The sequence below is a fragment of the Cervus canadensis genome, chromosome 18, assembly GCF_019320065.1.
Source record: "Cervus canadensis isolate Bull #8, Minnesota chromosome 18, ASM1932006v1, whole genome shotgun sequence".
Lineage (NCBI taxonomy): Eukaryota > Metazoa > Chordata > Mammalia > Artiodactyla > Cervidae > Cervus > Cervus canadensis.
Genome location: NC_057403.1, coordinates 15841597 through 16077079, shown reverse-complemented (window position 1 = coordinate 16077079; position 235483 = coordinate 15841597). Strand labels below are relative to the sequence as shown.

The 235483-nt window shown below is 54.4% G+C and overlaps 5 protein-coding genes and 2 long non-coding RNA genes across 23 annotated transcripts; 3 read left to right on the top strand and 4 right to left on the bottom strand.

Annotated features, from left to right (window-relative positions):
- Positions 1-25345: 25345 nt before the first annotated feature.
- RABAC1 (Rab acceptor 1) lies at positions 25346-28324 on the bottom strand. Its single transcript, XM_043435096.1, has 5 exons — positions 28131-28324; positions 27641-27853; positions 27216-27313; positions 25674-25775; positions 25346-25591 (listed from the first exon to the last, which is right to left on the bottom strand). Exons 1-5 carry the CDS (start codon positions 28184-28186, stop codon positions 25503-25505), a joined length of 558 nt encoding a protein of 185 aa, XP_043291031.1. The 5' UTR covers positions 28187-28324; the 3' UTR covers positions 25346-25502.
- A 3923-nt stretch (positions 28325-32247) lies between these two features.
- Positions 32248-52979, bottom strand: ATP1A3 (ATPase Na+/K+ transporting subunit alpha 3). Of its 2 annotated transcripts, none has more exons than XM_043434949.1 (23): positions 52814-52979; positions 48784-48912; positions 48610-48669; positions 48268-48471; positions 46740-46853; positions 46492-46626; positions 45391-45508; positions 44993-45261; positions 43388-43586; positions 43197-43306; positions 42976-43110; positions 40654-40846; positions 40223-40398; positions 39999-40135; positions 39216-39366; positions 38929-39097; positions 35975-36129; positions 35773-35896; positions 34486-34631; positions 33798-33928; positions 33272-33373; positions 32945-33036; positions 32248-32641 (listed from the first exon to the last, which is right to left on the bottom strand). In XM_043434949.1, exons 1-23 carry the CDS (start codon positions 52817-52819, stop codon positions 32613-32615), a joined length of 3084 nt encoding a protein of 1027 aa, XP_043290884.1. In that variant the 5' UTR covers positions 52820-52979; the 3' UTR covers positions 32248-32612. The 2 variants fall into 2 exon arrangements, with proteins under 2 accessions (XP_043290884.1, XP_043290885.1); XM_043434950.1 differs by having other exon boundaries at positions 48784-48873.
- Positions 52980-57087: 4108 nt separating this feature from the next.
- On the bottom strand, positions 57088-118546 carry GRIK5 (glutamate ionotropic receptor kainate type subunit 5). Of its 3 annotated transcripts, none has more exons than XM_043434951.1 (20): positions 118305-118546; positions 114558-114686; positions 114085-114249; positions 111324-111421; positions 111066-111231; positions 108196-108374; positions 106165-106218; positions 105924-106085; positions 104037-104189; positions 103686-103790; positions 103444-103551; positions 92817-93020; positions 76970-77086; positions 76691-76800; positions 76119-76292; positions 65757-65922; positions 64982-65207; positions 62716-62844; positions 62491-62612; positions 57088-58076 (listed from the first exon to the last, which is right to left on the bottom strand). In XM_043434951.1, the coding sequence occupies exons 2-20, from the start codon at positions 114634-114636 to the stop codon at positions 57654-57656; spliced, it is 2940 nt and encodes a 979-aa protein (XP_043290886.1). In that variant the 5' UTR covers positions 114637-114686; positions 118305-118546; the 3' UTR covers positions 57088-57653. The 3 variants fall into 3 exon arrangements, with proteins under 3 accessions (XP_043290886.1, XP_043290887.1, XP_043290889.1); XM_043434952.1 differs by having other exon boundaries at positions 76970-77083; positions 118305-118544; XM_043434954.1 differs by lacking the exon at positions 118305-118546 and having other exon boundaries at positions 114580-114686.
- On the top strand, positions 92883-101900 carry LOC122420233. Its single transcript, XR_006263238.1, has 3 exons — positions 92883-93008; positions 100004-100126; positions 101028-101900. It is a non-coding gene; the product is annotated as an uncharacterized LOC122420233 (long non-coding RNA).
- Positions 118547-124810: 6264 nt separating the features above from the next.
- Positions 124811-130398, top strand: ZNF574 (zinc finger protein 574). Of its 2 annotated transcripts, none has more exons than XM_043434961.1 (2): positions 124811-124906; positions 127436-130398. In XM_043434961.1, the coding sequence occupies exon 2, from the start codon at positions 127456-127458 to the stop codon at positions 130144-130146; it is 2691 nt and encodes an 896-aa protein (XP_043290896.1). In that variant the 5' UTR covers positions 124811-124906; positions 127436-127455; the 3' UTR covers positions 130147-130398. The 2 variants fall into 2 exon arrangements, with proteins under 2 accessions (XP_043290896.1, XP_043290897.1); XM_043434962.1 differs by having other exon boundaries at positions 124847-125023.
- A 4236-nt stretch (positions 130399-134634) lies between these two features.
- Positions 134635-215332, bottom strand: POU2F2 (POU class 2 homeobox 2). 13 transcript variants are annotated; one of them, XM_043434983.1, is made up of 16 exons: positions 214827-215332; positions 161011-161076; positions 160856-160890; positions 160665-160721; positions 157718-157834; positions 157200-157469; positions 145622-145727; positions 145437-145528; positions 143310-143471; positions 142906-143047; positions 142675-142823; positions 142405-142581; positions 141167-141233; positions 139657-139858; positions 139476-139549; positions 134635-139224 (listed from the first exon to the last, which is right to left on the bottom strand). In XM_043434983.1, exons 1-16 carry the CDS (start codon positions 214861-214863, stop codon positions 138890-138892), a joined length of 2088 nt encoding a protein of 695 aa, XP_043290918.1. In that variant the 5' UTR covers positions 214864-215332; the 3' UTR covers positions 134635-138889. The 13 variants fall into 13 exon arrangements, with proteins under 13 accessions (XP_043290918.1, XP_043290915.1, XP_043290916.1 ...); XM_043434980.1 differs by lacking the exon at positions 214827-215332 and adding an exon at positions 169849-169905 and having other exon boundaries at positions 157718-157900; XM_043434981.1 differs by lacking the exon at positions 214827-215332 and adding an exon at positions 165103-165731 and having other exon boundaries at positions 157718-157900.
- LOC122420234 lies at positions 142462-145085 on the top strand. Its single transcript, XR_006263239.1, has 3 exons — positions 142462-142567; positions 143156-143346; positions 144951-145085. It is a non-coding gene; the product is annotated as an uncharacterized LOC122420234 (long non-coding RNA).
- Positions 215333-235483: the final 20151 nt, after the last annotated feature.

The window sequence follows — 235483 nt, the reverse complement described above, 5'->3', positions numbered from 1 at the left end:
TCCAAATAATCATCCTGAAAATACTAAACATTTGGCCAGAAAATGAGAACTCCTTCCCTTGTCTGTACATAGCATAGCACTCTCAAGAGGACAGCAGGAAGCCCCTGCCTCCACTGTCTCTTCCCCATCATTAAGCTGAACTTGAGACCCCCCGCCTTCCGGAAAACCAACCTCCTTGGGTGTCTAAAACAACCCAGACTGTACATAGCATCCTTGAAGAATGCTCACCAGCTGGACCTGTATCTTTGGGGTGTCTGTGACCCCCACCAGACCGTAGAGAGCGTCTTCTGGGGCAACTTCACAGCAGGTGGCTCTGAGTGCTACAGAGGAGATTCTGAAATACCCTCTGGGGGTAGGATTTCTCATCTGTATGGGAAGCCCTTTGAGAGAGAGACAACACCCTTCAGGTGCATATACACCCTTTGAGAAAGCTAGAACACTGTCAAAGCATCAAGAACACCAACTGGAACGCATTTAATGACTATGAAATGAGCAAAGGGACACCTAGGAAAAAAGAAAGAACACCTTCTGGGAGGAGAGAACTCAGCTGATGGTATGTTACACCCTTCAGTAAGACAACACACCTGAGAAGACAGTGTGTATTACAATTTACACAGCCCCCATCCTTGAAATGTGAGTGGTACCCATAAGTCAGCAAAGATGATCAGCCAAGATAGTTTTCACACCTTCTATCTCTAAGCCCTGCCTCTAGGAGAGAGGAAGGCATCTCAGGGCATCGGAAACACTGTTAGAATGTAAGTAATACCCGTGAGGGGCTTACAATGCCCACTCAGAGCGTAGGAGGGACCCCTGGGAGAGCTGTGATACCCTTAGTGGCCAGGACCAGATAGACAGACATCACCCTTCTGACTGCTCAGGAACCCCCTTCAGAGAAGATGTCTTCTGGATTACTGGCCTGTGCATCTTTGGGCAATCTACTTGAGGCCCAGGTGGTTGGGAGGATTCCAGAGAAGATGGATATCAGGGTGTGCCCTGTCTTGTGAGCACACAGTAGCTGCTCAATAAAAGCCAGGGCTCTTGTATGACATTTTCACATTTCCAAGGAGGGGTGTGACACTCAGCAGGGTGTGTATTCACTCACTGCACCACCAGCACCTACCTGACTTGAAGGAAGCATCTCACAGGAGGGGGACCATCAAGCTGCAGTTAACATCCCCAGGGAGGCTGCAATAGCAGATGGCTGTAGTTAACACCCCTGCTGAGAGAGAACACCCTCAGGGTGTTTAATGCCCCCTGGAAATGAGAGAGGGAGAGAGAAAAGAAAGACAGGACACTCTCGTCAGCCTAAAGCACCCAGTGGACTGAATTTATTACCCTTGAAGGAGAGAGAACACCTCTGGGTCTGAGTTGCTTTGTAACATCCATTAGACTCTTTTCAATGCCCCAAGGAGTGCGAGGACTCCTCTGTGAGGGCTGACGTATCCATTTAGATTGAGGGTAACACCCTTGAAAGAGGTCTTCAGGTGCCTGAATACCCCTAAAGGTGACTGAGGGTGAAACCAGGAAGGGCATAAGCTGACCACCTCCCTGAACCAGGAGCCCAGGAAGCAAGGATAGGGGGGTGGGGCAGAGGGTGGGGTTGGGCTGAACAGAGTCTGTTTCCAATTACAGTACCCAGGACAAGTGTCACTTTAATGTGTTTGCTCTGAGCAGGCACTGGCCCAAACTCTACTCAACTAATTCAACAACCCTATGAGATAGGCGCTGTTATTAGCATCATCCCCATTTTACAGATGAGGAAACTGAGGCTCAGAAGTGACTTGCACTTTGTTACACGGCTAGTTAGTGTTGGAAGTGGAACCTGAGCCTGGCGGGGGTGGGGATGGGCTGAGTGGGGGATGGGATGGAGGGGTGGCGGTCTGTGTTCCTAACCACTAGGCTATACTGCCCTGCTGCATACACCCCCACATATTCGATTCTGATCTTCAGCTCTGACTGACACCCCCCCTCAAACAGAGTCCACCTTATTCCCCCCGAGGCTCTCTGCTCTTCCTCTGGCACAGTGATACCCCCACCCTCACCCCCGGGGTCCACGCCTGGCTTGAGGGTCCCCGGGACAGGGCTTGTGTCTGATTCATCTCTGGGTCCCCACCGAACGCAGAGCCTGGGAGAGGGGGGAGGGGAGGACGTTAAAGAGCGCAAGGCGGGGAGAAGAAGCGGTGCAGAGGGGTCCCGGGAGGAGGGCAGGCGGCCCTGGGTTCCTGGGGAGGTGGCTGAGGAAGAGCAAGGGCAGCCGGGCTTCAGCTAGGCCAGGCCAGGCTCAGGGTGTTGGGGAGCGCTGGGGAATCCAGAGCCGGGGGAGTCACGTCTGCGGGGGAAGGGGGAGCAGCCGGCATCCACACCCCTCCCCCACCCCTCCCCCACCCCTCCCTACCTCCACCTCCTGGAAGGTGGTGGAAGGATGCAGGCAGGGGGATGACAGGGAGGACAGACAGACAGACACACGGAGACACCGCCAGCCAGGGAAAGTGCGGGGGTGGGGGAGGGGTGGGAGTCAGACAGACGGACAAAGACGGGGTGTTGAGAAGACTGGTGGACAGATGGGGGGAGGGAGGTCCCAGGAAAAGGATGGTCAGACTTAGGGCTTGGGGCGGAAAGGACAGACAGACAGCAGGAGAGAGTGGCCCCATGCGAGGGGAGGACAGACAGAGGACACGCAGGGAATCGGGGGACAGATGGACGCCGGAGGGACGGCGGGGCAGGCGCAGCCCGCGAGGCCGGGGCCAGGCCGAGGGCGCGCGCGGTGGCGGCCGGAGCGGGGAGGCGGAGGCCGGGCGAGCGGCGGTGTTTGTGGAGCTGTCGGCTGCGGTGGAATTATGAAAAATAGCAGGCATCGGAGCCGGCCTTCAGCTTCGATTAGGGGAGATGGGACATGACAGGTGCGATCAATACGCAGCCGTTCTATAAAGTGTCAAGTAATGAATCAATTTCGACTAAATTTTCCATTTTTCAGAGGCCGTTCTCCGAGAGAAGAATATCCTCTTTTGTAAAGATATTATTATCGATTTCGGCGGCAATTTGACATCAGGGGTAGTTAATTCCACTCAGAATAAAATTGAAAACACTTGAGAGAGAAAAGAGAGAGGCGAAGAGTGAGACAGAGAGGGAGAGAGGGGGAGGGAAGGAGGGGCTGGGAAGAGAGAGAGATGGATGGACAGAGAGACAGAGAGAGGGACGGACAGTGAGGGAGAGAGGAGCCCAGAGAGATGGGCGGGGGGAGACAGAGACACGCAGAGACATGGAGACACACAGAGAGAAATGTAGACAGCAAAGCCTGGAGTTACAGGGAGACAGAAAGAGACCGAGAGAGACATTCCGAGAGAGACGCAGAGATAGAGAGACGGAAAGGGGCTGGGGGCGGGGGGAACCAGGAAATCAAAGCTGAGACAAAGTGAGCGCATCTAAGAGAGAAACCCTGGGCGTGAGAGACTCGCCACAGAGGTGCAGAGAATAGGACAAAGACAAATTCAGAGAAAGAAAGATGGAGAAGGAGGCAGGAGAAACTGACAGACAGACGGAAGAGACACTGAAAGTGAGAGATGAGAGGGAGAAACTTAAGGATCTGGGGAGAGAGAGACTGAGGGAGTGCTGAGTACAGAGAAGAGGGAAACAGGAGAGAGATGGGGTGCGGGCAGAGGGGAGGAGAGGGGCGCAGGCTGCCCGGAAGGAAAGGAGGGGGCAGAGGCTGAGGGGCCCCTGGAGCGGAGGGTGCACACTGAGATGGGGGGTCTGGGAAGCGCCTCCTGCCCTGGGTTGTCCCCCAAAGTCACTCTGAGTGGAGGGGAGGAGAGTGTGTGAGTGTGAATGTGTGTGTGTGCATGTGTGTCGCAGTCCGAACTGCAGGGCTGGTTGAGGCAAAAGATGAGTGTGTGTGTTGTGTGTTTGTGAGCTTCTCTGGGGGGGCCCGGGGGCTCCGATCCAGAGTTCCCGGGGTGTGACTGGGGCAGGGGTGTGTGTGTGCCCTTGTGTGTCATGACGGAATCCTGTTACTCGTGTGTTTCCTGGAATCCGTCCCTGCTTCTGTGCCCACACGCGCCGTGGGGCCCTGGCCTTGCAGCCCCATGGGTCTCAGCACGGGGCAGCGGTGACAACATTTCTGGTTAGTGCCTGTCAGTCCCCCAGCTGAAATCTGCATTTATCCTGGAGCAGGTCACAGGCTGCCTGGAGGGGAGGAGAGAGGGGGCTGGAAGATAGGAGCCCTGGGTTTTGAGAGAGAAGGTGACTGGGGACCCCAACGCCCGGGTCTGAGGGAGGAGGAGGCTGGGGGAGTGGGCTCCTGGGTGTGAGGGTGGAGGGGGCTGGTACGCCTGGACACTCCTGAACGGGATGCTCTGCGGACAGGCAGCCCAGTGGGGCTGGGAAGCTCAGCCAGCCCGTCAGCCTCCCCACCAGAAAAGCCTGTACCTGCTGCCCCCTAGTGGACACGGAAGTTGGGCCAGCGGCGGGATATGGAGCCGAGAGGTCAAGGAAGCCCAAGGAGGGAACGCAGAGGGACTGCGCCAGAGGGGCTCAGAGACAGAGACTGAGAGATCCGGACAGAGAAACAGGTGGACACAGGAAGGGAAATGACGCGAGGACAGAGAGGCAGGGAGATAAAGGAGCAAGGGTCAGGCAGACAGGATTGAGGGCTGAGATCCTGGTAGAGAGAGAGGACGTGACAGGGGCCGAATTAGAGAGGGCCAGGGAAAGATGGGGGACAGAGGGGAATGTGCCCATAGGCAGTGGGAACAGAGCGAGAGAGAAAGGAAGACTGCTGTTGGACAGAGGGAGGCTGAGCTGGTGGAAAGAGGCAGGACAGAGAGCACCGAGAGACAGACAAGAGCCATGTGGACAGAAGGACAGTGTGACAGACGGGTGGGAGGTAGACCTAAGGAAGGGAGGAGGCGGGAGATGCAAAGAAGAAGAAAAAACCAGGGAGCAGGCAGAGAGATAGCAGACGGACAGAGAGAGAGAAAGGAAATACAGGCAGACAGAGAAAAGGAAAGAGAAGGGCAGACACTCAGAGACAGATGGACAGACAGAAACAAGCAGACACACCCAGAAAGACAAAAAAGCGGTGGACAGAGAGACAGGTGGACAGAGCGGGTATGGAGAAGCCAGGGCCCCCGAAGTCAAGTGGACACCCCTGGATGGAGCAGAAAGTGGGCCATGGAGGCGAGGGTGGACCTAGGACTGGGTGACACTGTGAGCTGGCTGGGGGTCCGGACTAAGGGGCTACCCGAGGCACAGCTTTGGAGTGGAGCCGCGGACGGGGCTCCCCTGGTCGGGGTCTCTGCCCGCCACCCCCTCCTAATCCCCCCCCCACCCGGCGGGCTGCCCGGCGGAGGCGACAGATTGAGCGATGAGACGCATTACGCACTTAATCCGCCTGATTGAATGTTTTGCTTTCGCCCAAATTGAAACATTAAACAACACGGGACGAGAAGAGGCGGCCGCAAATCACTCATGAAAGATTCATCTTCTCCCCGGCAGCCGCCACCGCCCGCCCGCCCGCCTCCACCGCCGCCCGCCCCAGTCGGGAAACCATGGGGTGGGGGCGGGGGCGGGGGCGGGGGCCGGGGCAGCGCCCCTGCCCGCTGTGTGGGCCACCCCCCTGCCTTCCCGGCCCAGGGAAGTTCTTCCCACTGTCTAGCCTCCATCCCACAGGTGGTCACAGAGACTGAGACCCCCATCCCTGCCTGGACAAACTGAGACAACATGATCTCGGCCCCGCCCCCCTGGAGGAGACGCCCATTTTTCTTGCCCTGGTGGGAGTCTACCGCTCTAGCTCCCTTCTTGACCCAGCCTAGGACCATGGGGTGTGTGGGGGCCGCTCAGTTGGTTTGGAGCAGGGAGTGAGATCTCAGAGCCTTGTCCCTGTGGAGGGCCTTTCTGGCTTCTAGATGCATTCGTGGGGTTGGCACCTGGTGGGGGTGAGTCCGAGGACAGTGGTGTTCTGTCAGAATGAGTGAAGACGGGGGACAGGGAATGCGGGTGTATTTAGTCACACTGGAGTTGAGTCTGTCAGTCTGTCGACCTTGCAGGGATAACCTCCTACTTTCTGTCCCTCTGTCTCACTCTGCCTCTGTTGTGGTGACTTGCTGGGTGACTGTGCCTGTCTCTGGGTGTCACTACCCCCATGCCCATGGGATCCCGTGTGTGTAGTTGTAACCCCGTGGGCCTGCTCACATCTGTCTGTCTGCCTGTGGGTATCTGAGTATAGCTGTCTCTCCCTCTGCACCCCGTATGTAGTATTTTTGTGTGTCTGTGTGACTTTCAGGGTGTGACTATCTGTGACTTCCTGCGTGTTCATCGGTGGGTGCTTGTGCGCCTGCCTGTCTGTCTGTCTGCCTGGGTTGGTGTCTCCAGTTGCTTGCTCTGGGTCTGCATTTAACTGTTTCAGGTCGGGGTCTGTTTTGGGCACCCCTCTATCTCTGAGACTGTGTGTCTCTCAAGCTTTCTCTTCTCTGGGTGTGCCTTTCTCTGTCTGGCTGAGAGGGCACTGGGGGCCCAGGCACTCACCAGAACAAGTGGGGCCAGGGTGGGGAGAAGCGGAGGAGAGAGGAGGCAAGAAAGACAGAGAAAGACAGGACAGCGGTGACGGTGACGCCTGAGAGCAGGGGAGCAGGGAGCAAGCGCGAGGGAGCTGGGGGGGGCCGTAGTGGGCGCCACGGCTGGAGCGGGTGATCAATATTCGATTTAGGTTTTAATTCCGGGGCTTTCGGAGCCTGTCAGCCCTGATGTATGAGCTCACACCGGGGCCGCCCAGCCAGCCACCCCACAGATGCCCATGGCCTGGTGGCCTGTCCTGGCCCCAGCTCCCTTGCCCGGGCTGGCTGCCGGCTGTGGATGAGGGGGAAGGGGAGAGCGGGGCTGGGAAGGAGGAGGCCCTGTCTGGGGGCAGAGGGAGGCGGCTACGCACGCACCTGTGCACAAGTTCACCTAAGTTCACAGTTGAGTTCACGCCTGGTCACTCACTTATCCAGCGGACCTGCAGGCCTGCTCCTGCCTGCCTGTGCCGGACGGAAACAGGAAGGGGACCTTGGCTCTGTCCCTAGGGACCCCCAGAGGTCCTCAAACACTGTCTCAGGGACAACACAGCCCTCCTGTCAGCAAGGGTCACACACAGCTAGACACACATGCTGCTGGGCTCATGCATACCTGTGTGCACATGAGCCCTGACATGTGTCCATACATAATCCCCAACAATCAGGTGTCCGCACACTTGCTCCTGGACTCAAGTACACACTTGCACACACCAACTCTGACACACATGTAACCTCTGACATACACACATGCCCACATACACAACCCAGCACACACATGTGTCCTCACACATAACCCCAAGACACACACGGACGTTCCCCATTAATGGGAGGTGGGAGCAACCTGGGGAGACAGCCTTCTGGCAAGAGATCATAAAGAGACAGAGACCCAGAAACTCAGAGACAAGAGACTGACATGGCCACAGAGATGGAAGAGACACAGGCAGATACAAGGAGCATCGGAGAAAAACTCAAGAGATGCAAAGAGAAAAGCAGGGGAGGCTGTGGGGAGAGGTGGGGAAGCAGTGGACAGGAATCGTTGGGGGGGCGGAGGGGGCTCTCCCTTCTTCTCCAGATGCCCCCCCCCAAACGCTGTCTCTCTCTCTCAGGAAGATGGATCCACCGCCCTCCCTGATGACAATGCTGTCTGCGCAAACTTTAATTAACACTTTGAGTTAATTAGTTCGAGATCATTTAGGAGTAAAATGTTTTTATTAGGGAGGCTGCGAGCCTGTTGATGGATGGGGCGCGATTCGCTCTTCCGCCCGCCGGGGACAGCCGGTAAACAGAAATCAATCAGGGGCCTCCCAACCCAGCCCCCACCCCCCACCCCAGGCCAAGCTCCCGGCCCATGCCAGGCCCCTGGGGCTCCCGGGTCCCCGAGTCCACCTCTCTCCCAGGTCCAGGCTTCCGGACCCTCAGCCTTGGCAGGACCCCCGCCCCGACTCCTTCCCGGGCTCTTGGGCCGAGAACCAAGGACCGATTCGCGGTCGCGGGGAGCGGTGGGGGTGGGGTGGGGTGGGGGTGCTCCACGTGCTGCCGATCAGACCCTTCCCTCAACTCCCTCCCACGGTCCCTGTCTCCGCGTCCCCGGAACTTTCTCTTCGTCGTCTCGGCATCTCTGGCTGGCTGTCTCGTCGGGTCTCTGCGAGGCCGCCCCGCTGACGGCTTCATCAGGTGTCCGGGCGGCGGGGGCCGGGGGAGGGGGAGGCCGGGCCGGGCGAGGGGGAGGCCCGGGGCGGAGGGGGCGGGGGTTCCGGGGCCGATAAATCTTCATCAGGCGGCGGCGGGGGGGCCATTAGGCGCTAATGGGAAGATGGAGGGGCCTGTCGGCCGCGCGGGCCGGGCCTCATTTGTCCTGCTTCCCGCTCCATTGGCCGCCGCCCCCGCCCCGCCCCTCCCCCGCCGCCGCCACCGCCCCTCCCCCGCCGCGCGCCCCATTTCCGCTTCCAACCTTTGGAAGGGATGGGTGGGGAGAGGGGGTGCAGAAAATCCGGGGGGAGGGTGGGGGTTGAAGACGGAGGGAGTTGGATGGCCGGGGAAGAGTTAGGAAAGGAGGAGGAGGCGTCGGAGGCGGAGGGGAAGGGGGTTAGGCCGCAGAGGCAGAGTTTAGAAAGTGGGCGACACGGATAGAAAGCAGGCGGAGGACGCGGGGAGAAGGTGCCACGCCCAGGGGTCAGGACGTGGAGAAAGTAAACAGAACTCTGGAGGGAGGGAGAGCTCGGGAGGGGCACAGGGGACCCGAGAGGGGGCCTGGATCCCGGGAGGGTGGGGACGGGAACCCAGAGGGGCGCGGGGTTGGAATTAGGGAAGGGGTCGGATCACCGGCTCCAGCCTCCAGGGCGGGGGTCCCCGGGAAGGCGCGCGGGCGGCGTCCCCCGAGGCAGAGGCGCGGCCCCCGCCCGCCGCCGCCGCCGCCGCCCGCTCCCGGACTCGCGCCCCCCGCGCGTCCACTCTGATTTCTCGGCCCATTTTTCTTCCTCTCCTGTCACTCCGGCGCTCGCCCTCCCGCCGCCGGCTGCCCCGCCGCGCTCTGCTTCCCGCGGGAACCCCCGCCGCAGCCAGCCCCCGAGGCCGCAGCCCGGCTCTGCGCCGCAGCGCCCCCACGCCCGCCCGCCCGGGCCGCCTCTGTCCGCTCCAGACCCACGTATGCCAGGAGTGGGACCCCCATATCAGTCATCCCAGAAATGGATCAGCCCGCAAGATCCGCAGGAGGGGCCCAGCCTTGGGGGCAGCACTGAAGCTGGGGTTCCCCAGACCTGGGGAAGGATGGGATCTTTAGCACTTCCGGGCCCCAATCTCCAATTCCCCTAAAGGAGGCTGCAAACTCACAAACCAGGTGCCTGAGTCCCCACCATCTCTCAGAAATCCCTGAGAAATGAAATCCCAAGATGAGAGAGAAATCCCAAGCAGACCGTAGACCCCTGTGATCAGACCCATACCTTGAGCTGAGTCACCCCAAGCCATGTAAAGTTACTCAGACTCAGACACCCACTCTACCTACAGCTCAGCCCCAGACACCCCTAGACGAGGGTTCTGGACCTCAGCCCCACTCACTCCAAACTGCCATCCCAAGACACTGAGAGGATAAGGGAGCTGGGCCTCAGATCAGTCACCCCCAAATAAGTCAATAACTCTGCAAGTCACCCCTAAAGTAGACACTTCTTCCCTCAGACTCAGTCACCCCAGAGTTAGGCATCAGAGGCCCTAAAGTTGGCACGCCTAAACTAGACTTTCCTCACTGAACCCTAAGCAAACATTAGGACCTTGAGATAAGTCACCCAGGAGCTAGACAAACAGGCCCCCCAGATGCTGTCACCCCACTCAGGGCATGACTGCTGCTGTCAGACTAGGAAATAGGGCCGAGACCCGGTCACCCCAGAACTGAGCAACTCCAGTCCTGACAACTGGGGCCCCCCCAGACTCAATCAGTCCAAACTTGGGATCTGGGCCCCACCCTGCTTAAGATTCCCCCAAACGAGACGGTTGGCTGGCTCCTCAGACTCAGTGTCCACTGGGACAAGGTCAGGAGCCTCAGAGCAAGGCACCTTGACGTTAGTCATCTAGTTGCCTCGACAGACTCAGACACCACTCTCCCCACAGCCCAGCCTTGCATCTGGACCCAATCACTGGTAACTCTAACCGAGGCATTTGAATAACCAGCTTGACTAACTCCCCAACTTGGCCTCTGGAACTCCATCATCAATTGTCCTTAAAATGCACATCTGAGCTCCCTCCCCCATTACCTCCCCTAAGACTTGGGAACTTAATAAGTTAACTCACAAACTAGGCAGCTAGCCTCCCAACCTCAGGCATCCCCAAAGACAGGACTCTGACTGACACTGAAGCTTAGTGATCCCCAAATCGGCTCTCCTGGTTGCTCAGCTGGTAAAGAATCCGCCTGCAGTTCAGGAGACCCAGGTTCGATTCCTGGGTCGGGAAGATCCCCCTGGAGAAGGGGATAGACTACCCACTCCAATATTCTTGGGCTTCCCTGGTGGTTCAGCTGGTAAAAAAATCCACTCTCAATGCGTTAGACCTGGGTTTGATCCCTGGGTTGGGACGATCCCTTGGAGAAGGTTTCGGCTACCCACTCCAGTATTCTGGCCTGGAGAAATGGCCTGGACTGTACAGTCCATGGGGTTGCAAAGAGTCAGACACGATTGAGCAACTACAAACTACAGTCCCCAAACTATACCTCTGGCCCCCAACCTTCAGTTGTCCTACACTAACTATTAGTATCTCACAGGCTGTTACCCTAAAAGTAGGCACATCAAGCCAGGAACCCCCAAATCAGGCATGTGTAGCTGACCCTCAAGGTCAGTCATCCTGAAATAAATTCTGGGAACCTCATAATCAGAGAGACTCAAACTCAGAATGTAAGGTGCCTTCCTCAAACACCCCTGTGGTGGGTTGCGGTGGTCCCCCAAAAGATGCCCATGTCCTAACCTGCTAATGTGACATTATTGGATAAAGAGTCTTTGAAGATGTCATTAAGTTGGGGCTTCCCCGGTGGCTCCATGGTAAAGAATCCACCTGCCAACGCAGGAGACACGGGTTTGATCCCTGGTCCAGGAAGATTCCATGTGCATGGGACAGCTAAGACCATGCACCACAACTGTTGAGCCTGCACTCCAGAGTTGGGGATCAGCAGCTACTGAAACCCCTACGCCCTAGAACCCATGATCCGCAACAAGAGAAGCCACTGCAATGAGAAGCCTGCACGCCACAATTAGAGAGTAGCCCCTGCTCACTGCAAACTAGAGAAAAGCCCATGGAGCGATGAAAACCCAGCACAGCAAAAAAAAAATTAAAAAATAAATTTTTAAAAATGTTTAAGTTAAAAAAAAAAGGATATCATTCAGTGATGGATCTCCAGATGTAGACCATCCTGCATTAGCTGGGGAGAGGTCCTAAATCCAGTGACGATGATGATGTCCTTGTAAGAGACGGAAGAGAAGCAAGCCACAGAGGCAGAGAAGGCCATGTGAGGACCAAGGCAGGAAGAGACCAGGAAGCATCCTCCCCTGGAGGCTTTGCAGGGATCGCAGCCCTGTTGACATCTTCATTTGGGGCTTCTGGCCTCCAGAACTGGGAGAAAATAAATTTCTCCTGTTTTAAGCCACTTGGTTTGTTACCGGCCACAGGAGACTAATTCAAGCCCTCCCCAAGCCAAGTCTCTGTATCCCTAAGCTCAGTGATCCTCCCAGACTAGAAATGTGAGCCCCTACAGTCAGATGCCTCAAACTAGCCTCAATTCCCCAGCTCAAACTTCTGGATCTCAATCCAATTACCTACCATCATGATGTTGGGGATCCACAGTCACCCCCAAATTTGTTAACTAAGTCCCGAGGCTCATCCAGCCCCCAAGTGTGTACATGGGTTCAGAGCCACTATCACCGTTGAAATAAACGATGGGGACTTCCCTGGTGGTCCATCGGCTGGGGCTCCATGTTTCCATTGTGGGGGGCGTGGGTTCAATCCTGGGTCAGGGAACTGGGATCCCACATGCCAAGTGTCGTGGCCAAAAATTAAAAATAAAAGAATTTTTAAATAATTAAAAAAAATAAGCAGTGGGACCCCCACTGGCAGTAATCCCCAACCTCTTCATCACCACAGTCTAAACAATACCCGACACTTGAGACACCTCAAAAAGAGACAGCTGGACCCCTGGTCTCAGTACCAAAGTAAAATAAGCATTAGAAACTCCCTAGTTGGTAAACCTAAAGTCAGCATCTGGGCTCCAAGGTCGGTTGACCCCAAACTAGGTATTGAGACCCCCACATTGAGCCACTCCTAAACCAGGCGTCTAGGCCCTCCAAGGGCTAAGCCTCAGTGTCGTCACCCCTTAACTAGGCGCCTGGGTGATGAGCCTCAGACACCACTGTGTGCTGTGCCTAGTTGCTCGGGGCTGTCCGACTCTGCGACCCCATGGACTGTAGCCCACCGGCTCCTCCGTCCATGGGGGTTCTCCAGGCAAGAAGACTGGAGTGGGCTGCCATCTCCTCCAACCCCCACAACAGGCAACTCCAAACTCCATCACCCCTAAACCGGATACAAGGAAGCCCAGTGACAGTCACTTCACACCTTGGCTACTAGGCCTCAAGGCTCAGTGAACCCCAAATTGTATGTATTAATTGGTTAATCCCCAGCTAGTCAAGCATTTCCCCTCTAAAATGTCCCCCAAAACTAGTCTTCTGATACACAAGAATGACACCCCCCAAGGAGGCATCTGAAGACAGAGTCAACTGCAGGTAACAAGGGGGGGTCCCCGTCAAACTTGACATCTAGGCCCCAGCTGTCATCCTGGGCTGGCACGTGGGCTCTCTGGTGGTCATCTCAACCTCACCATCTGGAAAGCCCATATTCGGCCCCCCAAACTAGACATTGGGGCTTCCCTGGTAGCTCAGCTGGTAAAGAATCCGCCTGCAATGCAAGAGACCCCAATTCAATCCCTGGGTCGGGAAGATCCCCTGGAGAAGGGCACAGCAACCCACTCGAGTATTCTTGCCTGGACAATCCCATGGACAGAGGAGCCTGGCGGGCTACAGTCCAGGGGTGGCAAAGAGTTGGACATGACTGGGCAGCTAAAGACAGCAAAACTAGACAGCTGAGCAGCTGCCTCAGCTGTCCCCAGACTAGGGCTCTGGGGTCCCAGGACCTGCCATCGGGATGCCAGGGTAAGTCACCTCTACGTCAGCATTTAGGGCCCCAGCGTTAGTTCTCAAATTAGAATGCAAAGATGGTACTGATGAATCTATTTGCAGGGCAGCAATGGAGACGCAGACATTAGAGAACAGACTTGGGGACACAGTGGGGGAGAGAGAAGGGAGGATGATCTGAGAGAGTAGCATTGAAACATACACATTACCATATGTAAGACAGGTAACATTACACATTACCCTAGGTAAGATAGGTAGCATATGGTAGGTAAGATAGGTAACACATGGTAGGACTGTAGCCTATCAGGTTCCTCCGTCCATCGAATTTTCTAGGCAAGAGTACTGGAGTGGGTTGCCATTTCCTTCTCCAGGGCATCTTCCCAATCCAGGGATCAAACCCGGGTCTCCCGCATTGCAGGCAGATGCTTTACCATCTGAGCCACCAGGGGAGTTGTAAGATAGACAGCCAGTGGGAATTTGCTGTGACACAGGGACTCAAAACCGGTGCTCTGTGACAACGTCGAGGGGTGGGATGGGGAGGGAGGTGGGAGGGAGGTTCTAGAGGGAGGGGACATAGGTATGCTTATGGCTGATTCATGTTGGTGTATGGCAGACACCATCACAAGATTGTAATTATCTTCCAATTTAAAATAAAATAAAACTAGAGTATGGACCACAGTCTCACCCCTAAATTTACCTGGCTTCAGGGCCCCACAGTCGGTAAAGCCACAGCAAGTCCCTCTCAGAATACACACCTGAAACCCATGGCAGGTCACCCACAAGCTTGGCATCTGGGCTCCCAGGGTCAGATACCCCCTACACCAGGGTGTGGGACACCCATGCTTAGCAAGCCCCAAACTTCAGTCAGCCCTAAAGTAATCAATAGGACCCCCAAATGAACATGTTGTTTAGTCGCTAGGTCGTGTCCGACTCTTTTGTGACCCGTGGACCGTAGCCTGCCAAGGCTCCTTTGTCCATGGGATTTCCCAGGCAAGAATACTGGAGTGGGTTGCCATTTTCTTTTCCCAGGGATCTTCCCAACCCAGGGATCGAACTCGCGTCTCCTGCATTGGCAGGCGGGTTCTTTACCACTGAGCCATCTGGGAAGCCCCCACATGAGCAAAGGGGCTGCCAGATGTGGTCACCACTAAACCCCAAGCCAGTCAGTCTCAACTGGACAGCTGAGTCCCCAGGCTTACCCAGACTTGACGGGAAAGTGCCCCAGGAGGCCCCTCCAGTCTTACCATCCAGGCTGTCTCCTGCTGTCCCCGTGGAAGTCTGCACTGTCACAGAGTTAGAACCTGGGCACCCAAATCAGGAACGTGGGCTCATGAGCAGCAAAACTTGGCAGGAGGGACTCCAGTCACCCCAAATTCAGGATCTTCCCAAAGTGGGGATCTGAGTCCCCAGTTTTCATCACCTGCAACAATGCACCTCAGCCACCACAACCACGTGCCCCCAGACTCGACCTTGACCTTCAGGATGCTGTTGCGTTTGATGAGGGCAGTTGAGCCAGCCTGATCCCCGAGCCAGAAAGCTCCACAGCCCACTGTGCCCCCGCCTCAGAGAGCCACTCCTCCCCCAAGGCCTGCATTTGGGTCTTGTCCTCGATCCCCACCCCGCACGCTGGGTATCTCTGCCCAGGACCCATCACCTCCACACTCACGTGCGGACGTATCCCTACCTTGAAAGCCCTCGGCCTTTCATGTTGCAGACATCCCCAGACCCAATCAAGAACCCCTCAAGTGGATCCTGGGCCCTGGGGTCCCAACCTCTTCTGTTCCACTTTTTTTTTTTTTTTTTTTGCCTTATCACACGACTTGCGGGATCTTAGCTCCTCAACTGGGGATTGCACCTGAGCCCTGGGCAGTGGAAGCTGAACCTCTGGTCTGCCAGGGAATTTCTTCTCTGCTTTCAACAGCCAGACTCTTCAGCTTCAGTAACCCCTAAACAGGGCTGCACACCCAGGCCACGCTTACTCAGGGACCCCACCCCTGGGTGCAGGAGACCCCTGATTGAGTCCGTCCCAGGGACATTCAGGCACCAGCACTCTCAGATTCAGCATTTGGAAGACGCCGCGTGCCCAGGCTCTACACCCCAAACCAGAGGACTCGAGTGACACTTTCTGCCTTCTCGGACTAAAACTGATTGTCCTTAGTCTGACCAGCTGCACAACCACACCCCCAGTCTCTGTGCCCCAAGCTAGACACCTGGGCTCCCCCTAACACCCACTACAGTCTGGACTCCTGGCCTAATGCCCCTAACTAGACCCTGAACCTTAATCTCTGTCATAAGAAACTAGGTCCCCCCACCCCCGTCACACCACCCTCAATGGAGCGCCAGACCCTTGGTATGGAAACATAACCCGTCTCCACAATGCCATGTGTCATCTTGAATCGGGTCATTGGATCCCCAGGTTGCGTCTCTCCAAGCTAGGCAATTGAGTGCTCATCTGTCACTCCAAAGTAGACTAGCAGAACCCCAGTCTCTGACCCCCAACAAGGTACTCAGCCTCTGTCACCCACAGGAAGCATGCTAGCCCCCCATCTCAGTTCCTTCCAACTCTCCACTGGCACTCCCACTCTCAGTTACCCCATCCATCACCCCCAAAGATATTTTGAGAACCCCAATTCTATCATTCCAAAGTAAATGGTTGGCCTCACAATTTCTGTCACCCTCAACTGAAATTGTTCACATACATATGTGCATGCTAAGTCGCTTCAGTGGTGTCTGACTCTGTGACCCCATGGACTGTAGCCCACCAGGCTCCTCTGTCCATGGGATTCTCCAGGCAAGGATACTGGAGTGGGTTGCTTACCCTCCTCCAGGGGATCTTCCCGACCCAGGGATCGACCTTGCGTCTCTTAGGTCTGCTGCGTTGGCGGGTGGGTTCTTTACCGCTAGTGCCGTTGTTCATGTGAATTGGCTCCAGATCCAGGGACGAGCAGTCTCTGTCACCTGGAAGGGAGAGATGCTGTCCCCCCACCTGTGTTACCTTTGATACCTGGTCTCATCACCTCGAACTAGACAGTTGATCCCAGTACCCATCTCTCCCAAATGGACAACTGAACCCTGATCACTGTCAACCCAAACTAGACAAAAGATGCCAGTCATCATCCCAGATTAGAAAACAAGACAGTTACCCCCAAAACACCCTGGATGCCAGTCTCTCAGTCCCACAACACAGACAATCACATCCCAGGCTTTGTCACCCCAGGTGCTCCCTGGGACCTCAGTCACTGTCATGTGAAATTAGACCCAGACCCCAACCTCGGTCACCCCAAATATGCTCTGGGACTTCAGTGTTTATTCCACAAAACTAGACAGACTTCAACCTCGGCCACCCAAAATACACTCTGAGATCCCAGTCACTGTCCTAACAAATGAGACAACCAGACCCCATTCTCTGTCTCCTTAAATATACCCTGGGACCCCAGTCTCTGATCCCCCAAACTAGACAACCTTTCTATCACCCCCAGTATACCCTGGGACCATGGACTCTGTCTCCCCAAAGCCACACAGCCATGCCCCTGGTCTCTCACCCCAAATACACCTTGGAGCCCAAGATTATGATCCCCAAAACTAGATAACAGATCCATAGCCAACCCCCCAAATATTCCTTGGAACCCCCAATTTGACCCTCAACAACCAGATTCCAGTCTGTCACTCCATATAGAACCAGAACCCTAAGCTCTGTCCCATGAAAGTAGGCAAGCAGACCTCCAGATTCTGTCAACTGAATGTCCCTGGAATCCAGTTTTTTCCCCACAAAAGGGTAAAATCAAACCCTCAGTCTCTGACACCCCAAATATGCCCTGGGACCCAGTCTCTGTCCCCCCTAAACAAGACAAGGGTACGTCTAGGCTCTGTCACTCCACACCAGGCACCTGGATACATAAAATGTCACCTCCAACTAGAGACCTGGTGCCCGGCCCCTGCAGCCTTCATATCAGTCAAACTCCAGTCTGTCATCCTCAACTGGTCAACCAGAACCCTGGTCTCACTTCTGCCAAACTAAACAAGCAAACTTCCATTCTATGTTACCCTAAAGGCAACCCTGAAGTCACAATCATTTCATCCCCAAATGAACAACTGATCCCTAATCTCCAAACGAGGCAACTAACCTCCAAGTCTCCATCGCCCTAAACCAGGTTCTGAATCCCAGAACCTCTGGTCTCTGACACCTCAGTCTAAACACATGAATCCCCATTTCTTTTTTTTTTTTTCTCTTCTGGCTGCCCTGGGTCTTCATTGCTCATGCTGTGCAGGCTTTCTCTAGTTTTGGTGAGCACGGACTTTCTCTAGTTGTGATGCACAGGCTTCCCACTGCAGTGGTTTCTCTTGCGGAGCACAGGCTCCTGAGCGCACAGGCTCCATAACTGTGGTGCACTGGCTTAGTTGCCCTGCAGCCTGTGGGATCTTCCCAGACCAGGGATCCAACCCATGTTCCCTGCATTGGCAGGCAGATTCTCAGCCACTGGGCCACCAGGGAAGTCCCTGAACCCCCACTTCTGATGTCCCAAGCCAGACATCTGGACCCCCAGGCTCTGGCACTTCACATTAGACAAAGAAACCCCACAGTCCTCTGAAATCTCATGACGATGGTAATCCTGGTCTCTGCCTCTCAAGACAGACAGGAGTCCAGTTGGTCTGTCATCCCAATGAGGCAACCAGACCTGTGGTGTCTGCCTCTTCATACTATCCAGGTGGTCACCCCAATGTCTTTCACCCAAACTAACACCCCTCTGCCCAGCGTCATCACCCTAAACTAGATAACCAGGCCTTTGGCCTCTATAACCCCGAGCCAGACAACCAGCCTTGTGTCTCTGAACCCCAAAAGAGATAATCAGACTACAAGTCTCAGACACCCCAATGGAGCCCACCAGACCCCAGTTTCTAGCGCTCCAAACTAGAAATGGAATCTTCAATCTGGCATCCCAAACCTTAGACTTTTGGCGTCTCAGCCTAACAACTAGACTACCATTCTGTCACCCTCAAAAAGACTAGACCCCAACTCTGACACCCCTAAAGAAACTCCGGAGCCCAGTCTTGGTCACCAAAAACTAGACAATAAGATCCTCAGTCTGTCACCCCAGACTAGACTAGTCCCCATTACCCCAACCTTGACAAGATCCCCAGTGCCTAATACCTCCCACAACTCTGTTCTCTGTCACTCCCAACCAGATAAGAGAGTCCCAGACCTGTCACTTAAACTTTGAGAACTAGGGACTTCCCTGGAAGTCCAGTGGTTAGGACTCCACACCTCCACTGCAGAGAGCGCAGGTTCAATCCCTGGTTGGGGAACTAAGATCCTACATGCAGCTTGCAGCGTGTCAAAAAAGAGAAAAATTTGAGAACCAGATCCAGTGTTTTTAATCTCAAACTAGACAAGCAGACATTCTTCAAACTAAAAAAAAAAAAAAAAAAAGATCTCCTGGGGAGTTCCCTGGTAGTCTAGTGGTTAGGATTCAGCGCTTTCACTGCCATGGCCTGGGGGTTCAAGCCCTGATTGGGGGACTGAGATTCCACAAGCCAGGTGACAGAACCAGAAAAAAAAGGCAAATGTTGTTTTAAAAAAAATCTCTCATTTGCTGTCACTTCACACTGGGCAAAGAGCCCCCCAATCCCTGGTGTCCTAAATTACACAAGGGCACCCCCAGGCTCTGTCACCACCAGCCAGACAGTATTTCCTGTCTCTGCCACCTCAAGGAAACAACCAGACCCCCATCAGGGGGCCCCCAGTGCAGGGGGCCCCCTACCTTGTCATCCCAGACTAGGGCCCTGGACTCCCAGTGTCACCAGGACTCCCAGTCTGTCACCTCAAGCCAGATAAATGACCTCCAACTTGACAACAGATCCTCAATTTCCGGGGCTTCTCAGGTGGTGCTAGTGGTAAAGAATCTACCTGGTAATTCAAGAGATCTGGGTTTGATCCCTGGGTCAGGAAGATCCCCTGGAGAAGGAGGTGGGCAACCCACTACCCATTCCAGGATTCTTGCCTGGAGAATCCCATGGACAGAGGAGCCTGGCGGGCTACAGTCCACAGGGTCACAAAGAGTCAGACACGACTGAGGAACTGAGCACCCCAATTTCTATTACCCCAAATCAGGGACTGGACTCCAAGCTGTCACCCCAAACAAGACAATCAGATGCCCAGTCTGACACCCCAGGTGAAGGGCAAGCACTCCCTGGTTCTGTCACTCTACACTGGACAAGTAGGTCCACTGTCCCTGTCACCCCAAACCTGAGCCAACGGGCTCTTCAGTCATGAAACTGACAGCCAGAGCCTCAATCTGTCACCCCGACCAGCCAGCTGGAACCCCAACCTCCATCACCAAAATAGACAACCAGACTTTTGGTTCTTGGTGAGACACCAAGTCCCCCAGTTTCTGTTACCCCAAAACAAACCTTTCAACTCCAGTTCAGGAAGGGATAGATAGGGAAGTGACCCCCTACTCATGAACAACCCCATGGAAGCTGCTGGTCTCAGTATCAGAATTAGGAACCTGGAGTCAGTCACCGCCAGATTAGGCCTCCGGCCCAAGTCCCAGCCTCCCACTCCCAGACCCGGGCTTTGACGCCTCGCCCCAGTGACCTCAGTCCCAGATCCTTGGGGCTCGGGCTTCAGTCACCTTCAAAGGAGGCAGTCTGACCGCATTCACTCCAGGCCCAGCGACGGAAACTGGGCAGAGTGACCACCCACGCTGATGGCAGGCTCCCCTGGGAATACTGGCATCTGGATTAACAAAATGAACACCTTCAGCCATCCTCAAGCTGGGAACGTGGCCTCTGAGCAGACCCAGGAGCCTGACCCGCAGCCGCAGACGCTCCAGGTCTCCTCTGCCAGGAGGAGCCCATCCCGGCGCGCTCCCGGGAGAAGGGCCGGAGGAAGCGCTTTTCCGCCCCCTGGTGGCAACCACTGGAACTGCGCCCCCGGTGCCTGGGAACACTGTGAACCTGTGAACCCGGACACACGAGCCCCCTGGTCTCCCCATTTTGCCGAAAGCCTGGGGGTTCCCCTTGCCTGCGCCCTCCCACACAGGCCAGTCACCAAGCCCCCGCCTTCATCTTCCTGAATCTTCTTTTCCTGTCCGTCCTTTCCATTTCACAGTCCCTGCCTCGTCTTCCCCAGCTTGGTTCCTGCTCCATGATCTTACTGCCTCCAGCCCATCTCCCACAGGACCCCAAAGGATAGTGTTTTGTTTTTGTTTTTTTTGCCACACTGCGCAGCTTGTGGGATCTTAGTTCCCCACTAGGGATTGAACCTGTGTCCCCTGCAGAGGAAGCACAGAGTCTTAACCACTAGACCTCCAAGGGAAGTTGCCTGGGGATATTCCTGACATTCATACCTGACCTTCTCCCTTCCTTGCTCAAAAGCCTTCCATAGTTTCACATTGCCTTAAGCTATAGTTTAAAAGCTCCGCGTGGCTCCCAGGTCCTGCCTGCTCTGGCCCCTGGCATCCTCCTCAGGGTCACCCCTTTATCACTCCCTTCACCGCAGCCACAGCAGTGCCGTGTCATTGAGCAAGTCCTGCCTCAGGGCCTTTGCACTTGCAATTCCCTTGAGCCAGAACACTCTTTCCCAAGACCTCTGAGGGGCGAGCTCCTCCTCACTGCCCGCAAGTCCCTGCCCCTCCACTCTAGTCTAGCCCCTGCCTTCCACAATTACCCTTTAGTCACATCCAGTCTCCTGTTTCATAGGCTTGGCTGTCTGAGAGCTTCCTATTGGTTGGTTGTTTGGCCCATGAATGTGAGTTCCAAGAAGGCAGGGCCTCAATTGTGGTGCTGTTCTTTCTTCAACGGTGGTGCTGTTGTTTTTAAGCCAGCATGTCTAGTAGAAACAGGATAGCAGCTACAGATGTAATGTTATATTATTTACCTAATCACACTTTTTGGCCATGCTGTGCGGCATGCGGGATCTTAGTTCCCTAACCAGGAATCGGACCCTGGTCCCCATAGTGAAAGTGCCAAGTCCTAACCACTAGACCACCAGCGAATTCCCTGACATTTTAAAAAGTAAAGAAAAAAGTGAAAATACTAATTTACCCTAACATATCCAACCTTAGCATATCCAACAGGTACCCAACGTATCTACCAGCTTCCCAGGTGGCTTAGTGGTGAAGAATCTGCCTGCAATGCAGGAGACTCCGGTTAGAACCCTGGGTTGGGAAGGTCCCCTGGAGAAGGAAATGGCAACCCACTCTAGTATTCTTACCTGGGGAATCCCACAGATAGAAGAGCCTGGTGGGCTACATTCCATGGGGGTCACAAGAGTTGGACATGATTTAGCGACTAAACAACAACAACATCCAACCGATTATCCTTCCAACACATAACCAATATAAAAATTATTAATGAGATATTTTACACTCTTTTCTGACTAAGTCTTTGAAACCTGGTGTGTATTTTATACTCACAGCACGTCTCAATCCAGATCAGCCATGTTTCAAGTAGCTCGTAGCTATATATGGCTATGAAGTCACTCAGTTGTGTCTGACTCTTTTGCAGCCCCACAGACTGTAGTCTGCCAGGCTTCTCTGTCCATGGGATTTCCCAGGCAAGGATACTGGAGTGGGTTGCCATTTCCTTCTCCAGGGGATCTTCCGGACCTAGGGACCGAACGCAGGTCTCCTGCGTTGCAGGCAGACTCTTTACCGTCTGAGCCACCAGGGAAGCCTGCCATACCTGGCTGATGGCCACCATATGTGACGGAATTCTGGAACAATACTGGGCACTCAGTTCAGTTCAGTCACTCAGTCGTGTCCAACTCTTTGCGACCCCAAGAACCGCAGCACGCCAGGCCTCCCATCCATCACCAACTCCCTGAGTTTACCCAAACTCATGTTCATTGATTCAGTGATGCCATTTAACCATCTCATCCTCTGTCGTCCCCTTCTCCTCCTGCCCTCAATCTTTCCCAACATCAGGGTCTTTTCCAATGAGTCACCTCTTCGCATCAGGTGGCGAAAATATTGGAGTTTCAGCTTCAACATCAGTCCTTCCAATGAACACCCAGGACTGATCTCCTTTAGGATGGACTGGTTGGATCTCCTTGCAGTCCAAGGGACTCTCAAGAGTCTTCTCCATCACCACAGTTCAAAAGTGTCAATTCTTCATCACTCAGCTTTCTTCACAGTCCAACTCTCACATCCATACGTGACTACTGGAAAAACCATAGCCTTGACTAGATGGATCTTTGTTGACAAAGTAATGTCTCTGCTTTTTAATATGCTGTCTAGGTTGGTCATAACTTTCCTTCCAAGGAGTAAGGGTCTTTTAATTTCATGGCTGCAGTCAACATCTGCAGTGAGTTTGAAGCCCCAAAAAATAAAGTCAGCCACTATTTCCACCGTTTCCCCATCTAATTGCCAAGAAGTGATGGGACTGGATGCCATGATCTTAGTTTTCTGAATGTTGAGCTTTAAGCCAACTTTTTCACTCTCCTTTTTCATTTTCATCAAGAGGCTCTTTAGTTCTTCTTCGCTTTCTGCCATAAGGGTGGCGGCATCTGCATATCTGAGGTTATTGATATTTCTCCCGGCAATCTTGATTACAGCTTGTGCTTCATCCATACCAGCGTTTCTCATGATGTACTCTGCATATAAGTTAAATAAGCAGGGTGACATTATACAGCCTTGACGTACTCCTTTTCCTATTTGGAACCAGTCGTTGTTCCATGTCCAGTTCTAACTGTTGCTTCCTGACCTGCATACAGGTTTCTCAAGGGGCAGATCAGGTGGTCTGGTATTCCCATCTCTTTCAGAATTTTCCACAGTTTATTGTGATCCACACAGTCAAAGGCTTTGGCATAGTCAATAAAGCAGAAATAGATGTTTTTCTGGAACTCTCTTGCTTTCTCGATGATCCAGCAAATGTTGGCAATTTGATCTCTGGTTCCTCTGCCTTTTCTAAAACCAGCTTGAACATCTGGAAGTTCACATATTGCTTAAGCCTGGCTTGGAGAATTTTGAGCATTACTTTACTAGTGTGTGAAATGAGTGCAGTTGTGTGGTAGTTTGAGCATTCTTTGGCATTGCCTTTCTTTGGGATTGGAATGAAAACTGGCCTTTTCCAGTCCTGTGGCCACTGTGCACTCGGTGGACCCTCAATAAACACTTGCTGAAAAGAATTCTGAACTAGTGAGTTTTGACGAGACCGGAGGTTGGGGAGGCCAGCCTCAGCTGGCTGTGTGGGGCACTGTGCCTCTGCTAGGCCGCTTCACCTGCGGCTCTTCCTGTGGCCGGCTCTGGGTCCCTCAGAGGGCACGGGAATGTCACCTCCTGAGAGAGCCCTCCTAGACCCGCCCCTCTGAAGTAGCTCTTCAGCCCCGTCTGTCACTTCTTTGTCGTCTCGCCTGCCAACTGCTTTCCCTGCCACGTGCCTTTCTTCTTAGTCCGTGGTTGTACCACAGCGGCCTTCACGTTACAGCGAAGAGCCAAGTGCGTCTCTCTCACCTCACTCAGGAAAACCAACGTCCCTCCCCACCAGAGGGAGGGCAGTCCTCCCGTCCACCCGCCCCCGTCTGCTCCAGCCACACGGGCCCCCCGCTGTTCCTCAGACCTCCAGGCCCACTGCTGTCTCCTGGCATTTGCACCTACTATTTCCTCTCACCAGAACGTTCTCCCTCTGGGAGGGAGGGATCTGTGGCTGCTCCCGCTCTCAATTTATTATTATTCAGGGGCTTCCCTGATAGCTCAATTGGTAAAGAACCCGCCTGCAATGCAGGATACCTGGGTTCGATCCCAGGATACCTGGGTTCAGTCCATGGGGTCGCAAAGAGTTGGACACACCTGAGCGACTTTCACTCACTTCACAAACTAAAGGTGATTAGCCACCAATATCTAAGTGTGAAAGCTAGTAGGTCTTTTTTCAAAAAAAATTTTTTTTCCACACCACATGGCTTATGGGATCTTAATTCCCTGACCAGGGACTGACCCTGGGTCCCTGGCAGTGAAAGCAAGGAGTCCTAACCACTGGACCACCAGGGAATTCCCTCCCTCACTCAATTTTTTTTTTTAACATGATTTATGTATTTAAATTGTTTGGCTGGGCTGGGTCTTCCTTGCTGTGCACGGGGCGGGGGTCGGGGGCTTCTCTCGTTTCAGAGTGGGGCCTCTAGGTGCGTGGGCTCAGTAGCTGTGGCACATGGGCTTAGCTGGCCCGCAACATGTGGAATCTTCCTGGCGTAGGGATCAAACTGGTGCTCCCTGCATTGGCAGGCAGATTCTTAATCGCTGGAACCACCAGTGAAGTCTGCTCACTCAATTTAAGTCTTCACTGAACATCACCTCAGGGAAGCTTCTTAAACCTATAACTCATTTCTAGAACTTCCTCTATGAAGAGTTACCATGAAGATGGCGATCCTTAGAGAGGCTTTGTTTCTGTAGTGGCCCTTGTCTGGCCTCTGGGAACCTGGATTTCGGCAGGGTCCTTGCTGCTCCCTGAAAGAATGGCTCTTGTGTCTACACTGTTTGTGCAAACCACATTGTTTATGCTGAAGACCTGCTTTTTTCTGGGTACTGAGTCTGTGATGAACTTCTCTGCAGACAGCATTTCACTGTTGTGGCGACTGCACTCAATCTGGTGACTGCACTGGGAGAGGGCTCTGGGAAGCTTGTGGTTTCTTCTGGACTTCGCCCCACATGCCTTTTTTTTCTTTGCTGATTTTGCCTCATAGGTAACAGTGCCTGTAATGCAGGAGAACTGGGTTTGATCCCTGGATCGGGAAGATCCCCTGGAGAAGGGCATGGCAACCCACTGCAGTGTTCTTGCCTGGAGAATTCCATGGACAAAGGAGCCTGGTGGGCTACAGTCCATGGGGTCACAAAGTGTCGGACACAACTATGCGACATTTTGCTTCATAACCTTTCATGATAATAAATCACAGCTGTGAATACGGTTGGTGCCCGAGTCCTGAGTCCTCCTAGCAAATCATGAAACATGGGGGTGATCTCAGGGGCCCGACATACTCTTTTCTCCTCCTTAGAACTTGTCGCCACTGACCATCCTATTTGCTATTTATCTTGCTTATTGTACACTTCCCACCCCCACCTGTGTCCATGGCCCACCCCCACCTTCTTGGTCTCTGTAGGACCCCAGCATCACCAGCACAGACCCACAGAAGACCTCGGGAGAATATTTGCTGAACAACTGTTAACAGTTTTATTCCCAAAGCTGGAGTCCCTCCCTGGTCTTGATGTGGGAAAGGGGCCTTTGGCCGGAGCTGCAGAGCTGAGTGGGACCGGGGTGAACAGGGGCAGCTGGCTCGGGAGGCTGGCGGGCCTGCGAAGCCACATCACACGGGTTCCATCTGCAGCTCCTCCCCGTCCACAGCCTCCATCTGGTGGAAGGCGGCGTGGGAGCCGATGACTACGAGAGTGGCTCCTGCAGGCAAATGGGCAGTTCAGGGCCTGGTGGCCTCACCTGGCCCCCACCGCCCACAGCGCTGCCGGGAGCCTGTACTCACCCAGGACCCAGAAGACGGCAGAGCCCGCGCCAGCCAGCCAGAAGAAGGGAAAGGAGACGCCCCCGGCCAGGGCATACTGATGGGCAGGGCTCACCTCACGGCCTGCGGGGCAGAGGGCACTGGGGCAGCTGTTCCGACACGTGCCTCCCTCCAGAGTAACCCCTGATGCTCCCCCAAAACTCTGGTCTTGCAAGCTCCAGGAGCCTCAGGGTCTAATCTAAACTTGTGCCAAGGCCCTCCAGCCCTTGGCCCCACCCACTGACCGTGGGAACACAGAGTGCCTTCCTCAGCCCCCTGCCCTCTGCCCTTCAACCCCACTTCTGCTAGGAAGCTCCCAGCCTCCCTCTCCTGACTATAGTTCTCCTGCTCCAACCTGCCCTCGCACAGATCTGGAACCTCCGACTGGCAGCCCAAGAGCCAAGTCTGACCTGGGGATGTGTCTTCTGAGTCTGCACATTATTCCACCAGAATTTGGTTTGTGGCTGCCGGAAAAACTGGATAATTTCACATAACAATAGGCCGGCCCTCTGTATCCACGGATGGAAACCCGTGGATCATTGTACTACGTCATTTTTCATAAGGGACTTGAGCATCGGTGGACTTTGCCATCCATGTGGGGGCTCCTGGAACAATCCCCTATGGACACCAAGGGGCGGCTGTACAGAAGTCTGGCTTCTCGTGGTGGAGTGGAAGGTCGGATCTGCAGGTACTGGTGGCAGCAATGGCTGGAGCCAAGTCGTGTCTATGCTCCAAGCGCTCCCTCCATGCCCTGGGCTAGCCTGACGCGCCCCTCCACCCAGCCCACCTTTGTCGTGTACATGACCAGCAGGCTTCTGAAGCATTCTATCTTAGGTCTACCTGTCCATCTGAGCCCAATTCCCCCTTATCCCCACTCCAAAGCCCTTGAGCATCTCCTAGTTGGGAACTCAGGGCCGTCTGTTATTTCTAAATCCTCTGCCAGCACTGCACATAATGTGTGACTTAGTTCCCTGACGGGGGATGGAACCCATGCCCCCTGCGTTGGAAGCATGGTCTTAACCACTGAACCACCAGGGAAGTCCCCAGGCCTGTCTTTCTTCTCAGCGGTGTTTCCGGTGCCAGTCTTGGACCACCTGAGCCACAAGGCTCAGCTTCCCTCTCTGAGAAATCCCAAGATTTCCACTTCTACCCCACGAAGCAGGAAAGGGGGAGCACGGATATAGGCCAGTGGGAAGTCGCCACCTGGTGGCCGATGTGGGTACGTGCAGCTGACGTTTTTGGCAGGAGGTTTAGGCAGGAGGGAGAGGGAAGGAGGAGGTTTTGAGGATTCAGGCGGAGGTGGGTTCTGGGGTATCTTCTGCACTTGGGAGATAGCAATTTTGGGGGGCTGAGAGTGGGTGGGAGCATCAGGTGTGTCTGAGACTTTACGGGACCGAATTTGGAGGAATCTAGTGTAGATAGAGGCTTGGGCAGACGTGGGTTCAAAAGGACCTGGGTTTGATGTAAAAATGTTTGCGTTCCAAGAGACCAGGGTGTGAAGAGTCTGGGCAAGGGATTTCTCACCGAACAGCACAAACTTGGACTGCAGCGTGCGCAGATAGAGGATGTAGCAGGCGCCAAAGAAGACAGCCAGAGCCACCAGCAGCATGGGAGACGTCGCCCTGGAAGCGGGCAGGGAGCCATGCGTCAGGGAGCTGGGGCTAGGCCAGACAAGGAGGCCCTGACCTTCCCACCGGCGGATGGCAGGAGATCTGCTTGGGGCTGGGGAAGCCTAGGTCACATTTGGTCACACTGAATCCTGGCCAGGTTGATGGAGGGGACTAGGGACCTGGCCCTTCGGTGAAAACTTCCGGCAGAACTATCCCACGGGAATGGGGCCTGGGCAGTGAGAGGTGGGGCCGGATGCAGAGGGCGGGGTCGGCCAGCGCGGGCCACGCAGCCTGGTGGGGGTGGGGACGGGGGCGCGGACGGGCCGCAGAGGCACTCACACACAGTACAGGATGAGGCCCAGAAACACGAAGACATAGTTGCTCTGGTAGTACTCCACGTTGCGTACGAGGCGCTGGCACAGCTCGCCCAGGTTGCGGGGCCGCGAGAAGCGCCGCTGGTCCACGAAGGAGCCCCAGGACCGGATGGTCGCACGGCGCCGCTCCAGCCACTCACGGCCCGCGCCAGATGGAATCAGTTTCGGCAGCAGGGTCCTGGTGGGTGAGGGGCCACGTCAGCGATCGACCGACCGGGATGGAGTCCGGACCCCCCAGCAAGAAGAGGACCGAGGGGGCCGGACTCCGGGGTTCTGGGGTGGATAATGGTCCCAGGCTCCTAGATCTCAGGGGAGATAGGGGCTGAGGGCCCAGACTCCAGAGTCCTCGAAGAGGACAACAGAGGCCCAAACTCTTATGTCTAGAGGCCGGGATTCCTAGGACCCCCAGGGAGGAGGGGTCGGGGGACCAGGACTCCCGGGTCTCGGTTGCTCACGCGGCGCTCAGTCCTTCCGCCTCGGCATCCCTCTGCTGGTCCTTCTCGGCCGCCATGTCTGTGTTGTCTGGGGAAGAACTAAGGAGCCCAGGGCTCTGCAGACCCCGCGGGCCCCGCCCGAGCCCGGCCTCACCCAGCAGAGCTGGAGCGGACGTGTAGTCGTTCTGGAGCCGCTGGGGAACGGTAGTTCTGCTGTCGAGCATTATGGGAGTTGTAGTCCTGATGGTGCCGGCGAGAATAGGCACCATGATGGCGGTGTGACTCGCGACGCACTTTGGGAGTTGTAGTCGTGTAAAATAACCCAGAGCCCCTCTGAGCATTGTGGGAGTTGTAGTTTCCGAATTAGGACGCGTGGAGTCGGGGAAGGTGGGCTGTCAAGAGTCAGGGCGTTAGGCGAGCTCTAAAGGCAAGACGACGCTGTGTACTCCCCGTGCAGGCTATAATGGGGACCGTGTAGAGCTGTCATTCTGTCTCTAGGAGGTATAAAAAAACACTTGATAAAACACTCAGATGTTCTGATTCAGCAGATCTAGGGCGAGACCCTTCATCCGCGTTTCTAACAAGTTTCTAGGTGATGTTGATGCTTCTGTTCCATGGCCCACATTTTGAATAGCAAGACTGTAAAGAATTCGTGGGAGTCTATTCCTTCCTTCTTTAAAAGGCTAGTGATGGGGCCGTGGTTGCTGGAGGGGGTGTCTAAGGTGGGGAGCAAAGCTTCACCCCCACCCTTGGGCTCCCAAGGTAGAATCTATTAGGATTAGGAATCTAGGCATGCCCCTGCTTTAGTTAGGGTGGAGGGAAGTGTAGGAAAAGGCTGAGATTTTTTTTTTCATTTTTTCATTCAGTTTTATTGAAGGGATGAGAATTTTTTAAAGATGTAGATGTCATAACTAAAGGAGCTGGGATTCTGGGGTCAGAGGTCAAACTTCAAGCTGTGTTGACCTCATCACCTCCCTGAACCTCAGTGTTTTCATCTGGACAGTAACGATCCTGGGGGTACCACACTCATGGGATTGAGATTGGGTTGAATGATTCATGTAAAGTGCTTGAAAGAGTCTTGATATTTCACAACTGTTCGATAAACAGTAGTCCATGCTATTGCCACTACATTATCATGGCTGTTATAATTATTTCTAGAGTTCAGCTTTGTCAAAAAATTTTAAAAATTTTATTTGTTTATTTTGGGCTACATCAACTCTTAGTTACAACACATCAACTCTTAGTTACAACTCTTAGTTGCTTTGTGACATGTGGGATCTTGGTTCCCAGACCAGGGATCGAACCCAGGTCCCCAGCATTGGAAGGTGGATTCTTAAGTACTGTATCACCAGGGAAGTCCCAGACTTCTCACTAGCCCCTTGGATGTTCCAAACAGTGGCTGGTGTCTGAGACATGGGCCTTTCTTTCCCCTGGTTCCCAAAATCTTAACACTCTCAGTCTTTGCCCCTGCTGCGGGGTGAGTTGTAGAAAACCAGCCAGAGTTCTAAGGGGGTGCACCAGAATGACCTCAAGAAATGTGTAGAAGTTTCAGGAAGCCTGGGCTTCCTTACACAGACTGAGAACCTCATTTTCCAAGGCTGGGTGGGGCTAAAGGAAAATGCCCAATGAGATATTTGGTGGCTCAGATGGTAAAGAATCTGCCTGCAATGTGGGAGACCCGGGTTCGATCCCTGGGTCGGGAAGATCTCCTGGAGATGGGAACGGCTACCCACTCTAGTTTTCTTGCCTGGAGAATTCCATGGACAGAGGAGCCTTGCAGGCTATGGGGTCAAGTGAGCAACTAACATTTTCACTTTTCCTCTTTGTTAACCGCAGGCTTTTAGTAGAAGCTTGTTCAGGTTTCCCACTTGGGTCGAGTTGGGCTTCTGGAAATCGGCGTATGGGGTTTCCTGTGAGTCCACAGTTAGTCCAGAGCATTAATGGGGGAGCAGCCCCCTGATTTCAAAGTAATGGGAGCAGTGGAGGTAACTGGAAGAGCCCCCAAGAGGAAGATGAGTCTTGAGGAGCAGAGGGTTGGAGGCAGAGACCCAACTGCCTTCTTCCAGGGCCAACCTTGGGGAAATGGGATTTAATTTTTGTTAAGCTCTGGGGCTTCCTCATAGAATACAAATAAAAGTAATTTCACTCATAACTCATGTTTGTGTTCCTGTGAGTACTCGCTCAGAGCAGAGCACATAACAAGCAAAGGCCTGGAGGTGTCAAAAGGCATGGGCTGTGGACGGTGGGGTCAAGAGGCAAGGACATTGTGGGGAGGGACCCTCTGAGTGGAGCAGGGGGGACTTGGCATAAGGGCAATGGGAGGGAGGCGCCCCTTGAAACAGGGATTGTGGGAGGAAGCCCTAAGGCGGAGATATTGTGAGAGATGGGAAGATCCCTGAGACAGGGGGATGAGGGGAGACCAGGGAAAAGGGGCCTATGGCAAGCAAGCCATGAATTAGGGGGATGGCCAGAGATAAGGGAGTCCCTCCAGCCTGAGGCCTCCTTCCTGCCTCTTGGATCCCTGGAAGAAATGGAGCCGGGAGAGTAGGAAGATAGACAATCGGAAATCTGGGTTATGTATCTGCTGTGTGACCTCAAGGAAGTCCCTGCCCTCTCTGGGCCTCAGATTGCTCACCTGTCTATGGGAGTATTCCTCATCCTGTACCTGATGAATAAAGGAGGTTCTCTGGCCTCCCTAAGGGATGTCCAGGCTCACAACACTTACCAGGACCAGGCTCTGCCCTGGGCATCACAGGCGGTGTCTGGTCACGGCCCCTATCCTCCGACTGTCTTCCCCTTCAGATTAAGGCACTCTTCCTCAGCACTGTCTTGTGCAGTGGGCATGCACACACACTCACACTCATGTGGACTCTCAGCATCCCAGACATTTGGGCTGGGAGGCAGGTAGGCCAAGGACCAGCCCCAGGCCCTCCTCTCACTGCCAGCTCTGTTAGAAAGGCCGTCTCAAGGGAAGTGGTAGGGCTGCCCAACCAGAAGGGCTAAAATTCAAAAGACTGACAATAGCAAGTATTGACAAGGATGTGGAGCAACTGGAACTTTGATACATTGTGGCAATGCTGATGACACAAGAGCTTTGGAAAGGGCTGGCTATTTCTGTGAAAGGTAAACACAGTCTACCCCCAATCAGCAATTCCATTTCTAGGCATGTACCCAACAGAGATGCCCACATGTGTCATCAGAGGATGTTACTAGAATGTTCCTAGAGGGTCCCAAAAGGGAAACAACAAATCCATCAACAGGAGGATGGATTGACAAATAGTATAATAGTCACACAGTGGAAAACCCTGCAATGAAAAAGTGTTGGCTACCAATACCTGAGACACCATGGATGACCCTCATAGACCTGATGTTGAGGATGAGAAGGACCTGCGGCAGCACACCATAAGATTTCATTCTAGAGAGTCCAAGAACAGGCACAACCAAAAGATGGTGACAGAAAGCAGATCAGTGGCTGCCTGTGGAGGGGCTGCTGACTGGGAAGGGGTCATGAAGGAACTTTCTGGGTAGATGTAAATGTTCTATAGCTCAATATGGATGGTGGCTACATGGATGTAATTATTTAAATCATTGAGCTATGCCTTTGAGATCTGTGCAAGTCACTATATGGAAGCTTATCTCAACAAAAAGAGAAGAACATGGTGACTTAGAGCTTGGACATCCTAGGTTCAGATCCCAGATTTGTCACCTCGCAGCTGTGTGACCTTGAGCAAGTCACTTTCCCTCTGGGTGCCTTGTGAGGATTAAGTGAACTAATACAGGTAGAATGTTTAGAAGAGGGCAGAGCACAGAGCGGGAGCTCAGTGAACCATTATATCATCATGGCCCTCAGGGTCCTCTCCAGTATGAGAGGATCCAGAGCCTGACTCCTTCTCCCGTGTTCTGATCCCAGGATCCCGTCACCTGGCGAATTCACAGTGTTCTCACACTAACCCTTGTTGGGTCTAAAACTCCGTGATTGGATGGATGACTTTGAGATTCCATGACTCCTAAGTTCATGCCAGGCTAAATTTCTGGGCTTCTGCGAATCACAGTCTTGGGCGCCAGCACAGGGAACGCTGTCCCGCCCACACACCCCCGCTCCCCGCCCCCCAACAAAGCAAAGCGCGACACACACGGCTTCTCTCTCCCCACTGATATATTTGATAATCGTCCAGAACCAGAGACGGCATCAGCCAGGGGGCGACGGGGAGTAAAAAAGAGTCCAGGGAGGGGTCTGGGAGGCAGGGGTGAGGAGGAGAGGAACAGACACACACGAAAGAGAGAGGTGGGGGAGAGGCAGGGGGCGAGGGGCGGGGGCGGGGGCGGGGCGAGAAGCCAGTCAGGGGGCGGGGCGTGGGCGAGGGAGGCGGGAGATCGCTTGGAGGGGCGGGGCCAAGGGGAGAGAGGGCCCCTCTCCCCAGAATACAAAATGAGGGGGACTGGAGTGGGCGGTCCTGGGCTCGCGGGAGCAGGGAAGAGACGGGAGACGTGGTGGGGCTGAGGTCAGTAGTAGGTTTCCTTCTCCACCCAACCTGGAGAGACAAAGGAGGAAAGACACAGAGACAGAGACAGCGACACAGAAAGAAGCCCAAAGGGGCAGAGACACAGGGAAAGACACCGGAAGGAGGAGGCCGGGAGAGGAGGGGAGAGGGAAGAGGTGCCAAGGGGATGGAGAGACAGCGCGGATGGGAGGAGGGGGTACGGGAGGGGAGGGGAGGAGGGGGAAGACAGAGTGAGGTTAGCATCGTCACCAGGCGGCGCTCTCCCGCCTCCCGCTCCAGCTGCCCGGTCCCATTCCCCCCAGCCTCCCACCTCTACCCCGGTTAGCCCCTCACCCCCGGGGTTCCTGCGCAGGATGAGTTTGCGGATTTCGTCGTAGACGAAGATGAGGAAACTGTAGGGGAAGGCACAGAACCACCAGCTGGGCCTGCGAAGAAGCGAGAGGAGCGAGTCAGCGCCGGGCAACACGTTGGAAAGGAGGGGCCAGGCCCAGCGCACTGCCTCCCTGATCCTTTGTACTCAAGGTGACGGGTGCCCTGGCCATGGCTCTGGGTTTGGGTCTACAGAGCCCCCCCACCCCCCACCCCGTGAGGGTGTTCCACTGCAAAGGCTCCTGGGAGGACCCTGGAGCAGGTAGTACCTGGAGGGGGAAAGGCACTCACTTGAGAGGGTACATGCGAAGGGCCACATCCATGCCTGGGCAGTAGGACAGGAAGGCCGCCAGGGCTGTCTCCTCAAACAAGCCGAAGATCAGGATCTTGTTCCTGCAGGCACAGTCAGGGCTGGACCCAGTGAAGCCCACCTGGCATCCCCACCCCATAGACACAGAGGCACCCCCACGGGCAGAGGAAGAGAGACAGACAGGGAGACACACGGATGGAGACAGAAAGAGGCAGCGAGGCACAGACGGGTCCAGGGAGATGGTGACAGTGAAATATGAAGACAGAGACACACAGACAAGCAGGGGTATAAAAAGATAAAATAGATCTGGAGAGAGACCCAGGAAGATCCCAGCAGTGCGTGCTCACGCACACACACACACACACACACACACACACACACACACAGAGGCAGGCAGGGAATCCAAGATAGATGTGACCACTGGAGAGAAAATCAACTCAGAGGCAAAACCAGAACAGACAGACGTGGGGCGGGACGGAAAGCAGCCACAGCGACCATGACCCTCACTTCATGCCCTGCTGGAAGACAGAGTTCCTCCGGGTCTTGCAGATGATCAGGTCAGCCCACTGCACGACCACTATGCTCACAAAGAAAGCCGTGTGGCACGTGAACTCCACCACCTTCCTCTGCTCGTAGGTCTGCGAGGGTGACGATGCGCGTGTCAGTCAGCGGTCAGTGTGGCCGCAGCCCCGGCCCCCACTCCTTGCCCACGTGCTCCTTGTGTGCACCCCTGCGTAGGTCCCCAAGGCAAAGTGGGGACTCTGTCCAGATGGGGTGCCCTGGGGGGACATGTCTGCCCTCTGTAGCTCAGAGCCCCTTGGGAAGAGTGAGGAAATGGACAAGGAAGGAGAGTGTGCTGGTGACCTTAGTTGTGGACCAGAGACCCCAGGGGCCTCCTGGGGGGACACTGGCTGGGCTTTGAAGGGAAGACAGAGACTGGGAAGAGGGTCACAAAGGCTTCCTACCTGGCAGGGCAGAGAGCCTGGCCAGTGAACAGGACCAAGATGGGTTGGGGCAAGAGCGCCAGGAGACCCCTTGTGTCCGGGGGAGGGTCTTGATGACCCCCAGGGCAGAGGGGCCATCACAGGAAGCCACCCGTGCATGGACAAGACAGCTCACCGTGGCCCAGGATGCTGTGGGCAGAGACCCCTGCTGGGAGGCCCATGGCCACGCTGTGGGACCCAGCCCTACGCACCCACTGCTGTCCGTAACTGTCCTCCAGGTCGTTAACCGTGCGGTCATCCCAGTTCAGCCGGATGCCCACCAGGTTGCCGGGCAAGAAGCCATTTTCTGCCAGGATCACGAAGTAGGAGAAGAAGCCACCAAGAGCCTGGATCATTCCTGGAGGAGGAGAGTAGGGAGATGAGGTGAGGCTCAGGTTGGGGCAGGCAGCCAGCCCAGGGCACCTCTGGGGCCCCTTGAGACCCACACGAGGAGTCTGGTGCAGCGCTGGGTCCCCTGGCCTGAGCTTCCTCCTGGCTGAGCTCCCAGAGGACGATCTGAGAGCGCCACCTGGTGGTGAGCACCTGAAATGGGCTCCCTGGAGCAGCAGACTTGGGGAGGGGGCTCCCCAGAGATGGAGAACCTGGAGGCTCCCTCCCACTTGACCCCGGCCACTTGGCCATCAGGAAATCACTGAGGACCCCCTATGCACGAATGACTTTCCCAGGCCTCTGACCAGCACCACCACCAAGCCTCTGCTGGGACACCAGTAAAGCTCTGCAAGCCTCACCTCCAGCCGCAGAGGGAGGAGGAGGCAGGAAGGGGTGGGGCTCGCCCCTGCCCTCAGAGAGCTCACAGGCTGACAGGTCCTTCCCAGCATGCTGGGGGGTGGAGCAGTGGCGTGGTCCTCCTGGGGCCAGCCCTGACCTGCCACTCAGTATCCCACATGCCCCCCCCCCCCCGAGGCCTTTCCTCCACCCGTGCCTGCCCCACCCCAGTGACCACCCCCCATCTCTAAGTCACTCCTTCCAAACTTGTGGAGTCCCACACCAAGGCCACAGAAGGGGAGTCCAGAACCAATGTCACCTCTGGAACTGACTGAACCCCACTGTAACTGTTGCCAAACCCCCCACACTACGATCCTTCCTGACCCCATATTTTTAGGTAAAAATGCCCACCCCGGTACTCACCCTCTAGCGCCCTAACCAGTCACCTAATGCCACCCTTCTAGCAGGAGTTTTCTTCATTTTGAGGCTAAAAAACTGGCTACTAACCCATGAAAAGCACTGACTCTCCCCCACCCACTACATTTGCAGTATCTTCATTATCTCTGCCCCTTGCTCTTCATACATTCACTCCCTTCTGAAATGCTCAGTGTCTGGAAATTCTTCTCCAGCTCGTGCTGGTACTGCCGCGACTAGACCTACGGCAGCCTGTCCTGCTTTTCACTCCACTCATTCAACACGAGGTTCCCGAGCGCCCAGGTGGGCCAGGCACTGGGCATTCAGCCGTAAGCCAGGAGGGGGCCCCAGGTCCTCACCGATCTGTCCGTAGGCCATGCTGATGAGTCTCTCATTGACCAGCTTGTCGGTGCGTGGGTTCCTGGGCTGTCTCTTCATGATGTCACTCTCGGCAGCCTCGTATGCCAATGAGATGGCAGGGACCTGGGCGGGAGAAGCCGGTGAATCGGGGTGGTGGGGGGGACCCGGCCCTCCCGGAGTCTGGGGGTGGCCGGGGCTCACCATGTCAGTGCCCAGGTCGATGCAGAGGATGGTGATGGTGCCCAGAGGCAGTGGGATGTTGGCCATGATGAACAGCAGGAAGGGCGTGATCTCCGGGATGTTGCTGGTCAGGGTGTAGGCAATGGACTTCTTCAGGTTGTCGAAAATCAGGCGGCCTGTTGGCAGGAGTGGGCTCAGACCTCAGCACCCACGCCAGGGCGCTCTAGTCCTGCTGCCCCTTCCGTACCCAGTCCTTCCTAATCCAGCCCCTCACCACCCGCCTTTCCATTCAGACATCTGACCAGGTTGCTTCTGTTCAAACATTCTCAAAATACAACCACTTAGGAAGACTGTGTAGCAGTTTATTTTCTTTTCCTTTTTTGGCCATTCCGCGTGGCTTGCAGGATCTTAGTTGCCCCGACCAGTGATTGAACCTGTGCCCCCAGCAGCAAAAGTGCAGAGTCTTAACCACTGGACTGCCAGGGAGTTCCCAGTAGCTTTTGTTAAAGTTAAGCATCCCTGCCTTATTGACCCAGCAATCCTCATCATAGGTTTATGGGATGAGTGTTTATGTCTACCAAAAAGCCAGTACAAGAATATTCACCACAGCATTGAAAGTCGCTCAGTTGTGTCCAACTCTTTGCGACCTCATGGACTATACAGTTCATGGAATTTTCCAGGCAGAATACTGGAGTGGGTAGCCTTTCCCTTCTCCAAGAGATCTTCCCAACCCAGGGATTGAACCCATCTCCTGCATTGCAGGAGGATTCTTTCCCAGCTGAGCCAGAAGGGAACCCCAAGAATACTGGAGTGGGTAGCCTATCCCTTCTCCAGCAGATCTTCTTGACCCAGAAATCAAACCAGGGTCTCCTGCATTGCAGGCAGATTCTTTACCAACTTTATCCTTATCTTTATCAGGGAAGCCCCACCATAACATTATAATAGCCAAAAAAGAGGGACTTCCCTGGTGGCCTATTGGTTAAGACTCCCTGCTTCCACTGCAGGGGCGTAAGTTTGATCCCTGGATGGAGAATTAAGATCCTACAAGCCAAACAGCACAGCAAAAAAAAAAAAAAAAATACATATATATATATGTGTGTATATATATATATATATATATATAAAGGAATTGCCATACTTATTTTTTAAAAAGGCACAGAAATGCAGGCTGTTCTGTGGGAGGTGGTATAGATGGTATGACCACCTTTGTGTAAACAATAGGCACCTGGTTGTTCACACCTGCTGTTGCCTATCCCTGCCATGTGTGGCTCTCCACAAACTACTCCACAAAAGTCTCACCCTAAATATTTATGGGCGATGATTTAAGTGAACTTCAACATAACCCAGTGTGTGTACTGAGCTGGGCGGTGTGACGTGGGCGTTCACTGTGCCACTTGCTCTGCTTGTGGGTGTATCTGGACCTCCCCCTACTGAAGGTTAAACTGTGCTTCTTCTTTCACTTCAGAGAGGCCTCCCTTGCCCCTCCTTATCTAGGTGGGACCCCTGCTGGGACTTCCCTGGAGGTCCAGTGGTTAGGAGTCCGTGGTTCCAACACAGGAGGCATGAGTTCAATCCCTGGTGGGGGAACTAGGATCCCCAGCTCCATGCAGTGCAGCCAAAAAATTTTTTTAAAAAGGTAGGACCCCTGTTATCACCTATCATAGCACCCTGCTGGTTTTCTTCTTAGGACCTGTCACAATAAGTAATTATTTGTTTTTTTTTGTTTTGGGTTTTTTTTTTTTTTTTGGCTGTGCTGCATGAAATGTGGGATCTTAGCTCTCTGACCAGGGATAGAACCCGTGCCTCCTGCATTGGAAGCATGGAGTCTTAAGTACTGGACTTCCAGGCAAGTCCCTGTAATTACGTTTGTTATGTTATAATTTGTTAACTTGGGGAAGGCCCCCCAGTTCCTGGAGGGCAGGGACCATGTCTGCTTTGCTCACAGCTGATTCTCCAGCCCCCAGCGTGATGCACAAGGTAGGAGCCCAAGAAATGTCTGGGAGGCATGAACTAGAGCACCCATGAGTGTGTGCTCTGCACATACGTGGAAGATGTTTTGGGGGGGCGGTGAGAAAGGGTTAACCGTGTGTCCTCTGGGCCACAGGAGACAAGGGCTCAGGGCATTTAACCTGAGGCTGTAGGCTCAGCTCTACTGTTTGAATTCTTGCTTATCACGAGTTATTTTTTACACTGGGCACATTTGAAATGTGAGAGAGAGATTGGAAGAAAATGCACCACAGTGTGAACAGTGAGTATTTCTGGACGGTGAGGTTGTGGGTGATGCTAATGTGCTTCTTAATGCTTTTCTGTGTTTTCTAAAATTATCATGAATTACTTGGATGATCAGAATAAAACTGAACGTGAATAAGCCCCATCTGCGGCCGCATCCAGACCCGTCAGGAAGTGGTGCCCAGGGGACCCTGAGGTCTGGGCTCTTGGCGGCCTGGCCTCACCCACCAGCGCCCCTACACGGCCTTGCCTCTGCCTGCAACTCCGTTCGCTGGCGTTTCTCTGTGTGAAAACTCCCACATGGCCCTGGGGACTTGGCACAGGGACTCCTGCCCACTTGGGGAAGCTTCTTGGCCCCCGACTGCAGGCTAGGGGAGGGGCCACCTCAGGGCCCCTCTGCTGGACCCTCTGCCTCCCTGAGGTTGTACTTCTGAGTATTTTTTTTTGGGGGGGGGTACTGAGTATTTTTTAAATACTTCCACCTCTGCCTTGCCCAACAGACTGGGCTCTCGCTGGGCAACACAGGGACCCTGAAGTGTATCAGCTCAGTCCTGCCCCCAGGGAGCCCCGGACACTGCGGGGGGAAGAAAATTGAAAAGGACAAGCTCAGGCTGTGCAGGGGGCCTGGTGGGATTCCGCGGTCTCCCCGTCGTGCACCCGCTGCAGCCCTGGCCTGTTCCCCTTGCCCTTCTCTGGTTTCATGCAGGGACCCCAGTCTCCAGGGCCACCTGGGCTGACTCACTCACCCTCCTCCACACCCGTGACAATGGAGGCAAAGTTGTCGTCCAGAAGAATCATGTCGGCTGCCTGTTTGGAGACGTCAGAGCCAGCGATGCCCATGGCCACCCCGATGTCGGCCTTCTTCAGGGCGGGGGAGTCGTTCACGCCATCCCCGGTCACGGCCACGATGGCTCCCTGGAGGGGGAGAGGGTGAGCATGGCGCCCGGAGGCTTGGCACCACCCTCTTCTCACCATGGACCCTGGAGTCCAGGTCCCCAGCCCCCTTCCCCTGAGGGACCCCAGCCCAGCCCACCTGTCTCTGACAGCCCTCCACGATGATGAGCTTCTGCTGGGGGGAGGTGCGGGCGAAGACGATCTCGGTGTGGTTCTGCAGGATCTCATCGATTTGCTCAGAGGTGAAGTCCTTGAGGTCAGTGCCGTGAATCACGCAGGCCTTGGCATCCCTGGGGAGAGCAGAGAGTGGTCAGGACATGCGGACAGACCCACAGACAGGGGAGGACGGACCAGGCTCTGAGAGAGGGACAAAGGGCTTTGCAGGGGTGGCGGTGGTGGGGTCAGAGATGAAGGGAAATGGGAGAGGAGGGGCTGCGGGAGGGATGGAGGGCAGACCTCAGGAAGAACTTTGGGACCCTGGACTTAGAGGAACAGAGATATGCAGACAACCAGGAAATGGAAACAGACCCAGAGAGAGACATGAGGATGGGAAAGCTAAGGGAGTCAGAACAGAGATGAGAGAGACAAAGACATAAAGACAGGCAGGGAGAGAGACTGACGGACACAGGAATGAGGGATATCATAGAATCCTCTCAGATGGGAATTACTAGCAGCCCGTTTTAGAGAGGAGGAAACTGGGGCTCAGAGAGGCTAAATGACTCGCCCAAGGTCACAGAGCTCATGCGTGGCCAAGCTGGGATGTGAGCCTACCCCTTGCCAGCCTCACGCAGCTGGAGCACCAGGCTGTTCATCATTAAGATAGAAGTGGAACTGGGCCCAGATGCTGAGTCAAGAGAGGAGACCCAGGAGGAAGGGGACCCACCATCCCAGAGGGGCCTGAGTCGGGCTAGGTGGGGCTCACCGGGGGTTGACCTGGCTGACGGGAATGTTGAGCCGGGCAGCAATGTCCTCCACAGTCTCGTTGCCCTCGGAGATGATGCCCACGCCCTTGGCAATGGCCTTGGCCGTGATGGGGTGATCGCCGGTGACCATGATGACCTGCAGGCATTGTGTGCAAATGGTCCAGTCTCACTGCTGGCCCCTGGAGCCCTGGCCCTGCCTCCCCCGCTGCCCCCTGGGCCACACCTTGATGCCTGCACTGCGGCACTTGCCCACCGCGTCGGGGACAGCTGCTCGGGGAGGGTCAATCATGGACATGAGGCCCACGAAGCAGAGGTTGTCGGTGGTGAAGTTCACATCGTCACAGTCGAAGGCAAAGCCCTTGGGGAACTGCTCCTCGGGCAGGTAGTAGTGGCAGAAACCTGGTGAGGGGAGAAAGGAACGGGCGCTGCAGCCTCAGTCCTCCCTGCCTCCTGCCCACAGCTCCCATGGCAGCAATCAGACTCCCCAGCTGGCCAGAGTCGGTCCACACTCATTTCTGAAAGATGGCTTCCCCTGTCATTCATTCAATCATGGTGCATTCTGGGAGATCCTATTCTGAGCCAGGCTCTGGGCAGCACCACATCCCTCCTTACCCTCCGGTCCCTGCCCCAACTTGGCCCCACCCCGGTGCCCACCAAGCACACGCTCGCCCAGGCCGCCGAGCTCGAGGTAGGCGTTCTGAAAGGCCTCCTTCATCTCTTCATCCAGCGGCTGCTCCTTGCCGTGCAGCAGGATGGTGGAGCAGCGGTCCAGGATGCGCTCGGGGGCGCCCTTCATCACCAGCAGGTACCGGTTGTCATTGGGGTCCTCGGTCTCGTGGATGGAAAGCTGCGAACAGAGCCGAGGGTGGCCGTGCCTGAGCCTCCCAGGGACCTGGAGGCTACCTGCGCCCAGCTGGGGGGAAGAGGACTCCCTGCCACCCCCTCGGGTGCCAGGATGCCACGGATGCCAGGACAGACAACTGCTGGGCTCCCCAGAGGGCACTGCCTGGATCTCTCTGCCTGAGAGATTGTCATCTGTTTCTCGGACTCTCTCACAGAGATCTCTGCTCATCCCTGCCCGTTTCTGTCTCTTTGTCTGATGAATATTTCTTCTCCTCTGTGTCTCTCTCACAGAAATCTCAAGGGTCCTGAGGACACGTGCATTTCTCTCTGCCTCGCCCGATGATCTCTCATCTCACACTAGACCCCATCACCAAATCTGTTCAGCTCACCTCTGAAGTACTCAGATTCTGAACTCTTCTCATCTCCCCTGCCTTCCCATTCAGCCACCAGCATCTCTCATATGAAATGTCACCGCAGCACCGCCACATCGAGTCCCTGTGTCTGTCTTCCCCTCCCCACTGTATTTTTATTTCCTCCTCATGGTAGGCAGAAGGAAACTTTAAAATATGAGAGTCAGTGAAAAATGGTGCAGCCACTTTGGAAAACAGCCTGGCTATCCCCACAAAGCTTAAACATAGAGTTACGACGTAAGCTGGCAATCCCCGGCTATATACCCAGGAGGCATGCAGACGATGTCCACACAGAAACTTGTAGCGGATGTTCACAGCAGCATTATTCATAGTAGCCAAGGGGTGCAAATAACCCAAATGTCCACTGATAGATGAATGGATCAACAAAATGTGATCTCGCTATACAATGCAAAGTTATTCAGCCACATAAAGGAACGGAGTACTGATATGTGTTACAACATGGAAGGAAAGGGAAGTGAAAGTCGCTCAGTCGTGTCCGACTCTGTGACCCCACAGACTCTACAGTCCATGGAATTCTCTAGGCCAGAATACTGGAGTGGGTAGTCATTCCTTCTCCAGGGGATCTTCCCAACCCAGGGATCAAACCCAGGTCTCCCACATTGCAGGAGGATTCTTTACTGTCTGAGCCAGCAGGGAAGCCCTGAGCCTGGAAAACATGATGCTGAGTGAGAGAACTCAGACACTCAAAAACACATATTGTAGGATTGTGTTTACATGAAGTGTCGAGAATAAGCAAGGGCATAGAGACAGGACATAGATTAGTAGTTGCTTAGGGCTTGGGGAGATGGGGGAGGTAGGGGAACAAAGCCAGAGAGTGTGAGGGTATTTTTTGAGATGATGGAAATTCTCTAAAACTGACTGAGTAGATGCTAGCTATACTATGCTGTATATACTATACTGTACTATATACTATGTGTGACTATACTAAAACTCTTGAATTATGTACTTTACGTGGGTGATCTATGATGGTGTATGAACTAGATCTCCATAAAGCAGCTTTTAAAAATGTGAGTCAGGTCCCATCTCTACCCTGCTCCTTGGCTCACGTTCCCCCCAGGGTCACACCCAAGTTGTGTCCACAGTTCATGAGGCCTGACGGGACCTGGCCCAGCACACACAGCCCTCATCTCCCACCATGCTTTTTGGCTCCACACCCCCTGACTATTGTTCAGATAGATACCTCAACACATTCCTGCCTCAGGACCTTTGCACATACTATGCCCATTGCCCCCCAGATACCTGCAGGGCTTCCTCCCTCAGCACGGTGACTGGCTGACATATTCCAAATTTTCTCAAGTCCTCATGCCTCTGTCATTGTCTGTCTCCTGGCACAAGAGCATAAGTTCCACAAGAGGAGGAACTTCACTGTTTCACTCACTGCTGTTATGTCTCTCCAGCACCTAACACAAGCATCTCAGACATATGGTGGCTGCTTAAAAATATATCTGCTGAATGAATGAATGAGATCTCTGGCTGGTTCCCACTCTGCTACAGGAAGATCTTTACTCCTCTGCCTCCCACTCCCACAGAGACCTCGCTCTCACTCCCGTCTCTGTTCCTCTCTCCACTATCAGTCCCATTTTACAGATGGGTAAACTGGGAGGCTCTGGGAAAGTTAATAGCTTGCCCAAAGCAGGAGGGCAGTGGGGCAGAGCTGACTGCTTTTTCAGCGTCACAGAGAAAGTGGAGAGCCCCAGGGTACCTGGTATTTGTTAGTGGAATTGAAGGGGATCTCAGCCACTTTCTTATTACGTTCACGCATCAGCTTCACGGAGCCAGAGGACAATTCGATGCACTTGAGCAGAGCAGATTCGGAGGCATCCCCAGCCACATCCCTCTGTAGGGCAGGAGAGGGGGCTGTCAGAGCAGAGAAGCGTGGGGTGGGCAGGGGCCGGGCTGAGGCCAGTGGGAGGTGGGACCCACCTTGAGCACGGGGACATTGTCCTGACCCCCCTTGAAGACAGCACGGTTGCAGAGTCCAGCGATGTGGGACAGGGCCACCCAGGTATGCGAACTCTTGTCGAATGAAGTCCCTGAAAAATCCACCAGTCAGGGAAAGGGACACCTGGGGGGGGGTCCAAGCACCCTTAGTCCTGTCTGGGCTCCACCCTCACCTGACTGGTCCTCAGTGGTGTCGGCCTCGTGGATCTGGTTGTCGAACCACATGTGGGCGACGGTCATGCGGTTCTGGGTGAGGGTCCCTGTCTTGTCTGAGCAGATGGTGGACGTGGAGCCCAGGGTCTCCACAGCCTCTAGGTTTTTCACGAGGCAGTTCTTCCGAGCCATGCGCTTGGCGGTCAGTGTCAGACACACCTGCGGCATGTGCGAGGACAGGTGAGTGACAGGTAGAGGCAGGTGGCAGGGCTGGGCCGGCAACAACCTGACTGCTGAGCCCAAAGAGAATCCTGGGCAAAGAATCACCCAGGGACTCCACCCAAGGCACAGACCCATAGAAATGGGCTCAGATGCACCCCCCAAAATATACTAGAATGTTCACAGCAGTGACATAATAGTCCCAAACAGAAACAACCAAAATGTTCCCTAACAACAGAAGTGAAAAATGGAGAAATAAAAGATGGGAATACTATACAGTGATGAAAAAGGATAAGCGATCACTGCCTACAACCACATGGGTGAAGCTCAAAACTAACATTCAGCAAAGAAGAGGCAGAAACAAGAGTTGCTGCTGAATGATTCCACTGACGTGAACTACAAAAACGACTGTTTGAGACCAGGCTATCCTAGGGGTAATCCTGGGGTTGTGGGGGAGGGGCTGAACAAGGTCTTGAGACGGTTTCTGGGGAACTCCATCTGGGGGCAGCTGACCTAGGGTGTCTTCAGCTGACTCCAGCTCATCAGGTTGTATGTTCATATGTGCAACTCTCATGTGTACCGTGTAGGTCAATAAAAGGCCTTGACCTCGAGTAGCTTTGAATATGCTAATATGGAAAAGTTTGCAGGATCTATTGATTCTAAAAGAATCAAAGAGCAGAATAGTATTCCTAGAATGGTCCCTTCTGTGTACCCTGAAAACAGTTACTACATATGTGGGAATATGCCCACCTCTGCTGGGAACAGTGCAGTGAGCCTGCTTCTGAGGGGGGTTGATGGCTAGGCTAGGTAGTGGGTCCAGACTTATTTTACTCTTTAAGTATTTTAATATATTCTTTCGACTTTTTACCATGAGAGTGTGCGTCTTAATTTTGTAAGTTAACTTCAAAAATGATAGGGTGGTTAGCTTGTGGGATCTTAGTTCTCCGACCAGGGATCGAATCCAGGCCCTTGGTAGTGAAAGCAGAGAGTCCTAACCACTGGACAGCCAGGGAAATCCCTGTTGGTTTATTTTGTTCAGGAGGCCCTCTGAGTCCCAGGACCCTCCATATTCAATGTCTGGGAGGATTTGGCCCTTGATGTCTTGATTGCAATTTGGCCCCCCAAGTTGCAATCAAGATCATTGCCATTGGACTTCAGTGGCTAAGAATTCACCTTCTAATGCAAGAGGCACAGATTCGACTCCTGGTCGGGGCACTAAGATCTCACAGGCTGTGTGGGGCAGCCAAAAAATAAATAAGTAAATAAAATAAGATCATTGCCTAAGGGTTCTGCATGCAGCAACTAAGACCCAGTGCAGCCAAATAAAAAAACTTTTTTAAAGAAAAGATCTTTGCTATCAGGTCCCCAGCCCCCTCCTCCCTCAGACCCGGGGGTCCGGGCCTTACGGTGACAGTGGCCAGCAGGCCCTCTGGGACATTGGCCACGATGATGCCGATGAGGAAGATGACAGCCTCGAGCCAGGTGTATCCAAGAATGAGGGACAGGATGAAGAAGGAGACACCCAGGAAGACGGCCACGCCAGTGATGAGCTGGATGAAGTGCTCGATCTCGATGGCGATGGGCGTCTTGCCCACCTCCAGCCCCGAAGCCAGAGTCGCAATGCGGCCCATGACAGTGCGGTCACCCGTGGCCACCACCACGCCCCGAGCCGTGCCTGTGGGGCCAGAGGGTTCGGGGCTGAGGCTCAGCGAGGTGCAGAGGGACCCTGAGCCCCAGAGGCACGTCTGTCTGTCTGAACCAGCCCGGCCCCACCTGGGTGCCCGCCCCGCCTCGACTGTCTCACCTTCCACGCAGTTGGTGGAAAAGAAGGTGATGTTCCGGGTCTCCAGGGGGTTGTCGTGTGTGCAATCGGGGGAGCGGGTCTGGGGCTCTGATTCGCCGGTCAGGGAAGAGTTGTCTACCTGGGGTGGGGGCACAGGAGACCGGGCTCAATCTCGGGCCTGGGCTCAACTGGCATTTGCTCAGAGGAGATTTCAAGATTTTTGTTTGTCCATTTGTTTTGTTAATGAGGTGGAAATCTCATTAATAAAGGAAACCTGTGTCTGTGGAGGTCACAGCTAGAGACCTAGAAGTCTGGGTGTCTGTGTCTGGAGGACAGAGGTTGGGCTCTTGAAGGTGGAGAGGGTGCAACTTCTAGGCAAGGTCAAAGGTACTTGCAGGCCTGAGGGAAGAGGAGGAGGCCTGGACTCCAGGGTCTGAGGGAGGAAGGGCTGGGGGTCTGGACTCCTGGGTCTGAGGGAGGAAGGGCTGGGGGCTTGGATTCTTAGGTCTGAGGGAGGAGGGGCTGGGGGCCTGGATCCAGGGTCTGAGGGAGGAGGGACTGGGAGCCTGGATCCAGGGTCTGAGGGAGGAGGGACTGGGAGCCTGGATCCAGGGTCTGAGGGAGGAGGGACTGGGGGCCTGGATCCAGGGTCTGAGGGAGGAGGGGCTGGGAGCCTGGATCCAGGGTCTGCGGGAGGAGGGACTGGGAGCCTGGATCCAGGGTCTGAGGGAGGAGGGGCTGGGGGCCTGGATCCAGGGTCTGAGGGAGGAGGGACTGGGGGCCTGGATCCAGGGTCTGAGGGAGGAGGGGCTGGGGGCCTGGATCCAGGGTCTGAGGGAGGAGGGACTGGGGGCCTGGATCCAGGGTCTGAGGGAGGAGGGGCTGGGAGCCTGGATCCAGGGTCTGAGGGAGGAGGGACTGGGGGCCTGGACTCCTGGGTCTGAGGGAGGAGGGGCTGGGAGCCTGGACCCCTGGGTCTGAGGGAGGAGGGACTGGGGGCCTGGATCCAGGGTCTGAGGGAGGAGGGACTGGGAGCCTGGATCCAGGGTCTGAGGGAGGAGGGGCTGGGGGCCTGGACTCCTGGGCCGCTCCAGGAAGGGCAGAGCTGGGCCCCACACCCACCTTGCAGCCGTGGGCTGAGATGATGCGCAGGTCGGCTGGAACTCGGTCTCCACCCTTGATCTCCACCAGGTCCCCAACCACCACCTCCTCAGCGTTCACCTGCATCTTCTCACCTTCCCGGATGACCAGGGCTTGCTGCGGGTGGGATGGAGAGGCGTCACCTCCCTGACGCTCTCTGCCTAAGGTCACTGGGCACAGCCTCGGCAGCTGTCCACACCCCACCTGGCCCCTTCCTGGGCACCCCTCACCTGGGGAACCATGTTCTTGAAGGATTCCATGATCTTGGAGCTCTTGGCTTCCTGGTAGTAGGAGAAGCAGCCGGTGATGATGACCACAGCCGCCAGCACGATGCCCAGGTACAGCTGTGGGGAGATGCAAGGTCACAGCCCGCCCCACAGCAACTCCCCACTAGCCCTACCCTGAGATGTGTGCAGTCTGGGGAGAGAGCTTTGTGTCCGTGGGCTTCTGCAATTGTATGTCTGACCTCAGGTTGTATCTATTTGAGGGTCTGTATCTCTCTGGCTGTCCACGTTTGAGTCTTTCTCTTTTTAAAATGTTGGTTCTATTTATTTATTGGCCTTGCTACACAGCTTACGGGATCTTAGTTCCCTGACCAGGGATTAAACCCAGGCCCTCGGCAGTGAAAGCACGGAGTCCTAACCACTGGACCGCCAGGGAATTACCTTGAATCCCTCTTTCTGAACAAAAGCGTGTCTGAGCCTCTGGTCTGTCCATCTCTCTATTTTGTGGGTCTTTCAGCCTGTGTCAGAGAATTGGTGGGTATGCTATTATTCATGTGTCTGTCTGTGTTAAGGTCAACATGCCTGTCTGTCTGACTGAATGCCTGACTTTAAATGGATGAGACTGTTTGTGTTTGACTCTCTCTAGGCGGATCTCTGTCTCTGTCTCTGTCTGTTGGTCTGTGTAGGTCTGAGACTCTGGGTCTGTTCACCTGTTTAGGTTTTAATTTCTGAGAATCCTGTCTGCGCTTGACTCTCACACCTCTCTGTCCACCACCAAGTTATGCCTGCGACTGTGTTTGGGTGCTTGTGTCTGTCTGTCTGTCTATCAGTCCATGGCTGTGTCTGTGCCTGTGTGTCTGAACTAGGTGGCTGTGCTTGAATCTATGTGTTCGTGTGACTGCCTGCACTGACTCTCTGCACTAGTGTGTACATGTGCATGCATGGGTGTGTGCGTACAAGGATCGCCATGTAGTCAGAACACAGGTCTATGTTTATGAGCATCATGTCTGTTGGGACCGTGAGTGTGTGTGTCCCCTGTGCTGAGTGAACAGGACCTGATAAATCAACACGTGGGTGTGCCTAGGTCTCTATGCGAGCCCACTCAGTGAGCATCTTTCAGGCCATGACCACCTGCTAGTGTCTATCCTCAAGGCCAGTGATGTCACACAGCTTTGGGATGGAGCCCCAGCTCATACTTCCTACTGTGTGACCTGGAACAAGCAACTTGGCCTTTTTTTTTTTTAACTGTACAATGTGGCTTGCAGGATCTTAGTTCCTGACCAGGAATCAAACCCAGGCCCCCTACATTGGAAGCGCCAAGCCCTAACCACTGGACAAACAGGAAGTCCCATACTTGTCCTTTCTGCACCCATTTTCCTCCTTGCATCTCTGGTTCTCTCACCAGGTGATTGTGAAAGTTAGATGGGAAGAAGTCGGAGGCGGGGCTTTGAAAAGTCCAAGGGGAGAAGTGAGACATGCCTCCATGTCTCTACAGGGACGAGCTCCTGGGCGGGGCCGGGTGGAGGGCACTCACGTTGTCGCCAGAAGGGTCATCCTCTGTGCCCGCCTGGATGCCGTAGGCCAGGAAGCAGAGGATGGCCCCGATCCACAGCAGGATCGAGAAGCCCCCGAAGAGCTGGCGGCAGAACTTGACCCACTCCGGGGTGGTCGGCGGCGGTGTGAGCGCGTTGGGCCCATCTCGGGCCAGGATCTCCTGGGCTTTGCTGTGGGTCAGACCCTGGGGGACACAGGACTCACTTAGGACCCTCCCGGAGAAACCCTGGCACCCCCAACACTACAGAGCACCCTCAGGCCTTGGGGGGTCACACCTCCCCCCCCCATCCCGGGGACCCCTGTCCTTCCAGCCCGGCCGCACCTGCACACAGTCGGTGTTGTATTTCCGGCAGACCTCTTCCACGGACATCTTGTGCTCTGTCTGAAGAACAGGAGTTTGGGGGGACATCGGGTGAGCGTGGAGGCCTGGCGGGGCGGGGGGGGGTGTCGTTGGGGGAGGGGCCTGCTCCGGGCGGGCGCAGAGGGTGGGACTCACCATCGCCACCTCCTTCTTGAGGTCATCCAGGTCCCGGCGGTCTTTGGTGCCCTTGCTCTTCTTGGGCGAGCCCTTGTCATCTTTCTTGTCCTGCGAGGTGGCGACACGATAGCTGTCAGAACCACCAGACTGCGGGCGAGAAGGGGTTACAGGGGGCAGCGCCCTGCGGCTGTGCAGCTGGTCTCCGGGCAGGCCCTGCTCTGGGGGGGTCCATCTGTCCCTGCCCTGCAGCCTGGGTGTCTCTCAGAACTCCCGAGGCCTGTCTCCTCCTATTGCTTCCCAGCCCCTCCCAAAGCCCCCACCCCACCCCCATCTCAGGCTCCTTGGATCTCTGTGCTAGCGAGTCTCCATCTGGGTCTGTCTATGCCTCTCTCTCTGTCTGTCTCTAGGTCTCTCCCCTTCAGTCTCCATCTTTTTTGTCTCTGTGTGTCTTTCTGTCTCTTTCTCCCTCTCCCTGGGCTTGCCCAAGCCCCACCCCCCCACCCCCCAAGTGTCTGTCTCTCGCTATGTCTGTTGATCTATCTCTCTTGATCTGTCTCTCCGGACCTCTGTTTGTGCTGTGTCTTATCCCCTTCTGTCTCTCTCTGTCTCCTTCTGCCGCTGTACCTCTCCCCCTCTCCAACTGTGGGGATCCCCATCTCTCTGATCGCAGTCTCTCATCACTTCACATTCTCTGTGTCTGCAGCTTGACGCGTGTCTCTCTGAGACTTCTGTCTCTCTCTGATCTCCGGCTCTTTATGTTTTCCGTCTCATACAATGTCCGTCCCCGTCTCTTGCACTCTCTCCCTGAGTCTGGCTGAGTCCGTCTCTCTGTGTGCTCCCTGGGCCCCTATCTCTTTCCAAGTTGGTGTGTGGGGCTTTTAGATTATCTCTGAGTGTCAGGATTTTCTGCCCATCCTTATCTCTTCTCTGTCTTCATCTCTCAAGGTACCTCCTTTTCTGTAAGGCTCGATATGCCTCTCCCTGTCTCTACTGTTTCAACCGTCTTGTCTGTCTGTCTGTCTCTCACGGTCTCGCTCTGCGATCTTCCTCTCTATCCCCGTATCTCTCAGTCTCTCTCTCATCCATCTTGGCATCTCTGTGCTTCCAGTTCCAGGTCTCCCCCATATAACTCCCCCAGGTCTCCCCCTGTCTTTTCTTCCTGGCTCTTCTCTTGGGTCTCTTCTCCCAACTCCATGGATGTCTCTTTCAGAGGACCCAGTTGGGACAAATGCCCAGGAGGTCGCCTGTTGGGCCCAGGGATGGTGGCCTGGCTGGATGTGCAGTCGGTCCTGAGGGGCTTGACTGACAAGCTGTGGGCCTAGCTTCTCTCCTGGGGGCTGGCGGAAGCCAAGAACGCGTTTGGACGGGGGTGGGTATGTTTAGGTCTCTGAAGGACAGACTAGTTGCTGGCTGGGATTCCGGGTGCAGAACAGCAAGAGGCAGAAGTCCCCCAGGCCTGGCGTGAACTGGATGTAGTGTGGGGGGAGCGATGGAAGTTCCAGTTTGGGGGCTTGGGCTCATGGGGAAGGCAGCATCCTTGGAGGCTGGCAGGAGGGGTGGGAACCGCTGACAGATCTTACGGGCCCAGAGCCAAGCTGGGATCCCAGGCTCAGCGCGGCTCAGCGCTAATCCCCTCGTGACCTTGTAGAGGGTTGAGCTGCCTGCTCTCTGCCCCCAGACCCCGAGGCTGAGCCCGGGGGGCTACTGCATCTTAGAGGCCTGGGAGCCTGGGTTTCAGGGGGCAGGAGGGTGGCTTGGCCCTGGGCCAGCCCTGCAGCAGTGCTGCGTCTGACACGGAGCATGGAGATTTGGGGGGCAGGGAGGACCCTCCTCCACCCATGCTTCAGGAGGGGTCTCAGCCTCTGCAAGAGGCAGACCCAAGGACGGAGAGAGTGGAGATACAAGGTCGTGGGCACAAGTTAGAGAAATGAGGGGCAGGCAAGAGAGGAGAGAGGGGGCCTGGAAGGAGGTGGGAAGAAAACTAGCTGCTCACCCCTGAGGCCTTAGGGAAGGCCAGGGAGCTGATGCTTGGGTCCCTGTGAGACCCAGGGGTGGAGCTCCAGACTCCTCCATCTGAGAGAGGAGAGGCTGGAGCCTGGACTCCTGGATCTGAGGGAGGAGGGGCTGGGATACCCCGGTCCCTGGCAGGCGAGCCTTGGCTCCTGCTTGCCCTTGCCATGACCAGACTCCCTTGGGGGCGGGCTTCCATCTGTTGGAGGGGGAGCCGAGGCTTTCCCAGTCAAGGCAGGAGGCCCAGATGGGCGCACTGCGGGGCGGGAGCACCTCGGAGGGTGGGGGACACGCCTGTCTGGCCGCTGCAGCCCGCCTCTGCAGCTCCTCGCCATTTTCCATGCTGCCAGCCTCGGAAGCTGGCTGAACTCAAGCAGGCTCTGCCCCTCAGCCCACCACTCCCTCCCCCTTTCAAGGTGTCTGAGGCCTCGTCTCAGCGTCTCTCGGTCAACCTCCCCTTATGCCCTCTGTTCTCTTTTCCTGTCATTCAGGCTGACTCTGGTTGTCTCTGGATGGGATATGTCTGCCCTTGGGTCTCCTCATCTCAGCCTCAGTTTCTCTGTCTCTCCATGTCTCTTCTTGTCTGTATCTCTCTATCTTTCCATATCCTCCTGCCTGTGTCTGTCTCTTTCTTTGTCTCTATGTCGCTTTTTCTCTGTCTCTTTGTGTCTATGTCTCTTTGTCTCTCTGTCTCTTTGTCTCTTTCAGAGCATCTCTCTCTGTGTCCGCTCATTTCTCTCTGTCTTTCCAAGTCTCTGTCTCCCATGTCTAAAGCGCTCACTTCTCCTGTCCCACGTCATTTCCTAAGACCCGTCCCCAATTTCTTATCTAAGGCATTTAGCCTCAGTCCTCTCTTCCACCCTGCCCACGGCTTCTCTTCCATTCCACTTACCTGGAAGCCATCACTGACTCCCACCTGCCCCTTCTCTCTCCCAGTCCTCTCCCCATCCAATTCTTCTTCCCTTCTCCCCTCGCCCACCCCCATCCACCAATCTGCAGCCCCATCCCCCACCTCCGTCCCTGGACCCAACAGCCTTCATCCGCCATCTTTCTCCCCATCCCTCATATTCCCTCTCCTATCCCAACCCCCTTTCTCTTCATCCCACCCAGCCCAGCCCACCAGCCTCCTTCCCCCCACCCCCTCCCTCTGGCCCCGCCCCAGACACTCAGGGAGGGATCCAGGGCTGCAGCTGGGGGGTCAGGTGGTCAGCCAGGGAAAGAGGCGGCATCTGCTGGAGAAACTCACAGACAAGGACACACGGACACAGAGGAAAGGGCATAGCCGGGCATGCACAATACCCCACAACACGCATTTGCACACACAGCCCTCAGCCAGGCACTCATTCTCCCTGCCGTGGCTCTCCTGCTACCCCCAGCCCCCAGATCTGCTCCCCCAGATTAGGAGGTAGACACACGCTGCAGACCCAGGCTGCTCCGCACTGCGGAGCACCCCCATGCGGGCCTGGAAGGAGAAAGGGAGGTCATCGGGTGTGCATCTCATAGTCTGGACCTATCCCCGCCTGGCCACGGAAGCAGACAGTCTTCAACACCCCCAGACACAAACACCGGCGTTCAGACACACCCAGACACGGGTGCAGGCATTCAGACACCACCCGGGCCACACAATCGCAGGCGAACGGTGTTGCCAGGCCTGACAGAACCAGGAACGCACACACGCACACGCACATCTTCGGCTGAGCAGGGAACCACAGCAGGTCAGACAGAGAGGCCGAAGGCCGGTCCGTGCCCCGCGGACCCCGCACACAAAGGACACACCAACATGCGCCACAGACTCCCGCCGACCCAGGCGGCCCCGCGCACACACTCAACCAGCGACACAACCACACGGACGGGCTGGGTCAGCCGGCTCCCAGGGTCCTGCACCCGGGTCCCGGAGAGCAGAGGTCCTAGAGTCCTCGCCCCCGCTCTCCGCAGACACCCAATGTCACTGGACCCACAATGTCACACACACAGGCGCGCGCGCACACACACACACACACACACACAGAGGCATCGCCTGGCTGGCCTGAGCACCTACCCCCATCTTGGCGGCTCCGGGGGACAGGGGCACGCGGGCGGGGCAGGGGCCGGGGCAGGGGGCCTCAGGGTGGGCTCAGGCGCGGGCTCGGGCTGGGGGCCTCTGCAGCGCCCGCGCCTCGGTCCGCGCGTGGGTCCGGCGGTCAGCCCTACCGCACAGAGTCTGCGGCGCCCGCCGCCGCCTCCGCCTCCTCATATGCCCGCGCCCGCGGGGGGGCCGGCGCCGGCCAATCAGGGGCGCCGCCGCCCTGATGGATGGCCCGCGGCCCCGCCCCCGGTACTGCAGCTGTTCTCCCCGCCCCCCAGCCTCCGCAAAGTGGCCGCTCGGCGGCGAAGGGGGAGCGCTGCGGGAGGCGGAGAACCCGGAGAACCTCCCCCGCAATGAGGGACCTGGAAACCCCCGCAGTGTGGGGTGTCGCCTCCAAGGAGGGGGCGCTGAGGGGGGAGAGCCCCGGAACCCCCCTCATTGTATGCCACCAAAGGGAGGGGGCGCTGTGGAAGGTGAACCTCGGGTGGGGGGAAGCCCCGTAAACCACTGCAATAAGGCAGGAAGGCCAGAGCACCCTTCTCTGCAATGAGGCAGGGGGAGCCCTGGAGACTGGGGTGCTGTTCAGGAGGGGTAGGTGGAGGGAATCCAAGAGGCGAGAAAGAGACCCCGCAATGAGCAGGGCCGCTGCAGAGGGGGGCGGGGCCCTGAGGCCCCCTCACCGTGTGACCACCCCCTACCCACTATGGCATGGCAGTTATCCAAGGAGACACAACTGCACAGGTACACAGGAGACTCATCACAGCCAGAGAATCCCACCAAGCATCGGACTCACACCTGACCATCACCCAGAGAGCACAGATGCTGGGGACACCCACCAACACCACCCGCCACACACCACCAGTTTCACAATCACATTCCGTCACACACCAGCTTATCACCTCCCACACATCCTACAGTACCCCATCAAAACAAGCCCAGAGACTCACAAACACATAGCAAGGAAAACACACGTAACACACACACTGCACACCCCATCACACCACAACAGAATCACAGTCATAAATGCCATGCAGAGGAACACACACCCTTAAAACACCACCTCACAGACACACACGTCACATGCTCCATCATAGCTGGCCTTAAACCATCTCACACAGAGACCAGCAAACATATAATCTATAGGCCCATGAACCAGTACACATCCACACTCAGCACCGTCACACAGACACAGGCCTCACACTGCCCCAGACACCACTTAAACCTTTGTGGACTCTGCTGTGTAGTCACACAACATCACACACACTTCTCCCCAATATATCTGGGCATATGCAAAGACCCTCCATGCAAAACTTTCAAAGTATTGCTAATTGTGAATGACAGACAAAGGGTGCACACAGACTCATGCACGGCACAATAATTCACAGACACAGATCACGCAACACCATCCCACACGCCTCACACACTACACTCATCATGTATTGCAGTGCTGTCTTATTCAGTTGTATTGTAGCTTCAGTGTAACACCCCCAATGCCCACACTCCCACGCTGTGCACATCCCAGCTTGGTATATATTGATATACACATACACAGATGCACAGTTAGCACCCACACCCCAGGCCTGCCACAATACACAACACCCCGTCGGCCACCCACTGGAGCCTGAGGAGTTACAGCCTCCCACCCCCACCTCTCTGCTCTATGAGGAACACTCCCAGACTCTGGGAATGGCAGAAAGGGCAGAGAGCAGCCAAGAGCCTGTCTCTGTAGCTTTTTCAGAATGTGGGTATCCTTCCACCTATGGAAGTCAAGATGTGGGGGACAGGCAATGGGCATGAAGGTTAAGGACCAGGTCACTGATATGTGTGAAAGGCTGAAGGCTGGAGTGAGACACAAAAAATGGGAGATTCAAAACCACAGAACCACAGGACAGGGAGACTGGGCCAAAGAGTAAAAGGGGGCAGGAAGGTGGGTTCCTTCGTTCCTCCAGCACCCAGAGCCTCAGCCCAATCCTATACTCTGACCCGTCCCCATCCTTCCCTGCTGTCCTTTGTTGCCATAGTAACAGGGAGGCAGCATATGCAGCAAAGGAGGCTGGGCTTACAGATCTGGCCTGTCTCCATGGAGACTGGGGGGGGGGGGAGCCACATCTTCTAGCCCTGGTAGTTGGCCCCTCTGCGGAACTCTGTCCCCTTCCAGGAGGAGGATGGGAGGGAAGGAGGGAGGCTCTGTCAACATATTATCTTTTTCCTCTCCACCTTATCCTGCAGGGATGAGCCTGGACCATGGCAGAGAGATTGGGGGGATGGAGAAGCCTGGGGGGTTTCAGGATCCCAGGAGATTCTTGGCCTTCTCTCCTGTTCACCAGCTGAGCTGGGGGAGACTGCACCCCAGACAGGCTCATGTCCCTCCATGCACTCCCTCCTCAGTTTGGGGAGACTGATGACTGTGCATAGTGTTCCCAGCGTGAGGCTTTGCGGAAGTTGGGTGGGGGAGGAGGAAGATTTACGAAGGTCACAGGGATGGATGGGGACAAGGGAACTCAGCAAGAGAGACGGAAGGAAAGACTAAGGGGATGAATGGACACAGAGTTCAGAACCAGAGAGATGCAAATAGGAAAGGAAAAACAGGAAGATGGACAAAGACAGACAGACTGGCAAAGACAGAAATGAGGAAACAGATGGAGGAGACAGATCAACTGCATTACTTAGTGAAGATGAGAGCGACACAGGGACATAGAGAGCCAGGCAGACATGTTTGGCAAACTGTGGGAGACAGAGATAAAGACTGAAGAGACAGAGCAGAAATGCGGGTGGGGGAGACTCAGAAATGGGAGACCTGATGCTTGGTATTGGGACAGAGAATGGGAGAGACCAGAAATGTCTGCAGCCATATTCTATTACCTTGACAGACTGACATTCCTGCTCAAGGGCAGAGACATTGATTTAGTCTCTAAGAGATGTGGAAACAAGAAACATCCTGAGACACAAGCTCGCCCCCACACCTGCCTCTGAAGGGCACACATGTGGCAAGTGTCTGAGACACGGAAGAGGCCAGGTTGAGACAGGGTGCTGTGTGCCAGGCGGGGTCCCCCGGATGTGGCGTGCCCAAGCACTGCGAAGGCTGGCAGGTCCTGTGGGGGAGACAGGGCGATGCTGCGCGCCAGGCCGGTGCTGAACGGACAGCTCCCGAGCTCTGGGCCGCCTGCCCGAGGGGCGGGGCCCAGCCTCGCTCCTCTCCCTCGCTTGATCTCTAGCATTTCCACTGCTCGGGCCCCCTAACGTCTGCATCTAGTTTTCCAAGGCTTGTTTCTCACTCATCTCTGCTCCACTTCAGTCTCTGCCTCTCTCAGCCCCAACTCCACCGGTCTCTTAACTTCTGTTTTCTCTGTCTACCCCTCCTCTCTCCCATTCTGTCTCACCCTTCTCCCACCTCATTATGGCTTGTCTCCCTGTGTCTTCCTCTTTGGCCTATTTCCCCGTCCCTCTCTGCTCCCCTCCGTGATCTCGCCCCATCGCTACTCCATTTCTGTCTCTTCCCCATTCCTGTCCCACCTCTTTCTCTCCACCTCTCCATCTCTCCCTCTTCCACTCGGCCTCGTTTTGGCTCCGGCTGTGTGACCTTCACTCGTCCTTTCTCAGCGGCAGTTTCCACAGAAACCTCCAGCGGGGCGGGGGAGGGCGGGGACAGAAAGCAGACCCACCCTTTTCCCCCGGCTCCACCGGCCCTTCGGCCTCCCGCCCCCCTACCTCCCATTCCACTGGGATTTCTCACTTCCTCTCTTGGGAGCTGGGGAGTTAACGTTTTCAGCAGAAACACAGGATCAGGGTCACAGACAACTGAAGGTGGTCTCAGGGAGGTACACACATGCACATGATTACAAGGCCAACAAATCACCCTGGCCCAGGCACACACCTGCCACTGTCCGGGCTAGCCGGGCCACCACCACACTGAACTGATCACTCGCCCTCCCCTCCCCCAGCCCCATCTGGTTTCTGTCATTCTATGTCTCCTTTTCCTGGTGTCTCCGCCTCTCCAGATCCCTGCATCTCTCCATCTGTCCCAGGGAGAGCTGCCTCCTTCTGTCCTGGGAGAAGGTCAGTGGAGAAGGGCCAGCTGCCCGGACCTGCGCTGACCTGCTGTCTGTGGGCAGGGCGGAGAATCGAGAGAGTGCAGGGGTGCCCACCCAGTCTGTGGTTCTCAACAGTCTCCCTGGGGGGTGGGGAGGGGAAGCCCAACTCTTCGGTGCCCTCACTCCCCCAGGAAACGAGACCCGCGTATCCCCAGCTTTGGGGTTTTGTTCTTTTTTTTATTCCAACAGGGACTGGGCTGTGGCAGGGGGGAGGGATGGGGGCCCAACTGACCCCATCCCTGTGGGGGTCTCATAGAAATTCGGAGGTTTCTCCCCAAAAAAGAGAGAGAAAGAGAAGAGTCGAGGGGCGCCAGGGGACACCCATCTGCCCAGAGGCTTCCCACTTCTCCAGAAGTGGGGAGGGCTGCGTCAAGTCTTGGGGAGCCTGAGCAGTCCCAGGATGGGGTTCTCCCCGCGGACTGCCTGCCGCTTCTGGGAACGACCCCTGCAGTCCCAGGCCCCGGAGTCCTCGGTCCCCGCGCTCCTCTTTGTCCGCAGTCGGGGGCGGTGTGCGGGAGTCCGCGGCTCCCTCCGACGAGTCCAGTAGGGGGCGCAGGCGGGCTCTGGAACCGAGCCTGGGACTTCACCGGGAACCCAAGGCAAAATCGCGGCGTCCGGCGCCCGGCGGGCGCAAGTCCCGTCCCTCGCCCACTGGGGAAGCGAGGGCGACCGGGGCCTGGGGCGGGCCCGGCCCCTGCGTCAGTCCGGGCGCCCGCCCGTGGTCACTCGTGCTCGGCCAGCTCGCGGGGGCCGGCGGGGCCGGGCCGGGGCCGGGGCGGGCTGGTGGCTTCGGCGGGGGCGACCAGGCCACGCGGGGGCGCGCCGGCCCCGGACGCCCGCAGCGCCTGGATGCGCCGGCACTCCTGGCAGACGCGCACGTGGGTGCAGGGCGTGGGGGCGGCGGGCCGGGCCCCGCCTGGCGGCCCCGGATCGTCCAGGAGGCGCTGGGGGCCCCCGTGCGCGCTGCCCGCATCCGCGCCAGCTGAGTAGAGCTTGCCGTTGCTAAGGCGCATCTCGCGGACGGCGCGCAGCGACAGCAGGGCCCGGCTGGGGCCGCCGGGCCGCCGGCGCCGGCGGGAACGCGACGTCTTGCGGCAGGACACCGCGTGCCGCAGCTCCTGCAGCATCTCCTGGCACACCGACACCTGGGGGCGGCGCGGGGCGGCGGTCACGGTCTGCTCCCTCCTTGCGGCCGCGCCTCCTCCCTCTCCAACCCTCTGGTCCTCTAGGCAACGCTCTTCACATCCTCCTGCTCTCCCCGCCCCACCGCTGTGTTCACCTCTTTCTCTTTCCCACCTGCGCTCCCATCGTCTCCCTTCCTTCCATCCTCTCCTCACTCCCTAGTCTCTTCCCTCGCAGGTCCCTTCTCTCCCCGTGCTCTTCCTTCTTCTCACCTCTCAACTCCTGTCTGTCCTCCACTTCTCTCTCCCTTCTCCCTTATTCTCTGGATTTCTTCTTAAATCGGCCCTTCACCTCTGAGCCATGCTCCTCTCTTCCCCTCTCTCGCCTCTTGTCTTTTCACTCCAGAGTTTCTGACTGCATCTATTCCTTCCCTCCTACTTGTTCTCCATCCTGTCACTAATTCCTCTGCGCGGTGCTGACCGCCTACTGGTGGCTTAGATGCTAAAGAATCTGCCTGCATAGCAGGAGACCCAGGTTTGATCCCTGGGTGAGGAAGATCCCCTGGAGAAGGGAGTGGCTACTTACTCCAGTATTCTTGCCTGGAAAACCCCATGGACAGAGGAGCCTGGAGAGCTACAGCCCATGGGGTCACAAAGAGTTGGACACAACTGAGTGACTAACACTTTCACAACATACTGGCAGACCACCTACGGTGTCCCAGGCACTGTCTGGGAGCATTAGGGCCACAGCAGAGAACAGATGGAAGCCCCTGCCCTCCTGGAGGTTATATTCCAGCACGCAGAGACAAAACGTAAAGACATAGTATGTTCGATGGTGATGAGTGCTTTGGAAAAAAATTAAAATTTGGAAAAGAGATGGGGGTGTGGGTGGGGAGCAAGGTTGAATGTTGAGATGAGACCTTAGGGGAGATTCGTTGAGAAGAGGACCTGCAAGTAGACAAACGCAGGGCGGGGATGAGCTGCATGGGACCTGGTAGGAGGGAGGGCAGACATTTCAGCTGGATACAGGTGCGGAGGTTCTGGAAGAACCTGGAGCAGGTCAGGGTGGCCAGGGCAGGGTGGCAAGGAGGCATGGGAGGAGAGGAGGTCAGAGGAGCCATGGGGGCTGGCTTGTTTAAGGCCCAGAGTCCACGGTAAGCATTTGGCTTTCACTCCGAGTCAGATGAGCCGACTCACTGGAAAAGACCCGATGCTGGGAAGGATTGAAGGCGGGAGAAGGGGATGACAGAGGACGAGATGGTTGGATGGCATCACCGACTCAATGGACATGAGTTTGAGCAAGCTCCAGGAGATGGTGAAGGACAGGCAAGCCTGGCGTGCTGCAGTCCATGGGGTCGCAAAGAGTCAGACATGACTGAGCGACTGAACAACAACAGAACAACTGAGTCAGAAGAGTTTTAGATATAGGACCACTGTGCCTTCACCGGATCACTCTGGAGCTGTGCTGAGAGGGAGACTGTAGGGAGGCCAAGGGCAAGAGCAGGGAGCCCTCTAGGGAACCACTCTGATCACCAGGCAAGAGATGGCAGTGACTGGAACGGTGTTGTGGTGGCCAAGCAGGTGAGAAGAGTTTGAATTCTGGGTGTGTTTCAAAGGTGGAGCCAACAGTTTTTGCTGAGATCAGGAAGAGGGCGTGAGAAAGAGGGAGGGGAACGACGGCCTTGCCTGATGGGCGGGCAGGAGCTCCGTGTTGGCCACGTGACATCACGCACCGCCTGGTGGACAGCCAGGCGGAGAACAGGGAGCTGAATTTACAAACCGTGGGTTCAGGGCGAGGTCCCTGGAAAGGATACACACCTGGGGGCTATGGTAGTCAGCCTCCAAGATCCTGCCCCGAGGTGCTCACACCCTTGTGTAATCCCCTTTGCCTTTGTAGGAGGGTCCCTGTGTGATCCACAGAATAAGGCTAGGTCGGCTGACATTTCGGCTCTCTCTTGGATCCCTCGCTCTGGGGCAAGTCGGCTGCCACGGCCTGAGGACACTCAAGCAGCCCCATGGAGAAGTCGCTGAGTAAGAACTGAGGCCTCCTGCCCGTGGCCATGTGAATGAGTGTATTTTTATTCTATCTCAGGATGTTTTGACTTCTTAAACATCTTGCTAGCCAGGGAGAGACCGCCCTCCCAGAGCTAGCTGATTCTTAGGGACAGCGAAGGGTTGGAAACCTGCCTTTCATACGAAAACCCAACCAGTTCTGAATCTATACTCCCCTTTTATCTGACTCACACACCAAACCCTAAAACAACCCAGGGCAGGTACCAGACAAGTAGAGACCACCCCTCTAGCCCAGAACCTGCTAACAGCGTTCACGTGGCCGAGTACTAAGCCGTTTCCCCACTTGTCTTGCCTTTCCCAATAAAGCCTCTGCTCTAGGTTTCTCTCTCCCTTCTCCTTCCTGATCAAAGCTGGTGCTTTCCTTGTGGCCCTAGCGGCGTTGGTGGTCGAGGGGCGGCGGCAATCTGTTAGGTGATATAAGTAATAAATTCTTCTTTCCCTGGCACTGGCTTCTCCGTGTCATCACCCAGTCACTCCCATAAATTAAAACCCCAAGTACATTGTGAGACAGGGAGCCATCCTAGAAGTAGATCCTCTAGCCCCAGTGGGGCCTGTGTGTGTGTGCGTGCTAAGTCACTTCAGTCGTGTCCAACTCTGTGCGACCCTATGGACTGTAGCCGCCAGGTTCCTCTGTCCATGGGATTCTCCAGGCAAGAATACTGGAGTGGGTTGCCATGCCCCCTCCTCCAGGGGATCTTCCTGAGCCAGGAATCGAACCCGCATCTCTTACGTATCCTGGATTGGCAGGCAGGTTCTTTACCACTAGCGCCACCTGGGAAGCCCCCAGACAACAGCAACTGCCCATGACGTCGTGCACGTGACCTCAGCAGAGACACTGAGCTGCCAGGACCACCCAGCTGAGCCGCTCCCAGATCCTGACCTGTGGAAACTGTGAACTGGTATCAGTTTGCTGTTGGAAGTTGCTAAAATGGGGGATAGCTTGTTACGTGGCAAAAGATGAATAATGCAGGAGTCATCAGCATACAGTCTTGCAAACCATTTGGCTGGAAGAGATCACCGAGGGAGGGGAGGAAGAGAAGAGAAGTCCAAGGCCCAAGCCCTAGGGCCCGCCAAGGAGAATGTCAGAGAGGTAGGAGGAAGATGACACAGGAGCAGGGACCAGAGAGGGCTGAGGAGTTGGTGACCAGGTGTGTGGGAGCCCAGGGCTACCTCACCGTGATGAGGCTGGAGACTCAGGCACTGGATTTCAGATGTGAAGGTCACGGATGGCGAGACTGGCTTCGGCAGAGGGGCGGGGACAGAAGGTGGATGGGAGTGTGTCCAAGAATGAATGGAAGGACAGAAACTGGAAACACCCTGTCGAGGCTACCACAGAAGGGAAGAAACGGGCTGGTGACCAGGAGGGGAATCGGGGTGGAGAGAGAGGATTCCTTGAAGATGGGAGAAACGACAGTGTATCTGTCTGCCACCCGGCTTGATCTGATAGAGATGAAAACTGATGATGCTGGAGGGAAGGAGAGAAGGCTGAGGAATGTCCTTGGGAAGGCGAGAGGGGAGGAGGGAACCAGGCACAGGTGGAGGGAGTGTTAGCGAGGAGGAGCGTGGACGCTCATTTGGAATAACTAACGGGGCGCGTGGGGAAGGCAGGCGGGTGGCAGCATGTGGAGGTGAGGGCTGGCAGGCTCTCGGACTCCTCTGCTTTTCTCAGGCGAGCAGAAGCAAGGTCAAGGGCTCACAGCGAGGAGGGGGAGGAGGGGCTGGAGGCTGGCAGAAGGCGGGGAAGGTGGGAATCTCAGAGGAGCAGTGAGGGGGCGGGCAGCAGGGTTAGCGGTGGAGTGTGGGTGGGCAGCCCGCGCACACAGGGCGTGAGAGCGGCCAGCACGCCTGCTTCCTTGCTGCCGCATACAGCTGCATTCTCCTTGCCCCGTTGTCTCTCCTGCTATTTCTTCCTTATCTACCACCTCGTTCTCTCCCGGGAGCCTTCTCTCGGTGCCCCTCCTCAATCCTTCCCCCGCATCCTCACGGCTGCCTGCACCCTCTTCCCCCTCTATCCTTCCTCATGTCCGTGGACCCTCTCTCTCGTCTTCCTTCTGCCCTTGCCTCTTTTTTTTTTTTTAAATTGGCTGCACTGCAGCTTGTGGGATCTTAGTTCCCTGACCAGGGATTGAACTGGGACCCTCTGCCTTGAGAACACCAGTCCTAACCACTGGACCACCAGCGAAGTCCCTGCTCTCACCTCTTTCTGGAGCTCCAGGACCCCTGGAAGATCGTCTCTCCCCTCCCTGGCTTCCACCCCTTCCCCCGCATTCCTCCAGGAATGGCTTCCAATGCCACAGTCTTCACGACCCCCCCGCCACCCCCAGGGTCCCACTTCTCCCCGCACACCCTTCCTCAGCCTCCTTACCTCTTCCGACTCTGCGGACCTCCGCGTGGACCATATGAACTCCATGACCGCCACGAAGACAGCGATGATGAGGCCACAGATGAGCACGACAAAAATGCCCCCGATGTTCTCCATGCCCAAGCCTGGGGGTGGAAGGGGAGAGCCAGGGGTCGGGCCTTGTGGACCGGGGAGGAGGGGACCAGTGAGGGGCCTTTGGGAAGGGCAGGGCATGCGGGGTTGGCTGACCTTTGGCTCGGTGGTCCTCCTCCTTGGGGCAGCGGCCCCCCTCCCACCACTTGCGCTTCAGGATCTCCAGCCGGTTGTTCTCCTGAAGCTGAAGGATGGCCAGCGTGATCTCATCCCGGAACGGGGAGCCTGGACCGGGCACACGGCGGGGGCAGGTCATCAGGACCCTGGAGCCCTGTCCCCCAAGGCCCAGCTCCTCTCCTCCCAGCTCCACCGCATGCCCAGCATCTTCCCTGTCCACCCTCTATCTGACTACTGCTCACCACCTCCCCTTAACTACCCCTGGGCCAAGCTCCCGACTTGTCACATTTGTCACCACTTCCCCCTCCTTGGACAGCAAGGAGATCAAACCAGTCAATCCTAAAGGAAATCAACCCTGAATAGTCATTGGAAGGACTGATGCTGAAGCTGAGGCTCCAATACTTTGGCCACCTGATGGGAAGAGTCGGCTCACTGGAAAAGACCCTGATGCTGAGAAAGACTGAGGGCAGGAGGAGAAGGGGGCGACAGAGGATGAGATGGTTGGATGGCATCATCCACTCAATGGACATGAGTTTGAGCAGACTCCGGGAGACAGTGAAGGACAGTAAAGCCTGGCATGCTGCAGTCATGGGATTGCAGAGAGTCAGACACAACTGGGCGACTGAACACCACCACTCCCCTCCTTGTGGCCCCCACCCTTACTCCCCACTGAAGCTCTTCTCAACACAGCAGCCAGAGAGACAATTTCAGAAACACAGTCATAGATCACACCTCTCTGGTGCTTAAAACTCTCCAATGACTTCTGTTTGCAGCTAGAAAAAAAAAATGTTCACAGGTTCAACAAGATCCTGCATTCACTGGTCCTGCCACCTGGGGCTCTCTTAGAACCTTTGCTTCCACCTGGAATGTTCCTTACTTCACTCAAGGTGCAGCTCACACGGTGCCTCAGAAGGGTCTTCTCTAACTCTTTAAAATGCCAGGGAATTCCCCAGCAGTCCAGTGGTTAGGACGCTGTGCTTTCACTACGGGGAGCCTGGGTTCAGTCCCTGGTTGGTGAACTAAGAAATGGCAAGCCACGTGGTGCAGCCAAATTAAAAAAAAAAAAATGACAACAAGAACCCCACTCCCCGTCCATCTCTTCCCCTAATTTACTTCAGAGCAGTTGTGGCCACATGACATCACCGTATAAGGCTATGTGTTAACTGACTGCCATTTTTTGCCCCAGTAGACAGCTCAGGTGGGGGCTGAGCAGCTAGCTCCCCGCTGTGGCCTCTGAGTACCCAGCACAGTCCTAGCACACAGTAGGGCATCAGACCTGCCACATGAGTGGGTCCCCAGCCACACCTCTCCTCTGACTGGCCCCAAACCTCGACCACCTCTTTCCTCCCTGCCCTCAGATCCTTCCCTTAAACCATCCTTGGGTCCCACCCACATCCTACCCTCTACCAATTATGATAATTCTTTTTTAAAAAATATTTCTTCTGTGGACCATTTGTAAGGTCTTTATTGAATTTGTTACAATATTGTTTCTGTTTTATGTTTTGGTTTTTTGACTGTAAGGCATCTTAGCTTCCCAACCAGGGATCAAACCTGCGCCCCGCATTGGAAGGTGAAGTATTAACCACTTGTAATCCAGGTTGGTGTGACTCCAGATCCTGTCTCTCAGAGCACCAGGTGCCAAGGTTTCCCCAATAACATCACTGACCTTACTGCAAAGCTGCTAAGATTTGGGCTCGTTTGTTATGTAGTCACAGGTAAGTAATGCAGCAATCATCAGAATATAGGTAGGCTTAAAGCCAAAATTGGGTGACCCAACCAGTGGTGAGTTTCCAGCACCAGCCCTGGAAAAACACGTCCAGGTCTCCCTGGCAGATCCATCCATCATTCTTCCTCCCTCCCTCTCTTCCTCCCTTCCACCCATCCAACAACATCCACTGTTATTTCCAGAGCACCTGCGCTGAGCCAGGCTGTGGGTTTGGTGCAGAGAATGCGAAGTCAGCAAAACCACAGCCTCCCCCTGGAGGGGCCCTGGGGCCAACGGGAGAAGGTGGTGAGCCTCGCAGGGTTCTCCCTGCCGCCCTGCAGGGCTGGAGTGGATGGCTCCGCGGCCTGTTTATCCAGGTGTAGGGTGCAGAGACTCAGGAAGGTGGCGACACCTGCCCAAGGCCACACAGGCAGGAGCCTACACACAGCACACCCAGCCTGCTCAGGGAGGGTCTGGCCCACCCCATGGCCTGCTCACACGGCTTGGTTCCGGCTGCCCGGGGCCCCAGGGCCGCCATACCCAGCGGCATGCCGATGCCGTAGCCCTTGGTGTCGAGGAGGCCCCCGATCTGGGTGAGGTTGCAGTTGAGGCGCCGGTGGTACTCGTTCATGGTGGACTCGAGCAGGAAGGCGTAGCGGGAGTTGAGGACGCGGGCGATGCCCTCCTCTGTGCTCTTGACAAACACGCTGGGCTGCTTCGACTGCATGTAGTTCCACATCCGCTGGTACGTCTGGTACCGTGAATTCTGCGCAGAGGGAGCACAGAGGAGGGGAGGAGGACGGGTGAGGGTCCTCCCACTCCTGCCTTTCCCCCCGAGTCTGGTCCTCTGCCCTCCAGGAGGTCTCCCTCAAGCCGAGAGAGCGAGATCAGAGGAAGACAGAGCCAAGGACAGAGAGAGACAAGACAGACAGACCACTCAAGGCCAGGTCCAAACCATCCCCACACCCACCAGCCCAGCAAGGAACCCGAGGACGGAAGGCATGGGAAGGAGGGGGCATGGCCTGTTTTCTAACCCTCTTTCTCTCTCCCACCCTTGGGTCTTGGTGCGTCTTGACGCCCAGCCTGTCTTCCCAGTGTTCCCAGGGTATATCCAGAGAAGCTGGGAGGAGAGGCTGCACCCCCATTATCTCCCCAGGGCCCAGCTGGCTTCAGAGAGACCTCCATCCAGGCCAAACAGGACAGCGCTCCTCCTCCAGGCCCTGCGGGGACCTTCTGAGCAATGCCCTCCCCTGCCCTGAGCCGCTGTGCGTGGCGCTGACCCCGCCACTGAGCCAGGGTGGCCCCGGGGGCCCACCTGAAAGAAGGTCATGGTGGAGCCGGCGTGGATGGTGCCGTACTCGATGTTGGTCTGGTCCGCCAGGTCGTCGGCCGACTCCACGGGCACCTCCATGCGCTGCACGGTGAGGAAGGCGGCCAGGTTGGCCGTGTAGGAGGAGATGATGATCAAGGTGAAGGCCCACCTGAGGGGTGGGAGGGGTGAGCTGTGGGCTGGCGCCACCCCTGCCACCTTGCCCCCGCGGCCGTGCACCCCACTGGCGGCGCCCCCGCTCAGCGACCCCAGCATCTAGAAGGCTGACTGCTGACTGGGGTCACAGAATCCCATGGACAGAGGAGCCTGGCGAGCTACCGTCCATGGCGTCACAAAGAGTTGGGAGGGGCTGGGATCATAGAATCTGGAGCCAGATACCTGGGTTTACATTTTTTAAAAGATTTTTATTTATTTACTTGGCTGCGCCAGGTCTTAGTGGAGCATGTGGGATCTAGTTCTCTGAGCAGGGATTGAACAAGGGTCCCCTGCATTGGGAGGGCAGAGTTGAAACCATTGGACCACCAGGGAAGTCCCTTCTCTGGGTTTAAGTATTACTTCCACGGACTTCCTGGTAGCTCAGACAGTAAAGAATCCATCTGCAATGCAGAAGACCCGGATTTAATCCCTGGGTCGGGAAGATCCCCTGGAGAAGGAAACAGCTACCTACTCCAGTATTCTTTCCTGGAGAATCCCATGGACAGAGGAGCCTGGCGGGCTACAGTCCATGGCGTCACAAAGAGTTGGACACAACTGAGCGACTAACACTTTCTTTCCAGAGACTTCTGCTCCCAGAAACACAAGAGAATAAGACGGTCTGGAAATACCCTCTGTGAACTATTAATAGAAAACTGGACAGGGTATAGGAAATGACCTTAGACAAAGGACCATAGGCATCACAGCACCAGGATCCCCTGAGGAAAGAATAATGAAGTAAGACTTGCTTGCCATTACCCAGCTGGACTTAATTTATAGACGGCCGTGCCAGGAAGGAAAACCCAGAGTCTGGCAAACTCACTGAGCTGTAGAGATGGAGATCAGAGATCAAGAAGGCCAAGATGGCTGGCATTCATGAGACAGAATGCCCAAGAGGAAGAAGCAGAATGCTCAGAGTTCTAGTAATCTGCATAGCTTTCTCTTTTGAATCTTTGGCTGAATGTCAGTCTGTGTATGCACTGGATAAAACTCCAAGGGGTCAGATAAGGATGACTTTCAAAGGGAGAACAATTTCCAGGGCTCATAGAGGGATAGGAATCTTTTGAGCTCCTAACCAGAGTAGAGAGATTTCTTTGAATGCATAAGACATTCAATAGAGATCCAAAAGGATAACACATTAGAATTAGAGTTAAGTTAGCCCAAGAATATGTTATGCTAGACCTACCATAAAAGAGCTTAAAAACAGGCCTGGAAAGGCTCAAAAGAATCCACAAGTAACTGTCTTGCAGGAAAAAAAAGCAACAAACCCCAAGATTCTTTAATACACGCAACAATGTGAACAACATAAAATCCACAATGTCTGTCATCCAATAAAAAAATACCAGATAAACAAACGTGCAGGGAACTGTGACTTACAACTAGGAAAAAGTTGCTCAATGGAAGCCGAACTAGAATTGGCAGAGATGATGGAATTAGCAGACAAGGACATTAAACAGCTATTACGAAGACATTCAGAATGATCAAGGATGTAAAGAAAAACATGAACATATTGCAGAGGGAAATGGAAGAAAGGAACAGAAATCTGTGTATGAAATATACAACATTTAAAAGGAAATTTTTATTGGAAGGATCTACACAGATTAAACACTGCACAGAAAACAGATTTTGAAGACAGCAAAAGAATCTATTCAAAAGAAACACACAAACACAAAAAATGAAACACAAAGAGGGAAAAAATGACCGACAATGAGCACAGAGCCTCAGTGGCCTGAGGAATAATACCGAGTGGTCTTACATCCATGACCGGAGTCCCAGAGAGAGAAGAGAGTAAGGGGGTAACAGAAAAAAATATGTGAAAAAGTAATGTCCAAAATTTTTCAAAGTTAGTCAAAATTATAAACTTGCAGATCCAAGAATCTCAATAAACCCCAAGTAAGACAAACATACATACACACATGTTATTAGTTATTTCTTGTTTTAGAAATAGCTAGTAACACTTTACATCAAGTTTATAAAGTCTGAATTTTTTCTGAATGAATGCAACTAATTTTTATAAGTAAATGCTGGGTTTTATGAGTTTTCCAGGTGGCTCAGTGGTGAAGAATCCACCTGCAATGCAGGAGACATGGAGATCCAGGTTTCATCTCTGGGTCAGGAAGATCCCCTGGAGAAGGAAATGGCAACCCACTCTAGTATTCCTGCCTGGGAAATCCCATGGACAGAGAAGCCTGGCGGGCTACAGTCCACGGGGTCGAAAAAATACACGACTTAGCAATTAAACAACATCAAACAAATACTAATAATTATACTGCAGGTAAATGGTCTCAGCCTGGGGTTGGCAAACTATGGCCCACAGGCCAGATCTGACTTTCTGTTTTTGTGCAGCCCACAGGCTAAGAGTGGCTTTCACATTTTTAAATGCTTAAAAAGAAACTGAAGGAAGAGTAACAGCTCATGACAAGCGACACATAAAATTCAAATTTCACTGTCAGTGTCCATAAAGTTTTATTGGGGGAACTCCCTGGTGATCCAGCGGTTAGGACTCTGAGCTTCCAATGTGGGGGGAATGGGGAGTGGGTTGGATCCCTGGTTGGGGAGCTAAGATCCCACATGCCCCGCTGTGCAGCCAAAAAAAAAAAGTTTAATTGGAACACAACCACACTCATTCAATCAAGGCTGCTTTTGTACCACAATCAGGGTTAAGTAGATGCAACAAATACTATACGGTCAGCAAAGCCTGAAATATTTATAATTTGGCCCAATACTCAAAAAAAGTTTGCCAATCCCTAGTCCAAGGCCTAAGTACGTGCTGTCTATAAGAAAACCACTTTAAATATAATAGTGTAGGTAAGCTGACAATGAAAGGATGGGGAAAAGACATACTGTGAAACACTACACTAAAAAAGCTGGGGATGGCCCTGGTTGGTCCAGTGGCTAAGACTCCGTGCTACAGTGATTGAACGGGGGCCCTGGTTCGATCCCTGGTCAGGGAACTAGATCCCACATGCCGCAACTAAGATGCAGTGCAGCCAGATAAATAAGTACTTTTTTTTAAAAGCTGGGATGGCTATATGAATATCAAAAAAGGTAACCCCAAAACAAGGAATTTATCAGGACTAAAGAGGAAGTGAAAGTGAAAGTCACTCAGTCATGTCCGACTCTGAGACCCCACGGACTATATAGTCCATGAAATTCTCTAGGCCAGAATACTGTAGTGGGTAGCCTTTCCCTTCTCCAGGGGATCTTCCCAACCCAGGGATTAAACCCAGGTCTCTTGTATTGCAGGTGGGTTCTTTACCAGCTGAGCCACCAGGAAAGCCCAAGAATACTGGAGTGGGTAGCCTATCCCTTCTCCAGAGGATCTTCCCAACCCAGGAATCGAACCAGGGTCTCCTGCATTGCAGGCAGATTCTTTACCAACTGAGCTACATAATAGCAAAGGGGTCAGTTCATCAAAAGGACACAACAGTCCCAAACTTTGATGCACCTAATGACACCGCTTCAAAATTCATGAAGCCAAACCTGAGAACTGAAAAGAGAAACAAAATTTCTCCACAATTACAAGCGGTGATCTCAACACTCTTCTCTCAGTAATTGATAGAATCAGTAAACAGAAAGGCAGTAAGCATATAGAAGACATGAAGACAAGAGTAACCTACTGGTCCTAATTGACATTTACAAAACACTGCACCCACTGACAGCAAAACACACATTCTATGCCAGTGCATGTAGAACATTTACCAGAATAGACTCTATGCTGAGTCATAAAACAAGTCTCAATAAATGACAAACGATTAAAATCCTACAGAGAATTTTCACTGACCACAGTGGAAATAAAGTAGAAATCAAGGTCCCTGGAAAATCCCCAAATCTTGGCTCCATCACTGATGAGCTGTGAGACCACAGATTCACCCGTGAGGTTAAGTATAATCGTAGGCCCCCATAGGAATTCCCTCACAGGCCAGTGGTTAGGACTCTGTGCTTTCAATATCAAGAGGGTGGGTTCAGTCCCTGGTGGAGGAACTAAGATCCCGTAAGACTCAGAGTGTGGCCAAAATCACAGCATTTATAATAATAGTAATAATGATGATGATGATTGTAGGCTGCTCCTCACAGGGCTGTGCTAAGAGTGAGTTACAACACAGGCCAAGTGCCATGCACGTGTGTGCTTTTGTGGTCCTGGTGACTCTGGAAGAACTTGGGAAAAGAAGTACCCACTGGCCTGGCTCTAGACCCAAAGGCAGTCACCTGTCTTGGCCTGGCCCTCTGTCCTCCCACCAGGCAGATGAGAGGGGCTAGGCTCCCTGCCGAAGTACAGATACAGATCTGTGGGGCCTGAAGTCAGGAAAGATGCTGAGAGGTCCTTCCAGACCACCCCCTCTTCCAGCGGATAATGATGAAAAGAGCAGCTGTCCTCTGCTGAGCATGCATGCACACTCCTGTGCTAGGCGCTGGGGTGCGGGTGGAGTGTAGGATAAACGGATGAATAATACGCCTTTTCCAAAAGCAACCCAAACTCAACTCACACAAAGTTCCAGGGTCTGCCATGAGCTCTCTGGAAGCCAAGTCTCTTCAAACCTACCCCACGGGTGAATGCTGTCATTCACTCAAGACAAAACTATTCAGTGCCTGGTACACCCCAGGTACCCCGAGACCCCAGGGGCAGCATGGCAGACGGGTGGTGTCGATGGTGGGGGTGATGGGGCCATTCACCAAGACTGAGCCTGGGGATCAATTTGGGAGTAAGGACGTGAGCTCCGTTTTGGGCAAGCGGAGCTTGAGGATACCTGTTGGGCTCATGGAGGGATCTGAAGTTGAGGACTTGGGAAGGGAAGCCGGGGGTATACAGAGTGGTGGTTCCTGGGCAGGGAGTGGCCCCAGGGTTGTTTAAGGAAAGTGCTTGGTGGAGGTGTGGGGCACTCTGGTGACCACAGTGATTGTGTGGGGTCCTGATGTCACTGGGTGGGGACAGGTGTTGACCAGGCAGCCCAGTCTAAACATGGAAAATCCCGTACATGATTATCTGACTCTTAACTCCCTGATACATAAAAACCAGGGCTTCTCAGGTGGCACTAGTGGTAAAGAGTCTGCTTGCCAACACAGGAGACTCAGTCAGGTTCTATCCCTGGGTCAGGAAGATCTCCTGGAGAATGAAATGGCAACCCACCCCAGTATTCCTGCCTGGAGAATCCCATGGACAGAGGAGCCTGGTGGGCGATGGGCCTTGGGGTTGCAAAGAGTTGGACATGACTGAGCATGCACAGACATAAAAACAAAAATATTTTTGGCATGGCTAGAATAGAAACCAACATTTCTAGAAAGATCCCTATTGTTTAGATTGAGGAACAAAGCTGGATGTTGTTTTGTTTGAAACCTTGCCAAGAACTGTTCACGATTTGGGGAAACCGCGTCTCTGACAGCAGCCCTGCTGTGGTATTTGAGTCACTACGTGAAGACACTTGGACCAGCTGCGTTGATGAGTCTCACATTCATGGTGATTTGTGTTTGTACAGATATACTTATCTGCCAATGATTTCAAAGCGTCACGCCTCAGGTGTTGACTTCATTCTATTAAACGGTCTGTCTTCTCATAATTGCAATGGTATCCACTACCTGACCACTGCTATCTGTCTTGGAGCACAGTCCCGCCCAAGCATTTAGGTATCGCTCTCCTACTGTTTTATCATCAATCACTCCCCCTTTTCTCCTTTGTATTGAAATCAGGGCATTATATTGATTTGTTCTGAATCATGTGTGTAGGCTGATGTATTTGAAACCTTTGAATTTCATTAAGGCAGAAAAGAGATGTTACCAAATATTTGTTATAAAAACAGGGCACTGGGCTCCTTGGTGGCTAAGTGGTAAAGAATCTGCCTGCCCATGCAGAAGACATGAGTTTGATTCGGGAGGACCCCACATGCCACAGAGCAACTGAGCCTGTGTACCACAACTATTGATCCTGTGCTCCAGAGCCTATGAGCTGCAACTACTGAAGCCCAAGCGCCCTAGGGCCCGGGATCCACAACAAGAGAGGCCACTGCAATGCGAAGCTTGTGCACTTCAGCTAGAGAGTAGCCTCCACTCGCCACAACTAGAGGAAAGGCCACACAGCAATGAAGATCCAGCACAGCCACAAGTAAATAAAATAAATTTTTTTTTTTAAGAAGGCATTGAAGGAGTTCCCTAGTGGTCTAGTGGTTAAGGGAGGCTTCCCCGGTGGCGCTAGTGGTAAAGAACCCACCTGCCAATGCAGGAGACTTAAGAGACACGGGTTCGATCCCTGGGTTGGGAAGATCCCCTGGAGGATGGCGTGGCAACCCACTCCAGTATTCTTGCCTGGAGAATTCCATGGACAGAGGAGCCTGGTGGGCTACAGTCCACAGGGTCGCAAAGAGTCAGACACGACTGAAGTAACTTAGCACGTGCACATGCTAGTGGTTAGGAGTCTGCATTTTCACTGCGGTGGCCTGCATTCAATCCCTGGTCAGGGATTGAGATCCCACACGCTGTGTGGCGTGATCAAAATAAACAAATAAATAAAGTAGTGTGTGTGGTTTTATTTTTAAGAGCGCACTGAGTCTGTGAGCACTGAAGACTCACTGGTGTGGAGTGAGAGAGAGCAAGGGCAAAGGAAGCCATGCTGAAATGGAAGAGAGGATCCAAAGAGGTAGGAGGGAGCCAGGAAGACACAGCAGCCTAGGAGCAACGAGTTTCTAGAAAGAGGATGGCTAACAGGCTGTGCTGGCCATATCAATAAAGGGGGCCCATGTGACCCTGGTGGAGTGTGGGGAAGGGAGCAGAACGAGACCTGAGGTTTGGGGGCTTTCTTTACCAGGAGGGCGTGAGGAGAGGGTGACCCGGCCTGAGAAGCTGACAACGGCAAAGGAGGTCTAAGGACCAACTTCAAGGGAGTGACTGGGGGAGCCCAGGAGGGCCAGGGCTGGGGTCAGAGTCTGAACTCGGAAATACTGATTTTCAAAGCCGAACTGGGGCCTCCCTGCTGGTCCAGTGGTTAAGACTCGGGGCTTCCAGTGCAAGGGGTGTGAGTTCAATCTCTGTTTGGGGAACTAAGACCCCCACAGGCCATGGGGCATGGCCAAAAATGATAAAGAATCAAGGCAGAAGTGTCCCAAATGATGATGCGCCCTTGGGTGTGGCTGCAGGAGGCTGTGGCCTGGGCGAACAGGAGACGAGGGGCCCAGGAGGCAGGCTCTGGGTGGGCTGCTGCTGCTCCTGTGGCAACCACATCCCCGGGGCATAGAACACCCAGCTGGGGAAGAGGGTCCCTGACTGAGGAGCAGAAGGGATGGGCTACAGAGAGGTGGTCACTGGTCCCCCACCTGACCCGGAGACTCGGCCAGATTCGTCACGGCGGGTCCCTGCCTGCCCTGCAGCCACCTCCTCACACACGCCGCCCGCTCCTGCCCGGCTGGGAGGCGCCTCCCTCTCCTTGGCAGGCCTGCCTCTGCACCTTTAGGACTCAGCCTAGATGTCACCTCCTCAGAGGCGCCGTTCCTAAGCACCTTCATTCTGCACTGTTCTTTCACTGCACCCTGTTGGATTCTTCAATAGCTCAGCCTATGTACATCTGATACATCGTTACATTTAAAATGCTAATAAGATTCACTTAGGATGTGTGGTAGGCAGAAGAAAGCCTTGCCCCTAAGACGTCTGTCTATATGAACATCCCTGGAACTTGTATGTTCCTTCACAGAGTAAGAGGCTCTTTACACGGGACTTCCCTGTTGGTTCAGTGGCTAAGACTCTGCACACCCAGTGCAGGGGGGCCCAGATTCGATCCTTGGTCAGGAAGCTAGATTCCATATGCCGTAACTAGGAGTAAGCATGCTGCAACTAAAGACCCGGCATGTCACAATGAAGATCAAAGATTCTGAGTGCTGGAACTAAGACCCAGTGCAGCCAAATAAATAAATAATTTTTTTTCTTAAAAAGGGTCTTTGAAGATAGAACTAAGTTAAGCATCCTGAGATTGAGATATTGACCTGGAGTATCCAGGTGGGCCCATGGAATCACAAGGGTCCTTATAAGGGGAAGAAGGAGGTCAGAGTCACAGAGAGATTTGAAGATGCTGTGCTGCTGGCTCTGAAGCTGGAGAAAGGGGCCATGAGCCCAGGAATGCAGGCAGCTTCTAAAAGCTGGAAAAGGCAAGGAAATGGATTCTCCCCTAGAGCCTTCAGAATTGGCCCTCCCAACACCTTGACTTTAGCCCAGTGATATCTATCTTGCACGTCTGACCTCCAGAGCTGTAAGAGAATAAATTTACATTGTTTTTAAATCACTAAGTTTGTGGTAATTTGTTGCAACAGCAACAGGAAAGGAAGGCAGAGTGTAACTCCTGAAGTGATGCCAATTTCAAAATGTTTAAAAGAAATCATTGAAATTCAGAAGTTTCAAAGCCAAGCAAATTGTAAATAACTGCCAGATGGTAGTTAGTTGCACTTAGTTGAGAGAGAGAAAAACCTGCCACCATTATGGTTGGTCTTGAATGAACAAGTTTTGAATCAGACAATATCATTGGGATACATTCCTGGCATAAAATATGATGTCCTTGTGTTTATTTATCTGTTAACTTATTTATTCTCAGCTCCCTCACCTCTTAATTTCTCACCTGAGTATGTGGCACATGCAAAGGGCTCAGAAGCACTTTGTGCTGAATGACTATTGATGCATTGACTGTAACTGACAGGGATGGGGCCCGACGTCTTGGGTTGCCCTGGAGAGGTCACCAAGGGCCTGGGGAGCAGAGCCAGGCTCAGGCAGCACCCAGGGACTGGGGGGGTGGGTGGCACTGGGGTGGGAAGCTGGCTCAGCCCCGCCCTGCCTCTAGCCAAATGCATTCTCTCTAGCAAGCCACTTCCTCTCTCTGGGTCTCCGTCTTCCAATCCATAAAACTGGGAGAATGTTCCTTGTTCTAGGCATGCTCCTTGGCTTTCTGTGGTTCTAAGGAGGAAAAGGAGCTTAGAAGAGTTACATGAGCTGCAACCAAGCCCATCTGCTATTTAAAAGACAGGATGGGGACTTCCCTGGTGGTCCAGTGGTTAAGACTCTGCAATCCTAATGCAGGGGGCACAGGTTCAATCCCTGGTTGGAGAAGTAAGGTCCCACATACCATGGGTCTAAATAAATCAAAGACAGGGTGGCAAACATGAGCGCTTATGGAAGCAAGGCCAGAAAGTGACCAAAGGAGGCAGAGGGGCCTGTGGCCAATGGAACAGACATCACCACCAAGTGGGAATGCCAGCTGAGCAATACCAGATCTCCCAAATCTTTGAGAAAAGTGAGAAATCTGAATTTGGGGAGTTCCCTGGTGGCCCCGTGAGCGGGCTCTCACTGCTGAGGCCCCGGGTTCAATCCCTGCTTGGGAAACATTCCCGCAAGCCATGTGGCACAGCCAAAACAAAACAGAAAAAGAAAGAAGTCTGGGACTACCCTGGTAGTCCAGTGGTTAAGAACATCCGAGCTCCCAGTGCAAGGGACATGGCTTCGATCCCTATAGAATCTGGGGAATTAAGATTCTACATGCCACGTGGCCAACAAATAAACCAATTTAATTAAATATTTTTCTGTTTTTTGTTTAGAAAGAAAGAAATCTGAATTTGTAAGTGAATTTGCCCAATTTTTAAATGCCAACCAATCCGAAAAATGTAAAGCTATGAGCAAGACACCACTGGTCGCCAGTGTCTGCTCTCTGGCATGAAGCTTCTCAGAGCTTGTCTCGGGGGCAAAATAAGTTCTATTCAAGGTACTGGGTCCCCAAGGGGCTCTGAGGGAGCAGCTGTCTCTGAGTGGGCCTCAGCCTTGGCCTGCGGACGTGAAGGCTGTCGTGGCTCAAGGGTTCTAGTCTCTGATTGCCTGGGGCAATGTCTCAGACAGCGACTACAATGCCCACACTGTCCTGATTATAACCCCTCTGTCAGCAGAAGCACTTTCCCATCATCACCTCGCTGGATCCTTACAACCTGAGACGTGGGCATTTTTCACTCCCATTTCTCAGATGAGGAGACTGAGGCACAGAGAGGGTACAGCCCGTGAGCGGCAGAGCTGGGGCTCAGCTCCCCCTACCCTGCGTCCCATCACACGGCTGGCGTGGGGAACAGGAATGGGCCCAGGTCTCAGGAGGGTCCCCCCCCACACCCCACCAACCCCAGTTGGGGCGGGCAGACAGCCTCTCACCAGACTCCGCTGACGCAGCGCGTGGACAGCGCCCGGGGCATGATCTCCGAGCCCTGCTGCATGAAGCCCCCCACGGGAAACCAGAGGCTGTTGCCCAGCGTGTACTGGTTCTCCAGGATGTGGGGGCGCGCCCGCAGGCACGGGTGCGGGTTGTACCACTCGTAGGGGCTCAGCCTGTGGAGAGACACAGGGGGTGGGAAGAAAGAGAGAAAACAGGAGAGAGAGAGGGCCACCGTGATCAGAAGAGACGGGAGGACACACGTGGAGAGGCAGAGAGACACAGACGGACAGGGAGACACGCACACAGACAGAGACAGAGGGGGCCAGAGAGGAAGGGGACAGAAGAACGAGAAGGGGACAGGCCTGCAGAGGACCCCAGAGCCAAAGTCAGAGACACAGGGAGGAAACACAGAGACCGGGCCGGAAAGGGAGAAGGGAGGGCGGCTACGGGGAACCCAAGACTCTGAGTGGAGGCCGAGACAATCAGGACAGACAGAAAGGGCAGCCGAGGAGACCCCGGCTCCTGCCTCCTCCCCGCCCCCTCCCTCCCAGGCAGCAGGTAGTGGACCCACCTGGCGGCCAGGAACAGGACGCAACTGACGGCCAGATAGGCAAGAAGCATGAAGAGCCACACAGCCGGAGAGAAAGGGTCCAGGAAGGAAAAGTAGCCGGGCTTGCGGCCCTGGTGGGAGAGGGAGTGAGCGCAGAGTCCCCCCCGCCAGCCCCTCTCAAAGCCCTGGGGCCCACAGGCCCCACCGTGGCAGGCAAGGTCCAGCCAGCAGCCCCTGCCTCCCTTGGGCCTCAATGCCACCCCCGCCCCATCCCCAGCCGCGTCTCCAGGGCAACCATACCATATGCACACGGTAGAGGATGCTGATCCCCAGGGTCATGAAGGGCTTGGAGAAGTCGATGACCTTCTCCCTCTCGGCCGTGATGGTGAACGCGGCCACAGCCAGGTCTGCCTTCTGCTGGAGGGGAGGCGGGGCGCGGGGGCAGAGGGGTGGGCCGGGGAGACAGATGGGCAATCAGAGAGAACTGTACCGAGGGAGCGATTTGGAGTATCAGAAGCCAAGAGAGAGAGACACAGAGAGGAGGACGGCAGGAGGAGCCAGGGGACCAGACTGGCTCCGGGAGTGCACCGCGGGCCCCCTGTTGGACCCCTGTCATCTCATGTCCTCCTTCCTCCCAGCTGCCCTGCCTCATCCAATCTCTCCCGCTCCCCTCCCCCACGTCAAGCTCATCATTTAAGACCCTGCTTTATAAAACCTACCACTGACCCCCCGCCACTCCCACCACACCAGGGTCCTGAGATTGGAGTCAAGATACCTGGACGCTGACCCACTCAGGACCCTCCGGGAGTCTTGGTTTCTCTTTGGTATGAACAATTAACAACAGGTAACATTTATCAAGCTTACTACGTGCCAGGCTCTGAGCTAGATGCCAGTTTATACGGTTTATCTTGTATAATCTTCTCAACAGCTGCCTGGGGAGAAGCCCCATTTTACAGCTGGGGAGACTGAGTCTCAGAGAGGCCAAGGCACTAGGGAATAAAGGCACAGCAGCTGGGGACCATAACACAGAGGCGTGACCTCCACTCTCCTGCCCCCAGCAGGTGCTAGGGACCCAGGTGTGTGTGAACGCAGTCATCCTGAGACACAGGACTAAGCCCAGCTCCATTGAGAATGACCTCGAGAGGATCTGCATGTGCTCTTGAGTCAGGGAGGGGGGGGTGGCTGGGGTCCAGGTCTGACGTGGTGAAGGGTAGGGGCTGGAGAAAAGGGTGTGTTGGGAGGTCTGGCTGGCACATTGGGATGCCTGATCCAAAGAGGCCATCTTGCTCTTGCCCAAGTGGACATCAGCCAGTCGTTAGCTGTGGGCAGGACCCAGGCTGGGAAAAAACCTGGCACCTCACACACACATATACACACCCTAGACACACACACACACACACACACATTGCACATGTGAGCACTGTACACGGTCAAGTCTACACCAGCAACAACACGTGCACACCAAGCCAAATCCACGCGTGCACGCAAGTGGACTCAGGCAGGCAGACACATGCGCAGCACACAAGTGTAGGGCGGAGTGGTGATGTGGGGGGCATCCCCTAGAGGCACAGTGCACACACGTGAACATGTGGCCTCACGTGCACACACACACGACAGAGAAGGCAGGGAGCCGGGACGGGCCGGGTGCAGGAGGGGGAGCCCGGCTCTGAGCCAGGTGACCGGGGACAGGGGCTTCCATGTGTCAGAGCCTCAGTTTGCTGCTCTGTAAAATGGGGGCAGTAAGTGTGGGCGAGACATCTCCTGGGTCGGGACCGGGCTCCCAGGATGCCTCTTCCAGGAATAACGGCTCCGCCCCCACGGCCTCAACTGGGGCCAGCACTGACTCCCAATTCAAGCACAGACCTTCAACCCTGAGGCTGAAACAGAAGAGTCAAGGTCCTAGATCACTGGCCTGGGAAGAGGGACATACTCACCGCCTCCGAGGGGCTGAGTTTGAGAGCACGGGAGGGAAGAGAGGCTGAGACAGAACTGGGGTAAGGAGAGAGGGCTCAGGCCTTGAAGGAGAGGTGGCACAGGCTGAAAACAGAACCAGGGTCACAGGGCGATCAAGTGGGGCCCACATGAAATCCACGATCAGGGGAGAAGAGACCAATCTGAAAGCTAGCTCGACGTCAGGGAGAGAGGACAGACCCGAAAGACAAACCAAGAGTAGAGGGAGATGACGCAGATGACACGATTCCCGCAAGGTGGGGGACAGACGACACGGCCCCAGCGAGACTTGGGAGCAGAGATGGTGAAGCCAGAGGCTTCGACGTGTGGCAAGGGCCCAGAACACACGGAATTCACAGCCCACCCTCGGGAATTTCTGGATGTTGAGAGTAAGGAGTGGTTCCCTCTGGTTTTTTTTTTTTTGCCCACAACGTGCAGATTCTCAGTTCTGTGACCAGGGATTGAACCTGTGCCCCCAGCAGTGAAAGCACGGAGTCCTTACCACTGGACCACCAGGGAAGTCCAATTTTCTCCTTTCTCATGCATTTGCCCCTCTTATGACTAATATGTGAATTGTCAGGAACAATGCCAGCAAATATAGGAATCTTTTTTATATTTTACACACCCCAGAAGGTCTGTCTTGGCAAAAGTCCTCCATGATAGCCCATCAGCCTCCTCACTGCCACACTCCGCTAATAACACCCCCAATCCAAAGTGAGAATCACCTGTTTAAAACCCAGGGGTGGCTTCCCCACTGCACCCAAGACAGTGTCCAGGGTGGCTGGAGCAGAAGGGGAGGGGGAGGGGACTTCCCTGGCGGTCCAGTGGCTAAGACTCTGTGCTCCCAAAGCAGGGACCCGGGTTCGACCCCTGGTCTTGTCACAACTGAGACAGAAGATCCTGTGTGCCGCAACTAAGAGCTGGTGCAGCCAAATAATTAAATATTTAGAAAAAGAAAAAGAAAGCAAGGGGCAGGAAATTCAGTGGAGTGGGGACCAAAGCCCAGCAGGGCCTTGCAGGCCAGGGTAAGGCAGCCAATTCTGCTCCAAGGACAGTGGAGGACATCACATCAGAGGGTATGAGCAGGAGGTGACTGATCTGCTTGCCTTGAGAACAGACCACAGGGGCAAGAGTGGAAGCGGGCATAGGGGTGAGATGGGCAGGGAGAAAGCTGACTAAAGGTGTCCACGGAGATGCTGGGGGCGGGCAAAGTTGGTGGTGGTCAGATTCAGGTTTCATTCTGAACAGAGGACAGACAGATCCTTAAAGGCTGAAAGTTCCTTCTAGATCCCTCTCAGAGTCTTAAAACTCCCCCTCCCTTTCCACCTCCTCCTCCCCGCCTCTTCATTTCCCAAAAGAGACACCCATTCCTTCGAGAAGACTTCCCTCCCCAAGGGGACCCTGACAGTTTCACCTCTGGGGTGAAATCGGGAAGAAGCCAAATGATAAGCCACCTGTAGAAATGACGGTGGGGGGTTGTCTAAATGCCTAAAAACCAACCACTTGTGACTGTCGGGCTCCCCCCAACCAGCTCTGTGCTCCAGCTGCAAACCACCTGTGCTGTCCGTTGGCTCCCTGTCAGGCTCTGCCAGGAGGGGGCGCCAGAGGAAGGCTGCAGGGCTGGAGGAATGAGGGTAACCTGCACTTTCCAGGGGCTCTCCGCTCCCAGCCTTCCATCTGCACCAAAGGCAGCCGCAGTTCTTCCCAGGACAGCAGACAAATCCAGTCTGCAGCTTCCTAGCACTCGCAGTGGGCTTCCCCGATGGCTCAGTGGTAAAGAATCCACCTGCCAATGCAGGAGACAGGGATTTGATCCCTGGGTCGGGAAGATCCCCTGGGTAAGGAAATGGCAACCCACTCCAGCATTCTTGCCTGGAGAATCCCATGGACAGAGGAGCCTGGCGGGCTACAGTCCATGGGGTCACAAAAAAGTCTTGACATGACTTAGCGACTAAGAACAACCACAAGCACTCGCAGAAGAAGCCTCACAGAGCTCTTCCTCAAAGTTTCCAATAGTGTCAGCTCCTCCCCGTTCCTTCAGAACTTGAGACAGAGTGGCTTCCTGACTTGCTACCTCCGTGCCTGAGAGCAAGGGTGTGTGAACCACGGCCAGGTCTAGTGTATCTGCCCAATTTTGTAAATAAAGTTTTACTGGAACCCAGCCAGCCTCACTTGTTTAGGGATCATCGGCAACTGCTTTCCAGACAAAAGAAGAGTTGAGTAGTGACAGGATGACCTGGAAGCCGGGACTATTTACATCCGGCCCCTTGAAGAAAAAGTTGGCCTCGGACTTCAACTTTTACCCTCTCAGTTACCTAGTTAGCAACTTCATTCCTAGTGAACACTTATCTTCATTCAGATATCTGGAGTGACCCGTTTCCTGGTAGGACCCTGACTGGTGCACAAACGACAATACTCAGATCACACGAGTGCTCAGGTCACATGGTCACTATCCATGGGCAGGTGTTCAATCTCTATGGGAGCCCAGTAATGAGCAGTTTCTCAAGCTGAAAAAATAGTATCTGCAGAAAAGAGCCTGATTTGCTTCAAAACCCCGGGGGTCTGAAGTGAGTGCCCTCCTGCTGCCTGCATCCCTATTTGCCACCAGCACTCTGCACATCCCTGGATCTGCCAGGTCATCAGATTTGGGTGTCAGTCAGGTCAGATTGCATGAAGCCAGGACCTGCTGCAGAGTCTTTGTACTCTGGGCCTCCCTCAAAATGAAAGTCTTATGAATTGTTTGGTAAAAGGACTGAAGCAGCACACACAAGTGAAACCCAGGGATGAGTTGCCACTCAAATCCAAAAATCCCACCAAACATCCACAATACCAGACCAACAGCAACTCCACCTCAAAGGTCTGAGGCTCAGCTCTATTGGGCCTCTTGAGTTTCTAAGTTTCAGTCTTTCCAACCTCTCCTTTCCCCTTAGCCCTCAGGGTGGTGGGTGCTTCCTGCTACCTTCAGGATCCCTTAGTTTCCTTTTTCACTCTTTTGGTGAGCAGGTTCACAACTTTCACTTTGTTATTTAGTTGTTAAATCGTGTCCCAACTTTTTTGCAGCCCCATGGACTGTAGCCCACCAGGCTCCTCTGTTCATGGGATTCTCCAGGCAGGAACACTGGAGTGGGTTGCCATTCCCTTCTCTGGGGGATCTTCCCAACCCAGGGATAGAATCCCCCGTCTTTGCATTGGCAGGTGGATTCTTTCCCACTGAGACAACAGGGGAGCCCTCTAACAACTTTACATCTAGTTAACAATTCTTTGTGGGGTTTTTTTGGCTGCACTGTGAAGCCTGCAGGATCTGCCTGGATGCTGAGCAGAGGAAGCATGGAGTCTTAACCGCTGGACTGCCAGGGATTTCCCAAGCTAACAATTCTTTTTTAAAAAGATTTGTCTAAAAAAAAAGATTTGTCTATTTTTGGCTATGCTGGGTCTTTGTTGCTGCACAAGGACTTTCTGTAGTTGTGGCTCACAGGCTCAGCTGCCTTGCAGCACATAGGCTCTTCCCAGAACAGGGATGAATCCATGTTCCCTGCACTGGCAGGCAGATTCTTAACCACTGGACCACCAGGGAAGCCCAACAAAGAGCTATATTAAATTCTCTCTGCTCCAATAGCTGATAGGAGGGAAAACCGATGGCGGTCCAGTGGTTAAGACTGATATGGATGGGACTTCCCTGATGGCCCCAGGGGTTAAGAATCTACCTGGCAATGCAGGGGACATGGGTTCAATCCCTGCGAGGTATGCCGCACATACCTTGGGGCAACTAAGCCCGCACCTCACAACGAGAAAGTCCAGGCATCACAAGGAAAGATCCCATGAGAGTCAGTGAAGATATCACATGTTCTAACTAAGACCTGATACAGCCAAATAAATAAATATTTTAAAATAAAATTAAAAAGACTGATAGGGATAAAAATAGTTACATAGATGGCTGTAGAAGTCACAGTAGGGGATTGTAGAGAGGCAAACCTAGGGAACTTAGAGAGACCATTCTAAGGTAAAGTGAAAGCAAAGTCACTTAGTCGTGTCCAACTCTTTTGTGATCCCATGGACTGTAGCCTACAAGGCTCCTCTGTCCATGGGATTTTCCAGGCAAGAACACTGGAGTGGGTTGCCATTTCCTTCTCCAGGGGACCTTCCCAACCCAGGGATCAAAACCAGGTCTCCTGCACTGCAGGCAGTCTCTTTACCATCTGAGCCACCGGGGAAGCCCTACTCTAAGTAAAGGTCACTCAAGAAAGCTATTACAAAAAAAAAAAAAAAAAAAGAAAGCTATTACAACATCCTGGGATGAAGCAGGTTTGCTTAACTACAAAGTCATGAGTAAAAGCATGAGATATGTCCCAGGTCATTAAGTGAAAGAAAAAAAAAATGAAGCTTGCATTGTGCTGGTCGAGATCAGCAAAATAATGATCCTCAGGATTAAGGACAGAGATTTAAGGGAATGGTTGACATTTCAAAGCAAGAGACCGTCATTACATGGAACCTGAGATGATTCAACATATTTTAGGACATGTTACCACCCTTCTGTTGATTTCAATAAGCTCTGTGACAGTCCTAGTTTGACCTCATAGGGTCAAACACTCTCCTATCCAAAAGAAAAGAGAAGCTAGTGATGTAAGCCTGACATCAACTGGAAGAAACAGGAAAAAGTCGGTCCTTCCCCTCCTCCACTTTCCTTTGATTATAACTGTTAGTGTTCAGTCAACTTATAAGGGTATAAATTGCTCAGTCATGTCTTCTTTGTAACCCCATAGACTGTAGCCCACCAGGCTCCTCTGTCCATGGGATTTCCCAGCCAAAAATACTGGAGTGGGTAGCCATTTCCTTTTCCAGGGAATCTTCCCAACCCAGGGATCGAACCTAGGTCTCCTGCATTGCAGGCAGATTCTTTACCTTCTGAGCCACCAATGAAGCCCAAAATGTAGTCTACTTGATCCTTGGGGCACAGCCCTCTCACCTGCCCACTTGCACCCCACACAAGCAAGTAGAATATTATTAATTCTACTTCCTGCCTATCACTTTGCCTCTCCCTGAATTCCTTCTGTGCTGAGACTCAAAGAACCCAAGTTCAGATACCGGGTGAGTGATTCTAATTAAGAGACAGTGGACTGAGAACTTTCCTGGTGGTCCAGTGGTTAAGGATCCATGTTGCAGTGCAGAGAACTCGGGTTCAATCCCTGGCGGGGGAGCTGAGATCCTACAAGCTGCAGAGCGACGATGCCCATGCACCGCAACTACTGAGGCTGCCTGCGAGCTCTGGAGCCGGAGAACCACAACTAGAGAGTCTGTATGCTGCAACAAAAGATCCCGTATGAGGCAGTGAAGATGCTTCAAGCCACAGCTAAGACCCGACGCAGCCAAATAAATAAATATTAAAAAAATAAAAAGGACCGTGGGTTCGAGTCCCAATCTGAGTTTTGGTTGGCTTTGTATCCTGGCACATGGGTTCATCAGAGGTGCACAGTTTCGGCACTCAGAGCCTCCACTGCAGGGGGCACAGGTCCAACCCTGGTCAGGGAACTAAGATCTTGCATGCACACTGTGACCGGAAAAAAAAAAAAACATACAAAAAATAGCCGATATGATTCTGCAAGGAGATCAAACCAGTCAATCCTAAAGGAAACCAACCCTGACTATTCACTGGAAGGACTGAAGCTGAAGCGACAATACTTTGGCCACCTGATGCGAAGAGACAACTCATTAGTGAAGACTCTGATGCTGGGAAAGACTGAAGGCAAAAGGAGAAGAGGGCGGGAGAGGATGAGATGATTAGACAGCATCACCGACTCAATGGACGTGAGTCTGAATAAACTGCAGGAGATAGTGGAGGACAGGGGAGCCTGGCGTGCTGCGGTCCGTAGGGTTGTAGTCAGACACAACTGAGTACCATGATTCTGTTCAAGTAACTGGTGCTGTTTTGTCTCCAGATTGGACCATAACTGACTGATATCAGCAGTGGGTTTACTGCCAACTTCCTTACTAAATGCTAGTTCCTGCTCTTAAGATCCGATCAGCAGAATGATGCCAACATGATGGACGAGTGCAACACTGTATCCAGGGACCAGGTTCTCAGTGGTCTAGATGATGGCAGAAAGCAAGAGAATTGATGTCAGCCTTCAGCAAGACTGAAGGTTTGTACTCCTAGCTTCTGGTGGTCCTTGGAAAGTGGTATGGAGACAAAAGCATTTGCCAGGTCAGTCAGTAGCTCGCAACAGCTGCCAAGGGCTGTGCTGACGTGCTCCAGTAAAGACACTTCATTTGGGCCAGCAACTGCAATTGCAATCACCACCCGACTGCATTTACAGTAATCCACAGTCATTCTCCGAGATCCATCTGCCTTCCACACAAGCCAAACAGGTCAGTTGTTTTTTGTCTATTTGTTTTTTGGCCGTGCCTTGTGGCATGCAGGATCTTAGTTCCCTGACCAGGGATCAAGCACTGGAAGCCCAGTCTTAGCCACTGGACCACTAGGGAAGTCCCCAAACAGGCCAGCTGAACAAAGATGAGATCACTACCCCAGCTTCTTTTGAGCCATTAATGGTGGCACTAATCTCTGCAGTTCCTCCAAAGGCGGTAGAATTGCTTTTGGATTTCCATCCTGGGAAACGTGAGGCGTTCTGGGGGCTTCCACTGGCTCTTTCTATAACAATGATCCTGACTCCACGGGTCAGAAAACCAACGTGGGATTCTGCCAGCTGCCATGTACATCTGTTCCAATTATACAACCCAGTCCTGGGAAACAAAGAGCGAGTCCACAGACCCATCAGGCCCCTCCTGAGTGGAACTTGGGCTCAGACTCCATCGACCACGTGGCCACAGAACCCTTATGGTGGTACACCAGTCAAAGCAGGAAAATTCAAAATGCCTTGCCATCTATGAAAATGACTGGAGGTTGTCTGAAAATCTAAAAACCCATCAAATCCTCAGTGCCGAGACAGAGCTGGTGTTAAAAGAAACTGGGCTTAGAAAAAGAGAAAAGAAGGGATTTCCTTGGTGGTCCAGGAAATGGCAACCCACTCCAGTATTCTTGCCAGGGAAATCCTAGGGACAGAGGAGCCTGGTGGGCTACAGCCCATGGGGTCGCAAAGAGTCAGACACAACTTAATGACTGACCACGTGTGTACACAGTGAACTAAGATATTTTATGCCATGTGGCACAGCCAAAAAAAGGAAAGAAAGAACCTGGTACAGTCTTTCCAGAAAGCAGTTCCACAGTATATAACAAAAGCCATACAAAGGGTTTTCCTCTTTCACCTGGTAATTCTATTGAGAGTCAATTCTAACCAGCTATGATGCAGGCTAAGCTTTTGTGCATGAAGATGTTTGCTTATAGTTGTTTATAACAGCACAAACAAACAGATAAAAATACCTGGAAACAACTAAAAAACGCTTCAATAAATTACAGTACATCCACATGGGGGTTAATGTGCAGCCGTGTGACATTGTGTTTAGGTTAAAACGCTAAGATTATTTTTAGCCTTTCGGGTTGGCAAAGATTTTTTTAAAAGATTGATAATACCCATTGTTGGCAAGAGTGTGGGAAATTTGACATTCTCGTGCACTTTGGGTGGGAATATAAATTGGTGGAACCTTTTTGAAGGGCCATTTGGCAGTATGCACTTAAAAAATATTCATACCCTTTGACCCACTGCTTGGAATTTATCCCTCAGGAACACCCCCACCAATCCACAGGCCCAGCTGATGGTAGCATTGTCTATGCCTGCAAAAACTGGAAACCATCCAAATATCCATCAATAGGGGACGAGTTAAATAATTCATGCTCAGTCGCACAAGGAAATCCTTTTGTCTCCACTTGAATTTCAAGTAGGTATCTCCAACGATCCACACCCTGAGATAACTCTTATCCTTCCCACTCAGAGACGGCCCCTCCTATATCCTCCCCACCATGGAAACTGGCTTTACCAGTTTTGCCCAGCTGTTTAGCCAAACCCTGCAGTTATTTGACTCTTCTTGGCCCCTGGCACACATCTTACCTGGCGGTACACTTGACCCCAGCACAATGCAGCATCTTCTCTCTTCCATACCTTCCAGTGACCTCTGAAATGGACCATCCTGTCTCTACTCTTGGACCACTACAGTTATTTCTCAGCCACCACTGCATGCATGCTCAGTCATTCAGTCACGTCCAATTCTTTGCCACCCTGTAGACTGTAGCCCGCCAGGTTCCCCTGTCCATGGGATTCTCCAGGCAGGAATACTGAAGTGGGTTGCCATGCCCTCCTCCAGGAGATCTTCCTGACCCAGGGATCGAACCTGCGTCTTTTATGTCTCCTGCATCGGCAGGTGGGTTCTTTACCACTAACAACATCTGGGAAGCCCTAACAAGAGTAATCATTTTAAAATGCTTTTGAAATTAAGTCAAGGCCCTATATCCATGTAATGGAATATTATTCAGCCTCAAAAAGGAAGGCAGGGGACTTCCCTGGTGGTGCAGCGGGTAAGACTCCACACTTGCAATGCAGGGGGTGCAGGTTCCATCCCTGGTCAGGGAACTAAGATCCCACATGCTGCATGGGGTAACCTAATAATAATAACAACGTGTAACAGTAATAACATGTGGGTGTGTGTGCTCAGTAGCTCAGTGGTGTCAGACTCTTTGCGACCCCACGGACTGTAGCCAGCCAGGCTCCTGCATCCATGGGATTTTCCAGGCAAGAATACTGGAGTGGGTTGCCATGCCCTCCTCTAGAATAATAATAATACTTTTTTAAAAAGGAAGACAGTACTCATCACGCTATAATGTGGATGAACCTCGAGCACACTGTGCTGTCTGAAAGAAGCCAGACTCAAAAGGCCACGTATTGGCTGGTTCCATTTACACCAAAAGTCTAGAATAAGTAAATCATGGAGACAGACAGCAGAGTGGTAACTGCCAGGAGCTGAAGAAAGGGGGAAATGGCAGTGACTGCTATTGGGTTTGGATTTTCTTTGGGGGTCATGAAAATGTCTTGAAAGTAGACAGAGGCAATTGTTATACAATATTGTGAATATACTAAATGCCACTGAACTGTATACTTTAAAATGGTTAATTTTATATGAACTTCACCTCAATAAAAAAAAGAATAAAGAAATTAGATCATGGCACCTTCCCTGCTTAAAACCTTCCAGTGGCTCCACAGCACAATAAAAACAAAATCCAAAAGAAAAAAAAAAATAAAAGGAATTCCCTGGTGTCCAGTGGTTGGGAATCAAGTGCTTTCACTCACGGGGCCCAGGTTCCATCCCTGCTGGGGGAACTAGGATCCTCAAGCCACGTAGAGAGGTCAAAAAGAAAAACAAAAAACAAACAAAAAAACACACCCAAATTCCTTACCCGCAAGACCCCAGTGACCCAGGCTCTGTTCTGGGACCTTGAATCCCCCCTCGCCCACTCCCTACAAATCTCTGTGATGGAGGGAACATCATTCCCATTTCAAGAGGGGAAACTGAGATCAGAGAGATGAAGTGGCCTGTCAGCGATCATGTGGGAACACCTGAACCTAAGGCCGGCTCCATCTGCATCTGACCAGCTCACAGCCGTGGACACCGTGGTGGCTCCCCGGACCCTTCTTCAGGATGGGATACTCATGGCCCCATGTGTTGGTGGCTGTTTGCTCTGTATGTGGAAGAAGCCCCTTGACATCCCCTGAGGACAGCCCCTCTCCAAAGATTTGTCGCTGGGGGGCATAAAAGCCTGGCCCCTTCCCTCAGGGGGACATCTTTAATGGCCACCCCCGCTCCAGAGCTGCCCGCAGGACGGTCATGACTGCCTCACAGCTCAACTCCTCCCTCTGCCCAAGCCTGCTCCTCCCCTCCCACGTGCTAAGTCACTTCAGTCATGGCTGACTCTTTGCGACCCCATGGACTATAGCCCACCAGGCTCTGTCCATGCGACTCTCCAGACAAGAATACTGGAGTGGGTTGCCATGCCTTCCTTCAAGGGATCTTCCCCACCCGGGGATGGAACCTGGGTCTCCGGCATCTCCTGCACTGGCAGATGGATTCTTTCCCTCACGCCACCTTACAAGGCAGGTTTCTCAGGGTGCCCCCACACACCTCCTGCCTGCTAATTTCCACCTGGAAATCCGCCTCCTGATCTCTTAAGCACCAGAGCAAAGTGCACAGAGTTTAGCCTGCACTCACTCAGTTGTGTCTGACTCTTTGCCACCTCCTGGACTATAGCCCGCCAGGCTCCTCTGTCCATGGGATTCTCCAGGCAAGAATACTGGAGTGGGTTGCTATTTCCTGGATCTTCCCGACCCAGGGATTAAACCCATGTCTCCTGCATTGCAGGCAGATTCTTTACCACTTGGGCCTCCAGGAAAGCCCCTAGAAAGATCCTACTAGAGGACAAACTGGAATGGAGAAAGACAGGAGGCCCAGAGAAGGCGGGTGAGAGGGGCGGGGCTGAGTTCCCAGCGGGATAAATGGGCCATAATTGGAGCCTGGCGTCTGAGCCCTGCACCTGGCCCGGGGTGGTTGGGGGGCTGCTGGTGCCCCGGGCTGTCTTCCCTCTGGAAGTCAATCATCAGCTCTGGGCCAGCCTGCCGGGGTGCCAGCCCTGGCTCTGCCTGTCACCAGCCATGTGCCCTGGGCATGGTATCTGAGTGCCTCACTCTGCTCATTACAGAAATCTGAGCTAACACCAGGCCTTCCTCAAAGGGGTGGCCGTGAGGAGTCAAGGAGTTGTGTTAAGTTCATAAAGTTCGGACAAGGGCCTGGCACAGCATGAGCATCACCCTGACCACTCCAGGCTTCCCAAGGACCTGCTGGGTGTCTGGAACGGACATGGGCCTCAGGTCAGACACACCAATCTGCAGCCCTGCGTGTTGGGGGCCGGTCCCTTCACTGCTGAGCCCCTGATCTCACATCGGCAGGAGGGCAGTGATCATCTGGGCCAGAAAGGATTGTTAGAAGAAGTGACACTTGCAAAGTTCCGGGCACGTGGTGTGAGGTTCACCAACGTCAGCTGCTGCCGCCGGGAGGACAGTGGGGAGTGTCTGCGTGAGGCTCAGTGTGCTTGGCCTTCCACAGCACGCAGATGAGCCTCAGCGAGGCCAAACCCTGCCCATCCTTTGCACAGTCAGCCTGCTCCTCCTCCAGTGTTCTTTCCCTAAATGTCATCGCTGGTGCCCAGTTGCCCAAATCAGAAACAGGAGGAGCGCTCACGTCCTCTCTCCTCCATCCCTCATCCCAGGCAGTCACCAAGTCTAGGCCCTCTCCAGCCTCCTCTTACATCCCTACAGACCCTCTTGCAGCCCCTGCCTCTCCCCACCCCATGACTGTCTCCTCATTTGAGCCAGCTCAACCCTTTGTGTGCAGGGGGTGCATCCCATGGGCCGCCAGCTGAGGACCAAAGTCTTTAACCCTAAGAGCAAAGCCAGGCCGCTGAATCCCCAAGGTGTACCACAGCACCTGGTATACAGTTGCTGTTGTTGTTCAGTTGCTAAGTCGTGTCTGACTCTTTGCAACCCCGTGGACTGCAGCCCACCAGGCTTCCCTGTCCCCCACTATCTCCCACTCAAGTTCACGTCCACAGAGTCAATGATGCTATCTAACCATCTCATTCTCTGCCGCCCTCTTCTCCTTTTGCCTTCAGTCTTTGCCAGCATCAGGGGATTTTTCCTACTGGTATACAGCAGGCACTCAATAAATGCTAGCTGGCTGGAGGGCAGATGAATGCATGAATGGATGCCCGTGCTGACAGGAATAACACTAACAATGATAGAGAGTTCAGGCTCACAACACCCACTGCTTGGGGGGCCCTGTTCCAAGCCCCTACACAGATTAATTCATTTTACACTCACAACGACCCTATGTGCCAGCATCTGTTATTTCTTCGGTTTTACACGGAGGTTAAATAAGTCACCCGAGGTCACACAACAAATGCTCTGCAGAGATTCAAACAAGACCCAGGACCCAGGAGCATAAACTTTTCTGATTAGCAGCCACCAATCAGCAAAGCTCCCAGTCCTGCTCTGCTCACCTCAGGCACCTTCACACCAAGTCCTAAGACACAGGGAGTTAAACTCTTGCCCAAGGTCATACGGTTATAAATAGACTTCTTCCTTGATGAATGGACAGGCGTCCAGTTGACGGTGACTTTGGTTGGGCGGGTGGTTGTTACTCTCCTGGAATCTTATTTCTGGGGGCCCTGATGAACAAACAGTTCTGAGCTTACATGACTGGGGACCGGCTATGGCGATGAAGTCACAGGTAAGGCTGCCAGTGAGGTGGGCATTAAGGCACCAGCTTCTGCCTCTGGGCTCCTCAGGTCCTAGCTTCAGACTCTTAAACTCACCCAGGGCTGAAGCTTTCAAGTGGCTGGCTGTCTGCAGAACAGTGCCTCGGGCCTGCCAGTTGGAATTGGCCGGGGTCGGGGTGATACTGAGTCACCAGGACCCCGGGGGACACCCCCACCTCCTTCTCCACCAGAGCAGCTGTTTTGTCCAGGGTTCTGAGGGCCCTTTCAATTGGAAAAAAGGTTCTGCAGTCAAAACAACTTTTGAAAATCAGTGCCCTAAGGGATCAACGTCCTTGTCAAGCAAAGTGGCCTTTTTGAGTTTACCCTGGTGACATTCAGGGGCTCACATGCAGTGAATTCTGGATGAGAGAGACAGGAAAGTGAGAGCCTCCAATGCCCTCCGCCAAGTCCAATGTCAAGGCCACCCTGACTGTTTACGGCCACAGGTCCCTGCTCCACACACCTGCCCTGGGCATGCCCTAAGCCAGGGGCCTGTTTGTCTTTTCTGGGCTTTTGCCCATGCAGCTTCTAGTGCCTGGAAGAAAAAGGAACCACAGGATGGTTCCAGTATTTCCCTGGTGGTCCAGTGATTAGGACTCCACACCTTCGTTGCTGGGGCCCTGCGTTCAATCCCTGGTTGAGGAACCAAGATCTTTCAAGCCTTGCAGGGCAACCAGAAACAAAGAGGAACTCAGGAACTACATATGACCAGCAACATGTGTGATGTGTCTGTAACCCTCATTACAGACCTGTCAGCTATCACTAGCCCCCATCCTAGGAAGGGGAAACTGAGGTTCGGAGGAGAGAAATGACTCACCACAGCACTCGTACCAGGGTTGGCCTGACTCCAAAATAGTCTTTCCACTGCACTCTTGCCTACCACCTCCCACCTGCCCTCCCATCCTGCCCACACTCAGGGTCCAGCTGCTCTTCTGATACATCCCTCTCTCTCTTACACACACCCCACCCAGCTGTTTGTAAATGCCATTTCTTCTCCTCCGAGTAAGTTCTCCTCCTCCCAAACCCCACTTCACCCAGCTGACTATTTCACACTCTTTGGGAATCTGCTGGGATGTCACCTCTTCCAGGAAGCCCTCCCTGGATCCCCGGCTGGGTCAGGATCCCGTAGGTCCCTCCTCTGAGTTTTCCGTCTTGAAGCCCGGAAGTCTCTGTCTTGTGGTCATTTGTTTTTCTGCATCCCAGTGGGGCCCTGAGCTCTTGGAAGCAGGGTCCAGGTCCCCTAGGCTCATCGCTATACCCTATGCCTAGCAAGGTGCAAGGCACACACTAGATGTTCAATAAACATCTCCTGGAAGAGTGGACTTGCAAGAGCAATGGGCAAACCCAAAGTCCACCTCCTGGCAGGTGCCGGGGCGCAGTGCACCTGAGGTGCAGTCCCCGGCTGCCCCTCCTAGCTCCCCCTCCCACAGGAAGCTTCCTCCACCTCCCCCAGTTGTCCAGTCCCTCCAGTTCCCACTCCACCATCTCCTTCATTCACTCAAGTCTTTGTTAGTCGCTCAATCATGTCCGACTCTTCACAACCCCATGGACTGTAGCCTCTGTGTGGGATTTTCCAGGCAAGAATATTGGAGTGGGTAGCCATTCCCTTCTCCAGGGGATCTTCCCACCCCAGGGATTGACCCGGATCTCCCACATTGCGGGTAGATTCCCGTCTGAGCTTTGAGCAAAGACAAAGCCGAGGCGGCATGAGGGAAGCATCCGGAGGCTAGACACAGGAAATGACGTGCACGGCCTTTGACACCGGAAGTGATGCACAGTCCCCTTCCCGTCTGTGCTGGCCCCGTGGTGCTCACCAGCCACAGGGGCACAGCACATCATGGGCTGGTGCCTAGTGTACATGCCAGGCTGGCCCTGAGGCCCCACTGGCTTCCCGCCGTCCCTCCTCACCCGGCCCACGCCCCTTCCGCAGCCCCAGCCCCGCCGTACCCGGTTGATGAGCTCGCCCACCATGCCCGTCCAGGAGCCGTTGGGCTCGGGCGCCCCATACAGCCCGTCCTCCACCAAGCGCAGGCGGTACCGGAAGCGCAGCAGCTCGGCCAGCTCCCGCAGCATGTCCACGCAGAAGCCCTCGAAGCGCTCGTTCCCGGACAGAGCCTGGAAGTTGGGCCGGCGCATGACGTACGGGTTTTCCTGGGGAAGCAGGAGAGAAGAGGGGGCGGGGTCAGAGACTGGGCATCGAGGGGAGGCCTGGGTCCCAGAGTCCACGCCGGGCAGCTAGATCCGGAACCTGCTCGCAGAGCAGGGATGACAGAGTCCTGGCCTACCTACATCCCCTGTTTACTAATGCTCAAAGCCAGGGCAGGGTTGGGGAGGGGTGGGATAAATTAGGAGGTTGGGATTAACATATTGTTGTTTAGTCGCTAAGTGGTGTCCAACTCTTTGCCACCCCATGGACTGCAGTACTCCAGGCTCCTGCGTCCTTCACCGTCTCCCGGAGTTTGCTCAAACTCTGTTACTGAGTCGGTAATGCCATCCAACCATCTCAGCCTTTGTTGCCCCCTTCTCCTTTGGCCTTCAGTCTTTCCCAGCATCAGGGCAGGGCCTTTTCCAATGAGAAGGCTCTTCCCATCAGGTGACCAAAGTATTGGAGTTTCAGCTTCAGCATCAGTCCGTCCAGTAAATATTCAGGGTTGATTTCCCTTAGGATTGACTGATTTGATTTCCTTGCAGTCCAAGGTACTCTAAAGAGTCTTCTCCAGCCCCACAAATTGATAATCAACAAGGACCTACTGTGCAGCCCAGGGAACTAAACTCTTTTTTTGTAATAACCTATAAGGGAAAAGAATCTGAAAAAAAGAATATATAAACGTGATCACCAGATTGGAGACCTGAAACTAACAACACTATGGATCAACTATACCTCAAAAAAATATAAATAGCTACCAAAAAACATAAATACTCAGAGCCAAGGAAAAAGCACAGGGAAACTGCAAGCCCCTAGCAGATCCCAGGGAGCTGGTTTGATCTCCACTAGCCAAGTTAACATTCACTCAAGTTCAAATGGGAACTTCCCTGGCAGTCCGGTGGTTAGGACTCAGCACCTTCACTGCTATAGCCCTAGGTTCAATCCCTAGTCAGGGAAATAAGATTTGACAAGCCAAGCAGCACAGCCAATTAAAAAAAAAAAAAAAGCAAGCTCAAATGGCTATGAGGAAGGCAGGTAACCTGAGTGAATTAGTCTGCATGGCATGCATCTGTGCTCAGTCATTGCGACCCCATGGGCTGTAGCCCGCCAGGCTCCTCTGTCCATGGGATCCTCCAGGCAAGAATACTGGAGTGCGTTGTCATGCCCTCCTCCAGGGATCTTCCCGACCCAGGGATGGAACCCACGTCTCTTGCGTCTCCTGCATTGCTGGCGGGTTCTTTACCACTAGTGCCACGTGGGAAGCCCCTTGAGATATATTACTTGTAATCCAAGTCACACACGTACATGCCTGCAGCTGCACGTGCATCACTACACTTAGCTCCACAAAGCAGTTCTTCTTACAACCGTGGCAAAATAGCCTGCTATTTTCTGTCCTGCTCTGTTTCATTTTTCTACACAATCGATAGCGACCCACTAAACTGACTTCATGAGCCACCAAGGGATCCAAGAGGATCTGCCCCACCAGGATTTAGCTCCAGCCCAACACTGTCATGAGAGTGTCAGGCCTGAGAAGCCAGATGGTGCAATGTTAAGAGAATTTGGAAACCCAGGTTGTTTTGTAAAATCTCCTGATTATAAAGGTTAGCAACAATCCAAATTCTAATACCATCTTTTTTTTTTTTTAATGCTTGGCAGGCTAAACAAACACCTAACAGTTTGCAATCTCTGGCTACAGCCGTTTTGCTACGCTGATGCTTATTTCTGAGGGGTTTGAGCAGACTTTACTGACTCTTATTGTGCCAAATGAGGCAAAAGCAGAGAGAATATTCCAAGTGCTAGTTAAGATGAGGTATAGGAAGATGATGGTAACAAAAGGGAAATTTATCTGTGCAGTTATTGTCTAAATGGTTGTACAGTGTCACCTTGGGCTTAGGACTATAAGGAGTTATGACATAGGAACCAGCCGGAAGAACCTTGGCCAATGATATCCACAATGGTTACATATGGACTGAACACCTGCTGAGTACCAGCTCCTGCGCTGACTGTGTTCTCTGGATTTTATCCCTTTATTTCCTCACAGTGACCTTACACGGGTGGTATTCTTAGACTCACTTTACACATGTGGAAAGTAGGGCTTGGACTTCCCTGGTGGTCTAATGGTCAGGAATCCACCTGCCAATGCAGGGGACTAGGGTTCGCTCCCTGGTCCAGGAAGATCCCACATGCCCTGGGGCAACTAAGCCTGTGCTCTGCAACTGCTGAGCCCACAGTCTAGAGCCCGTGCTCTGTAACAAGAAAAGCCACCGCAATGAGAAGCCTGTGCTCTGCAACTAGAGAGTAGCCCTGGCTCGCTGCAGCTAGAGAAAGCCCACGTGTGTGCAGCAGTGAAGACCCAGCACAGCCAAAAATTAATGAATGAATGAATTAAAAAAAAAGAAACTGAGGTTCACAGAGGTCATCCTGCTGCCTCTCATTGAATACAGAATTACTGAGCTCTGGGGTGGACGCACAGTATTTTGCAGCTCCTCCCGTCAAGAGGTAGAGTGGATTTCCTCTCTTCTTGGGTCTGAGCTGGCCTCAAGACTTGCTTTGGCCAACAGAGTGTGGTGGAAGTAGCGCTGTGGGACTTTCAGTGCCTGGGTCCTCAGACAGACCTCCTGGGACCTCAGCGTAAGGAAGCCTGGGCCAGCCTACTGAAGGATGAGTGAGGATGAATGGGCCGAGGTGTGCTGGCCAACAGCCCAGCCTCAACACCAGCAGCACGAAATCGCAGTGAGCGCAGCAGAACCGCTCAGGGAATTCCTGGGGGTCCAATGGTTAGGGCTCCATGCCCTCCCTGCCAAGGGCCTGGGTTCTATCCCTGGTTGGGGAACAAAGATGCCACGAGCCTCAAGATGCAGTCAAAAATAATTAAGTAAATCAATACATCACTTTTAAGGACTCCCCTGGGGGTCAAGTGCTTAGGATTCTGTGTTTTCACCACCGAGGGTGTTGGCCCAATTCCTGGTTGGGGAACTAATATCCCACAAGCTGCATGCTGTGGCCACATTAGAAAAACAACACTGTTCAGTTGACCCATAGCATTGTGAGAAATAGTAATCATTATTGCTGGAAGCCTCCAGGTTTGGGGGCAGTTTGTTATACAGTGGTAGGTACGATAGTGTTAGTCACCCAGTCATGTCTGACTCTTCTTGACCCCAAGGACTGTAGCCCACCAGGCTCCTCTGTCCATGGGATTCTCCAGGCAAGAATACGGGAGTGGGTAGCCATTCCCTTCTCCAGGGGATCTTCCCTACCCAGGGATCGAACCTGGGTCTTCTGCATTGCAGGCGGACTCTTTACCATCTGAACCACCAGGGAAGCCTGATAGGTACTAGAAGGTACCTATAAGGTACTACAGACTGGATTCCTGGACCCCAGCAAAGCCCCTGAGCTGAGGGGAGATGGGGTGGAAGGAAGGCAGTACTTTTCTCTCTCTCCAAAGCCACATTTCTAAATCCAAACTTGTGCTGAGAGTAGGGATGAGATAATGCTAATAATAGCAGCGGCAGCTAGCATTTCTTGTGGGCTTGCTGTATGACAGCTATTCTGTCAGCGTAGGAGGTCGGTATTATTACCTCTATTTGAGAGATGAGGACACAGGTCCCTAGAAGTGAAGTAGTAAGTGGTTGAGATGGACAAGTCAGGCTGAGTCCACAGCTCTGCTCTTAAGCTCTGTGCCAGACTAAACTCAAGTGGATAGAATCAGAGAGCAGACCTGTGAGTAGCCAGATACAGAGATGGGGGTGAGGGAAGGGAAGGCCAGGTATCGAAGCCAGAGAATTAGAAATTAGGAATTCTCTACACAAGCAAGTGTTAGAACTGGAAGGCTCTGGTACAGACCTCTTGACATACACAGGAGGAAACTGAAGCTCAGAGAAATCAAGTGTCTTGCCCAAGGTCACATAACTGAAGCAGGGCAGTGGGAAAGGGAGATGGAGCAGAGGTTGGATTTGAAACCCACTGCTGCACTCTCCAAAGCCCTCGTTCCTTCCATCAGGTCGATCTCCCAATTCAAGACTGAAGCATCTGGCCTGTAGATTTTGGGTTCAAAGCCTCAGGATCAGGGTGGGAACTGACAGAGTCAAAAATAAGGGCTGAGGCCTGGGAACAGAACTCAAGGTCAGAAAACAGTGATCTAGCATTCAACCTGCAGTCCCAGACCATCAGAGCCGGGGGCCTGGAGGAGCCTCTAATCCAAGGTTTTCAGACTCCTTCAAAAAACAGTCTTCTGCAGAAAACCCAGCATTGGAGACAGTGGGATATTGCTAAGTCTGATTCTAAGAATTCATCTGAGTGGCTATGCACCTGCACACAAAAATGTAGGTCCAGGGGAGTCATGGCAGCGTTTCTTGTAGCAGGAACAAAGACTGAAACAGCCTAATTTGGAACAGGTTAAAAAGATTATTGATGTCATCAAAGAATCCCAGGCAACTACTGAAATAACAAGTTCTATAAGATATATTAAGAGGAAAAAAAACAAGCTACAGAACAACGTGTACAATATGCTATTCTTTGTGAAGGCAAGAGTGGGGATGTGCTTGTATATGCTCAGATATTTCTGGGAGGATGGGGAAAAAATCTGGGGGACTGGAGAGGGAAAGAGACAGATTTTTTTCACTCCTTAACCCACCCTGCAAGCCTTGAATTCAATTTAATGGAGAATTAAATTGAATGCTATTTCATTCTATTTAATTAACTTCTGTCCCACCCCCAGTTTAACATTTTTAATTTTGAAATATTTAAAACATCTTAAAGATGATATGTAAATGTATATGAAAATGCAAAAGATCAACAGAACCAAAGCAATCCTAAAGTAGAATATGAAAGCTGAAGGATTTACAATAGCTTTGACACAACTTAAAGCTGTGGTGTTTTAAGGCAATGTGGTAGTAGAGCAAAGACAGACAAACAGTAGAATGAAGAATTTGTACATCCACAGGTAAATGTATACTTGATTTAGGTGGCGCTCATGGTAACCTGCCTGCCAATGCAGGAGACATAAGAGTCGTCGGTTCAATCCCTGGGTTGGGAAGATGCCCTAGAGGAAGGCATGGCAACCCACTCCAGTATTCTTGCCTAGAGAATCTCATGGACAGAGGAGCCTGGTGGGTTACTGTCCATAGGGTCACACAGAGTTGGACACAACTGAAGTGACTTACCATGCAAACATGCATGATTTATGATAAGGGTTAAGACTGTAGAGAAAAGAGAAAGAATGAACATTTTGATAAATGATGCCTTTCAATAAAACATCCATATGGAAAAAAAGTATTCTGACCACCCCCTCCTCACATGATACATAAAAATCAATTCTAGGTGGACTGTAGATCTAAATGTAAAAGACAAAATTATTACGAAGAAACACAGAAAACTAGCTTTATGATCTTGGGGTAGGCAGACAGTTCTTTTTTTTTTTTTTGTCCATGCCTTACCACATGTTGGATCTTAGTTCCCCAACCAGAGATCAAACCCATGCCCCCTACAGTGGAAATGCAGGGTCTTAATCACTGGACCACCAGGGAAGTCCCAAGAATTCTTAAATTCTAAAATCATTAAACAGAAAGGGGAAAAAATGGATAAAGTGGACATTAGGAAAATTAAAAATCTTTTCCTCAAAAGATACCACTGAGGGGAATTCCCTGGTTGTCGAGTGGTTAGGACTCCACGCTTTCACTGCCAAGGCTTTGATCTCTGGTCAGGGAACTAAGATTCCAAAAGCCACACAAGTGTGGCTGAAAAAAAGAAAAAACAAACCTCTGAAAGTGAAAAGGAAAGTCACAAAGTGGGAGAAGGTCTCTGCAATGCATATTCTGACAAAGAACTTATATCCAGAATACACAAATATGTTACAAATCAATAAAAAGGTCAGATATCTCAAATTTCTGAATATACAGAAAGCTTTGAGCAGGGACCTCCCAGAAGGAGATTCCAAATAGGCAATAAATGAAAAGTGGTCAACTTCCCTGACCATTAAGGAAATGTACATGAAAACCACAATAGGGTCGGCGCCTTTCTGCACTCAGCACCGGCAGAAGGGAGTACCAACTGGAATCCTTCATACACCATGGGTGGGAATGAAGATGGGTACCATGGCTTAGGAAGATGCCTTGTCAGTATCTGCAGAGGCTGCAAACCCCAACAATTCTTCTCCTGCCTATACACTCGACAGGAATGCCTATCCGCTCACCAAAAGGCATGCGACAGAGTATCCACAGCAGACTATTCACAACAGCAAAAGAACTAGAAACAGCTCCAACACCCATCAATTTGGTGGGTAAATAAATCGAGGTTCGTTCATGTAACACAACATGTAACACGACTAAAGGCTTCCCTGGTGGTTCAGCGGTAAAGATTCTGCATGCGAAGCAGGAGACATTGTTCGATCCCTGGTCCAGGAAGATCCCCTGGAGAAGGAAATGGCAACCCACTCCAGTATTCTTGCCTGGAGAATCCCATGGACAGAGGAGCCTGGCGGGCTACAGTCCATGGGGTCGCAATGAGTCGGACGTGACTTTGCGACTGGACCACAGGACTAAACCATTTGCAGCAAAGTTGGTGAATCTCACAAACGTATGCACAAGAGAGAATATAGAATATGATGCCATTTATCTGAAGTTCAAAGCAGGCAAATCTACTATGTGGTGATAAAAGTTGAGACCGTGGCAGGCATTATAGACCTGAAGGGGCATATGGAAGGCTGCTCCCACAAGTGTGCTCAGTTATCGAAAATTCAGTGATCAGTACACTCATGATTTGTGAAAGTTTCTGTATGCATGTTAGGGAAAAATTCCCTTGAAACGAAAACCAAAAATGTTAAAGTAGGATGGGTTCTGGAAAATTCTTCACAAGCTGCTTGCCTCAACCTTTTCATGAAGCCAGGACCCAACTCCATGTCCACGACTTGCTGGAGCTCAGTTTAAAGAACCTTGATCTAGTCCACCACCCTTCACTCTGTCATGAATATTTTAATTCCCTCATTTTACAGGAGGAAGCTGAGAACAGAGAGAAGAGACCCACCCTGGTCACCAAGTGTACAAACAGCTGGGCCAGGTCTAGAACAGAAGTGAAGGCTGGGAAAGAAGCAGAAATCGACGTGTTGTGGTTCAAGGTAGAAACACATGGGCCCTGCCATCTTCCAGTTGGGCCACTCATGTCCACTAACCCTCCTGTGCCTTATTTTTGTCTGAAAATTGGGAGTCACCATGGTACTAGCCTCAGGACTGCCATGAACACAGTAACACCAGCAAAGGGCTCAGCACACAGCTCACAGACTCTGGTCATGATGATTATTGTACTCTTTCTGGGAGGGAGTCATGCCATGTGGCTTGTCTGAGCTAGGATCTTAGTTCCCTGACTAGGGATTGAACCCATGCCCCCTGCCATGGAAGTTTGGAGTCGTAACCACTGAACCACCAGGGAAGTCTCAGTTGCTATTCTTATTGAGGATACCAGGTCAGGAGAAAAAAGGGATTCCCACATGCTCAGCACACTTTGCCAGAAGGACACTGCCAGGGGAGTCCTCTGATCTCACGCAATCCTCCCACAGTCTTTCAAGGTGGGACTATTAGACCCATTTACAGATGAAGGTATAGAACCTAGAGAGTTGAACACTGAGGTCCAGGTGAAGTCAGGAATGCAAGTGAGGTCTGTCTGACCCCAGAAGAACCAAAGAGCAAGATAAGATGTCCTGCCTTAATGAAAAGGAACGCCAGGAAAGGAGAAAACGCTCTGGGAGGGCCCGGCACGGCATCATCCCCTGGGGCCTGTCCCATACCCCCAGCTTCCCTGTGGGACCTCTTTCAGTCTTGGCACCAGCCTGATCTCTCAGCTCCAGACATGTGGGCCCCACATCAGGGATAACCCCAGCCTCCACCCCATCGAGGACCTCCTCCTGCTCCTTCCCTCAGCCCAGCCCATCAGCACCCCACATCAGGTCCCTCCCTCCCCACAGCCCCAGCCCAGCCCAAGCCTCATCCTCCCATCTGACCTGGAGCATCTCTCTCCTGCAGCCTCCCTCAGGGCCCAGCTTTTGCAAACATCCAGATCTGGCCCGGTCCCTTCCGGTTTAACAGTCTCCAAGATACATGCCAGCCACTTCAGTTACGTCAGACTCTTTGCGACCCCATGGACTGTAGCCCACCAGGCTCCTCTGTCCATGGGATTCTCCAGGCAAGAATCCTGGAGTGAGTTGCTTTGCCCTCCTCAAGGGGATCTTCCCAACCCAGGGATCAAACCTGCATCTCATCCATTACAGGCAGATTCTTGACCACTGAGCCAGCAGGGCAACCCCCCCAAGGTACAGAGTGAGCATGACTAAGCTCTTCAGAGGCTAGTCCCCACCTGTCACAGTGCTCACCACTCCTCCGTGTTCGCTGGGTGCCAGGCACCATCCCAAGCCCTGGGGACCAGAGCGGGAAATAAGACAGGTCCTGACAACTTTGTGCCCCTCCCGCCGGCGCCCAGGCTGACTCACGTCTGTGTCGCCAAGTGCCTGGCACAGGCCCTGCCCAGAAACATGAGTCTGAGAAAGTTTGTGAACGAAGGGGCACACTAAGGCTGCTGCCTCCACATCCAACCTGGCCAACACTTCCTGAGGCCCCTCCTCCTGGGAGTTCCCGCTGCCTGGGAGGCCAGGCCCCCTCCTCTGTGCACCCAACTCCTACACAGCTTCTAAAGCCCCATCTAATGCCACCTTCTCTGTGAAGCCTTCCTTCCTCAGGCTTTTGAAAGTTCAGGCAGCCCCTCCTTTCTGTGGGGCCCCCTTATCACCCTGGCTGGGAATGATTGTGTCCAGGTCCACCTCCTTCATCAGACTGGGATCCCCTCCCCGGGGCCACTCGAGGACAGAGAGACCACGAGACCACCTGTGACTCATCCCAGTGCCTCCAGGATTTGTATCACATCTGGTGCAGCTTCAGTAAATATTTGTAGAATGAATGAGAGAATGAATGACTCCATCACAAGAAAGATGAAAGTTAGGAAGAGGGCAACACGGGCTCAGGGGCCCTGGGGAAAAGAGGAGACAAGTGTGGGAAGAGGCTGGAAGCCCCCGGGTCATGACTGTGCTCTCCTGACACCCCCGCCCTGACGTCCGCCCCTCCTCCCCACCCAGAACCCCAGGAAGCCTCTGGGGTGCACTCCGCTTCCACGAGTGCAAGGAGGTGCTCCTTCTCCCAGGCAGCCTGGCCTGGCCCTCAGGGCCCCTCGGTGAGGCTGTTAGGAAGTGTCTGGTTTCCCGTCTGCAGGCCATCTGTCCCTCCCCAGCAGGCTCACTGGCCCTTCTCCAGAGGAACGCGAGGCCCACACTAGGTCAGGAGTTCCCCAGGGACCGAGGGGATGGCTCAGCGTGCGACGCGCTGCTTTAGGGGCCTCTGCCGTCCTGCGGAGCCCATGTAAGCCTCCCGAGCTCAGCGTCCACAGCTATCGGCCAGCCCGGCTCACAGTGACCGGGGGGCTCCCCCGAGACAATGGACGCTACCCGGGCAGGGACCCACTGCTCTGAAGCCCAGCGGCTCGGGGCACCCTCCTGCTCCCCAGGTCCTGAGCATCTCCCCTCCCTGACCTCCTGGCAGGAGGCAGAGGGTGCAGGGGACAGGGCAGGGGTTCCAAGTATGTCCCTCAGCTCCAGCCAGGACCCACCTTGTAAACTGCTTCCTGACCATCAAAAGGAGAAAGATAGGAGCAGCTGAGAGGTTTAAAGAGTGACACCTGCCAGGGCCTAGCATGGTGCCTGATGTGAGAGCAGGTTCATAAATCCTCACTGACACACAAAGGCTCCTTGGTCTCTGACCTGGTAAGACGTAGGACTGGCACCCCAGGGGCTACAGGACCATGATCATGCCAGGGCTCAGGAGGAGGGGACTGGACCTTCAGAGCACAGTGCTTAAGACCCAGGCTGCGGAGATTCAGAGACGTGGCGTCGTCCCTTTTGGCCATGCCTTATACTTGCTGTGTGTCCTGGCCAAGTCGCTTAACCTCTCTGAGCCTCTTCAAGATGGATATTAAATAAGGTGGCGTGTGTCAATATGCTCGGAGGGCAAATGTGACAAAATGAACTCTCCCGCGATGGTGATTCACGGGGGCCCACCCTGGGCCGGGCGCCGTGCGAGGCCCTGCCTGTGGTGCCAGTGGAATGCTCACGCTGAGAGCAGTTCCCGTCTCTGGCAGGCATCGGCAGGCTGGCAGCTCCCAAGGCTGGACCTGGCTCTGAGGTCAGAGTCTGTGCCTGCTGAGGCTCCAGCAGCAATTAGGTGGGTGACATCTTGTCCACAGTCAGGGGTTGTCGGGTGCCCGGGTGGCATCTCCCCTGTTCTGGGTTTTGGGCCAGCCCTGGCAATGCCTCCCGCCTCCTCACTAGGACCGGGCCGGGGCACCACTCAGCAAAGGCCGCTGCATCCACGGCCCACCCCCACGAGGGCCACTCACCAGGATGGTCGTAACCACCAGCGTCTTGTTGGCTAGCGTCTGCGACAGGTTGATGTCCAGGGTGGTGGCGTTCATGGCCAGCGTCCGGTTAGAGTACCACACCCCGATCTGGGGCAGAGAGGGCGCTGTCAGCACAGGCATTTCCACCCCCCACCCCCGAGGATGCCTCAGCCCTTGGGCCCTGCCCTACCCTCGCCCCCCACCCCACCAAGGCCCCCCGGCATCGCCCTGGGGAAGCTCACCTCCCGGTGGCCCTGCCGAGACTTCTCCAAGATGCGCAGCGTGTAGTTGGTCCTCTGCCCTTTGCTGTTGAACTCGACCCGCCCGGTCAGCCCGTCATACTCTACCTAGCAGGGCGGGAGGAGGGCAGAGGGAGGGGTGGCAGGGGCCCGGAGGGAGGAGACAGAGAGAGAGGGAGAGGGACCAGGAAGGACCACAGGTGAACAGCACAGACGGAGGAAAGCCAGGCCCAGAGAGAGCAAGGAGGCGGGGGAGTGGGGTCGGAGGTGCAGGGGGCGCGGGGAGACACAGTGAGTGCCCCCGCGCCCAGGCAGGCTGCAGCGCCCCCTCGGCCCGCCCCGCTCCGCGCTCACCATGCGCAGGTAGTTCATGAGGCTGGTCCCGTGGGGCCAAATGTTGGCCGACGTACAGGCCAGCGGCTTCACGCCGATCTCCTGGCTGCGGTTCAGCTCCCGGACGGCGCTCACCACCACGTGCACGGCGTCAAACATCAGGGCAGCCGACAGCTGGGGGGTGGACGGTGGGGTGGGGGGCAGAGTTCAGCCAAGGGAGGCCGGAAGCTCCGTGGTGTTTACCCCCAAGCCCTCAGACATTTCTCTCTCCAGGAATGTAAAATCATGAGGTCAGGAGCGAGGAGGGGTTTCTCGGGGGTCGGAGATGGCAGGGCGAAGGGCAAGCAGGCTGCCCGAGCCGTTGTCAGGGCAGCTTTTCCTGTGGGGCATGTGTCTTGGGAAGGGCACATCCAAGAGGGTTTGCCTGGACGGCCAGCTGTCACCCCCATAGCGGGGAGGTTCGTGGGCACAGAAATCCATGCGTCCGTGTGGTTGACATGGGGTCATGGAGGAGGGGAAGGGAGACAGTCACAGCCCGTGTCCAGGGACACACTTATGTGGGCGGGGCTGGACAAACGTGCATATTTGTCTATACATGGGGGAGGGGCGTCATGTACAGGAAACAGGAGGGCAGAAGGGTTATGAGCCCGCAGCCGGGTGGCAGATGACTCCACTAGAGGCCTGGCTCTGCTATTAATATTTCCTACAGAGAGCTGAGTCCACATCCCTCCCCAAATCTCTGCTTCCTCCCTGATAAAAGTAAAGGTAACAGTTAACTCTGCCTCTGAGTGCTTATGTGGGATTCCAGGGAGAGAACGCATGCAAAGAGCTCAGAACAGCACCTGGCACTCAGCAAGGGCTCGACACGCACAGGCTGCTGAGCTGTGTCTGTGAATTCGGGACGTGTGTCTTGGAGAACATGGGAGAATGTGTCTCAGCGGGCTGGGTGTGACGGTCTGAGTAGCCGTGTGGTGTCGGTAGGTGCAGGGTGCGGACAGATGTGCATCTGTCCTTGTATGTACATGAGGGCCCTGCACGCACACGTCTGAATGCGTGGCTCGGCGTCTGTGTAAGTTTCTGTGCACGAAGGTGTGTCTTCTCGGTACCCTGGTGTCTGACTAGATGTCTGTGAACAAATACACATTAAGTATGCATCTTTTGTATGTCTGCATTTATTCAACACATGTTTTTGGACATCTATCCTGAGCCAGCTGGTTTTAGGTGTGGGGATACAATAATGAACAAAACAGACAGCAAACCCCTGCCCTCATGGAACTTACAACCTAAATCTCTACAAATACATCTAAGCACAATATAGAGCAAGCCACGGGGTGATTAGATAAGCAAAGACAGGTGCTGTGGAGAAAAACCCAGCAGGGGAGGGGGCTAAACCGTGGATGTGTGTTAGTCTCTCAGTCATGTCCGTATTCGACTCTCTGACCCCATGGACTGTAGCCCTCCAGGCTCCTCTGTCCATGGGATTCTCCAGGCAAGAATACTGGAGTGGGTTGCCATTTCCTTCTCCAGGGGATCTTCCCGACCCAGGGATGGAACTTGGGTCTCTCGCATTGCAAATAATGGGTAGTTGGCCATTTTTAAAATGGGGGGGGCATTTGAGCAGTAACTTGGTGATGAGCGAATCGCTAGCTCCCTGGGGATGTACACGCAGAGCAGCAGGAAGAGCCAGTGCAAAGGCCCTGGGGTATGTGTGTGCTGGGGCACCTGGAGGTGTGGCTGGAGCAGGTGGAGAGGAAGAAATGGGTCAGACTCAACCCCAGGGCTGCACCATGAGGCCTCCTGGCTGTACTCAGAAAGCAAGAGGGGTACCAGGGGGTTCTGAGCACAATCGGCCGAAGCCTAAAGGGGCCCCGGAAGTGTCTGTGTGCTGGGAGGAGGGCGCAAGCTCACCGCAGGGCCGGGGTAGGTGCTGGCTTCACAGTTCTCCCTCCAGGACATGTTGAGGCTGCGCACGAACTCAGGATAGAAGGGGTGCGAGGTGTTGAACATGGAGAAGCCCAGGATGTTGGAGGAGTCCTCCACGACCCCGTCCAAGTGCAGGATGGGGAAGTCCTGGGGCCGAGAAGAGGGCGTGAGGCTGGGGTGGGCCCGCCTGGGGCAGAGGCGGGTGGGGGCTGCAGGGGGTACGCACCATGGTGGTGAGGATGTACTTATAAAACGCTGAAGTCATTCCCAGCTCCGAGGCCTGGAGAACAAAGGAGGCAGAAATGGGGAGAAGCCGAGAGACACCCCGTGGGAAACAGTAAGAGACACCCGGGGACAGAGAGAGACAGGGAAAAGGAGATGCATGGAGACAGAGGGAGACCTCGGCCCCTCCCATCCCACAGGGTGGCTGGCGCCCCAGGTGGGAGGAAGATTTTGTTGGAGGGAGAATGACGCCCTCAAGTGCCCACCTTTCTCTTTAGGTCACTTAGAAGACTACTTTCTGGAGACAGCCAAAGGGACACCTCAGAAAAAGGGTGGCGGAAGGGTAGGTAATCTTAACTTTAACCCCCAGGTTGCCCCAAAGCCAAGTTTGAGGCTGCTAATGTGTAGGGCTCAGCCTGGTCACAGGTCAGAAAAACTACACCTTGCCATTTTTAAAAGCACTTTGCCATGAAAGGATGTGCATTTAAATCTCAAGATTTGGGGGAATTCCCTGGAGGTTCAGTGGTCAGGACTCTACACTTCTACTGCAGGGGGCACAGGTTCGATCCCCGGGGTGGGGGGGGGGGTGGGAACTAATAGCCCACCTGCCCGCAGCTTGGCCAAAAAAGGAAAAAATTTAGAAAATAAAAAATAAATAACTCTCAAGATTCACATTCTCACAGTCCTCAAGAACAAAGCTAGAAGACACCTTAGGTCTGCAGCGCCCAGTTCTGTCCCACTCAGATCATTAGAATAGGAAATGGCACCGGCCTGCATGGCAAGAGCTGTTAGCGCATGGTTACAGCCCCTTCCAGGACGGGAAAGGGCGGGCCAGAAAGGAAGGTGATCACTGGTCACCCGCTCACACAGGAGCGGCTGGGACCCTGGCCCAGGGCTGCCCTGCCTGCCTTGAGAACCCAAAGTCTTTTCTCTCAGACGCCTGCCTCAAGAGCCCTGTGGATTCTGTCACACTTCTTCCTAGAAGCTACACTCAGCAATGACATATGGTTTTAATTTTTTAAAAGCTGGAGAAAAATAAATAATACAGATTAGATTATAAGGAAAATTAAGAGCAGGGAACAATGAATGATTAATGAATGTGGGTCACTGGTGGGTGGCACTTGGAGGGCCCTGGGGTGGGAGGAGAAGGTCCTGGGACTGGCCTATCCTGGGTGGCCCTGAGCCAGTCCATCTCTTCCCCCCAAATCCCTGCTTCTTTATTCACAAAATGGTATCATGCTTGCCCTGCAGGGTGGGATGAGAGCCAAACACACATATATATACTGTGCTATATGCTAAGTCCCTTTAGTCATGTTCATCTCCTTGTGACCCCATGGACTGTAGCCCATCAGGCTCCTCTGTTCATGGGATTCTCCAGGCAAGAATGCTGGACTGGGTTGCCATGCCCTCCTCCAGGGGATCTTCCTGACCCAGGGATTGAACCTGCGTTTCTTACATCTCCTGCATTGCCAGGGCGGGGGGCGGGGGTCTTCTTTACCACTAGTGCCACCTGGGAGGCCTATATAATATATTTTTTTGGCTGAGCCATGCAGCTTGTGCAATACTAGTTCTCCAACCAGGGATGGAACCCATGTTCCCTACAGTGGAAGTGTAGAACCTTAACCACTGGACCACCAGGGAATTCCCGAGAGCCAAATTAAAGAAGACATGCAAACGCCCCAACCAGAGTAGGACAAGCACTCAGTAAAGACCGCAGTGCACTCCCAGTACGCCAACATCTGCTCTGGGCCAGGGGCCATCCGGGTGCCTCCCCGCCATTCCCTCATTTACCCTCATGGCAGCCCAATGAGGTAGGAAGTATTCTCAAAAAGGGGAGGCAACTGTCCAGGATCCAACCAGGGGTGCAAGCGGGAAGAGACAGAACTTCCTGGTTAGTGTTTGCACGTGAGAAGCGGGACTCCGGACCGCCATGCAACCACTGATGCCCGTGGGCCTTGGCTGACTTGCTCTGTCACCCCCATGTTTCTGTTCTTGACCCTGCAGGGAATCAGAGATGGGGCAGGGAGGGACCCACCTTACGGAGAATGAGGTGGGAGATGGATGCGTTGGCGTCAATGATGATGGTGGACACTTTGTCGTCACGGATCTCCTTGAGCAGCGGCGTGGGGTCCCGGCTGTCATCCAGCATCCTCACAGACAGCGTCTCCTTGGAGATGAGGAAGCCGCGCACCAGCTCCTCCAATCGCAGCAGGCCTGAGGGAGGGAAGGGGCCCTGCGTTAGAGCCCCTCCGTGCGCCTGGCTGGGAGTGGCCGCTCCCTGCTCCCTGGCACGGGGTAGCTGGGGAGAGGACGCGGGGCAGCTGTCCAGAGCGCAGCTGGCTCTCTTGGGGCGCTGGGCCAGGACCTCCCCTGACCTCCACATGCCTGTCTCCTGCCACCTTTCTGCCCCCAAGGGGCTGCATCACAGGCACGCACACTTCGCACGTGCGGAGCCGCAATCTGCTCTTCTCGCCAAACCACCAGTCTCTCAGGGTCAGTGCACAACTCCAGCCGGCCAGGCGCTCAGGCCAAACCCTTTGATGGCAGCCTGGCTTCCTCTCCGTCTCACATCAGCGCCCAATCCACCCAGGCTTGAGTTTCAAAGCATACCCCGTGGCGCCGAGCCACCATCACCGCCCTGGCCCAGGCCGCTGCCATCTCCTGCCTGTTACGATGGCCACACTGCCCCGCACCCCTGGGAGAGCCTGTTCCCGGGGCAGCAGCCAGAACTGCGGTAAGCAGGTGTGTCCCCGTCTGTTCCGAACCCTCCAACGCCTTCTCATTTGTTCAGAGTGAAGGCCAAAGTCCTCAACGCCCCCAAGGCCCCACTCCACCTGCCCACGCGGCTCATCTCCCTGACCTCATCTCCTCTCACTCACTCTCAGCCATGCTGGCCTCCTCGTTCACACACACGCACATACACACACACACACAAACACACACACACGCCTGGTGGCCTCCGCGCCTGCTGTCCCCTCTGCCTGGAACACTCTTCTCCAGATCCCCACTCGGCTCCGTCCCTCACCACCTTCAGATCTGTACTCAAATGTCACCTCCTCAACAAGGCCCAAGCCCACCAGCCCATTTCAAATACCACCCCCTGCCCCAGCTCTCCCAGTTCGTCATCTTCCTCTATTTATCACAAGACTTTATATATATATACACACACACATACATATTTTTTTTTTTGGCTGTGCGTGCAACATGGGATCCCAGTTCCCCAACCAGGGATCGAACCCACAGCCCCTGCATTGGAAACTCGAGTCTTAACCACTGGACTGCCAGGGAAGTTCCTGTCCACAGGACTCAACACTGCTGGCTGGACCACGTCTCCTCTATGTTCACCGCCTGGCTCCTCTCATTAGCTCTGACAAGGGCAGGGACCCCTGGCCTGGCTCACGCACAGCCTCATCCCTAAGACCGAGAAGAACGTCTGGACCACAGCAAGTGTGCAGGAAATACATTATGAAAGAGGACTTCTTCCTGGAGGTGACTGAGCTCGGTCCTCTCTCTCTCAGCTGCACACCCACAGGCCCACCAGTCCCACCAGCCCCCTTGACGTCCCCACTTGACTGTCTCAAGGACACCTCAAACCCACTGCATGCCCCAGAACTGACCGTCCCTTCCTCCTCGGGCAGGACCTGGTCACCGTCCATGACCCCTCTGGCCTTCCCTCACAATGCTCCTCAGATCCATTCTGGCCCCTCCAGCCCCTGCCACCACCTGAGCCCTAATCGAGACCATCCCTTGCCACCTCTGGGGGCTCTCCCTGCCACATCTCCTGTCGCTCTCCGAGTCTGCTGTCTACACGGCAGCCAAAGGGCCGAGAGAGCTCTTCCTGCGACACACCCGCCTGGTGCGGTCCTTGCTCCACCCTCCATCACTGGGCTTCCCTGATGTCTCAGTGGGTAAAGAGTCCACCTGCAATGCAGGAGACACAGGAGACACATCTGTCTTCCATCCCTGGGTGGGGAAGATCCCTTGGAGGAGGAAATGGCAACCCACTCCAGTATTTTTGCCTGGGAAATCCCATGGACAGAGGAGCCCGGCGGGCTACAGTCCATGGGGTCGCAAAAGAGTCGGACACGACTGAGCGACTTAGCACATCGTCTTCAGGATAAAACACAAGGCCCGGAGCGATGGAGCCCCATCTCCGGGTCCTGCTTCATTACTCCTGCACGGGCGGCATCTTTGAGCCTCCCTGGGCCTTGCCTCTGCCTTGCTTTCTACTCAGTACCCACGCCTTCCCTCCTCTCCCACCTCAACTCATCCCCACCCTTCAGGTCCAGCATAAAGGTCCCTTCCTCTGGGAGGCGGACACTGAGGCTCTCAGACCAGGGTAGGATCACCCCCCACTTAACTCCTGAGAGCTCGCATCGCTCTGAATCAAACTGCTCGACCGCCGTGCGGCCCAGTGGCCCCGGAGCTCCGGGAAGTCGGGGACCGAGCCTAGCACTACTCACTGAGGAAACGCCGAGACCCAGCAGGGGCCTGCTTGGAGTCATGCTTAGTGATTATCTGCACATTAAATGGTCTCTTTGGGGTGGGGAAGTGAGAAGGGGGGTGGCCTATGGAACCAGAGATCTGGGTTCCTAAAGGGAAAGGGATGCAGGGACAAGGAGAGACTGTGTCTGACTCCCCCAGACCTTACAACCAGGGCGCACAAGTGACTGTGAGAGATTAGATCTCTTGGGAAGAGCAGTTTGGGGAAACAGAAAACAAAGCCTCCTGCTCTCCTCCCTCGTGGGAATTCCCTGGCAGTCCAGCAGTTAGGGCTCCGCATTCTCACCGCCAAGGGCCCAGGTTTGACCCCTGGTCGGGGAACTAAGATCCCTCAAGCCGCAAGGCATGGCCAACAAAATCAAAGAAGTAAAAATGAAATAAAAAACCGTTCTCCTCCCTCACACTCGGCCTTGGCGCAGATGAGGCTGGCTGAGGGGTAGTTGAAGGACTTGAGGATCCGGGAGACGGCCAGACTGACGTCCTCGTTACTAGGGTACAAGCTGACGGACGCGAAGCGGAGGTACTGAAGGCGGGGTGTCTCCTCGGGACCCACCTTGATGTGGGGGATCTAAACAGAGAAGAACTTGTGCTTCCATCCTGCTCCCCCTCCCCAGCCCTCACCCTCCAGGGACCCATCCCCCACCCCAGGCTCCCCCTCACCTCCTTCTCTCCACAGATATGGCTCACGGTGGAGGCAGACGCGGGGCTGGAGGAGGGTCCCAGGACAGACACAACCCCCTTGGGCAGGATCTGACACACTGTGAGGGGCAGGAAGAGACCGCAGATTCAGGCACTTGCTTCCTCTTTTCTGACCCCGCCCTTGGGGACCCTTCCCTGGCCCGGGAGAGAACCCGACACTCCACATATGGCTGCCTGATCCTTCTCCCCGTGCCGGCACCTGGAGGCCCGATCCCTGACCAGGCCCATCGCAGGGGAAAACAACAGAGGGGCCACGAGACACAGGGAGACAGGGAGACAGGCCAACGGACGGCCAGGTCAGAGCAAGAGAGAAACAAAGAGGGCAAGAGGACACCAAGGACCTCCTTCTGGCTGCAAATCCAGTGTCTGGTTTCTCAGCCTTTGTCTTTGTCAACCTTTTTAACCACACAAAACCTAGGATACTGGGCTTCCCAGGCGGCTCAGTGGTAAAAGAATCAATCCACCTGCCAGTGCAGGAGACACAGGAGACGCACGTTCCATCCCTGGGTCAGGAAGATCCCCTGGAGGAGGAAATGGTAACCTGCTCTAGTATTCTTGCCTGGAGAATCCCATGGACAGAGGACGCGGGTGGGCTGTAGTGCATGGTGGGGGGGTCATCCAACACCCCTTCTACCCCGAACTGATAGCCAAGGCTCCCTCTATGCTCTACACCCCAAACACCTTTCCTCTGTTGCATTTACTGGCTCTCTTCCCTCTTCTTTCTCCTTATACACGTGTGCGTCTCTGGGCTGGGAGGCAGGCAGAGTCTTGTTTTCACCTGCCCCGTGCTCATCCCCATGGCAGAACATGAACTTTCCCTCGGGGAAGCACATGGTTCCCAGAACTGATTGATTCCTGACCCAGGATCAAAGAATCACATTGTCCTGGCCACGGGGATCGGTTCAGAGATGGGGACGGGCTCAAACTAGGCCATTGAGAGCCTTCCCCAGGTCCGCTGCTAAAATTATCCCTGGCTTTGCTAAACTGGAGAGATGTAAAGTTTTGACCAGTTGTGGCCATCCTGACACCAGCTGGGGAGGGCATTCCTGAAAACAAAACCAACTGAGAGGAAAGTAGGACCCAGAGAGGAAGACGCAGAGCTTCCTGGAACATCACTTGAGTATCTGCATGCCAGAAACAATCCAGGGATATCATTCGAGGACCTGGATCCAAGCAAGCCCCAAATTAATCTTCAGGTCATTTTGCTGTTGTTCAGTCACCAAGTCGTGTCTGACTCTTTGCAACCCCGTGGACTGCACCATGGCAGGCTCCCTTGTCCTCTACTATCTCCCCGAGGTTTGCTCAGATTCATGTCCATTGAGTCGGTGATGCCATCTAACTGTCTCATCCTCTGCCGCCCCCTTGTCCTTTTGCCCTCAATCTTTCCCAGCATCAGGGCCTTTAGCAACATGACCTGATAAGTTGTTTTTCTTAAGTCAGCCTGAGTTGGGTTTCTGCCACCCAACAGAGAGCATCGTAACTAAACATTTCATTTTCCTCCAAACTTACTACCTACGTGCCTTCTGTGTTGGTGAGGGGGGCGGGGTCACCATTCACACACACCACATCCCTGGAAATGATCCTCAGCTTTGATCTTTCTCCTAATGGTCAAGTCACCAAGTCCTGTCTCATTTCTGTACTCAAATTTTCTCACATCTTTCCCTCTCTCTTCAACCCCTCCTCCCCTGTCCTACCTAGGGGTGTCAACTCAGGCACTCACCAGCCTCCTCATGAGCCACCCAAATCTAGCCTCTAATTTCCACTTTCACCAGCTCCCTGCTCCAAACCCATCAATGACTCCCCACTGCCTGCACATGAAGATGGCATCTTTCAGCCTCCTCGAGCTGACCTGTCAACCTGCCCAGCCTCACCTCCCACCACCCAGCTATACTCCAGTCTCTCACGATCCTTGCACACAAGTCCTGAGCCCAGGTGGTCAGGCTGAGTGCAACCCCACACCGTGTTCCTTGGCTCCAAACACTCGGTCCTCCCCTCTGCCCCAGCTCCAGACCACAGGCACGTGCCTGGAACACCATCTGCCTCCACACCCTCCAACCCAGCCTCTCAATTTGTGTTCTGTGCTACTCCAGCCAAAAAAGTCTAGGCGTCACTGGACCCCATTTGGCCTCTCAAAGATCTGAAACAAACATGAACAAAATAAAGGCTCTGACAAGGTCTGCAGGGAAGAAATCTGTCTAAAACTCGTTTGAAGGCCACATCTCCCACAAGTCTGTATTCCCAGCACGTCTGTTCAAGGGACATTCGCTCAGTCTGTGAGTATTCAGTAGACTCATGCATCCCCTACTAGAGGGCTGCTTGTGTTTCACAGGCTAGATCTTGAGCAATGCCTCTCATTCTAGATCCTGCTCATGTTTCAGAGCTCAGTTTCAGGTTAGTCTTCTCCAGAACACCTGCGCTGTCCCTGCCCCTGAGGCCCCCAGCCCCACTGGCTGGGGCCCTCGTTACTTAGCTCTGGGGGCTAAGCATCCCCAACCAGTCATGAAGCTTGTCTTTCAAATGAGGCCCTCGGGTCCTCCAGGGCAGCACCCAGGCTGGAGCTCTCCCTGCTGCCCCACACACTCAGCAGCGCCATCTCTGGGAAGGAGGAGGCAGTGCAGCCATGAAGGAAGGGGCAGAGGAGGCCAGAATAGGTTAGGCTGAGGGAGGGATGGAGGCAGCAGCCCAGCCTGCCTCACCCCCGCCCCCCCGTGGCCCTGCTCACTGGTGTCCGTGGTCTCGTACTGGCTGTCCCGCTGCAGCTCAAAGATGTCCACTTCCACGCGGGCCTTGGCTGGGACCTCGATGATCCCGTTGATCTGCTCCCGGGCCAGGGCCAGGGCCAGACGTTCGCCGCGGCCACACACGGTCTGGTCGTCCAGGATGGCAGCTGAGGGAACACAGGAGTTGGGGACTGTACTCTTGGGTCCTGAGGGAGGAGGGGCTGGGTTCCCGGACTCCTTGGCTCTGAGGTAGGGCTGCAGGTGGGGTGAAGGGGTCCAGACTCCTGAATCTGAGGTTGGAGAGACCTGGGATCCCGACTCCTAGGCTCAGGGGGAGGAAGGAGCTGGGCAGGGGCTGCCAGACTGCGGCCCAGATCCCTGGTTCCTGAGGGACGGGCATGATCAGAGAAGAGCCCCAGGGCCCAGTGGGAGGGTCTGTGCAGAGGCGGGGCGGAGGGGGGCTTTAGGGCCTCACCCATGCGCAGTGATGAGAGCACCTGGCAGCTGGGGCTGGCGAAGGCAACAATCAGCAGCAGCAGCAGCTCAGCCGGCATCTTCCTCCCCTCCTCATGGGGACGCAGCTGCCGCGGCCCCCACTCGCCACCTGCAGGGAGACCCCCCCGCCCACAGGGAAATTGCCGAAATGGGGACTTCTGAGCCCCTGGACTGCCGGATGGGGTGGTGACCACAAAGCCTGGGACACAGTTGCTGAGCTCTGAAGGGCCCTGCCCTCATTAGAGCTGACAGTACTGAAGGCATCGCTGGGGGCACTGAGACTCAGAGGAGACTAGCAGTGGGGAGGGGGAGCAAAGCTCACAGCACCCCAGCACCGAGGGGGAGAAGAACTGATGGAGAATGTTCACAGCTACCCAAAAGGGAGGGAGATATGAAAAGGATCTCAGGTAAGAGCAGATTCCAGGGACTATCTCCACCCCAATAGGAAACCAGGAAGTGCCACCCCCCACCCAGTTCCGCCCCTGTCTCTGGGCAGGCAGCTGTTACTAGGCAACAGAAACCGGCTGGAGAGGATGCAGTGGTTGCTAGGCAACCCCATCCCAGGCCTCACTTGCCACCTTCCTGACGTCCCTGGTTCCCACAATCCCACGGGGAGAGAAGCCTGGACATCCGGGGTCTGGAGGGGAAAGTATCCGGGAGTTAAGAAACTTGGGAAGAGAAAGACACATGGAGACACACAGATGGAGACAGATGGGAAGATCCAAGGCACCTAAGGGGCTAAAAAAGAAAAAAGGAAAAAAAAAAAAAGAGTAATGAGAGAGAAAGACAAAAACAGACAGAGAGAAGAGAGGCTGGGGGTGGCAGAGATATGAAAAGACTCAGGAAAGGAGAAAGGGAAAATAGGCCAAAATATAAGGGAACAGAAAGATGATACGAAGACAAGAGAATTGGGAGAAACAATGGAGAGAAACAGAGAAGGAGAGTTGTAGGGAGAAGAGGACAGGACTAGGAAAGAGAAAGAAGAAGACAGAAGACAGGGAGACATGGAGACAGAGAGAGAAAGGGCAGGGCAGGGAAAGGAGGAGAGTGGGCAGGTAGAAGACAGGGAAATCAAGACACAGGAGGGGACTTCCCTGGTGGTCCAGTGGTTAGGACTCCATGCTCCCAGTGTAAGGGGTGCAGGTTCAATCCCTGGTAGGGGAACTAAGATTCCACATGCCAAGCAGTGTGACCAAAAAAAAAAAAGACACAGGGGGGACACAGAACAGAACATGAAGACAGAATGGAGAGAAGACACAAATCTACTCAAGATGCCACCAGAAAGCTGGATGGAAGGAGTGAATAAAGCGGGGGGGCCCTATCTGCTGAATCGCATGCCAAACTATGGCCCCCCCACCCTGCTCTAGGGAGCTGAAGACTAGCGGAAGGCAGTGAGTCTTTGCTTCCCACAATTGCTCCCAGTGCCCTTGCCTTCTGCTGGGGGACCACTAGGCAGGGATGAGTCTGGCCAACTGCATGGCTCCCCCTGGTCAAGGGCAGGGCCCCATGGGAAGGGACACTTGGGTTTCCATGGAAGAGGGTTCCTGAGAGGCCTGGAGTGGGGTGATGTGAGCCTGGGGGGCTCCCCACACGCCACTCATTCCCATGGGAGGAGGGCTTAGGCTGGGGAGATGGCAGAATGAGACCCACCAATGGAGGAGGCAGAAGCACACGGCAACACATCACATCATCCCTTGTAGCCAGAAAAACCTAGGCCAGGGCCACTGGAGACCCCCTAGGTCCCTGCTCTGCCGCCACCTCCCAGGTGACCTTGAACAGGTCCCTCTCTCTCAGGACCTCTGGGAAAGACAGGCTGGGGGTAGGAGGGCCTGCTGGACTGCCTGGGGCCTCTGGACTGTAATCTGCATCACAAGTGAAGCCCTGTCAAGGGTGCAGGATGGAAAGAAGCAGGGTGAACCCAGAAGGAGAACTCACAGGGACAGGGGTGTGGAGGGCGGGGCTAGGAGAGCGGCATGAGTGAGGGGTCATCCTGAGCTCCAGGGGCTTCTGGGGACAAATCAGGGAGGAGACTAGAAACATAAAGACCAAGAAGGAGACAGGGGCCAGAAAGGCAGGGACCCGCAGGTGGCAGACACAGGTGGGAGCTGAAAGAGACAGTCCAGGGACTGGGCTGGGGCAGCAGATGGACACAGAGGCACAGGAAGGCACAGACAGAAAGACAGGCAAACCAAAAGGAAGTAAGTTGGGCTCAATGAGAGAGAAGGACACACAGACATCACCTAGAAGTGAGACACCAGAGGGGACAGAGACAAGAGGGAGAGCGCACAGAGAGAGGAGGGCAGGGAATCAGGCCCAGAGACTTAAGCAGAGCCAGATAAAGATGGAAACACAGCAGCTGAGTGAGCGGAACGGGCCCTGCCAGGAGAGGAAGACAGACAAGTGGGCAAGTGAGAAATATCGCAAAGGAGAGAGGGCAAATGGGGTGAGGGATAGAGAGAAAAGATGAACAGAAACAGGAACGGAGGGGAGGAGAGAAATCGCCCAACTCTGACAAGGAGGGCTAGTCGGAAAGAGAGAGATGGAGAGAAAAGGTCTATGAGCCACACAGCTTCTCTGGAGAAGAGGAAAGACCAAGCAGGAGAGACAGACACAAGATTGAGAGACAGACTCCCCAACATGGAGAGAGGAGAAAGGAGAGTCAAAGAGGGAAACTGAGGGAGGGAAGAAGAGTGAGTGACCTGGAGGGGCACAGGCAGGGGACAAGCACCCACACACAGGAGCATCCATCCATCCATCCATCCGCACAGAGGAGCATCTTGGAAGCAGGTCAACCCTAGAGACTGCAAGCCCCAAGGCAAGGGGAGGAATGGGAGCCAGAAGCCAGGCAGGGGGATGCAGAAGGGGAAGAGAGAATAGGGGGCCAGGGAGATCACCGTGGGAAAGATAAAGTGGGCCACGAAGCAGGGCAGTGGCTAAGGAGTGAGGGATGGAGGAGACAGGATGAGGAGTGGATCTGGGGGAAGAAAGCAGAAAGTAAGAGAAGGAAGACGGCCTCCAAGCCCAGAGGTGGAGAGAGAGGCAGACAGGTGAGCAGAGGCCCAGACAAAGTGAACAGAGGGCAGTGGGGAGAGGCTGAGACCAGGCACAGGATCCTCCCAGACAGAGAGGAGACAGGAGAGTTTGGGGAGACGGAGGGAGGGGAGGGAGACGGGAAGATCCATAGAGACACACCAAGAAAGGGCTGGGCTCACCGCAAAGAGAAAGAAGTTGGACAGAGTCAGAGAGAGGTCCAAGAGACACATGAAATAGGAGATTCAAAAATGGAAAAAGACACTTCCAGGAGACAGAGACCAGCTGGGATGGGGCCCACGGTAGGTGGAGAGGATGAGGCTCAGGGGAAAGGAGAGAGACATGGAAACAGAGTGAGAGAGCAGAGCCGGTCACCGCGGACCAAGGCTGGAGAGCAGGGGCGGAGACCAGCCAGGAGTCCCGGAGGCGGAGTGAGATCGCAAGTCAGAGCCAAACCAGACCCTCAGGAGCCCAGCAGCTGGGGGGCTGGGGGGCATGGCTGAGCTGTGTAATGAGAAGAAGGGGTGAGGAAAGGCTGAGGGGGAAGGACGTGGGGAGATGGAGGGTGCAGGGCAGGCCCTTGGTGGGGGAGGGTGTCTGCCGCTCGGGGCAGTCGGGGGTATGTGGGCCCCCCACCAGCCGGCAGTGAGCCCAGCCTTCCAGGCCCAGGCCCAGCCCGCACCCTGCAGACACTCACGGATCCTGGTGGGACGGAGGGCTGGGCTCCCTCGAGGCCCGAGGATCGGATCGACAAGGGGGAGATGCTCCGGCGCTGGGCGGTGTGGCTGGGGCCGGGGGAGAGGGCAGTCCACAGGGCCCCCTCCCCCGCCTCCGGCGGTGGCCCCCAACTAATCCCAAACAGGGGGCTCCCCGGGGGGCAGGGAGGAAGGACAGGTGGAAGAGAAGAGGACGGACCAGGGAGGGGAGGAAGGGGAAAGGAGAAAATGGAGGAGGGAAGGGGAGAGAGGAGAGGGGGAAGGAGGGAGGAAGGTGAAAACGCAAGGGAGGGGGCACAGGCAGAGCCGGGGGAGGGGGAAGCCGGCCCAGGCAAGGGCCCCCGCCCCCTCCCCTAGCCGGGCCGGCCTGGGGGGGCCACGGCGGGCGAGGACTGGGTGGCGACAAGGAAGCCGGCCATCAGGAGAGGTGGGGGAGGGGAGGGCTGGGTGGGGGGGAGGGGGCCACCCCTTCCCCCCCTCCCCCCTGGAGCCCCGGGCCGGCCCTGGATGAGGAGGCAGGGGCCTGGAGTCCTCAAGCCCTCAGCCCGCACGGGGAAAGCATGCTGGGGGCGGGGAGAGGCGGACGAGTGGAGGGGCTGGGGGAGGATGGGGTGCTGGGAGACCCCGAGAAGAGCCGACGACGACGACGAGCCGGGTAGGAGAGGTGGAGAGATGGAGAGGAGGAGGGAGGGGAGGATGGAGAGGAGCAGGTGGAAGAGGAAGGCGGAGGAGGGTGGGGTGTCCCGGGGGCGCCCAGCGCAGGGCCTCGGCGGGAGGGCCTGGCTACGGACTCCTGGTCCCCTGCGAGGAACAGCCGCCGGCTCCGGGCTCCCAGCTGGGCCTCCCTCCCCGCCGCCGCCGCCGCCGCCGCCGCCGCCACTTCTCCCCTCCGAGGCCGCCGCCTGCCTGCCTGCCTGCCTGCCCGCCTGCCGCCCGCGCTGGGTCCTGGAGCGCAGGGGGGCGGGGGGGAGAGAGGAGGGAGGGAGGGAGACAGGGAGGAGGGCGGGCAGGAGGACGGGAGGGAGGCAAGCGGAGATAGAGAGAGGAAGACAGAGAGAGGGAGAGATCGGAGGGAGGGGAGTCGGGGGAGGGGGAGCCCGTTGGTCCTGGCTGGGGGGCCCCCGCGAGGAGAATGCTGATGAGGGCAAGGCGCTGCATTGGACAGAGGGCCCACCCCTCGGGCCACCTCCTCCACCACACCATGCCACCGCCCTGCCCAGGCAGCCCTTGGGCACAGGCGCCCACAGGAGACAGAGGCTGAGAGGCAGGGAGACCTGGGGAGAAGGCCGTGCAGCTGGGGGAGAGGGCTACGGAGATGAAGAAAAATGCAGAGAAATGGCAAGACAGCCATCAAGAGCCACAGAGGTGGCCCAGGGTCCACAACACCCACAAGGACAAGGACAGGAAGAAGCCCAGCGCAAAAAACGGCCGTCGAGACGTGGGAGCAGACCACAGAGACGAGCTAAGCACCTCGGAGACAAGGGCAGCTGGTGGACCCAGACAGCCCCTCGTGAAGATGGGGACAGAGGGAAGCTTGTGGACTGAGGCCCTCGGGCACAGAAGGCATGGGGAGTGGTCTGGGGCGACCGGAGAAGAGGCCTACAGAAACTGGAACAAGGATGCACGTCACGGAGACTGGGAGGAGGGCCAGGGAAAGGGGGAGAGGGTCCTGGACCTGGAGGGAGGCCCCCAGATACCAGGAAACCCAGAAAGGCAGAACGAGGACACAAAAGACCTGCTGAGGCAGGAGCAGCGGGCCTGTGGGGAAAAGGGAGTAGCCCCTAGAAATAGAAATAGCCCCCATGGAGATGCAGGGATGGGTGGTGAGTAGGGGAATTCTCCATAAAGGAGAGAAATCCCGGGGACCTGAGTGGGTGGGGAGGAGAGTCACCCACCCTAGCATGGAGGCAATGGGAAAGGGCAGGGAGCTGGAGGGCAGAACCCACAGAAGTGGGAGACTCCCTCCCTCTGGGAGAGAGCTGAGCAGGGCAGGGGGATGGCAGAGAGAAGCAGAGACACCGATCTCGATCTCGGGGTGGGGGTGGGTGGTGCACGGCTGGGTGGGGGGTGAAATTTGGGGGGAAGGAACATGACAGTTGGCGCTGAAGGCTGAGTCCGTGACTCACCACCACCCCCAATGCTCGTGATGGGGAGGAGACACTAACACACTCACGTGCAGCCCCCAGCACACGTGACCGCATGCCTCGCGAGAAGGCACACAGTCGGCACGTGGCAACTCTCACATTGGCCTGGCACAGAAGTCCCTCTGCAGCTGGCATGTGGGGTGGCCCCAACGTACATCTGACATGTATATTTGACCCTGAAGGACTTGTTCCAGTTTCTGTAGGCCTCTTCTCCGGTCACCCCAGACCACTCCCCATTTGTCTCTGACTTTGCATACCCCTCCTCACGTGATTTAAGGAACCCGCAACACCCACTCTCAGCTCCAGCTAGGTCTGAAAGTCCAGATTTACAGTGGCCTCTAGACCATTGCTTATGCACGGACCCCAGCATAGAATGATCTTCTCTCTAAGCTGATCCTGTCCCAGATGCCCTAGTCCCGTGCCACCACCTCCAGAAAAACGGATGCAGGCCTCAGCTTACTCCTGCATCATCTGAAGTGAAGGGACCTAATCAATCCAGATAAACCGGGAATTCCAAGCTGAAGGTACAAGCAGAAAGATAAGTCAAGCTGGACCCTTCCGTTTTCAAGTGGGGAAAGGAGGCCTCTGCAAGAGTGAGAATCTGCCCAAAAGCATGGAACCCCAAAGGCTGAGTCTAGCTTCCAGGTTATCTGGTTCCTGCCCCTGGTGATTTCACCCTGAAGGCAATAATGATTCATCTGGACTTCCCAGATGGCACTAGTGGTAAAGAACTCACCTGCCAATGCAGGAGATGTGAGACGTTGGTTCGATTCCTGGTTCGGGAAGATCCCCTGGAGGAGGTGCATGGCAACCCACTCCAGTATCTTGCCTGGGAAATCCCATGGACAGAGGAGCCGGGTGGGCTACAGTCCATAGGATCACAAAAGAGTCTGATACGGCTTAGTGACTAAACAACCACCACCTAGGGTTCATCTAACATCCCTTCTACCCTGAATCCACAGCCAAGTTTCCCTCTACACTCTACATCCCAAACACCGTTCCTCTGTTGCATTTACCGGCTCTTTCTTCCCTTTTCTTTCTCCTTATACATGCATGTATCTCCAGGCTGGGAGGCAGGCAGAGTCTTGTTTACACCTGCCCAGTGCCCATCCCCATGGCAGAGCTTGAACTTTCCCTCAGAGAACCACATGGTTCCCAGAACTGATTGATTCCTGACCCAGGATCAAATAACCACATCGTCCAGGCCACAGGGATCGGTTCAGAGATGGGGACGGGCTCAAAGTAGGCCATTGAGAGCCTTCTCCATAGGGTGGCAGAGCCAGACACGACTGAAGTGACTTAGCATGCATGCAATGCATTCATCCATTTGGTATGATGTTCTGGATATCCCACCTGAGTGGGAGCTAAGAGTGTACATCTTGGAGTGAACTCCTGGGTTAGAATCCTGGTTGTGTCTCTTCCTAATGATGAGACATGTTAATTTCTCTGAGCCTCATTTTCTCTGTAGAGTGAGAGCATTAGTTCCTCCCTCCTTTCTAGAGTTACTGAGAGGATTATGTTGGAAAATGCATGGAAAGCACTGAGCATAGGCACTTCCCTGGTGGTCTAGTGGTTAAGACTCAATGCTTCCAATGCATGGGGTATGAGTCTTATCCCTAGGTTGGAAACTAAGCTCCTGCATGCTGCACAGCCAAAATAAATTGTTTAAAAAAGGAAGCACTTGAGATTCTAATAAAGATAACTCTTACACAACTTTTTTGATTTAAATTTTAAAAATTTTTATTATAGTTGATCTACAATGTTGTTAATTTTTGCTGTACAGCAAAGTGATTCAGATATACATATACATGCGTTAATATTTATCTTATTATTACATATTTAGCTATGTTGGGTTTTAGTTGCAGCATGCAGGATCTTTCGTTTGCAGTGCATGGACTCTATAGTTGTGGTGCACGGGCTTAGATGCCCCAAGGTGTGTGGGATCTTAACTCCCTGACCACAGATTGAACCTGCATCCCCTGCATTGGAAGGCAGATTCTTAACCACTGGACCACCAGGGAAGTCCCCTCATATTCTTTTCCATTATGGTCTATCACAGGATATTGAATAGAATTCCCTGTGCTATACAGTAGGTCCTTGTTGTTTATCCATCCTATATGTAATAGTTTTTATCTGCTAATTCCAAGCTCCCAATCTTTCATTCCCCGACCCCACCTGCTTGGCAACCACAGGTCTGTTCCCTGTATCTGTGAGCCTGTTTGCTTCACGGATATCTTCAATTGTGTCATGTTTTAGATTCTATGTGTAAGTTATATCATATGGCAATTGCCTTCCTCTTAATTCATTATGATAAACTCTAATTCCATACATATTGTTGCAAATTGACATTATTTCATTTTTTATGGCTGAGTAGTATTCCATTGTGTATATATACCACATCTTCTTTACCCATTCATCTGTTGATGGACATTTAGCAATGGCGGGAGGGGGAGCAACTAGAACAGCTGAATCTCTTGCAGGTCCCCTCTTGTCCTCGGGGAGTAGAGTAGCTCTGGCAACGCACCACAGTGCAGGGAGGGGAGCAACTTGCTTCCAAGGCCCTGAGGGCCATCCATAAGGGGATGTGAGTAGGCCAGAGCCCCTCAAACATATGGGGATTCCAGACTTCCTGAGCTTCTGGGCCATCAGCCTGGAAAAAGAGCACCCTAGAAGAAAGTGGAATACAGTTCAGACATTACAGGGTCACCACCTTCAGGTTCTCACCCTGGCTGTCTTTCAGGTCATCTACCCCTACACATCTTTCTTCAAATGAAACTGCCAGAGTTAGCTGGCCTGGCATGAGACCTTAGTGACTCTTCAGTATGGGAGGTGGAATGGGGGCCAGATTTCCCAAAAGGTAGGAATTCAGACCTCTGGCCTGGGATAGAGGAAGTCTAGGGGTACCATGGCAGGGAGAGAAGGGGCCCAGGAGATTCCCATTGCCATCTCCTCTGTCCTGGCTCTGAAAGCCTTGATAATGAAGGCAGAAACGTCACTGTCCTGGACTTGGGTTTACTTTGAAATTCTCCTGGACCACAGGCTGAGTTGAATGGAGTTTGGGGAAAAATGAGGATCCATCTGGGTACTTTCCCCAACCCCCCAAGCAGTTTCCTTCCTGGCTCCCTCCCCACGTCCTCAGTGACCTCAGAGAGAGCACCTCCCTGCCACCCTAGATCAGTCCATGTCCTCTGTCCCCCTGCTTTATTTTCTTTACAACTACTGTCACTGGCTGTCTACAGCTACTTGTGTACTTGTATTTTCTTAAAATATTTATTTTTGACTGCACTTGGCCTTGCTATACGTAGGCTTTCTAGAGGTGTCAGGAGCAGGGGCTACTCTCTATTTGCAGTACACAGGCTTCTTTTTGTGGTGGCTTCTCTTGGGGCAGAGCACAGGCTCAATAGTTGTTGTCCTCTGGCCTACCTGCCCGATGCATGTAGGACATTCTCAGATCAGGAATGCAACGGGTGTCTCCTGCACTGGTAGGCGGATTCTTAACCACTGGATGAACCACCAGGGAAGCCCTGAATCTGATACTTTTATATTCTCAGAAATTAAAATCCAGGAGGGCACAGACTTTTCCTGTTCCTTCTCTATCCCTACAAAGATTAACCTTGACTTGGCATATTGCAGCCGCTTATTAAATATTCACGATAGGAAACAAATGCCCCTCCTGTTTACTGTTTCTCCTTCCAACTGCCATTTCCTCCCTTATCCTTCAGATCTTCCTTGCTCGCTCAGATTCCCTATCCGTGCTTTTCCTCCGACATTTCTTCCTCCCCCCTTCCCTCAAAGGTCCCTCAGTTTTTCTGCCCTTCCTTCTTTCTGCCTTTATTCTTCTCTAACAAAGTAAGTCTAGAGCCTTGATTTCCCCTTTTTCTCCTTCCATACAATTGGTGTTACAGCTTCCCCTTCGCGCTGACCATAGCTTCATTCTCTCCCTTCGCTCTTCAGGGATTCCTAAGCCTCAGCTCCCCCGCCTTCGCCGCCCTCCTGGTGTCTGTGCCTCAATTTCCCCTACTTTCCCTTTGGAGAACAACCCGCCTCCCGCCCAGCGGCCCCAAGATGGCGCCAGAAGCGTCGCTCCGCCGCCTGACGTCATCGCGCCGCCCTCCCTTCTCGACCCGTCAAGAGGGGTCGAGGAGGAGGTGGAGGAGGAACATCCTTCAGAGGGCGTAAGGAGGCGGGCCCTTTCAGTCGGGGGCGGGCTAGTGAGAAAACGTCGCTGGAGGATTGGTTGGGTGCTGCGGAGGGAGACCAACGCCCGATACTATTGGTCCAGGGCTCGGAGACGTGAGCGTCGATTGGCCGAACGGCAGAGGCCAGGCGGACGATGATTGGGCGCACTCGGCCATCCGCGCGGCGGCCCAGGAGGAAGGTGGGAGGGGCGTTGCTGCGGGCGATCGGGGGCGAGAACGAGGCTGCGGAGCAGGCGAGAGGTGACGGCGGGAGCTAGAGAGGGCGCAGCGCCAGGGTGGCCGCGCAAGGGGAGCTGCGGCCCGGGTCCGGGTCCGGGTCCGGGTCCGGTCCCGGGGCGTGCGAGACGGCGGAGGCGGGTACGTGCGAGCGGGCGAGTGAAGGGCCGGCCGGGCTCCCCACCCTGCCCGCGCGGCCTTCTCTCGCCACCTCGCCTGCGCACTGAGGACCGGAGGGGGGGCGCGCACCGGGAGGTGGGGCGGAGCGGTACCAACGGCCCGCCGGGTGCGCGGGAGACCGGGCCGGGGCGGCGGGTGGGAAGGGAGCGAGAGTCGTGGGAAGGGCTGAGTGAGGAGGGACGGGGCTCGAGCTGGGCGCTGGCGGGGAGTTGGGTGGGAAGGGAGGAGTTCGAGTGTCCCCGGGAGGGTCTCTAAGGCTCCAGGGAGTACGCGGCTAAGGGCTTGGCGGTGGGACAACCCAGGACGAAGGCTGGACGGTTAGAGGACAGCTGGGTGCCCGGGGAGGGGTTCCGGCCGTGAGAACAGAGGTGGTTAAGTTGACGTAAAGTGAAAATCTAGTTATGCTTGGAGAGTTAGGCCCATGAGTTAGGTCTTCAGTGTGAAAAGATACCAGGAAATGGATATGCCTAGAGGGGAAATTCAGAGCTCAGGGCGAGGTGGAGGTCCCAGTGTGAAGGATGGGGATGAGTTCCATTAATATGAAGAGTTAAACTAAAGTATGTGGGGAGGGAGGGCGAGCGGGGAGCGTTGGGCACTCTTGGAATGGGTTGAGAGATTTGAGAATGGGTCTCTGTGTAAAGGAGTTTTATGTTATATGAAGCTGTGGTCTTCGTGTTTATAGAATAACTTGAGAAGTAGTCTTTTTGGAAAGTACCAGGAATTAGGTCAAGGTGAAGAGTAAGAATTGGGGGTCCCTGGAGGACTTTAGGGTGGTGAGAGCTATCTGTGTCTAGGGTGGGGCAGGGGGCTGGATAGACCCAGGGTTAATAGGCTGATGAGAGGGGCTTGGGTGTTAGGAAGGAGGATCTGGCTGGCTGTCAGGTTTAGGATGCTGATGCAGGGTTTAGGTATTCTTAATGAGATTTGGACAGTGGGAGGAGTATGTGGGAAAGGAATCTAAGCCATTATGAAGGGTAGTCTGGATATTCTTGGATTGGATAGAGTATGTGTGGAATCTTTTTGTAGAAAAGAGGAATTTGGGTATCAAGAGGGGATCTGAGCATCCCTGGAGTGGGTTAGGGTGGGGTTGGGTCTTACTGCGGATAAGAGGGGCTTCGATTGATAGGAAGAAGGGTGTCTGGGCGTCCCTAGAATGGGTTAGGGTGGGAGGAAGGGGGTCTTTCTGCAAGGAAGAAAAGGTTAGATTAGTAATGTGTGAGAGGAGGGCGTCTGTCTCCGGAATGGATTAGGGTGAGGGTGGGTCTTTTTTAAAGAAGGATCTGGGTATCCCAAGAAGAAGTTAGGGTGGGAAGGGTCTTTTTTTTCGAAGAAGGATATGTGGAGAAAGGTTCTGGGAATCCCTCTATTGTCCAGGGTGGTTGTCTATGAAGAAGAGGGGCTTAAGTTAGTATGAAGAGGGGGCTGGGTACCCCAGAGGGACTTAGAATTGTAGATGAGGTCTCAGTGCACAGAAGAGGTAGATGATTAATGCGAAGAGTGTCTGGGTGCTCTGGAGACGTGAGTTAGGGTGGTGGAAGGGATCTAAGTGTGAAGAAAGTTCTGGCTGTCTTTTGTGAAGCTGAGTCTAGAAGTTCTGGGTAGGCTATTAGGGTTGTGGGAGAGAGCCTTAATGTGTAGAGGGAGTTAAGTCATTTGAAGAGAGGGACCTGGGAATCGTGGGAAAGTGGTTAAGGTGGGCAAGGTCTGGGTGTGGAGATGGGTTAGGCCAATGTGAGAAAAGTTTATTGATGTGAGGAACCTGGGCACCAAAGGGAGAACGTTAGTGGGTGATGGGCTATGTGCAGAGGAGGGGGGTTGAACCATGAAAAGGTGCTGAAGGTGGCCGGGCATTGGGACAGTTTGAGTGGTTGGGGTGTAAAGAGAGAGAGAGAACCTGGGGGTGGAAGCAGAGGAGGAGCGAGCTGTGAGCAGTGGGTGCTCCAGGCCTCTGTGAGGCACCTGGGGTAGGGATGGGGTGGTGTGTTGGTAAGGAGTCAGTAGAGGAAATACTGACTGAAGAGGTTACTGTGTGGTAGGCTGGGGCCTTGGGCCAGCTGTGGGGCAGGAGAATGAGGGATTCGACCGGTTGCAAGGATCTGGTGATGGGAATTTAATGGGAGTTGATTCAGAGATGAGATTCAGGTAGATTGACTGGGAAGGGACTGTGGGAAACGCTTTGTGCTTGGTGTTCTTATGTGTTCAGGAGAGGAAGGGTTGTTAGGGAGTGGGGTGGGGGTAGAAATATGGAAGCAAAACGTTAGAGGGGTAAATTGATCTCAGGTTTTGGTAGAGGAATGATGAAGGGAAAGAATTGTCCCTGGGTAGGACTGAAGAAGCAGTGACTTAGATATGATTTGTCCCCACATCTCCCAGCCCAGGGTGTTGCCGCCGTCATGACTGAAGAGTCAGAGGAAACGGTCCTGTACATTGAGCACCGCTATGTCTGCTCTGAGTGCAACCAGCTCTATGGATCCCTGGAGGAGGTACTCATGCATCAGAACTCCCACGTGCCCCAGCAGCACTTCGAGCTGGTGGGCGTGGCTGAGCCCGGAGTCACTGTGGCCGCAGAGGCAGCTTCTGGCACGGGCCTCTATCAGACCCTCGTCCAGGAGAGCCAGTACCAGTGCTTGGAGTGTGGGCAGCTGCTCATGTCACCCAGCCAGCTCCTGGAGCACCAGGAGCTGCACCTGAAGATGCTGGCGCCCCAGGAGGCCGTGCCAGCTGAGCCACCACCCAAGGCGCCGGCCCTGAGCTCCAGCACCATCCACTATGAGTGTGTGGATTGCAAGGCTCTCTTTGCCAGCCAGGAGCTCTGGCTGAACCACCGGCAGACGCACCTCCGGGCCACTCCCACCAAGCCTCCGACTCCAGTTGTCCTGGGGTCCCCAGTTGTCGTGGGGTCCCCCGTGGGCCAGACCCGCGTGGCTGTGGAGCACTCGTACCGCAAAGCAGAAGAGGGCGGGGAAGGGGCAGCTGTCCCCTCTGCCGCTGCCACCACCACCGAGGTGGTGACCGAGGTGGAGCTGCTTCTCTACAAGTGTTCGGAGTGCTCGCAGCTCTTCCAGCTGCCAGCCGACTTCCTGGAGCATCAGGCCACCCACTTCCCTGCTCCCGCCCCAGAGTCTGAGGAGCCTGCCTTGCAGCCGGAGGCTCTGACCCCAGCACCGGCGGAGGTGCCTGTGTCTCAGCCTGAGCCTGTGCCGTCCTCTGACCACAGTTATGAGCTGCGCAACGGGGAAGCCCTTGGGCGAGATCGCCGGGGACGCAGGGCGCGGAGGAACAACAGCGGAGAGCCAGGCGGGGCAGCCACCCAGGAGCTCTTTTGCTCAGCCTGTGACCAGCTCTTTCTCTCACCTCACCAGCTACAGCAGCACCTGCGGAGTCACCGGGAGGGTGTCTTCAAGTGCCCCCTGTGCAGTCGTGTCTTCCCCAGCCCTTCCAGTCTGGACCAGCACCTTGGAGACCACAGCAGTGAGTCTCATTTCCTGTGCGTGGACTGTGGCCTGGCCTTTGGCACGGAGGCCCTCCTCCTGGCCCACCGGCGAGCCCACACCCCCAATCCTCTGCATTCGTGTCCGTGTGGAAAGACCTTTGTCAACCTCACCAAATTCCTTTATCACCGGCGTACCCACGGGGTTGGGGGTGTCCCTCTGCCCACAACACCAGTCCCCCCGGAGGAGCCCGTCCTTGGCTTCCCTGAGCCAGCCCCGGCAGAGACTGGAGAGCCGGAGGCCCCGGAGCCCCCCGCGGCCGAGGAGAGCTCAGCTGAGCCCACCGCCCCAGGTACTTACCGCTGCCTCCTATGCAGTCGCGAGTTTGGCAAGGCGCTGCAGCTGACCCGGCACCAGCGTTTTGTGCACCGGCTGGAACGGCGCCATAAGTGTAGCATCTGCGGCAAGATGTTCAAGAAGAAGTCGCACGTGCGTAACCACCTGCGCACGCACACGGGCGAGCGGCCGTTCCCCTGCCCGGACTGCTCCAAGCCCTTCAACTCTCCCGCCAACCTGGCCCGCCACCGCCTCACGCACACAGGGGAGCGGCCCTACCGCTGTGGGGACTGCGGCAAGGCCTTCACCCAGAGCTCCACGCTGAGGCAGCACCGCCTGGTGCACGCCCAGCACTTCCCGTACCGCTGCCAGGAGTGCGGGGTGCGCTTTCACCGGCCCTACCGCCTGCTCATGCACCGCTACCACCACACGGGCGAGTACCCTTACAAGTGTCGCGAGTGCCCCCGCTCCTTCCTGCTGCGCCGGCTGCTGGAGGTGCACCAGCTGGTGGCCCACGCCGGGCGCCAGCCCCACCGCTGCTCGTCCTGTGGTGCTGCCTTCCCCTCCTCCCTGCGGCTGCGGGAGCACCGATGTGCAGCTGCGGCCGCCCAGGCCCCGCGGCGCTTCGAGTGCGGCACGTGTGGCAAGAAGGTGGGCTCCGCTGCTCGTCTGCAGGCGCACGAGGCCGCCCACGCGGCGGCTGGGCCGGGGGAGGTCCTGGCTAAGGAGCCCCCGGCCCCTCGGGCCCCGCGGGCTGCGCGCACACCCGTTGCCTCCCCGACGGCCCTCGGGAGCACGGCCCCCGCTGCGCCTGCGGCCCCCACGCGTCGACGTGGCCTGGAGTGCAGCGAGTGCAAGAAGCTCTTCAGCACGGAGACGTCACTGCAGGTGCACCGGCGCATCCACACGGGCGAGCGGCCGTACCCGTGCCCGGACTGTGGCAAAGCCTTCCGGCAGAGTACCCACCTGAAGGACCACCGCCGCCTGCACACCGGGGAGCGGCCGTTCGCCTGTGAAGTGTGTGGCAAGGCCTTTGCCATCTCCATGCGCTTGGCAGAACATCGCCGCATCCACACGGGCGAGCGGCCCTACTCGTGCCCCGACTGTGGCAAGAGCTACCGCTCCTTCTCCAACCTGTGGAAGCACCGCAAGACCCACCAGCAGCAGCACCAGGCAGCCGTGCGGCAGCAGCTGGCCGAGGCCGAAGCCGCCGTCGGCCTGGCTGTGATGGAGACTGCAGTGGAGGCTCTGCCCCTGGTGGAGGCCATTGAGATCTACCCTCTGGCTGAGGCCGAGGGGGTCCAGATCACTGGCTGACCGCACCTCGTTTCCCTCTTCAGCACCACCAGGCCCGGTTGCTGAAGAAGCTCTACCATCCCCTTAGGTCTCTGTACATACTGTGTCCCTTTCCACTCCTCCCAACTGCCGTGTAAGTTCTGTAACTGGATTTATTGTCTTCTGAGGGGGTGCTCTAGGGTCCTTGACGTGAATAAAGGTGGGCCCCCCCACACCTGTTAGTACTGGTGGCCCCAAGGTAAAACAGTCAATAAAGACTGAGTTGGACATTTACATGCTTTTGTCTGGCCTGACCGTGTGGGATGGTGGAACTTGAGAACTGTGAGCCCCCAGGTTCTTGGGTCTGACTTGTCATGGCTGCATCCCCAGTGCCTAGAGCAGAGCCTGGCAAGCAGTGGAGCTCAGTAAACGGGAACCCAGAACCTAAGAGGAGGACTTGGAGTCAGTGGGCTCTCGGAGCAGGGACTTGCCTCTGGTCGTAGGTAGGGGCAGTGTGGTTCTCTGACCACTAGAGGTCCCCACAGCCCCATGGAAAAACCTGAAGCTGTTTCTGCTGGGGGGGCAGGAACATTTAGGAAAGTCTTCAGGTGGTTCTTACCACCCTGTCGCCCCTACTCTGGCCTGATGTGAGTGGTCTCCTCCAAGGCCATCTGGTGTTCTCACCATGGACCCCTGAAGGCAAATGCACGTGTTGGAAAGTTATGATCTCAGGGGCAGTAGAGGAGGTAGCTTCTGGGACAAGATCCAGCTGAGGGGCTGGAGAAGATGAACAGTTTCTAGGGGTAGGAAGGTGCTCTGACACCCACCTGGAGTTAGCTAACAGTTGCTTGTTGTGGCGGGAGAGGTGGTTGGGGTGGCTGGCTGATGTTTGAATGCCTAACTTGTCTCAAGTGTTTTCCTACATTTTTTGAAATCTTCACCCTGGTCCCGTGAAGAGAACATTTTGTAGGAAAGGAATCTGAAATCAAAAGTAGTGAAGAGACTGACCCAAGGTCATTCAGCCCACACAGGGCAGAGCTTGAATTTCAGCGTAGTGTCATTTGACTTAATCACCTCTGTTTTCCTCTCCATTCTGCTGCCTTCTATATCCTGGAGGAGGAGGGCGGTGGAGGAGAGAGAGGGTGAGTGTGTGACTGAAAGTGCCTGGCTTCTATGCTAGTCTTTGTTTCTAAGAGCCACACCAAGAAAACTAACAGCCCCACCCCCAGGGTTACTCCAGTCTTAGGGTTTTTATTGGAACCTTAGTGAAGGAGAGGTAAAGGGAAGCTCTTTGCATTGAGACCAGTGGAAAGGGAGGCCTAAGAGCTGCCCCCTCAGCCTCTCCATTGCTCTTGATCGACTACCTTCAGCAATCCTGTAGCCCTCTGGGCACTGGGGCTTAGGCTTAGGCTTCATTTTTTTAAATGGTAAAGCGCTCAGCCTTTTGATATCTTGAAAGCTCCTAATGAAGAACAGCACTTATCTATTAAGCCGTTGTTTTCTACCAGAGTGTGTGGATCGTGGCTCCATCTTTTAATAACCTCATACCCTACAGAAAGGACTCGAACCACCTTAGCCCAGCATGCCAGAGCCCCTTAATCCACAAGTGAAGATTCATTCTCAAACTGCTTGCTTTCAAGAAGAGCTGTAACATCGAGAAAGTTATGTCAAATAAATACTTAGAACAGTTAGAGGATTTCTCTTTGCAAAACCAGATAAAAATCAGGCTGAATCAAGGGACAGGAATGGAGGGAAAAACCCTGAGGGTTCTGGTTGGCTCCACAATAAAGATGCTTTCAGCAGAGAAGCAAGCTCTGTGACAGTGTGGGGGGCAGGGATCACCCTTCCTCTATTGTGGTTCCTTTCTAGAGCCTCTAGTGAAAACTTTTTAAGACTCCCTCATTGAGAAAAGTTTATGTGCACAAACATGTTGATGAACAAGTCATTGTTCACCCCACTGAAACTTCCAGAGTCTTCAGTTGGACCATGGTCCTAAAGAAGATGCACTAATCAAACCCTTGTTGGATGCTGGAGTTTGAGTTGGACAGGCAAAGGCTCTTTAACTTTATGTTTGGGAATTTCCCCAGAGATTTGGATCCAGCAGCTTGTCTCAATGAGACCTAGGAATCTGCATTTTGAACACAGCAGTTTTGGTGGTGGTGACTTGAAGACTCCACAAAGAACCTTGCGTTGCTAGATTTTTTAAGTTAGATGTAGAAGCTGCTTAAGCAGAACACTCAAGGGAACAGAATGGTGGTCCTCTAGTGACAACATGTTCTTCAAGATGTGTGAGGCCCAAGTATGATCACAGGGGAGGCTGCTTGGAACAGGTGAGCACATTTACGGGGCCACAAGTGGATGCCGCCAGGTTCAGCTCCGGAGTGCTCTTGCATGTGCCATCTGTGATTGTCACAGACTGGCCTGGGAGATAGAGTCCTTTTAGGTCTATATGGTTCTGACTGCATCCCCCTACAGGGGGAGGACTGGAACAAAAGACGGGTCTTCCAGCCCGACGTGCCACTGTCTACTGACTTGGCTTGAGAATTGGAGAAGCACTTTTCTGTCTTGCCAAAACAGTGCGGTGCTGACAATTTTTTCTTTTTTGGCTGCACCATGTTGCCTGCAGGATTCTAGTTCCCTTACCAGGGGTGGGACCAGTGCCTCCCTCCAGTGGAAGCGCAGAGCATAGAGTCCTAACCACTGGACCGTCAGGGAATTCCCAAAGTGCTAACACTTGTTCTCTTTCAAAATGATCAAACCCTCTCCTCCTCTTTTCCTTTCTTCTGTTCCCCTATCCCTCGCTATTGAGTTTACAGAATCCCAGCACCTCTGTGTCAGGCATACATCAGAGGGTAGGGTGATGACAGGAAGACCTGACGACAGATGACCCACTGATGATTTTCAGCAGTGAGATCTTGGGGATCAGCCCATGGTCTGGTGTGTGAAACAGTTGTTCCTGCTGAATGACAAGCACGAAAATTTGAGTGAGAGCACTTAATGTCATTCTGAAAAAGAAGTCAGGTGTGTATCTTGTTTCACCAGACAACTTCAAAGTCAACTCTTTTTAAATGGTCTCTTAAGTCCTCTGTGGATGGAAGTAGGCAACTGCTCTCTGGCTTCCTGATTTTCTCATAGTACTCATTTATCCTACATATTGTCCCTGTGTTACAGATGCTGACATTGAAGGTCACATACTGAAGGTCACATATCTATAAAATGGCCTAAGAGATTTATTTCTTTTGTTTGTGTCACACGGGCATGTGGGATCTTAGTTCCCCAACCAGGGATCAAAACTGAGCACCCACACTACCATGATGCAGTGGAAACATGGAGTCTTAACCACTGGATTGCAAGGGAGGTCCCCAGAAATGAGATTTAAGTTCAGGAATTTGAATTCATTCTAAGATCCCAGACTTGTTTTCTTAATTGGTGAAAAAAAAACTTGCTCAGGCCTTACTTGTGAACATTCAACAGCAGTAAAGCCTGCCCCCCGCCCCAGGCACGCCCACGCCCACCCCCACACCCTGACTGCCCTACCACCCTTCCCAAGGTAGGAGACCAAGGACAGCGGGCAGTGTTTCTCTCTGTACAGCTTTTCATTTTTTATTTTTTGATGTTGTTCAGATGAATGACACACTCAAGTTACAAAAATGGGGCCTTAAAAGAAGCACATTTTACAATGAACAAGCAGATTGGAGTTAAGAACACTGAAACGCTAACCCGCTACCACGAGAAGAGACAGGGGCGGTGGGGGGGGGAGGGGAGGGGCTACCAACACAGGGGACAAACAGAACTGAAAGGGGGCTAACTTGGGGAGAATGGAGGAGAGGCGGGTCTCCTCCAGGGCCTGCTCCATGTCTGGGTAAGACTCCCTGGTCTTCTTTGCCCACTACTCGCCACCTCTTCCCCTCCCCATTCGAACCTGGTCTTTCAAAGGGGAAAGACACCCACCCCAGAAAGGGCTGAACCAGTTTCATCTTCACAAGGTGGGATGGTCACCTTGCCCTCGTGAAGCCTTGGATTTGGGAGGTGAAGGTGGCAGCAGTGTCATGAGAAGCCAGAGGGAGCCGGCAGAGAGGAACTGACCAAAGATCAGGCTCCTGCTTTTCTCCAGACCCCTCGCCCCTTCCCCACCCTACCACGATCCAAAGGGCCTCTCCACAAGCTGCCAAGAGAGGCCCCCAGTCACCCTGCAATCATATAAATAAATAAATACTGAGCCCCTAGGCTTGGGGGACAGGTTGGGGGAGGGACAGCAGGGACAGAGGAAAGGAGAGGAAGGGGAAGCAGAGGGGAGGGGTTACAGACATAGTAAATAGTTGTCTCCGTCCCAGCAACGCTTCTCTCTGGATTTTTCTCTCCTTTTTGTGTTTGTTTAACAAGGAGCTAATATCTCAAGGACAAATACTTAAAAATATACATTATTTTTTCTTTCTTTTGTTCCCCTTTCTCATCGTCATCTTGCTTTGGAGACTGCTGAGGTCAAAGTTCAAACCGCATGAAGGAACTGCGGCTTGGAGTTTTTGTGTATTTTTTTTTTTAATTTTAATTTTTTAATTTTTTTCACTTTTTTTTCCAACGTATAAAAAGGTAGCGGAGTTGTCTGTGGGTTTTTTTTTTTTAATGGTTAAATCTTTGGTTTGTTTCTTTTTTCTCTTGGAGGCCTTTATCTCTCGCACTTGCCTTTCCCACTCGGAGGCCAGTGGGGGCCCGCGTGTCTCAGTCTTGCTCAGTCTGTCTCACTCTCTCTCTCACTCAGCTCTCCCTACCCTGGGCTAAAGGGAGAGAGGCACCCTGGGATTTGGGTAGGGGAGGAGATCTAGCCAGGTCAAGAGGTGCCCTCACCACATGGCCAGTCCCGTACCCCATCTTCCCAGGGTGCAGGGCTTGGAGACCCTCTCTTGGCCTTCCCCAGGGAGGAGACATGCGGGAAACTCAGAGCCTTACCCCTCCTCCTGGTCGTAGCCCCAGTTCACACAGAGCCTTGGGTTCTTCATAGCCACTGACCCCACTTACCCTCCCGCAGTCCTTCCTCCCACTTCCAGCCCCCACCCTCCCAGAAGAGACCAGAGAGAGGTGTTTTAGGTACTGGCATTTTTTTTTTTGGCACAATTAAAAGGTCCACCGTTAGGTAGACCCAGTCTCTGTCCCTCCCTTGAGTAAGGTCAGGGTTGGGGAGGAGAAATTGAGGGCTCCCACTTTCTCCAGTCCACTCATCCTTCTTCCTAGCCCAGGCCCCTGGCCCCCCACCTCAGACATCTCCCCTAGCCCAGAACCTGGCCTGAGGTCTCCTTCCCCAACCCCACATAAAGTTCCCCAGCCCCCCAACTCTCTCGCTCGCACACAGACACACGGACACAGGCTCTGTACAGACCACAAAATAAAAACGATGAGATAGTTTTGTTTCCCGGAGTCGAGACGGGGGAGGCTGGAGTGGAAGGGGCAGAGGGAGGTGGGGGGCATGAATTCCCCCATCACCTTCCTAACCCTGGCTCCCTCAGCCCCCCAGCCCCTTGCCCTGGCTGGCCCCCAGCCAACGATATTTGGTTTCCATTTTTTAACATTAAAGTTCTATGAGGTATTTGGTGCCTTATCTCGAGTCCTCGGGGGAGGGGGGCCCAGGGGGGAGACCTGGGGCACACTTGCCCCTCCCTCCCTCCCACCCCCTTCCCAATATTTGGTTTCACAGCTGTAGTTAAAGCTTGGGATTTGGTTATTTTTTCCCCCTCCCAGGAATTTTCTTTTTCTCTTTGTTTTTTCTTTTCCCAGATAATGGGGGTTGGATGGGGAGGGTCCCCACCACCCTGGCTACACGGGGGTCCCTCCACCAATGTCAGGGCATAGGCCCATCCCTGCCCCCTGCTTCCTCCTCTCCTCTCTGCCAGCTTCCTACTGGGTACTGGGGTGGAGGAGGAGCAGCAGTCCGGGACGCAGGACTTGATGGGGAGGAAGCAGGATGAAGTGGGTGGTGGTGAGTCCTGGATTTTCTTTCCTTTTCTTTTTTTTCTTTTTTCCTTTTTTTTCTTCCTTTTTTTTTCTTTTTCTTTTTTTTCTATTTTTTGGTCTAGAATCATAGTTTTTTGAGTCATCTCCACCATGCCTTCCATGCTGCCTGTCTTCTCGGAGGGGTTTTTGGTTGCAATTCCTTTCACTTGGCTCTGCTCAAACGTCCTTCCTATCCGTTCATGAGCCCGTGGCCCCGTCTCCACCCTTGGGCTAGGGCCCAGGCCCGCTAGCCAGTCCCTTCTCTTCAGGAAATAAAAACGGACAAACTCAGAGGTAGGGTAAGGGCGGGGAGTAGGTTCAGCGGAGATGCTTACATTCTGGCGAGGATGGGTCAACGGCATGCCAGGCCCCATCGGTGCCAGGGTGGGAGGGGCAACCGCTCCACCACTTCCCAGACAAGGCACCCCGAGACCCCTGAAACAGCTGAGTCTCTGCTGCCTCCATGGCCCAGCCCGAAAGTTTCATTTCCCAGGTGGGAGAAGGGAGACAAGAAAGAAAGAGAACGCTGAGGCCTCGGGGCCCAGGGTGGCATCCGAGGCTCCCGTCTGCCTCTCCTGGGAGTGTTGGGCAGCCCCGCCAGGCTCCTGGGGCTCTCCCCTCCCTCTGCGCCTGCCCAGCCAGGGGCAGGGGCCACTCTGATTTCAATGGCTCGCGTCCTTCACAGCAACACTTTGGTTTGAGGAGAGACACAGAAACAGGAGATGGCGAGAGGTGAGAGAGGAGGGGAGGAAGAGGGAGGGACAGACGAGAGAAAGGAGGAGATGGGAGAGAGGACAGACTGAAGAGGACAGAAGAACTCAAAAGGAGGAATCAAACCACCCGAAAGTTTGTTAGTTTTCCTTCGTCCATTCTTTTTTGCTTTCTCATTTCTTTTTTCCTGTTTTGTTTTTTTAAAGCTTTTTCAGTTGATTGGGGGGGGAGGCAGGGAGCTTGGGGCTCTTCACCCCCGTCCCTGACACCCTCTCTCAGCCCTGCCCACCCGCTTCCATCCGCCCTGGCTGAGGGGCAGGCCCGGCCCCAGCCGCCCCCCTCCAGCTTTCCCGAAGACAACGTCCATGAGGTATTTGTGAAGAGAAAGAAGCATCCATCCTTCCATCCGCTTTGGGGACCAAAGGCCTGGACCACTGGTGCAGGGGCCTGGCTCCACCTTGCGGCTCCTTCTTATTCGTTGAAGAGTCCTCGTCTTCTTTCCCTTAAATATATATATATCTATAAATTCTTTCTTTTTTCCTAGTTTTAATTTATTGTTTGTTTGGTTTTTTTGTTTTGTTTTTTTGGTTCAAAACTTTGTTGGCCTCCCCAATAGCAGGAGGGCAACGTGGCTCCCAGCAGCGTCTCTCCTCTGTCCAGCGAGATGCGTCCGGGGCTGGGCAAACCTGGGGTCCAGCCAAGACTCAAGGGAGGTCTTGTGGGAGTGGTGGTCACCACAGCGCCCTCTCGGATGGGGACCACGGGCCATGGCACTGTCCCTGCCACATGGACCCTGATGGGGACGCCATCTGGAGGAACCCCACCACTGGGGTGCGTGCGTGTGTGCATGTGGGGTGGAGGGGGAGGAAGAGGCATCTGCCAGTATTGGAGGGGCACAGGGTGGGAGGAGCGAGGTGAGTTCTCTTTTTGGTTTCCGGTCAAAAATGTCAAAGAACGTGAAGGATCCCACGGATAGGCACTGGAATATGAATTTTTTTTTTTTCTTTAAGGGAAACTGACAGACGAGGATGGAAAAAAAGACAACTTGAACGCCCTCACCTTCTCCTCTCTTGTCTGAAACTTCCTCCTTCCCTTGGACCAGGGATAGTGGGAGGTTCCTGAGCAGAAGAGGGTGAGGTGACGGGTGGGCGGGGGGCGGGGGGCGGTAGGGGGAACATGTGAGAGCTAGAGCTTGGCAAAACGGCCTAGCCCACCCTCAAAGGGAAAGGGCGGAGGGGGTAAAAGGGCTGAAAAGTCATCCCAGGCCTTGCCTTGAACTCTCCCCTGGGTGGGGGAGGGAGGAGGTTAAAGCGAGACCCCCTGCCCGGGCGGGGAGAGCTAGGGGCCAGGAGAGAGGGGGGGACACACAACAGGGACACATTCTGTTGAGCACAATGCTAAAAATTCTGTACATCCTTTGGATGAAGCTACTGAATATTTGGTGTAAGGTTGTTCAGGCCCTTTCTCTTTCACCTTCTGGAAAAGAATATTTGGTGGGTAGTTCTGAGCCCACCCCCTCCACCGCAGGCTGTGCCCTGTCTTGGCTGGCCCAGGGCAGGGGGTACAGGCTGGAAGGCTGGCACATTCTCTTTTTCCTTCTCTGGCCACCGCCCCCCAGGGGGGAGCCCTGGCCCTACACCAGGGGTGGAGTAAGGTCCGCCCTGCTGAGGCTGTGACGCCCCTGGCTGGGCTCCTATTTGGTGTCGTAGCAGTGAGGGTGAGCACATTGAGGTCTGGCTCCAGACTGGTATTTGGTTTGTTCAGTTTGGTGAGGAACTTTTTGTTTGTTTTTTGGTTTTTGTTTTTAATGTTTGTTTTTCATCTCTGGTTCCTTTGGGGCAGCTGGTTTCTTTGTGATTATTTTTGGTTTTCTTTTTTCTGTTGGTTGATTTCTTTTCTTTCTTTTTTTTCTTTTTGGTTTGTTGGTTGGTCTTTTGCTTTTTATTTTTTTATTTTTTGGTCTTTCCTCCCTTGTCACTCCTGCTCCGAGGACCCTCGGTGCCCCCAGCGCTGGCCTCCTCGCCCACTTCCCAGGCAGGGGACAGAGGCAGGGGGGTCAGAGGAGTCGGAGGGGAGGCATGGCGGGCCCTCACTCGGGCTTGGACCCTACCTCGGGTCCCCCTGGGCCTCCAGGGGTCTGTGCTGCCGTCTCACTGCAGGTGGAGGAGGACGAGGAGGAGGACGAGGAGGAGGACGAGGAGAGGCCAGGAGACTTGCTGGAGATGGAGGCCGCCACGGCCGCAGCGGCTGCCGAGACCAGGCCCACGCCAGGCGGGGCGCTGAGCAGGGGCAGCCCAGCGTGGTTCAAGAAGAGTGGTGAGGTCACCAGGCCTGGGCTCCCTGGGGCTGCGCCAGCCGCCCCCAGCACCAGGTTCCCGCTGCTGTCAAGGCTGGTAAGGGGGAGGGTTCCACCAGAGGCCAGGGCTGGGAGGGAGAGAGAGAGGCTGGGCTGGGCGTGCCTTCCAGCATCCCGCCCGCAGTGCCCTCTGTCCTCCCATCCAACCCACAGACCCTGTCAGCACCCCTCACGCCTTCCCCAGAGGTGAGATGGGTATGAAGAGATGAGCGATGCAGTGAGCGAGGGCAGGATGGCATGGCTGGAGCAGCAATGGGGGGGCTCCAGGCCCCGGGGGACGGGGCTGGTGACAGTGGGAGTGACCTAAGGCAGCACGCACCTTGGATAGTGGCCAAAGGGTTGTTGCTCATGAGGGCTGGACTCAGCCCGGAGCTCAACCCCACCATTGTGCTTCTGCAAGAGGCAAAGCAGAGGCATTAGCGGGGCAGAGACCCTCCCACAGGATCGGGGCACAGCTCCCCACCCTGGAAGCAGCAGCGACCCTGCCGCTGCCCACTTACCCCGTGCTGGGGCTCAGGCCCGACAAGCCGATAGCCGAGTGGCTGCCTTGAGGGCTGGGATTTGTGCTGTTGGTGGTGGCCGGGGGTGGGGGGGTGACAGAGGGGATGGAATTGAGGGGGGGCGCGGCCCCGCCCCCGGCCCCACCCCCTCCACCTGTCCGGCTAGGGTGGAGTGTCCCCACAGCTGAGGATAAGGTAGTAACTGCCAGAGAGAAACAAAGAGACGGAGACTTCAGCTTCCACTCGTCCTCCACTGAGGTCGACACCTGCCCAGTCCTGCAACCTCTCCTCGGTCAGAGCACAGTTAGGCCTCCCGCCCTTCTGTCCCACAGCCTCTGCATGGTGACAGCAATCCCAGCACGAGCAGCAGCCACCCACCGGGCCTCTGCCCTGAGCCCAGAGTGTGCTCACGCCCTGCTTATCCAGCCCTGAATCTCACCTCCGGGCCCCTTTGTACAAAGAACCAGGGGTGCCCAGAGGACAGACCCCTATGGCTCCCTCTTGGAGCCAGGAAGGGGGTGCAGCTGTGCACCCTGAGGCTGAGAGAGCCCAGAGCACAGACTCTGGTCAGACACCCAGGACAATTCCCAGCTTTGCAACATCGCAGCTGTGCCCTTGGGTGAGTACCTTCCCCTCTCTGGCCTTCAGTTCCCTCATCTGGAAAATGGGGAAGATAACAGAATCTATCTTATAAAATGGGTGTGAAGTCAACACTCATTATATAAGAGTTTAGACCTAGAACCAGGCACACCCTTATTACTTTATAAACTTGCACTTACTATTTCTTAACCTGAGGAGGGACAATTGGTGTTTGTTTTTATATTATTTTTATATATGGTGTTACACATGCCCTACCCCCAGGAAGGGGGCTTCCCAGGTGGCGCTAGTGGTGAAGAACCCACCTGCCAATGCAGGAGACCTAAGAGACGCCGGTTCGTTCTCTGAGTCGGGAAGATCCCTTGGAGGAGGGCAGGGCAACCCACTCCAGTATTCTTGCCTGGGAAATCCCATGGACAGAGGAACCTGGCGGGCTACAGTCCATGAGGTCACAAAGAGTCGGACACGACTGAAGCAACTTAGTACGCACGCACCCCAGGAAGGAACAAAGGAGGGCTTTGGGTACAAAGGTGTGTATCTGCATACACACTTTTGTTATGTCTATATTTATGGATATAGCTTCTGTATATATGATACATTCATAATAATTTTATAACTGAGACTCAGAGAGGTAAGGTTGCTTCTGAAGTTCACAGTTTCTAAATGCCAGAAACAGAACCCAGACACATCACCTTTATCAGCCTCCTGCTTTTCTCATATGAAATTATGGAGCAGATGAAGCCTGAGCTGCCCTGGCAGGTAGGGGTGAGTCTGCCCTCTTCCCCACCCCCCACCTCCAGGCTCAGTCTCGAGGCCCATAGATGCCCTGAGACAACGTGCCCTTGAAGACCTCAGGCTCGAGCCTGCCCTGCGTTCTCACAGCACCCTGTCACTGCCCACTGCCCCCTCTGACCTGTTGTGCTCAGACTGCTGGAAGCTTGGGACAATGGCAGGGTCCCGGCGCCCCCTTGCGGTGTGACCTGGGGAGAGAGGAGAGAAGGCACTGTCTTCCAGCAGCTTCCTTGTGCTTCCTGTGGGTACCACCCCTGCACCTGTGCCTCCAGGGTGGGGAAAGGGGCTGTGGTTGCAAGGCTGTGTTTCTATCATGCCAGGGGCTTTCCATCAGCTTTCGTCACATTTGCCCTAGGTAATCCTAGGCCACCAACAGGAGGCAGTCATTCCCTGCCTCTCCTCCGACGCTGCCCCACTGCAGGTCTGAAGTATGCGTGTCTCTGTACATTCACATGGTGGGGTGTGGGTGGTTAGGAACATAAGGTGTATCTCTGCCTCACAGTGTTGAGATGTTATATTGCCTGATTTTGGGGGGACCATCCACCAGTCTCCTTCTTAGCCTCCCTGCCTCCAGTCTCATCCTAATCCCAGAAGCCTCACTCTAAATGTGAGCCAGTCCCTCTAAGACTCCAAACTCATCTTGAGTGCCTCACCGCCGGTGGTCCAGGTTAAAGCTTCTTCAGCACTGGACTTGGTATCTGGCCCCCGCCTATCCTTCACCCCTCCCCGACACTCATTCATAAACATTCCAGCTCCAACCACACTAAACTGCACTGGAGTTCCTCGAACTGGGCTCAGCACACTCTGGCTTCCAGGCCTTTGTGCACACAGATCCCTCTGCCTGTCCACCACGTGGCTGGCTCACTCTCTCTTGTCCTCACGACTCAGCTCAGATGGTCCCTCCTTCCTTCACATCCCTGGGTGGGGGCTCCTCTGGGCCCCTTGCCCCTCTCGGTAGTGTCACAACCCCTTCCACACTAGGTGGGGAAAAGGGATGTCCCGTGCACAACCAGGTCTGTGTACTGACGCCCCTGCCACGGTCTGAGTGGTTGTCAGTCTGTGTGAGGGGAGATCTCCACCTTGCGCCGTCCCTGGGTGGCTGCACCTCGGGACAGTTCTGTGTGTGGCCATGCCAGTGTGTGCGGGCGGTGCCTGTATCTCCGTCAGAACAGTGTGCCCTGTGTGACTGTGCTCCACCCATGTGACAGCCTGTCCCCAAGGGTGGCTCTCCCTGCCTCCACCCATTCTGGGAACACTGTGGGCAACCAGGTAGGTTGTGCTTCACAGGAGGTGCCCGCCAAGGGGTGAGAGTATGCCAGAGCTCGGAGACCCCTCCTCCCCGCGCGGGGTTCTTGGTACCAGGTGGGGGCTGTAGCTGGCCGGCTTGCCCGGACTGGGCAGCATGGGGGCCGCGCTGCAGGGGTTGATGCGTTTCTCCTTCTGGCGCCGGTTGCAGAACCAGACGCGGATTACTTCCTTCTCCATGTGCAGCTGCTCTGCGATCAACAGGATCTCCTCTGAGGTAGGCTTCTGGTTCTGCGGAGAGAGAACTCGTCAGTCAGCCCCGGGGGGAGCATCCTGTCGCCAGCCCTCGGGGCCCCCCGGGGTGGGGGCGGGGTGGGACCTCACCGCTAGAAAACTCTTCTCTAAGGCGAAGCGGACGTTTGTCTCGATGCTGGTCCTCTTCTTGCGTCTCCGGCCGGGGAGCCCGTCGAAACCTAGGCTGGGGCTGCTCAGCTGGTTGGGGCTGGGCAGGCTTGAGTCCACAGACATAGTCTCTGTGTCCGGGAGGATATGGGGGCATGAGAGGGTGCCTCCCCTGGCCCGCCGCCCGCGCGGGAACCCCAGCCCAAGTCCCACCTGCATCGTTGAGCCACTTCTCCAGAAGGGGCTTGAGTTTGCACATGTTCTTGAAGCTCAGGTTGAGGGCCTCGAAGCGGGAAATGGTCGTCTGGCTGAAGTCGTTGCCATAGAGCTTGCCCATGGCCAGGCCCACGTCACCCTGGGCCGGTGGGGCGGGGATGGGATGCGGGTCAGGGCCGGGCAGAAGGCTCAGTCCCGCCCATTAGATGATTCTACACCACCCCCGCCCCTTCACCGCATCCACTAGGCAGCTACGATCCCTGCCCCTCACTCCGCCCGCCATCTGGCCACGCCCTCTACTCCGCCCACCAGATAACGAGGCCCCACCCCTCCCGCCACCAGAGGGTCCCGCCGCCTTGTCATCCCACGTCCACCGCCTATCCTGGCGGGCGGCCTCAGACCTGTGTGAAACCCAGCTTGATGCGGCGTTGCTTGAAGGTGCGAGCGAACTGCTCCAGCTCCTCCAGATCACTGGGCTCCTCGGGATGGGATGGTGGCTCCAAGCATTTGGGGGGCTGCGGGTGTGAGAGGTGCGGGTCGGGCAGCGTGGGGCGGGTCACGGCCTGGTGGGGTGGGCAGGTGGGTGGGATGCAGGGCCGAGGACCAGGATGGGGCTCAGCCTTGGCTGCTCAGTCCCCCTCCCTCCCTGCCGTCCAGACTCTCCCTGCAGACTCCCCTCCACCGCCCCCAGGTGGCTCCTGCCCACTCAGAAGCTGACCTCTGCTGCCCCACAAGGGCGCTCTCACTGCCCGAAATTCTCTGCACATTCCCTCCCGGCCTGCAGACTCCCATAACGAGCAGCCATCTCCTTCCTCCAAAGGCTCTTTCCATGGGGGTTCACTGTTGTAGCCTCCTCTCAGGCAGAAAATCAAGGATGGCTCTGCTATCCAGTTGCTGGGGGCTCAGGCAAATTTCTTAATCTCCCTGGGTCTCAGTTTCACCCTCCGCGGAATGGGAACAATCATGGCTACTCTACCTACCCCATGGGGTTGTTGGGAGAATCAGGTTAAAAATGACTAGGCTGCAAATAAACTAAAACTTAAAAAAAAAAAAATAGGGAGGGACACTAGGGGAATTTACAAGGAAGCAACAGTTCTCTCTGGAATGCTTCCTTTCCCTAAAAATGAAACATCTAAACAGGTGGTGGGTGCAGGAATGTTGGACACACAAGTCCTTGATCCATTATCCAAAAACCTCAGGGCCAAATGTGTTTTAGAATTCAGAAATTTTTCAGGTTTTAGAAAGTCTGCATGGGGCATATATCACAGATAAGGTAAACTCTCCCTCAATTAGAGTCAAGGCATTACCCTATATTCAGACATATCAACAGCTGTCAGCTAAGGGTGAACATCACACAAGAGGGATAAAGAAGTTATACGCTGCCTCAATTCAGGTTAAGACAGGTTTTGCAGCCAAATGACTTCCGGTGGCCACATTACAAGAGCAACTTGATTTTCTGAGCATTTTGGATTCTAGTATTGTAACTAAGTCCTGTATTAGTATCTAAACTTTTCCAGTTTTCTGAAATAGTTTAGTATTTTTTGAAAGGGCTGTTTTGAAAAATAGGTAGGAGGGAACTCTGAAATTGTAATTATGAAAGAGTATGAAAGAATATTATCAAAGTTGGGGGCTTCCCGGGTGGCTCAGGGTTAAAGAACCTGCCTAAGATGTAGAAGACACAGGAGACGCAGCGAGTTCGATCCCTGGGCTGGGAATATTCCCTGGAGGAGGGCATAGCAATCCACTCCAGTATTCTTGCCTGGAGAACCCATGGACAGAGAAGCCTGGCAGGCTACAGTCCACAGGGTTGCACAGTCAGACATGACGGAAGCAACTGAGCATGCACGCATGATCAAAGTTTAGACGCAGGCAGCAAACTAAAAGAAAGGCCATGGGGACGAGACAGCCTGGAGAGCTCACACCATGCGGGAAGGGGCCTGTGCTCATACCCTCTGAATGCAGATCCAGCCTTCCCATAGCTTCTGCTTTGTCAAAAAGCTGGGAATCTGGGAATTTTGCTGACAACTAACTCAATTTTTCAGTGTGTGAGGGCCACCATTTGCAGTCTCTGGTCTGGGAAGGGGACATGAACCAACAGACGCCTTCCTCAGGGAACCCCACCCCCCACCCCACTGGAGTGCTGGAGGAGATCTGAAGCATTTGTGATCTAAAGGTTTGTGAACCCCATGAAATTTTGTGTTTGTGCATGTGTGCCTTTTTGGGGTAGTGGGAGGTCAGACTCAAATCTTCCATTAGATTCTCCAAGGAACCCATGTGCCTGCAAGGGTTAACAGCCACTGGTCTGGTTGACATCCCTTATTCTGTGAAGGAGCAAGCCAACTCAGACAGAGACAGCAGCTTGCCTAGGGTCCCACAGCAAATCAGTAGCAGAACAGCGCTGGGCCCTGAGGCTCCCGACCCCCATCCTGGCCCCCATGGCTGTGGGTGGGCCAAATGGGAAGCAGACCCTCACTCCTCCAACTTCACGCCTTTCACCCCCACCCCGAAGCACTCAGTAGACCACTCACCTGTGTGGGCAGCCCTGCCCGGGGCTGGGAGGTCAGAAGAGCTCCCTGGGTTTGCTGAGGTAGCTGGAATAGATTTGGCGTCGGTAGCAGGCCTGGCGGGACAAGAGGGACCACACGGGGTGAGGGGGGGCATCGGGAGTCATGTGGAGGTGTCGGGGGAGGCCGTCCAGGGTAGGGGGTCTTACCTGGCTGACTCTGCTGGGCCTGTGGCAGCAGGAACTGAGCAGGTGGCTGGAGGTGGTGACCTGGCACAAGCACCAGCTGCTGGAGCTGGAGGAGCTGCTGGATGTCCTGGCAAGGAGGAGGGTGGACAGAAAGACAGCCTGAGTCCTGGCCCAGTTCCTCCCTCGGCATCCCCCAAACCCCAAGTGGTGCTCCCCAGGGCCGGATGGCACCAGTCATCAAGGGATGGAGCGCAGGTCGCTGGACACACCCTGAGCTGAGGGCGCCTGGAAGGCCTGAGCATCCTACATGTGCCATCACAGGAGAGCTCACTCTTTATTTACCTTTTCTTTCTTGATGGGATATTTGCCTTGTCTTATATTCCCACAGAACAGATAGAATCGCTTAAAAATGTAAGTCAGACCAAGTCTTCCTTCCTTTTAAAACACTCCTAAGGCATATGATATCATGTCTGGAATTAGCTTTAAAATACTCCAGCCCCTAGTGACCAGACTCTTGAGAATCCCTTGGACTCCAAGGAGATCAAACCAGTTAATTAATTCTAAAGGAAATCAACCTGAATGTTCATTGGAAGGACTGATGATGAAGGTGAAGCTTTGGCCACCTGATGCGAAGAGTCGACTCATTAGAAAAGACCCTGATGCTGGGAAAGCTTGAAGGCACGAGGAGAAGGGGGTTCAACAGAGGATGAGATGGTTGGATTGGTTGGATGGCATCATGAACTCAGTAGACATGAGTTTAAGCAAGCTCCAGGAGATAGAGAAGGACAGGGAAGCCTGGCGTGCTGCAGTCCATGGAGTTGCAAAGAGCTGGACACAACTTAGCGAATGAACAACAAGTGGCTGATTAAATTGGCACAATCACTTAGGAAAACTCTTTGGCATTGTTATGAGTTGAATTGTGTCGTTCCCCCCTTACCCTCTGAAAAAAAGATATGTTGGAATCCTAACCTCCCCAGGACTCCAGAGGGTGATGTTATTTGAAAATAGTCTTTGCAGATGATCATGTTAAAATGAGGTCATTAGGGTGGGCACTGATCCATTATGACTGGTATCCATATAATCCGGGGAAATTTGCAAAGACAAACATGGACAGAGGAAAGATGACATGAAGAGATGCAGGGAGAAGGTGGTCATCTGCAAGCCAAGGAGAGAGGCCCGGAACAAATCCTTTTCTCCAATCCTTAGGAGGAACCAACCTTGGCTACACCTGGATTTTTAAATTCCATTTGCATGTGTGGCTCAGAGCATATAGAATCTGCCTGCAGTGCAGGAGACCCAGGTTCGATCCCTAGGTCAGGAAGATCCCCTGGAGAAGGGAATGGCAACCAACTCCAGTATTCTTGCCTGGAGAATTTGATGGACAAAGGAGCCTGACAGGCTACAGTCCATGGGATCACAAAGAGTTGAACACAACTGAGCCACTAACACTTTCACAGACCAAAAGAGATCCTCAGGGGCCTCTAGAGGCCTGGCCATACTCAACTTCGTGATCTGGGTACCTGTTAAATGGGTGTGCTCAGTTTGTGAGTCTCATTGAGCTGTATACTTACGATCTGTGTACTTTTCAGTAGTTTTCATTTTATATTTATTTATTATTGTTTTGGCCACGTCGTGTGGCTCATGGGATCTCAGTTCCCCAACAAAGGAATGAACCCAGGCTCACGGCAGTGAAAGCCTGGAATCCTAGCCACTGGGACACCAGAGAACTCCCTGTCCTCTTTTCCTTAAAAGGCCCTGAAAGTTATATAAACTTTGGCCCCACAAAACTGTTCCCACCTTGCTCTATGCTGCATTTCTCAGAATGCAGTGCATGTGCCTGTGACCTCATTTCCTCCACTACACTGAAACTCTAGAAGGTAGAGGCCATGTCTTATTCTACTTGTATCCCTAACCCTTAGCATCCCCAGTGGCTCAGCAGTAAAGAATCCGCCTGGAATGCAGGAGACCTGGGTTCAATCCCTGGTTCAGGAAGATCTCCTGGGGAAGGAAATGGCAACCTACTCCAGTATTCTTGCCTGAGAAATCCCTGGGACAGAGGAACCTGGCGGGCTACAGTCCATGGGCTCGCAAAGAATTGGACACGACTGAGTGACTAAACAACACCACCTCACCCTTAGTAGAGCCTGGAAAGCCCCCATTAAGTGTCCACTGAATTGAATCCAAAAAGTAAGGCCAGAAATAATCTTGTTAGTAGCATTGTTCTGATTTTGTATAACTCTCAGCTTATTGATTAAAATAAATAAATAAGAATAAAAAGATTTGCTAACTCTTGTCTCTCTGGGAGTGTGACTCTCAGGAGAAATCCCCCTTTATCTCCAGAAGGCTGAAAGAGAGGTCTGCAAATTTCTTTCTGAATCAGTAGGGAGAGGGCAAAGATGGGGAAATGCATCGCCATTTGTGTGGGTCTCACAGTGAGGAGTTGCATGAGAACCTTAACCAGTCCCCCAGCCACCATTACTCAGACCACGAACTGGGGGATCAGCCCTGATTCCTCCCTCCATTCCTCTCCCTTATCCATCCAGTCTATCCACAAGTCCTACCAAAAATTTTTTCATATCTTTGTTTTGGCTGAGTGTCACAGCTTGCAGGTTCTTAATTCCCCAACCAGAGATCGAACCCATGACCCCTGGAGTAGAAGCACAGAGTCCTAACCACTAGACTGCCAGCGAAGTCCCCTACCAAATTTTTTTTTTCAAATTTTTTTCTACACACTTTTGTGCTCTGAATTCTTCAACATCTGCCAAAATCCACCCCCTCTTCTCAGAATTAAAATAAACAAACGTGCAACATAAAATATATAGAGCTTCAAAGCAAATTACTTATATTAAAATACAATCATCAAATATATTTTTGACTGTGATAAACAGTAATCAATGGGCTTCTTTGTTAACCCATTAAATAGGAGCAAGCAATGAGCTGGATGACTACTATAATCTCAAAGCAATGATTGAAAATTATATTTTAAAAGATCTGCAACAACTGTAATACAATATGGAAATATCTGTGCATTCTGTGGGTGACAAAGTCCAAGCGCTCCCAACACTACTGTGCTCAGCTGCCTTTATGCATACCGGAAGGAGCTACTACATTTTCAGTGAGAGGATAGTGAAAACCGAGACATAATTTTTTCCCATCCAAGTTCATGGACTCTCACCCCTGAATTCTATCCACAGACCCCTGTTGGGATGGTCTGTGGAACCCAGGTTCTTGTTCTAAAATATTAATAGAGGGAATTCCCTGGTAATCTGGTCAGAATTCTGCACTTTCACTGCTGGGGCCTGGGTTCGACCCCTGGTCAGTATTGAAGAACTTGCAAGCTGCGTGGCAGCCAAAACAAACAAAAAAATAAAGCCTCTACAACTTGCCATTGAATTTTTTTTTTTTTTTAGCTGCCACACAGCTTTTGGGATCTTTGTTCCCTGACCAGGGAGTTCACATGCGGCAACTAAAGATCCTGCTTGCTGCAATTAAGACCTGGCACAGCCAAATGAATACATAAGTACATACATCAGCGTGTGGGAAAAGAGAACGAGAGAGGAGATACTGGGAAGAGCAGTGAGCTGCCGCAAGACCAAGGGTTAGCCAGTAGGGAGCGCCATATCTCCACAACCTAGCGCCATCTGAACCGGCTAGCCATCTGAAGCCACTTGGGGGCGTGTTAGGACCGAAACAGGCCATGGAACAGTTAGAGTAATCGGAGGCATGCCTGCTGGACCCCCGCTGGGATATTAGTGGATCATCTGCTCTGTCCCTAACCTTCGAGAAAAACCAGAACAGAGGGCTAGCACAGCCTATCAAAGCTGAGAAGGAAAGGGCCACATTCTTGCTCATCGCTGTCATCTGATCACCCCCCTGCCCCAGAGCAGGGCGGTACAGGTGATACACGAATTTTCAGCAAATGCATAAGATAAATCTTAGGACTGATGGTGTCTGGGTGCCAAACGACTGGGTTTTGCCATAGGCAGGATGTTGGCCGCAGACTGGGGGCAGAAAGACTGAGACAGGGCGGTTATATGACCTATGGGTGAACTGCAGTGTAATCGCCCACTGGGCTGGTTCCACCTGGTGGGGAGGAGGCAGCCTTGACAAGGAACTAGAGGCACCCGGGCCAAGCCCAGCAGGTGCAGCGCCTCACTCCACCGCACAGGCCGACCCCCCTGCCCCCCAAGACTGGCCTCCACACACACCGACAGCCGCCCCAGGGGAAGGTGTCAGCACACATGTCTACATTGGCTTGCCCTCCCTGATAGGGCAAATTACAACCTGTTCTGGACACTGTGCTGCCAGGACATGAAGAACCTGAAGTGAGGTCTAGTGCGGAGGATGGGAAGGGATGGGGGCTGGGAACTGTGTAAAGTACACTGCAGTGACTGTGTGAAAACCCAGCAGTGGAAGGGGCCACTTTGGGGGGGCAGAGAGCATCCATCCTGGGGGCCGCCTGGGTGACACTGCACCCCCACCTGCTCAGAACAGCATGGAGGGAGTTCCCACAATGGGTAGGAAGGTCACCTGGGGGGTTCAAGGGTCTCTTTCATCTGAGAACCATGATGATTTGAGTCTTGGATGTTGTGCCTGCTTCTTCATTTTTTAGGGCGGGGGCACTCTTCACAGCTTGTGGGATCTTAGTTCTCCAACCAGGGTTCAAACTCGGGCCCTTGGCAGTGAGAGCACATAGTCCTAATCACTGACGTGTGTGCACGCACAGTGGCTCAGTCATGTCCAACTCTGAGACCCCAAGCTTCCTCTGTCTATGGAATTTTCCTGGCAAGAATAATGGGAGTGGGTTGCCATTTCCTTCTCCAGGAGATCTTCCCAACCCAGGGATCGAACCTGTATCTCCTACATTGGCAGGAAGATTCTTTTACCACTGAGCAACCACGGAAGCCCCTTAAGCACTGCACCACCAGTGAATTCCTGAGTGACTTGGGGGTAAGCCAACTCTCTCTATGGGCTGTGCTGTCTAGGGTAACAATGCATGGTGTCCTGGAATACCTGGGCTCTGGAGCCAGCCAGACACCTGACTGTCCTTTACACACCTGAGACCACGGGCAGTTCTTTACCCTCTTTAAGCCTTAATTTCTTCAACTGACACCTCAATAATTCTTATTTCACGGGGCTGTTAAAGAATTAAATGAGACAATGCATATAGAACATTTAGCCTGATCCCTGATTCACTCAAGGGGTTCTCCTTAAACAGCAGTCATTTTACTGAGTCATTTCTCTCGGGGCCTCAGTTTTTCACTTATGTGTACATGCATGCTAAGTCGCTTCAGTCGTATCTGACTCTTTGAGACCCAATGGACTGTAGCCCACCAGGCTCCTCTGTCCATGGGCTTCTCCAGGCAAGAATACTGGAGTGGGTTGCCATTTCCTTCTCCAGGGACTCTTCCTGACTCAGGGGTCGAGCCCGTGTCTCTTATGTCTCCCACACTGGCAGGTGGGTTCTCTACCACTAGCACCACCTGGATCGCTCTTTCATCTATATAATGAGAGTAATAATGTCTAACTCTTCACTGGGTTGTTTTGAGGCCTGAGTAATATTATTATTCTCAAAGCATCTCAAAATCCAGAACATACTCCCCCAACACAAGAATTTGCTGGCACTGCACCCTCACGTCACCCGCCTCATGTCACCCCATGCGCTCTCGAGGGCAGGAGCCCCATGGGTCCATCCTCTTCCTGGAAACTGACAACTTTCAGCTCCCACCCAGATCTTCCACCAAGCTTCAGCCTCCAATATCCATCTGCCTATTTGATGTCTCTACTTTTGGGTGATTAACAGACTCTCTGAACCCTACCATGTCCAAAGTGAAACTCCTGGTTCCTCAGCCCCGCCCTCCAAAACACCCTGTTCCTCCCCTGCCTTCCCCAGCTCAGGAAACCACCTCACCACCACCCAGTCACTGAAGCCAGAGTCCCAGGAGTCACCCTTGACCTACAGGATCCATACAAAATAGCATGCTGGACCCCACCTTCACTCTCATCGCCTTCAGGGATGCCTACAAGGGCTTCCCACTCGGCTCCTCGCTTCTAGTCCATTCTACCCACAGCAGCTGGAAGGAGCTTTGTAAAGGGTCAGCTGGAGCACACTCCTAACCTGCTTTAGCAGCCCCCACTGCCTCCCATCACACCCAGCACACCTTCCCAACTGTTTGATCTTGCCTACGAGACGCTGCAAAAGCCAGTCCTGCCTGCCTCTGCCATGGCCCCTCACCTCCCACTTGTCTCCCACTCACTCTGTTTCACCCATTTCACCTTCCTCTGTGCCCTGAACAAGTCAAGCTGGTTTCTACCTCAGGACCTTTGTACCTGCTGTTGCCCTTTCCTAAGCTCTCCTACTGCCTTCATGCCTGACTCATTCAGGCCTTGGTTCTCAAAGGCCACCTTCTCAGTGAAGCTTTTCCTGACCACCCTTTGAAAGTGACTTCCTCCCGCAATTCAGGGAAGAATGGATACATGTGTATGTATGGCTGAGTCCCTTCGCTGTTCATCTGAAACTATCACAACACTGTTAATCGGCTAAACCCCAAAACAAAATGCTTTTGGTGTTAAAATCAATAAATAAGGGTTCAATCCCCGACCCAGTGTGCTGTGCAGCGCTGCCAAAAAAAAAAAGTGGCTTCCTCCCTCTAGGGCAGCACCCTGTTTCATATTCTTCATTACACTTATGCTAAAACCGTCTTGTTTTGCTGGTTTGTTGACTTGTTTACTGTCTGTCTCTCCACTAGAACATAATAACGTCCTCAAGGGCAGCCCCCTCTGCCTTGCTCCCAGCTGTCCCCTCAGGGCCACGAACGAGAGCCTGGCATACACAAGGTGCTCAGTAAGTGTTAGCTGAATGAATAAATGACTATGACTCCTCCAGTCCCCTCCACTGGGGGAAGCTCTAAAGGCTGCAGTTACAGGTGGACAGAGGTGGCCTGTCTGTGTATACCCCCATCCCCCAGAGGTTGGCCCTTGCCACGTGGAGCAGCGACTGGGGCAGAACACGGTGGAACAGAGAACCAGTCAACAGGGAGGAAAAACACCCACGTGCCAATTGCATATAACATCCCATGCTGTTGTTGTTAGTCACCAAGTTGTGTTGGACTCTTTGAGAGCCCGTGGACTGCAGCCCGCCAGGCTCCATGGGATTCTTCAGGCAAGAATACTGGAGTGGGTTGCCATTCCCTTCTCCAGGGGATCTTCCTGACCCAAGGATCGAACCCACATAGACTGCACTGGCAGAAAGATTCTTTACCGTCGGAGCCCAACATTCCATGTTACCTCATGCTAAAATTCCAGGACAGACAAGCCACAACAGATTCCCAGCCCACGAGTCCTGGAGTGACTGGTGAGCCTTGGCCTGGCTCCTGGACTGTGGGGCCTGGGGGTATATGGTTGAACACCTCCAGATGGGTGCCTGGGCTCACCTGGCATCCCCCAACTCTTCTCTAGTGGCAGGACTCATCTCCTCCTGGGGTCCTGCCCTTCCCACTCTCATGTCACGTAGTCCAGGTGGGACTGAGCCCACCTTCTCAGGGTCAGGAGACAATGACTCTTGACAATGGGTGTGTTTTATCTCCCTGGGCACGGTGGCTGCAAGGCTAGAAGTGCTGGTATCCACTGTGACTGCCTCGGAATGAAAAGGAAGACAGATCCCTGGGGCCGGGTCTGATATTCTAGGCTGGGTCTTTTCAGTGGCCTGAGCCAAATACTCCCTCTTACTCTTTAACTGCCTAGAGTGGGGGGGCTGTGGCTGCACTGACACCTCCTCCCACCTCATCCTTTATTCGTGCCCACCCACTGCCTCCCCAAACCTGCCCCACTCTCACTTTGCATTTGCCATTCCCATGCCTGGAACCCTTTCCCCCACTCATCCACCTGGAACACTCCTACCTGTCCCCCCTTGGTTCAGATGCCACCTCCACCGGGAAGCCTGCCCTGATTCCCTCAGGCACAGCCACTTTTATTTTCCTGTGTCCCACCACTCCCAGCAGGTTTCTCCCAGTCACCTTTCTTCACTAGGTCCTACCTGCCTAAAAGATCTTATTGAGCTCTATTTGCTGCGGCCGTAAGATGAAATGGGGAAATCCCCCAACTCCCTAGGCTCTCCAGACACAAAATGATGTTTTAGCAGTGAATATAAATGTTCAATCAATGCCTCTCATACCCTAGACATTCTGAATGACTCCCCTGGAGAGATGTCTTCCCTACCCTTGATTGAAAAGCTGCGGCAAAACATCCCTCATTGATTCAGTAAATATCTGTGAAGCCCCCTCGGTAGAAAGCACTGTGCCCAGTGCTGACCGCACAGAGTGTAAAATTGTATTAGAGAGAATTCTGTGGTCCAATGGTTAGGACTCTCTGCTTTCACTGCCAAGGGCTCGGGTTCATTGCCTGGTCAGGGAACTGAGATTCCACAAGGCATGTGGTGCAGCCAAAAAAGAAAAAGTCAGTGGTAAAATGGTATTATAATCACCTCTTCATCTGTTCAAGATGGGAAAATGCAAGGAAGGCTCCTGCCACGCTGACCGACATTGCTGTTTGGAAGCCGGCGTTACAGGGACAGAAGCCGGGCTTTCTCTCTGAACTTCATAGACAATCTCACAGCGACAGGGCCATGAAGGGGCTTTCGCCTTTCTTGCATGCATGTGTGCTAAGTCACTTCGGTCGTGTCCCACTCTGTGGGGCCCCATGGACTGTAGCCCACCAGGCTCCTCTGGCCATGGGTTTCTCCAGGCAAGAATACTGGAGTGGGTTGCCATGCCCTACTCTATGGGGTCTTGATGACCCAGGGATTGAACCTGCGTCTCTTAGGTCTCCTGCATTGGCAGGCAGGTTCTTTACCACTAGTGCCACCTGGGAAGCCCTTTAACTTTCTTAGAACTTCTCAAACATTTCTTGGTGGCTTGTTGGTGTGTCTGTTTCCCTACGAGACTGGGAGCCCCTTGGGGGACAAGGCTCTGTGTGAGTCATGCCTGCTTCCCGCCAGGGCTCGACACAGGGAAATATCTGTGAATTGAGGGCGGGACGGAGCTGAGCAGGGGCGAGAAGTTAAGTGGCCCCGGCATGCACAAGACACAGGCTGGGAAGAGAGTCAAGCCCGGGCCAGGCTGGCTGTGACTGCAGCGGGGCAGTGAGCGCAGGAGGACGTGGTGCCCACCGCGGCCGGGGCACAGGCAGCTCGGTTTCCTGCTCCTGGGCTGCCCGGGATAAACATTTGCCTGCTGGGGAAGTGAGATCACGGGGCGATGGAACTCCCAGGAAACCACCTCAGCCCAGCTTGGCACTCGCAGGGGACAGATGAAGATCAGAACTGGGGGAAGCTGGGGCAGGCAAAGTGAGAGGAGAGGGCTGGGCAGGAGGAGGCCTGGAGAATCAGGGTGCGGGCAGGACAGCGGGTGGCAGAGGGTCAGCCTGCTGCTCCTGGGGTCTGTGGAGAGTCTGGAGGCGCTGGCTGAACAGGAGCATCTGCTGCTCCTAGGGCTGATGGCCTGGCTGGGTCTGCACTAGGCTGCCCTGTCCCTCTGCCCTCCCTATAGTCTGTGTTCCTTCAACAGAGACTTTCGAGGGCCTATTTTCACACAGCCTTTGGTGATCAGAAAGCAGAAAATCAAACCAGCGAGAGAAAGAGAAGTCATGGAAGACTTCCTGGAGGCACAGGCTCCTGAGCTGGAACTTAAAGGAAGAGGAGGAGCTGACCAGATAAAGAGAGGGGGCTGACTTCCAGATAGAAAGGAGGACAGAGATTGGAGGAGCCGAGTGAGGAGCCCTGAGCCTCAGCACTGCCCAGTGAAGAGAGGTGTGTGCTGCGAGGCAAATCACAAGGGTCTCTGGTGGCTGGGGAGGGAGGGGTGCCAGAGAGGGGCAGCAGCCCCAGATCATGTGGTTACAGCTCTGGACTCCTGGGCTGGCAATGCCCCTTGAGCTCACAGTATGACCTGAGGCAGGCGAAGTCACTTCACTCCCCCAGAGCCTCAGGCATGATGAGGGTCTGTGGGTTCAAGGCGGTCGTGTTAGCACAGTGCCTGGTACCAAGGCCACGTCCGACAGACTACATGGGGCAACAGTGGCGAGCCAGGCATTGGGAGGATCTGTTTGGGAAAGTCACTATAGAACAGTGAAGCCAGATTGCTCTGTGTTGCTGAGAAGCCAGTGGCAGGAAGCGCTAAGAAGGCAGAAATGTGCTCCGTATTAAGGACAGCCCCAATAAGAGTGCTGGCCAGCAGTGGAGCCGGTCCATCAGAGGCTAACTGCTGCCAAGGGAACAGCCTCGCGGGTGCTGGACAGCTCCCTGGTGCAGACAGCACAGGCCGCCAGGGGATTCCTTGGGAAGGGGCGGAGAAAGAGGAGGATCCCAGGAAGAGTCACTGTGAGAAACTCAGGGCTGTGTGGAGTTACACAGGGTCCCTTGCTCTAAGGTTTCCTAAGGCCCTTGGCTGTCCTACAACACGGGTCACAGACTCGAATGCTATATGGAAACAAGGTGAACAGCACAGATGGGGGACACGGTAGGTGCGGAAGGAAGGGGCGCGCCAGAGAGAGCGGCCTGTCAAGAGGAGGCCTGCCGGGCTGCTACTCAGCTCCTGTCAGCCATCCTTACGGGAAGTCTGCGGGCCACTGCCAACAGTTGAACTGGCCACTGCCCCAGTTGGATTGTGTTCCCTAAAAAGATATGATGGGAATTCTAACCCCTGGTGCCTGTAACTACGACCTGGTTTGAAAACGAGGTCTTGGCAGATATGATCAAGTTAAAATGAGGTTATTAGGGTGGGCCCTAATTCAATGACTGCTGTCCTTTTACAAGGAGGGGAAACATGGACACAGAGACCGACACGCACAGAGAAGATGGCCACGCAATGACGGGGGCAGAGATTGGAGTCATCCATCTATGAGAAAGTCAGCCATTTCCCGCACCACCAGAAGCTGGAAGAAGCAAAGAGGGATTCCCCCTAGAGCCTTCACAGGGAGCCCAGCTCTACTGACACCTTGATTTTGGACTTCTGGTCTGACATGATGCATTTTGGTTGTTTTAAGCCACCCCATTTGTGATACTTTGTTGTGCCAGGCCTAGAAGCTAATATGGCCCCTCATGCATGATTCCACGTAGACCGGAAGTCTGTAGAATTGGGAGAGAGAACGTGGCATTTCCTGACCCATACGTCACGGACCTCTTTCTGAAAGAGGGTCTCACTGAATGAGCCAGGGGACATGATGTGGGGACAGTGATTCTAAGTCTCAGCCTTTCATTCGGGGCCCACACACAGGTCCTGCTCACTGAGGTGACCCCAGGTTTCCTCTGCTGTAAACTGAGGATGACGTGTCAGCCTCCCATGTGGCTGGGCCCCCTCAGCGAGGTGCACAGAAATTGGGGAGTCAGGCACTCCCATCACATGGAGGGTGTCCTCCCTCCAAGCCTTGCTCTACACCCCAATGATTGGTGGCAGAGTGTCCCAAAGCTTCCTAGGGTTGCCGGGGGACTGCCCGGCCAGGGGCTGGGGTCAGAATGGTAAATGGTACCCGGGGACCAGCCAGCATCCTGCACAGTCTCGGGTCCTCGGCCGGGGGAGGGTGCTCCCCTGGGGGCCGCCCTTACCTGTGCTGTGAGTTGGATGGGCTGGGACAGGGTGAGCTGTGGGGTTCCTGGGGGCTGGCTGGCAGACTGTGGTGGTGGCAGGTCGCCTCCCCCGGAGGAGGAGGAGGCTGGGGGCTGCGAGGTCGAGGAGGAGGAGGAGGAGGAAGAGGAGGAGGAGGTGGAGGCGGCGGCGGCGGCGGCGGCGCTGGACTGCTGCACGGCGGCGGCCAGGAGCTGGGCCTGCGCTTGCTGCAGGAGGAGCTGCTGCTGAGCCGGCATCAGGGCCGTGAGCTGCGGGGGGGCGGGGCCGGGGCGGGGCCGGAGGAGGAGCGTGGGAGGAGCAGAGAAGGCAGAGAGGGGTTAGTTGGCGCCTTGAGCCAAGCGGGTTACCAGGCAGAAGAGGCAGGCGTGGACAGAGTGACCGTGGGACTGGCGGGATACCCCAGGCCACCGTGGGTCCTGTAACAGACGGGAAGCGGCTGGCCTGTTTCCCCTCACCCCCCACATCGTCCCCCGTCCCTGTGCGCCCCGGTACTTACTCCGGCTAGCTGGCTGCCAGTCAACATGAGCTGGGCCTGGGGCAAGTGTGGCTGAGCCGGCTGCGGAGGCGGGGGTGCTGCTGGGGCTGAGTCGCCGCTGGGGTCTTCAGCCTTGATCTGGGGGGGAGAGAGGCAGGGTCCGGGACCCCAGAATGTTAAGTGGAGGCCAGAGAGAATGCCCACCTGCGAACCAAAAAGAGGGCACGTGTGTGGCAACGCCAGCCCCGCGCTGGCACGGAGAGAAGCAGACTGGGGGGCGGGGGCGAGGTCTGCAGGGGCCTGCTAACCACTCAGTTTAGCCTCAGTTTCCACATCCGTCAGAAAGGTTAACACACCTTCTGCACCCAAATTCCCAACAGGAGGGGGTCACCTTCGGAGAGTACTTTTACCCTCTTGGGGGTCAGTTCCCTATGTGTCAAATGGGAAATGACGCCTGGGGGACACAAGGGTTCTGGGTACCACATCCCTCATCTGCTTTAGCACAAAGTACATCTCTTGTCTGTCCAGTGGAACAAGACTTTGTTGGAAGAAAGGGTCTTAAGGTATTAAAGAAAAATCACCGCCTTAGAATATGGGTCACCAAGTCAAAGCCTAAAGAAATAGGCAGATGACGCAAATGGGTGATTTGGGCAGGTGTGGACGGAGTGGGCTGGAAAGAGCATGCCCGCCTGCCTTAAGGGGGGCCTAACCAGCCCCCACTCTGCTCCTACCAGTAAAATTCTAAGAAACACGGCAGGGTGTTTGCAGGCCAGACGCGGTTCAGGTCTGCCAGCTGTCAGCCTCCACCCGAGTCCGCTGAGCCCCTCCTCGTCTCTCCGTGGGGTACACAGATGCATCTGCATCCACCACGTACGACAGACCAGCTCACAGGGGTCTCCAGGTCCCTGCCTTCTTCCCCTCCCACACAAAAAGCCAGACAATGGTGGGCTGGCCTGAGAAGTCTGTTGGTAAAAGACACATGGGGTGGGGGGGTGTGGCTTGATGGGTCTCACTCTCGGGCCCAGAGGGGAATATTAGGTATCATCCTTCAGCCCAATGTCCCAACAACGTCTTGCAAAAGGAGGTCCATAGAGGGAAAGCGACCTGTGCAAGGCAACACAGTGACTTGGCGGGAGCGTGCATGGCGTTTGAGACACAGACTGAGGCTGACAGACAGACAGAGGCGGGGGAAAAGGCAAATACCGGAGAGTGAGTGCCATGCCCCAGGGGTGGGATCCAAGTGTCAGAAAGTCTAAGCGGAATGCGGAATGCGGATGCAGTGTGAAACAGCAGAATTAGAAGCCAGGGCCATGGCTGCCCTCCTGGGGAAATTAAGGGACTTCTGGAAGTCTGGTCGTCTTCTGTTTTTCGATCTGATGCTGACGACACACGTGTTCAGTTTGTGAAAATCCAGAGTTGTATGCCAAGGATCTAAGTGTGTGTCATATTTTAATGAAAGGTTTTTTAAAAACTAGGCTTTTCGGGGCTGTTTCCTTCTCTCTGGGTCTGCTAAGAAAAGTCTTCATTAGGTGCAAGGATGTCTCTAATACCTTCCAACCCTGGCTCAGCTTCCTTTCTAACAAATAAAGAACTGGTCTCAGGTTTAGACCCTACACCAGGCAAGAATCTCTGGGTAATTTTAATAATCATTGTCTTTATTTCCATGGCAAGTGATTCTGGTTTTCCATTCATGAAATTTCCATTAAAAAAAAAAAGTTTTATTTTAGCTGTTGAGAAAGCAAGCCAGTTCATGAGTTGATCATTGTTGAAGCCGAGTGACAAGTTACCTGGAGGTTTGTTTTCGTTATGGTCTTCCTTCTACTTTTGTATCTGTTTCACATTTTCCATAATAAAATTTTTTTTAATTGAACCGATTTAACAAAATTGTGATGTAAATAATTATACAGGGTGGAGTGTGCATCTGTCTGACATCCTGAGGGAAAGACTGACACAGAATGGATGCAGTGGGATGGAGCAGCAAGCGCAGGGAGTGCAGACCAGATGTGGACGGAGACCTGGTGCGGAAGGGAGCGAGGACCTTTGCTCCCCTGGCCCCCACTGGTCTCCTAGGGGAGAAGCAGGGCTGCTGTGGGGCATTCAGATGAGGGTGGGGCAGGGCTGGGGGCGGGGAGGGGGGCAATGGATGCTCTTGGCTCTGAGGGCAGAGGCCAGAGCCCAGCTTGAGATCAGAGTGAAGCTGGTCAGAGTCAGGGGCCTTCTCCCCAGGTCATGTCTGTGCACTCTGAACCGGACACCTGTCAAGAGGTCCCCCAATCTGCCCGCCCCCACTGCCGGGTTAGAGGAGACTAAGGAGCCCGGAGTGGGAGGGTGACTTTCCCACAGTCTCAAAGCACCTCCGGGCCCCCCACCCCGTCCTCCGACCACCACTGGTCAGGGTCAGGAGTCCCGCCCGGGCTCCCTCTGCCCCTGCGCCATCTTCAGGCCTCTAGATCGGCCGCCCACCACCACCAGACTGGAGGGTGAAGACCCAGGCACCAGACATCCCCTGAAGCCCAGCTGTGCCCAGCAGCAGGGCCCCATCTGGATGTGGGATTTGCTCCATCTGACCACTTCCGGCCCCCCCGCTGTCCTCTCCTGGAGCATCATCACTGGATCTGCCCTACCTGCTCCCCACTCCTGGCCTGCCCCGAGTGTGTACATTGGGGGGGTGGGGGTGGGGCGGGCCCCTGTTCGGTCAGGGAAGTTGGGATGGGGGCGGGGCCCTCAGCTTCCTGTTGTTCATCGCCCTGGGGCTCTGGGGGGGATTTCCCTGGCCACCCCCACCCCCCCAGGGAAGGGGAAGGAGCCCTGGTGAGTCACAGGCTTGGGGCGGGAGCCTGAGGGTGAGAAGGGGCGGGAGGAGTCCTGTCACCAAGGTGCCAGGCCCCGGGCCCACAGCAGGCATCTGGGACCCTCTACCAAATGTCATACCTGAGCGGTCACCCTGGCTGCTCTGACCGGGGCTTACCTTGGTGCCGGGGCCAGTCGGGGACACGGAGAACGGGGAGGTCTTATTCTGGGGGTTCTGCAAAGAGCAAGTGGGGGTGGGCGATGGGAACAGTGAGATGAAGCAACTTCTGACACCCTGCCCCTGCCCCACAGAGCTCCGCTCTGCTCCCTTCTGCCCCTCTCCCCGCTACCCATTCGCTGCCTTCTGACCTGATGGTTAGTGTCTGGTCCATTTCTTTCAGTGTCTGTAATGAGAGGGACAACGGGTGAGTTGTCACCAGCCCCCGACCCTAAAACCCCCGCCGCGCCCCTGCCTCCGCCCGCCCGTGGTAACCTCTGCCCTCCCCGCCCCATTCCCCACTTACCTGTGTGCTCTGAGGGGGAGTCCAGACCTTGCTTCTCGGCCTCCAGGGGCTTAGACATTCTTATTTCTGAGGACAGATGAGGGATGCCAGTGGGGTAAGGGTGTGGAAGCCAGTAGGGCTCTGGGGCCGCTCCCCCAACACCACCCAGCCTCTCCCCCCATACCCCGACGCTCCCTGCCACCTTGCAAGTGTCTCTTTCTGGGAGACATGCCCTCTGCTCCAGGCCCCTGCCCTCCACCGGTAGGACAGGAGAGGAGCCTCTTGGCCCCTCTGAAAGGTGGCACAGGGAGGGTCACCTCCAACCCCCTGAGAGACCTGGGGCAGGGCGGGAGGTGGGGTTGGCCCTTGGTCCTGGGGAGGCTCTGGCCGCCCGGGGTTGGGGGAGGCTGGTGATGCTCCGAAGGAGCGACTCAGCATTGGGCCTCCTCGCAGCGGCCGCCCAGGCGCCCATCCTGCCCCACCAGGTTTCGGTGAGGCATGTTTTCCACTCTGAGTAGGGCCTGGGAGGTGTGAGGGACGGCAGCATCCCCCAGGAGCAAGTCCTCAGATCTCCGGTGTGATTCAGCGCCCCAGGCCCCCTCTCCGGCCCACCACTTTCCCGTCCACTCCCCCCTCCGCCTCCCTTTCAGGCTGGGCGGCCCCGCTCTCATCTCTGTGACTCTAACTCCAACCCCATCTGCTTCTGCCCTGACCTCGTCCTCAGACCTAACCCTAGACTGCAGCCTTACCTGGGACTGCAGCCCTTAATCCAACCTGGAGCCCCCACCCTACCAACCCCATCCCACCCTACAGTCCCGCAGGCCCAGGAAATGGAAGGAGGTGGCAAACAGGGGACCCGGAGCGAGGGAAACAACCCCATGCTCTCAACGCTCCGATTCTGGTCACGGGACGGTGAGTGCTGCCAGCACAGCGCAAGATATGACTCAGAGCTCACGTTGGCAGCTGGTGCCAGCATTACCCCCATTTTACAGGGGAGGAAACTGAGGTTCCAGGCAGATGGCAGCTCCCCAAGAGCCCCGTGAGACAGCAGAGGCACTCGGGTTGGATCAGGGTCCTTGTGACTCTGGGGCTCCCGCTTCTAATCAGTATCGTTACAGTCTGATGAACCCATTCTGATCCCCTCCATCTCATCTCCACAGTGACTCCAACCCAGGCTCACCCTGACAGCCATTCAAACCCAGCCCTTCCTGGTCCTAGACTCTTAGTCTGGGTTTCTGACCGACCCATTCTCAATTTTCTTACCCGCACTGATCCCCAGCTCTCATCCAGATGGCCCAAGTCCTTCATCTGACCTTGACTCCCTGCTTGGCCTCATACCTTACTCCCGACCCTGACTCTGACCCTAACATCTCACAACTCACTCCAAATCCCCACCAAGACCCCGTTCTATCAAAGGAGCCATCCAACGCTAGCGTGCTCTGCGTCCAAGATAGTTCAAGAAGGCCAGCTAGAAAAGAGAGACCTGAAAGAGCCTCTGCAACTGAAAAAGAAGTCCAGATATTTTGCAACTGAGGGTCACTAGACAAGGAATGCCACTCTGATTTGAAATTCCTGATTAAAAAACCAGCTCAGGGCTTCCCTTGTGGCTCAGTGGTAAAGAATCTGCCTGCCAGTGCAGGGGACACGGGTTTGATCCCTGATCCAGGAAGATCCCACGCACCTCGAAGCAACTAAGCCCAGGCACCACAGCTACTGACGCCTGGGCTCTCGAGCCCGTGCTCCGCAACCACAGAAGCCACCGCAGTGAGAAGCCTGTGCGCTACAACTAGAGAGCAGCCCACGCAGCAACGAAGGCCGGGCGCCGACAAAGGGAAAGAAAAGGGAAAAAGCCAGGGTACACGCTGCTGACGCGGGTGTAAATCCATCCAAGCACAATTCAGGAAACTTAGAGAGGTGCCGCTTCCCAGCACATCTTCTGCCAGCATCCACCCAAGAGGAAGGCGCGTCCTGCCCACCACCGCCCCGGGCACATGTGTTCCGGGCAGCAGCCCTTTCCTAACCGCCGCCCGCCCCCCGTGACTGAAAACAGCTCAAGAGTCCGTTAACCGGGGACGAGTAAACACATTGGTACGTCCATACAGCGAAATACCCCACAGCCCAGAAAAGAACCAGCTCCTGCATCACACACACTGAATCTTGCAAACCTGCTGCCAAGGGAAAGACGTGAGACACAGAAGTGGACAGACAGCAGGACTCCAATTAAGGGAAATTCAGAAACAGGAACGATGACCTCAGGTGATTAAGGTCAGATTAGTGGGCACATTTTGAGGGGTGCTGACCCGAAAAGGGTGTGAAGAAGCCTTCAGAGGGTTACAAATGTCCTGGGAGGTGATCTGTTTGGTGGTTTGGGGTGGTGGTCTGTACATATGCAAAAATTCATCAAACTGTACACTTAAAACCTGAGCGTTTTACTATATGTATGTTTTCACACACAAAAAAGAAATAAAACAAGTTAATAATAATAATAAGCCAGCACATAGTCCTACTAAGGCGTAAGCTTACGAGGTTGGGGTGGGGAGCAGGTGCCCAGATGCTCCCGGAGTTCAGGCCCTGTTTCTGGGCACTGGGGAAGGGGCAATGAGTGGTTAAGGACCCTGGGACCCAGGAGGTCACAAAGGGAGCCAAGGAAGGAGTCTCCCAGCCTCCTGACCCTGGGGCATCAAGAAGCAGGAGTCCTGCCTGATCCTGGCTCTAAAACTCCCAGACTCAGCTTCTTTGGTCGCTCAGTGGCAAAGAATCCACCTGCCAAAAATCCTGTCACCTGCAGGAGACACAAGTTCAATCCCTGGTCCAGGAAGATTCCACATGCCAAGGGGCAGCTGAGTCCGTGTGCCACAACAACTGAGCCTGAGCTCTAGATCCTGGGAGCCCTAACTACCGAGGCCTGAGTCCCCTAGAGCCCGCACTCCACCACAAGGGAGGCCACTGCAATGAGAAGCCTGCGCACGGCACCTGGAGACTGGCCCCTGCTCACCGAAACTAGAGACAAGCCTGTGCAGTGACGAAGACCCAGCACAGCCAGATAAAGAATAAATAACATTTTAAAGCCAAATAAATAAATCTCCTAGCCCTTGGCCCTGCTGCAGGCAACCACAAACCCTAGAGTGGCCCTACATCCCCGCCAGCATTCTGGAAAGTCGTGCCCTGGCCGCCTCCGCAGCCCCTCCTTCCAACCAGTGACCACGCTGCCACCAGGAGCCCCTTCCCCGGCCGTGACCCCTTCCACGGTTCCCCGCCTCCTAAGAAAAGCCCAGGCTCCCCATCCTGGCCATCAGGGTGTGACCCTCGTCACCCTCCGCCGCCCATCTCTCAGCACTCATGCACCTTTCTCTTCAGTCACGCTGGCATCGCCCTCTGCTTGACGAGGGGCGGCGGGCAGGGGTCCAGGCCCTACAGGTTCTTTCCTCCCCACCTCGCCGGTGAATGCCCCTCCTGCTCACAGACCGGGGCGGCCCCAGGCCCCACTTCCACCCCAGAGGGCCCGCTCTCATCCTCGGCCTCTGCTGTGTGCTGAGCTGTAGCCCTCGACATTCCTCTCTTGGATTCCTAACCCCCAGTAACTCAGACTGCGACCGTCTTTGGAGACAGGATCTTTACAGAGGTAATGAAGTCAAAATGAGATCAGGCCCTACGTACAGATCAGGCCTAGCCTGAGGCCCTGATCCAGGATGACTGGTGTCCCCAATAAGACGACGAGACTGGGACATGGACAGGCACAGAGGGAAGACCAGGTGAGGACCCAGGGAGCCGATGCCCACCCCAAGCCAAGGAGGGAGGCCTCGGAAGAAACTAACCCTGCTGACACCTTGACCTTGGACTTCCAGCCTCCAGAATTTTGAGAAAAATAATTTCTATCGTGTAAGCCATCCCATCTGGGGGTACTTTGCTATGGCAGCCCTAGCCAACTAAGGCAGCCTCTCCTCACCAATCCAGCCCGGAGCCCGCAGGGCTGAGGTCACCTGTGCCCTTGTCCTTCCCCACTGATCAACGGACAGGCCTGGGCTGACTCACTGCTGGGTCCCCAGCATCACCCAGCTTGGCAGCCCAGGTTATGAATGTCTATCCCTCCCTGCGGCTCCCTCCGTCTCTTACTTGTTCCTGCCTCTGTCCTGCTGCCTCTCTGTCACGTAAAGAGCCTTGGCATGGGCTGGTCCCTCGGCCTGGAACGCTGTTCCCACTCTGTCTGCCTGGCGACCTCCTGCTCATCCTCAGGGCCCGGCACAGGCTCCGTCCTCCTTGAAGTCACCACCCTGATGACTTCAGGTGGGGTCTGCCCTCCTCCCTCCACCCTGGCCCCACCTCCCCATCACCGTCCTAAAGGCTGCAGCCGTCTGGGCCCCAGAATGTCTCCCCCATCAGGCTAGGAAGCCCTTGGGGCAGGGCTGACTCATCTGGGGTCCTCAACAGGACGCGTGGGTGGGATGAACAAGGGCCGCCCTGCTCTCTCCTCCAGGCCTTTGCCTCTGCTCCCCTCCCACCTGGGAAGACCCTTTCCTTCTTGGCTAGCAAACTCCTGCTCCTCTTTAAGGCCCCAGCTCCACCGTGAGGGCCTCCCGGACTGCCCAGGTGGTCAGTGCCTCTCTCATCTGGGCTCCCTTTGCTCCCAACACACCCTGACCTCCTTGGCAGTGACCTCTACCCTAGACGGTGGGCCCCTCAGGGCCCAGACTGGAGTCACCACTGCACAGTCTGGGACTCTGTCTTTGGAATGAACGAACGCAGGAAAGGATCCTCTCTCTGTGGTCATCTGATCTTCGACCCTCAGCCCCAGTCCCCCAGGGGCTCCCACCTGACCTTAAACCTTTAAGGTCACCTCCCCTCTGTAGGAATGGTGGCTGCAGAAGCAAACGTGGTTTGAGGGGAACTTTCTACCACTGTTTCCCCAATCCTGCCCCCGCCCCCAGCTCCCACACAGCCCACACACCCCTGCAGCATCAACTGGGCTGACAGCAAAATGGCCAGAGCTGCCCGTTCCCCAGGCCTCTGTCCTCCCCTCTCCTCTTCCTTCCTCGAGCCCAACCCAGGAGGAGGGTCTCATCAAACCATCCCCACCAGGGATGAACTGGGGGGGACTCCATTTACACCATGGACCCAAAGCTTCAGTGATGTCTTCATGGGGACTCACGGTATGGTGACCCTGGGGAGAAGCTTGCTGAGACCCCGTCCTGCAGGCTCTCTCGCTCCCTCTCTCTCTCAGCTCTAGACGAAGACTCACGCCCACTCCCACCTCACAGCACTCTGGCACAGTGATACGGCACAAGGTGAGACCTAAGTGTCCTCATTTTTTCAAGCCCCCTTTCAGGTGACTCTAATTTGCTCTAACGTCCCCCCCCACACACACCTTCAGAAGTACCCCGTCAAAGCCTCATTCATCTGCACAGAAAGTCTGGGTGGCTGCTTAGGGTCACCCCTCCCTCCTCCCATCGCAGGCAGCGTGTGACTTTTCAGAGGAACAGGCAGGAAAAAGCCCTGTAGGACCCAGCGGGGCCCCTCGAGTCCCACCACCCGCGGGTCAGACCCGCCCAGGGCTGCCCCGCCCCTGGGCTCACACCCGCTTGCCCGACTGCCCCAGGCCTGGGACTCTGGGTCCCCTTCGCCCTCCCCCGCCCCTCCCTCCGCGGACTTTCACTTCTCCTCTGCATTTCCCCCAGCCGGTTTTAGCAGACTTGGGCCAGCTTCTCGTTAGCACTTACCGAAAACGGGGCTAAATATAGAGGGCCCAAGGGCTGCCCCTCACCCCTCCCGGCCCCGCTTGGCCTGTCCCCTGGGTCCCCGGCCTCCAAAGCCCACTTCAAGCAAGGCTGGGGCCTGGGAGCCCCTGTGGGCTGGGTCAGCACTGCCGGGAACCTCTGCGCGCCCACTGGCCCAGCCCGGCCTCCCCGGGAGCAGCGTTTCACACCCACACCCCACAGCTGTCCTTGGGGCGGCCTCCAGGGAGTGAAACACTCCTGGGTGTCAAGGGGGAGGATGCAGACACAACAAGAGCGGTGGCCCCGCAGCTGTGCTGACAGGAGCTGCCACGGAGCGCACACACCACAGCCTCAGCCAGGCGGGGCCCCGACACGGACCGAGACCATGCAAACGCACACGGGGACAGGTGCGCAGATCCCAGACGGGAATGTGTGCAGATGGAGATGCGAGCCCAGACACAATGACACCAGCAGATATGCAAAACACACACCCAGACATGTGTGGGCACACCTGCCTGTACATACACTTGCACACCGAGTCACCCCCAAACACACACACACGCACACCAGAGTCACTCACAGACAGATGTACAGATAGACACAGATGTGCATACACACATACACACCCAGGTCACTCAGATAGACACACACCAGACATACACACACACATACACACACAGAATGAAAGAGACAGGTACACACTCACACCCAGGTCACTGAGATAAGACACACCAAGATGTACACACACAAGCTGTGCACACTCACTCAGACTCATTCAGACACACAGTTACACACTCACACACCCAGAGTCACTCACACATACAAACAGGTACACATTCACACACCCAGAGTCACTCAGACACACATACAGGTACACACTCACACACCCAGAGTCACTCACACACACAAACAGGTACACACTCACACACCCAGTGTCACTCAGACACACATACAGGTACACACTCACACACCCAGAGTCACTCAGACGCACACACAGGTACACACTCACACACCCAGTGTCACTCAGACACACATACAGGTACACACACACCCTCAGAGTCACTCAGACATACAAACAGGTACACACTCACACACCAGAGTCACTCAGACACACATACAGGTACACACACACCCCCAGAGTCACTCACACATACAAACAGGTACACACTCACACACCCAGAGTCACTCAGACACACATACAGACAGGTACACACACATTCAGAGTCTCTCAGACACACAGAGAGATACAGATGTGCATATACACACATATCCGGGTCTCTCATATAGACAAAGATGTACTTACACAGGATATGCACACACACACACAGCCCCCCCAGAGTCACTCAGATATAAAGGTAGACTCAAATGTACACACACACAGAGTCACTAAACAGACATACAGAGATGTGTACACACACACAGGTCACTCAGATAGACATACACACATGTGCACCTACTCACAGTCCTAGAGTCCCCTCCTCCTGGGAGACGGCCAGGGTGCAACCCAGAACCCAGTCCAGAGATGTGGAGCCCAAGACCGAGCAGGAGGCAAGACCTGCTCAAGACCACACATGTGTTAATTCACATCCAGGCTGGGGAGCCCAGGCAGGCCTTGCAGGCAGGGCAATTCTCTGAAAAATGCCAAGTAAAGGGTCTAACCCAGTGCCTGATAAAGCCGCCATTCCCCCCAGACAGGGAAGAGATAGTATGCACACATTATCCTGTGCAGATGCCCTGGGTCGCTGTGTCTGCACTGTACACACATGTGCACATGTGCAAACATACACACACACACATCCATAGTTGCACACACGGTCACCTCAGTAAATCATCACATCACACAGCATCCTGCAAGAAACCTTCCTTCTACCTCAGCCCCCTCCTGGCCTCCCTTGCCTACTCATACCCCTTCATCCTTCATCTCAGACCAGACATGCCCTCCTCCAGGAAGTCCTTCCTGATGCCCCATTAGCCGAACTGGGCAAGTCTTCTGGGCTCACCCAGTGCCCTGTGCCTCCTGCATCCCAGCTCTCACCCCTCTGCCTGTGCTTCCTCCCTTGTCTGGTGACAGGTCTGTCTCCGCTACGGAACTGGGCACTCCAGGAAGACAGACCCAGAACTGCCTTCTTCAGCAGTATTTCCAACATCCAGCACAGAACTGCTCCGTAAATACGTGTTGATGACGGATCACAGGACACCCGCAAACGCTGATGCACACAGACGCAGGCCAAACCAAGATTCAGCCCCACAGACACCCACAAATGGGACACATCCCCACGGTCAGAACTATAGGGCCGCAAACAAAACACCCTTGAAGTATGGACACTGGCTGGTCTAGGCCCCGCTATTACTGTATTACCTCAGTTAACTCTCCCACGCGCACCGCCTAGAGCTAACCATCATTATGCAGAGATGGACACGTTATGCCAAATGAGTCAACATGTACAAATCACTTTGTACAGCCCTTGGCGGACAATGTTGGCTCAGTCCGCTGACACTTGGTGGGGGAGGCGGTTCATAAACACACAAACATATCATAAATTTTCAGGGGTGATGAGTACCATGAAGAAAAGACAGAACAGGGTGAGGGGCTCGAGAGTGCCGGGACTGGCTGCCCGTTTAGATGGGGAAGGCAGGGGAGGCCACCAGAGAAGGGGACATCAGAGGTGAATGAAGTGAGGAAGTGAATCAAGAGAGCCTTGCCAAGGCTATCCCCACAGTGCCACACACACAGCCCCTCGCACACACAAACCTGACAGTCATATATAGAAAGCTCAGAACCACTGTTCTCACGCGCGAACACAGACGCACACACTGGGAGGTCCAGCCCCCAGGCAGTCCTGTCCCAGGATCACTCAGGTCGCCCACCCACTGGTCCTCTGTATGAGAGCCGGAGACCAGCACCCAGCTCCATCCTCCTCCCCAGGACCCCTCAGGACAAGGAGCGGCAGAGGAAGGCAGAAGAGGTCTGAAGCCCCCCAGGGCTGATGCGAAAGGGGAAAGGAAAGAGGAGCTGCGGGTGGGGACGCAGGATGGGGAGAGGGGCAGCTGCTAAGGCAGAGTCGGAGAGCAGAGGAGCAGCCAGAGAGGAAGGGCAGGCCCAGCCAGGACGACCCCAGGGTGCTGCCTGTGAGCCCCAGCCCCTTACCTGGAGCCCCCATGCTGGAGTGAACCATGCTGCCCGCCCCGCAGGGCTTGGGGAACAACTGTGTCATCTCCCCGCCCTCTCTGGGGGCCAAGCCCTCGCTGCCGGAAGTCACCCAGGGAGGAAACCGCAGGGTCCGCCCCCTTCGGAAGGGAAAATACCCGTGCCCGAAGGCCCACCCCAGCCGGCAGCGGACCCCAAATCAAGCGTGTGTGTGTGCTGGGGAAGTGGGGGTTGGGGGGGGTAGAACGCAGGGAGGCTGGAAGAACTGACTCTGCAGCTATGCCCCCTGGAGGTGTCCCCAGCCCCTCTGCCGCCTCCACCTGGCCGGCACATCTGGAGCAGGGCTTGTGGGTCTGGGAGAGAAGGTGGACCCCAAACACCGACACTAAAACACTGGCTAGGAGTTTGGGGAGGGCCTTTCCCAATGCTAGGCCCTGCCTGTCACACCTGACAGGCATCATCTCTGAAGGTGCTATTTGCCCCCATTTTACAGACAAAGACTGAGGACCAGAGCAGTGAGGTGGCCTCTCTAAGGGCTCAGAGGCAAGAAGCGTTGACGCCAAGAAGCAGGGCAGGAGGAGGCTTCCGCAGACTGGCCAGCGGGGAACCCAGTCGCGCCTCTGCCCGCAGGTGAGGCGTCCGCGGCCACCACTGGGAGAAGAGGTACCCGTGGGTAGTGGCTGGACTGGCGGCAGGGCCGGGCCTTGCCCTGAAGCGGCAGGAGGTCCGCCAGGGGGCAAAGCGGGCGCCGGAGGTGGCTGGGGTGGAGGGAAGTACCGGGTCCCAGGGCCACGGACTGGCCCCTTCGCGCTGCGGCGCTCGCGGTCCAACGCTTCCCTCCCTGCCCGCCAGAGGGCGGCAGCGCACAGCCAATGGGACAGAGGGCGGGGCCGGCTGCGGAGGAGGCGCCCCGCCCTCCGCCCCTCCCCTTCCCCCGCCCGCCCCCGCGCGCACACCTGCGAGGGTCACACAAAGGCGCAGGACTCCCCGCGCGCGGCGGCGCAGACAAAGGCGCGGCCGAACCCGCTGCCCTCTTCCTCCCCGCGCGCGGCCCGAGGCTGCCGGGCCGCCTGGTGCCTCCAAACAGCCCACCTGCTCGCTCCGAGCCCTGTGGGGCTCGCTGTGCCCCTACGCTGAGGGCCCCCCCCCGCCGCTAGAGCACGCGCGCGCACAAGGACGGCTGGACTCATATACACACACTCAAGTGTTTCTACACAGGGACCCCAGCACATCACACACACGTGTGCACATCTAGACACATGGAAACACTCCTTGGTGCCCAGGCCCTGACAACGCTCCCTACTAACACTACCCGAGTGTGCCCAGAACCCTCTGCTCTGTCATGCAGGCACAGGGGCATGTCTATACAAGTGTACCCAGGCATACCGTGTATGCCCACGTTCACACCCAAGCACACTCACGCAGGTTACGACACACAGGCAGACCTTCAAGAGTGCCTTTCTGCCTGTACACAGGCCCTGTGCGGCCCAGACAACGCCCAGGCAGGCAGGCCCACTCCAGGAGAATGATGGTGGTCCTTACATCTGCACAGAGGGGACAGTGGCCCCACCAACTACACTCATAACATTCCGTATTGTGAAGGCCATTCCTCCGAGCAGATTAGGAGACCCTGCAGCATCCGCTGGCTTCACCTCAGACCTCCTGCCTCCGGGCCCACCTCTTTACCTCTCTCTCTCTCTCAGATGGCAGGATTTCTCTACAGGCAGGCCAGGCATCTGGTGGATGATGGCACTGGAGCCTTGTCTTGAAGCTGCATTTGCCCACTAAACTCTATTTAGGATTTATGTTTTGGAAGACTTGGAAATGAGGGTAATAAGGACTTTATAGAGGGAGCAAAACCTCACCAAAACACCCCCCATGCTCCACAGTCAACAGCATCCTTGTCAAGAGGGAGCTCCGGGTGGTAACTCAGAGCAGGGAGAGATGCACCCCCCTGTTTCCGGTGCTGCCCTCCCAGGCCTGCGGCTGAGAGGTGGAGCTGGCGACAGCCTTTCATGCCCACCTACCCGTGGTGGGTGAAATCATCCCACACCTCTTGCCTCTCAAACTGACTCCACTATTATCGCCTCTGGCAGACCAGAATTGAGTCCCTGAGCTAGAATCGAGGCATCTTGAAGAAGAATGGGCCTGAGACTTCCACCTGCCCAGGAGAGGACAAAGGGGCTGAATTAGGGGCATGCTGGGTGGGCAGGGCCTGGCAGCCAGGAACGGGGAGGCCCAGGCATGGGAGATGGTGGCCGTTTAGCTGGAGAAGAGGCCTCAAACCAAGCTGAGCCAGGCAGGTAGGGCCTGGGAGCTGGGGAGCAGTGGGGGCCGCTGAGGGTGCAGGGAGCCTGGGAGGGAGGCGGCGCAGGGGAGACCAGGCTGGGCTCAGGGCTGAGCGGTAATTAAAGGAGACGCAGGGGGCTCCCCAGGGCCAGCGGGGCTGGTAACTGACACGCGGGCCCCATTGCTCCGCTCATATTTCTCACCGGATCGATACGTTTGACTCCCGACAAGACAATAATCGCTTGTACGCGGCCGGCGAGTCGATCAAATACATTATTAGAGCGAGGTCCCCTGGGGGCCCGGCGGGGAGTGGTGGGGGGAGCAGCCAGCCCACCGGGGACAGCAGAGCGAGATTCTTCACCCCTCAGGGCCCCCAACCATGGCCTCTTCCTCTTGGCTGCCCCTGGGGACCCTCTCTGTGGCTTGGCTCCCCAGCCTCTTCCCGCATCCCGCTGTGTCTGGCGACCTCTTCGCTCAGCCCCCGCCTGCGTCCCTGCTCTGCGTGGGGTCCCCCATCCAGGTCCCTGCTCTGTGTGGGGACCCGAGCAGGGTTTCCCTGAGTGCTGCCGCATTTCTGGGGCTCTAGCATGTAGGAGCTCAGAGAGGGCCCCAGGCTGCAGGAGACAAGGAGACCGGGTTGCCTGTGAGTCGACAGCCGAGTCAGAAGGCGAGCTCAGGTCTGAGATTCATCGACATTAACCTCTCTTTGCATCTCAGCGTTCTGCCTTCAGCAGAGCCCAATGAGGGCCGCCTCTGCGTGGTGAGGCAGGTCAGGGTGGGGGAACGGTCAGGGAAAGCTGACTTAGGGACCCAGACACAGAGGAAAGCAGGATGAGGGGTGGCAGACAGACACAGACCAACGTATGTCTGGCTGGTCCTGCTGCAGGGTCGTGCAATCCTCCCAGTAAGCCCTCCAATACTCTGGAATCAACCCCCCCCCTCCCCAGGCACTGTCTGTCCACCTCTTCCTGACTTCCGGGCTCAAGCCTTCGTTTCCTGTTTACACACCTCCTTCATCCTCAGCCATGCCCTCAGAGCTGCACAGAAACAGACAGAAAGTCAGATCTGGACTGCGGGCCACAGTTTGCCAACCCCAGGCTGAGACCATTTACCTGCAGTATAATCAGTGATGTTTGTTTGATGTTATTTAATTCTAAGTCGTGTCCAAGTCTTTTTGTGACCCCATGGGCTATAGCCCTCCAGGTTCCTCTGTCCATGGAATTTTCCAGGCAAGAATACTGGAGTGGATTGCCATTTCCTTCTCCAGGGGATCTTCCCAGCCCAGGGATCGAACCCATGTCTCAGGCATTGGAAGGTAGATTCTTTACCACTGTGCCACCTGGGAAGCCCCCAAACTTTTCCTACGTGTCCCTTACAGCCAAGCTGTGAGCTGAGGGCTGAGGACCTAGAAGAGAACTAGATCTGAAATCTGCCCTCAGGGAGCTCATAGTCCAAGAGGAAGACTGGATTTGATAGAAGTTTTCTGATATTCCATAACTGACTCAGAAAGTAGGCAATAAATGCTAGTCAAAGATGAATCCCAAGACATAGACGAGGCTGGATTTGATGTTGTAGGTGGAAAGATTCTGAGCATGAAGAGTCTGTATAAGTGAGGTCCACTGGGGACTGGTGTGAGACCAGACTGGTGGGTAGAAGCTGGAGAAGATGACCAGAGGAGAGGCTGGGACAGTGGTCTAGACAACAGGAGAGAATGGGGCCATGAGGATGCAGATGAGAGTATGAGTTTGAGTGAGAGTCTTGAGGACTTTGGTGGACTTGCAAGCAGGCAGCTGAGCAGGGTGGATGGGTGGGTGCTCAGGCCATCACTGATGGACAGTGGGAAAGGGAGCAGATTTGGGGAAAATGCTTAGGTCAGTGCTGGGGATTGGGGGGTGGGGGGAGATCAGCAAGGCCTATGCAACAGGAAGCCAGCAGATGCTGAATAAATTCACATCGACACAAACACTCCTCATGCATCTCCTGCCCACCACCAGTTTTCCCAGACCCACCAGAAATCCCAGGAATTCACCACACACAAAAAGAAATCAGGAAGCATCATGGTACAGCCCAAAAAAGATAAAAGTCAGAAGACCAACAGGTCCCCATTCTGAACCTGACCATCTGGTGGCCCAAGGCCAGCCCCCCCAGCACTCTCTGGGCCTCCGTTTCCCCACCTAAAAGTGGGAGGTGGGCTGGAGGAGCACTCTAAGACTTCATCCAGCTGTTAACATTCTGTGGCTTGAAAGGGACAAGAACAGGCAAGATGGACCGATGGCTCCACTAGCAGCCACATTCACACAGCTAGCCTGGGTGGACCCTGAGTCTCTCTGACCCCAAAGCCTGCGCCTAGACTGCTGTCTTGGGCTTGCGGCTCCTCACTTGGGCTTGTACGTGTCCCAGGCTGTAGGCTGTCCCGGAACAGACCCACCAGGACATCCGAAGAGGCAGGTGCCTGGCCCTGGGCCTGACCTGAAGAGGCTCTGCCCTGGGCAGAGGTGCCCCCGCCCACCCCAGGCTGCAGACTACTCCAGCCCAGACCTCCTGCTCACCAGCACCAGCACCAGCACTGACTGCAGGCTGATGGCGCTTTCCTTCCTCCCAGCCCAGGGAGCTGTCCAAAGGCTGAAATGCAAGGGCCCTCGGAGTGGTACGGAAGCCCTCCAGTAACCCGCTGCTGCCTCCAGGAAAGCCCAGCCCCCTCACCATGGATGGCCTCCAGGCACCTGCGGAACTTCACTTCTAACGAGAGCACTGTGTGCCTGCCACACCAGAGAAAGCCGAGTCTGTCCCTACTTGGGGCCTCTGACCTTGCTGACACCTCCCCTAGAACACTGTTCCCCATCTCGTCCCTTTCCTCTGACCCTTTAGGACTTAGCTCAAAGGCCGCCTCCTTCCAGAAGCCCTCCCTCAGCCACCCTCCACTCCAGTTATTGTTCAGTCACTAAGTAGTGTCCGACTCTGCAATCCCATGGACTGCAGCATGCCAGGCTTCCCTGTCCATCACTGTCTCCCGGCGTTTGCTCAGACTCATGTCCCTTGAGTCAGTGGCCAGTTTTGTTTTCTTTGTAGCGCTCTCTGGAACTCAGGCACTGTCACCTTGCCTTACTGTTTCCCCCTCTGAAATGTAAGCTCTCTGAAAGCAGGTGCTTTTTTTGGTCTTCTCTTCTGCAGTATGCCCTTCTGAAAGGGACACACCATGTGCTTAGATCCTATTTGTTGAATGAATGGATCCTTCCAGGCTCCCACAGCCCACAGAATGAAATCCAGGGCTGGCCTTCCAAGCTCAAGTGGACATGGGCCTCTGCCAGTCTCCACGGGCAAATTGCCTTCAGAGCTCACCTTCTTCCTCTGGGTTCGGCAACTTGGGGTTCCCTATGTACCCATCCTCCGAGCTTCCTGTGTTTGCTGGGCAAGTTCTACTGGCCTCTATAGCCTCGGCTCAAACCTCTCCTCTCTGGAAGCTGTCTCTGACTCCACAGGAGGCCTATTTAATAGTGATGGCCTGTCTTCCCATAGTTCAGGCATCTTGGGCTTAGCACTAATCGTACTGCATTGAAATTACTTCCCAATGAGGCTGCCCTCACAGCGCAGGGCTGGAGGGCAGGGTGGGGTTTCATTCATTTTTGTAGAATGGAGTCCAGCACTGGTCTGCAGATAAGCCCCGTTGAATCAGGACATCTGCCCTGTAGACTGACACTTTATAGAGCTGGATGTACGCACTAGCGCTTCCCAGGTGGCGCTAGTGGTAAAGAACCCGCCTGCCAGTGCAGGAGACATAAGAGATTCGGGTTTGATCCCTGGGTCGGAAAGATACCCTGGAGAAGGAAATGGCAACCCACTCCAGCATTCTTGCCTGAAGAATCTCATGGGCAGAGGAGCCTGGCAGGCTACAGTCCATGGGGTCACAAAGAGTTGGACACTACTGAAGCAACTTAGCACGCAAGCACTGATCTGGGAGTTAAACATTTGAAAGCGTGGAAACTGGTTTTTCCATTCACTTGCTGTATGACCCTGGGCAGGTGATTTCACCTCTCTGAGCCTCTGAGGATCCTTATCTTTGAAATGAGGGCAGTAACATGGGCTGATCAGTGGTAAAGAATTCACCTGTCAAAGCAGGAGATGCACGAGACCCAAGTTTGGATCCCTGGGTCAGGAAGATCCCCTGGAGAAGGAAATGGCAAACCACTCCAGTATTCTTCCCTGGGAAATCCCATGGACAGAGGAGCCTGGCGGGTTACAGTCCGTGGGACAGCAGAGTCAGACACGACTGAGCATGCACACAACGTGGGCTGACAGGAACTTCATTAATCTTTTTTTTTTTTCTTTTGTTTTTAATGGTTCCTTGTGCAATATAGTAGGACCCTGTTATGGGTAATCTTAAATATAATACTGACTGCCATGCACAAGGAGTTCAAAAAGTTCACAAAGGGTTTATCACACCGAAGTTTGAAATAGAGAAAATCAGAAATAACACAGAATGCTACCATAGGACAGTAGCTAAATTAAGTGTAGCATATTCATACTCAGGAACAGTACATGATCATGAGAGATGATGGAACCGATCTATGAATATGGACATGGAAAGTTCTCCAAGACTCTGCTGAATGCAAAGGCAAGCTGCAGAATGATTTACACAACTTAATATTATTGATGTAAAACACATACCAAAACCTCTATGTATTTTCTATGAGTGTGCAGGTATTGACAAATGCAGAGAAAAGGCCCAAAGGGTAACTAATCAGCTAATGACAACTACCTCTGGTGAGTGGACCAGAAGTGGGAAAGTGCATGTGTGTGTGTGTGCATGTGTGCATGCTCAGTTGTGTCTGACTCTTTACAACCCCACGAACTGTAGCCCACCAGGCTCCTGTGTCCATGGGGTTCTCCAAGCAAGAATACTGGAGTGGGTTGCCATTTCCTCCTCCAGGGGATCTTCCTGACCCAGGGATCGAACCCACGTCTTTTGTGTCTCCTGTGTTGGCAGACAGGTTCTTTACCACTGAGCAGCCTGGGAAGCCCCCTGGGAAAGCAGAATGGACTCAAAAGGGATTTTTTAAAGATTTTTTTTTATATGGACCATTTTCAAAGTTTTTACTGAATTTGTTACAATATTGCTTTTGTTTTATGTTTTTGGGGGGTTTATGTGGGATTTTAGATCCCCAACCAAGGATGGAACCCCCATACCCTGCATTGGAAGGTGGAGTCTTAACCACTGGACCACCAGGGAAGTCCCTCAAATGAGGTTTTAACCTTTTCTGTTATGGTTTTGGTTTTTATAATGAGATTATATTCATTTTTGAATTAACATTCGACTATGAGTTACAGGTAGCAAACTATAAAGTGAAACAAAGGACTGATTATCCCCCACAGTGAGGAAAGTGGTCACCTCCAGCAGGGAGGGAGGGACAGGGTGGGGGGGCGGATCCTGAGCTCTGGCTGCCTCCTGTATACAGACCTAGGTGGCGATCCCACAGATGTTCACTTGATAAAGATTGATTCAACTGTACATTGATGACTCTCTCACATAACTGTGCTTCCTGCAGGCAGGGGCCAATTCCCACTCATTTTGGTATCGTCTGCTCTGCACCCCTAGTTCACTGCCCAGAAGCAGATGTTAATAAAAGGCCAGATTCGGTAGGGTGCGCCCCAGGCTGCTAGAGCTCCAAGGGGCCAAGGCTGCTGTCCAGGGTACTAAAGTCCAAAGCCTGGGAAGCCTCAGGGAGGCCGGCCAACAAAGACAGCTTCCAGACCCGTTATCCTAATTGGCCACTCTGCTACCTGGCTCCTGCTCGCCTCTAACACATCACCTTCCATTGCTCCCCAGGCCTTCCCAGGTGGCGCTAGTGGTAAGGAACCTGCCTGCCAATGCAAGAGACATAAGAGACGTGGGTTCAATTCTTGGATTGCAAAGATCCCCTGAAGGAGGACATGGCAAACCACTCCAGTACTCTTGCCTGGAGAATCCCATGGAACAGAGGAGCCTGGTGGGCTACAGTCCATGGGTCACAAGGAGTCAGATACGACTGAACCGAGCACGCAGGCGCACACACCCGTCGCTCCTTGCCATTCGCTCGCATCCTCCAGGCTGAAGCTCCCATGTGCCTCAGGACCTTTGCTCGCTCTCTCCCTGCTGGCTGGTGCCGTCTTTGCCCAGGTATGGTGGTGGAGCACGCCGCTTATTCCAGCAGTCCACTGACACATCCTCTCCACGGAGAAGTCTTTTTGATCATCCCAACCCACACAGCCTTTCCCCTCGTCATCACTCTCCACCTTTCACCGGGCAGCATTTTCTTCCAGCACTTGTCACTGACATTCGAGTTTCTGTGTGTGCATGTGCTTGTTTATCACCCATCTCCGCCCACTTGAATGTTCACGCTGGGAGGACAGGGGGCAGGTCTGTTCTGTTCGGTCTCACCCTCCTATTTAAAAGGGCCTCGGGTGCACAAAATGGCATTAATCATAACCCACGGTTCATGGCTTTCTCCCATCACTGAGATGGGCAGAGCCCTCTTCCAGTCTTTATTTGCTTGTTTATTTAACTTATATTTAATAAATTATGTGGACACATTATGATGTCTTCACGTAAAACCACCACTCACCATACAGGCTAGACCTGTGACAAGTCACATTGACTCTGACGTGTGCACTGCTGTGTCCCCTGTGCCTGCCACCGAGGAGGATCTGTTTGCTGCAGGATGATAAGGGGCACCACGCAAAAGGAAGCTCACAGGAGCGCCCGCATGGCCTCACGAGGAGGGGAGAAGAAACCAAAGGCCATGCCCTCCCGTAAGCTCCCCTCTCCTCCCTGCAGTTCCCACCCCTTCGTTCAACCTAGCCAAAGTTTCGTCAAGACAGTTCAATCCCACACCCTCACGGATGGCCCACTGTGCCAGACCCTGTGCCTAGAACTGGGGACACAGAGGGACTTCCCTGGTGGTCCAGTGGCTATAACTCTGAGTTCCCAATGCAGGGGACCCAAGTTTGATCCCTGGTCAGGGAACTAGATCCCACATGCCGCAACTAAGAAGTCTGCGTGTCACAACTAAAGGTTCTGCATGTCACAACAAAGATCAAAGATCCCGCATGCCGCAACGAAGACTTGGTGCAGCCAAATAAAAAAATATTTAAAAAAGAGAGACAGAGTTGGTTGGTGGTTTAGTTGCTCAGTCATGTCCGACTCTTTGTGATCCCATGGACTGTAGCCCGCCAGGCTCCTCTGTCCACGGGATTTCCCAGACAAGAATGCCAGAGTGGGTTGTCATTTTCTTCTCCAGGGGATCTTCTCGACCCAGGGATCGAACCTGGGTCTCCCACATTGCGGGCAGATTCGCAGATTCTTTACTGACTAAGCCACCAGGGAAGCTCGAGAGAGCTGAGGACACTGGGACAATCAGCCTTGGCCACGCACCTGAGCATTCTCAAACCTCCTGCTGCTCTCCCCTCCCCCCACATCCCGCCTCTTCAGGGTCCCACGATTATCATAAGTTATAAGAGCAGCTACCCAGAGACACTTGTTCCACAAGGCCACAGGCTCTGTGTGTCCTCTCTTGGCATCTTCCCAGAGATCCAATAAAGCAGGTGCTGTTATTACCCCCCTCTTTTCAGACGCGCACCCTGAAGTGGACTGGAGCCGGCAGGTCAGTTCCAGAGCCTGGCTCTCCTTACCACCAGGCACGCTGCCTGTGTGATCGTGTGTGTCCTTCTCCCCTCGAAAATCCGGGAGGTCCTAGGCCTCCTGTATCTCTGCAAAAAAGCAACTGAGGATGATGGAAAATGTGTCAACTTTGAAGTCATGGAACAAGTGGTCAGGTCCCAGCTGCAGAACTCAGGGAGGCATGGGTGGGGGGCAGGGGTGTCACCTGGCCCAGGTATTATATTCACGAAGGGCCTCATTAACCAAGATGAGCATTTTTTATTTTACAGTTGGGTGCCACTGCCAAACCACATCAGCTGTAGGACGTGCTGAATTTTGTTCTAATAAATCCTGAAATGACCTTGGAAATACCAGTTGGTTGGCACTTTGTTGTTGTTGTTGCTTAGAGCCCAGCCTGTAGCTCCATTTTGGCTTTCTTTCATTCTCAGCATCCTGGGAGGCTCAAAAATGAGAAGTGGCCTGGCCTCTCTCAGACTCTGTGGAGCCTGCTGAGTCCTTGCTGTGTGACTTCAGGCAAACCACTCAACCTCTCTGTGCCTCTTCCAGAACTGTGTGGTCTCTGGGCAGCATCTGCAGAGGGCCCTGCTTCACAAACATTTTAACTCGATGGAATCAGGTTGACCCAGACCGTATGAAACATATTCCCTGCCATCATGGAAGCAAACTTCGAGCTCTGGACACTTGAAGTGAAGGATCTTGGGAGAAGGGTTTCTTGTGTGATAATCATTTACCAGTTTACCGGCTTTCCAGGTGGTGCTAGTGGTAAATAATCCACCTGCCAATAAGGAGACGGAGAGACACAAGTTCGATACCTGGAGGAGGGCGTGGCAGTCCACTCCAGTATTCTTGCCTGGAGAATCCCAATGGACAGAAAAGCCTGGCAGGCTACAGTCCTTGCGGCCACAAAGAGTCAGACATAAGTGACTGAGCACACACACACAACCACCATTTGCTGAGGTGGAGGACAGTTCCTAGAAGAGCTCAGGGACAGGGAATCAAGAGTTCTGTTTTAGACGATTCAAGGTGAAACCCTGAACTACAGTTAGAAGCACTTTCCATGTATCTTCTCATTGAATCTTCACGCTCTCCAAGGAGAAACCATTGTCACCATGCCCATTTTACAGATGAAAGAACTGATGCTCTGCCAGGTTGAATCATGTGCCTGGGGTCCCCCAGATGGAACCAGGAACAGCATCCAGGCAGGTGGACTCCCCTTCCTCCCCAGACCCCTGCCAGCTCTTCCCTTTAGTGTGGCAGGAAACACTGGGCTTGGACCTGGGTTGGCCACCTGAGACAGTTACATGCCTCCCATCCCTGGCCCAGGAGGGCCTCCTGCCAATATGAGCCATTCCCTAAAAGTTATCGTGCTGGTGACCCACCTTGAGTCACAGCAAGTCTGGGCTGCACACTGAACCATGTCTCTGGGCCCTGGTCCATTCTCCAGGCTCACACATCTTCAGACCTGCTCACTCCCTGCTCACCTCCTTCCTGGAGTCTCCCCGGGGAAGCCCTCTCACTCACTTCCATGGATGACCTCTTTCTAACCTTGGACTCCCCATCAGTGCCCAAGACACCAGGCACTTTGAGGTGTGTGTGGAGAACATCAAACGGATACACTCAAGGTCTCTGCCTCCGAGAGGCTTCCCCAGAGGAAAGCAGCGCCTGTCTGGTGAGAGGAAATCTCAGGTGTGTGCTGTGTCAGACCCTCGCTCTGCCCGACCAGCTGTGTGACCTCAGGTCAGCAACCCCACTTCTCTGAGCCTTGCCATTGGCACAGTTTCAAAGGTTCTCCCCATTGCTCCACTTGCCCGGGCCACCACCATCTCTGGCCCTGGTGACATCAGCAGCCTCCTTCCTGCTGGTCTCTGGGCATCCACGCTGGACTCTGATAGTCTCGTCTGCCCCCTTGCACCCAGAAAGGGTCTTTCTGCAATTTAATCAGGCTGGTTGCCCCCTTGCTTCAGGCTTTTCAGAGACCTCTCTCCTTTGGGGAATAAACCCCAAACCTCTTAATCCAGGAATTCTCTGGCGGTCCAGGGGTTAGGACTCCGCGCTTTCACTGTCAAGGACGCGAGTTCAGTCCCTGGTCAGAGAAATATGATCCCGCAAGCCATGCATGGTGGCCAAAACAAAAACGAAAACCTAAACCAGAAAACAAGCCCTAGTTCAGCCTAGAGTCCTGTGTGATCTGGCCTCTGCCAAACACTCTCCCCTCTCCCCCCACCACTCTCCCCTTCTCCTATCCTGCTCTAAGCCTCACCACTTCCTCTGTGCTCCTCAAACCAAGCTCTTTCTGACCCCAGGCCCTTTGCATGTGCTGGTTTCTCTTCCTCGAATGCTCTCTGCCTGGTTAAATCCTATTCATCTTTCAAGGCTCAGCTTAAACGTCCTGCCCTCTCTGTGTGGGCTCCCTATTCTTGTCTCTCCTTTAGGGGACTTTATCACAATTTCTGCTTTTGCATTTAACCAATATTTACAGTTAAAGATCTGTCTCCTCTCTGTTTGTCGACTCTGTGGACATCAGCTGTGCCAGTTTTGTTTACTTCTTTATCTGCAAGGGCTTGGCACAGAGAAAGTGCTCAGACAAAAGAATCGTTTATGGGGATGAGGACCTGAAGCAGAGGACTTGAGTCTTCTGAGCCTCAGTTTCTCCTTCTGTCAAATCAATACAATAATGCCTCCCAGGACTTCCCTGGCGGTTCAGCAGTTAAGACACCGTGCTTCTACTACAGGGGGCAAGGGCTCAGTCCCTGGTCAGGAAACTAAGACCCCCATATGCCGTGCAATGTAGCCAAAAAAAAAAGTTATATATACTTTTTGTGTGTGTATATATATGTGTGTATACACATATATATATGAATCCTATTCATATATATATGAATAGGATTTAACCAGGCAGAGAGCATTCGAGGAAGAGAAACCAGCACATGCAAAGGGCCTGGGGTCAGAAAGAGCTTGGTTTGAGGAGCACAGAGGTAGTGGTGAGGATTCCAAGAGACAAAAAATATTGACAGTGTTTTGGGGGAAAAAAAAGAGACAAAACTAGGCATGAGATGTTGTTGTTTAGTCTCTAAGTCGTGTCTGACTCTTTTGCGACCCTGTGGACTGTAGCCTGCCAGACTCCTCTGTCTGTGGGACCTCCCAGGCAAGAATACTGGAGTGGGTTGCCATTTCCTTCTCCAGGGGATCTTCCCAACCCAGGGATCAAACCCACATCTCCTGCTTGGCAGGGAGATTCTTTATCGCTGAGCCACTTGGGAAAATACCCTTCAAAGATAAAAGCTTGAAAGAGCTGGAACCTAGAGGATGGGCCAGGATCGGAGAAGAACAAGAGAGGAGGGCATGGCCATTTGTCAAGTAACCTTGTCTGCCAGGCATTTTACAGCTCCTCGTTCTCTGGCTCTTACGAGATGGTGGCTCCGACCCAGAGGAGGAAGTCCAAGTTCAGAGAGGAGAAGCCACCTTCCCAGGGTGTCCCAGCAAGTCCATGGCAGAGCTGGGGCTTGAGCCCTCACATCAGGCTGCTGGGTTTCCCACGCACCTCCAACAAAGCTTGACCCCTCACAGCGTTCTGTTTTGTTTTTTGCCTGGACTGCAGGGCATGTGGGAACGTGGAACTTTAGTTCCCTGACCAGGGGTTGAACCAATGGCCCCTGCCGTGGAAGCATGAAATCCTAACCACTGCGGCAGGGAGGTCCCTGCAGTGAGTTCTTGACCAACATTTGTGGGGTTGGACCAATGGAGAGGGTCTAAATGGCAGTCCTGGCTCTGCCACTCACTGGCTGGTGATCTTGGGTGAGCCACTTTCCTTCCCTGAGCCTCAGTGTCCCCATCCGCAAAATGGGAATAATGCATGCCCCACCATCTGATGGGGATCCGGCAAGAGCCTGAAGGCCAGGTGTGTAGCACGCAGTATGTGGTCCATGAGCAGCTGTTACCGTGTTGCTCTTCCACGTGAGGGGACCGCGTGAGCAAAGCCTGGGGGCAGATTTGGGAAATGATGAGAGGCCAGTGGGGACAAGGTCACCAGAAAGGTTCTCTCAAAGGAGGGGCATCTGGAACCGGACTCCCAAGTCTGCGCTGGCTGTGGAGGCGGGAACCAGGAAATGGTGGAGAGGGCCTTTTGATCTGCCCCTCTCCACCCTCCACCCCCAGCCCACCCCCCCAACTCTTTCCAGGTTTCCCAGGCCTTCACACCTCAGTCACCTGTAAACCTCATCTCCGTCCCAGGGCCCAGGCCGGCTCCAGCACAGGGGGCCCGGCCTCCCTCACGGGATCTTCCTCTCTTCTGTTAGGGAGGTTCTTTACTAGTCGGGAAACTAGCATCTGAAGATAATACCAAATAACTCATCATGGTGAAAAGTAAGAGGTGTTTTATGCATAAGCAAGCACATGACATGTGAGGAGGTACACGTGCACATCCATCACCCTTTACACCAAACTGCCTGGTACCACGTGCCAGAGGGACTGACAGTGAGCTCCTTCCTCCCCTTGGCAAACGGGGTCACTGTGAGACCCCGGGGTCAGAGTTGGGGGGGGAATGTAAGCAATGCCCTAATGTAGGGATGCGATGAAGGGCAGGTCACCAAGTCCTCAGTGGAGGGTGGAGGCTTGGCAAGGAGACCGGGGGTCGTCTCAGAGTCTTCCTCCTCCCCAGAGTCCCCCGCCTTCCCATGGATTCAACCCACAGGTGTCTGAATCTCTTTGCTCTCTCCCTGCCACCTGTAGCCCTAGCTCCCGCTCTGCCCCACCTCCCGGCCATCTCCTTTCCCTCCCTCCCTCTCTCCTCTGGCCTATACATGGTGCAGGTCCTTCCTCACTGGCTTCACACATATCTCCGGAACCCCATCCGGGCAAAGACCCTGATCTGGGGACAAGTGAGGCAGCCCCTGATTGCCAGAGTTGACAGGGGAGGTGGGCTGGGGGTTATGCCCTGCACTGCTCCCTAAGGCGCCACCCTGGTGTGGTCGACCCCCTGCCCAGACCAAGAGTGAAAAGCCTGGCATCCCAGGTTCTCTTCAGCTCACGTTCCCCGGCTGCCAGGAGAAGGGAGAGAGCAGGCTTGCAGTCTTGAGATGCCATCGTGGGGGCACCTGCATGGACGGATGACCATGCCCCCCAGTGGAAGGATTCGGTCCCCCACCCTGCCCCCTCCCCAGAGAACCCCAGGCCTTTGCGGCACGGGTTTTCCACGGGAGGGGCCTAAGTGCCCTCTGAGCAGCGTTTTTCAGGGGCAAACCAAGGTTCAGAGCAGGCAAGTAGCTGAAGCCCAGGCCATCTCTGCAGCCCGTCTCTGGAGAACCGGGTTCTCCAGCTCCATCTCTGCAGGTGTAGACAGGGCCAGCCTGCCCGCAAAGAGAAAGAGAGGGCTGAGCCCTGTTGCCCCGGCCTTCTGCTGCCTCTCCAGGACCTGGGCCTCTGTTTCTTTTCTCAGCCATGGGAGGGGAGGTAACCCAAGAGAGACTGAAATGAGAGGGGGACACAGGGGTCGGGTGGGACAAGAAAGGTAAAAGCAGGGAGTCAGGCAGAGTAAGAGAGGTGCGGGGAGGAGCCGCTGGACGGGATGGGTGGAACCGAGAAGAGTGTGGTTGCTTACATCCCCGGGGGGAGAGGTGACAGAAAAGAGAGTCAGAGACAGAGAGATGCAGAGACAGAGACAGAGATGGGGAAAGCGGAGAGAGGGACAAAGAGAGAACAGAGAGCAGGAGGAGGAAGGGCGGCCAGGGTGGGGCCACCGGGGCCTTCTGCAAATTGCTTCGCTGACACCCGCTCCTCTGGCCCTCACACCGTGGTCCTGTGGGGTGTGTGGCGCTGTCCCCAGAGCCTGAAGGGGCCGAGGCGGCTGTGTGTGTGAGGGATTCCAACCCCAGCCTGTTTCCCCTGCCCGCAGAGGCAGGGGCTGGAGGGACAGGGGCCCAGGTTCAGTGTGGAGGGAGCAGAGCTGACCCTGGAGGACCACGATGGCGCAAGAGGGGGGCAGGAGCCTGAGGGGCCGGGCCTGTCCCCCACCTGTTCTCAGCCGTCCCCTGCCTTCTGCTGCCCGGACTTCTGCCCATGGCTCCCTCAACCTGTGGCCACCAGCTCCCCACCTGTCCGCCCCGACAGCCTCCTGTCCATCCCCGTGCCCCCCAGACCACTCTACCTGAGCCCACCTTTCTGCTCCCCTTTGGGTTTGGGGTCAGGGAGGGGTGCCCAGCGGCTGAGCTGGGGAGGGGGCTTGGTGGATTATTGAGCATGTACAGGACTGCAGCTGACATGGACCAAGAGGAAGAGGAGGGGGTCGTGGTGATGGACGAGGCGGATTCTGCGGTGGGGGGGCGGCGGGAGAGGGGGTGGAGGAGGGCTGGGGGAGGGGTGGCGAGGAAGCGGGTTGAGGGGGGAGCAGGACCAGGCTCACATTTGGCATTCAGGGCAGCTGACAATAAAAATGCTTTATTGCCAAGAAACTGGATCGATCGGGGCTGGAGGGGGCCGGCAGGGGGGACGCGGAGGGCTCGGCGCGAGGCCGGCGGCCGGGCCTCCGCAGCGACCAGGGCCCGAGCCGCCCTCCCCCCTGCGCCCCCCTCCCTGCCTCCTGCCCTTTCTCTCTCCTGCAGCCACCGCTTAGTTCTTATTATATTTTTTCTTATATATTTTTCCCCCAGCTTCTCTTGCTCCTGTTATTTTTTTTTCTTTTAATTTAAAAAAAAAAAAAAAAACCTCGCTGCACTCCCAAAGCCGCAGGCCGGGTGGGGGTGGGGGTGGGGTGGGGGCATCTGCCCGGCCAGGCCCCTACCCATAGGGTGTCCAAAGCTGCTCTCCCTGGGCTAAGCCCCGCTTTGCTTCCACGGCCCCCAGTCAAATCAGGCTCCCCCCAAGATACGGGTGGCTATCTTCCCCTGCTCCTCTTCCTAAGGGCCTCCCCCCAACCCATGACATGACACCCCCCCTCTGGGGGGCTCAGGACCCTAACCAGGCCTTCCTCCCCTCCCCCCTACCTGGCCCCCTGCTCACTCCCAGAGCCATTTGGCTGATGGTCAGAACTGTCCGTCAAGGGGGCTCTGAGCCCCTGGGGACCTGGATGGGAGGAGGGAAGGGGAGAGGTCGAGGGTCAAGCCACGTCCCCTCAGCTAAGCTCTCTCCCCTCCCCCTCCCTAACAAAGGAGCAGCGGCCTGTCGCTTGGGGGGGCAGCAGCCTGGAACTCGGGGAAGCAGGAAGGAGGCTGTGGGGATGGCCCTGGGCAGGAGGCGGGGTGGGGCCTGCCTGCCCCTCCGCTGCCCGCCCCCTCGGGTCAAGGCTAAGGTGATTCCTCAACCTCTCAGGGAGGCTGGGCTGGGAGGGGAGGAGGGCCTGAACAGACAAAGAACCGGAGCCCCGGGGAGCTGGAGGCTGGGGGGCCGCACCTGGGACCCAGGCCCTCCTGGTGGAGGGTGGGGCGGCAGGCACCCCTCCGGCCTTGGTCTCACCCTCCGGGTGGCCCTGCTTCCCGGCAGCACCAACCCCTGTGGATCCCAGAGCCATGCAGAACCCTGAAGCTTGAGGCTGGGGGGGAAACTGAGGCCCGGAAAGGAGGCAGAGGCAGGGCTGAATCCGGAAGGTAGGCACAGCCCAGGGTTCTCAGCGCTGTCCCGTTAGATGGAGTTGCCCCTCTTCTCCGCTTCCTGTCTAGGGAGACACCCCTCCCTTCCCACCCCATCAGCCCTAGATGGGGTGGGGGGCAGGTGGAAGCAGTTTCTTCAGAGGGAAGAGGAGGCTGAGGAGAGCAAGAGGCTGTTTTCTCCTCTCTCAGGCCCCTGGGGTGGGGGGACCAGGAGAAAGACATTCTAAACACTGTCTGTCTCTAGCGCTGGCCTAGTATAGCTTCGAAGTGGAACTTCAAGTCAATAAGGGCAGAAAACTAATGAGGATGGAGCCCTCCTGTGCTAAAGATGGCTTCAGAAGAGGGTGTTCAGAGAGGTTCTCTGGCGTGCCCAAGGTCACACAGCAAAGAAGGAAGATCTGTAGTCCCGCCCATCCTTGTCCTAAGCCCACACTGTCCCTGGGCCTCCCACCTGCCCAGCCCAACCCAGGGCCAAGGGGAGCTGAGACAGTGAACAGCCCTGAGCCCCCCATTCCCAAACCCCCATTCCCCGTGCCCACAAGAGAAACCAAGAGCCGCCAGAGACAGAAAGAAATGTGCCGATCTACTGTGCTGAAAGTCTTCTACCAAGGTGGCTTTCAGGGAAAGAGGGCCGCACTCGAGAGGGAGACGGGGAGGACACAACCGGCCCCTTTTGGGGAGGGGACAGCTGGAACAGACCCCCCGCAGCCTGCCAGGAAGGGCCCAGATGGGCCGAGGACTATAGGGGTCCCACTGCCCTCCCCCAAACCTCCCCTCCCTTCTCTCCCTCTCCTTCTCGGCTGGCTATCGACCGGGTCTGTGACATGGTAGATCAATACGGCAGGGATATAAAGCCGGCTGGCTGCCTGCCTGCCTCTGCCTCTCTCTCTCTCCCCTGCTTGCCTTGCTTCCCTTTCCCAGAGCCGCACCCAGACCCCCCACCCCCATGGACCCCTTACCCACGCCTCTGAGGGGCCAGGCCCCCCACCCGGTGCCAGCACCCTACAGCGGGAGGGGGAGAGCCTGTACAGCCAGGAGAGGGGGTGAGTATGGGGGTGGGCAGGGCAGCAGATGGGGACGGGGGTCCCACTGGCAGGTCAGGGGGCTGGGAGAGATGGAGGGACAGAGCCCCTGGGATAAAGCAGGTCCCTGCTCAGCTGGGAGCAGTTCAGGGAGATGGAACCCTCTGAAGGTACAAGAGGCATGTACCTCTGGGAGGTGGGCAGCGGGCACCTGGGGGCTGGGGAGGCATTGTCCGGAGCCCATGGGGTGGCGGGTGCTGAGGTAAGCTTGGGTGAGTGGATGCCAAGAACAGTGAGGCTGCCCCCGGGAAGTCTGTTGCCCACCCAGAGTCCTGGCTGCTCCCTCCTGGGGTCTCTGTGGGCAGCTCCACCTTGGCCTCGCCCCAAGGCCTGGCCTGCACCACGGGTTGCGGGGGAGGGCTTGTGAGACATCTGACAGGAGATTCCAGGGGAGGCTGCAGTGGCCGAGTGGCCATACGTGTAGGGCATGCGTGCATCCCTGGCGTGCCTGGAGAGGTGAGTCTGTGAGTCCTCTGGCTCAGTGATGGGGCTACAGGACTGTGTGTCCCCGTGTGTCTCAGCCACTGAGTCACCCCGTGTGACCACGAGGCGGTGGGTGTGTCCCAGGGGACACGGTGGCTCTGTGCGTGTGTGCTTCCACCAGAGCCCCCTCCATCTGGGTGTTCCCAAATATGTAAATGTGTGTATGCCTGTCCCCACCGGAAGTGTGAGTGTGTGCCCGGGGGCATCTCAGTGACCCCTGGGGCCCAGTACCATGGTGCCTTCGTGTTCCCGGTTCTAGGAAACCCGTGGGAGTCGGCGTGTGTGCTCGAGCCCCTGCTGAGCATGTCTGGGCGCGGGTGGTTCCGTGAGCGTCTGGGGCCCGGAGCCGAGCCCCCCCCGTGTCCGTGCGTGTGGGCTCTGTGCCTCTGTTGGTGGGTGGCTGTAGTTGTGCTTGTCTCTGGCGTGTTGGCGGCTTCCTTTTTGTGAATGTCAGAGATCCAGTGTGCTTCCTGTGTGTCTACGTGACTTGGCGTGTCCCTGGGTGCCAGCGGCTGCGTGTGTTTCCACGAGTGGGCTGGAGGCTCTGGGTGTGTCCCCATGTGTGTCACGGTGACTCGAGGCACATGATGGCGTTTCGGGGGTGCGTGAAGTGTGGGTATCTGAATGGGGGAGGGCTCGAGGCCGAGACTGCCACTGCGATGCTGGCCAGCCTGTTTTGTCACTACATTGTCTCCAAGTCCGAACGTGAGGACCTGTCTGCCTTCTTCCCTTCCCCGTCAGAAGCCCCAGGCCCCTACCAGCATGGGCCCAGGGCCCCCTCCCCCAGGCCCCTTGGGTGGCCAGACCTCTGCTCCTCAGCACCCCCTGCTCTGGTGGAGGCCACCTCAACTCCACCAAGCGACCTCCGTCCCTCCCAACCCCCCCAGCACCACCGCTCCCCCCATCCTCCCCCCCACCACAAGTCCAGTCCAACCCAGACAAAAGCAATTACTCCTGAGGTAGATGTGAGTGTGGGTGTTAGAAACAGAAAAAAAAGGGGGGGAAGGGAGGGGGAGCGAGAGACACACACAGAGGCAGGGATGGACAGCCAGAGACCCGCAGAGACGAGAGACGAGAGAGACCCACAGAGAGTGCGAGAGACAGATGCAGAGACGGGAGATGAAAGGGACCAGAAGAGACAGACTCAGACACAGGAGGCAGAGGCAGGGAAAAGGAGCCGGGGAGGGCGGGCGGGAGGACCCGATGGAGAGACACAGAGACAGAGCGAGAGACTCGCCAGAGAGACAGAGGGCCAAAGCACAGCAGAACCGAAAAGCCAGGGACCGAGTTGCAAGGAGAACAGGGAGAGCTAGAGAACAGAGGGACGGAGAGAGGGAGAACGGGAGCCAACCACAGAGAAGAACATAAAGCCGGGAAGCGCCTGAGGTGAGGCCGAGAGACAGAAAAGACAGAGGGACAGGCAGAGGAGACGGAGCAAGTGAGAGACAGCTGGTGAGAGGGACTCCAGAGACACACACGCAGCTGGAGGTGGGGGGAAAGTGATGATGCAGGAGAGACAGACAGACAGACAGCTGGAGCTGAGCCCGGGGCGACCAAGCTCAGAGCGACTCCAGCTCTCTGTCTCTCTCTCACACACACCCCGCTCCCCCTCCCCCAGGTCAGAAGTCTGGGGTCCCCCAGCACTCTCCGTGGCCACGGCCCTCTGGGCTCCATGTGGGCCAGAACACAACAGAACCAAAAACCCAGGGATGGAGGCGCAGGGGAGGGGAAGGCCGAATGGACGGAGGGCTGGGGGCAGCAGCAGGGAGGGCAAGGGCAGCCTGGGCTCAGCACCACAGAGCGCGTGGCGGCAGTACATGCCCCCGCCGGCTCCCGGTCACTGGGTCCTCCCTGTCACACGCACAGGGTCCTCAGGTGGGTCCCTTACACTTGGGGCTCAGCAGGCTGGCCACGAAGCATCTCCGTCCTGCCCCACGGCTCTGCTACCTTCTCCCGCGGCCCTCGGCCCCGTCTTTCTTGCTGACCCCTCCCCTCGAGCCTGGCGGCCTCAGCAGCGCGCTGTCCCTCTCACACGCGCACGCGCTCAGTTTTCTTTCTGTCTCTGACTCTGCTACCTGGGTGACTTTCCTGCTGTCTCCGTGGCTCTTTACCTGCTCCTCACTGCCCCTTCTCTCCAGGCCTTTCCCTGTCGTGGGGTACACTCTGAGCCTTCCCGAGTCTCTCTCTCCCACTCTACTCTTCTCTGGCGTATGCCTGGACCACCCTTTCTCAGATGACCCCTGCAGCCCGCCCTCCCGTCCACACGCACCCCAAGAGGAGGAGGAGGAGGGCTGCTGGCCCTGCAGGGGCCTCAGAAGCTGTCCTGGAGTTGGGGGCGCCCCTCCTGTGTTGCTTCTCCTTCATGTACCTTTTCTCCTTCTCTCTTCTTGGCCCCTCTCCCCCCGCAGCAGGTCCACATCCCCGCCGTGGTTCTCGCTGCAGACAGAAAGCTATACAGGGACCCATACGCACCCTGCACTCAAGACTGGAAACCAATCCAGGCACAGAGGAAAAGGAGGCCACTGGGGTGGGATGGAGAGACCAGACATGGATGGAGACCAAGACAAGGGAAAAAGAAGAGGGAGACGGAGGTGGAGCCCCAGGTCGAGGAAGAGAGGAGAAGGGAAATCAGAGACAAGCAGAGACCATGGAGCAACAGGCACCGGGCAGTGCCCCGGTGGGGGCGGGCGCTCGTGGCAGCGCCCGGGCTCAGACTCTGCGGCCGGCCTGCTGCCACCGTGCCCTCACCAGTGCCCTTGTTGTGCAGTCAGGGTCAGGTGTGTGCCCTCAGCCCAGGGGCTCCATGCTTGCTGAACGGCAGGCACTCCAGCCTCCATTTGTTCTGGGACTGTCAGGGACGTCAGGCACTCATCGGTCCCCAAAACTGCTAAGAGGGCCAGCCACTCTCACCTCCTCGGCGTCTGTAAGGCCTCATCTGAGATACTCACAGTCCTGGTGGGTGACGGCCGTCTCCACCCACCCAGGGACGGCAGAGGCATCAACGGGACCTCTTGCTGCTTCACAGCACCCCACAGTGACAAACAGCAGGCCCCCTGGGGGAACCCAACTCCACACTCGACAAGGAGCGCCATCACCCATGGCCCGGCCGGCCTGCCTGACCACCAGCACAACCCAGCCACCCCCTGTGCACCAGCCAGGGGCTGGCCAAGCAGCAGCATCCAGGCAGCCGGGCATGAAGCTCCAGCCTGGCCCAGCCCCCAACCCCCAGGCCACATCTGCAACAGCACACACCCTATTCCTGGAGCCAGAGCCCCCTCCCTGGGTGCTAGCCGGGCCTGAGGGATCAGAGCAAGTTCCCGGCCCCATCTTCTGGCTCCTCCGCTCTCAGAACACCTGTGTGGCCGCGCGGGCTGGCATTTCTGATCCCGAAGTGTCCCAGGCCACACCCACTCCCTCCAGAGAGGACCTGCCCACCAAGCAGCTCAACGTCTTCCTCCTGATGCAGTCCTGGGTTCCATCCCAGTCACCCCACCAGACCAGCACCAGAAGCCTTTCACCCATCACTAAGCTCCAGTTTCCGGGGTACTCTGGGCCCCTGTGGGATGTGTGGGCACTCCAGGTGGGCCCTGGCGCTTGGGCCAGAGTCATCTCTGGGCCCCCAGGGCCCGGGTCCACACCAAAGGCCACCGTGTCTTTTTGTGGAAGGATGGAAGGACAGGAGGGAGGGAGACAAGGTGGGGCCACAGCCCTGCTCCTGCCTCAGACGTCCACGGGGACTCAGATCAAGCCAGCATCCACGGTCTCCATAAGTGACCACCCCCGACCTGGGCTGTAACATCCCCTTTGTCTTCCAAGCCCCTCAGAAGACGCCTTCCCACCTCCTCCTGCCAAAGACTCCCCCTTCTTTCAGGGTCCAGCCCCTCCCTGAGCCCCAGGTTCAGGTTAGTAGCATTTGGGCCTATCCCACCCCCCTGCACACCAGCCAGGAAGCCCCCCAGAGGCCACACAGGGCTGCCTCCCCTCTGCATCGTCACCTGATCACAGCACAAGGCTCAGCACACAAGAACCCCCAGGAGATGGTGGCTGAAGGAATAAATGGATGGATGTGGGTTTAAATGTCTATGTGCTCACTCATTTATTCATTCAAAAAATACCTTTTTTTTTTTGGCCGCACCATGAGGCATGTAGGATCTTAGTTACTGACCAAGGATCACATCCGTGCCCCCTGCAGTAGAAGCATGGAGTGTAACCGCTAGACCACCAGGGAAGTCCCCTCAACGAATACTTATCTGAATACTTACACTATGCTAAGGGCTGGGTATCAACGTGTTGGATAAGTAGAGACATCTCTCTTGTCGCCTCCACGAAGCTTAAAGCAGAGAAACTCTACACAGAATATATGATTAGATGCAGGGACAATGGGCAAGAAGGAAGAACAGGGTGGGGGGCCTGGCCAGGTCAGGGGGTTCGGGGAGCCCTAGATGGAAGCGTGGAAAGGTGAGCCCAAACAAGAGTGGAGACAAGGCCCTGGCTGGGATGGGAGAAAAGCCAGAGGAAGGGCCAGAGGGAGTGAAGGAGGGGGAGCTGCGTGGGCACCAGAGACTGACCCAGTGCTCCAGTTCCTTCTGGGGCATTGAGGAGGTCTCTGGACGCGTTTGGGGAACTAGTCACCTCCCAAGAAACAATGGGGGGGTGGGAACACCATTTGCTGTAACTGTTTTGTAACAAATTATAGACTTAAAAGGGTGTGGCTCCCTTCAAACATCTCTCTGAGGGGGTGAACTTATCTTCAAACCACTCAGGTAATTTGGCAACAGCCTTTAAGTCTGCTTTAGTTTACAGACTCCATCAGCAAAAACATCTCTACTGTATAATTGTCTCTAGTTTCTATCAAAACACTGACAAGCAGTCACAGTATTATCCGTTATTAGTATCAGCACTGCTAAATTGATCAGAAAAGTGAAAGTATTAGTCACTCAGTCGTGTCCAACTCTTTAGACCACATGGACTGTAGCTTGCCAGGCTCCTCTGTCCATGGGATTCTCCAGACAAGACTACTGGAGTGAGTAGCCATTCCCTTCTCCAGGGAATCTTCCCGATGCAGGGAATGAACCCAGGTATCCTGCATTGAAGGCAGATTTTTTACCATCTGAGCCACCAGGGAAGCCCCAAATTGATCAGAGTGGTTCTGAATAAGACTTCGGGTATCCCACTCTGCACCCCATCCCACAAATCAAATTCATCCCCGAAGCACAAAGACTGGCCACCTTGAGGAGATTCCAAACCTGGGGTGGGTGTTGGTGAAATGGAAGAATGAGGGCTTCAAGCTCAGCTGGACATTCAGACTATCATGGTTACCACAGTGACCTCAGGTAACCTGCGGTCAGTGGCATACCTGGCCTGTGGCTCAGTTTCCTTCTTTCACAACAGGTGGCTCACGCCCACTTCACAGGGTGGCAGTCAGCGCCCAGAACAGGCCCTGGCATAGAGGTGGCCCCCAATAAGTATCAGTTTCCCCATTAGACTATAACAGCTCTCTGGCACGTGTTATCCAATCTGTCATGTGTCTGTCCGTGAAACCTTGAGTATTTAACAAACATTTATTTGAACACAAAGAACTAAAATCACAGCCCCGACTGTAACCTCCACCAACTTTGACACATAATTCTTTTTAAATATCTCTATTACTTTAGCCCAACTTTCGGGCATTCCTCAAAGCCAGCCTCTAGCCCCCAGATGAATTCTGCAGCCTGGAAGCTTCTTGACCTTTTCAACATCAAGAGCAGCAGAAGACACAGCAATTCCTGAGAAAGCTACACTTCTGGTTCTTGGAGAAAGTAGTTCAGACTCCTACATTCCTTACCAGCTAGAATGGGGTCCATGGATGTGCTCTGGGGGGGTCTGTGGGCATCCTGAGGTCTGTGAGCACAATTGAATAGATGTAGGGATGCGTTTTCCTGGGAGAAAGTCTATACTAAATGTTGCAAAACTGGAAATCCATGGACCAAAGGTTGCCTGAAACATGTGGTTTGAACCACAAGGAGATTTTTGAAATTGTGGAGAGTTACCAATATTTAAAAATTGAGAGATTTCACATAACAGTCTGGACTTCTGGCTTCTCTTGAGAAATCCAAAAAGTTGACAAATGGGGGCCACGTTTCTACCGGGAGACAGTCAGCAGAGCTGCAAAGCAGCACCCCACCTCCTGCCGATGCACTGTCCAGTCTGGCGCGGCCCCCACCATGCCAGATCGCCAACCCTGGGCTACAGCTTTCTCTGTTTCTTAAAGTCAGACTGTGATCCCACCCCACCCCCAAGAGCAAGGAGCCTATGAGAGCAAACAGAGGCCTCCCTGGGGTCCTGAGATGTGTAAGTTAAACTTCTCTGGTTGGGGCAGCATGGAGCGGGTCCCCGTTCAGAGGCCCTGTCCCTACCCCTCCCCAGACGCACACTGCTGAGGCCTCACCAAGCTGGTGGAGCAAATCCCAGAGCTGCAGCCCAGAGCCTCTGCTTCCTGCAAGTTGAGGCTGGAGAACCCCTGCTTCCAGCTCGGGGTCTCAGTGGTATCCAAGGAGGCACCTCACAAATCCCAACTTGTCCAGAGAAGCTTCCAGCCGTTATCTCAAGTCCCTGCTTCCTGAAACCTCCTGCTTTCGAGTTAACTTCTTTCGTCCTCACTTCCTCATGTGTGTGTTGGGGGGTGGGGTGGGGAGGGGTTGCTGTTATCACCCTCTTTTGACAGACAGGGAAACTGAGGCTCGCACAGCTGGCTGCCGGCAGGGCAAGTGCTCCCTGGTTCCAGAACTGGAATCTGAATGGCCTTCCTAGGCTTCCATCCTCAGGACAGCAAGTCCAATGGGTTCTGTTACTATGCCCCTTTACAGATGAGGCTCTGACTGTCCCAAGCCACTCGCAGTTAAGAAGGGACAGAAAAGAGATTCCAACACAGGAGGGCCTGACCCCAAGCTGTGATCTGAGCCACCAAGCTACCCCCGCCCCCTCCTGAGCCCCGACCCTCATCGGCTGAAATTCCCACGGTCGCCAGTGTCCAGAACCAGGGGTCTGGCCAGGAAGCCACAGGATGCAGAGAGGATGAAAACACACGTCACTCAGACTGACCACGTGGAGCACGGAGGCAGGAAGAGGAAGGGCAGTGCCCCACGGGTGGGCTGGGGACAAGGGTAGGAAAGCCAGGGCTTCCAAGAGGAGACAAGACTCCGCGGTTAGCAGAGCTCTGGGAGCCGCAGCCCTTACCTCTTGGGCAGAAGCAGCGAAGCTAATACATTCAGGCCACCAACCCGGTTCAGTAGAGAACCTGGAGAGAGAGGAGAAGGAAGTCAGCATGCTGGGGAATTTGAGAAGCGTCACCACCTCGAGCCGGAGGGGGCCCTCCTGGGGCAGAGGGACCCTGCTCTTGTCACACCATCAGGAGTCACAAGTCAGTGACTGTAGACTCAGGTCCTGACAGCCACTGGCTACCTGCATTTCCAGGTTTTGAGCCTCAGAGTCCCCAGCTCATGAACGGGCATTCTGATGCCTTCCCTTGTTGAATATCTGTTTTTCCCATCAGACTGGAGCCTCCTTAACGGGCAAGGACTGTGTCTTACACCTTCAGCCCTTGACAGAGGGACTCAGGAAGGACATGATGGATGATTTCAGTGAATGGATGGATGGCAGAAGGGAGTAACTAACTGACCAACTATGTGTCTCAAAGGACTGTGGGCAGTTTCCCTGGTGGCTCAGTGGTACAGAATCCACCCCCTAGTGCAGGAAGCATGGGTTCCTTTCCTGGTCCAGGAAGATCCCACCTGCTGTGAGGCAACTAAGCCCGTGTGCCACAACTATTAAGCCTATGAACTGCAACTACCGAGGCCCTTGCAACCTAGAGCCTGTGCCCTACAAGAGAAGCCACTGAAATGGGAAGCCCGAGCCCCACAACTGGAGAGAAGGCCTTGCTCACCAAAACTAAAGAAAAGCCTGAGTAGCAACGAAGACCCAGCGCAGCCAAAAATAAATAGCAAATAAATATTAAAAAAAAAAAAAAAAACAACAACTGCAGGGAGGGACAAAGGAGGAATGTGAAAGGGTGTGAAATGAGGAATGTGAAAGGTGCCTGTGTGCTGTGGGGAGATGAAAATAAAACCCACAATGATGCTTCTGACTGGTATATTTGTTCACTCATTTATTCATGTGGCTAATCAGCAGATGGACTTCCCAGATAGCTCAGTGGTAAAGAATCCACCTGTCAAGCAGGAGACCTAGATACAATCCCTGGGTTGGGAAGATCCCCTAGAGAAGGAAATGGCAACCCACACCAGTATTCTTGCCTGGGAAAAAAAATCCCATGGACAGAGGAGCCTGGCAGGCTACAGTTCATGGAGTTGCAAAGAGTCGGACACGACTGAGCAACTAAACAACAAACAACAATCAGCAGATACAGAGGCTCGTCTGAGCTGGGCTCTGGATCAAGTGTGGGAGATGCGGAGATGGATCAAACCAGGTCTCTGCCCTGGTTACTAGGGGCTTGAAGGTGAGCTAGGGAGACCAAATGAACAGCTGATGCCAGAGACTGAAGTAAGTCAGGAAGAGAAAAATAAATATCGTATATTAACACACATACGTGGAATCTAGAAAAATAGTGCAGATGAATCTATCTTCAGGGTAGGAACAGAGACGCAGACATAGGGAATGAATACAGACACAGGGACATGGAGAGGAGTGGAAGGGTGGGGTGAACTGGGAGACTTGGACTGACGTGTGTACATTGCTATGGAAAAACAGCTAGTGGGAAGCTGCTGTATAGAGCGGGGTGCTCAGCTCAGGGCTCTGTGATGACCTAGATGTGTGGGATGGTGGGGGAGGTCCAAGAGGGAGGGGTTATATGTATGTATATAGCTGATTCACTTTGCCATGCAGCAGAAACTAACACAACAATTGTAAAGCAATAACTGTTGTTTAGTAGCTCGGTGTCCAACTTTAGTGTCCAACTCCTTGCGAACCTATGGACTGTAGCCCACCAGGCTCCTCTATCCATGGGATTTCTCAGGCAAGAATACTGTAGGTGGTTGCCATTTCCTCCTCCAGGGGATCTTCCCGACCCAGGGATGGAACTCGCATCTCCTGTGTCTCCTGTATTGGCAGGCAAGTTCTTTACCCCTGAGCCATCAGGGAAGCCAAAGCAATTATACCCCAATTTAAGGGGGGGGGGGGAGCCAATGCCCACAGACTGGTGTAAGCACAGGTTGCAGGGGGGAATCCTAGTGGAGGTCAGGGAAGACTCAGGGGGGATGTGGCCTCCGAGCCAAGCCTGGCAACAAACCCACTTTAGCCAGGTGGAGGGGCCGGGTGGGAGGAAAGAGAATGTCAGGCCTTCGGTCCCCCAGGCTTCAGTGAGAGAGCTGGGAAAGATGACTGGGGCTGCAGCCGGCAGGACCCAGTCCAAACAGCTGGAGGGAGGGACACGATGCTGTCTGTCTTCAGGGAAAGTCCTGCTGCCTGCTGCGTAAGAGACAGGAAGATAGAGGAAATGGGGAGATCCTCTCCAAGGAGTGTTGACTGAGCCTCTCTGCAGCCCTGCAGGAAGGCAAAGCGACGGCTGATGTCATCCCCACTTTACAGATGGGGCAGGCGAGGCTGTGAGCAGACGACTTTCCCAGGATCCCGTAGAGCTGAGCGAGGGGCGGAGCTGGTTATCAAGGTCAGGCCTGCATGCCTTCTACTGAAACCCAGGTTTCCTGCCTTCTGGGAAAGTGGTCTTCTTGAAAAAGCTGCTTGAACCTGCACAAAGACCACCCTCGTTGCGGGTGGTCAGAGAAGGGGCGGGGACTGTAGGACAGGAGGAAGGAGACAGGGTTTCAGGGAGACCTTCCTCCCATGTGGGTCCTCGTGAGTGGACAGTGGGCAACTTCAGAAGTTGGTGCTCAGAGAGGGAGAGCTCTGGGTAGGGGGTTCACAGAGCCAGGAGGCCCACATCCACCTTACACCTGTGTGTCTCCAGAGGGGGAACTTCAGGGGGACGGGAAAGATGGCCATGGACATGGATGTCTGGCAGGCTACTTGGCTATCTCATGGCAAGTCTGCCGGTACAGATGGGGAAACTGAGGCCCGGGACCAGTCAAGGACACAAGGGATTGGTGAAGGCAGGACTGGAGTTAAGAAGGAGAAAATGATGAACTGAGATAGATGGATAGATAGAAGGGAAAGAGTTGGGGAGACCCAGACATACAGAGGTGAGGAGTGGAAGGAGACACAAGCAGAGAGACCAGAAAAAAGCCCAAATGGGAATGAATAAAGGGGTGTCAAAGGAACAAGGGGTCTGACCAACTCCTCCCCCTCCCCCTCTCTCCATCTGGGCCCCCATCTTTCGGGGCAGAGGGGACCAGGACCCTCCATCCCTGTGGGGAGGGGCTAGGGTTTCTCCCCCCACTCAGGGGCTGCTCCCCACCCCCGCCCCCGCCCCCAGAGCTAATCAGCGGCTGTCATCTCCACCGTGAGGTCTTGGTTAAGGAGATTTAGGGCTGGGATCAATAGGAAATTTAAAAATCGATGCAGCGCGCAGGGCAAAATCGATGGCGTTTAATCGCCTTGCCGATTCCCAGTCAAAACAATTAGCCGCGCTGAGTGTTGAACACGGTGGCGACACGGCATTAACCGTCAATATTGGTGTAAGTGATGGCGGGGCGGGCGGGGGAATCCCTGGGCCTCTCAGGGGCCCAGAGTCAGACGGCGCCTTCGGGCTGGGGTCTCCCCTCAAGGCAGCGCCCCTAGTTAGGATTTCCCTCCAGCAGTGCCCCCCTCCCCACCCCGGCCTCTCTGCCTCAATTCTCCTCCTGTGGCATCTCCCTGGGCCCCGTGCCCCCATCCCCTGCCTGACAGGCCCCTCTCCCAGGTAAACAGCCTCTCCTCTCAGGAGAGGCAGGCAGCCCTGTGGGAATTGCAGCCATATTCCCAGCAGAGCCTTGAGCCTGGAAGATAGGAATGGGAGCTGTGTAGAAGATGCCTTCTCCCCATTTCACAGACGGGAACTTTGAGGAACAGAGGGGAAAAGCAGGTGGCCTGTAGTGGCCTGGCAGAGAATGCTAAGGAGCCGGGACTAGGACCGTGACTTCTCTGATTCCAGAGTGTCTGTTCCTTGTAGCTGCACCGCAGACAAGGGGAAGGAAGTGTCTGATGTTCACAGGAGAAGGAAAGGAAGTCCTGGCACCTCAGCTCTCCTTGAAGCCAGGATGACTCTCCTGCAGGCAGGCTGGGGTCTGGCTTCTCTGGGGGTCCCCAGCACTGCCCAGGCCAGAGTATGACCTGAGCTTAGACAAGTGAGGATGACAGTGCCCACTGGCCTCACAGAAGACTGTCCACAAACATTTTCGCTGAGGAACATGCAGTAGAACCACTGTCCCCTACGGACACATCAGCTCGGATTAGTCCAGCGGAGCAGCCCTGAGTGAGAGCAACCGGGATTTCCTGGGTGCTAGCTACGTGTCAGGTGTGGTTAGCTGCTCTGCGGGTGTGATCTTGCAGTCTCAACCGTTTGGTGAGTATCATTCTCACGATACAGATGAGGAAATGGAAACTCAGAGAGGTGAAGCCACTTGCCCGGGGTCACACAGCCAAGAGTGGGGTTGGGTAGCTCAGTCTGACCAGACTCTGAGGGGTAGGGCAAGCAAGATCCAATGACTGCAAGCAAGAGGGTGCGTACAAGCAGGGCGTACAGGAACCCAGCGCCTGGATGAGGACCAGGAGAGGCTCCTCACAGGCCCAGGAGGCAGGGGTGGGGCGGGCAGGGCAGGGGCAGACCTGGAGACACACTGGGAGCTCCTGACCTGGCAGGATGAGGATACAAGGCCGGGAGGCCAGCGCTGGCTCTCACCTTCTCTGAACTTGCCTGAGGGCTCCGGGTTCTGGGGTGCCACGTGGGGGCAGGGGGAGACTTCCACAGCCACCTGCTCCCAGCACGGCAGCAGGGCGGGGGTGTGGGCCGGTGAGGAGGCCCGTGAGATGAGCCAGGGATTGATCTGACAAGGTCCTAATCAAATGGTCAATATCGCTGACCTGACCACTTAACCTATCGATAAGCTGGCAAGGATGGAGCAGGCGGCGAGTGGGCTCGGGGAGGAAGGCAGGGAGAGGGCTGGGGGAGGCTGGATGGGCAGTGGGCCGGGTCTGGGGGCCTAAGAAAGGGCGGCCTCCTGCTCAGGCGCCCCCACCCGCCACCCCTCTGATAAGTCATGTGTCTTCTCTGCGAGGGCTTCTTTTAAAAAAAATAATAATAATTTATCTACCCTTGACTGTGCTGGGTCTTCACTGTGGCATGCAGGTTTAGCTGCTCTGTGGCATGTGGGATCTTAGTTCCCCAACCAGGGATCGAACCCACGTCCCCCACACTGGAAGGTGGATTCCTAACCACTGGCAACTGGACCACCAGGGAAGTCCCGTATGTGGGGGCTTCTAGGCAAGCCTCTCCCTCTGGTCAGGGCTCCTCAGGCTCGTGAGGCTGGGAACCGTCCCCAGCCCCCCAGGCCACCCCCAGGTCCCCTTGGCTTGTGCCTTAGCTTCTCACACATGGGAGGGACTTCTCCTCTGAGTCTCAATGTCCTGTTCTGCAAACTGGTGATAATTATAATAGGAAATGCCAGGAGACAACCTAGATATCTGACGACTGGGGACTGGGACAATACGTGATGGTGTAACAGCCTGATAAAGGAGGGCTGCAGAGTTGTAGAAAATATGCTTGAAATAAATTCATTGACAAGGGAGCGACATTCATAATCCATTGTTAGAAAGGAATAAAAGACAGATTACAAACTGGTATGTAGGTGACGGTTTCATTTTTATGAAAGACACACACACACTTTTTCTACCCTAAAGAAAAAGGTTTAGAGCAGAAGGCAGAATTCTTTTTTTTTTTTGGCTGCCCCACACAGCTTGCAGGACCTTAGTTCCCCGACCAGGGATCAAACCTGGGTTCTATTCCTGGACCCCAGCAGTGAAGGCACAGAGTCCTAACAACTGGACTGCCAGGGAATTCCCAGAAGTCAAAATTCTGAATTTGGTTCCAGGTTTCTGAATCTTAATATATTCTTTGGGTGAAATTGTGCTCATGCTTTGTCGTATCTGACTCTTTGAGACCCATATGGACTGTAGCCCGCCAGGCTCCTCTGTCCACGTGGATTCTCCAGGCAAGAATACTGCAGTGGGTAGCCACTCCCTTCTCCAGGGTATCTTCCTAACCCAGGGATCGAACCTGAGGCTCCTGTGTCTCCTGCATTGCAGGCAGATTCTTTAGGGCTGGGCCATCTTTGGGTAAACTCGTAGACATACTCCCGTTTGAGAAAAAGCTATCTAAAAAGATAGGCATCAAAAAACTTTTTTTTTTTTTTCATGTAACTAGATGATCATGATGGGGTTTCTTTCATCTCTTTGAGTATCTGCATTTTCTACTTTTTCACAGTGAACATGCGTCACATGAGTTGACATTCGCTTACAACTGCAAAAGGTGGGGCTAATGAGTCCTGCATTGGCGGGACTGTGGCGAGTCTTCGGCAAACACACAATGGGTGGTGTTTCTCTGAGCCCCTTTCCTCTCCCAGCCAGGCTTGGCTGGCTGGCTCATGTCCCAGCATAAGCTCCCCCTGTGTCCAAGCCCAGCCAAGCCTAGAGCCCCTTAGAACGTGAATGAATCTGAAATCTGCCCAGTACAGAAATACTTGCTCCAGCGTTTGGTAGGACCAAGCCGAATTCCGTACCCTGTCCCTGCTTCAGGAATCTGACTGAGGGATCACAGGCAGGGGGGACGGTTGGAGGGGAAGCCAAGGTCCAGAGGGAGGGAACAGATTTTCAAATCATCACACAGCTGCTTGTGACGGAGCTAGGACCAAAGCTGGCTCCTGGGTCGCACTATCCCACCTCTGAGGTGAGAAAAACCCGCAAGGTTAAATGTGCATGCAGGCCAAGGACTAGTGCAAGGGTATGCAATTCTACAGAGCAGAAGAGCATGGTGGTCCAAAACCTGTGTGACCTTGTGCAAGTCACTTCACCTCTCTGAGCCTCAGTTTGAAAGTGAAAGTGAAAGTTGCTCAGTCGTGTCCGACTCTTTGTGACCCCATGGACTATACAGTCCATGGAATCCTCCAGGCCAGAATACTGGAGTTGGATAGCCTTTCCCTTCTCCAGGGGATCTTCCCAACCCAGGGATCGAACCAGGGTCTCCTGCATTGCAGGTGGATTCTTTACCAACTGAGCTATCGGGGAAGCCTCAGTTTACTCAAACACAAAATGAGAATAATGATAACCCCTGCCTCACAAAGCCAGTGAGAGAAGTCAACAAGATCATGCTAATAATGAACTTAGGAGAGAGCTGACAGAGAAAGGGGCAAGTGAATGGTGGAAATGATACTACGATTATCAGCCACAAGTGATGTGTATGAGTAGAATGCGCAGGGTGAGGGCAGGAATGCAGTGGGAAGCGGGAAGAAGGAAGGTGTGTCCTGGTACTCTGACTTGGGGTGAACAAATGCAGTGAAGACACCTGGCTCAGTATGTTCCTCTGGCAACCTGGCGGTCCAGTGGCTAACACTCTGTGCTTCCACTGCAGGGGGCATGAGTTCAATCCCCTGTAGGGGAACTGAGATTCCCACATACCGACTGGCATGGCCAAAAAAGATATTCCTTTGTTCATTCATTCATTCAGTAAACATTTCCTGAGGCCAGTTCTAGGTTAGACCCTGTGCCAAGCCTTGCAATCCGGATGTGAACAATGGAAGTTCCCACTGAGATAGTGAAGAGGAATTGGGGGTGGCCCGGCTGCTCTCTCATCTGTGAGAGCTGCTTCCTCAGAGGCCTCCAAACTGTGCCTTGAGGCTTCGGCTGAAAGGGGCCGAGCAGGGGTGTGAGCCCGGGGTGTAGCTCAGGGATGTGTGCTCACACACAGAAGGGCAGCAAGCTCTCTGCACACGGCTGTGTCCACCTCTGTGTTTCACAGTCGCATGCACCAAGCCTGACACTCTGGGGACAAGCCGGGCTCCATTTTTTTTTCCTCTGTTTTTTTTTTTTTAATGAAAAAAGAAACGTTCAAAGCGCCGAGCACAATGCCTAACACCTGGCAGGGTCCTCAATAAATAGCAGCTATTATTAGCATCATCATCACACACCAGATCACTCTTGATCCCCACAAAAACCTTATTTTGCCGACGAGGAAAGTTGAGAGTTAAAAGGAATGATGTGATTTGCCCACGGCCATGGTTGGGAGTCAAAGCGGGGTGCGTGCGACCCCACAGTCTGGGGTCTGCTTTTCCTGTGGTGGCGGGGTTGAGGGGAGGAGTCAGGGCCTGGGAGTGGGGGAAGAGAAACAGTAAGGGGGAAAGCAGAGGTGATGATGTCAGGGCGGGGCGGGGTGGCAAGGATGCACTGGCTAGGGTGAGGGGTGCACTGTCAGGAAGATGGAGTGGAGTGGATAGGCCCCGGATGATGAGCCTGGAGTCCGGCTGCATTGAGGCTCAGGCAGGAGGTGGCCTGGCTTGCTGATACCCACACACTGGTAGGTGTGCCCCCTCTCTCTCCCAGAAGGTGAGATCCCTCCACCCTTGCTCAGCACCTCCAACATCCAGCTCCACCATGATGCTGGGCAATAAGATGACAAGGGCCCAGCTCCTATTCACCTGACAAACATCCTCTGAGCACTTAGAGCATGCTGAGCATCGTTCCAGGCGGGGGGGATACAGCTGCGAACAAGACAAAGTCCCCACCCTCACAATGTTGACCTTTTAGTGGAGAAGGGGACACAATAGATGAGAATACATACTTCGGAGCTAAGAAAGACAATAAAGCAGGTGAAGGGGTGGGTTACAAGATGATATCACTTTAGACTGCAAAGTCAGGAAAGACCAGTCGGGGAAGGTGGGTTTTGAGTAGCAGCAGCCTGAATGAAGTGTTGGAGGCAAGAGCTTTCCTGGCAAGAGAAACAGCAGGGGCAAAGGCCCCGAGGTAGGAACAAGGTCGATGTGTTTGAGGAAGGCCAGAGTGGCCTGAGCCTCTGGAGGCAGGAGGAAAGGAGTAGAAACTGAACAAGCAAGTGGGTTCCTGTTCCTGCAGGGCTTCTAGGCTAAAGAGGATGCTCTAAGTGCGATGGGGGAATGACAGGCTTTCCCTCACTGTGGCAGATTCTATGGAGCAGAAGATAATGGTGGTCAAAACACTGTGTGACCCTGGGTAAGTCACTTGGCCTCTCTGAAAGTTGGTCTCACCTTCAAAAACCAAGCTCCATCCTCATCACTTCCCTGTAAACCATGTGTGACCCATTCATTCTCTAAGAACAAGCTCCAGATGCCTTCAGTGAACCCCTAGTCCCGGACAAGGCCTTCAAGGGTTGAACTCTCCTACCTGGGGACTCCTCTGGGTCACAGGAGCTGCTGCTGCTGCTGCTAAGTCACTTCAGTCGTGTCCGACTCTGTGCGACCCCACAGATGGCAGCCTACCAGGCTCCTCCGTCCCTGGGATTCTCCAGGCAAGAACACTGGAGTGGGTGAGTCACGGGAGGGACTGGCTCATCCACGCCCCTTGGCACCCAGCTCAGGCCCAGCCACAGGAGGCCTCAGAAAACAGCAGGGTGTCAATGGTTACTAAGAGGAACTGTAACCCCTGACTTCTACCCCTCAGCAAATCTCCCTGTGGGAGCAAGTTGTAGCTTGTTCAACTCTGTCCAGTGGGAGAGAGAAGGGGCTGGAGCAAGGGGAAGGCAGACGTGGCAGCCCCCTCCCCCGGCCAGGTCTTGTCCCAGGTTCCCAGCATGGACCAGCAGGGCAGGAGTTCACTCCCTCCAGGGCCTCCCCGTCCTCCTCCCATCTCTCCTCCGCAGCAGACTCTGAGATCCCTGACTTAGTACCCAGCTCACATCCTGTCAAGTCCCTCCTCAAAACCCTTCTGTCTGTGCGGTGCGCCCGGAATAAATCCGAGCCTCCGAGCCCTTCCCAGTGGTGTCAAGCCGTGTTTCTTGACCCTACACACCGGCAGGTCCAGTGACGTCCACACTTGCTCACACCTCCATACTTGTGCACAGGGAATGCCTCTGTTTGTTTCTTTATTTTTACTTATTTGTTTTTCTGGCCGCGCCATGCGGTACATGGGATCTTAGTTCCCCAACCAGGGATCAAACCTGCGCCGCCTACAGTGGAAAGTGTTAGTGTTAGTCGCTCAGTCATGTCTGACTCTGCAACCCCATGGACCGTAGCCCATGAGGCTCCTCAGTCCACGCAATTTTCCAGGCAGGAATACTGGAGTGGATAGCCATTCCCTTCTCCAGGGGATGCTCCCAACCCAGGTATCGAATCCGAGTCTTCTGCACTGCGGGCAGATTCTTTATTGTCTGAGCCACCAGGGACACAGCCTTAACCACTGGGGCGCCATGGGAGTCCCTTGGAAGTGCCCTGCCTGAACAGCTCTCCACCGCCCCTTTTTCTCCAGACCCTGCCCCCATTCTCCATGTCGCCACCTCAGTGAAGCCCCCGGACCCTCCCTGGCAGCGTGGCTCTGGTACATGCTGCGCACCTCTGTCAGAGCCTAGACAAGAACACTGCAGTGGGTGAGTCACGGGAGGGTCCCCAGCCAGGGGGACCCCATGTCCCACCAGAGGAGTTTTCTAGAGGGTCACTAGGGCACAGAGGAGAGGGGTGGGGCCTCTGGGTCCTGCACAATCCATGCTTGTGCGGCCTCAGATAGCTGGGAGAGGGTTGTGAGTGCACGTTTAGAATCAATGTGTCGTGTCTGACACTCAGCTTAATGTCACTTCCGCAGAGGTGGAACAGCTGACCCACCAATCTAAACTGGGTTCTCTCATGACCCCTTCCCTGGCCCCTTGTTCCTCTCCTTCCAAGACATTGTCTCTGTTTATAACTAACTACACACGGAGGTCCAACCAGTGGCCATCCTGTTGGCCCCAAGAGCTCTGCAAGAGCACAGCCCAGGTCTGCCTTATAAGTCAGTTTTCCAACTTCTAAGACGGGCCTGGCTCATGTCGGGCCCAGTTCCCATGTGACAAAGAAATTCATCCCCTGAACGTTTTCAGACCTGAGCATCTACCTATGTCCATTTTGCTGGAAGGGGACAAGTCCACGGGGGGGCTGTATGTGTTCAACGACTCAGGCAATATCCCTTCTGGTCACTGCATGTGGCTTCCCCTGGGACGTCCGAACGTGGCCTGTGTGCTCCCATGGGCATGTGGACTGGGGTGCGGCCACAGTAACTATCTGTGTCTGTACCTTTGCTGCTGGAAACACTCTCCACGTGAGGAGCACCCTGGCGTTCCAGTATCTGTCTTGCCCTGTGATATCTCAGTGCCCATGTGCCTCTGTGGCTGTCTGGACTATCACACCTGTGTGTGAGTGCGTGCCTATCCTTGTTTCTATATCTGTTGTCCCGAGACGTGGACAGAAATGTCTGCATGAATCCGGAGGCTTTAGTAGCTGCGCATTTCCTAAGAGAATCTCTGACCGAGGGTATGTGTACCTGGGTCTGGGGACCCATAGGTGCATGAATCTATCGTGGACTTGAGAATCTGTGTGTGTGTCTATTTTAGAACCACTGCATGTGTCTGCATGTAGATGTGTTTCAAAATCTCAAAGTCTTCAACTATACTCTGTAGTTTTGAGTGTGTGTGTGTATGTGTGTCTGTGTGAGGACTGACATGGACACGTGTACACCTATGCACCTCCCTACCTCCCTTCCCCCGGCCGCGGCTGCCTTTCCAGCCTGGACGAGGACCTATTCTCTTCTCCACCTTGTCCCTCACACCCACCCGTGCTCGTATGTGCCTGCGGGAGGGAGGGGGCCGGGGGTCCGCGAGCGCCTGTGTCACAAGGTTAATTTCTCCGCAGCCAGGCAGGCTGGGCCCTGAGGGGAGTGGTGGGGGCGGGGCTGGTCCCCACAGCCCCTCTGATAAATATGTATTTGGGGCTGCTGTGCTCAAAGGTCAAGGGGGGGAGGAGGAGGAGGAGGAGGGGTGGTCTGCACCGTGCGCGGAGCCGCTGGGTCCCAGCCAGGCCCCAGCAGGGTCGTGTGACCCGCTCCGGAGGGATGAGACACAGATTCAGGGGGCTGTCCCCCTCGTCCAGCCTGACCCACCCCACCCACAGCCATGCGCAGAGGGAGCTGCTGTTGTGGACGCACGGATATTCGGACACTGGAGCAGGCAGGCACACAAGCCCACACCCGCTGACGCCCAGACAGGCTCTGACGGACGCACAAAGACGGCCTTGCGGGCCACCGGATGCTGGACAGCCAGAGTCCAGAGACACCCCTTCTCCCTCACCTCAGCCTTCACACAACACCAAAAAAAAAAAAAACCCCACAAGCACACAAGAGTGCATAGCATCTCACAAAAAGAAACGTTCTTACACACTCAACACACACATGCACATGTGAGCACAAAGGTACACGGGACGCAATAAGAAGGGTCCCTGAACACTTTATGGGTGGGCATGTTTATATATACACACATATGCAAGTACACACACAAAGATGCACAGGAGAGTCCCCAGGACACAAAGTTCTATGACGGCAGGTGCACACTGACATATACACACATACATATGCACACGTGCACATTCACACATACAAAGACCCCGAGACACGCACACCAGGCAGGATGCTGGCCAAGCCGGGCTGGGAAACGCACCCTGCCGCGATCCAGCCAGCTCCGGCCCTCTCCCCACTGAGGCGAGAAGGGCCCCCAGTCTCTGGTCCCTGGCCCCACAGCCAGCCCCAGCCAAATGCGCCACCATTTGTCCAGCCCCGAGTCACATCAATTGTCGAGCCTCCCTCCTCGCTGACCAGCCATCTCGGCCATCGGCGGCCTCGGCCATTAGTCGGCTCCCGCCTCTGGCCTGTGTTTGTTGAGTCTCCCTTACCTGGCAGAACCGTCCAGACCCACGGAGCCCTTTCAGGGTCTGCCTGACCCTTTCCCCAAGGGAATCCGAGGTCCCTTGTCGTGTGCCCCTCAGCCCAGGCCTCGGGGTGACCCCCTCCCCTCGGCACAATGCTCAGGCGGTCATTCTTCAATGACCGCTGGCCACAGTGGTTCTGGTGGGTCTCAAGCCTGTGTGTTTGAGCATGTGTGTGTGTGAGTCCGCTTGGAGGCATGTGTGTATGGCTGGTGGGGTGGCTACAGCTGTGCTTTAAGTCAAAAGGACTGTATGTGCATGTGTGTGTGTGTGTGTGTGTGCGCGCGCGTGTGTGAATAAGGGGTTAGAGTGTCAGCAGCTGTGCTTAAAGTCAAGGAGTATCTGAGTGTGTGATAGTGCCCGTGGGGAATTAGGATGTTGGGACGTGCTTCACACGTGTGTGTGTGCATGTGCACATGTATGCATGCTTGAATGCAGGGGGCACTAGGTGTACAGGTCTGGCCTTGGGGCAGGGGGGCCATGAGGGGCTATTTCTGTCTCGGCCATGGTGGTCGGCATGGTACAGGCGTCTGCTTTTCAGGCGGTTGTGAGCAACTGGAGTGTGTCTCTCCCAGACTCTGTTGCCTGTGTTTGTGAAAGTGACAGATGCTGCCTCCCTGGCCTCACTGCGGCGGATTAAGTCTGTGAATGCCACATGAGTCCGCACCCTGGTGGGGGAGGGTCCCCGGCCTGCACTGACACTCACGTTTGCGGGCCACAGCCTTCAAGAGTATAGGGTCCTGGGGATGACGACTAAAGTACCGCATTCCAGCTCCTTTGAAGGAGAGTGTGTCCGAACGGACGCCAGGATGAAGGACTCTGTGTGTGTGTATGTGCTCGCATGAGCGCTCACTCACACTCACACACCATTCCATGTTGTCCAAGGCACACTGTCGCGAGATGCACATGGGTGTGCCAGACCACACACGTGATAGCTCCCCAGGACCACAGAGAGACCAAGTCCAAACTTCGCAGAACCGCCATAGAGGGGCCAGAGCACCAAGCGCATCTCTGCTCTAAGGGCCACGCCCCCAGCTGAGGCGCTTCTTCCCCGCTTTCCCTTACCCATCTTTCCGTCCTCCCACTCTGCCCCTTCCTCAGCGCCTGAGGATCCTCAAAGACCCACTTCCCTGTTTAAACCCGCACCTCCCTCCTCCAGATTCCCCAGGACCCAGAAGCTCCCTTTGTGCTCCCGGCACCCCGGAATCTTGTGTAAGCCTGGTTTCACTTCAGAGCCCGTGACAATCGTTTTCAGGTAAGGAGTGATCATGCTACCATCGCCTGACTTCCTCAGGAAACTAACTGTACTTCATTCGGGGGGTGACTCACACCACTCAATAAATGCCTATTGAATTCAGGGACCTGGGATGTGGGGCCATCACCCCCAGCCTCCAGAGCTGGGGAAACTGCCTGTCCCGAGGAGCTAAAGAAGGTGGGGCTATGGTGAGTGAGGGAAGGAGGTCCTGCCTCCCAAGCCCACCGCCGGCTTCCCGGTTGGCTGTGCAGCACGGGGCTCACCAGCAGAGGTTGTGGAGGGGATGGAAGCTCATCAGTAATCCTGCCTTTGAAGAGGCCCAGTGCCAAACTGTCAGCCACAGAGTGGGCTCTCGACCTCTCTCATTTGCTGGCTTTCTCTTCAGGACACAATGCGAAGCCCAGGCCCTCCAAACCCGTGCTGAGACCCATAAGGCATCCATCCACCTGACAGGCCCTGGGATACGGGCCTCTGGACGGACATCTCGGGGGGAGGGAGGAAGGGGGGAAGGGGCTGAGCCAGAGAAAAGGAACGGTGCTGGGACAGCTACTGGAGAGGGACAGACAAACCTCCAGAGACAGGCCAGGCTCGGTACCAGGAGCCCAAAGACCTCAGTCCTAGCACTGCTTGGTTACTCATAGGCTGAGAGAACCGTATGGACCTCAAACCCTCATCCGTGAAAGGGGCACCATTAGGGCTGCCTTATGAGCTAGGTGGATGGAAGGGGCATCATCACCACCGATATTATTATTATTATAATTAGATGAGCGGGTGCTGGGCCCATGGGAATAACAATGAGTACTGTATATTTAGAAGAACAGACCCCAGTCTGAGGAGACCCCCACACCTACTCTCTCCTCGCAACAATTCCCCACACCCAGGATTCTCAACCATTTTGACCCTGAAAAAAATGCTAGAAATTAACCAGAACGTGCTAGATGGGGAAACTGTTTCCTGGTCTGCATAGAAGTCCAAGTAGCCTCTGGCATGCCCATCTGTTTCCCCATCCAGGGTCATGCGCCTACACACTAGGAACACCACCAGGGCTGTGACAGGCTCTACCCAAGGGGTGCTGAGCTTGGGGCCCCTGGTGTGGCTGTCTCATTGGTGGGGGAAGGGCCTCTGGCCTGTGGCCCCTGCATGCAAGGAGCAAGAGTGTGTGAACCAGAATGCAGGTGTCCTGGGGTGACCACTGATGGATCCGCTGGAAAAAAAATCTGGCTAGCATGCTGTTAAAGATGTACAAGCTAACCTCCATCACACACTCAGCATGGGTGTGGGTGCACGCGCACACACATACACACTCACACACACACACACTATGGCTGCGTTCTTTTCATATCACGGTCCCTGAAACAGACACCCTCCATTTTCCCTGCAAAGACTGACAGAGAGAAGTGAGGGCGACTAAGACCCCCAAGGATGGCACTGCCACCAGCCGGAGGGTGGGCCAGCAGCCTACAGGACTGGGGATCTGGACCTTCCCGATGGACATGGACGGGCCTCTGTCCACCATCACCCAGGAATCAGGAAGGAGACGTGGAATCACATTACCAGCAACTGGAGATGCTGCCCGCGGCCTTGATCTGCTTCCCTCCTGGCCAGCCTGCCACCCCCTGACACGGGACGACGCTTTGTTACCACAGAGGAGCCAGGGAAGGTTTCTGTGGGCTGGCAGACTTCAGGGAGGGGGGAATCTTTTCTTGTTTTGTTTTCTTGAACCCAGCTTCAAGGTTGCTGTGCAAGCATGCTGTTAAGCTCACCCCTACGCCCGCAACCTCTGCGCACATTTCTCATCACTGCACCCGGACTCGGCTTCACAAACCCAGCCTCCCTCTGACCCAGGTCACAGAGACCCAGAGACACCTAAGGAGAATAACCACCACAACAGTAATAACAGTTATGCGTCAACATGGTACTTTCACATATGTGACTTTATTTCACGTGTACTCTCGGGGCACACACCACAGTCAGACCTAGTACCTGCACGCAGAGTCTCTATGCCAACCACACTGCCCGTCCAGATGGACGCACCCACTGCCGATGCCGGACCTGGCACACAGACCTGCACACGCGCTGACGGCCGCCTTGCATGGAGCCAGAGAGTGCCTCCCAAGTGCACACACAGCCAGGGCTCCATGAACATCGAGACAAGGGAAGGACCTCACAGGATAAATACCCGCGCCGACTCCCTCCTGCACACACCTCACCCACAATGGGAAGCCCCTGTACTCGGCCCCCCGCTGGACACACGTGTCACGATTCTACCCCCTTTGGTTCTTCACTTTGCCAAGGCTTCTAAGCCCTGCACACAGTCAGTGTGTCCAGCACGCCTCTTGCAATGCACGCAGGCCATGTACACTCGCACACGGCCGCCCTGGTCTGACTGTGCACACCAGCCCCCCCCACTGACGCCACGCTCTCCCTTCCTGCCCTGAGGGAGGGGGCAAATTCCCCTGGCAGGACGGTAAGAGACTAAAATCTACTGAGTTAAGCATCTCATTGGGGTTTTTTTGAAATCCAAGACCTACTCCCGAACTCCGCAGGCCCCAGGATGGAGGGAGAAAGCGGGGAGTGGTTGGCAGGCCAGAGGCTTTCTCTTCAGATCTTTTACCTGGGGCACAAGAGCTCTGAGGACCCTCTCAGATGGACCCCTGCCCCGACTGCCTCCCCTTTCCACTTCCCACTAGCGATTCGTGTCATTCTCTCCTTCGTCCACACCCTTCTCTCTCAGTGGGGCTGAGTCCAGAGCCCTGAGCCCTCACTCAAAGTCTTCCCCTCCCCCTCCCATGGCCCCAGTGAGCATCCACCGGGACTTCTCCATGAGGCCAGGAAAACAAGAGGGTGGCTCGATAGCCCCCCTCCCCAGGGCAGACCCAGGCCCCCAGCTGGGAAAAAAGAGGGTAGGAATAAACAGGGATGTGGACTAGGGGTTAGGCTCTGGTGGGAACTTGGGGGAGTCCTGTCTCTGCACAGAGACCCTTTCCCTGGCATGCTGTTCAGGGCAAATGATACAAAAGTGAAGAATAAATGAAACTGAGGGAGGGGGCAGAAGGGACAGGGCAACAGGGGAAATGAGGGGCAGGGAGGAGGAATGAGAGAAAAGGAGAAAGGGGGAAACGAGAAAGACAGAAAAAGAAAGGGAGGGGTGGAGAAAAGGAAGATGAAAAAAAAGAAAGAAAACCTGAGTGGGTGGGGGACAGTTTTCATGGAGAGAAGGAAGAGACAGAGAAACTGGAAAACAGGAGAAAGAGAAACCAGCAAAGGAGATGGAGAAAAAGGAGCCCGAGGAAGGACACAAGAGGAAGAAAAGAGTAGGGAGCAGAGAAGCAGGAGGAGACAGCCCAGGGGGTTCCCCAAGTTACAGACTTTGCCCAGAGAGCTGAGGGGTGCACCCGGCTCCCCAGCGTCGCTCCCGGGCCCTGGAGCCCCACCACCCACCTCTCGGGCCAGAAACGCCACCACCTCTCAGAATCCCATCCCAGCTGCTCCCCATCTCAGCTCCCACCCTTCCGGCAGTCCGAGGCACCCCGTATCTTGCCCTCATTCCCACCCCCAGCCCTTCCTGCTTCCCCCTGCCCTCTTACCTCTCCCCCCCCCCCACGCGCCCTGCTTGCTTGCCAGCTTCAGACAGCATCACCACCAGACATCCTCACCACCATCACACTACAGCGGCCCCCACACCCCTAGCAAAGGGAAAGAGACAACAGGCGGCACCGCCACCAGCCGTGACCCCCTCGCGCCTCATTTTCTCCCCAGTCGCCCCTTCCCCAGATACAGGGTCCAGAATGGGGATCCCGCCCAGCCCGGGGAGCCTGTCCAAAGCGCCCAAGCCGGCCAGGCGCCCATGCCGCCTTGTCTCTCCTCTCTGCGCTCTCTCCTTTTTGTATATGATGGCCCCAGCCGCGGTGTGTTTTATTTTCGTCTTTTTATTGGTGTTATTTTTTCTCCTCTTTTTCTTTATTTTTTGGCCCGGGGGCGGCAGCGATGAAAGCGCCCACCGCCCGGTCTCCTCCACCGGCTCCGGGCAGGTCGCTCTTTCTCTAGTCTGCGATCCTCTGCCTCCCTCCTTTCTCTTCTCTGTCTCCGCTCGGCTCCTCCGTCCTTTCAGCTCCGTCCTCAGCCGACTGCTCTCTCCTCTCTCTACGGCCGCCTCTTCCACGCCTCTCCTTTCCCCTTCTTTCTTGCCCCTTCTCCCCTTTTTTCTCTCCCTCTTCACCTCCTCTTCGTCCCCATTTCTTCCCATCCCTCCCCACCCCCCCACCACGCACATCTCTCCTTCGGTTCCCAAGCTGCCAGACAGTAAGTCGACCCCCACCACACACACACACCTCGCCCCCAAATAATAAAGATACCCAGCCAGGGGGCAAAGCCCCGACGCCGGGCGCCGGGAGGGAGACGAGAGGGCCGGGGCCGCAGCGGCGGCGGGCAGCCGGAGCGCGGTGCGGTGCGAGCGGCGCCCGCCCGGCTCCCGCCCGGAGAGCTCTCTGCAATAGGCCGAGCCGGCTGCATTAAGCTTCTTGCAATCAATAAAGCGCGGGTCAGATTATGCAAAGCGCAGATATTAATATGCAAAGTTTTAAAGATTTTTAAATGGAAGGGCGAGCGCGGCGCGGGCGGGCAGGCAGGGGCTGCGAGGGGAGAGGGAGGAAGGGAGGGCGGGCGGGCGGCGCGCAGGCGAGCTGGGGAGAGGAGGAGGCTGCCCGCCGCCCGCCCGCCCGGCTGCGCCGCGCCGCCTTGCCTTACCGCTGCTCCCATCGGTAGGCGCCGCTGTCTTCGCCATGCGCGTCAGCTGCACGGCTCCGAGGGGATGGCCGAGGAGGAGCCGCCGCCGCCAACGCTACCCCCGCTCCCGCTCCCGCTCCCGCGCCCGCTCGCTGCCTGCTGCTGGCGCTGCTCTGGCCGCTGCTCCTCGCCTGAGCTGCCGGCGCGAGCCCAGGCGCGCGCCATCCCCGGCTCCCACCTTGTCCCCATGGCAACCCCGGGCCCAAGGATGCTCAGAGAGAGAGCGCGAGCGAGAGAGCGAGGGGGGAGAGAGGGAGAGGGAGAGGGCGGGGAGCGCAGGGGACACGGAGGCAGGGAGAAGCCCGAGACTCAGAGACACAGAGACACGCAGAGACACACAGAGACAGGCTGAAACCGAGATGCAGTAACAGAGAGAGGAGAGTGGGGCGGGGAGTCGAGGGGGACACAGAGACAAGAAGCCCACAGAGACCTACAGAGACACACAGAGATACACAGAGACATAGAGAAAGAGACAGAGGGGAAAGGGGGGGCAGGGAAAGAGAGGTGGATGCAAGAGCAGGAAGACACCCTGAAGCTCAGAGATTCACAGAGACACCCTGAGACACAGAGACATCCAGAGACAGAGAAAGGGGGGGAAAGGGAGAGGGAATAAGGCAGGGAGCACAGAGGACTCAGGCAGGGAAAGACTCATAGAGACAAAGAGATGCCCAGAGACAGAGTCACAGAGTCAGAGAGACACAGAGAGACACAGAGACGCACAGAAACATATGAACACAGAGACAGAGAGGGGTGGGAAGCAGGGGGGGACTCAAGGGCAGGGAGAGGCCCGAAGAGCCAGAGACTCAGAGAGACACCAGAGACACAGAACACAGGGAGGAAAGGGGAAGGACGGGCGTACAGGGGATGTGGAGGCAGAGATGCCAGAGACGCAGAGAGACATGGAGACACAGGCATGGATGGGGGGGAGAGAGAAGTGGGGAGAGCAGATGGGAACATGAAAGCAGAGAGAGGCGCTAAGAGAGACACTCAGAGACAAAGAGATAAGGAGAAGAGATCCAGGCAGAGACAAAGCGAGACGAAGAGCCAGAAAAACAGCCACAAAGAAGCAGACGCACAGACAGCAGATATGAATAGTCATATAGAGACAGAGACACAGATAAGAGAGAGAGACATGCAAGAATCAGAGATAGAAGAAAGAGCCACACTCAGAGAAAGAGGAAGAGGCAGACAGAAGTTGGAGAGATACAGAGATAGGAAGACACACAGAGAGAGACAGGCGTGGAGAGATGGACACAGAGATAAGACAGACATCCAGAGTCAGAGATATGAAGACAGAGCAGAGAGGCAATACCAGAAAGACACTGACAGAGACCGAAAGAAAGAGACAGGGACAGAGACAGAGAGAGGGGGGCAGAGAGAGAGAGGGGCAGGGGGCTAGTGAGATGCAGACAGAAACCAGGATTCTGAGAGGGTACCTAAGAGACAGAAAGACAGAAATGTGCAAAAGGAGACACAGAGACCAAGAAAGAAAAAGGAACAAGAAGAAATACAGGCAGTGAGAGATGGAAAGCAAAGACAGACTGAAAGAGTCAAAGTGGTAATGCAGAGAAACACAGATACAGAGACATACACATAGAGACTGCAAGAGATGGAGGAGACATTAAAGAGACAGAGAGAGATATGGTGGATGGGAACAGACAGATACTGGAACTAGCTCCCCGGTGGGCAGAGATCCATAGAGAGATCCACGACAGAGACACCAAGAGATAAATGGAGAGTCCGAAACAGAGAATGGGAATTGGAAAAGGTGGGGGGCGGGGACAAAGAGACAGAGCCTAGGGAAAGCGGAAAGGTGCAGGCTGGGGTGAGAACAGAGACCAGGAGCGTGGCAAGGTCTAGGGGAGCAGCAAGGGGAGAGAGCAGGCTGGGGAGGGGAGCAAGGAGGGCAGGGTCTGGTCACTGAACACCTCCGGTGTGCGGGACACCGTAAGGCTGGGGAGGTTGAGGAGGAAGGCACCCTGGGCCCTGGGCCAGCCTGCGCACGGTCTGAGGAGGACACGTGTCTGCCGGCCCCGGCCGGTGGGGGCGCTGCGGCGCGGAGAGGAGGACGCCGCTGCGAGTGGTACCCAGGCCGGGAGGCGGTTTGGGGGAGGAGAGCGCGGGCGCGCGCCGCGCGATCTGGGCTCAGCTGCCGCCCGACGCTTTGTTACCCGTCCGGCTGCCCCGCGCGGACCGAATGGGCACACAGGACCCTCGCGTCGGGTGAGTGAGAGAAACAGGAGAATCACCAACTGCCCACGTGTACCGAGAGGGCTCCCGGGACCTACACTGCAAGTGCGTAACAGAAATAAATACAGGAAACACCTACCCCGCGGGCGTACAAAGTAAGTACACGGGACTGCGCAGCGCGCTTAACAGACACGGAACTACCTATGGCCCCCCAAAACCCCGCCCCGTGTGCAGCAGTCTCTTGGGACCCACCCTGTGTGTACAACACAAATAAATGCAAGAAATACCCCCCCGCCGCATACCAAGTAGGTACAGTGACTCTCACAGCCCCTGCATGAGAGACTTAATACCCACTCACAGCAGAGGCCCCCAGGCCCCACACTACCTGTTCAGGACGCAAATACAGAAACTGCGGGCCGCCCTGCACACACGACTAGGCACACAAGACCTACAAGGCATGAGCATCAAGGACAGGGAACCACCTACCAAGCAGCTTATCAGAGCCCACACAGCGTATGCACAGCACACATGAATTCAAGAGTACCGGATGGCCCCAGCCTGTAAAGCAGGCGCAGGAGTCAATGGGCCTCCCTAGTGTGAACATGGTAGACGCCCACAAGCAGGTTTTGGCATCCCACAGCATATCACAAGTTACTATTAGAAACCCCCACTCCACTTGCATACCAAGGCACATGGGTCCCACTGGTAAGAAGGAAACCCCCAAAAAGGGTGTGTGTAATGGCAACATGGGCTTCCCAGGTGGCTCAGTCTTAAAGAATCCCCCTGCCGATCAATGCAGGAGATGCAGGTTCGACCCCTGGGTTGGGAAGATCCCCTGGAGGAGGAAATGGCAATCTTCTCCAGTATTCTTGCCTGGGAAATCCCATGGACAGAGGAGGAGCCTGGACAGCTACAGTCCATGGGGTTGCAAAAGAGTCGGACACAACGGAGCAACTCAACAACAACGACAACACAGGAACTGCCCACCCTGGAAGGAGCAAGGAACACGGACCCTGCAATGAACGTACCCGACTGACCCTGGTGTGTGCACAACGGACAGAGGGCGACTGCTAGAAGGGAGGTTCCAGGCCAGGGCTGGGGCCAAGGACAAGGACGGGCTGTGCTCTGCCTTGCCCCCAGCATCCTAAAAGGATGCACGTGGCGGGGCCTCATCCCTCCCAAGAATGACCAAGTCTGTGATAATTATGTGTATGATGGATATGGGCTTCCCTGGTGGCTCAGATGGTAAAGAATCTGCCTGCCATGCGGGAGATCCGAGTTCGATCCCTGGGCTGGAAAGGTCCCCTGGACTAGTGACTGATGAATACACACTAAAGACACAAGGCCCAGTGTTGAGGACCCAGAAACACGGATCTGTTACGTGGGGACCCTTTCAGATGCTCGCTGGACAGGCTGCTGAGTGGTAAGCTGAGTCATAACCCCTAATTATCCAGAATATCCACCCTAAGCAGAAGCTGACATGCCTCAGCCAGGAGGACAGCCTTGAGTGCAGGTGGTCCTAAATGCTCTCGAGGGCTCCACCCCATCCTGAGTCATCCCGGTGGTGGGCTGAGGCAGCCACCAGGCACACGCAAAGATGTATGCAGGACACGGCGCACGACGCTGGGGAAATGTGTGCGCATTTTTCTTCTGAAAGAGCCGCAATTCCAAAAGTTCTGGATTCCTCTGAGGAGTGTGTGCATGTGGGTCTGAATGAGGGCCACATCCAGGTACAGATGTGCATGCATGTGGCCCTTCCTGGGTGAGTCAACTTGGATGATTAGGTCTCACCCCTCCTTGGTCTGTTCATTCATATTACAAAAACATGTGTAAAAATAATAGTACCTGGTGTATACTAAATGCACTACATTGTAAGCTGTTGGTACTTGTCATTGTGTCTGTGTATCTGAATGCACCTCTGGACACAGGCATATGCTCACTAATGCAACGTATCTATTCATGCATCTGCGGCCACCTTTGTGTGCGAGCGCATGTGTGTGTATCTTTGTGTCTGGGTCACAAGTCTTGGATCTCCCTTATACCCCTGAGGGTAAAGGGGGTTAGATATGGAAAATGGGAGCACAGGGAAAGGGAAGAAAGCTGGGAGAAGGAGGAGGGAAGTGGTACAAGAAGAAGCAGACAGTGGTGGCAGGGGAGGCTTCCCTAGCAGTCTAGTGGTTAGGACTCCACGCTTCCAATGCAGGGGCATGGGTTCAATTCCTGGTTGGGGAACTAAGATTCCCTATGCTGCCCGTCTAGTCAAGGCTATGGTTTTTCCAGTGGTTATGTATGGATGTGAGAGTTGGACTGTAAAGAAAGCTGAGTGCTGAAGAATTGATGCTTTTGAACTGTGGTGTTGGAGAAGACTCTTGAGAGTCCCTTGGACTGCAAGGAGATCCAACCAGTCCATCCTAAAGGAGATCAGTCTTGAGTGTTCATTGGTAGGACTGATTTTGAAGCTGAAACCCCAATACTTTGGCCACCTGATGTGAAGAGCTGACTCATTTGAAAAGACCCAGATGCTGGGAAAGATTGAGGGCAGGCGGAGAAGGGGACAACAGAGGATGAGATGGTTGGATGGCATCACCGACTTGATGGACATGGGTTTGGGTGGACTCCGGGAGTTGGTGACAGACAGGGAGGCCTGGTATGCTGTGGTTCATGGGGTCACAAAGAGTTGAACATGACTGGGCGACTGAACTGAACTGATGCTACACAGCACAGTCAAAAAAAAGAAGGGAGGGAAAAGAGAAGTGGAAGTGGAATGGGACCTAGGGAAGGAAGGAAGGAGGCCCTGAGGACAGAAGCAGACGGGAGACAGTGGACGAGGAAGGGGGAACACTAGGACAGCAGTTGATGGATGGGAATGGAGGGGAGGCCGAATGAGAAAGGAGGTAAGTGGGACAAACGGGAGACAAGACAGAAGTGAGCAGGCTGAGGGCATCAAGAAGAGAGACACAGACTGGGGAGAGGAGAAAGGAAATGGGAGATGGAGGGAAGAAAGAGAGGGAAGGAAACCAGAGAGATAGAGGTTTTTCTGGCCTGTACAAAATTTAGAGATTCCCCCCACAGTCCCCATGGGAAAATGTTTGAGTGGGGCACAAAGGGGATGGCAGGAAGCAGAAGACAGGAGGAAAGAGAAATTAAATAATGCGGTGCTCCAGGATGGGGCAGCTCAGAGGAGCTCAGAGAGAAGGGCTCCCGGGGCACAGAGAAAGGTACCCAGAGCCAGCCTGAGGTGTGGAGGCAGCTGCAGCAGGCAGGTCCTGGAGATGATGGGAGAAGGAGCTGGCGGACTCAAGGAGGCCCAGGCTCAGTGGTACAGAGGCATCCAAAGACCAGCAGACAGGTGTGGGGAACCAGGAACCAGGCAGAGGGAAGAAGCTTAGAAAGGGGCAAGGAGAGAGAGCCCGCTGGCTTGAAATGGCCAAGGAAGGTGGAGGAGCAGCTGGAGGGCGGTGTGAAGGCATGGACATGACGCTCATAGAGACCCTGGTCTGGGGCAGAAACAGACAAAAAGTACGTGGCTACTGATACACACAGCAGCACAGATGAACCCGAAAAGCAAAGTGAACAAGGATTGTCACAGGAGACTAAATGCAGTAAGATTCCATTTACACAAAATTCTAGACAGAGTGAAACTGTAGTGACAGGAAGGCAGCTCCGTGGTGGAAAAGAGCTTGGACTGGGAAGAGAGACTGTAGCAAAGGGACAGGAGGGAACTTTAGGGGGTCATGAGAAGGTTTGGCATCATGACTGTGGTGGTAGTTACATGACTCTGCCCTGTGTGTGTGAAGACCCATCACACTGTAAACTTAAAATTGGTAAATGTTATTGTCACCCACTCCCGTATTCTTGGGGCTTCCCTGGTGGCTCAGACAGTAAAGAATCTGCCTAAAATTCAGGAGACCAGGGTTTGATCCCTGGGTAGGGAAGATTTCCTGGCAAAGGGAATGGCAGCCCACTCCAATATTCTTGCCTGAGAATTCCATGGATAGAGGAACCCGATAGGCTTTAGTCCAGTCAATGGGGTTGCAAAGAGTTGGACACAACTGAGCGACTAACACTTTATTGTATTTATACTGCAGTAAGACTTCCCAGGCAGTCCAGTGGTCAAAATTCTATGCTTCCATTGCAGGGGACACAGGTTCATCCCCCGGTCAGAGAAGTTCCACATGCCACACAGTGTGGCAAAAAAAAAACTATACTGCAATAAAGCTGGCCAAAAATACATACATAAACAAAAAATTATGCACCAGAATATCAAGGCTGAAGATAGTGAGAACTGTGCTCTGGAGGAACCAAAAAGACGAAGATGGGGCAGTGAAGGGGGGCTTCCAGGAAGAGGTGATGCCTGAGATAAGACCTTAAGGATGGGGGTGGGGGTAAGACGTTTCCATGGAAGCAGGACTTTCACATGGAAGCAGGTGAGAACTGAAAAAAAGTTCAGTGTGTCTCAAACACAGAATGCAAAGTAGGACTATCAAGTAATGAGGATAGAGAAATTAGAGTCCAGAATGCAAGCCCCATGACCCCCGGTGTGCCAGGCTGAATAAGCCCCACCTGCACCCCCAGAGACCCACTGCATGCAAGACAGAACTGGGAATTAGTAATCTGCCTGCGGCCACCCCACAAAAAAAGGGTTCCTTCCCCTGCCCTTCTGGAACTTCTTCCCTGATCCCTTCACGTGGGAACGTCCCTCCCTACCAGGCAACAGCCCTCGCAGTGGGCCAGCAGCACCCCCCTACTATCTGTGCCCACAGCCCACATCTCTCCACAAGCTTGCGGGTCCCAGTGGATCCCTCCAACCTGGATTCTGTGTGGCCACTGCCCCCTGGTGGCTGGAGCTGTGCATTACTGAGGATGAAGGGACAGTGTCCAGGCCAGGTCCTCATCTCTGCCCAGTCCAGACCACCCATCAGCGTCGCCCCTCGCAAACCGCCTCCTCCTTGCTAAATCCAACAGGCGCTTTTCAATCCTAGGGGACTTGCCTTCTCTGCAGCACACAACTATCTTTTAAAAATCCTCCTCTTCACATCTAAGAAAGTTCACTCCTTTGGTTTTCCTGCTGTCTGGGCTCTTCTCCCAGAAACTATCTTCTCTCTGCTGGTAACCCCAAATTTGTCCCCAGCTTATCGCTCTCTCCTAAGCTTCAGACCAGATATCAAGCCACCTCCTGGGGGTCCCAAAGGCACCTCAAAATCAACAAGTCCAAGCTGAAATGCCTCTTCCCTATCATGCCCCCACACACACATGCGCGCACACACACACACCTGGATTCCCTCTCCCCATATTAGCACCTCCATGCGATCTGGCAACCAAGTCAAGAAAAATGTCCCCCAGGTCTGACAGCCTCTTCCTCACGCTCATATCCAAATCAGGCTCAAAATCCAATTCGGTTCACTTACCTCCTTAAGATAAACTGAGGGGGCAGGGGAGGGATAGATTGGGAGTTTGGGACTGACATGTACACACTGCCATATTTAAAACAGATAACCAACAGGGATCTACTATATAGCACAGGGAACACTGTTCAATATTCTACAATAACCTAAATGGGGAAAGAATTTGAAAAAGAATAGATACATGGATATGTGTAACTGAATCACTTTGCTGTACACCTGAAACTAACACAACTAGACTCCAATATAAAATAAATAAACACAATGTAGAAACCAACTGAAAAAAATAGAATAACTTTTAAACAAACATGGGGGCTGAGAGAGGCTCAAGAGGGAGGGGACATATGTGTACTTATGGCTGATTTACCTTGCTGCACAGCAGAAACCAGCACAACATTGTAAAGCAATCATCCTCCAATTAAAAATAAATTTAAAAAGAAGAAAAAGATGAACCATGCAAAAATTACCAATCATCCATCAGCTTTTCCTTACAAATGAGCAGCTTCATAGACTTCAACCTGGTATTTCTCGAATCCGTCTCCCCTGCTCTTCCTTTTCCCGAGTGCCCGGGCTCAGGCCTCCACTCTCCTGCTCAGTCTGGTGCACCACCTCCTACCTGGTCTCCCAGTGTCCAGTCTGACCCTGGGGGTGATCTTTCTACAACATGGCTCTGATGAAACCGCTCCCTGAGTCAAACTCTTCAGGGCTCCCCATTGAAAACAGGACAAAAGCCAACCCCCTTAGCCAGCTTTCCATGACCTTTGCAATATCTGGCTCCTGTCCCCTTCCAGTTCCTACCACGTATCCTATCAACCACAGCAGACCACCACCACTCCTTGAACCTGCCTCCTCTCACCTCTCAGCCTTGGTCCTGAAGTTCCCTGTGACTAGAATGCCCTTCCCGGAGCTTCCCTGGTCCAGTGATTAAGGATCCACCTTGCAGTGCACAGGTCACGGGCCCGATCCCCGGGAACTAAGTTCCCACAGGCTTCGGAGCAACTAAGCCCAAGGGCCGCAAGTACTGAGCCCATGTACCACAACTAGAGTCCGTGCGCCACAATGGAAGATCCTGCATAATGCAACAAAGATCCTACGTGCCACAATTAAGACCCCATGCAGTCAAATATACATGTTTATACACACACACACACACAAAGAAAAAGACCCTGCACACCACAGCTAAGAGAACCCAGATGCCACAACAAAAATCAAAGACCTTTAAAACTAAGATGTGGCAAAGGGTTTCCCTGGTGGTCCAGGGGTTAAGAGTTCACTGGCCAATGCAGGGGACATTGGTTTGATCCCTGGTCTGGGAAGACCCCACATGCCAGAGCAACTGAGCCCACACACCACAACTGCTGAGCCTGTGCTCCTCAACATGAGAAGCCACCGCAGTGAGAAGCCCAAGCACCACACCTAGAGAGCAGCAGAGAGCAGCCCCTGCTCGCCACAACTAGAGAAAACCTGTACGCAGCGATGAAGACCCAGCACGGCCAAAAATAACTAGTTAATTAATTTTTTTTAATATATTAAAAATTATCTGGTGCAGTCAAATAAATATTTTTTTAAAAAAAGCATGTCCTTCCCACTCTTCTCCCCACTGGCTAACCTATTAGACCTGAAGAGCCAGCTCCCATATCCTATGCTACTGTACATCTCCAGTTTATACATTCTTTCATTCAATACACAAGCTGAGGGGCCTATATGTGACTTCCATGGAAGCTGCTAGGGATGCAAAGCAGGAGAGAATATAATTCCTGCCCCCAAGAGCTCAAATTCTTGGGAACTCCCTGGTGGTCCAGTGACTAAGACTCCGTGTTCCCAAAGCAGGGGACCCAGGTTTGATCCCTGGTCAGGGAACCAGATTCCATGTAATGTAAAAGTTCACATGTTGCAACTAAGACCCAGCTCAGACAAATTAAAAAAATAAATATATTTTTTTAAAGAGTTCAAATTCTCTTCAGTTTTCAAGGGGAAATCGTTCTCCTGAATTGGAGGTGGCGTGAAACTCAGAGAGGCAGTATGAACAACAACAACAACAAAAAGACACATGAAGCAGAGCAGGCCGTGTGCAGGCAGTCAGGGCTATCACTAAAGCACAAGCTGTGAAGGAAAGATGGCTGTTGGAAAGACTGGAGGGGGCCTGGGCATTAAGCATCTTTTGATCTCAGAGGCCATGGAGTTTGTTTCAAGGGCAGCTTTGTGTTTTTCAGAGGGGGCAACCATAAGCAGGAAGAAGCCTGAAAAATCAGGAAGTTGTTGCAATAGCCCAGGCAAGAGGTGCTAAAAGCTGGTATTACGACAACGGTACCAAGGACACAGAAGAGGGCACGGGCTGGAAAAACCTTGAAGTAAACCAAATCAGCCAGGCTTCGTGTTTGATATGAGGGTGAGGGGGAGATAGTGCCAGGGCCACACTCTTCAGCTAGATGCCTGAGTGTGTGGAGGTCCCTTTGCTGACTGGGGAGAAAATGGAAGGTGGCACGGAACTTATTCAATGAAGTTCTTTATGGAACTTCCTATGTCTGAGGTGCTCATGGGATATGAGTCTGTGTTGGCTCTGCAGCCAATATTAGAATATATTAACGTGCAGTATCACAGAGACAGGTTGACACTAAAGATTTGGGCATCGGCAGCAGACAGGTGATAGCTGAACTCATGAGGATGGATGATACCTCTCAGGAAGAATATGTAGACTGAGAGAGCTATGGACCAAGGAAGGAGCCCAGGGGAAGAGCCATATTTCAAAGGTGGGCAGAGTAAGAGGAACCCCTACCTGGACTAGAAAAGCTATTGGGAAGGAAGGAGAACCATTACATCGTGAAAGCTACAGTGAAAAGTAAAAGTTGTGCCCATCTCTTTGCGTCCCCCACCCGTGGACTTTAGCCTGCCTGACTACTCTGTGGATGGAATTCTCCAGGGAAGAATACTGAGTGGGTAGCCATTCCCTTCTCCAGGGGATCTTCCCGACCCAGGGATTGAACCTGCATCTCCTGCATCACAGGTGGGTTCTCTACCATCTGAGGCACCAGGGAAACCACGGTAGGCAGCCCCCAAGAGGCGCCCAGTGACCCCCACCTCCTGGTGTTCATGCACTTCTGTGATCCCTTCCCTATGAGTGTGAGCTGGACCTAATGACTCACTTCTTTTCATTTAATATTTATTTTCATTTGTTTATTTGGCTGTTCTGGGTCTTAGTTGTGGCACACAGGATCTTCAATCTTTGTTGCAGCATGCAGGATCTTTAGTTGTGGCATACTAACTCTTACTTTTGTTATGTGGGATCTAGTTGCCTGACCAGGCATTAGACATGGGACCCTTGGGAGTGCAGAGTCTTAACCACTGGACCACCAGGGAAGTCCCATGATTCACTTCTAATAAATCGAATATGGCAGAAGTGATGGGGTGTCACTTCCAAGATTAGGCTACCAAAAAAGATCACACTGGGAATTCCTTGGTGGTCCAGTGGTTAGGACTCTCTGTTCTCACTGCTGAGGGCATGGGGTTCAATCCCTGATTGGGGAACTAAAAGCCTGCAAGCCCCCCCTCCCCCAAAAAAGAAGACCACAGCTTCCTTGTGGGCTTCCCAGGTGGAGCTAATGATAAAGAACCCACCTGCCAATGCAGAAGACATAAGAAATGCAGGTTTGATCTCTGGGTCAGGAAGATCCCCTGGAGAAGAGCGTGGCAACCCACTTCAGTACTCTTGCCTGGAGAATCCCATGGACAGAAGAGCCTGGCAAGCTACAGTCCAAGGGGTCGCAAAGAGTCGGACATGACTGAAGCGATTTAGCATGCACAGCTTCCTGGCATGTGTGCATGTCTTTATTTTTCCCCTTCTCTCCTAGGTCACACTATCCATCCACACTCACACAACCCAAGCCTTCAGAAGAGACAACAACCCCTCAGCTAGGTTGTTCATGGATTTCTGACCTGCTCAAACTATGAGATAATAAACGCTTGGGTTTTTTTTTTTTTTTTTTTTGGTGGTGGGGAGCTGTGCTGGGTCTTTCTTGCAGTGCCCCGGGGCTTCTCCAGTTGTGGTTCACAGGCTTATCTTGTTACAGAGCATGGGCTCTAGAGCATGTGGGCTCAGTAGCTACCACTAGACATGTGGATCCCCAACCAGGGATCAAACCCACATCCCTGCTTTGCAAGGCAGATTCTTAACCACTGGACCACCAGGGAAGTCCTCAAATGTTTGTTCTTTTGAGAAGCTAAGTTTTGGGTTGATTTCTTATGCTGAAGCCAAGGGAGGAAAAATTTTCAAAAGAGAGGCATTGGTCAAGGAATTAAAAACTGAAAAATGTCCTTGGGTTTGGCAAGAGAAGGTCATTAACACGCTTGGTGCAAATGGTTTCCCTGAGTGGAGACTCAAATGGGAGGTGAAAGCTGGGGCTGGCGAGCAGTGCACATCTGTCAATTCTGCCTGCCCAGCGTTCATTTCCCCATCGGTTACAACAGCTCCCTGATTTTTCTCTGGCCTACGGGATAGGATTTCATGAGGCTGTGTCCGTCAGGGTGCCCAGCCCTCCACAGGCCAAAGAGGGCCACATGACTCAAACTGTACCAATCAGAAGCTCTCCCCGGAATTTGAATTGTGAGCTGACGTGACAGGATGCCTGAACCTGGTTGGAGCTGAATCATACAGCCATTCTTTCCTGCTTTCTTGATTCCTGCCCCTGCCCTGGTTCCAGTCTTTTCCAAAGCCTGTTTTTTCCGTCTTTCCTCCACTGTGTGTGTCACCTTCATTTCCTTCTAAAAAATTCCTTGTTTGCTTAAATTAGCAAGTCAGTCTCTACTGTTTGTAGCCAAAGAACCCTAACTCACATTTATTCTTTTAAGAAATTTAGCAGGGGACTTCCCTGGTGGTCCAGTGGTTAAGGCTCCCATTGCAGGGGGCCCAGGTTCAATCCCTGGTCAGGGAACTAGATCCCACCTGCCGCAACTAAGAGTTCACATGCTGAAACTAAGACTCCCTCATACTTCAACTAAGACACGAGGCAACCAAATAAATATTTTTAAAAAGAAGAATTCTGGGTGGGATGAAGAGAAACACAAAGGACAGGCACTAGAGGGAGCACAAAGTAAAGGGAGGGAGAGGTTTTCAGTTCTTTTTTTTTTACATGGTAAAAATTTGCACATATTTATAGCTAAGAAGGAGGAGAGGGAAGGAAGGACTGTTGAAGCTGAGAAGGGAAAAACGATGGAGTGATATTCTGGGAGTCATGATGACAGGTGATGCATGGGTGGAGAGGCTGCACTTGCACAGAGCATGGAGAAGTGAAGTAAATCTGGGTGTGAATTCCTGTAGGTGTATATAGGAAGCTAAAGGAAATGCATGACTGATTAGCCTTACTTTTATGTGTTGAGACTGCAAGGGGAGTGCTGGGGGATGCTCATGGGAGAGTGGTGACTGAGGTGGGGGGGGCTGACCAAGAAGTCGGAGTGGCACCTGTATGTATAACTTGTCACCATTCTTTTTTTTTCTTGGCCGCAGTTTTTGTTGCTGCTCCCCGGGTTTCTCTAGGTGGAGAGGGGGCGCTGTTCTCTAGGTGCGGTGCATGGGCTCCAGAGCTCAGCCCCGCGGTTGTGGCGCACGGGCTTATTGCTGCACAGCATGTGGAATCTTCTCAGACGAGGGACTGAACCCGTGTCCCCCGCATCAGAAGGCAGGTTCTTAACCACTGGATGTGCCACCATTCTCCTCTAAGCCAATCTCAAACCAAGGGTAGGGGCATGCTGATAGATGAGGCAGAGGCCAGGGCATATGGGAATCAAGAGCGTGCTGGCCATTTCCCCTTTGCCCCCTCCAGGTCCACCTCCACCCTTCTTGGCCCATATGGACGGCATTATCCGGGGTCCCTTACCCCCTGACTTCTAACTGGGTCCTTCAGGGACAGCACCAGCAGGACATTAGAGAGTGGGGCAGTGGCGGGGGGGAGCACTGTTCTGGATATTTCATCTCCTACTCCCAGCTCTGGATCAGGACCGTGGTTCTGGGAGTGGCCATACCCTCCACACCGCTCAGGTATGTTCCACAGTCTCACCATACTCCAGTAACATCATTTCCTTTCCTCACCCCTGCAGACCACAGAGGGGTCCCAATGCCCTACTGCCTTCACCTCCTTTGTTGGTTCTCTCAACCTGACCCACACTCTCTGCAAAAGTTCCTTCATTAAATTATCTTCAAAATCCCAGCTGTAGGAGACCTCTGTTTCCCGCTGGGACCCGACAGCTAGAGAGCTAGCCAGAGAAATCAGATGGTCCAATGTGAGGTCCTGGCTGAGCAGAGAAGGGAGAGGAGCCAGGAGGTATCTGGCCAACTGGCAGGAAACAGAGGGATCAAGGCAGTGGCGCTCTATGAGTCGGTGCTACAGGTGTGATGGCAGTGGAGGCCTGCCAGACCTGGAAGGCAGGTGCTGGGATCAGAGCCCAGAGTACTGGATTTTGAACATGGAAGACAGAACAGGGTTGTGGTTAAGACCCAGGGATTTTTAATTTGGGACCCAGAGAGTTCTGTGTTAGTAATACAATCTTGGCTCAGCCCTTTACTAAATGTGTCACCCAGGTAAGTGACTTCACCTTTCTGAGCATGTATCCTCATCTTTCAAATACCAACCCTACAGGTTTTTGTGACGAGTAAACATGTAAACCATTTGGCACAGTGCCTGGCATGTGGTATAAGTGCATGGCAAACGCTCACTATGTGCCCTGCACTTCCGGGTAATGACTAAGGCCAAGGTGTGGTCATGGGAGTGGTGGCTGGCATGGGAAGAAGGTCACTGAAGATGAGGTGGGAGAGACCAAGAGACCAGATAATTAGAAGGATGGGTCATCACACAGAGGTTAAGGATCCCAGCAGAACGCAGGAGCTGGGGTGGAAAGGAGGTCTCTGATGATGTGCTACAGTCTTCTGGAAGGAGAAGGAACCGAGGAGTCCACAGATGTCAATGAGGAGGTGGAACAGAGGGTGGTAGAACCCGATGACATAAGGCTCAAGGAAGCCTGGGTTCTGTGAAGCCAGATTAGAGTCAGTGTCTGCCTCATCTGAGTTCCCATGGCCCCTTGAATGTCCCTTTCAGATGCCCTTGGGACTTCCCTGGTGGCCCAGTGGTTAGGAATTGCTCTTGCAATGCAGGGGACGTAGGCTTGATCCCTGGTCAGGGAACTAAGACCCCACATGTCATGGGGCAACTAAGCCTGCACAATGCAACTACTGAGTCCCTGTGCTCCATAACCCAGGCTTGGAGGCCATGGACGTCTGCCCCCCACAATCACAGTCTGTGCCCCTCCACGAAAGATCTTGCATGACCCAACTAAGACTTGATGCAGCCAAATAAATAAATATGTTTTAAATCATTAAAAAGAAAAGGAAATGCCCTCAGTGATCATATCCCCCACAAAGCCAGAGCATGTCAAGAAAGGGACAGGATCTGACCCATCCTGTAGTAGCTACAACAGAAGTTGTTGTTCATTTGCTCAGTCGTGTCCAACTCTTTGCGACCCCATGAACTGCAGCATGCTAGGCTTTCCTGTCCTTCACTATCTCCCAGAGCCTGCTCACATTCATGTACATCAAGTAAATGATGCTATCTAACCATCTTATCCTCTGCCACCTCCTTCTCCTTTTGCCCTCAATCTTTCCTAGCATCAAGGTCTTTTACAGTGAATCGGCTCTTCACATAAGGTAGCGAAAGTATTGGCGCTTCAGCTTCAACATTCAGTCCTTCCAATGAATATTCATGGTTGATTTCCTTTAGGATTGACTAGTTTGATCTTGTAGTCCAAGGGACTATCAAGAGTCTTCTCCAACACCACAGTTCAAAAGCATCAATTCTTCGACACTCAGCCTTCTTTATGATCCAACTCTCACATCCATACATGACTACTAGAAAAACCATAGCTTTGAATACATGTACCTTTGTCAGCAAAGTGATGTCTGATTTTTAATATGCTGTCTAGGTTTGTCACAGCTTTCCTTCCAAAGAGTAAGCATCTTTTAATTTCATGGCAGTAGTCACCATCCACAGTGATTTTGGAGCCCAAGAAAAGAAAATCTGTCCCTGTTTCCACTTCTCCCCTTTCTATTTACTTACCACGAACTTATGGGACCCGATGCCATGAATGCATAGTTTTTTGAATGCTTCATTTTAAGCCAGTTTTTTCACTGTCCTCTTTCACCCTCATCAAGAGACTCTTTAGTTTCTCTTCGCTTTCTGCCATTAGAGTCATATCATCTGCATATCTGAGGTTGTTGATATTTCTCCTGGCAGTCTTGATTCCAGCCTGTGATTCATCCAGCCTGGCATTTCGCATGATGTACTCTGCATAGAAGTTAAATAAGCAGGGTAACAATATACAGCCTTGTCTTACTCCTTTCCCAGTTCTGAACCAGTCAGTTTTTCCATGTAAGGTTCTAACTGTTGCTTCTTGACCTGCATACAAGTTTCCCTAGAGGCAGGTAATGTGGTATGGTATTCCCATCGCTTTAAGAATTTTTCACAGTTTGTTATGATCCACATAAAGGCTTTAGCAGAGTCAATGAAGCAGAAGTAGATGTTTTTCTGGAATTTCCTTGCTTTCTCTTTGATCCAACGAATGCTGACAATTTGATATCTGGTTCCTTTGCTTTTTCTAAGCCCAGCTCATACATCTGGAAGTTCTCAGTTCATGCACTGCTGAAGCCTAGCTTGAAGGATTTTGAGCATAACCTTACTAGCATGTGAAATGAGCACAATTGTACGGTAGTTTGAACATTCTTTGGCATTGCCCTACAACAGAAGTACATGTTGGTAAATGACTGTTGAATCACTTGGGGGATGAGGGAAGGAGAAAAGTCATGGGTGACATTTAATAAAGGGACAGAGCCACGATAGTAACACAGGTCCCTCTGGATCCCAAATTAAAAGCCCCTGGTTTTACAGAAATAGACTCAAAGACATACGGGGAGGACTGGGAGTCTGAGATTAGCAGATGAAAACTATTATATCTAGAATGGATAAGCAACAAGGTCCTACTGTATAGCACAGGGAATTCTATTCAATATCCTGTGTTACACCATAATGGAAAAGAACATAAAAAAATAATGTATATGTATGTATAACTGAACCATTTGCTATACAGCAGAAATTAACATGATATTGTAAATCAACTACACTTCAATTAAAAAATAAATTAAAAAATCCCTGGTTTGAGCCACAGTACTGTCTTCCATGTTCAAAATCCAGTACCCTGGGCTCTGATCCCAGCACCCGCCTTCCAGGTCTGGCAGGCCTCTGCTGTCATCACACCTGTAGCATCAGTTCACAGAGAGAGCTCCGCTCCCTTGATCCCTCTGTTTTCTGCCATCTAGCCAGACCCCTTCCTGGTTCCTCTCTCTGACCAGCCCAGCCAGAGCCTCATACTGGACCATCTTATTTATCTTTGCATTTATCTCTCTGCATACTTTTTTGCTTTTAATAATTTAATGCTTAAAAAAAAAAGCAACCTCTTACTTAATTTAAGCAAATAACTACTGAGACTTTCATACACGCTATTCCATCTGTCTGGAATAGCCCATTCTATGCACCCAAATATCTACTACTCCTCATTCAAGAATAAGCAGAAATTAATTATCAGGGAGGAGAAAGATAACCACAATGATATACTACCACATGTCTGTCTAGCAAAGTTAAAAGTGTCTGACAGGTGGGAGGGAGGTTCAAGAGGGAAGGGACATATGTATACCTATGACTGATTCATGTTGATATACTGTATATACAATACAATGCTGCTGCTGCTGCTAAGTCGCTTTGTGTCCGACTCTGTGCAACTCCATTGATGGCAGCTCACCAGGCTCCTCCGTCCCTGGGATTCTCCAGGCAAGAGTACTGGAGTGGGTTGCCACTTCCTTCTCCTGATACAATACAATATTGTAAAGCAATTATCCTCCAATTAAAAATTAATAAATTAAAATTTTTTTAAAGTATCTGATAGTACCAGTTATTGGCAAGGATGTGAAGCAATCCATTCTAACTCTGTGCTGGTGGGATAGTAAATTGCTATAAACAGATTAGCAAAGGAGTTTTTTAGTGTAGCAGGCTGAAAAACATCCCTCAAGGGAATTCCCTTGTGGTTCAGTGGTTAGGAATCTGCCCTTTTTTTTTTTTTTTGGCTGTGTCGGGTCTTCGTTGCTGTGCCTGGGCTTTCTCTAGTTGCAGCGAGTGGAAGCTACTCTCTAGTTTCAGTGTGGTGGCTTCTCTTGTTGTGGAACACGGGCTCTAGGCTTCCAGGCTTCAGCAGTCGCAGTTCTTGGGTGAAGAGTGTGGGATAAGCAGTTATGGCACACACGCTTAGTTGCCTCAAGACATGTAGAATTTTCCCAGACCAAAGACTGAACCCATGTCCCCTGTGTTTGCAGGTGGGTTCTTAACCATTGGGCCACCAGGAAAGTCCCAGGACTCTGCCCTTTCACTGCAGGGGAAACAGGTTTGAACCCTGCTCAGGGAACTAAGATCCTGCATGTCTCTCAGCAGGGCCACAAAATAAAAATAAATTTAAAAAAGAAAAAAAAAATGTCTATGGCTTAATCCCTGGAGTCTGTGAATGTTATTTTATGTGGCAAAAAGGACTTTGTTAATGTGATTAAAGATTTTGAGATAGACTATTCTGGCATTCTGGATTATTCTCATGAGTCCTAAATGCAATCACATGTATCCTTATAAGAGAGAGGCAAAGGGGGATTTAACACTGACAGAACAGGAGGCAGTGTAACTACAGAGGCAGAAATTGCAGTAATGCAGCCACAAACCAAGGGATGCTGGAAACCACCAGAAGCTGGAGGAGGCATGGAACAAATTCTCACCTAGAGACTCCAGAGGGAGTATGGGCCTGCCAACACCTTGACTGTTAGACTTCTTGCCTCCGGAACTGTGAGAGAACACAGTTACGTTGAGTTAGTCCACTAGGCTTGTGATAATTTGTTACAGCAGTCATAGGAAACTAATTAGGCAGTATCAACCAAACCCCTTGTCCATACCCAGGAATTCTCCAATTCTTCTAAGTATATCCCAACAGAAATGTAAGCATTTGTTCACAGAAAAAAAAAAAGAAAAAGTGTAAAGATGTTCACAGCAGCATTATTACAGCTCCAAACTGCTAAAAACCCACAGTGCAATGCAAGAACTACCTGTGGGATAATCATCCAGTGAATACTGCTGCAGCTATTTAGTCACTAAGTTGTGTACAACTCTTTTTGACCCCATGGACTATAGCCCGCCAGGCTCCTCTATCCACAGGAATTCCCAGGGAAGAATACTGGAGTGGGTTGCCATGCCCTCCTCCAGGGGATCTTCCTGACCCAGGGATCAAACCCTCATCTCCTGAATTGGTAGGCAGATTCTTTACCACTGAGCCACCTGGGAAGTTCACAATGAATACTACACAGCAATAAAGATGAGTCAACTACAAATAAACAAAACATGGAAGAATCTCACAAACACAACATTGAACAAAAGAAACCAAAGGCAACAGGACACATAATTGTTCAATTCTATTTATATCAAGTTAAAAAAAAGAAAATTAACTATTTCATTGAGTGACACAAAGCTAAAAACTTAAAGAAAAGCAGGGAATTATTACTGTAAGAGCCAGGATAATATTCCTAGCTAGGGAAACAGGAGGGATGTGATCAGGAGGGGGTGGGGACTACTGGGGTGCTGCTAATGGATGTCTTCTCAAGGTGTTTTACAACAGCTTATTAACTGTACATTTATGTTGTATGCACTTTTCTGAATGCTATATTTCACAATTAAAAAGTATCTTGGTGGTGGTGGCAGTAATTTTTTTTTTAAAACATTTTATTTATTTGACTGCACTGGATTTTAGTTGTAGCATGTGGGATCTTTAGTTGTGGTATGTGGGATCTAGTTCCCTGACCAGGGATGGAATTCGGGCCCCCTGCATTGGGAACCCGAAATCTTAGCTACTGGACCACCAGGGAAGTCCTGGTAACTTTTAATCAAATGAACAGGGAGCTTCCTAATCCATGAAGCCTTCCTGGGTCCCTCCACCAAGGGTCATCTGAGTCATTGGCCACTCTGGGCTCTGACCCACAGTGTCCTGTCTGGCTCCCCCACCAGAACAGGAGGGGTACAGAGCCAGCACCCTGGGGCTAGAGTCCTCTCAGGGTCCCCAGCAGGGGTCAGTCAGCCCCAGGGCCGGGCCCCCTTAGGCCTCGGGGAACATGTGAGGCCCAGCTCCAGGCACACCAAGACTGCCTCCCTAACTACCTCACACCGTTGGGGTCACCGTCGGGGCCCCTGGGTGTCGGCCGGCACTGTGGTAGCAGATGACTGCTGACCGAAAGAGGGCGTGGCTCACTGCATTGCCACTTACCTTTGACTCTGTCTCTTCACATCCCATTCAGGAACTTCCCTAAGGCCTCCTTGAAGAAGGGGCTCTCCCTGAAATGGCCCCTCTCTGTCAGTCTGTTGAACTCCTACTCGTCCTTCAAGAGCCAGCTCCCGGTTCATCTCCTCTGTGAAATCATGGCCCACCTTCCTCTGAGCCCCCACAGGCCCCTATTTCCCTTGGCTGCAGCCTGTCTACGTCCTGCTCCAAAGAATCTTTCTAGAGTTCCGAAGCTCTCTGAACTCCCCGGGTTGTTCTCAGAACCTGAGTCTGACCCACTTCTCAGTCTCAAGACTCTGGGAAACACCAGACGCGGGTTCCAGCAAGCCCAGGCCAGCGCTGGGGGACCTTCTGGAAGCGCGAGACACTGCCTCGAGGTTCCCGCCACCATGGACTCCCGGCATGCACTGCGCCTGCGCAGGCTCCAGAGTCCTCAGGCTCGGGTGGCCTCCAGGTCAGGCTCACTTACTTCCGGTGTGCACGTGCCACAAAGTTCGCACCTCCCTCCCAACGGCTCCCCTGAAAGAAGTGGAGTGGGCGGGGCCTAAATAATGGGGCGGGGCCTGTAAGGATGGCCTAAGGAATGGGTCCGGGCTGAGCTTTAACAACGAACTGAAGTGGGCGTGGGAGTAG

Coding starts and splice junctions, on each gene's coding strand:
- ZNF574 (XM_043434961.1), top strand. CDS start 127,456: ATGACTGAAGAGTCAGAGGAAACGGTCCTGTACATTGAGCACCGCTAT.
- ATP1A3 (XM_043434949.1), bottom strand. Junction 48,670..48,783: donor TCAAGAAGGAGGTGGCGATG/GTGAGTCCCACC, acceptor CCTGTTCTTCAG/ACAGAGCACAAGATGTCCGT. Junction 43,307..43,387: donor CACCACTGAGGACCAGTCAG/GTGAGGGTGGAG, acceptor TGGATTTTTCAG/GGACTTCATTCGACAAGAGT.
- RABAC1 (XM_043435096.1), bottom strand. CDS start 28,186: ATGGCGGCCGAGAAGGACCAGCAGAGGGATGCCGAGGCGGAAGGACTG. Junction 27,314..27,640: donor GGCCTCATCCTGTACTGTGT/GTGAGTGCCTCT, acceptor GCCCGCTTCCAG/GGCGACGTCTCCCATGCTGC. Junction 25,592..25,673: donor TGCCGTCTTCTGGGTCCTGG/GTGAGTACAGGC, acceptor ATTTGCCTGCAG/GAGCCACTCTCGTAGTCATC.
- POU2F2 (XM_043434980.1), bottom strand. CDS start 169,876: ATGGTTCACTCCAGCATGGGGGCTCCAG. Junction 157,470..157,717: donor CTGGCAGCCAGCTAGCCGGA/GTAAGTACCGGG, acceptor GCCCCCCCGCAG/CTCACGGCCCTGATGCCGGC. Junction 145,728..157,199: donor CCATCCAACTCACAGCACAG/GTAAGGGCGGCC, acceptor CCTCCTTGCCAG/GACATCCAGCAGCTCCTCCA.
- GRIK5 (XM_043434951.1), bottom strand. CDS start 114,636: ATGCCGGCTGAGCTGCTGCTGCTGCTGATTGTTGCCTTCGCCAGCCCC. Junction 104,190..105,923: donor GCACCTACCCCGGCCCTGCG/GTGAGCTTGCGC, acceptor TCCACCCCCCAG/CTGTCGGCTGCCCTGATGTT. Junction 103,791..104,036: donor TCATGAACTACCTGCGCATG/GTGAGCGCGGAG, acceptor CCGCCCTGCTAG/GTAGAGTATGACGGGCTGAC.